Source organism: Triturus cristatus, chromosome 11 (assembly GCF_964204655.1).
Source record: "Triturus cristatus chromosome 11, aTriCri1.1, whole genome shotgun sequence".
In the NCBI taxonomy this organism is placed as follows: domain Eukaryota; kingdom Metazoa; phylum Chordata; class Amphibia; order Caudata; family Salamandridae; genus Triturus; species Triturus cristatus.
The window spans coordinates 411,833,799-412,047,771 of record NC_140594.1 but is presented as its reverse complement, the minus strand read 5'-3'; the positions used below and the strand labels follow the sequence as shown (position 1 = coordinate 412,047,771).

The 213,973-nt window shown below is 45.3% G+C and overlaps 1 protein-coding gene across 1 annotated transcript; it reads right to left on the bottom strand.

Annotated features, from left to right (window-relative positions):
* Positions 1-51,555: 51,555 nt before the first annotated feature.
* DDX56 (DEAD-box helicase 56) lies at positions 51,556-178,848 on the bottom strand. The gene is made up of 14 exons (XM_085636089.1): positions 178,584-178,848; positions 167,465-167,626; positions 141,590-141,744; positions 128,629-128,799; positions 121,050-121,140; positions 120,289-120,530; positions 107,438-107,581; positions 106,981-107,094; positions 106,181-106,275; positions 81,005-81,081; positions 78,450-78,539; positions 56,641-56,746; positions 55,015-55,112; positions 51,556-52,664 (listed from the first exon to the last, which is right to left on the bottom strand). Exons 1-14 carry the CDS (start codon positions 178,641-178,643, stop codon positions 52,581-52,583), a joined length of 1,689 nt encoding a protein of 562 aa, XP_085492215.1. The 5' UTR covers positions 178,644-178,848; the 3' UTR covers positions 51,556-52,580.
* Positions 178,849-213,973: the final 35,125 nt, after the last annotated feature.

Below are 213,973 nucleotides of genomic sequence, written 5' to 3'. Positions count from 1 at the left end.
GTTTTCCTTTTCATTCACGAGTGTATTTTGACAATGATGCATGTCGGCTTTCGGTGACCTGACTCCTCGCAAAAACAACATTTGCACCCAGGTACTCTTGCTGCATGTCCGTGTACGCTTGCATAACGCTGTAACCTGAAACACACATGGCTTCCCCGCAGGGGGATGGGTGCCGTGCGTGCTCTTTGCATTTTTTAGTTTCCTGTTTCAGGGTGGAAGCCTTGCCACTGTTACCATGCTTGACACCCCCATCTCAAATTGGCTTCGATCTAATTGCTGTCGGATCTGATTGCTATCCCGGCTCATTATTTATTTTCTTTTGAACCTTCCTAGTCGTTAAATTGCTCTTTACGACCTCATAAAGGTCTTTTGCAGATGGATAGAAGGTGTAAAACGTCCCCAGTTGATCCAGCAAAAAGAAAATATGTGTTAAATTTTGAGGTTACTGTGTGGCTCTGTGTGTGTGTGGGGGTGGCTCTGTGTGGGGGTGGCTCTGTGTGTGTGGGGGTGGCTCTGTGTGTGGGGGGTGGCTATTTGTGTGTATGTGTGGGTGGCTCTGTGTGTGGGGGAGGGTCTGTGTGTGTGTGGGTGGCTCTGTGTGTGGCTCTGTGTGTGTGGGTGGCTTTTTTTGTAGGTGGCTCTATGCGTGGTGGGTCTGTCTGTGTGTGGGTAACTCTGTGTGTGTGTGTAGGTGGCTCTGTGGTTGGCTCTATTTGTGTGTGGGTTGCTCTATGTGAGTGGCTCTGTGTGGGTGGCTCTGGGTGTGTGGCTCTGTGTGTGGGTGCAAATGCAATAGGTCTTGCATTTGAGAGGGATTAAGCTATTAACATTGTAAATAACAATGCCGTTTCTTAAAATGTTTTAACAACAAAAACAAACAAAAAGAATGTCATGAGCAATGCCAATAGCTCTAACTTTTACAATGCCGAGACCATTGCATTGTAAATGCTTGTTCCTCCTTGGGGGTGGTCTTTGTATTGGTCTATGTTTTTGCTACAGTTAGTTCTGGCATCTTTCCTGCTGTCGTAGAATCTACATAATTTCTACAGTCGATAGGTTTCTGGTTTAGTTGCCAGTGGCAGCTCCTCCACTAAGACGGAGGAGCCTCGCACCACTGCTTTTTTGCAATGACACAAAGGGAAAATAAAATGCTAATAACTTGCGTTATTATCATTTTATTATTTTCTCCTACTTCTACCTGCTTTGCGCTGGGAGTGGGACAGGAGGAGTGGTAGCACCCGCCTAAAGTGCGCAGTGACTGCTTGGCCGGCTCTATCGGGCCACCCAGAACAGTCTGGCGCACTTTGCCTGCTCTCCATGAAGGCTGAATCGCAGCCTACGTGGAGAACAAGCGAAGGCCTCCAGTCAGCGTCTGAGCGCCGAAACACGGCGTTGAGACCAATCGCAACGCAGCATTGTGATTGGCTGACTGGTAGCCTAGGTGGGCTTGCAGTAAGGCCAAGCGAGGGAGGACTACGGAGGCGAAGAAACAACGAGAAAGTATGTTTTGTATTTCATTCCCGCATCCTCCCCCCTCCTTTCAGCCCCCCTACCTCCGCATCCTCCCACCTCTGACCCCCGCACCCCTACCTCCGATCAGTGCCGGCAGCCGCTTTTAGTTGCCATTGTGAATGTGGTGATGCTTGAACTTTGAATGTGATCATCTTAAGTCTTTCAGATTGGTTGACTGGAATTTAGCAGGCAGCAAGGGTAAGATTGAACTTCTATACTGAGGTTGCTTCCGGACGTTGCATGCATACTTGGTTGTCCTCTCCTTGGCCTTTAGTTATGCCAAGGTTTGAATCCCAGTTGTGGCAATCGAGGACAGCAGTCGCTCTAAAGTCTTCCTTGCCCCACGACATTTTGTGGCACAAGGAGGAACAGGTCATCTAGCAGCTGACCTGGTGTTCTGTTTGAAATTGCAAACAGGGCAGTGATGCTGCTGATAAGTGTCCAGAGCCTATTTGATCCTCAAAAAAGGAGGGTGGAGGAAGGAAGTTGTGGTGTTGGTTTCACAATTGCAAATTGAATACCAGGGCAGCAAACACGTGTCTCGTTCCTCCTTCGCCCACATTTTTTTGAAATGACACAGTCATGTGACAGCCACCATTATCCTGTTTGCTGTTACAAATAGGGCACTGTGATAGCCGGGGGAACCCTTTTTAGGTTGAAGCCTGCCAGACAGTACAGCAATCTGGTTTGCTAAAGCAGTCTTGTGGACATTCAGAAATGGGACCTAGAAATGCAATCCGACTGTTGCTTATTATTGGCTTTGTGGTTTGTAACTCACATTTTCTAGCTTTCTTTATTTGCTTTAGGCAGTCAAGCTTGAGTTCATCCCTCCCGTTGCCCAAACCTGGTTTACATATTATTATTATTACGGAGTTTTATTATAGCGCAAACTTGACCCAGTATCGGGTATCAGAGAGCTTTACATAGCACCAGTTGCGTTACATGAGGACACATTCCATATTTGTTAGGCAGGGGGAGATTAAGTGATTTGCCCAGAATCACAGGATGTTCAGAGTCATTGCCGAGACTCGAACCTGGTTCCCCAGATTTGAGGTCGACTGCCCTAGCCGTTAGGCCAACTCCTCTCCTAACTCGCTTTCTGTAAACAGGCCTTTAAATCCTGTACTCATCTTGTCACATTTGCTTTGTAGTTAAAGACAGATCAAATGTCAAGCTCTCTTCCAAGGGAGCTTGTTACTTTTCTTTCTCGGACTTCAAAGTGAGAGAATTTATGTGACAAACCTGCTGACTATCCATGTAAGACGAGATGGTGTAGAAGGTTGTTTTTTTCCCAGCACACAAAAGAAAAAATCAACTGTGCTGATGTTTCAGAATATATCAGAATTGGTACAAATGAAGCATTTTTTTGTAATTCTGAAGTATGGTGAAAACAAATATTTCAATATGATCAATACACTAAGAGATGACATTTGCCCACATTATTAACCATATTTCGGTGCAAGTGTAATGGTCATTTCAATTGAAACTATGTTGTCTGGTATGGCAGTGCATTACCACACCATGCATACTCCACATTATACCACTCCACTCCATGCCATGCCATGCCATGCCACTCCATTCTACGCCACCCCACTCCAATCTACACCACTCACTCCACGACATAACACGCCATACCTCTCCCCACCACTTACCCCACTTCAATGTACCACAATCTACCCCAACCCAATACAATCAATGCCAATCTACCACACTCATCTACCCCAATTTACCACACTCCAATCTATCCCGCTCAAACAATCTACCCCACCTCAATTTACCCTACTCCACCACAGCCTACCACACTTCAATCTATCCCACTCTGACTCAATCTACCCCACTCCCCCCGAGTCCGCTCCACTATGATCCAGTTTACCCCACTCCACTACGATCCAATCTACCCCACTCCACTACGATCCAATCTACCACACTTCAGTCTACTACACTCTACTCAATAAAACCAACTCCACCCCCAATCTATTGGACTCCACTCAAATCTACCCTAATCCAGTCCACTCCGCTCAAATCTACCCCACTGCATTCCAATCTGCCCCATTCCACTCCAATGGACCCGACTCCAATTTATCCCACTCCACTGCAATCAATTCATCTCATCACTCTCTCTCCAATCTACCACAGTCCGCTAAAATCTACTCCACTCTACTCCAATCTAGCCCACTCCAGCCCAATCTAACCCACTCCACCCCAATATACCCCTATCTACTCCACTCCAATCTACTCTACCCCAATCCACCCCACCCCACTGCAGTCTACCCTACCCCAATTCAACCCACTCCATTCCAATCTACCTTACTCCAATTCACCCAATCTATCCCACTCCACTCTACCCCACTCTAATCTACCCACTCCAATCCATCCAGTCTACCCCACTCCACTCTACCCCAATCTGCCGTACTCATTCCACTCTTCCCATCTACCCCACCTCACTCCAGTCTACCATATTCCACCCAAATCTACCCCACTCCAGTCCAATCTACCCCACTCCAGTCCAATCTAACCCACCCCAGTCCAATCTACCCCACTCCAGTCCAATCTACCCCACTGCAGTACAATCTAACCCACCCCAGTCCAATCTACCTTACTCCACTCCAAACTACCCTACTCCAATCTGCCCCATCCAATCCACCCCACTCAACTCCAATCTACCTTACTTCACTCCAATCTATCCTACCATAATCCACCCACTCAACCATAATCTACCCCACTCCAATCTACCCCACTCTTACCTACCCCACTACAATTTACCCCACTCTAATCTACCCCAATCTACTTCAATCTACCCCATTCAAACCACCCCACTCCAATCTACCACACTAATCTACCCAACTCCCCCATTCCAATCTACCCCAATCTATTTTAATCTACCCCACTCCAAGTCATTTACCATACTTCAATCTACCCACTCCAATCTACTCTACTCCACTCCAATCTACCCCAATATATTTCACTCCACTCTACCCCAATCTACCTTGCCCACTCCAATCTACCCCCTCCACTCTAATCTACCCCCACACCAATCTGCGCCACACCAATCTACCCCTCGCCGCACCAATCTACTCCTCTCTACCTCACTCTACCTCAATTCAATCTACCCTACTCCTATCTACCATGCTAATCTACCCAACTCCCCCACTCCAATCTACCCCATATTTTAATCTACCCCACTCCAAGTCATTTACCATACTTCAATCTACCCACTCCAATCTACTCTACTCCACTCCAATCTACCCCAATATATTTCACTCCACTCTACCCCAATCTACCTTGCCCACTCCAATCTACCCCCTCCACTCTAATCTACCCCCACACCAATCTGCGCCACACCAATCTACCCCTCGCCGCACCAATCTACTCCTCTCTACCTCACTCTACCTCAATTCAATCTACCCTACTCCTATCTACCATGCTAATCTACCCAACTCCCCCACTCCAATCTATCACACTAATCTACACAACTCCCCCAGTCCAATCTATCCTACTCCTGTCTACCCCACTCCAGTCTACTCAAGCTACTACAATCTAGCCCACTACAACACAACCCACTCTACTCCAACCTACCTCACTTCAAGCCAATCTACCATACCATAATCCACCAAATCTACCCCACTCAATCCTAATCTACAAGACTCCAATCTACCCCACTCCACTCTTCCCAGTCTACCCCACTCCACTCTACCCCAATCTACTTTACCCAACCCAATCTACCCAACTCCTCCACTCTAATCTACCCCCTCCACCCTACAGCAATCTACCTCACTCCAGTCTACCCCACTCCACAAATTTTGAACAATGCTGAACAGCAGCTACATTGGTGTACATATTGGCTAAAACACATTGCCAACTTCAACAGCTTCCACATAGTTGAGACCTATTGGCTTTGCCAATTCTTATTACATTTTTATTTAATCGACAAATTTCCTTAGCCCGCCCTTGGGAGAGGAGAGCCACCAAATACACCCCTCCCCTCTTGGAGCAAACTCATGCACATCAGTGGCAATAACATTCCATGCCCTTGAACAAGGCCAGGAGGTGCACCTAACACCGGAACAGCTGTTCGCTTCCTAAGTGAACAGGCAAGGTGTGGGAATATTTAACACTCCCTGGTCATTAGACCAGGCTGGTGAAGGTCAAGAAATAAACCCCACCCTCCCCCACCTTCTTCAAACAGAGCAGCAGGACAGCTTCCTGGAACTTCTTCACAGGTCAACGAAACATCGGTTATCTGTCCCAGGGATCCTGGGTTTAACCATCAGTTTGCACTTGAGTAAGGCAGGGGTCAAACATTCCATAACCAGCCTTGCATAAGGCGGAGTGGGTGGATGCATAAATAACCCTCCCATGCCCTTCCAGCAAGGCTAGGGAGATGAAGAAGAAAAATGCAAGCCGCTTGCTGTTGGGCAAGGTGGTTGGCATTAAGTGAAAACCTGGTGGGACCGACCATTCCTCCCAGGACAATTGGCAAATCGAGCAAGTGTTAGCCTGGGATGTTGAAACCCCCCTGAGCCTAGGGAACCTAGAGGGGCCAGGGCAGGGAGGATTGTAGGTGTCAAAGCCTTTAATGTGTCACAACCTCTCCACTGTCTGCCAAATAAGTTGGGCAGGGATCTGTATAAGTGAACCATGCCCAAGGACTGCTCACTTCGGCATCCATCATTGGCTTTTCCCCACGAGTATTTGTACTGCAAACATACATAAATGTGAGCTGAGGGTTTGTGATGTCAATTGCTTATGCTTCGTGGAGGTTTCCTTTGTTCATGATGGATTTGAGTTCGCACAGATTTCACCGAGCATACAGCACTGGCGCATGTGTAATGGATATTCACATTTTTAGGTCGAGCCTGGGCAGCACATGCGCTGCTGCGAGGCATGGGGTACTCAGGTATGGACTTGAAGCTCCGCCCACTCTAAGCCCATCTTTCCAATTGGCTCCTGTTGCTGTAGTTTCTAAATGGTTGCTTCTGATTTGTTAACAGGCTTGTTAGTCCCTCCTTAGTAACGCCTTGTCTGCATTTGTAACCGCCCATCAGGACTGGACCTTTTACTGTGACCTTCACTGGTTAGCTTACATTAGCTCTTCTGAGAACTCTTTGTTCACTTTATCTAAAGAGCATTGGTGGGACTCCAGTAATGTAATGGCGTCCGCTTTAAAAAAACAAAAAATTATTTGCAGCGCACCCACTCTTATATTTTAATGAGGAATGGCGGCCGCTTCATATTTACAAAATCCGCTGCTCACCGAACTTGCAGATTTTCATCAACATTATTTGTGTTTTTTTGGCAGTGCGGTCCGCTTTTACTATAGCACCCGCACTTAAGTTCGTTCTTTCTTTTATTTGCCAGCACGGCTCGATAAACTCAGTTTGGCATTCCGTAAGACCCGCCCCACTCCAGCAAAAGGCACGATTCGCCAAACTCTAGATTTTCTAGAACTTGGCGAGCCACACCTTTCTTTTCTTCGGCCCTGCTCCAAAAAATGTTCATTCACGTCGCAACATCCCAATTAGCTCCGGAGCTCAGTGCAGCCTGTTGTCCGTGTTTCCTTTGCTCCCGCCCACCTCTTGTTGTCTATGTTGACCGGCTCCCTCCTCCTCCCCCTTTTCTGGGTCTGTGATGATTTTTTTTTGTTGTTTACTAAATGTTACTTTTTTGCGGTAAGGCAGTATGTGATCGGGCGTCCACTTAGAACGATCGGCTTGTTTTTCAAAGCATCCATGCCGGGTTTCACTTTAATGTTGGACACACCCTTTCTTTAGATCCGCCTTGTCTAAAAAAAGAGGCACGGGCTTCATGAATGTGAAAGCGCTGCATGGGCACTAGTAATTTGCAATACAAAAGGTCTCACATTTGCGGAAGTTTAAACTATTACATTCCCAATACCTCAAACTCTCATAAATGCCAGACCTATTGCATTGCAAAGGCTTGTTGCTTATCGCTCCCTGGACAAAAATTCATTACACCAGAGAAGGCACCGAATGATGGAAAGGCGGTCTTGACAATTTTTTTTTTTTTTAAAGGAGTGGTTTTACGTCGAACTTCTCTTATTTCATTAGACTAGAAGAAGAATTTCAGAAAACAAAATGCTGGATTTTCCAAAAGCTCTGGGAATGGCAATCAAGGAGAGAGATTTCCTAGCAAAGAAGCATAAAATAGAAAAGAAATTAAAGCTAACTTAGTGGCATATCAGTAAATATAATAAGGAAGAAAAGAAAACCACTTTACTAGGTCTCAATCGAAAAGCCTACACACATTTTATTACCTTACAGTGGGCTTGAAGACCGCCCATTGCTTACCACTGGTTGGGTTAGTTATCACTCATTTGCTAGCTTTTCTTTTGTCAGTGCATGACGACTTCCTTTCCTCTTCATCCGTTTGACCCTCAACAGGAGCATGGCCCAAGTACTTGTGTCCTTCCATTGCATGTCTAGTGAGAGTTACTTTTTTAGGTCAAGCCTGGGCAGCGCATGTGCTGTTCTGCGAGGCATGCTGTATTTAGACATGGACTTGAAACTCTGCCCACTCTCCACCCATATTTTTTCATTGGCTTGTGTCATTGTCCTTAGTAAATGCTGGCTTTTGATTCGTTAATAGGCTTGAGAGTCCCTCCTTGGCATCGCCTTGTCTTCATTTGTAACCTCCCATGAGGACACCCCGTTACATGTGTTGTTGCTTGGTAGGCTTTAATTACAGCCTCCGAACACTATTTTGTTAAATGCTTTTCATCTTTTGCAGGCAGGACACTCTTCCTGGAACTAGGGCTTTATTTTTATTTTTTTTCATAGCACGGCACGCCACCATGGCGGACGTGCCTTTTAGTTTATTTGCAGCGCTAATCGCGGTTGCATGTTTTTGGTTTTCTTCTTTTAACTTTAGGTTGTGAAAGCACCCCATGCTGCGCTTTCATGTTGTAGGCGGCCGCACCCCTTTCTTTAGACGAGCTACACCTAAGGAAAGGGGGCCCAGCCGCCATTAAAGTGAAAGCACTGCATGGGGTGCTTTTGCAAACAGCCGTTTGCAATGCAATAGGTCTCGCATTTGAGAGTTTTGGAAATGCGAGACCTATTGCATTGCAAATGCTTGTTTATTTTTGATGAACCAATCTCTGTGAGTGCATGTTTATGACAAGTCTACTTCATATGCACCCAAGTCCGTGTTGCTTTCAATCGTATGCTTTGTTCCCCACAAGCAATCATGGTCCCCGCGCTCACACATGCTTCTGCCTTTCCATGGCATGCCACACCCACCCTCAAGTTTCATATTATTGCTTTCCTCTTGTCCCACTCCATATTGCTGCTTTCACCCACCCACCTGTCTTTCTTCGTGTTATTGTTTGCACCCACCCACATCCTATCCTGCTCCATATTGTTGTTCAAGTCCTGTTCTGTGCTGTTGCTTGCCCCAACAGCCTCCCATCCCACCTCATGTTGATGCTTGCCCCGCGTTCCCTCCCACCGCACTCTGTTTTGTTTCTAGTCCTACCAATTTTCCGGTCCCATTCTGTAATTTCACTGTAAATACAAATGACAGTGCAATTATATTTCATGCAAAATGATCAATTTTTCTAAATCATGATGCTATCATTTCCACCCCCCCCCCCTCCCCCCCCACGACTTGGAGACATCATTTTAACTCAAACTGCTTGAGAAGGGAGATTTATTTACAACTCCGCCTCATCAGTGAACTCGCTGTTAACATAGAAACAAAAATCAACTGCCACCCACCTAATACAAAAACTTCCAAATCCTAGACATATCCAAGAAGGGTTGCTTATATGACAGTTCAAACAGAACCCACAACAATGGCCTTTAAAATAAACATCCACACAAAATGAAACAAGCATTTGCAATGCAATAGGTCTCGCATTCACGCGAGTTTGAGTTTTTGGCATTGTAATTGACAATTACTTTTATTTATGTTTTGGTTTTTAAAACATAAATAAAAGGCCTTGTCATTTACAATGCCAATAGCTCTAAATCTCGCAATTGCGAGACCTATTGCATTGCAAATGCGTGTTACAAAATGTGGCGTTTACTGCACACATTTTAAATATTCTGCCTCCACCAAATGACGCTGCAGGACGCCCGGGATATAATGTATGCTGTCTGCAGAGACAAAGACATGTGGTTTGTGTGATATGCAACCCAACCCAAGCCTAGCTGAATACAGTGTGGTTTATCAGAGCCATATATTTTAGCGTGCGCGGTTCTGCTGCAGTCCGTAACTTGAAGCGGAGGGATGTGCCACTCAAAAATGAACGCAGATGGAAACAAACGTATACACTGCCGAAGAGCGACACAGACAAAATCGCAAACACTCTGGTACTGTGTAAAGCTGAAACCAAAGGCATGCGCCTCGCCACAAAGAGAATGCCCATATGCCGTTCACGGCAAAACTACAAAGAATGCAGAACCCCAGGCTCGACAAGCGGCTCACATCTCCTCGCCTATGCAAAAAAAAAAAAAAATTGCAAATAAAAACCACAGAAAGAAGAGCAAGTTGGGCGCGAAGAGACTTACTCAAGTTCGGCAGAAAGGATCTGCGATAAGTTTGATGATGTCTCAAAATTAAAAGACTGCATGTCATGGCTCAATACGTGTTTTTGTTTTTTAAAATCTTAATTTATACTTGTTTTCCATCCAATATAAATATGCCAAAGCTGGTTTAAGATAGTGAGTCGATATCATAGGCTTCAATTTAAGAAACAAATATTTTATTAAAGTGATGACACCCTACTATACATAGATACTAGTAGCCACTGGGGAATACAAGTCCCTGCAGTTGTTTAACAAAGGGGGATTTCTTTTTCAGCGGCTGTGTTGTGAAAAGCTAAATGCAGTCTCTCAAATTGAAGGTATCCAATGGCTGGAGCTGGACGACCCAATATCTTGTACTGTGTGGAGGGAGCATCATTATTTGTTGGGAAAAGCAAAGTCCAGCAAGACAGCTAAAGCTATCTTTAGGCCATATATAAAAAAGCAATCATAAGAGTGAACAGTTATTTTCTCTTTTAGCCTGCAATTGTACTTTCGTTGATGACATTTCTAGAAAAAAAACACTCACTTCATTGCACAGTGTGTTTTGCCATTCTATGAGAAACAAAATACAGTTTTTGCTTTTTTCTCAGACAGCCATCAAATAAGAAATATTCTGTGTTTTTAAAAGAGCAACAATTTGGTCCCAGGGTGACAGGTGTGGTAAGATGAAGGCAAACTCTTTAAGCTTTCTCTGAGTTTTAAGTAGATTTTGTATTTCACAACTAACTCAAGCCACATCTAGGAGTGTTTTTGGGCTAAAAGATGCTGATGGATTTACCCCCTTATCCCTAACAGAAGACATCCTGGTGAGTCTAAAACCCGGACCAGCTTGTCTGTAAGCAGATATTGCTTCTAGGTGAAATAGTCCAACCATATGTCCTCATTTTCCAAAGTAGTTTTTTATTGTAGCGTATCACTCTTGCTTTATCTTTCTAAAACGGGAGAGGAGTTGGCCTAACGGCTAGGGCGGTCGACCTTGAATCGGGGAACCGAGTTCGAGTCTCGGCAATGACGCTGAACATCCTGTGATTTTGGGAAAATCACTTAATCTCTCTGTGCCTAACAAAGATGAATGTGTCCTCATGTAACGCAACTGGTGCTATGTAAAGCGCTCTGATACCAGATACCGGGTCAAGTTCGCGCTATATAAAAGTACTAAAAAGTTATCTTTTCAAGAGTTTGCAAGATGTTGTGCTGTTGGGTTTACATCTATGCCAACGTTGTTTTGCAGAGTTAAACATTGTTCGTTACTAAGTTATATGTTGTCTTTGGGGCTAAATATGAAAGTGATATTGAGTGGCGAAGAGGCTTGCAGGGCCTTGCTGATGCTCCGATACTTTCTGATATCGAAAATATCCTGGTGAGGATGCAACATGCAACAAGGCGCTATCTATCTCGAAGGCAACCTGGAATCTGTATTTTAGTCGCTTGTTCTCTTCCCTGGAAAGGCTGGCTCCCCTTTGACCCTGGTGACCTATCGCGTCCTTAGTGTCTGTAGGGGCTTATCTGATCCCCTACCCCCTTGTACAGATGGAGGGAGGGGAGCCGGTAGAGCAGGGGGTGCAGGGAAAGCGGAAACACACAATGGAGAAGAGGGGGCTAAATAAGACGGAGAGAGAGACAGCACAAAGAAGAAAGAACAATATACACAGAAGAAGAAATATGTGCAGACAGACAGCTGGGGAGGAAATGGAAAGAATGAGTAAAAGAAAAAAAAGTAGAATTAATAGACAGTGGTTGGGAGAAACAGAGAGATGGAGACAGAAAGATTGAGAGAGAAAGAAATGGAGGGAAATATGAAAAAAAAGCTGCGAGAGATAGAGAGGCCAGAGAACGAGGCAGGGAAGAGCGAATGGTACAAACAAACAGAAAGTGGAACGAGAGGAAGAAGAGGGCAATGCATGTAATGGAATACGTGGCAGGAGGGAGAGAATGGGAGAGGATGTGGTCCGTCGGCTGCGCTGCCGCCTCCTGAATGTGTAATGTAAATACGGTGCTATGTAAAGCGCTCCAATACCTTCGGGTCGAGTTGGCGCTATATAAATATGCAACAAAAAAAACAAGACAAGCCTGGCGGAGCGTGGCTTGCGTGCTTGGCGGGGGCGGGGGAGCGCATTCCTGGCGGGGGAGCGGACCCTTTGAAGTTAGATTGCCAAACAGATTGCATGGCGGCACGATGACGTGATTGTGATTGTGCGCGTGCTCGCCATGCAATCCACTTTTGGGAGCCCTTTTGGGAGCCCCTTACTAGAGTCTCGCTGAGCGATCGCTTACGCGACAGCCAGCGAGACCTAAAAAGTTAAAAAACAAAACACAAAAATCAAATACAAAATCACACATATGAAAGGTGAGGCCTCTTTGCTTTGCAAATGCTTGTTTTTAACACAGCATGATAGTCTACTGTCCTAAATTAGAAACCTTGAGTGTGATCCACAGTGGTGCAAACCTCCAATCATACAGAAAAAACACAAGCATTGAGGATGCTTTAGAGCAGTTCACTACATGTCAGAGTATAGCCTGCCTTTCGCACTGGGGGTGTGCAAGAATTTGTAGGAAATGTGTGCAATATTACGTTAAATGTGGTTTGCGGTACCTCAAGTGAATTTTTTATGGAATACAATACAAACTAGTCTCCCACAACCAAAATTTACACAAAATCAAAGAGAACCAAATTTCAGGACATTTTGCAAATTATGCCACCGTACTTAAAAATGTGTCCATGTCTCATTCACACTAAGAACGAAAGATCACTTTGCAGACCATTTTGTATTTCATTAGTTCCAATTTCATTACTTTGTGGCAACAGCATGGCATGATAGTCACTGCCGAAAAACGAAAAGGCCTCCCAAGCTTGGTAAAGCATATGCTGCAGTAAAGAAATTTCCTAGCTGAAGACTGCCTTTGTCATTGTTGAAGGTATCCAGCTTCTCTAGAAGAGACAATCCCCTTTTCATTCATGCCTAAAAGGTCCCCACTGTATTGTAGTTCCTATTTCCCTTATAGGCTCTGCGCGTTGGAATAATATACACTATAGTTTTTGCATAGGACTAAGGTCAGTATGCTCCCATCGAGTACATTAAAATGAATTACTTTGTGTGCCAGCTAACTCAGAGGTAAGTAGAAACTTCTCGAATGAACAAGAAGGGATTCGTTTCTGACAACCGCATAAACATGACAACTTTGTTTCCCTTAGAATCGGAACGCATCTCAGAATTGTGGAAACAATAGATAACCGTTTCACTCAGTCAATCGTGCATGCTTAGTTTCTCCAGAGTTACACAGAAATAGATAGACGGGCGTTTCAATAAAAGGGTTTATTGAACAGTCTTGTTTCTCGTGTAAGAGATATGAGCTGTTACGATCATTAGACAGAAAGCAATATATAATACACCCTGCATAAGCAGTAAGAAGAAATAATACTGCAATAGCACTTGCTTTTAGCTAGGACATATATTCATATTTACATACATAAATAACACAGGCTAAAAAGTGAATACTCGTGTACCTAACCTAAGTGTAGTGCGAGGTAAGAAGTAGGTGCTGTTTTCTATAGTATGGTATATATTTAGTATGCCAAGCGTCCCTCTAGGTTCTAGTCGGCTCCATACCTTTAGAATGAGCGAGGTGGAAATCTCTATCCGGGTTACAAACTCTAACACCCGCGAAGGGAGTCAGAACACTGGAAGCTGGATTCTCCGCGAGCAGGGATGACAGCGTCTGGTCAGTGCGTCAGGCCGGGATATGGTCTCTTCCGAACTTGCCGTGGCGAACCATGCAGTCAAGTCGTGCTGAGTCGTGCTGTGGTTTGTCAGGGTAAGGGAAGGCATATTTATACCTGGAAGGGGCTTAGGAATGCTAGCATTGACGTAAAGTCGGGCAGAGGAAGATTTCATGGATGAACCCCTAAGGAATATTAGTTCATGCATAATAGATGAGTTCTTGGAGAAATCAAAAATCCTAGCTAGGGAAAGTCCCGTTCGGCTTAAGGGTCTGGTTGCTAAGAACTCGTTGTGACGTGGGATGGACGGATGTAGGTGACCATGCCTCTATTGGGTTAGCATGGCTAATGCCTAAATAAGGGCTGGGATTCTATGCCTAAATAAGGGCAAAGCGAGTTGTGCCTATATAAGGACATGATTCAGGGAAACCTATATACGGGTATCTAAATCGAAACAACACCCACTCCAATGACTACTGATCGATATTACTAAATGCTAAACATGCTAAACGCATAAAATTGAGTATCACATGTTCACTAAAAACATTTGTAAAAGCAAACTAAAAAGTCTTTGTTAAAAGTTCTCTACACATGAAATGCAGGTGCTGTACGTATCAGAGCAATGTTGCATTCTATGCATATATCTACAGTGAATGCCAAAAGAATGAAACTAAATATATACACATATGTAATGAAATGGCCCATTTGTACAGAAAGGAAAAAGGTTCGGAGCCAATTCATATCATGATTACATAAATGTGAGAAAAAGGCGACAATGTGTCCCTAGAAAGTCCGTTCTCTATGAATAGTTCTACTGTAAGCAGAGCTGTAAGCCATTAAAAAAAGTCAATATGCAAAAAAATGCCATCTTAGGAAAATTCCAAATTTAGTCTTTATGGTTTGAAAAAATGAAGGCCAAATTCATAGATTATATGGTACACTGTGAGCCAAATCAAAAGTTATTTGAAGATGCTGGGGAAAACATGAAATCCTCTAATCCTGTAGACAAAAAGTCATCTATTGTTGTCGGTGATAGGTCGATTACCACGTTTAGAAGACTAACTGCACATAGATGTGATGCATCGGCAGTAGCAGTGATCGTTGATACCTGTGTGCCTGTTGATCCATCTCGTACCTCAGCAGTAGCATGTTGCGTCTGTGAGATCTCAACGAATGCTGTCGTCAGGATTGGTAGCCTCTGGGGACAACACAGAGCATGAGCAGTTATCGGGTCCAGCAGAGTATCGATATCCGTTGGCATGACTGATGGGAGTGTTAAACAGATGTCTAGTACGCATTCTTCACCGCAAAGCAGGCAGCGAAGAACAGGTAAGATGCAATCTTGCCAGATTGGTCTGAACGACAGAAACCATGTGGTATTTAGTTCTCGTAGACGAGGTAAACCCAATAGTTGCACTAAGCGTTCATGACACTTCCTTTCCAGGAGAGCAAGCTCCAAGGTGCCGGGAGTGACGCTGGTGGATTGGATTGCCATAGCGCAGCAGTAGGAATAAAAATAGGATTCCTGTGACGATTGCTGGAATTAGCAGCAGACCACCAAACACCGAGTGCATGAAGTTTAGAATGATTCCGAGGACTGCTTGAAAAGGTGTTAACAGTCCCGAACATACGGTCTTAAATACATGCACAATACCGCTCGTATCAGACATGTTTAAGATACGTCCCAACATTTCTGTGAAATGTGTAGGGCAATTTGTCCTTAACAGAGCCTGTATCTCAGCCGAAGTCCTTGCGACTTGTAGATCATAGGTTTCTTTGGCCGAGGTCAAAGGCATGGTTTGTTGTAAAAGAATGGTTTTTATTCTGCTTAAAGTATCAATTCATATAGAAGAGATGTTCAGTGAAGGCCATAAAGGCGACTCCCTGACTGTGTCTATTTGGGGGAACAAGACTTGCATACAGCAAGTGACCCTGGAAGTAACCGTTACTAGATATGGGATACCTGGCAACATGCCACAACAACTCTGATCATTCAACATCAGGTAACTCTCATTTGAAAGTTGTCCAAACGTTGGATTAATCACAGTGGCTGGTGAACCTTGCAGGTGGCAGGATAAATTTGCAGTGTAACCGCTACAAGCCCCGTGTAAACTAATATCCCGATATATGAGTGAACCGCTCAGTGCATTTTCACAGTGTGTACCGCTAATAAAGACTTCAAGCCCCCCACTCCAACATCTGTGTGTGTAAGGTAAATCCCAGGATGTCCTGATGTATTCTTTACCCAACCTTTCATATTTGCCTACTGGCATGTGTTTAAGGCAATACTGAATATGGAAAGTTGTAACAGGCAGAGTTATTTTGCCATGTATGATCCATTCAGTAGCTGGTTTTTCTGCTACCGTAAATGGCAATTTTTCCAGTCTTTCAATGCTCAGCACTGTATACTTCGCTCCCCTTTGTGCAAGTTAGATCTGTTTTTCCGTGAGATTGTAATCAGAAAACAGAGAAGACGTGTTGATGAAACGCCAAAGCACATAGCCTGCATGCAGGTTTTGTAGCGTCCAGCCTGACAGAATAGAAAGTAATTAAGACTGGCCTTGACGCAGTAGGACCAAATCTTGTTCCACAATGTCTATAGCAGAGGATACAATGTTGCCCAATGAATATATCCTGGATGACAGAGCCGTTAACCCATTGTCAACCACAGCGAGAGATTTCTCTAAATTAATACGATCAATTTCTCGTATTCTTTCTGCGGCATCTGCTTGTGTCACCTTCCATATTTCATTATGAGCAGCATAGATGCCGGCATATATGAAACGTTTTTAACGTGGTTTTCTTGGACCTAGCAAGAATTCCCTAAGGTTTGCGTCTTCTTTAAGTAAAGAAAAGTGTTGTTTTACATCCTCTAGTGTAGATATCTATAGCCAATCAAGGCATAGTTTTCCTATACTATGTTGTTACTACCCCTGGATGCTGTCTTTGAATATAGCATGGGTCTGGCCTATTGATCGTTAGACCTTGTGTCTTGTTCAGGAATCTTTCTTGACAGATGTTTGGGTCTGTGGGCCAGAGCAACCATTTTTTCCATTCGGATTCTGATCTGTTGTTTTGTAAAATAGTGTGCACGTCGACCACCCCCTGTGTAGTGCTATTACTTGCAGGTGTAGGTATGGACGATGTGTTCATGTCTTTGATCTGGGCTAACCCAAGACAAGACGTCTGTTGGACAGTGTCATTCAAAAACATTATCGGCTGTGGGATGATGCAGGCTCTAAACAAAGCTTCTATCCCCTGCACTTGCCAATCTTTTGTACCCCAGACAGATTTTGTGTCAATTGTGTCCTTCCAAAAGTCGAAACCCTGTCTAGACAGTTGGGCATTAAAGGCTGCAGAATAAATCTGATTTGTATTCGTTAACATATTTTTCGTTCCTGTTTAGTATACATTCTTAAAAGTAAAACGTTTCTGGCTTGGATATATTGTACCCTGAAAAATATGGAAACTTCATTGCAAATGTTTTTGAACTACCCTTCGGTGGAGTAGGACAATGTTCCCATTAATTATACATAAATACATTTCTAGGTGTTGCAGATTTATGCAAGAAATTATGACCATAGTGGTTGTAACAAAAAAGCTGTTCATAGTCTGTTGAACCCCCTAAGTATTCATGGTTAGAGAATGCAGCAGATCTTTCTAGATCAGACATGTTATTAACTGTCTCAAAGTCCCAATCATCAGAATAGGTACTAGAGGTAATAAAGTCACTTAATGAAATTTTAAATAAGTGTGGAATCTTCAAAAGTTCCAACGGACCGAATATATCGTAATCCGTTTAGTCCCAAACTATACCATCTTGTATAGGAACGGCTGTGATGTTCACTGCTGAAAAGTCTCTTGCTTCACGATGGGATGATTTGTGTGGTTTCAAAAGTAAGTTCACATTTTTACTTCCTGTGTCCAAATGAATATATCTTCCATCTATCAACATGCTCAGAGTTATTACTAAAGCTAGCCAAACCAGAAAGAAAAATATTCCAGAAATAATCCATAGTTCAATCCATGGTGAAACCAGATAAGTATTTTTCATGTGTTGGAAAAGTTATTGTGCTCGTTCCTTGAAAGTTCTTTTGGCTGGCGTTGTTTCAGGCTTGCTGGGATCCTCAGAATATGTATCAAAGTTTATGAAATAGCCAGAAGCAGTTCTGTCAATGGTTGAAATTGCATCAGGATTCGTTGAAATCGCTGGAACCAGTGGATCACTTGCTACGTTGGTGTAGACCATTGTATCAGGACGAACTGTTATTTGGGTTTCAAGAGGAATGAGTTCCATAGCATTGTTGCTTAGTCCTTCATTTCTTACTGTTGGATTCTCAATGGTGATGAGTTTTTCAGTTTGAACCTCTTGGATAGTAGCTAGAAGAGTGCGCCTGCTACTTGGTCGGAGTCCACATGGCCTACTGTTTAGTATCGGCCACATAGTGTGGTTTGATGAGGTCGATGGACACAAATCTTTTCTCCTTTTTACCAGCAAGGGGAGGCAGAAGTACTGTTCTTGATCCGTGGATTGCTAGGACAGGTACCGGTTGTCTGTAAGGCCCAAATTCCTTCTTGTCCTCGATCTTTTCTCTGACTAGATCCCCAAGCTTAGGGATCCAGACAGGCCTTGCTGGGATGGCTGGATTATCCCCAGTGGTGGTTGGCTTCAGGAAAACGTTGCTTTGTTTCGATCTTAGTTCACTTAAGTCCTGTAAAACAGCCAAACGATCTTTGATATCAAATGGTTTATGTTCCACCACTGTGTCTTTACATTCGAGATCAGGAACCCACATTCTTGTCCCAAATAGGACCTCATATGGAGTGACCCCCCTAGAGAACTTCTTGGCAAATTGTTTAATGAGCGTTGGACCCCATAAAGATGTTTGACCCACCCATCACCCGAACCTAATACCCTAGCTGTTATAGACCGCTTTATGTCCCGGTTTTTCCTTTTCACAACCGAATTTCCCTCAGGATGGAATGTAGAGGAGTACCGCAATGCAACGCCCAAACTGGCCATGGCTTCTTTCTAAGCCCGAGAGCTAAACGCAGGGCCCTGGTCAGAATGTAGTGTGCCTATTGCGTATGTGCCGATAAAGACTCGCAAATCTTTTATAACAGTTCAAGCGTCAGCCGAGCGCTGAGGCCACATCAATAGGAACCTTGACTTAGTGTTTGTGGGATTGCATTAATCCAAGAGGACGCCCGCATGTAGATAGTCTAATGCTGTCTAACAATGGTGTCTGTACTGGGACGGCTACTTCGTAGTCTGGTGACGTTCTGCCTTGCGATCTCTATTGCAGTCTATGCAGTTATTGATGAAGATGTGAATAAGTGTGTTCATTCTAGGCCACCAGTACATCTCTTTCAATGTTAAAATTGTTTTAGAGATCCCCTGATGCGACAGACCCTCTCCCAGATGTGCTTCATAAATCAAAGCTGCTCTACGTTCTATGTTTGGAATTACCCTATCCCCCACTCCAGGGATTCGAGCAAATGGAACGTTGTTCGCATCAATTATATACGAGTATTCGAGTGGAAACTTTTTAGGTAATGCTGCACCACTGCCTTTGCTTGAAGCATTGACAGCCAACAATATCTCACTGTCTATTCTTATTTTTGAACGAGTGATCGCAGCTATGGAAGCAGTTTGCACAGCCCCCTTCGCGATTTCGGCAGCCAATGAATTCCCTGCAACATGAACGCCATCATGTTGATGACTCAGCGTGTGTATCACGTGAGTGTTTTGTAGTCCGTTTCGCAACTGAACTACTTTTTCCCAAAGCGTTTTATGCCTGATTGTGCCACCTTTGACATCTTTGAAACCATTTTGAAGCCAATTCTGTAAATATTAATTGTATGATTGAACACAGTAAAAAGATTTGCACACTAAAAGTGTGGGGAATTTGCAATCCGTATTTTCAAGTGCTAATTTGAATGCTTGTAGTTCAGCTCACTGAGCTGTACAATCTCCTAGAGATTGTGTTTTAGTGAACACCGGTCGGAATTTACCATTGCGCATACGACCTTTAACGATCGCGCAGGCTGCACTGTAAGCTTGCTTACTTTCCGTAGCGGGTTGTATTATTATAAATTATGAATTCATACTGGTCAAGAGGGAGAATCTCAATAGGCAGAGGACATTTGTGTTTGCATTGCAGGAATGCTTGTGTTTTTAAATAAGGATCAAAAACATATTCAACATCTGTTGCAGCAAGAGAATTAACCCATTGTATCCATCTTGGATATAAAGCTTTTGCATTCGGAATGCTTGCTTTTGTTACCACCTCTAAGGCTGGTACTGGAGTCACGACAATAATGCCTTTCCCCTGAGTTAGAGTTCTTTCTTTTGCTACAGCGGTTTGAACTGCTGTCAGAATTTTTTCTGTCGAAGTGAATCGCATTTCCGCTTGTGTATACAAATGTGATTTGTATGCAATTGGTACCTTTTCACCTTCATTAAAAGTTAAGTAGGTGAATCCGCATTGACCCGAAATTATTTGGATTACTAAATTGCGTGTATTTACGTGTGTTTGTAAGTGATTTGTTGCTAACAAGTCAGCTTGTAGTGAACGCAGGATTTCTGTGTGTTCCTGTGTCCAATCTTTGATTTTGAAATCAGGTTTGATTAGTTCGTAGAGAGGTTTACCCATTCTGCGTAATTTAGAATGTAAGTTCTTCCAAAATTCAGGGAACCTAGAATCGACTAAGTTTTTCAGCGTTTTTGGAAATTGGAGCAGCGCACACTTTTCTAAAAAGTTCGCTGTCAGGCTTTTGCCTTCACTTGAAAGTTCATATCTTAGGAAAAGGACATTGAGATGGGCAATTCTAGATTTTTTAAAGTTGAATTTATAGCCCTCAGAGGCGAAGTCCAGTATAATGGTGTTCACCCTGTTCAAGTGCCTATCCAGGTCATCGTCTGTCAGATAGATATCTACATATGACAATGCCTCGTCATCATAAATTTGTAGTAACTCTGTTACTCTTGCTGAGAATAACCCTGGGCTGTTCTTGAACCCCTGTGGGAGTCGACAGAAGAGACGCTGAGTCCCCATTATTGAGAAAGCTGTCAAGTACCTACTTTCAGGTGCTGTTTTGACAAAAGAAACCATTTGAAATATCCAATGTCGTTTTATATTTTTTACGCACAATGTTATTCATTAATGCTGTGCTGTGTGCATTTTGCAAACAAGTGTTCAGGTGTCTGTAATCCAAAACTCGACGATATGTGTTGTCAGGTTTGGAAACAGGAAACAAAGGATTGTTCATTGATGAGGTGCATGTTTCAATCACCCCTTGGTATTCAAGTTGATCTAAGATCTCCCTGACCTATTTTTTAGCTTCTTGGTCAATTGGGTACTGCCTTTGCGCAGTAGGTTGACATTTTAATTGGATTTTATGGTGAGGTGAGTCCTCATCCCATCCTACATGATTTTTGTATAATGCAGGGGCCTGGGCTACTGCCCATTTCCTGGCATAAGTATATTTTAAATATATAGGAATTTGGTTGGAGAAGGCTGGTATAATGATGTCTTCGCCATGCGGGCACTGACTGACAAATTCCGGTGGCCATTCTTTTTCTGCTAGAAGTATATCATAACCCCTTGAAAGCTTTTCCCAAAAGAGTGCTTTTACTTTTATTGGTATGTCTCCCTCCATCCAGAGTGTTATTTCATATAACTTTTGTGGAGAACTAACCCTGGTGCCTACAGTTTCAACTGTTATGTATTCATTCAAGTCCACTGTCTCCAGAAGTTCCTTCAGGTTCTGACGAGCTATTGTTACTTCTGCTGCACTGTCCAGCATTGTCTGAGCCCATTCTCCGTTCTTGAGTTGTGTCCTCAGGATTTTCAGCATGTCTGATCTTCAGACCTGCTACCTTTTTCTTAGTGAATTGAGGTTTTGGTTTGTTTTTCTGAACGTGCTGATTTTTTTTTTTTTAAGTTTTATATAGCGCTGGCTAGACCCGGAGGTATCAGAGCGCTTTACATGAGAATCCGCGAGTTACATAGTTACATCAATTAAATCAAAGAATCATGGAGGGAGAAGGAGGGGAAGGGAGGGAAGGAAGCACAATGGGAAAACGAGGAAAACAATGTCAGATGACCGGCTGGGTAGGTGACGGCCGAGGGGGTGAAACTAAGGCCAGACTCCTCTATAGTTGCATATGACAGCTCCACCGGGCATCAGCCAAGGTTGCTCGTGCACAGAGGTATCAGGGCGCTTTACTTGGGGATCAGCGATGGTCTCCGAACTTCACGCGTTCTTCTTTGTGATCTGACCGTCCTCTTCTTTCAGATGTCTGTGAAGATGTCTGAAAGGTACGAGAGGAACGTGTAACGTGTTACATCAAATTCTCTTAATTTCTGGCGGATATCCAATTATGCTGCCTCCCCTTTTATATTAGATAATATTATTGTTGAGACCTGATCGAAGTTTTTCAGTAGTTTCATACCGAAGTTCTGAGCAGGCTCTGTCCCGTATTCATTTTGAATTTGTTTCAGGACATCAGGTATTGCCGCAATAGACAGAACACCATGTGTTGTAGTATAGATGGCAGCAAAGACTGGGCCCCAAGTGGTGCAGTCTTCCAGATGTGGTGTGATCCCCATTGGTAAACAGATTGTTAGGATTCTGTGTTTCTCATAAGGGCTAGTATTAGGAAATACTGCTTAGATTTGAGTAATTTTTTGAGCTATCCAGAATGGAATTTGTTCACGTTTTATGGGCATTTTACCCATGACTGCGTGTAAAGTCTGTGGAGTAATTTTTAGTGTATTCCCCTGATGAGGGGTCTGATTTGGAATGGTTATTGGTGGTTGGACTGTTAAAGTCCGCAACACATATTGTACTAACTGTCTGTACATTTTTATTAACTTTTAGTTGAGTGAGTAATTAATCGGCTGACATTGTTTCAATGTCAGGATGAGGTGTGTAGCCAGCTAAAATCGGCCATGTTGCTCCTGGTCTACCTTGTGGACCGAGCCTGGTAATGTGATTGTAATGTTTTAGAGCACCTTTAAACCAGAGCTGATGCTCCTGGTATGTGAATGGAATTTCAATAGCCTCAAAGGGAATATATTCCTCAGGTTGTCACCTTCTTTGAAGAAGTGAAACATTTTTGTTACTGGATTTGATTCTGGTAATGTAATCCATGAATAGAATAACTGTCTGAAAAGATTCATGTGCCTCTATCACAAAAAGTTTTACAGTGACGGCTCTCCATAAATTTGGATGGATGTTTATGACACCCTCATCGGTTTCATTTAAACCAGTATAATTAAAGGCTGCTACGAATTGGTCAGCCGCAGCCTCTGTATTATCCCCGTTCTGGGACATTTTTTTTTTTTTAAATGCATAACAAGTTTCAAGGAAACAAAAAATAAAGGTGCACAATATTTTGGAACACTGTATCCTTCAACGTTGAATAAACCAAACAGCTAATACATAGGATTCTCGTCCTACTCAGCTATGGCGGATATTATCCCTACCCACTCCAGACGTCTTATGAAGTATTATGAGTAGGGATCTCTGAGAAAAGCACGACTGAGTTACTTCAGTATCTAGCATTAAATTAGTGCCTTACCAAACGTTGGGCGCCATGTAGTGTAGTTCCTATTTCCCTTATAGGCTCTGCGCATTGGAATAATATACACTATAGTTTTTGCATAGGACTAAGGTCAGTATGCTCCTATCGAGTACATTAAACTTAATTACTTTGTGTGCCAGCTAACTCAGAGGGCACTGGAAACTTCTCAAATGAACAAGAAGGGATTAGTTTCTGACTACCACATAAACATGACAACTTTGTTTCCCTTAGAATCGGAACGAGTCTCAGAATCGTGGAAACAATAGATAACAGTTTTACTCAGTCAATCATGCATGCTTAGATTCTCCAGAGTTACACAAATAGACAGACGGGCATTTCAATAAAAGGGTTTATTGAACAGTCTTGTTTCTCATGTAAAAGATATGAGCTGTTACGATCATTAGACAGAAAGCAATATATAATACGCATAGCGTAAGCAGTAAGAAGAAATAATACTGCAATAGCATTGTCTTTTAGCTATGGCATATATACATACATAAATATTGAATACATCCAAACACTTTCTTCCAAATATTTAGAGTAACGGAAGAGTGGAACCAGCCTTGAAATGGGGTGCACTCAATGAAACACAAACCACTAAGGACTTGAAGTCACAATCACTAATATTTTCTTACAACATCCTTTTATTAATACGTTACAAAACACAAATTACATTGAACTTAATAGAGCTCATGATAGTTTATCTATAATACTAAACCAACATGTTTTGTGATATACTTGCTTCCTCAAGATTACAGTGAAAAACAGGTCTTAAATGAATCCGACTGTATTGCGAATAGGGATTATAACCGAAACATCAGAGAACTCGAAATAAGAATCTTAAAGTAATATCACAGGCTCTTAACAACTTTTTAGACTAGGAGTTTTAGTGATTTAGACAACATTAAGGAACCTATTATGTTCCACATAATTTGAGTTTTCAATTGTATTCATAAAAAATATGTTTTTTTTTGTTTGTTTTTTTGAGTTTTATATAGCGCGAACTAATCCAGAAGATAACGGGTATCAGAGCGCTTTACATGAGCACCAGTTTCGTTACACAAGGACACATTCATTTTTGTTAGGCACGGGAAGATTAACGATTTGCCCAGAATCACAGGATGTTGAGCGTCGTTGCTAAGACTCGAACCCTGTTCCCCAGCTTCGAGGACGACCGCTCTAGCCGTAAGGCTACATCCTCTCCCCAAATAAAAGGAGTATGTTACTTACCTTGTACGCACCTGCTTAGAGCATGTAGTGCTGTAGATTCACCATGCTCCAAGTACTCCTGCCATCTAGTGTTGGGTTCGGATGTTTGCAAGCTACTTTTCTTCGAAGAAAGGAATTCTATTAGAAATTCATTGAGAATATGGGAGATAAAACTGAATATGGAATGGAAATACCACCTTCGGAAGGGATTTAGGATTGGTTCTAAAGACAACTCTATCCTTGTTAACCTAAGAGAAAGACTTCGAGAGTGAGAGCTTGTAAATACACTAACACGTCATAAGGATGTGATAGCGACAAGGAACGCCACCCATCAATGTAACACAAGAGCTTTTTATGATAACATAGTACCTCAACTCGTGGACTTTTGAAAGGTCTCTAGGCAAATGCTAGGGTACATGTACTGTACCAACTGCTTGATTGGGATGCAACCAAGAACATCTTTCTTACCTACATCAAACATCCTTAACTTTGGAGCTTTACTCAGATTTTACTTAAATATGCTGAATTTCTGGTCACCTTCCTTGCTACAATCGTGCTTAACCACCTTTTGGGTGGTTTTTCTACTGCTAACAGTTTTAGCTCCCATATTTTTGAAGAACTTCGAATAGGTCTATATGACTTTAAAGGACACTACTTGATTTATATCTTCGGACATGTCCTGCCCAAATTATCCATTATCAAACTTTAAATTGGCCTTGTGCCATTTCTGATAATCCCATGACCAAGATAATTTGGTTTCACTTTAAACTTGTCCGTATCCAATCTACAAGTTAAGAGTTTCCATTGAAATCTCAAGCACTGCGGTTAACCTATCATTTTCCACAGCTCCATTCCCTCCAATAAGACCGGGGGTATTTGGTCTTTTATTTAATTCGAACAAAATACAATATAAACTACCCTGTGAAATAAGGATGAGAGTGACACCTGGTGAAAGGTCAATCTACAAAATAACATGTGGAGGTTTAGAAGCTATCAAGTCTTTGGATTCAGAATACAGCCCAGTCTGGCTACACTGAACAAAGAACTTAAGTGGTAAAAGAATCTGCGTTTGCCCATTTTACCAACATTAGGCCTGGTGTCCGCCTCTTTTCAGTTACACATCAAATCTTAACCTATTTATGCTCAACCTTACCTTCTCAAAAGCTTTTCTCATAACAGAAGGACTAAGCCACTCACTTGCCTCTACTTCTTCTTTGACCCCTTCATTTGCACTTGGGATCAGACTTCATGTTTTGTGACTGGAGTAAAAGCTCCCCTCTAACAGATTTCTTAAGCAAATCCAATGAAGCGCCCTAATCCCCACCAAGCAACGTGAATTAATCCTTCTCCTAACCTTCTCTGAAACCACAATATTGGTATACTGTTTGAATTCAACTGGATACCGTGTTTTTTTATGGGCTGATCCAGTCAACTCCTCTTATTGGTAATATACACTTTACCAATATTCTCTCCTTATTTAACTCTATTTCAGTCTCTATAAACCCACATACATCATTGGAAGACTCCTTTATCCTCCAGTCAAAATTGTTGCTTTCCTCAATACCATATTTACTCTGCTCCGTAAACCTTATCCAAACATAGCTAGAGGTAAATATATCCTTTTGTCTACATTTGTGTGTGGCACAGCGATTGATTGTAGATTAAGTAGGAATACTTTCTTCCACCTAGACTAATTTATTGAGGAATCAAAATTAATTTGGTCCTTTTACGCTTTGCATTTTCCACAATGCAACTCATCCTTCTCCAAGAATGTAGGAGCAAGCAGCAGGTGACACGTGCAAAACAGTCACCACAAAACGAGACAAAAAAAAACACGGAAAGCTCTTCACAAAGAACAGTAAAAAAAAGGTGCCAGATGGTCATCCAACAATACGTCCTAAGAATCAGATGGATACACAGAAAATGGTAAACATCAGTGCCTGTCTGTAGGGATATTTGATAATCTACCCTCGAACAACAGAGTTTAGGAGAAAACTATGTGAATGTTCTAAACTGTTCCAATTGCCCGCCCACTGGTTATAAAAAAATGTATAGCCAGTGCCACAGGAATTCTGCAGCAAGGGAGGGCCAAATCATGAGGCAGTGTTGACTAAATTATGCAGCAAGAAAAGGCAAATTAAGCAGCATATTTTCTGATATGATTAGTTCATTATTTTGTCATTTTTGGGTCTCGCCTGAGCTAGCGCGCATGCGCTGCTTTGCGAGGCATTTAGTAAAGGCTTTTAAACTCCAAACACATATTCGTGCATGTGCTTTTTTTTTTCACTTGCTATTGGGCTTTGCATTCGTCTTTCTAAGAAAGACAGCACGCAATTGGCCCAAGGCGGGTGCATGTCCTGCCTTCTGTGTTCTGTGGCCTAGGGTGCTCGGGAGCGAGCATGAGCGCCTTCTGTTTCCAATTATCGCGTTCGCGTTAATTGGAAACAGATGTATGGCGCTCGTGTTTTTTAGGTCGACAACTGCCCCTGATGTAGCCGTAGCTCTGCCACCCAATTATGCCATAGTTATCAAAGACAGGGATGGTAAAAATAGGTGGAGGGATCGCTATAATTTACAAAAGCACATATAGTTGTAAATTTGAAGGTTTGCTTATTACTGGCTGCGAATCTGCAGTATTTAAATTGACCTTAACTCCTCATTTCCCTTTTTCGGGGATACTGGTCTAGTGCCCCCCTGGGCCATCTGGCCCATGGGCCACAACTTTCCCGGATCTAGTTACACCCTTCCTTCTTAGCTCTGCTAATTTTTCTATTTTGGGGATCTTATCCTCCATTTGGAGGATCCTGCATGTACTACTAGTAATACCTTTATTTCTGATTTGGCAGCAATAAATATTCTGCTCTGTAATTCAGGCCCCACTCACAAAGCTGGTCATCTACTAGACCCCATTTTTTCTAATTCATCCAACATAGATTGCTCCACAGCTACTCCACTGTTTTGGTCTGACCACTTTTTGGTTGGTTTCAGGCTAGTGATTCCAGAGAATTTGCACGTGGCGATTCATGGTACTCAAAAGCTAATTAGGAACTGGAGAAAGTTGGATATCGATATCTTTAACAAACTTCTATCCACCAATGTCCCTACCTTTAAAAACATGTTTACTTCTGACTTAGTGGTTTTTCAAAATTGGATCCAGAAAGCCACGGACATCTGCCTGCCTCCCTCCATTAAGAAGGTGAACAATCACCACCCCCCCCCGCCCCCTGGTTCTCCGATAGGCTGAAAATTGAGAAAACTAAATGTAAAAATATGGAAAGACGCTGGAGGAGGGTCTATGCGCCTGGTGCCAAACTTGCCTATTTCCGTGCTAAAAGAGAATATCATTCTCTTTGTAGGACAGCCCGTGCAGACTAGGTCTCCTCAACTATAACTGATGCACAGAATTGTTCTAAAACATTATTTAACCCCTTGAGTGCCCATGACGAGATGGTCTCGTCATGGGCCGCGGTTGCGCTGTGCCCATGACGAGACTATCTCGTCATGAACCCCGCCCGCTAATTCAACGCCCGGCACAGGGCGGGGAAAGGGCGGGGCACACAAGGGGTTAAGATGGTTAAAAAATTATCAGGCTCAGCAACCCAGCCCATTCCCCCCAGTCTGAATGAAGTGCAATGCGAGGACCTTGCTCAATATTTTACTAACAAAGTGGAAGCAATATATTCCACTCTGGACGGTAATAAGCCCACAAATTCCGCTCCACCACAATCTACTCAATTTTTCATTTTTCATAAAGCTTTATTCGGTACATATCAAGAATGACCATAAAAGCACAAAATAACATGCATACATAAGCAAGCAAAAATGCAGGGATAATTAATTCAGTTGACACACAAGATTTTAAAACATCATACTTTTCCTAACATGAATTGATTAGTATAAAAAGGTAGCAGTAAAAAAGCAAACATCCGGATTATGCATATTAAAAAGCAATTTTCATAGCATCGTTAACAGTACGGACTCCATATTTTACAAGGATCGGTTTTAAATAAACAATGTGGAAATTCCTATAAAAGTTATATAGCAAAAGAAAGTGCAAATTGCATTGTTTAGATTGACCATCACAGGGACAAGGGCCAACCGGGTGTTTTTTAGGAGACGGGAAGGCCACCAAATGATGTACTAGCCCGAGCCTCAACCTAGTAAGGACAAATCTATGGGAGGGTCTGGTCACCTGACTTGAATATGATTGAAATCCCTCGTTACCCACACATTTATTATAAAACATGCAGGTGGACAGTAAACCATTGCCACTCACCCGCCTCTCTGCCTTGTAGTTCATGAATATGCTCTTCATCTCATGTTTTGACATTGCTACGGCAGCATATGGGTCAGCCAAAATATTTATATCAAAGACTTGCTGGAAACTGTGTATTATGTATTTTAACCAAGGGATCTTGGAATGGTTATCCAGAGAGAGACAGTCATTAATTACAGATCTATTCAGGGCTGTCTCCTCCTTTTGCCAGATCGAGCGCCATAACATTAACGGTCTCAAAGATATCAAGTCTGACAGATAATTGATCCCTAATTCTCTGTGGGTTAAATCATTTGAGGCAGAATTTGGTAAACACAAAAGTTTTTTGAGAAAATATTTTCCTCAATTTGCAGGCAACCATTAGAACAGTGTCCCCAGACCCCAGCCCCATATAAGGCAATTGATACACATCGTGATTGATAAATCTGCAACATATCCCTGATGCGTCTGTCGCCTATCTTAGCCGCAAATCTAAAAACCCCATGGGCACTTTTGGCCATTTTGGCCCGCACATTGGTAATTTCATGTGCCCAGGTTCGATCTCTGGCATAGGTGATTCCCAGGTAACAAAATTTGTCAACTTGAAGCACTCTGTCCATCAATGAAAAAGGAGTGGGATCTCCTGCGGCCAACCCCACAGATCATAGTATAAGTTTTAGTTTTGTTTATAAGCAGTTTCCTATCCCTGATAAAAATGGAGAACCTGTCAATCAAACGTTGGAGGCCGATGGGGGTCCTAGACAGTAACACGGCATCGTCCGCATATAACAATACCGGCACGTCAAGGCCATTAACCTGTGGAGCATCGGCACGGATTGTTTTTAAAACTGTATCTACCTCATTAATAAAAAAGTGTAAAAAGCAAGGGTGCAAGGACACAACCTTGTCTTATACCACTCCTAAACTTAAATTTAGGAGTGCATTCCCCAGTTACGCCATAACGGACACTAGTTTGAAGGTTATCATACAACCGGGCTAGAAAGAAAATAATACCTTCCGGGGCCCCAAGTTCAAGCAGCTTCGCCCAAAGAATGGAGTGATCCACTAAGTCGAAAGCACCACTTAGATCTACAAAGCAGAGGTAGAGAGAACCCTGTTTAGCCTGGGTATACTTCCCAATAAGCAAATCTAAGTTTAAACACTGATCTAGTGTTCCTCGCCCTTACCTAAAGCCATACTGGGTGCTGGCCATGATACCTTTGTCCTCTGCCCATTCTTCCAGCCTTACCAGCAGTATCCTGCTCATAATTTCGACAGAGGAATCCAATAAGGAAATAGAGCGGTAATTTTTAGCATCCCCCCTATCCCCCTTCTTATAGATCGGGATTATAATGGATTCCCCCCAGGTCGATGGAACTCCGTTGCTCACGGCAGCATTAAATACAATAGTTAACACGGGGCTCCACTGCATCGGGACAGTTTTATACACATCAATGGGAACCCCATCCGGCCCCTGGGCAGTCCCCCCTTTGCTAGCACTAATGCCTTGTTCGACCTCGGCAATAGTGAAATCCAGAGGGACTATAGGCCAGGAACTATCATTAACACAGTGGGGGTTGTCAGACTTAAATATAGTGGAAAAGTGAGCTACCCATGCCTCACTGGTAACATTAGATGTAAGTTCAGGGGCCATATCGTCTTTAAGAAAAGGGGAATTAACTGTTGCCCAAAATAACGCACAGTTAGAAGTTTCCGCAGCCTCTGTCAGCGTTTCCCAGGCCTCTTGTTGTAACTCTACCTTCCTATGCTTAAGGGCTACTTTATAATCAGATCTCATTTGGATTACCGCTTTCTTATCTCTCGGCCTAGCTCCTAAGGCCTGCTTTAGTTCGATAAGCATTACAGTACAGGTGTGATCAAACCACCCCTTATTATGAACAGTTTTCCCCGAGCCAATTTTAGTAAACATAGTGTCAATAACTTTGTTAATAAACATAAAATTCCTTAAGATGCATACTGGGTCATAATCGGTATTTAAGATGGCATTCATTTTCCCAATGCACCCTTTAACATTAAATTTTAGAACCGCCTCAGGTTTTTCTCCTTTCCATCTTAATCTCATACCGTTGGGTCTGTGGGGTTCGATGTTCATCACAGTACGCGAAAAGGGAGAAGGCCTGCCTTCCCAGATAGTAATTTCTAGAATAATACAGTTATGGTCACTCAACAGGGTTTCTTCGATCTTTGGGACCTTACATAGCGGTGTGATATTAGATGATACACATACATGATCAATCACCGTATTTGCATGCCGACCCGTATATGTGGGAATAGTATCACCAAGTTCGTTCTTGGCATAGGCCAAAAGTTCTAAATCATGATCCGCCATTATTTTATTTAGTGTCTCGCCATATGAATTATGAGGGAAGTGCAAGTCATCTTCCTCTAGATTGCTTTTAACCCCACATACCCCTAGGCTGGACATTGAACAAGTAGGAATGTTAAAATCACCCACCCAAATAAAATAAAAAATAACATTTTCCCCTGCAATCAATTCACCTACAGCGGCCTCTAAATCCTTCACAACTTGGTGCCGCGTATTATCAAAAACATTATTATAATAATTAATTAGAAGAACATTGCGGGCTTGTTTCTCATACAACCATAAAATCTGTGAGTGGGCCCCAACCTTCAGGTACCTCCTCACAATAATGGGGAGATTAACAGATACCAATGTCAAAAGGCCTCCCTTTGCTCTACCAGAGACCGAACCCTGTGCTGGTAGATTATAGGAGACGTGACCATCATAGCTAACCAAATCCTGACACCAAGTTTCCTGGAAACAAACGATGTCATGGGAATTAATAAAATCTGACCATCCCAGTGTGTCCCCTTTTGAGGCTAATCTAGGAATGTTCCAGCTAACAATAGAACAATGGGAGAGATATTTCCCTTCATTCTGCGGGATGACGATCTGATCCGGACCGGGGGATCCGGACCGGGGACTCCGGACCAATCACCCCCCTCCCTTTGCATATTAATGAAGCCAACCCTTTCCTGGGTATCATTGCTAGATTCAACCACATACATAGCCCCCGTCTCCCCTGTGTTACCCCTCTCCATTTCGGCACTTCTGGGGGAAACCACCTCAGCCATAACAGTATGATCCTGATTAAGTCAATCATTTACATCTAAGGTGCTCAGAGATTGATATCTATTCAATACAGGCACCTCAAACATTTTGGGTATATCAGGGGGTGGGCATGAGTCTCTATTGGGTCCAACATTAGTTTGGTACATTAAGTGGCTATAAAAATAACCAAGGGGGCGTAATGTGACTCCCAGTTCATTGTATGGTAATGATGTTGCTCTAATCAGGGACGTTGTGGCAAAGTGGGGATTTTAAAAATTTATAATAACAGTCTCCCTTGGTATTTTTAGTCGACTTTCCAATCCAGTTGACCCTTCTCGTGGTTAGAATCTGGTCGGATAAAGCCACCGGGAACCCACATTGATGGTTAAGCCACAAGAGAGTTTTGTTTTTAAGAGATTCATGGGTCTCCAGCTGATTTGGGGACAGATTTTCATTCAGTGATGGAACATTAGTTAAGGCGGCCACATATGGAGCACAATCAGGGGGTTAATTTATAGTCTTACTACGCTTGGTATTATAGGTTGTTTTTCCCCCCCTAGATTCTGGGACGGTCTTACTCTTTTCAATACTAGGGATTTGTCTATTCAACTCTTCTGTAGATGCATGAGCCCTCCCATTACTATTTAGAACTTCGGGATTAGCCATTTCCCCGGTGGCCATACTAGCCCGACAGTTCTCCAGGGTTTTCACTTGGGTTTTTAATAATTCGTTTTGAAGAGCAATCTCGCCCCCAATCCTCTTGACCTCACTAGTTAGGTTATCCAGTCTATCAGATAGGGGTTTAATAGATCCTTCAATTTTGGCAACAAAGGCGTTCATAAGTCGCTCAACCTGTGTATCGCTTAGTACCACTGTGTTAGTATTACCCAAATGGTCATCTACAGTAGATGCATTCCCAGCTAGCTTTTTTACACCCTTGCCCAAATTAATTGGACCTCGCTTAGTTTGAGCTTTTCTACATCCCCTTCTGGTTCTTGGGGCAGGTGATCCATGTATAAATGAATTAGGGGTAGCAACGGATAAAGTAGGTATCTCAACTAAGCTAACTTGTGATGTAGGTTCTGTGCTAATATTCTCCCTACTTTTTTCAGGTGAAACCAGCGAGGCTAGAGGTGATACTATTGAGCTACCTAAATAGAGCAAGAGTCGCCGCTCTGCTCTAACTATTTGTTCGTTGATAACACTCACAGCTCTCACAAGATAGTTATCAAGGGTAGAGCTGGCATGCTCGACTGGGGTTTTACATCCCTTACGCCGCGGCATTGTACAATTAGAGAATAAAACCTTTTAAAAGAAAAGCCTATGAAATGAACCATATACACAATACTGTTGTTATTAAATAAAATAAGGATGGGTGCTGCACGAAGACCCTTAACCGGTCCAGTCCAAACGAGTAGAGTTCAAGTAGTCCTTACCCGCCAGGTGGTCTTAAAGTTCCTTCTTTTGCAACAAGGGCTAGATCTTGGTAAGAAGGTGGAGTAAATATAAACCAAGAGCTCTGGCCCGGCCCAGCCCAGCCTCTACAGTCTCGGACGGGGCCCACCCCCTGGCCCGGGCTTTGCCCGGCACCCACTCGCGCGTGTCCCGCGCCGCTGGGGAAGCCGGGCAAAGATATACTAAGAAGATGAGGGGCTAACAGTCCTCGGGTGTTGCCGGCGCTGTGGCGAGCGCTGGGTTTGCTGGGACTCGTAGTCTGACTCCCTCACAGCAGGCAGGTGAGAGCGGGGCAGGCTGGTGTTCGCCTTCTCCCTCCTTCCGGCCCCCGGCAGGTATACAGCAAAGTTCCCCACACAGAAGACAGCAAAATGCCCCAACAGAACACAGCAGCAGTGACAGACCACGGTAAAACTCCTCAGCGAAGCGGCACCACCATCTACTCATTCCCAGCTAGCCCCTTTGATAGATTGCAGAGATATTCGCACTACAGACTCCACCAATAAGCTGGAATATTGGTCACCACTAGACGTTACTACCCTTAAACAGCATCTAGGTAGTATTAAATCTTCCTATCACAGTACTGCAGCAGCTTGAACTGCCAGCACTTACAACTATTGTGGAACTTTTAAATGCCTCCTTAAAGGAGACTATTGTTCCCTCGGAATGGAAGCATGCAATGGTCATTCCTTTGCTAAAAAAAGGCCAACTCTGACCCTACGCTGTCTTCGAACTACCGGCCAATCTCCTTACTTCCAGTATTTTCTAAGATTTTGGAGAAGCATATTAATGGGCAATTGTCCCATTTCATCGAAACTCACAAGTTTCTTCATCGATCGCAATCTGGTTTCAGAACCAGCTATTCCACTGAAACTACTCTCCTTGGTGTCACAGAAATGCTACGCCAGCGCCTGGAGGCCGGCGACACAGTAGCTCTTGTTTTACTTGATCTAAGCGCGGCCTTTGACGCGGTGTCTTATGCCGTGTTGCTAAAGGCCTTACAATCTTTGGGGGTCATTGATCCTGCACTTAGCTGGCTAACTTCCTTCCTCACCGGACACACATTCCAGGTCTTTTCTTCTGCAGCCAACTCAAAGATCCACTCCTCTCTTTATGGAGTTCCCCAGGGGTCTATCCTTAGTCCCCTGTTTAACATCTATGTTAGACCCCTGGCAGCGATCATTGAGGAGGCTGGGTTGTCGTTATTTTCATACGCCGATGACACCCAGATTATTTTTTCTCTTTCTGCTGGGAAGGAGTCAGAGCAATCTGCTCTTCAGTCTGGGCTGAGCAAAATTGCATCCTGGATGCAAGCAAATTTTCTTTAGCTCAATGGTGAATAAACAGAGGTCCCGATTTTGGGGAAAGACAAAGATCTCTCAACATTGGCCTAGAGAAATGGATGCGCTGCCGCAGCCTTCCCACCATGTCCGCAACCTTGGCTTCATCATTGACTTACTATCTATGCGTCAACAAGCCATGAAGGTGGCCACAACCTATTTCACCATTTTGAAATGGCTGAAGAAAATTGTTTGGATGCTACCTAGCCCTACCCAGAGAACCGTAGTCCAGGATCTTGTTACTTCTAGACTGGACTACGGTAACATTCTCTACCTAGGAGCCAATAAAGACGTGACACGCAAGCTACAGCAGGTGCAGAACTCCGCTGCCAAATTACTCTGTCGGGTTCCCAGAGGAGCCTCCATTTCGGGCTCCCTGAGAGACCTTCATTGGCTCAGGGTTAAGAACCGGATCGAGTTTAAAGCTCTGAGCTACATGGTCAGAATTAAGCTTGGCACGGCTCCCCCGTATTTGCAAAACTTAGCTCACCCCCATCTGCCTTTACGCACTCTTCGGTCTATTACTCAGGCGAAATTCCAGGTGTGTAGGATTAGATTATCCCGTATGGGCGGCCGCTCCTTTACCCACTTGGGCCAGTCTTGTGGAATGCTCTTCCATGGTCTCTTCGCATCGGAACCAATTACACACTCTTCCGTAAGTCACTTAAAACCTGGCTTTTCAATCAGTAAGTCGTGCCTCTTTTTCTTTTGCTCCTGTTCTGGCGGGCGCTGGGAAAGTGGGTCGAGTGCCTGCTGCAAACTTCCTGCGTGAGACGTAGGGAAGCAGGCCATAATCCGCCTTTTATCCTCGGTACATCAATAAATCGCGTACCAATATCTTGAGTTCCAACTTCTAAACCAGACAATGTAGCTTTTAGTGTCGCTGTCCACGTGGCCACTTACCGTTAACGGGGGCGGAGTAAATCCACATAGGCGTTAGCACGAGGCGTGCCCTATGATCGTCCCTTCGCCCATACAGGGAAACATAATGCGCGTGAGAACGGGAGTAGAGTTAGCAAAATAAGTCTATCTATTTTAAGTGTCCAGTACAAACATTTAAAATTTGATAAGTACTTTTGGAAATGTGACTGAGTCTTAAGTACAAATAGGTCAACAAATAATTGTACTTTCACATGTTCAAATCTGACAAACTTCACTGTTTCACTGTTGCCTCTGCAAAAAACGTTTGTTGTGGCCCCACTCGCTCACACCAGCATTAATGGCTTTCAGGGGTGTGTTATGCATTTAATCCTGGTTCATCTTTTTCTGGTCTCCCATTCCATTTTGGACCTTCTAAGCGTCTATTTCACAGTTGATTAGTTACATCACAATCTGAGGTATCAATAGCCCAGATTACTGCGCCCCGGTTCATTATGGTCGTCGTAGTTATTTAGACGGTGCTACATTTCCACGCGGTATGCCTCTGTAAATATTGAGAAATATTTTAATCACTGTGCAGCCCATAAGAGGCGTGTAGCAACACCTGTCTAAAAGTATTTCCGTAAAAACGTGACATTAAATGACAAGCAGTGCCTGTCGCCTGGAGTCTAATTTGCTAAAGGTAACCTTTGGAGATGACTTTGTCAATACATTTCTCTTCTTCGATGCATCCAACCAGTAGTTTAGCAACCGTGCCATGGGCCCCGGTGCAGGCAAGGAAATGCCCCTTTGACTCCCATTGGCAGCAATGTACAGCAGTTATCAAGGTTCTAGGGGCCCCGGTGCCACTGCACGCGCTGCACCTCTGAGTCCATCTACAGCCTGCACTACTTACAGCGGTTCATGGAACTGGTTAACAGTGCTGCACGGCTCGGCTGGGTCTTGAGTCCATAAATGTCCATAGACTCGATAATTCTCGCTCCAGTGCATACTCAACTCATGGGTTCACACTCTGCGACTCTGGGCAATAGCTTGCTTAATCTCCACATGGGCCCCTCGCGGCGGGATGCCTGGCTTTCACCTTGCGGATGCCCTGCCGGGTTATCTCACAGGGGAATACCAGGACGGGTTCCCTAAGCAAGCGCTTAGAGACCGCTTGGTGATTTGCGCTATATAAATTCCTGCACATTTACATTTACATGCGGATAGTACAGTTCTCTGTGTATTAGACACACTCCAGGATAAGAGAACAGCCTGCGGACATACCCAGCTCTGAATAAAAGATGCAACGAGTTCCACAAAGCGTCAGGGAAACGGACCCAGTCTCATTTCCACACGCTCTGACACGGCTCTCTTCCTACAGTCTCCGTCACTTGTAGCTCCACTCCTTCCGCTCCGATACACTAGTCTCTCTAGGTCCCCACTTCATCTCTCTCTCTTCCCTCACCTCACCTCACTTTCTCTACTGCCCTTTCCACCTCAATCTCCCTCACACACACTTCTAGTCTTTTCCCTTCTCATTCGTTCTCTTTCCCCGTCACCCTTTCTCTCCTCTCACTTTCCCTGCCTCTGCTTCTCTCACACTATCTAGGACGTATCTGACATAGCCCTCTCTCTGCTTGCCTCTGGGTCTCCCGTTCTCCCATAACGTTCTGTCTCAATGTGTTCCGACAAATCTTGTACTCCTTTCTCAATATTCTACTTCTCAATATCTTCTCGGAGTCAATAACCCCTCTTAATATCCACTCTCGCAACGTGAACGCCGGTCTGTTTTTCCTAATTGCTGTCTCCCCTCTCTAGTTCTCCCCAGCGCCTCCTCTGAATATCTTTCTCGGCGCCCTAAGCCGGGTCGCACTCTGCTGCCCATTTTTAGGTCTCGGCTAGCGAAGGCTGCGCTTGCGCAGTCTCGCTCGCGAGAGATAATGACTTCGCCCCTGTTCTCCATTGGCTGGCCTCTTGAATGCTGGCCAGCCATTGGAGAAGAGGTCCGTCACTCCGAACAGGCCCCGTCCTTTTCGGATTCGGGGGCGTGTTTTTTCAACTTTTCTCATTATCTCCTCCAGCCAATGGCAAGAGGAGAGAAAAGCAAAACACGCCCCCGAATCCGGAAACGCCGCTGCGTTTCTCCGAGGCATTTCTGCTTCGCCTCGGAGAAAGGTGGTGGTGTCTTCCGGTGCCCTCGGCTTGTTCCTCTTTACTTGTTGTGGAAAGCAGGAGCTCTCCACGAGCCAGTCAAGGTAGTTTATTCGAAACTGGATGGAAATTGAAGCTGAACAGACAAAACGGAAGTTTTAATCATCGTTGGTAAATCCGATCTTTGGCGGGACACATACCGGCCAGCAGAAGTTGATTCCTTACCCATGCAGTCTTTCATGGTAAAAAGCCTTGTAGAAAAAAATCGATAATGCTCTCTCTATCGCGAATCAGATTTCCTCTGTAGTATCCCAGTGTGTTTTTTCACCTTAAAGTCTTGAGGAAACTGCTGCCTTTCCAGCCTAAGGATGGGAAAAAAGCTGCTGTCATGGCGATCACGGGCTATGGATCGGATTATGCAAATTCGCTTTCCCTCGGCCTGCTATCCACACTCTTAAACTTCAGTGGTTTCAAAATGCGATAAACAAAAACGCCAAATAAAAAAAGGAGTAAATGATAAATGAACTCTAAATTGATATACTTCATCTTTAAATATATAAAACGTAAAAAATATTTATTGAAATTTTCGAAATGTCCACATATGCGTTGGAATCTCGCATATCCATCAATCCATGTTTCATTGACGCGTACAAAATGCAAGTACATTTCATTTACGGCACCAGCAATGTTAAACCGTCCTGTGATAATGAAAGGTGCTGAATGGAACTAAGCGCAGCCGGCGGTGACGGCTTCCTGTTGACAGATGTAAAAAAGAGGGCTCGAGACGGGGTTAATCAGGTGCCTATTGGCGCTCCGTGTGATTTACTGTAATGCTGCAGCAGCGGGGCGCGTGCAGAGGCGGGGCTGAATCTGACGCCGGCACGGTGACCTACTTTTCGAATGGGGACATGTTTCCCGGAAAGCAGTGGTGGTGCGGCAGACGCTGCAAGTGTAGGACAAGGGCTGTCATTTACTTTACTTTACTTTGCAATGCTACCTGCCCGTGCCCGGCCTTCCGATCCGAACCCAACTATGCAGTGTTTCAAGGTGGTGGGTAACAGATTGTGAACGGCAACATGCGCTGTTCCATTGAGAGCGAGGATGCTTTGTGCTGTTCGATTTGCAAAATCTTCATTGGAAAAAATTATGTTTTGGAAAGTGATGCAGCCATTTCGCAAACCTGCATTCTGTGGGGTCTCAGAGGTTGTGTATGTGGTGTGGCACTACTATTGTCTCCCTCATTGCATTTGCACCCACACACAGAGCCACCCACACACACACACACACACACACTGATTAAGCTATTGACATTGTAAATAACAATGCCGTTTCTTTCCATGTTTTAAAAACAAACAAAAATAATGTCATGAGCAATGCCAATAGCTCTAACTTTTCCAATGCCGAGACCGTTGCATTGTAAATGCTTGTTAGAACTTGCTGCCCAGCACATTTTGCTGATGTTCTTCTAAGGCTTTCTAAAACAAGCATTGGCATAGCCAATAGGTCTCGCCTTTGGGACACTATAAGTATTTAGTTCTGCAGCAGGTCCCAAAGGCGAGACCTATTGGCAATGCTTGTTTCACTTATTAACACAGTCTGGGCAAAGGTTGTACCTCATTACGATCAGTTTATTACCCAAACATAGCAATAAGCAACACAAAGGTGGCCAGTCAACCTTTGCAAAGCATCTTCTACTGCTCGGCAACACGGGTCACTGTGTTTTTATTAACTTTTATACGATTTGAGCTAGAAAATAGTTTTTTGTTAAAATGTGCAGATTATGCAGCAGATGATGGATTATCTGGCAAATGAGGCACATCCTGATCTACACGTAAACCGCTGCAGCCACATAATTCCAATAGTTCTCATCACTATATATAGATATAACTGCCTCATTGGGTCAGCCTAATGGTTCTAGATTATTGATGCCATATGCAAACTCCTTCATTCTCACAACAGTGTTACAGGCTGGCTGGCACTCAACTAGCTGTTCCCAGAGATACATACCATGAGCTGTACACCGCAGATTTGATGACAAAATGTAGGCATTTGCAAAGTAACATTGCCAATTGTCACAGTAGCACATACCGGCCTAAAGACTACACTACAACCCCAAATGCTAAAGCAAACATTGTTGGTCTACTTGCACGTGTACACACGGTACAGCTGAAGCGGTAGGTAACAAGTGCAAAAAGAACAATTGATAGTATGCAGAACAATGTCATACGTTCACCCCAGTACAAAGATCTGGGCCTAAATTCATTGTTTTTGTGCTCCCCTTGCCATTTCAGTTTGAACCCAGCCATTTGCAAATCAGTCTTGACCCTGCTCCCTATGGCAACAGTCCAGGTTTCAGGGTTTCACCCCTCCTCAGCCAGGCTAGCTTGAACCATTATGTAACAAGGGCACATAACATTGCAGAGAAGTAACATGGGGCTCCCCTGAGTACTGTAGGCAGCCACCCACCACCAGAAATGTGTCTGGACTGGGTAGAGAGCCCCTGCTCTATGGGACCAGAAACAATGCACATCCTGGGCAGATGTGTCACAGCTCCTCTGAGGAAGCTTCAAAGGCCTGCTGCTTTTGTAATGTGACCCCCCAGCCAGGAGATGGCAGCCCCTGGGTTACATACCTGGTTTGCACCCCCACTTTGGGTGGGAAAACAGGCAGGAAAACTCAGGAGAACAAGAGTTGTGCCCACCTCTGCCAACACCACACTTAAGGTGGGGGAGGCGGGGGTGAAGCACATCTTTCAGTCCCCACCATCTTGGGGAGTAGCAGGTAGGGCCAATGGGCACCTTACCTGAGGTGTAATCACCCAAGGTAAGGTGCTCATTGGCCCTACCAGCTACTCCCCTAAAAGGTCCTAAAACTACTATTTAGGTAGCTCTCCCAGACCTAGAAACTAGATCTGCAACGACCTAATAAGCAAGAAGACATCCCTACAGAGAGGACGGCTCCCTTGGCCCCAGCCCTACCAGCCTGTCGCCAGCTTATGCGAACCTGCAACTTTCTTGCAGCCAAAAACCTCTGAAAAACCTGGGCAGGCTGCTGCCTTCATAAAAGACTTCAATCTCCAATGGACAGCAGACCTGTCCAGAAGAAACAGACTCCAAGGGCCCCGGATCAAGGTGTAACTGCGATCCCTGCCCACTCTGCACCAGACGCCCACGGCCAGTCTCGTAGTGGCTCACCAGTGCAGCGCAGTCTCCCCAGCGATCCGGACCTCGTGTCCGGCATTGGCTGACCTCTCCTGATCTCCAAGGCGGCACCGGAGGTGTGAATCCAGAGGCTCCCGCCGAACGCCTCCGGTAAGAAGATCCTTTCGTTGAAAGCACCCCTGCACCCAGAGCCCCTTGGCCTTGGTGAGTTCAACAGATGGTGCCCCTACATCTCTACTTACCTCTGCTGTCATCGGTCTCCCTCCTGCAACCTCTGGTGCCACGCCTGCAGCCGGTTTGCCAAAAGAAGAATCCCCATTCTAAAAGCACTGGGTGCCTGATGTTGAAATTGCACCCTACACCCGGCCGCCCCTGTGCCGCTGGTGGTGTATGTTTGGTGCTGCTTTGTGGCCCCTCCCTGTTGTAAATTGAAACGACGATGTGATTAAGCATTTACTAAAGACATTAATTCCCCTTTTATAGATCGTGTTTTCTCTGTTATGTTGGCCGAAGCTTGGACTCCATTTTGTATTGTCATGCTTCCACGTGTTCCCCACGAGAAGAGTCCAACCTCTGTGTTAGTTGCTCTTGTAATCTGCCTAGTAACAGTCTATAAATAGCTCCTTTGTCCATTTGGCACATGCCCAGACTTGACCACATCTGTTATCAGTCAGCCTTGCTTGACCATGTTTTCGCGGGCTCAAGGAGTGTGTTAGCTCCGCCCACATATTAATTCAGTATCGAAAATGACCATAAATGGTAATGTTCGTCGTCTTCATGTTGTATCCACCCACTTATGAGCCCCTCTACTGTGTATAAAAGGGGACCATGTGCGTAAGTTCTTTGTGCTACTCTATGCAATACTGAAGAGTGTTGTGTGGATTGTAGGACCACCCTTAAGGGTTAATAAATGCTGTCTTTGTACTTTGCAGTTTCCGTGCCAACTTCCTTGTAGATTCCATTACAGGAGAGCGAACCCTTGTGTCCTGCGGGCCTAGCTGGGGCCTGTATTCGTCAATTGGCGCCCGTCACGTGGGGCTCATCGGCGACTCGGATGCTCGAAGGACTGGTCGCGACGAAGGTGAGGAATTTGGCCGGGGACATGATCACTGCCAGCGGCGTCTTAGCCCTGGCATCCCGAGGGTTTTCTTCCTTCCCTTCCGAGCTGACCGTCTGGGTGGCGCCGGTCCTCGACTGAGACCTCTTCTGTCGGTCTGGCCGTGAAAGCCGTTTGGGCGATTGTGGAGCTTGGCAGTTGGAATCTGGACTCTTGATTGGTAAGAACTGGTGTACGGTACTTGCTCCGAGTTTTTGAAGCCTGATCTGGCTATTTGAGTTTGATGTGGGATGACTAGTCATATTTTGTATTTGTCTTTGTGAATATATGCGTTGCAACACATATAGGCAGGCAATGTGGAGAGATTTCTCCGGAGCTGTGTAACTTTGAACGGCGCAACGATTAAGTGCCATTTTTCTATAATATTGCATATTTTGCATTATTTCTGAGCATGCCTGCTTTCAGCGCACTCCGTAAGTGGTGTTGCTGTTTTGGGAACCGGTTGAACCTCGAGGAATCTGCTCCAGCTCCCCCAGAGGGGACTCCTAATAGGGATATGTATGTGAAGCATGGTCTTTCTTCCATAATGTACAGCACAGTATGGAGGAAATATACAAAAAAAGATCCTGAGTTGCGATGGCCTTTGTATGGATCGTTTGATGTACGTAAGATTGAGTATGTGGAACAGTGTATGTGTAAGCGGCGTGCTCGTCAGGATATGTTTGAGTGTGTGCGGTTGTGGGTGAAGGAGGTGCGTGAGCGAGAGAAGCGCGAGAAAGCGCTGTTTGATAAGGAACAACGGAAGAATGATCATGTGCGAGCACAGGAAGCGAAGCGTCGGGAGGACAGAGAGCAGACGGACAGGCAAGAGAAGGAGCGTAGGCTACAAGTTTCGGGTCAATACGCTGTTCGGCAGCCACTTTATCCTGTCCTTAATAATCTTGATGATGATTTTTATTTACTAGATCGTTCTCCGCCCCCTTATGTCGGCGCATCTGCTCCAAGGCCGCAAGATTCTGTCCCGGGTCCGGGTAAGGTAGATACGCGGTCCATGTTATCAGCCGAACAAATGGCTGAGCTTCGGCAACTTTCCTTCCGTGCACTTAAAGGCAAGATATCCATAGAGGAATTATTCCATACTTGGGGGCCGTGGCAGGAGAGAGATAAATTGTATTTTCTGGGTCATTTCGCGGAGGAAGTGATTGATGCTTTCCGGAAACGTTCTGGTGTTTTTGAGCCCGACGAAGTGTCATCGGATGCTAAAGCATTGCGTAATGGTGTTTTTTCTTTTTCTAAGGCTCCAGATACGGCTCGGCGGCTGTTCGCCTTGCGGGACGAGGTGCTGGTCTTTAAGGAGAAAGCGCGCCAGCGAGCAGGGGAGGAGAAGCAGTCGGATTCGTGCACAACAGAGGGCCACTCATCCACCTCCCAGTCAGATAAGGATGACATAGTGCATGTTAAACCAATGCGAGAGGCGGCGCCTTTGTATGTTCCTCCTAAAGGAGCGGGGACTAGCTCGGACATTACCTCCGCCGATGCTAAGGGATATTTTGTGTATAATTGGGTTTACACTCCATGGCATAGGGCTGATGTTATGGCATTGAAGAATGCGCTGCCCGACCCCCGTAAGAATCCAGCGGCCTTCTATGAAGAAGTTGAGGGGGCCTTGAATTCTTGCGTTATGACTTTAGCAGATATAGATTTGTTCTTTGGGCTTATTCTACCACCAGACATGTGGCGATCTGTGCGAAAGGTAGATGATGTTGCCACTTTTAAGGCTCGATGGTCTGAACTGGAGGATGAGGATAGGGAGAGGAAGCCTGCGCAGAAACCGCCCCAGAATATTTTAGATCTCCCTGCTGCTATTGTGGCTAAGCTGAAGACAATTATCCCCCCTAAAAAGATTGACTGGAATATGTTAGCTGCATGTAAACAGAAAGTTGACGAGTCAGTTGCGGACTTCTTTACACGCTTTGAGGAGACGTTTCATGATTTTAGTGGACAGTTGCTTACTGACGATACGGGACGCCACCTTTTTGCGGATAAATATGTGGCTAATCTGCTGCCGGCAGTTGCGGCCCGTCTAAAAGCGAGTGAAAGTTCTTGGTCCTCCGCTACACCGACGGCCCTCCTGACTATCGCCCAGTATTATGAGCGTCAGGAGCAAGAAGCAAAGGGCCAGGAGGAAAAGAAATCGAAAGATTTGAAAACAAAGGTGATGTTGGCGCAAGTCTATGGCCCGCCTCGGCGGGGTAGTAATAGAGGTAGGGGAGGATCTTATGGTCCTCCCTCGGGCCGATCTGATTTGAATAGGAACCAATGTGCGTATTGTAAGCAATCGGGTCATTGGGCTAGGGACTGCCCGGTGTTGCATGCATCGCGTCAGGGGCATACCCATGGTGGGCCGCGAGGTAGAGGGGGTTTCTCGAACTTTCGAGGGAACTCTAATGAACAGGCTCGTTTTGACTCTGCTGGGCAGCACCGAGATAGATCGAATGTTTTCGATCGCCAGCATCAGTATCAAGCGTCAGGGATTGACCGGTCGGGGTACCATGACTCTCAGCATGCATAGGAATGCGTTGGATGGGGGTTAGAATCAGTTGAGGTGCCGGTCGATCAGAAGGGCCCTTATGTATCAGCTGAGGTTTTGGGCTCTACTGATCAGTTCCTAGTGGATACAGGAGCGACACGTAGTGCGCTATCTAAGCAATTGGTTCCGGGGGCTCCCCCATCCGGCTTAATGGTCACATCGGTAGGGTTTGACGGTACACTCTCCCGAAGCCCTCTTTCACAGCCCCTCATGTTTAAGGTTGATTCTTTTTCTGCACCCTGTCCGTTTCTGCTTGCCCCGTACACACCAGACAATATTATGGGTCTTGATATGTTAAAGCATTTTAGGGCGACTATCCGCTGCTCCCCTGCTGGTGTGCGGGTAATATTGAATGACAATTACCCCCGGTCTGAACGGATGTGTGCGATGTCAGAAGATGCGCTGTTATCTACCCTCCCTCGTGCTTTGTGGGCAACTTCGGATACTGATGTAGGACAAATGGTGATTCCACCGGTCCACATTAGCGTCCAGGAGGGGGCGGTGCTACCACGCCTCCCACAGTACCGTATTTCCCAGGAGGGTGAGGAGGCTCTCATACAGATAGTGCAGGATTTGATAACGGTTGGGGTAGTCGAGGAAGTCCCCTACAACATTTGTAACAGTCCGATTCTTCCCATATTGAAAAAGGATACGGATGCCAGAGTTTATCGGTTTATAATTGATTTGAGAGAAGTGAACAAGATCGTGATACCCCAATACCCAGTGGTTTCCGATATCACGACGTTGCTTACCTTGGTCCCGCCTACGGCGACCATGTTCTCAGTGATTGATTTGAAGAATGCCTTCTTTTCCATTCCCATTCACCCTGATAGCCGCTATCTTTTTGGGTTTACATTGAATAATAGATCTTATCGTTTCTGTAGGATTCCCCAGGGCTATACAGAAAGCCCTAGCATTTACAGTCAGGCTTTGAAACGACAATTGGATTCCTTTGTTCTGCTCGAGGGGGTCGCCCTCATTCAATATGTTGATGACATCTTGCTGGCGGCTGACACCCTGGAGTTGTGTGAAAAAAGTACGTTATCCTTACTTTCCTTTTTAGCGTCCCACAATCATAAGGTATCTAGGAAGAAATTGCAATTCTGTAGGCCAAAGGTGACTTATTTGGGTCACCTTTTGTCTAAGGAGGGAAGTGCACTCACACCGGATCGTATCCAAGTAATTTTGGATACACCGAGACCGTCCACACAGAAGGATGTGCGTGCATTTTTGGGCCTTGTTTCTTTTTGTAGGCAGTGGATATTGGGGTTTTCACACATAGCTAAGCCATTGTTAGCCCTCTTGACAAAGGACACGCCTATCCCAATCCCTTGGTCAGATGAGTGTGATACTGCCTTTCAGCAACTACGACAGGCCCTTTGTTCAGCACCAGTGTTAGGGACTCCGGATTATGCAAAACCCTTTTCGTTGTATGTGCATGAGAAAGATGGATGTGCATTGTCAGTTTTAGTGCAGATGCACGGCGATAAGCAGCGCCCATGTGCATATTTTTCGGCTGTACTTGATCCTGTCGCCCGAGCATTACCAGGGTGTTTTCGCTCGGTTGCGGCGACAGCTGTGTCAATACGCCAAAGCGAGGGAATTGTGTTATCTCATAAGCTGTTGGTATTAGTCCCCCATGCTGTCGATGCCCTGCTCAATCAAACGAAGACGCAGCATTTGACCAGCGCCCGTTTAATGGGATATGAGTTGACGCTTTTGGCTCCTCATATTACGTTGAAAAGGTGCGTAACGTTAAACCCGGCAACATTGTTGCCATACCCCGAAACCCAGCCTGAGGCGCGGAAAGCGCATGATTGTATTCTCGTGACTGAGGAACAAACAAAGGGTCGTATTGATCTCCAGGATACGCCCTTTCCAGATGTAGATGGAGAACTGTGGGTGGATGGATCCTGTCTGAAGCTACCAGATGGTACGACTTCAGCAGCATATGCAATTACCACATTACAAACGATAGTGGAGACAGCACGAATACCACAGAAATCAGCTCAAGCAGCGGAACTGATAGCATTAACACGAGCATGTGAGCTCAGTACAGGACTATGTGTGAATGTTTATACAGATAGCCGCTATGCCTTCGGAGTAGCGCATGACTTCGGCCTACTCTGGAAGGAAAGAGGGTTCTTAACGTCACATGGAGTTCAGATAATGCATGGAGAGTTAGTTCACAATCTTTTAACTGCACTGACATACCCGAAGAAAATTGCCATCGTTAAGTGTAGCGCCCATAGGAAAGTGGTTGATAAAGTTGAAGAAGGGAATGCGTTAGCGGATCGAGTAGCACGGGAGACTGCGATGCAGCCCGGTACTACTGCCATGTATGTAGTGAAGTCACAGGTGGAGAGATGGCATGATGCAAAGGAGGAAGTGCGAGAAATGCAAAGGACCGCTTCTGACAAAGAGCGGGAACAATGGGCTAGCGAGGGAGAACTGGATGACGAGGGTTGCTGGAGAAATAAACAGATGGATAGATGGAAATTACCCACGGCCTTTGTACAACCTATGGTTCAGATGGCACATGGGCTAGCACATGTTGGAGCTTCCGCAGTTGTGAAATTGCTTACCCAAGTCTGGGAGCATCCAGAGATTGCTAGCACAGCGAAGAGGGTGGTGCAGACCTGTATGATCTGCCTGAGGTACAACCCAGGAAAGGGTACTCGAACTCCAGCAGGAGGATTTGTGACACCCACTGCACCCTTTGAGGTTCTGCAGATGGATTACATCCAGCTTGAGCGCTGTAACAATTTGAAGTATGTTCTAGTAGTGGTCTGCGCTTTCAGCAAATGGGTTGAAGCGTACCCTACGAAAGACAATACTGCGATGACTACTGCGAAGCTGCTGTTGAAAGAGTTCTTCCCTCGATATGGCGTCTGTAGACTTCTGTGGAGTGATAATGGCCCTCACTTTGTAGCGGATGTTATAAAGTATGTCTTGAAGGGCCTAGGCATCACTCAGAAGTTCCACGCCGTGTTTCACCCTCAGTCTGCAGGCCTAGTTGAGAAGTATAATGGTACACTGAAGCTTAAGATCGCCAAAATTCAAGCTTCGACGTCTTTGACTTGGCCAGACGCTCTGCCACTGGCGTTATTGTCAATTAGATCAGTACCGCACTCTCGAACTGGCCTTACACCATATGAGGTTGTTTTCGGACGCCCAATGAATATTTGGGGTCCGCCAAAACCTAAGGCTGTGTATGATGTACCTTGTGTGATGATGAGTGATTATCTGGCACAGTTAACGGATAACTTGGTTTCTATTCATCAACAGGTCCGGGAGGCGCTCCCTGATCGGTCTACCGGCGAAGGACATGGTCTCCGGCCTGGTGACCATGTCATGGTGAAAGTCTTCGACAGAACGAACAGCTTGGAGCCGAGATGGGTGGGCCCTGAGCAGGTCCTCCTCGCAACGAGGACGGCTGTGCGAGTCTCCAACAGAAAGAATTGGATCCACTCTCTGCACTGTAGGAAGGTGCCGCCCGGATTGGTGGAACCTGCCGTGTTGACCGATCAACGAGAAATCTTGGCTGCAGAGACAGGCCGTGCTGCGGAGCCAAACGCCACTGAGGAGCTCTTTCCGGACCACACGACTCCTGGAGGAAGGCGATATCATCTTCGACCAAGGAAGTGAGTTTTCCAGTACCGGGACATACTGTCAGAACGGCCCTTGGGTTAGTGAAACGGAGAGCCGATGAGGCAAGGGGGGGGGGATCAGCCCTGCATTAGTGTAGCGACACCCGTCTTGGCCCGCTGGTGAAGAAATCAACCGCTGCCCAAGGGGAAGAGTTCTGACAGACTTTTAGTTTCAGGAAGTAATTGGGTTTTATTTTTGCTTTGATATGGAGAAAAAGAAAATCCTTTGTGCATTAGGGTTCATGTTGACAGTAGCGATTGTTGGGATAACCACATGGTTCATGGAGGATGTAACTCCCGCTCGGAAGATTCTTGTGTTGACAACTCCGGTGCCTGAGGAGCACTATTTTTATACATTACCGTATCAAGAGTTGAAGCATCGACAATCTTACTTGAATAACACTTTCATCCAGATGCTGCATCATACCCACGTTGCTACGAATGCTACGAACTGTTGGATATGTGGGATGATGCCAGCTCATCAGAAGAAAGGAGGAACGCCATTTATACCACTTCCTTTCTCTCATAATGGCTCTTGTAGAGCATGGTATACTTTGCTTTTTGCCACTCGGAAACCGACAGTGGGACGATTGCTCTTCAGACTCAATAAAGAATGTCATCAAGACAAAAATGGGTATCCACAAGCGAATGGGACAATTTGGGAGTGGGAAGAGTACCGACCAGACAATGAATCTATTCCCTACATCTTCACGAACACAAGAGACACTGCAGGAAAGGACAAATTTGTGATTCAAGTAGCACAAGCTCAGGCGGACCTGTGTGTCCAGAGTGTGGGTTTCATTCCTGTTGGTGTTAGTGATTGCATTACTGTTCTGAATATTGATGGGTTGAACAATAGTACCTTCTTAGCCTCCCATAATACGTACTTTGTGTGTGGAAATAAAGGTTATTACCGTCTGCCGGCTGGGTGGTCTGGGGTATGTTATATATCATTTCTATTACCTCCTGTATTCCTAGCACCCGCATCTTATCATAAGGATCTGAAATTATTGAATAATGTGACTGTAAATAGGTATAAACGTACTTTATCAATTGACGATGTAGACCAGACTGACACCAGTCTACAGCAGTATATTGATTTTAACTTAGGACTGTTTTTCTTTGTTGGAGCTGCCCTGAACAGTAGGAAGATCCGAAGATTAACAAGAGTGGTAGAAGCTGTGACAAATCAGACTGCTGCTGCTCTTGGGAATCTCACGGAGGAATTGCAAATTACTAGAATTGTTGCATTACAGAATCGTATGGTATTAGACGTTATGCTAGCTGACAGAGGAGGAGCATGTAAAATCATTGGAAGTAGCTGCTGTGTGTTTATCCCTGATCATACGCCATCAGTTTATAATGCCATCAATAAACTGCATAAAATTGCAGCTGAGATCCATACAGAAAACGGCACTTGGTCCTTTTCTGGATGGTTTTGGGCGTTAATTACCGCCTGGGGATGGAAGGTTCTAACTGGTCTCTGCATTATTGTAGCGGTTCTGTTTTCGTGCTGTATCTGCGTTCAATGTGGTCCCTTGCTCTGCTCATTATGTGTATCATTCTGTATCCCTGATAAGAAAACTATTGCCGATGTTGCTCACCAAAAACGTTTAGCTAAGGAAGTTGAAGAAATGATGACAATTGACATACATGAGGATTATCCTAACAAACCGGATGTCTTCAGTAAATGCTGAAAGGGTCGTCTGTTGTAAATTGAAACGACGATGTGATTAAGCATTTACTAAAGACATTAATTCCCCTTTTATAGATCGTGTTTTCTCTGTTATGTTGGCCGAAGCTTGGACTCCATTTTGTATTGTCATGCTTCCACGTGTTCCCCACGAGAAGAGTCCAACCTCTGTGTTAGTTGCTCTTGTAATCTGCCTAGTAACAGTCTATAAATAGCTCCTTTGTCCATTTGGCACATGCCCAGACTTGACCACATCTGTTATCAGTCAGCCTTGCTTGACCATGTTTTCGCGGGCTCAAGGAGTGTGTTAGCTCCGCCCACATATTGATTCAGTATCGAAAATGACCATAAATGGTAATGTTCTTCGTCTTCATGTTGTATCCACCCACTTATGAGCCCCTCTACTGTGTATAAAAGGGGACCATGTACGCAAGTTCTTTGTGCTACTCTATGCAATACTGAAGAGTGTTGTGTGGATTGTAGGACCACCCTTAAGGGTTAATAAATGCTGTCTTTGTACTTTGCAGTTTCCGTGCCAACTTCCTTGTAGATTCCATTACAGGAGAGCGAACCCTTGTGTCCTGCGGGCCTAGCTGGGGCCTGTATTCGTCATCCCCTGTGCTTAACCTAACCCCCAAAGCTTAGCCCCTGCAACCAATCTACTTACCTGTAAGCAGTGTGGCTCTAGGAACTCCCAGTCTCGACTGAAAAGCATTGGGTGAACTCCGAATTTGACCTCTGCACCCGGCCGTCCTGGTGCCACTGGTGGTGCAGTTTTGGTACTCACCGGACCCTTGCCCCTTGCTGACTTTTGGTCCTGAAGACTGGAATTGTAAGTACTTACCTGTTTAACAAAGATATTGTTTTCCCCATAGGATAACATTGAACTGTGATTCAAAGTTTCGGAGTGTTGATTTTTCTAAGTGAAAAGTATTGCTATATAAAAACGTACTTACTTTATTGCAAAGATCTTGGACTTAAAATAAAATACTAAATATATTTTTCCAAAATTGGTCTGGATCTTCTTGAATCGTGTTTCCATTAATGGATCACTGTTGTGCAATAAATGTCTTACACTCCTCTGTGTTAGAGCACTTTGGGTTTTATACGGAGCCCTGTACACTTTTGGGGAACCCCTGGACTCTGTGCACGGTGTAACCACCTAGTGGCAATACCATATACAGAGCCAGCTTCCTACACCTACACAGGCCCCAATACAAAAGTTCTCAATTCAACCTCCTCGCAAACATATTCAAGGTACTACACAACTCAGGCCCACCTACCTTAACAGTCATCTCCTTCCACCAACCAACACACACCTCCGCAGGGCTCCTACTCGCACACATTACATGCATATACAGAACCAGATCAGGACGACGGGCGTACGCTTACGTCGCACCTAAAGCGTGGAACGACCTCCTGCTCCACATCAGTCTCCTCTCTTCTTGAATTCCTTAAGAAGCTGAAGACCTGCCTTTTCAATTAACCAACCTACCATAGTCAGGGTTTGGGGCACACACCGGCTCAACGCCAGGATACCCTCGCTGGTGATAGCGTGCTTAACAAATACACACAACAGCGGGAGCCAGAAACAAAAGGTTAAGGGCACTCGCTAGTAAGTCCTTCTCATCCTGGTTATGTGCAAAAATGGTAAAGGAGAGATGCAGGTACATCAAGCAAGTTTATTAATCAGTACAGCAAGAACTAACTCAAGCCCAGCTCCTTAAGCAATCACTCAAACTGTCGGTCATTGTATAACCTACACTTCGTTAAACTGGAATAACAGACTCTTCTGAGGCACGCTTCATGAAATACCACATGTCCCTTTTAAAAAGAAAAACCTGTCCAGTAATGCAATAATTTAGCTAATCACTCTAAACAATCTATCACACGGAATAAAACTCTCACCCTACCCCAATACTGGACCGATCTGCTTTCATTTTTAAGTTCTCTCGTCGCTGCTCTATTTCTAATTGTTTTTTAAGCCATCTGGTTAGCAATGGGTGCAATTCAAATTAAGTAATTAAAACTATTCAAAAATCTTTTCTGGTCCAGTTAAATTGCTTATTGCAGTTTCTAATTTATAAATGTCTTCAGGATATAAGCAACGTGATGCTGTTTTTCTGGTAGAGAGCTTGATCTTTGAAATATGTGATTCCAGGATCTCGCGGATGTACAGTCAAAGTCTGTGTTTGTGAATATTAATTCGGATCCCAAGACAGAAGTGAAAACACACACACACAAACACTCTGCAATTGAAAAAAGCTGCAACATGTATTCAAGGATATATTTGGGTATACGTTTATGATTGAAGAGCAGAGTAGCAACTTGTAATTCACGCGAGTGACCAAATGAAACAACTTTACATAGCCAGGTAGGAAGTATTAAAAAAGCACATGAAAAATAATGTTATTATTCATATTTCCCTGGGAAGGCACCAATGAGACAATCTCAATGTGAGACAGTGTGCAAGTCTGAAGAGATCTCGTGCATGGTGTTTCTTCACAAGCTTGTCCTGCAACTGAGTCCTGAGTGTTCTCAAGCTCTGAGTCCAGGGAGGCACTCCCACAAATAGCCCAGACAGGCTGCTGTAGGGGCATTATCGCAGAAAAGGATATTCTGCAGGTTTCCGAGATCTTGTCCATCAGTGTACAAAATGTTTGGCTGCTGGTGTATCCACCCCCACCCAATCTTCAGGACTGCTCTGCTCGCTTTGGTTTCTGCTGGCCTCTTTTTATGTACTTGAAGCTGCGTAGGGGGTTCTGCTTTGTATAGGGCTGAAAAGAGAAATAACATACAAATATTAATGCAGGTTTTATGGTCGCCCGCCACGCCCATCTGCAGAACTCAATCAGTTCCAAGCCTCAGCTAAAAAGGAATGTTTCCTGGGCCCCCTCCACTATGGAGGGCCATCGGATTTTATTATAATTATACCCAAATACAAGGCAGCTACATTCATAAGTAAGAAGGCCACATGTTTGCAAATTTGTATTGAAATTCTTTTTTTTTTTAATCACTTCCCTATAAAAGAACTTCTGTACAGCAGCGATTAAGAGATTCTTTTCCAACACTTTAGAGACTCCAAACGTCCACAGGCAGTGCCTGCGGCACCACCGCAGGCAAAAGGAACAAAATAAAGGATTGTAAACAAATACCCCTTTTCTGCTCAAAATACAACCGTGCTCCAGACCAACAGAAACAAGCGGCTATACGGGATTCTAGCTAAAGCCATTCCAAGAAATCTGTTTTCAATGTGGATGGTGCCTTGTGGATTCACTCTCCCAGCTTGGCACCCGCAACGAAAGGCAACTATGTGGGATGTGAATTTAAATCTAAATACATACCGACGCATGTACGTGTTGGCCCCAGTCCACCTATCCCAATACCCCAGATGCTTGTGTCCTAGCTACCCAGAAGCATGCTCGTTTTGAAATTAATAATTTCTACCCATTTGCAATAGGTCTGCAAAATCCAGCGAAGAACAATAAATGCTGGGTTGCATTTTCAGTACAGATGTATCTGGGTGAGGTGGGTTGTGTTTCCAGTGGGTCACCCACAAAAACACATCACTTTTTTCTGCACTTATGTTTAGATATTGTAGAATCATTTTTATGAGAAAGCAATCATAAGGCACCAGGTTATGCGATGTTGTTGATCACCATTTAAAAGCTGAGCATGACAACCTACCACTGAGCCAGTATCCCTTTTTCAACCCTACTGCAAGGGGCTTCCTACAACACCCTGGGACAAAACCTTGATGTTGGAGCCTGGATCTTTTGAGGAGAGTGTGGGAGCAGGAAGTGTTCGAGCAGTTTGGGATTCCTCGCTGAGATCTTTGACGGGAATAGGACACGTTACAACGTGTACGGATACCATGCGTGTCATTGCAATGCGCGTAGTCATTCACCACGACCTACCATTACAACGCATACTTTTAACATGAATATGCCTTTACCACACACGCCATTACAACGCAAAGGCATGCGTGGTAAAGGTATACTCTTGGTAAAAGTGTCTAAGGTAAGTTACACTACCCTGCCTTACCCTAAACCCAAATTTAGTAGCCCTGCACAACCCCCTCCCGAACCCCAATCCTTTCCCTACCATAAACCCTAAATCACTACCCCTGCATGACCCCCCCCAACCCTTTCCTTACCCTAAAACACCACCCCTGCACGACCCTACCCCAACCCCCAGTACTCTCCCTACCCTAAAACACTACCCTTCACGATCCTCCTCCGACCTCCAGTCCTCCCCTTACACTAAAGCACTACCCTGCATAACCCCAACCCTACCCTAAACCCTACAAAATTACCCCTGCACAACCCTACCCTGCCTCACTGTCCTCTCCTTACACTAAAAAACTACCCTGCACGACCCCCCTGACCCCTAAAACACTACCCCATGCACGACCTCCCCGACCCCCACTGATCTCCCTACCCCAAAACACTACCCTGCACGACCTTCCCCCGACCCCCTGTCCTCTCCCTACCCTAACACACTACCCTGCACGACCCCTCCGATACCCTAAAACAGTACCCTGCACGACACACACCCCCTACCCCCTGAACCCCTTTTACCCTAAAAAAGTAACCCCCTCCCCAGGTCCAATCCCCCTTACCTCTCTCTCCTCGTGGTTCCCTCTGGTCATCTGAGGGGAAGAGCCCGTTTCCTCACAACGAGGTGGATCGCCTAGATTTGTCTTTTTTACAAGGCATGTGCTTTTACCACACATACCTTTACAACGAAATTCGTTGTAAAGGCATGGGTGGTAAAAGCACATACGTTGTAAAAACATGTGTAGTATTGACTACGCGTTGGTACAACGCATGCGTGGTAACACTTGCGTTGTAATGGTATGCAGAGAGAATCACTTCAGGACTCATTTCATTGTTGGGAGGAACACGAAACAAGAATTTCTTACAAGGTCTCTTCTATGAGCGAAGCAGGGGTTTGGGTTCCAGGGTCCAATGAAGTACTTGTTACCTTTTTGGCATGACAAACAATTAACCCCACCTAGATATCACAAGAGTTACCCTTAAGAAACAAGAGCAGCTGCTGCTATGGATGGCTCGGGCAGTGGAATGGCGGCAGATCTTTCCCAGTCGCACCAAACCAGAGACCCACCTTGAAGTTCTTCTTGAAGTCACTTTTGGTGGCCCCTTGCTTCCTCCGCCTTTTCTTCTGGATCATTGGACAGGCAATGCCACGCAGCGTTGGTGGAACTAGCAGAACAATGAGAAAACAGTTAACAGAATTCATCTTCACACCGACTACCAGAAGCAAAGTGTTTTGGCTCTTTGTGTGCCGTTTGACAGGTCTCCTACCATTTCCTGGTAGTGGGACTGGAGACCATTCAGCAGTGGTAATCTGGGCGAGTGCCTTTGGATATTAGCGCTTGTTCTTACAAACGTCCCTCTTATCACATCGGCTGTGAACCCACGTTAACTAGGTTAGGGGACCATGCTATTAGTCATTAGCCGAACGAAAGAAGGATGTTTGTAAGTGAAAGAGAGCGAAAAAAGACAGTGCAAGTCAGGACCAAGGTATTTTTATTTGTAATCAAGCTGTGCTCCATTTTAAACCTGCTGTACTGAACTCGAACTTGAGGTACAGACAGAGTTTATTCCAAGCTTGAAACAGTTTTTCCTCAAAATACAACTCGGCCAAATGGAGCTTGGTCAATGGATGAAGTTTCCTGGGTGCAATATTTAGAGAATCCTTATGAAGACTTCCTTGGGCCTGCTTCAATGACCCTCCACCCCCTCACCCCTTCCCAACACAAGAGTAAGCTTCTGGAAAGCCAGAATTCATCAATATATGATTTTTATAACTACTGTATTGTAGGAAATAATACACATAGCTATAAGCACCACAGAAGAGTGCAGTGCTGGTGTCCATAAGGAATTGAAAGAAAATATCCTTAATTCTAGCAAGGTACATCTTAAGGACTTTTGGTGTATTAGCAATGTAAAAAATCAGACATAAAATTGTTTTTGTGATTAAGGTTAAAATTAGTAAGAAAGGCTAGTACTAGTGGTGGTGGTAAAAGCAGTAGTCTGCCACCACAGCTAATTGATCAGTAATAACCTTAAGGATGCTCCAGCATGAACACTAAAGAGACACAAAAGCCAGATGAGATCTTCAGTGCATCAACTTTCAGAATTCCAAGTTTCCACAACTGCAATCCTAGGTGCATAAGTGAATTGGCTACACCTGCTGCGCTTTAAAAATTATTGGTTTCAACTGACAGCTTAACCTCATATGTGGTGGTAGTCTGTGCCTTTATGTATCCTAATTCAGTTGTACAAATGTGTCCGAGAACTTGCGTCTATGACCCTAGTAAAGGAAGGATCCAACTTCCCTGATCAGGTCTTTATTTACAGACAACCGTATTGCAATTATAAAAGAAAATATAACTATGGAGAGTGGTGACAGCACACAGTACTCAAGTTGCCCGACAGATGACATACTGCTGCAGGCATTACATTCACAGTTCCCGTTGCTTGTATCCCGAACTACTTTACTTAATGTTACTAAACTGCAATCCCTTCTACGGAATACTGACCGTTAAGGGGGTGGGGGCAAGGAGAAGGGGGTGGGTGCAAGGAGGGGGGTGGGCAACGACACAATATGGTACAGAACCTACAGATGAAACAGTGTACTCTACACAATAATTAGGGAATCAGAATAAAGAAAGCCAAAAACATTTTGTATAGTTTGCCCGAATGGGACATGACCTAAAATACATACTTAAATAATCTGGGACGTTCTTCAGATGAGGTTTCACGAGAGCAGGATGGAGCGGTTGGTCGTGACGCAGCAGCTGAAAATCTCGAGGGTTATCTTCAAAGTAAGTCTACAAACAGGAAAAAGGGAAGAATAGCGAGATAAAATAAGAACCACAAACTGAATGCAACCATGGCATATCCTGATAATCAAAGGCCTCTTTTAGAAGTAACCTTATACTTTCGGGAGTGTCTCGGGTGCTTCAAAAGGAACTTTATTGCTAACTAGGCTCGAAAATATGCCCAACCCCCACCAGAAAGACTCCAAATAGCACATTCAGATGAATGGTGACAAACGTAGTTGCTGATGCGCAAGTGGAAAATACTGCAGAAGTGTGTTCTTTAAATCTGGCTTTCTTGTCCAGACTAAAACCTCAATTCAAAATTCAGACAGCAAGATAGAAACAAGAAAGTAATACTGGCAAGTTAGGTGTTTTGAGCAGTGCCAGGTGGTGTTGGAGGGAGAGGTTAATAGGAGAAGATGCAGAGGTGTTATAGGAGAATTTGAGCCCACCAGTCACGCTTCCCATTGCCAGACACCAAAATTGTTTTTTTTTAGTTTAATTTTTTTAATTAATCGATACTGTAGGAATCACCATCTTTTGTTTGGTGTACCCGCAGATCTTTGCCTGGATGTTTCAACGCAATAGAACTAAGGCACTTTACCACTGGCTGACAGGGGTAAGGTGCATAGTGCTCCCCGTTTAACAACACTCAATTTGGTATTCACCTGATTGGCATATTTAAATTACCTATACGTTCAAAGTTTATGATACAATATGTACACAGGGCCTGGAAATTAACTTCAACTAGTGGACTACAGCCCCTCATTTGGGTACACTATATAGAAAGCCAGCTTCCTATAGTACTGCTTTGTGCAGTGGAAAAAATAAAAGTTACTTTCCTGTAACTACAGTTCTCCAGCATTCGTAAGTCATAATTTCATATGCTTGAATCATCATTTCATGTTGCTAGGCTGGGAATCCAAAGTATTACAACATAACAAAAAAAAGAGTGTTAATGTGCCATGAAAAGACACTTTTGATCCTATCAATGAGTGTCTGACGTGGTAAAGAAAGAATTTGCCTTGACTCATGGGGACCAGAAACAACTCACAGCAAAGTACATCTGAAACCAAGCCAAACATTTTACCGATTTTTCTTCCAGTAAATCAGTATGGAGAAAAATTGAGCAGAGCCCTGCTCAAGCATTCCACCACACTGTGAACATCTTAACTATGGTAACCTCAAGGGCGAGCGGAAGACTCAAAACAAGCACCACACCGCCAGTTGTTTGGGCAATTTCAAATATGCTACTAAACAAATATTTGCCTATTAGCACATTAATATAGTTAACTGCTGTTAAATTAATGGAATTCCTAGCCTGACAGTGGAAGAGTGGTCAAGCATGTAAAACTAAGATCCAGTGCTGAAAATGACAGATGAATTTCCACTCTGCATAATGCAACTGTTCCCATTCGGCTAACCTTCCTATAAATATGGGCTTTCATAGGCTGGGGTATGGTGGTGGCTGGTAACTCCTGTATCCCAGAATTCATGCCCTCATGCAATCTTGCACCATAAGCCATCTGATGCATTAAGCAATTTATGTTTAATCCACCTTTGTGAAAAGACCCTTACTAGAAGTACCCATTTTGACCTCAAAAGCTTGCTAGACCCTCTAACATCGTACAGTTCACGGTTACATTGACAAACGTATTAGTATGGGACCAGGCATCCATTCACTATAGCTTAACCAGCTTTCCTTCCCTCTTCAAGCCTTTATCTGGCAACCCAGAATTTTTTGCCGGAATGGACAGACACATTCTGACACTGATGTGAAGCAGGATGCATCAAGATCAGCAACCGCTTTGACAACCGACATACTCTGTTGAGGCACTGGGGCACACCTAATGGCATCAAGGAAGCAGCCACCTGGTAGCTGACCCAGTTTGAGATGCTACTCCCAAATGATTCACATCTGGTCTCCAAGATATGTAAACCTAGACAGAAAAGGCCTCATCAGAACAAATGAGAGTGTGAACTGGGCTCACATACACGGACAAACAGTGGGAAACTAGAACATAAAACACTTTCTGGGGAAGCATGCACTCAGGAACAGAAAATTGTAAACAAAATATTGCTCAGGTCCAACAAATGCTGGAGGGGAATAAATCTCATGTGGCCTTGTTTATAATATACTCATTGGCAGGAGGAAGTTATGAGATGTACAAGCCCATTCTTAAAGCTACTGAACCAAAAAAACCTCCAGACATATTAGATGCCAGAAGTGAAGTGGTGACATATAACACATAGTACTTCAATAGTCAATATTCTTGTGCTATGCGCTAAACAGACAACCTGGCCAGATTCGATACAGCCATTATTAGACACAAACAGGTTTGTGTTGAGTATGGAGAAGATAACTTATCCATGAGAGGGGCAGAAATGTCCTTTGCTTTTGCATTGTGCTCACTGCTGCACAGATTTCAGGGAACTCACCTGCGCATGCAACCTTAAGTCAATGCAAAAAACTTAAGACGATCCAACTATGAAGAAACTGAAAAGAATATCTTAGAGACCCAGCAAAGTCAACAAAACTGGAAGAGCCAAGCAAACAGTCCCTTTATGCCTTTAAAAAAAAAAAAAAAAAAAAAACCAAGAAAATATTATTAAAACCTAAATTGGACTGTGAATTTGTATATTTGGAGTGTTTATTTAGCGTATTTTAGTGGCATGTTAAAAACCCAAAACACATACAATGGATTGGCTTGAGTTACAGGGCTGATCTTAAAGGCTTTTTCCAGGGACCTTTAACCTGGTGTCAGTTTTAAGAATGTGCTATTCTAGAGCTCATCTAGAGGGAGCATGATCACAAATTTAGTTAAAAAATGAAAACAAAGTATTCACTTCCTTTTAACATGGCTGAAGATTGACTGACTGTCTTTTAGCTGCTTATGAAATTTATACTTTACTAATGATTGGAACTGTAACATCTTGTTAACTAGAATGCAAAGTTTTGGACATCGACCACATGCATGGTGTGATTAACTCAAGAAGATGGTGATGTGTGCTACACACTTCAGATGGCAGATTTGGTTTCTTTGGGCCTTGTGAAGTAACTGAGATACTGAATGTTACTTCTTCACAAGTGAGGTGGTAAACTATCATACAACTGTAGAAAGGTTTCTAGCTGCAAAAATGTTCTTACAGTTAACAAAATGTGTCCTTTTGCACAGTAAATCTGTTCTAGATTCACACGCTGTGCATCAACTGCAGAGCAGTATCAATCTATAATGATTAGTTGGGAGTGTGAGTTCTAGCAAAATGATTATTGAAACTAGACTACCTCAGTGTAGCTTATTTTCCTGCATGAATATTAGCACTTCTGTTTAGTTTAGTGAATGGAAGACTATGCTGTTTGTTGAGGGAGGATCACGAAGCACAGGTGACCAGCCACATGCTTGCTCGAGGCGAACTATCAACTCTTGTCAGGATAGACAGAGGACGAGTTCCTTCAAAAGCAAGAAGGACCACAACCTCAAGGACATGCTGACCCGCTTAGCCAACAACCAGCCTAAGGAAGGCCCCCCTCTCACAGCAAAGCCAGGGTCCAGATGCTGACAAAGAGGTTGGGGGCTCCAACAACCAGTTCCTCGATCCTTTGTGGAATTACTTTTTGCCATGCTACGATTCGACCTGCAGATGGTGAAAATAGGACTTGATGCAAGAATTGAGGGATGCAAGGCAGGACCTAAACACCGTAGGTGAGAGAGTGGTTGCACTGGATGAATCAAAAACAGCTAGAGGAGATGTAGCAGAAACTCTTCTTTTTTTTTTTGTCCTCATTTCGCCATATAGTGTCTGCAAAACAAGCAAGAAGCCATCCTTCCAACCTGGGCACCCCAGACTTCTGCGACTGCATTGGCTTTAGGCCTAACCAGGCCAGCTTCTTCGTGCGAAGCTTGGTGTAATCATAGGACTGAGGGGCATTGAACCAGTCTCATTTCTGTACCCCATGATAAGAGCTGTGACCAGATGTTAAAAATTATTATCGCTCAAGTGTCCCTGGTCCAGACGGGCCATACCAAGTGAAGCACTCAGCCAGTTCTCATACAGTGGGGGCCGTGAGTCTTTCCACAATTTACAAATCTCCCTCCGGGCAATGAGAATCAAATACAATAACAAGCCTTTTTGAATAGCCAGCAGCGAGTGCAGAAACTCTTCAACAGGAGATAGTGTATCTTCGCAAGCAAGCTAGCTCTCCTGTCATGCTGAGTACCTAGAGAATCGTTCCCGAAGAGACATTTGATTAGAATCAGGGGGGTGCCAATAGGCATGGAGGGGTTGGACATTGAGGGATTCACAAGCCCTATTTCAGCAGATTCTGGGGACAGAGGAGCCTCCAAACATTCAGATTGACAGGGTCCACAGGGTGGTCAGCCCAAGTGGCAACAACTCAAGACCCCAAGAAATTTTGGCCTGTTTACACAACTTCAATATAAAAGAGCAGGTTCTCAGGTGGGCTCAAGACTTTAGCCCCATAACATTTCGAGGTCACAAGCTAGCGCTGTGTCAAGACCGCTCTCTAATAACAGCCGAGAAGCGGAAAGGACTCAAACCAGTCACCAACTAACTCAGACAAAGATACTACCTAAAGCTAGGGCCACCCATTTCATTTAATAGTCAAGTGGCAGTGGACATTTCAGCAGGTTTGTTTAACTGCGGAGGCAGAGTGAGTAATAGGACTCACATTAGAGGAAATGCAGGCTGCACCACAGTGTACGAAATAACTTTCTTCACTATGTCAACACACATGGCAGAGGGTCTCCGGTTCCACGGACAAAATACAACCCGATCCAGACACAGTGGTAGAAGAAAGACGGGCGGTGCCGGTCTGGCTGTCGGAAGAAACTACATACACAAAGAGTGCCAGGTAACCACCAGAAGAATGTCTGTTATCGTTATTCAGGAATGCCCTACAGGAATATTAAAAGATTTTGAAAAAAATCACCTCACCCACGATGTTTCCTGGCACGCTTCATAATGTCCAAAGAAACTAGCCACAAAGAAATGTGACAGCTGATGCCATGAGGGTGGCAGGATATGAGAAACCCATATCCGCTGCAGCCCTAGAGAAGCTCAGTAGGATAGAAGATAGTCAAGGCTATTGCAAGATTGAAGGCTCTCAAATGCTCAGCTCTGTTTGGCTACACGCCATACTTCTACAAAACATTCTGCCAGGTATTGACTCGATACGGACCAAACTCTACAACACTTTCGCAGACACCAGCACACAGACACCATCCATGTTGCAGACATCTATAGCAGTCATACCTAAATCTGGGAAAAGCAAACAGTGCAGCTCATATAGACCAACTTCCTCGATTAACACTGATGCTAAATTCCTCAGGAGTATCTTGGTAGCTAGATTGCATCCCTACATGTCTTATTTGATCTACCCAGAACCCACAGTCTTTATCAACAAATGGAAAAGAGCAGACAAGTCTAAACGTATGCTCCATATTATTGATAAAATACAGAGATCCCAGAAAGAAACCCAGCAACTGACAGTCGATGCTGAGAAAGCATTCAACATGGTGCACTGGCCTTACTGGACTCAGACCCGGCACACACTGGGATAGGTGGACGATTTATCAGTTGGATACTGTGCAAGTGTAGCTCTCCCAGGGTGGCAATGAGGGTAAACGTAGTCTCCCCAAGTCCTTTCTCATCCAGCGAGGAACCCATCAGTGGCGTCAATTATCTCCCCCTCTTTTCCCTCTTTACATGGAGCCGCTGGCAAAATACGTTGGAGACAACCTGCATATCACGGGGTGGGATTTGGCGTAGATACTCATGTGATCAGTCTTTATGCAGACGATGTACTGCTAGCCCTGTGTCCTTCAAAGCAGTCTGGTGGCGCTGGCAAGCGCCCCCAGCCCAATAAACTAAGTCCTATTGTTCTACCTTCCCCTGCTCGAGCTCAGCTCAGCAGCAGCAGGAGGCCAGAATTGTGTCTGGGGTCAGCAGCAGCACAAGCCTGCTGGTAGAACCTAGAAGGCTGTTACCGGGAGCACTGGGGGCTTCCCGGAAGAGCCCCCTGGTGCATGGAATCATACCTCCAACACAGATAACTGTGTTGGGGTAGGATTCCAACATGTTTGATACCAAACATGCCCACACACATAAGCAACTGATAAATCAAGGGTTCTACAAAGAAAAACAGAGTTTCCTATTGTGTAAGGACGCCTTATCGTGAACTGCTTCATCATCGGCGCCTATCCAAAGACAAACCTTTGGGTATACCTTTGAGGTATTTTTAAAGCTTCACTATTCTGGATCTCTGCTTATCCAGTTTTGTTTTATCTAAGAACTCCCATTCCACCTATGGTTGAGTCCGCCCAGGTACTACCATCTTACCAGAGTGTGGATAGGCGCCGATGATGAAGCATGTCACGATAAGTGAGTGAGGTGTCTACTCCAATATCTTTGGATATTCCAAACATTTAGGACAGAGCAGAGGCAATATCTAACATCCTGACACAATAGGAAACTATGTTTTCCTTGGTAGAACCCTTGATTTATCAGTTGCGTATGTGTGTGAGTATTGACAGCAGGAGAGTGCAACTCATCTGACCTTCTTTCGATCTCCGTAGTGATAATGACATGATACCAAACGTGCCCAGGTTCGGCACAGACCCTATATAGTTAGCCATCGCATAACGACGCATGGTCACTATAGGTTTCAAAATGGCTGACTGCACTTACAAAGCCTGGAGAATCAACTCCGGGGTTTGTAGGGGTGCCCTGCTCATGCAGGGCACCCTCACACTTATAACCTAGAACGCTGCCTTCAGGATTGTAAGGCCTATCTTATGAGTGACATAGGTTTTAAGTGCAGTGACCTCATATATAAGAAAATGTATATCTGTCGTAAGTGGTGCTAGCACCAACTTACACAGGCTGCCAAGGTAGGCCTGTAGTCACAGTTTGAGTGGTCCCTCATGGGTAGCACAATACATGCTGCAGCCCATGATGTGCTTATGCCCTTGGTACCTTAGTACTATCAACTAGGGAATTAGAAGGGTAAACCAGTAGCCAAATTGTGTTCTTTGGATACAGTAAAGTAAGGCCCGTTTAACATCTAGCGTGTGTAGAGCCCTTTCTGCAACAGTTTGAGGTTGCGAGAAAAATACCGGTAATTCTACCGATTGTTTTAGATGAAAAGGGGAAATGACTTTAGGTAGGAATTTTGGGTTGGTACGGAGAACAACCTTGTTCTGGTGCATTTGGAGAAAAGGTTCTTGTATGGTAAGTGCTTGTATCTCACGGACCCTTCTAAGGGAAGTGATGGCTACAAGAAAAGCTGTTTTCCATGTGAGAAATTGCAGTTCGCATTTATGCAAAGGTTCGAAGGGCGGTCCCATTAGCCTTGCGAGAACTACATTTACGTTCCACACAGGTGAGGTGGGTACTCTGGGGGGAATTATTCATTTGAGGCCTTCCATGAAGGCTTTAATGGCAGGCACTCTGAAAAGTGATAGGTGCTGTCTGTTTTGTTGGTAAGCGGCAATTGCTGCGAGGTGTAGCAGAATGGATGTATATGCTAGGTTACACCTTTGTAGATGGAGTAAGTAGCATATGATGTGTTGTACAGATGCGTCTAGAGGATTTATGGTGTTATGGCAATAAACAGCAAATCTTTTCCACTTGGCAGCGTAGCAGGCTCTAGTGGTAGGGCGTCTAGCTTCTCTGATGACGTTCATACAGTCAGGGGGAAGGTTAAGGTATCCAAATTCTAGGATCTCAGGAGCCAGATCGCAAGGTTGAGCTGAGCTGGGTCCGGGTGTCTGATCTCTCCATGGTTCTGGGTTAGGAGGCATGGCGAGAGGTGTAGCTTTTGGTGTGGTACTACCGAGTGTTCCAGCAGTGTGGTGTACCACGGCTGTCTGGCCCATGTTGGAGCTACTAGGATCAGTGTGAGGGAGTGCTGTTGTAGCTTTCGCACCACTAATGGAATTAGTGGGAGAGGTGGAAAGGCGTACGCAAATATGCCTGACTAGTTCATCCATATCGCATTGCCTTCGGACAATGGGTGTGGGTATCTGGTGGCGAAGCTTGGGCATTTTTTGTTTTTGTGGGTGGCGAAGAGGTCTATGTGCGGATGCCCCCAAATCTGAAAGAACGGGTGAAGAACCTGTGGGTGAAGTTCCCACTCGTGGATCTGCTGCGTCTGTCTGCTGAGCAGATCTGCCATGGTGTTTTGGACTCCTGGTACATGCTGGGCCAGGAGAAAGATTTTGTGTGGAATTGCCCATCTCCATATGCTCTGTGCTAGTTGAGAGAGCTGTGGAGAGTGTGTGCCGCCTTGTTTTTGAATGTAGTACATGGCCGTCATGTTGTCTGTGCGAATGAGGACTGCCTTGCCTTAAATCTGTATTTGAAAGTATTTTAGGGCTAGAAATATTGCCAGTAACTCCAGATGGTTGATATGGAGTGAATTTTTTTCCTGCGGCGTCCATGTGCCCTGCACTGTGAGATGTAATAGATGAGCTCCCCAGCCGGAGAGCGATGCGTTTGTTAGTATTATTTGTGGAACCGGGTCCAGGAACGGTCGACCTCTGGAAAGATTTGTGGTGTTCCACCACTGCAGAGAGCGATGGGTGCGACCGTCTACCAACACCAGATCTGTCAGTTGCCCCTGGGCCTGGTTCCATTGGCACGCTAAGCACTCTTGGAGTGGACGCATCTGGAGTCTTGCGTGAGGCACTATGAAAATGCAAGAGGCCATCATCCCTATCAGTTGCATAAACACTCTTGCTGGAAGGGAGTGTTGAGGTATGAATCTTTGACGCAAAGCCTGAATGCTTGCAATCCTGGCCGGATTGGGGTAGGCTATGGCTTTTGAGGTGTCTATGGTGACACCGAGGTATTGCTTTATGTGGGATGGTGTTAGCTGAGACTTTTGGTGGTTCACCGTGAAGCCTAGCTGGGGAAGTAGTTGGATTGTAGTGGCGGTGTGGTGTACACATTGGTTGTAGGACGTGGCTTTTATCAGCCAGTCGTCCAAATATGGGAAGACGTGAATGTGCTGTCTTCTGGGGTGTGCCGCGACTACCGCTAGGCACTTGGTGAATACCCTTGGTGCTGTTGTGACCCCGAATGGGAGCACCTTGAACTGGTAGTGTTGCCCGTCCACTACAAATCTGAGGTACTTTCTGTGAGCATGGTGTACCGGAATGTGAAATTATGCGTCTTTCAAGTCCAGTGTGGTGAGGAAGTCGTTCTGGGAGAGGAGCGGAAGTACCTGCTGAAGTGTTACCATGTGAAAATGGTCTGAGTGTATGTATGTGTTTAGGGGCCGGAGATCTAGAATAGGTCGTAGAGTCTCGTCCCTTTTTGGTATTAGAAAATATAGGGAGTAGACCCTTAAATTTTGCTGATTGACGGGAACTTGTTCTATTGCCTGTTTTTGTAGGAGGGAGATTACCTCCTGTTTTAATAATGTGGAATGTTCTTGTGACATTGGGCGTTGCCTGGGTGGAATGTTTGGGGGGGTAGATGTCAATTCTAGGCAGTACCCTGAGCGAATAATTTGGGTCACCCATTTGTCTGAGGTGATGGTCTCCCAGACCTGAAGGAAATTTTGTAGTCTGTCCCCGACCGGAGTGGGATGGTCCGGAGGGCGGCGGGGGGGGGGGGGGGGGGGGGGGGGGGGTCATTGGGTAGGCGGTGTGGCAGAGCGGGCGGTATTTGTTTTGCCTCTGCCTTTATTGTTATTGCCCCTATAGCCGCCTCTTTGATAACCCCTTGTGAAGGTGGACTGAGCAAGGGGATTTGTAGGAAGTGGACGCGCTATCTGAGGAGTAGCCTCTAGCCGTACCCCGAAAGGAAGAGCGGCGAAAGGAGCGCCTAGGAGGGTGTGACTGCAGGGCTCCCATAGATTTTGCCATATCCGTGTCCTTCGACGAATAGGTGTTCTTGGTTAAAGGGATGATTTAGGATGGAGGCCTGTACCTCAGGTTTGAAACCTGATTCTCTCAGCCAAGCATGGCGACGGAGGAGGACGCTAGTGTTAATGGCCCTGGAGGCTGTGTCTGCTGCATCTATGGCACAGCGTATGGAGGCGTTATAGTCTTACCCTCTTGAATTAATTTATTGGCCCTATTTTTGTATCTTTCTGGGAGGTGGTGCATTATAGTTTCTAATTCATCATAATGCGCCCTATCGTATCTGGCCAATAGCGCTTGAGTGTTGGCGATACGCCACATATTGGCTGCCTGTGAAGCAGTGCGCTTTCCCGACGCGTCTAGTAGCTTTGACTCCTGGTCAGGTGGTGGTGCTTCGCCTGACGCCTGGGAGTTTGACCTCTTCCGTGCAGTGGAAACCACTAGGGAATCTAGTGGCGTTGGCCCTTTGATATAGGCAGGATCTGTGGGGGCAGCTTTGTACTTTTTTTCTATGCGTGGGTTAATGACCCTAGCCCTGACTGGGTCCTTAAAAACCTCGGCACATGTTTTATCACCCCCTTGAGCATAGGTAGTATGGAGGTAGACCTATGTGCGGTATCAAAGGTGTCGAGGAGGAAATCCTCCTCCACTGGGTCAGTGTGTAGCTCTACCCCGTGATAATGTGCCGCCCTCTGAAGTAGGTGGTGGAAACCTAATGAGTCTTCCGGTGGAGATGGCCTGGAAGGGTATAGGTCATCTTGTGGGACGTCTGGAATATCTGGATTATTGTAGTTGTCCCTTGGGTCTGGGGATCCTGTAGGGGTGGGGTCTTGGAGCACATCCCCCTGGATCGTATTATGGGTCCCCCTGATCATCATCATCATCATCATCATCTGGGGACGGGGTCGGAGAGCGATGAGGTGGGGGTGGAGAAGGTGGAGGGGGCGGAGGTGGAGAGGGTGGAGGAGGTGGGGAAGGCATTCTGAAAGGGGAGGTAGCAGAGTCCTTCCTCTTTGGAGGTGGAGGCGGAGCCGGTTTGTCCAAATGTCTCTTTTTGGAAGAGAGTGCCAAATGTCCAGTTTTTGGATCCTTGGTAAGAGTCTTTTGCAAAGGATCCGGTGTAAACAGTTCCTGTGACAATGTTTGTTCCGTTGGCGCCAAAGGTTTCGGGGCAGATGACTTTTTAGGCTTGTCCGTGCCGTGCTTAGCACTGGGCTTGGGAACCTCCGTTTTCTTGGTGGGCGCCAAGGTGGGCTTCGGCTTGGAAGTGTCGGTGCCGAGGGCCTTATGGGGTTTGGTCGGTACCGAAGATGGCGTCGGCACGGAAAGGCTGGGTTTCGACACCGAGGGCCTCGGTGCGGAGCTCGGTGTCTAGGTAGAGGCCGGTTTCTTTTTCGGTGCCGAAGTGTGTTTCTCGGCACCGCTGGAGGGCTGGCTCGAGCCTGAGCCGCCTTCTTGAAAGGAGTTCTTTCCATCAGCCGGGACCAGAGATTGGGTAGGCCCGAAGGCCGCCGTCGAGGACTGGAATCGAAGATGTGTCGAAGAGAAGGTGATTGAGGAGATCTGGATCTGAACAATACCGCGATAAGCGAGGATTCCGCTACGATCGTCGAACTGGAAATGTTCGGAACCGGAGCACGAAGTATTACATCCGAGCCCGATGGCGGAAAAAAACAATCTGAGGATGGAGCCGAAGCCCATGCGCAATACGATCCAAGGGAGGAGTCACCGACCTCGTGACTTCCAAAGACTTTCCAAGAGGAAAAACAAACTGCAAACATCCGGGCCCAACACCAGATGGCGATCTATGCAAAAGCGTGTAATCTGCAGCTCATATGCCTCGAACAACATTTTTAGTCAACTATCCAGCCTCTTTGATTCCCTGTCTGGGGGTGCGTAAGGGAAGGCGCTCCGAGATGTAGAGGCTTGAACCACCAAGCTCTCGGAGGTAGAGTGGTTGGTGAGGAAAATCGCCCGCTGCAGGGTGATAGCAGCGGGTGATTGTCCTATTCACAGGAGCCTCTTTGAAAGGCTTGGACCAGGTTCCCAGCAGGACATCAGTCAAGGCCTTATTGAAAGGCAGGAGGGGTTCCAAGGAGGAGATACCTGGATGCAGGACCTCTGTCAAGATGTTAGTCTTAACTGAACCACAAGGGAGCTAAAGCTCCAAGACCTCAGCTGCCCTGAGCACCACCATAGCATATGAAGCTCCCTCCTTCATGGCCACGGTAGGGGTAGAAAGCAAACCAGAATCAGGAAAGGTGTCCAGACCACTGGCCTCACCCAATTCCTCGTACCAGTCCATTTCGTGCCATGGCTGGCCTTGTAAAGGGTCCAGTGACCCCTCCCAATGTTCCGCCATTCCTATCCCTTCAGAGTAAGGCTGAGGAACCAACCTAGGACCAAAAGGTTCTCTCGGTGCCTGAATTGGCGTCGATGGGCGCCGATCTAGCCCCGGGTGGTCGGGGATGAGAATGGGGCTGGAGCCACCGGTGGGTGCCATCAAGAGTCTCAGCGTGGGGCCCGGCGCCAGGGAAGGTCTCAGTGTCACTACCGGCATCGGTTCTGATCCATGTGTGTGTGTGTGTTGGTGGGTGTGGGAGTGGGGGGAGACAGGGAAGGGGTGTCATCGTCCAGGTCAAGATCCAGTCCAAAACGTGGGAAATTCAAAAGTAAGGAATCTGCAGCTAGATTTCTCAATCAGAAAGGGTTATCCACTAGGAACAGAGTTAAATCAACTAAAGTACTGGGACAGCTAAGTACCCAACTGGTTCCTATTATTTTTAATGAGACTAATGGAAACAGTTGGCCATGTTCCAATATGGAATTTCAATGGTGGACTTTTCTTTTAATGGCTGTATTGCAGGATAACTGACTGCTGCCAAGATTTTCGAGTGACAAGGTCATCAATTGCAATCAGTGGGGACACCAGAACCCCAGTGGGAACTGGTCTGTTTAAGATCGGGCTTGACTGCAGGACCAGATTGAATATGCTACTTACCAGTATGCATCTGTTCTTGGCATGTAGGGCTGCTGAAATTCATATCTGTGCATAGATCGCCGCCTAGTGTTGGGTCCGGATGATTGCACATTGTTGTCCTGGAAGAGTCTTCGAAGTATCCTGAGATGGGTGACTCCTCCCCTGGACTACAGTGCGCATGGGCATCCTCTCCATCCTCAGATTGTTTTTCGCCATTGTGGCAGTGATGGAGTAGATATAGAAAGTGATGACCATGCTATACAGTAATTCTGAGTGCTGCAGCCGCTACAGGCGCCGGGGAGGAGGGTGGGCGATATGAATGTCAGCAGCCCTACATGCCAAGAACAGATGCATACTGGTAAGTAGCATATTCAGTTTGAGACAATGTGGGCTGCTGAATTCATATCTGTGCATAGAATACACAGCAGTACCTCCTATTAGCGGCGGCTACCCGTGCCAGCTGCAGCAGTCTGAAAAAGAGTTTTGAGAACAGCCTGTCCTACAGCTGCCTGCTGTTTTGAGTGTACATCTACACAGTAGTGTTTTGTAAATGTATGTATAGTGGACCATGTGGCTGCTCTACATATTTCTTGTAAAGGAATGTTTCCCAGGAAAGCCATGGAGGCCCCTAACTTCCGTGTTGAGTGGGCTCGTGGTGGAATCGTTAATGTGCGTTTAGCTTTTTGATAGCAAATTTGGATACATTTAACGATCCATCTGGCTATACCTGCTTTGGAAATGGCGTTGCCTTTGTGTTGTGGAGAAAAGGCAACAAAGAGTTGTTTAGTCTTCCTAAAGTTTTTAGTTCTGTCAATATAGTACATGAGGGCCCTCTTTACATCTAGTGTGTGGAGCATCCTCTCAGCGACATTTTGTGGGTTTTGAAAGAAAACAGGCAGTTCGATGGTTTGGTTCATGTGGAACTGCGATATTACTTTAGGCATGAATTTGGGGTTGGTACGCAGTACGACCCGGTTTGCGTGAACTTGTATAAATGGCTCTTGAATGGTTAGTGCCTGGAGTTCACCAACTCTTCTTAAGGAAGTGATGGCAACCAGGAAAGCTACTTTCCAGGTAAGGAATTGAATCTCACAAGAATGGAGAGGTTCAAAGGGTGGACCCATTAGTCTGGTGAGGACCAAGTTGAGGTTCCACACCGGGGCTGGGGGGTGCCTTGGGGGAATCACCTGTTTAAGTCCTTCCAAGAAGGCTTTGATGGCAGGCACTCTGAATAAAGAGAGGTGCTGCCTGTTTTGGAGATAGGCTGCTATTGCGGTTAAATGGATACGTATTGAGGTGTATGCTAGATTGCATCGGTATAGGTGTAATAGATAGCAGATTATGTTCTGAATAGATGCGTCTAGCGGGTTAATGTGATTGTTGGTGCAATAAACGACAAACCTCTTCCATTTGGCTGCATAGCAAGCTCTGGTAGTGGGTCTCCTAGCTTCCTTAATGATTTCCATACAGTCAGGTGGCAGGTTTAGGTAGCCAAACTCTAGGACTTCAGGAGCCAGATTGCCAGGTTCAGCTGTTGCGGATCTGGGTGTTGAATTTCTCCATGGTTCTGCGTCAAAAGCGCGGGTTTGATCCGCAGTCTTTGATGCGGCACCACGGAAAGTTCCAGAAAGGTGGTGTACCATGGCTGGCGTGCCCATGTTGGAGCAACCAGGATGAGTGTCAGTGAGTGCTGTTGCAGTTTGCGTGCCACCAGCGGTATCAACGGCGCTGGGGGAAAAGCGTACGCAAATCTGCCGGACCAGTTCATCCATATCGCATTGCCTTGTGACTGTGGATGTGGGAACCTGGCGGCAAAGCTTTGGCATTTTGCGTTTTCCCTTGTGGCGAATAGGTCTATCTCTGGATGACCCCACTGCTGGAAGTACGGTTGGAGTACTGATGGGTGTAACTCCCACTTGTGCATCTGGTGGCTGTGTCTGCTGAGCAGATCCGCCATCTGGTTGTCCTTGCCGGGGAGGTGTTCCGCCATAAGGAATATGTTCCTCTGAATGGCCCACTTCCACATGCTCTGAGCCAGATGAGACAACTGTGGAGAGTGTGTTCCTCCCTGCTTCTGTATGTAGTACATGGCAGTCATGTTGTCCGTCCGGATCAACACGACCTTGTTGCACAGGTGTACTTTGAATGCTTTCATTGCCAGGAAGATTGCCATCAGTTCCAGAAGGTTGATGTGCATCTTCTTCTGTTGTGTAGTCCATAGTCCCTGCACTGTGTAATTGAGTACATGAGCTCCCCATCCCTGGAGAGACGCGTCCGCTGTCAGTATTATGTGTGGGACAGGCTCTTGGAACGGTCGGCCCTTGCAAAGGTTTTGTGGATTCCACCAATGCAGAGAGTTGTATGCCCGACCGCTCACCAACACTAGGTCTTTCAACTGTCCTTGAGCCTGATTCCACGGACGTGCTAGGCACTCCTGAAGCGGGCGCATATGTAGTCTTGCGTGTGGGACTATGAAGATGCAGGAGGCCATCATGCCTATCAACTGCATGAACACTCGCGCCGAAAGGGAGTGTTGAGGTTTGAATTTTGAGATCAGCAGTTGCATGCTGTTGATTCTCACTAAAGTTGACTGAGCTGTGGCAGCCAGAGTGTTGATTGTCGCGCCTAAGTACTGTTGTACGTGCGCAGGTTGTAGACTTGATTTTGGGTAATTTAGTGAGAATCCCAAATCGTGAAGAAGGTGAATGGTGTGGGACATGTGGGTGGCACATTGTTGTGCGGATTTGGCCTGAACTAGCCAGTCGTCCAAATAAGGGAAGACGTGAATATTTTGTCTTCGCAGATGCGCAGCCACTGTCGCCAGGCACTTGGTAAAGACCCTGGGCGCTGTTGTTACTCCGAAGGGGAGAACTTTGAACTGATAGTGATTCCCCTGAATGGTGAATCTGAGGTATTTCCTGTGTGAAGGGTGTATTGGTATGTGGAAGTATGCATCCTTTAGGTCTAGTGTAGCTAGGAAATCCCCCTGAGTGAGTAGTGGGAGAACCTGTTGGAGGGTGAGCATATGGAAATGCTCCGACAGTATATATAGGTTTAGGGGTCGCAGGTCTAGGATAGGTCGGAGCGAGCCGTCCTTTTTTGGGATCAAGAAGTACAGAGAGTACACTCCTGTGCCCTGCTGGGCGGTGGGCACTACTTCTATGGCCCCTTTTGCGAGCATAGCAAGCACCTCTTGCTGGAGTAAATGTAAGTGCTCGGCTGACATAGGGCGGTGCTTCGGTGGTATATTGGGTGGAGTGGAAGTTAGTTCCAGACAGTACCCATGTTGAATGATGTCCCTGACCCACCTGTACGTGGTGATGTTCTTCCATGCGGGCAGGAACAGCTGGAGTCGTCTCCCGACAGGTGTTAAGTGGTCGGGGGGTAGGGAGAGGGCGTCACTGTTTGTTTTTTGGGGAGGACCTGGTGTTGCCATATCCACGTCCCCTGCCCTTGGCGCTGGATCCACGATATCCACCCCTGTTGTTTTTGTCGTAGGTGGTTTGTGTGCCACCTTTGGCATACTGTTGTTGTGACCCCTGGCCTCTTGATGTTCCCCTATTTCCAGTGCGACGAAAGAAACCACTATGAAATTGTTGGGTTTGTAGCGCCCCCATAGATTTGGCAGTATCTGTGTCTTTTTTTGTTTTCTCTAGGGTAGTGTCAACGTCTGGGCCAAATAAAAATTCCGTGTTAACCGGTAAGTTGAGGATATTGTTTTGGATCTCGGGTTTGAAGCCCGAGATGCGTAACCAGGCATGGCGTCGCAGCATGACACTAGTGTTTATTGCCCTGGCCGCTGTGTCAGCTGCGTCTAGGGCGCATTTTATGGACGCGTTAGTGAGGAGTTGTCCTTCTCTAATGAGGAGCTCCGCTGACTCTTTATACTCCTCTGGTAGGTGTTGGAGCAGTGACTCTAGCGTGTCATAATGTGCCCTGTCATAACGTGCCAGGAGTGCTTGTGTGTTGGCAATGCGCAGGATATTGGCTGCTTGCGCTGCCACACGTTTGCCAGATGTTTCAAGGACCTTTGACTCTTTGTCTGGGGGATGTGCATCACCAGTTGTCTGTGAGTGGGCTCTTTTGCGAGCGTTGGCAACCACCATAGAGTCTAATGGCAACTGACCCCTAATGTATTTAGGGTCACCAGGTGCAGGCTTATATTTCTTTTCAATCCTGGGGTTTAAGACTCGGGCTCTTGTGGTGTCTTTGAAAATGTCTTTGGCAGGCTTCAGAACCCCTTTAAGCATGGGCAGAGTCTTGACAGTTCTTTCCGAAGATGCGAAAGTGTCAAGCAGGAAGTCCTCCTCAATGGCGTCAGAGTGCAGTTCCACCCCATGATGAGCAGCAGCCCGTTCGATAAGGGCATTAAATGCGGCCGTGTCCTCTGTAGGAGAAGTTTTAATATTGTAGAGTTGCGCGTCCTGAGCATGTGGCGTGACACTTGGGTCTGTGGGGTCATCCCATGCCTGATCAGGATCCTGTGTTTCATCGGGATCTGCGTCCCCGGGGTAGATGGTATCGTCCCCACCATATTCCTGCATTGGGTCCGATTCAGAAGGGGTAGGAGAAAAGGACTGCAGATCTAAGTGGAGGGGATGGAGGTGCTCTTGTAGCACTGGTTCCTGCTCCGCCGGTAGCTTGCGTTTAAGAGGAATTTTGTATGGCACCTCTTCCCTGACTGGAGTGATCTTGCACTTGTGGAGCATGAGCCTGCCAGTGTCGGCGTCGATAAACTGTGGCCCTGAAGGGTCGTGTTCTGGTAGGCCAGAGGTGGTGGACTGTGTGTGGAGGACACGTGTCCGAATTTGAAAGAGTTTCGGTGCCGATGTCGGTGGCAGCTCAAAGGTAATGTTGGTGGGCTCCGAGTGCACTGTACCGTGGGAGGTAGTGTGGGGACCTGAGGTAGAGTGGAGGGCTACCTGGTCCCGGATACGTTGGAGAGATGCAGAGACCTGTTGCACCGCAAACTGAGATGGTGGTTTGGTGGGCATCTTGGTAGTAGGTGTGGAGGCCGACCCCGACTTTTTTGTCGGAAGGGGGTCACTGGCTTGAAGGGATGCATCGATAGTCGACGTAGTCGAGGACTTCTTCGGCATCGGTGCTTTAGGCGTCGACGTAGCCGAGGCGGCCATTTTGACTGCGGAGGCGACGGGCTTCGGTGTCGGCGCCGAAGGTGTCGGTGCTTTGTGGTGCACGGGGGCGCGCTTCTTCAGTGCGTCGACCGCGTCTGCTGCGGTGAGCTCGGCGCCGAAGTCTTTTTGTACGCGGTCGGAGCCGACGACTTTCTTCGGCGTCGGCGCCGAGGCAGTGGACTGTTTCGACGCCTTTGATCCGACCAACACCAGTTTCGCTTTCGATTTGGAAGGGACTGGAGCGATGGATGTTTTAGGGTTTAACAACCCGGTCGTCTTGGGTAATATTGGCTCTTGCATAGTGTTCAGTGCCGGGCCGGAAGGCGGGGCCGAGAAACCATGGATTAGGTCTTGGGTAAGGCCCTAAGGCGATCCCTCGACCGGAGCCTGACGACTAATTTCGGCCTCCGTTTCGACGGATTGGCCTAACTCCTCGGGAGAGCTGTCTTCTTCAGCCCCATAGGCTTCGTCGATGTCCCCTACCTCGTCGACTGCTTCTTCACGTCGAAAGAGCTCTTAGTCATCGTCGTCCGATTGGGAACCATGCTCTGAAGCGGGGCTAGATAGTATTTCTTCCACGCTCTCGGCGTCCTCGTCCTCGGTGCTGAATATGTTGGTGGGTGCGGGCGCTGCCTGCTGCGCCTCGAGCCTCGCTGCCCGTCGGTTCCGTAGAGTTTTCTTGGATCGGAACCGCGCGCAGGCCATGCATTTTGATTCGTCGTGATCCGGCGAGAGACATTTATTACAGACCGGGTGGACATCGATGTGAGGGTACTTGGCGTGGCACAACGGACACCTCTTGAACGGAGTTCTCGATTCCATCGTCGATGGAGCGTCGAAGTTTGGACCAATTCGATTCGAAATTTTGAAAAGGGTGTGGAGCACTAGAACTAGTAGTCGACACCGAACGGTAACTGTACCGACGAAAACTATAGGCCTTTTGGCCTCAAACTAAGTATTCCGAAGTTGAGCTAAGATAGTTGCATCCGAACCCAATGGCGGAAAAAAACAATCTGAGGATGGAGAGGAGGCCCATGCGCACTGTGGTCCAGGGGAGGAGTCACCCATCTCAGGATACTTCGAAGACTCTTCCAGGACAACAATGTGCAATCATCCGGACCCAACACTAGGCGGCGATCTATGCACAGATATGAATTCAGCAGCCAACATGCCTCGAACACATGGGTCTACAATCAACAAACCACTTCCAGCCAGCTCTATGCCGTGGGCCATGTTACTCCACTCCTTCGAACAGGAAACATCGTCAGGGTCCCAGGCTACCCGTTCTCCAGCGGGCTGATTCTTAAAGGGGCTAGGTGCTCGAAAGTTCACAGCGGACAGCCACGCCCCCTCCCCCCAGCCCCCCCCCCCCCCCACCTCCAGGTGCCTAACTAGACACCATGCCAGGCTGCCACACACAGGCGCCCACCACCAAATGGAGCAACGTACGACACAGTGTATCTCGGTTCAATTTCCCACGTTCGTTCCAGTTTCTGTCATTTCTGGCACATAACCCCTATCACAGAGATAAACACGAGAGTGCACATCACAGCATAACACACAGGTCACTTTACAGGAACGCGGACACTGCCTCTCCATTAGTTCCACAGTAACACCACTAAATTGAGACTACGAGGGAGAACTTATGACACAATGTTATCCAACCTCATGTAAGGAAGTAAATGAATGTGATGCATCTTCTTGTATTACTATCACGGATATAGATGTGATGTATTTAATCAAAGAAATGCCAATAAAAATGATAGTTTAAAAAAAAAAAAAATCACTTCCAGCCAGAACAACTGGACCCCACTTCAGTGTGTGAAGACCAACTCCTGCGTGGTCCTTTTAAATCTAAGGATTTGGGAGGGGCATTGACTGCATCACTGAAGGAGGGAAAATTACGGAACCAACCACTAGATGGCAGAATATTGCACAGCATGTGAATCCAGGAAGATTCACGCTGCAAAATGCAAGTTTACCCTCACGCTGATGACAGGCAAAGATTCAGCTTCACAATCCCAGTGACGTTCTTTTCTCTGGTCTTGAATCTCCTGGCCTGCAGGGCCAGTACTAGGGGAGAATGTGAATCGGGCAACGTTTCCACTCTTGGTTCATTAGTTTTCTTATTGTACTTGTGCACAGGCCTGCTCAGTGTTCACAGATCGACTAAGAACAAACACAGAATTGGCCAAGGAGCCCAATATTAATAACCCGCTAGTGGCAAAGGAGGGAAGCTGGGGTAAACCAGAGGGTTTGCAACATTTAAAAGGTTAACGCCATCCTCCAATCCAGGCATGTTACACTATGTCAGACCACTTCAGACTGAGCCTAGGTGAGATGTGTAGTGGGCTCAAACTAAGCCCTAAATCGGTTTCCACTGTCAAGAGAGATGGACACAACAAGGACGGGAAAGTTTTATTTAAGGTACAGGAACCACTCTAGAAAAGGGAAATGGGTTGACTACCATTTAAGAATCCACTGGGTACAGACATTTTGGGAGATGGCCAGGAAAGATGTGCAGGCTGATATGCCCATGGAGAGAACACTTACACACAAGAAACCATAATATTGTCCAATTCTCATCCAGTGTCCAAATGGAAAAGAAAAGAGTAAGGGACAATTCAACACTTTTCTTGCACAATTCTTTTGTGTTTTAAAACAAGTGATTTGAGTTCTATCTGGTGTCAGCATGCAGCACCAGAATTTCACATCATGAAGTACAAGGAATAGGCACTGGGCAAGCTAAGTTAAGTAGATGCAGTCAAGAACACTAATACGAACACTACAATTTTGTATTCAGGTCAGAGAAACTCTCAAAATGGATAAAATGAGTGCCATTAAACTGGTTGATAGTAGCACCCATTATGACATTGCAAACCTATAATTGCATTCACTATATAAGAGATAATATTTTCATGTACCATATGTAAACCCCTTCAGAGTACATCATTCAGTTTTGGTTCTGACAAGGAACAGGTATGATTTTCTTTCACCACATTTTGCACTTCATATCCTTGTATTGTGATCTTGCAAAATAAAAGAATATGGCTCGTTTTTCAATTGTTACAACAAATAGCTAGCAAAATGCACTGTGGAATTACTCTTATCCCATTTCTGAATATTATGCTTTAAAAAATATGGAATTTAATAAGGTAAATTACAATCCAGTGGTATCTACTAACAAATACAGGAAGAGGTTACTGAACTAGGTATGAAGTTGAATTACTTTTGGTTTTCACTTCTGTGAAGACAATGCAAATATCCATTTGATGGATGATTTTACTGCAGCTACACTTTAGTACTCATGATGAGATGAGGTATGTGAAACAAGGTTTGAGAATGATTTACGTACAAATCAACTGGTGGAATGTGGGCATTAGTGAACTGTTAAAAGTAATCACGTGAAGTGATCCAATATTTCTTTTTGTAAACCTGGCACTATTCTTGAGAAAAACGTTAATAGACCTTGAAAATAATGGTAAGTCTCAAACAGAAACCAAGAATAATGGTGAAATGCACTGAGGAAGAAACATAGGCTATTTCCTTATCTTAAGTGCCCATAATGCAAATTTGAAAAATATTTATTTTATCAGATGAAGAAATGTGTGCGACAGTCATTTAACTTTATGACTGTACTTTAACCTGTTATCGCAGCGGACAGTCTGCCCAGATGGATTTACCCCATTCGCAGATTTAATTCGTACCTTGAGCTTCTCGGAATTCAGTAGCTCTTCCTTGATCTCCTTCAGGCGGGCTTCCTTTATGGCTTGCTTCGTGACAGAGCGCATTGCATCCTGGATGGAAGAATAACAGCTAAGAATTAAAATACAGGTGAGCCAAGGACACTGAACAGAGGAAGGATAGCTGTGCGCGACAGAGGAGTAAGGGGAGTGGGATCACACAGAAAGGTGAGGGTACTGTAAATATGAGAAGCAATAGGGATTAATGAAACTGATCACAGAGCAAAAGGGGAAAATATGTAAATATGACTGCCAAAGAAACTATGCATTATGATTACACAGGGAGGACAGCAGACATTTATTAGGTCTCCGCCTGGCAAAAGCAGCGCATGTTCTACTCTGCCATGCAGAGGCTTCTTGGAATCAATACGGATTCCGAAGCCATGTCCCATCTCCGCCTTCAGCTTTGATTCGTGCGCGCCGTTTGGCGTCACAAATTATGCCAAAGGCAGTGCAATGATTGCACCCAAGGCATGTCAATCCCTCATTGTTGCCACCCTGTCTCCTTTTAGCCACGCCCACCGGGATTGGATCTCTTACCGGCAGCGTGACACAGTAGGCTCATTATTAGCTTTCTCCATTTTATTTTTTATTTTTTTTTTTAAACAATTGCGTGTGCCACCACCGGTCCTTCATGGGAGAAGCACAAAGTGAAACTCACGTTGAACACATGACGTTGTACTGCACGGACTGTAGCAACGCTACGCTACCCCTCAATCCCTGTATGTTTATGTGCATCTTCTTTTTCTGATCGATTTCATCACTGGCTTCGCTAGCGCCACGTCTTTAGTAACACTAAAGGCTCCTCGAGGGGACTTCTTTTTTAGGTCTCGCCAATTTGTAGCACTGATTTAAAGCCATTTATGGATCACACGCAGTCAATCACAGCGTCTGTGACGGACTCAAGGATTTATCTTCGTGTCACCAGTAGAAGTGATCAATGCTTCATCGCTGGCAGGTCACCTAAGAGGAAAGGACGCTGATGAGCTAAAATTGAATTGTGCTAAAACTATGCTGCTAATTCCTGCTTCTCGCCCCCGGATTCCACTCTCGGATCTCATCCCAGATCCTTTCACTCCCCCCGCCCCCGGCTTTTCGGCACATGAATTACGACAGAAGCGAGGGCTTTGGTCTCAAGGAAACAAAGCCATACTCAGCTCCAGTCACCTCCCACATGCACTTATTCAAGGTGTCACATCTAACCTGCGCTGTCATTTGGGTAGCTGAAATTACCAAAATATTAAAAACTGCACAAGTGCCTATCATATTATCAAAGAAGTTATTTCATATACCATCCTTAAACTGTTATTCATGTACTTTGAATCACAAATTTAACTCTTCGAGCTCAGAGGCACTAATGTTATGGTCTGTGAAAGGATGAAAGGATGCGCCCTCTTCAGGTTACATATATACTTGACGACTTGTGCATTAACTCGCAGAGTTCTCAGTATTTCACAGATTCGCCACAGAGAGCATGAATGTGGAGCCTGTAGGGAAACATGGTGGATTATCAGCCAAATGAGTGGTCCTCGAGGATCGGCCCTCCTACATCTCACACTTGCAATGTCTACTTGCCTGAGTCCATTTCCATTTAACAACTTTATTTAGGCATTTGTGCCATACAAGTTTACACATCAGTGACAAAGCAGCAAGGATAAAAAAAGATAAATAAATAAAACATATGCTGTAGTTAAAGTGCATCGGATTGTCACAGTCACAGTTATTTGGATTTATCAGTGCACGACAATAAGAACAAATCTAAAACAAGCATTAAAAATGCAATAGGTCTCGCCTTTCATTAAGTTAAAGCAATTTGCTATGCTATACAATACCATTAGCAAAGCAAATGGCTTTAACTTAATCAAAGGCGAGACCTATTGCATTTTCAATGCTTGTTTATACTGGTTTTGCTGCTAAAAAAACCTCATACAAATGTTGTACAGTTGTCACAGCAAACAGGCAAAGCTTTGGAAAACAACAAGATGGGAGGAGTGAGATATAAAATAAAGAATGAATACTGATTCTTGCAGTCGATTTGCAGTCAATCTTGGGACGAAGTGGTGGTGATGAAGGTGTTCATGAGACGTCCAAGACAGCTTATTGATCCTCTTTTTAGGTGTCTCTTCATTGCAGTAGATTTAGATCAAGGGATCTACTTTTACTTTTGGTACTCTAACTCAACAAAGATACACCAGAGTGGCTCGGAGCACTGAGAGGGTGTCAGTTTTATAATCAGAGACAGTGAGTTCAGCTGTGGAGGGAATGATCTGCGCAATGCAACGTGGGGTGCATTAGACATTTAGAAAGGAGCCTGTGGTACCCCATGTTCTAGCTAGTCTGATGTACAATGCTCACTAGAAGCCTAGTAGAGAAGAGGAGCTTCTGGCATCTTGTGGTTGCTGCTAATAACATATTCACCATACAGAAGCAGGCAATTGCTTCCTTGGCACCATTTTTGAGTTTCTGGTTCAGTCTGAACAGTTTGTTTTTCAGCAAAAATGTATTCTGGCAACACTTACCCTGCAGCGGTAACGAAAGCCCTCAATCTCTTCCATCCGAAATTTGTAGGGTCTAAGGATGGACGTCTCTGTACTTTCTGGAATGGAAGGGATGCAAATGAGACTACGTTCAAAAATGCTTATATCACTTAAATAACAGCAATTTCTAGAAATGAAATGGTCTTTGGGAAGATAGGATACTTTGCCACAGCTGCTGCATCTCTAAATATAGATACAGGTATTATGGAGTCAATCACACTAGACAGAACCACCTCAGATGTTCAAAGATAGTTGACCAGTGGGAAAACGTTTTGCTCTTTTTTTTCTATCCGGTCCCCCCCCCACCCCCCCCCCCACACACACACACGACTACCATCACCATATTCCCTCCTCCACTGTCCAAGTTCTACAGCTGTTCACTTTGCTGCATACCTCCCACAAACGTGTGTGTCTGATCTACCGTCCAAAGTGCCAAGTGTTTGCCCAGATATTGGGCCCATGCTCACTGCACCACTGAACCCAAGCAATAGCAGACAGACGAGCCCCAATCGGGGAGAAAACAGTCTTGGTTTGGTCAGGTAATGGTTTATGGGAGGACTTTGCCTGGCAGTTCACATTTTTCTTTTTGATTTGATTGTAACAGCACACTGTGATGTCATTCTAGAAATAGACTAGAATCAAACAGACAGGCATTTATTTAGCTGAAACCAGACAAACAACTGAACTATCAATTCACAGCCAAATATCAAACTGCTACATCAGGAGCCTAGCACTAAGGAACTGTGGACAATCAAGCACTCACACGAGTCTCCAGTGGTCAAAGATCAACTGTGGTGCTGGAGACAAAACATTCCCTCACTGGTGTGGTTTGTGCATCCAGTGGTTTAAGAACAGACATCTACTCCATGAGAGAGAACCTTTTAGCCTCAACTGAGGGTACAGAAGACTGCCTGGGCTTCCCTCTTGAATGGTTCTACTTTGACTAATATGAGAGCCTGGAGAAAGAAGTACTGGCGGAAGTATTGCTAAGTGAGGGAGACGTGGACTCAAACGACTAGGAAGCTATGGCTAACTAAAAAGTCTGCATACAGGCAGGGAAGGTCAGGGTGGAACACTGATTTCTGGCCAGCACCCTGCCATCCTTGTATTGTTGTAATACCTTATGCATCAAGAGACTCAAGAGGTTCTGTACATCCAATTTCATGGGCCTAAAGTTTGAAGACTTCAAATATGCTTCCAGTCTCATGGAAGTACAGGTCTATGCAGGTAGCTGTGTCAATGAGAAGAAGCTACAATCCAAGACCGATCACTCAGTACATTGAGACCAACACTGGTGAAAGGCCACTTGTTTCCTTTTGTACCACTTCATATGTTTAAAAATGTATGCCTTTGGACATTCAAGGTTGGCAAATGCATGACAATGTTTCCGCATGTGTAGGATTCAAGAAGGAACTTGTTCCCTTACAAATGAGCTAATGTGAAAGAGGTTGGTTTCTGAATTGCTGAAATTCCAACATGGAAGCATCAGAGTGCTAAATTAGTGTTATTTTAATTATATTTTCTTTATACCACCAAAAGGTAAAATGCAGGCATTAAAGCAGAAAATTCATGATTACAATAATTTGCAGGTTTCACATTTAAGGGCCGAGAGACAGAAAGAAAATCAGGATGCGGCTATTATTTATTTTTTTCATACTTCTTAAAACACCACATAGCTAAATAAACCTACGCATAACAGTGTCTGTTGGAATGGAAAGGGTCCCCTGCATGGGTCTTGGCAGTGTGCACCCATGTATCGGCTACTGCTTAGAGAGGTTCGGTGAGGTTTTTTCCTTTTAGGCCTCGCCTGAGCCAGCTCATGCGCTGCACTGGCGAGACTTTTAGTAAGTGCGCTTTTGAAAAATCTGCCATGGCCTAGAGCTTGCGGTTACGCGCGCGATCAGGCACCATCTGGCTATCCTCAGGCGCCATCTGGCTTTCCACCCTTACACTCGCAGCGGCTTTCATCGCTCGCGATTACTTTCACTTTCGCGGCTGAGTCACTTTCACGGCTGCGAGGCCAATGCTTGTTCAAAGATGCATTGCAGTGCACTGAACCTTGGGGAACAGGCGCGCAGGGCGGCAGATACCTGCTATGGCATCCTTAAAATGATTAGAAAGATTCTACCCCTCCTGCCCTTTAGCGCTAGGAAACTGCTGGTACAAGCTTTGATCCTCTTGTGGCTTGATTACGCCAATGCCATCTATCTAGGCGCCCCCGGCTCAACTATCAAAAAAGTTCAAACAGTCCAAAATTGCGCTGCACGACTACTGATGCAGGCCCATAATCGTGAATTCGCTAAGCCTCACATCACCTTTTTGCATTGGTTGCCAGTGGCCGAGAGAATCTAATTTAAGGCATTGTGTATTGCCCACAAGTCTCTTTCAGATAGCGCTCCACCGATTCTCCGTGCCAACATGCCCCGGTATCTTCCAAAAAGATAATTGCACTCTGAGAAGAAACATCTCGCAATTATTCCCAGAGTTAACCGGGTGCGGAGTGGTGGACGGTGTTTTTCCGCCATTGCGGCGAAATGTTGGAATCAACTACCAGATCCTATTCGTCTCGAACCCAACCACATTCTGTTCCGCAAACAACTGAAGACCCTGCTGTTCCCTTGAATCTGCTGGCATGTCTCGAGTTAGGCTCTGTCTCTAGCGCTGGGAGTCCTTTGGAAGCCATGCGCTTTACAAGTGTATATTCATTCATTCAGTGTGACCCTCATCCAGGCCTCGAAAAGAGCGTGCTAGAGGCTGTCAGAGGAAACATGATGTCATCCCCTTGAAGGACGCAGTAAATTATGGCACGCCTAATGACCACCACACTTAACATAACCATCTCACTTGAAAGAGCAGCCAGTATGTTTGTGTACATCAGCACACAGTAGTGTAACCGCACTCCCGGCTTCTGTGCCGGCAGCATTTATCATCCTAATTTCTCCTTAGCACCTCAAACCGTTTCTGCAGTTGTGACACACACCATGCTTCTGCAGGACGGCAGCAGCCCCGGTGATTAATGTGCCCTTTGCCCCCCTAACCGCCATCCAGAGATCAAGAATTCGAGAAACAGTCCCAGCCAATTAGCGGGCTGTTAACCGCAGTCAGGCCATCGTTTTCCCCCTTCAGTGTGACGCACCCTCCGGACGGTGCAAACTATGTGCACAGTGTCTGCAGCATTCACGCTAATGATGGCGCCCTGTTCATCGTCAAGATAAGAGCATACTTGTCGGTCTCCTTCGTTCCTGGTTTACATTGCATAATGCAATAATCATATTCACACAGGAGTATATATAATGCGGTCCATTAATAACTGGCTTAAGAGCCAGCAATGGGCTGTTTCAGATTTATGCAAAAAAGATAAGCCCCTTAATGCATGTCCTGGTTTCTCTTTTCGTCTCACATTCTCCCGTTTTTACTCTCACATACCCCTTTCCCCATCAACAGTTCCTTCTTTCTCTTTCTTCTCCCTCTTCTTTCTCCTGTTCCCTTCTTCCCTTTCCCGTTTTTTCTTCCCTCCGCTTCTAACCTCAACAGTCCATTCCTTGCTCCTCCGTCTCCTTGTTCCCTGTCATGTTCCCTCCTTCAACACCTGCTGCCTCTCGGTGCTTTGAAGTGTCATTTTGTCGGTATAAGCTCCATTCCTCCCATGAGGGAGAGGATGTGGCGTAACGGCCAGAGCTGCCAACTTTTTAGTTGGAGAAGCAGGTTCGAGTCTCGGCACCTGCTCAACATACTGTGATTCTGGGCAAATCACTTCATGTCCCCGCGCCTACCAACAATGAATATGCCCTTGTGTAATATAATTGGTGCTAATGTAAAGCGCTTCAATGAATGAATGAATGAATGAATGATGTTCTTATATAGCGCATGGCTACCCGGGGGCATCCCAGCGCTGCGGAGTGCAAGTCAAGTTAGGGTCGAGTTCTAAAACTACAGAAAACAAGCACTGGCATAGCCAATAGGTCTCGCCTTTTGGACCTTATAAGTGTTTAGCCATACAACAGTTAATGTTGTTGCACCAAGGATATTGTGCTGCATAACTAAATACTTATAAGGTCCCAAAGGCGAGACCTATTGGCTGTGCCAATACTTGTTTGTCTCTGAAGGCACGACAATCAAGTGCGTGTGCTGATGCCTTCCTGTGACAAGGAGGAAGCCTCTGAAGCTGCCCTCTGCAGTCTGGAGCGGCACACCTTGTGGTTCCACATTTAAAGAGTAGGAGTTCTCTCAGCCCACCACGCTATACAGGACTAACAGTGGAGGCAGCAACAAATTATAAAGTCAGGACATGCCTTTTCATCTGTTGCCTGCCAGGGAGTATTACTTAATGACCTATCCAGTGTTTTAAATTAGTTTCTCAGTACCCTGAATTAGGTCATTTTTCTCTATTCATGCGACATGTGAATTGTGCATGTGTGTAGTTTATACATGGGCAGTAAAATGTACGTGGAGCTAGTGTGCTGCATGTGATTGTGACAGAATAGATATCCTTTTTAATATTCAGCACTGGAGAGGTGCATAAGATGAAACTTGAGGGGCGCCTCAGAGCAATGTGATTACAGGGTTTCTCCAAAGCATTCTTAAGTTCATTTGCATTAAACCAGACTCTTGGGTGTGGAGGACAGGAGATAAAGGGTCCCTATAGTCATGTATGGAAAATACTTGCCCCCTTTCTCCTGCATTCTTCACCAGAATTGCTGCCCACAACATGTTAATAGGTGGCTAAATGGGGAAAACCCTCAGACTTTTGTGCCTTTGTTGTGGGACTCCACCGCCTCCCTTCTGCGAACACAGAGAAACAAGTAGCTTGATTAGACCAGTCTGGGAGGCAAACACATAGGTCAGGCATTGCCTGAAACCAATTCAAATGTTGTGTTTGTGGAATACGTAAACTCTATTTGCAAGCTTGGTATAGGTATGGGGCAGAAACTACCAGCTAGTATGCAAAGATTTCTCCACAGACGTGTCAGACAGGAGTTGAGCCAAGAACCTTTTTTGTGTTCTAGGGCTGGGGTCGCAGATTGCTTATTCCTGTTTGCCAGGTTGATGAAGAAGAACCTGAAAGTTCTACCACCTGCCAAAAGAAGAGCCATCTTGAGGCAATGAGGTTACTGACTGCGGAGGACGGGTGCTGGAACTACCCCTACACAGAGAAGAGACAGTCTAGAAAAGGAGGACTATGAGGAGCGGAGGCAAAAAGAACTGAAATCAGTTTGCTACAGTCAAAGGAAGGATTTGCACCACTAGGGTCTGTGGCAAGCCCTTGCACCACTGGTGCCTATGTGGCATTCACAGAAACAAGAACGAAGGGGATGCACTATTGAAAACTGCAATCAAATCCTAAGGTTTTTTCTCAAGAAGGACATACTGCCCGATGGCCTGGCACTTAGAAAATCACAACACGGCCAGTCTCAAAAAGCGATCAAAAGGTGCAGAAGTAAATCACTATTGCTCTCCACACTGGCTTTAGCTTTCATCTAGATCACTATACTGCAACAAGGGTGAGCACTTTACTTTCAGTGGGGATTCATCTGAAAGTGAAGAAATCACAACCTTCACTTCCCATCCATGCCTGCTACCAGTCTTTCTACATTCAGCGACTGCACACTGAAAGCAGTGACAGCATCAGCTTGGCCAGGGCAGAGTCGGTGTGATCCTGCTCAGTGAACCATGCAGCAGACAGCACACCACCTGGAGCATTCCTGGCCCCAGCCAGGCACCAGCAGGCTCAGCCTGAAAAGACTAAAGAGACACAAGACAATGTACAGTGCAAAGACATGACACTGCAGAGGGGACTACTTAATGTATTACACGCCACTCAAAAGCAACCTTATGGGAAAGGTAGACACAAAACTAGAATAGAACCCACCACTCCTTCCGCCAATTCAAGGTCAACATGTTTGCATCTGTACTGCATATATTGATACCCATCCTATGTGAACAGTCGCAATAAGATATCGACTGCCCCCAGTTGCTGTAAGCAGTAATCTTATAAATGGTACACCACATTTATGCCTATGGATTTTTATGTACAGCATTGCATTGTGTGTTGAGACTAAAGTACTTTTTCTTCTAAAGTAAAAGCAATCAGTAAATTACAGTCCATCTGTTACTGAGAGATGTTACAGTGAGTTTCAAGTCTCTATCCCAAATCACCAACCAGAGTAAGCCTTGAACTGCTTAACTTCACTACCCCATGCGTCAAATACTAAGGGGATGTGCCTGCTGCTCAGTTTTGGTCTCACTATTAAGGTAGAGACAAGGGGACGCCAGTGGTAAAAAAAAAAACCTCTGTTGTTACAATCAGTGCCCGGTTACCCCTTTCTGGGCCCATTGGATTCCTGAAAGTTCTTTGATATTTTCTATTTAATCTTTTTTTCATAATATGTATTTTCATCCAACCAGGTCTCAATTCTTAATGCTGCAGTTCTTGAAGACGCTAACTGAAAGCAAAAGGTGTAGAATACCAAAACGCGCAAGATGCTCATCATACAAGCATCACGGCCAATACCTTGTGAGCATCAATTTCAGAGAACAGCTGTAAGATTAGAATTATTTAAAACATCAGACTTGCATCATGTAGAGATTTAGTAGGAGCAGATATGTCGCCCCACAAAAGGAAAAAAGGGAAACAAATAAAAAGAAGCACTCCTTTAAACAGTTTTCTAGGCACATCTAGACTGTGAGAGCTAAATGACCAGGCTAAAACGAAGTGAAATGGATACCATTTACTAGGTACTTACAGGGAGTGCTAAAGGTATTGCCAATTGGGGAACCACTTGTACAGTTTTGGGAAAGTGATCTGGCACTGGGTACTTGGTTAGCAGGAACCCAGTGTTCGTCCAGTCAAAATCATATCAAATACTGGGTAAAAAGTGGGGTTGGCCATGTCAAAAACGGAAACGCGTAATGACCAGTGCCCGGTACAGATACTGAAGATGGCATCCCTGTAAATATAAACCATGTAGTAATTGAACTACACAGCACAGGGGCATATCTGCTAATGCAGATATGCCCTCATGTAGAATAATGCGCCCTCCCTTAGGACTACAAGGCCAGCTGTAGGTGTGACTTACATATATTACATGTAGAGATTTTGGCATGGCACACAGTGAATGGCAGGCTGCATGCAATTTGTATGGGGGCCCCTTAGTATGGCATAATACATGCTGCAGCACTAAGGGATCCCCTTTGGTACCCATGCCCTAGGTACCATGGGTAACACTTACCAGGGACTTGCAGGGGTGCCAAAGTATGTGCCAATTTACCTTGTTTTAGTGAAAGAGCACTGGCACTGGGGCCTGGTTAGCAGGTACCCAGTGCACATAAGTTGAAAAACATTAGTACCAGTGGCAAAATGTATGGGAGACCATGACAACAGGGGGCACTTTCCTACACCATGTACCAGTTACCCTCATCATAGAGTGGTGCAAACTCATCCCAATCACACCCACTGTCTTCAGAGAGTCGGAGTCCAAATCAAAACATTAATGCAGTGTCTGTGCGCAACACATATTGTGTCAGCATCAGAGGGACTAAGTATCGTCTGCGACACATCAGATTCTGGGCATGGTCTCAGTGGAGACTAATTCAGCACAGAGTGAGACACCACAACAGATTACGACTCCGCCTCCACCCTTACTTTCATGGGGAAGGGGGCACATTTCAGCACCAGAACCCGAAGTCAGTATTATCGCCAGTACAAATTCCAAAGCAGATTCAAAAGACAGATGGTGCAAAGGATAGGTGCCATGGCCGTAACCCAAATGGAGGCCCCTGCAGATCCTTGGGGCCCCAAAGGTGCACCAAAGAAGTTGGAAGCATGCCGTAGATGTGCAGCATGGCTTCTCTACAGGTTTCGATTGCCGACAGATTCAGAAACTCGGAATACATCAGGACTAGGGTTGAAATCGAATCCTCTTCTGAATCGGAGCAAAACCTGGAGACCCAGTGATGCCGTGACAACCGTGGCAGGAAGGGCCAGAGTACCGCTTTGACTTCTTGCATTTCTTCTTGGATTTACCCAAAGACATTGATTGGGAAGAACACCTGCCGCAGTAACTGCTTCGGGAGAGGTTCAGCACTCCTGACTTCGATCCGGAGCATAACCTCCATGGAGTCTTGAGGTGTTTTGTGACAAAGCTTCGGTTCACATTATCGGATGGCTTTCGGGTTCTTTGGAGCACAGTCATCACAGACCTTGGAGTTGTATGCAAACCAGAACATCAGAGGTGCACCTCGTGAGGATCCGTCACAGGCATCAGCTTGCCACAGTCCCTACAAGTTTTAAACCATGTTGTCTTAGGGGGGTGATATGTTCCCATGCACGCTAGAAAATGTTAAAGAAGAAATTATCTTCAAGGAGAAAAGAGGAGCAGAGCAGACAGGCAGCTAGAGAGGAAGCGGTATCATCTACAATGCAGACTGGCTCTCGGCCTATAGCACATAAACGCAATGGAACCTCCCACCCTAGAGTTGATGGCCCTAAAGCTTGTTTAGCCCATCGGAGGGCAAGCCCACCAAGATTAACTGATTTTTGGGTGGAGCAATAATTACAGTTGTAGATCTTCTCCTGCCTGATTCAGTCTAGTGGAAAAAGGAATTAGCTATGGATGCTAAAAAACAGTCAGCTCAGTAGGTGGACATCACAGTCTGGGGGCCCCCTTTACCTACTGTTCCAAACACTGGCAAACATGGGAAATAGAGCAAATTGAGTTAACCCATGCAATAGAATGCCTCCTAAAAAGGGTTGCAAAAGGGCTGCATTCCATACCTCCACACCAAATATCAGTCATCAGGCCACGACTTGAGAGAAGAGTGGCCCTCAGAGGTCACTGACAAACCACATGACCATTAAGAATGTAGACCTACAAAGCTCCCTCTAACCCCTCAGGCAAGATCTTAAAGAGGACCTTACAAAGAGATTGACAGAAGCATTCAGAACCGGAAGAGAACCCTGCTTACCAAAATTAACGACCTCTGTGCCAGTGCAGGCGCAGAGGGGTATAGGATGGCCCAGGATACTGAAAGTGGAAAGTTAAACAGCGGTTATTAAAGAATTCAAATTCAAATCAAAGCAAAAAAAAAAAAAAGATATGGTTGAAGAGCTTCTCTGCCTGGTTTTCTATAAGTGGAGGAGCAAGAAAACAGATCAAGAAGGTAAAATAATTGTGTAAAGGGCCAGGAAGCGTGAATAAAGGGCATCAACGTTCTGACTTTTATTAAATTCTTATTCTTCACAATCCTGGAAGAGATACACTTAGACAAAGAACACAAAGTAGACCCAAAGAAAATACAAAGCATGTGACCTGGAATAATTTAGGCAAAATATTACAGAGAAGAAAAAAAAAAAAAAAAAAAAGGAGGTGCTTGAGAAAACAGACACCCAAGGACACCTCAGTACGATTTCCCAAGATCTATCACGAGCAACCTTGCAACAATGTGCAACATTTAGGCATATCACTGAGAAGCTAAAGAACAAGAAAGTCTGTAACAGATGGTCGCAGGACTTAAAAATTGTTTTCAACTAAGCTGAATCCACACAATCAGCTGATAAACAGACGCAGAGCAGCTATTTAAATATGGATTTAACATTCAACAAAAGAGCTAAGAAGACTCTAGGACTTAAGCACCCTGAAACGTCCAACAGGATGTAGGCACACATGGTTGAGACAGAGACCGAGAGAAGGTAGAAACATCATAGGAGCCATGGAGAATTGTTGAGAAGAGAACAGGCACAACTTGAGCACTGTCACTGAGTGAATATACACCATGTATTGATGCGGACACGAACCATCAGACAATAGAGTGAATGTTCAGCCCTGTGCAAAAATGCACTCAGTACTACACATTGCAACAATCATCAAGTCAGTGTCTCTGGGTAATGTAGATTGCAGGCAATGCGCTCAACCTCCTCACTCTGTCCTCTGGTTCTGGGTTCTTCTCTTTCTATAGGGGCACTTCACGAGTTGTTGGACTGCTATTATACCAATCTAACGCATCCACTACAATGGATTCATAACGCATTTGCCAATACAACAAGGTAAGTTACAATGCATTTCATTAAAAATGCATATATAATAAGTCTTTGAAGTATCTGGGGACGGGTGGTGGATAGGGGTTGGATTTTTAGTGCCCAGTAAAGCGTAGCGTTAAAGGGTAGTAAGGGTTTTTTAGGGTTCAGGAAAAGGTAGCATTAAGCAAATAACACTCAACTCCATAGACCTGTTGTTATGCCATTGCCCACTAGCTGCAACTCCGATCACCACTTCATCTGCCGGCCTCCTGGGACTTCATTGATGAATTCTCAGATCTCCACGCCATCTCGTCTATCCAGGATGCCCACACCACCCTCTAAGGTCACCTCAACCACCCAGGAAACAGCTCAAAAACAGACACAAACAAATAAAAAAAAACACAGATGACACCATCGCCACCTTCAAAGTGGTGTAGCATGTCACAACCAACACACTCTAAAGGTGACATGCTCAACCTTTTTGTTTTTTTTGTTTTATAAAGCACAAACTCGACCCAAAGGTATCAGAGCACTTTACATGAGCACCAGTTGCATTACAGATGAACACTTTTATTTTGTTAGACACATGGAGATTTTTTGATTTGCCCAGAATCACAGAATGTTGAGCGTCCCTGCCTAGACTCTAACCCGGTTCCCCAGCTTCGCGGTCGAATGCTCTAGCCGTTAGGCCACATCCTCCCCCTTTTGTTCCCAACATCACCAAGAAACCAATATAAATCACCAATACCCCTAAACTGAATGTACCACTTCGCCATTCTTAGCTCCCTAACAAAAACAGAGGTCAATCCAAAAGAGAAGACCAAATCGTCAGATCCTTCAAAGACTTCTCCATAGACAACCTAATGCTTGAACTCCTCTCGCACCTTATCATATTCATGTCCAAAGGCAACACCCTTCTGAACAACTTTAACACATTTTTGGTAAAACAAAGTGATCATTCACACCCCCAAATAAAACATGCACATGCAAGCCAAAGGCACCAGCATCCTGGAACGCTACACACAGGCAGCTTATCACATCAGCTAAAATAAAGCACTAGGCCAACATCAATAATGAAGCCACCAACAGAAGCAGAATATTTTAAGACAATCATGCACTGTATCAACCCAATGCCAGTCCCACCTATTCCTGGTAATGGTCATCCTTCAAAGCCCTGTCTCTCCCAGATCTTGCCAAAATACTCAACTCTCCCAAAGCCACTTCTTCTGAAGAGGAGGTCTCACCCTGGTTCTTCAAATCCCTGTCTGGGGATGCTCTCTCACCCCTTATCTCCACTGTCAATGCTTCCCCCACTCAAGGAATATTCTCTTAACAGGTCAACTCCACCTACTCCTTGGTTGGCCCTGCAAACTTCACTAATTACCTGCATCACTCACCAACCATTCATTGGCAAGATCATTGAAAATGCTCCCTTTGTTCAACTACAAAAACATATTAAAGCTATTACTGCTAACCATCTCCTACAGGACTACAATCCTGGCTTTAGATCATGCTGCAATATGGAGACTGCTACCTTACAAGTCCTGGATAGTGTCCTCATGATCATAGATGAATGAGACTCCTCTATTCAGATATTGCTGACCATCCCGCTCTCCTCCGCACCCTGGAGTCTCAAATGGGATTCACCTGCAATATCCTTCACTGGTTCTCCTCTCACCTGTGCAACCGAGCCAATTCACGGAGTCCACCAGTGCTCATCTCACAGATAATAGCATCAAGCTTCATCAATATGCAGATTATATACACCTCTACCTAAAAAGCAACTTTATGTTTGAGAGGGTGTCAGTTGAATGCGTTGGCTGAGCAACAAAGATGCTTCTCCTGGTGGGGCCTTCCTGCTTCCTTACTACTATCTTCTACCTGTAACCTGAGACACCTAACTTGAGAATAAACCTTATCCTGTTTTATATATACTACCGTCAACTGTGCATCTTTATTTACCACACCAAATTACTTGGATTCACCATGGAAACCAATTTCAACCTCAAGGAACACATTACCAAAAAATAAGACTGCCTAGTACGAGCTCTCTTCTAAAGAAAAGGAAACAGTTTCTTACAAAAAGGAAGTTTAGAACTGCTATTCAAGCACTGTTACTCTTGCATCAAAATGGTAGTAATGCTCTACTTTGTGGCCACCCAGACTGCACCCTTGGGGGCATCCAACATGTAAAAGCAAGTCTCATCCAGGGCCTGAAGAAATATGATATCATCTCCCCCTGTTTAACTTGTAGACAAGCTCACCATCTCTGATGGATCTTAACACACTCCAGCAGCCAGGACACAATCTGACTACAGACTAACATGTGTAAAAAAGGAAATAACGCAGCAGTGCTTTTCCAGCTATGGCAACCATAAATGAGAAAAAAACCCTCACACCAACGGGACAGGGTTGTATGAACCAAAAATCTAAAGATTCCCTTAGGTACAGTTGAAAACCTCAAGCAAACGTTCCACTCATAAGCCATACACTTACATGCATACAGTTGAACACCACAACAAATTAGACTTTTAATCTTCTTATACTAATATAAAATCCCATATACACATATAATAACCACATGTACAAATATGGGACCAAGGAAGATATTTTCAGACAACAGAAATAGTCTTTCTAAAAATAAAACTCTACTTTCTTGTCACTAGGTGTCCATGAAATTAAATCGGACATGTACAGACCATCAGACCACTGTAGATCGGACCTCCGATTTCCATCAACATGTTCTGGTAGAAATAAATTCTAAAAGCTACCTTCTTTAGGACTACTTCTATGGAATTTTAGAAACAATTTAGCAATAGTATTTATTTTGAGTTATTGGCATGTCGTATTATTGTCTATGTAACATACTGTTAGTTGTTTAAATCTTGTGTCATGATGTATTCTAATGTGGTATATTACGTTTTTATAGATAACATAGGATATTGTATTGTGGAGGAAATATACATATAATAAGCCCTGAAGAAGATTTACCACTACAACGCAAACAGCAACCTCACATTGCAGGAAATCCCCTCTTTTGGTATGATCACCCCACCCTCAAGTTTTGGGTTGATGCAGTTGGTGTTTTGATACTGTAGAGCACTGGGCGTTGCTGTCCAGGCCACACTGCATGTGTTTCAACCCCTCAACATTGTGTACAATTCGCTAATATCCGACTGGCTTGTTTAACTTAAACATAAGTCCCAGGTATATGGTATCAGAGGTATCCAGGGCTAGCAATTTGAAGGTAACTAGTAGGCTGCAGCAATAAACTGTGCCACCAAAGTGACAAAGGTGAAAATGTGACTCTAGTCCTGCCACTGCAGGCTCACCAGTCAGCTCCCAAAAACTGCAACTTAACAATAAACCCTTTTTGCCATGAAAAATCCTTCCTTTTTAATATTAATAAGCCACCTCTAGTGAAGGCCCTGGTAGTCTACCAGGCAGAGTGCTTAATTTAAAAAAGAAGGGCATGTTTTTGTGTTTAATATCTCCCAACAGCAAAAACAAAAAAAAATGCGGTTTTCGCTGTAGTAAAGTCAGTGGCCCAATTGGTCAACATGTAGTTACACTAGCCACCGTGCTTCCATTTGAAAACACCAAAGATATTACTCTAAAGTACAAAATTAATTGCTTCATTAATCCAGACTCATTGCTGAGATCACATTTAAGGTAACTTTTAATGGAAAGGTGATTTCGGAAAGTCACCACTTGGTTTCCCAAGCCTCAGGTAGCCTTTCCTGTCTATCGGGAGAAGATGTCGCCCGAGACAGCATGCTGCCCCCCGTGCTTGGAAGTTCCCAGGAACAGGGAACAGAGAAATTGCCGAAGGGAGGTATGACTGCTGGGCGGTGACCACAGATGGCCTAACATCAAAGAGGTTATCGCCTCAGTGAAGCAAATGGTGATCACACTGCCCATTCCTTTGTGTAGGTAGACTACCGGCATCTCCTCCAGAGAGCAAAAGACCCATGCAGGACTGGTTTTCCAGAAGGAGTGGCTCATTATGTTGAGTATGCCACAAGGGTGTGCCCAGGGCTCCTTGCAGTGGAAAAAGGCAAGTGCTATACTGGATTTGGGTAGAGAGGGGTATTCTGAGATTGTTCGTCCAAACCCCCCCAGGAGTGTATTAAAGTGGGAATGGTTGCCATGCGAGACCTCATGGGAACTATTGCCCCATTGGCTAGTGAGTCCTCCCCAAACCAGAAGAAGGCATAAAAGGGGCATCAGATCATTTCTGGACTAAAAAGAAGACAGAAGGTCTGCCCTGTTGCTCCTTGGACCCAGATAAGAGAGCCAAACCTCCTACAAACCTACAGCAGACGGTGCAAACTCGTTGCAAAGGGCTCTACTTCTGCCAGGATAGGCAAAGTGCTTCCAAGGGCTAGTTGGCTAGCTTCCTCTTAAGCAGTAGGACTAGAAAAGCTTAGGAACCCTGCACTCGGAGAACCCAGCAATGCCTGCTCACCACTGGACGCCGAAGTGCTTGTTGGGCGACTGAGTCTTGACCTTTCCATGGTGTCCCAAGTCCATCAGACTCATAGCTGAGGTCGAAGAGGACTCGGGTCCCCCACAGAAAAGGATTTACTTACCTGCAAAGAACTGCTGAGACTGCTGTAAGAAAGATCAGCGGACCAGTTGCGACCCACTGGTGCAGTGTGGGAGCTAGAGTCCTCAGGCCAGAGAAGGCCCCCGATTATTGCGGATACCAGGGTAACCCTAGGAGCACTCACTGCATCTCTTCAGCATCTTCAGCATCAGGACCACTTCTTGGTTTGTCCGCAGTAAAGGTGAAAAGTGCACCAAGGACTTCAAGACTGATGGACTTGAAAGGTAACGGTCTCCCTGAACAGAAGGTGTCCCTGGACTGGCCCCCAACCCATTATGGCCCATCAGAGTGAAGGAAGTAGCCACAATAGCGAGCTGGCTAAGGACTACTGAACTTCTTATGATTTATTGCCATTTCCCGACCAACCCATTGTGACCCATCAGGGTGAAGGAAGTAGTCACACTAGCAAGTTGGCTAGGAACTGCTGAACTTCTTAGATTTATTGCTTTTTCCCCCCCAAGAGTAAAACGACAGCGATTTACTTATCTTTAAAAATACACATCTCCAGTTTTCCGCAATAGGTTTTTGTAGTTTTGGTGTCTATTGTAAGATAAAAATACACTTTTTATAAATTGGTGTCAGATTTTTATTGTGTTGTGTTTCTCACTTAAAAACTGTTTTGATACTTCTAAATGCTTTAGACTTGTTCCTCGGATTAAGCCTAACTTTTCGGTGCCGCAGCTACCCAGCTAAGAGTTTTATTAAAAGAACCTAACTAGGCCTGATAAATATTGTGGTATTATTACATGATGAGGTCTCACCACATATTAATCCACTTTCCGAAACACATTACAACACATTGTATCCCATATAAAAACACATATACACACCTGTGTATGTTTGATCAAATGTGCAGGGCAGCACATTAGGCAGAAATGTACACTAGTGGGCAAGTGGTTCTTTACTCTACTGATCAAGATAAAATGTTATGGTCGCATTAATGATAGTTAAAGCACAAGTTACTTACCTTCGGTAACGATATATCTGTAAGAAACATTAGTAGTGATAGATTTGTGTCAGCAGTACCACTGTGCGTTGGTAGGCGTCGTCGTGTGGCTCCGTGTGCGTCATCGGCACCGGGATGACGTCGCTGGAGCTACTTACACGACTTTCAGCGCCAGGAACGCAGAGCCATGCAAGAAACTGACCACTGGTGCCATGAAACTAGGGCCCTGAAAGGGATGACCTTAACCCTAGAAATCAGTTCGCAGAACGGGGAGGATGGGTGGGGCGGTAAGGAATGTATCACTACTAAGGTTTTACAGATATATCGTTACCGAAGGTAAGTAACTTGTGCATCTGAAAGAAACACGTAGTGATAGATTCCTTACCTTAGGATAAATACCCCAGCAATAACAACCCCGGTGGTGGGTCTGCGAACCAAGATCACACCAGAAAGTCCATGAGAACAGAACGGCCAAAGAAGCGGTCTCTCTGGACTTGGCTGTCCAGGCAGTAGTACTTGGTAAACGTGTGCAGCGAGGCCCACGTAGCTGCCTGACAGATGTCATGCAAGGGAACTCCCCGTCCCAAAGCAGTGGGGGCTGCCGTCGCCCTGATAGCATGGGCGCGCACACCAGAGGCACAGCCCCACCGAGAGATGGTCCGCTTGTGCACGGCCCGACCCTTCTTTGCGCCCACGTAGCCAACAGAGAGCTGGTCATCCACCCAGAACGGTTGTGTGCGGTTTATGTAGAATCAGAGCGCACATTTTGGGTCCAGACGGTGGAGCCTCTCTTTCTCTTTCGAGGGAAGCGGAGGCGGAAAGAAGGTGGGCAAAGTGATGGTCTGTCCGATGTGAAAGGCAGCGACAACCTTCGACAGAAAAGATGGACGAGTCCTCAGAACCACTTTGTCCGGATGGACAGAGAGAAAAGGAGGTTTAGAAGAATGAGCCTGGAGCTCACTCATTCTTCTGGCAGAGGTGCTGGCCACAAGGAAAGCGGTCTTTAAAGTGAGAAGACGAAGAGGACAGTTGTGAAGTGGCTCAAAGGGAGCACACATCATATGTCAGAACCAGGTTCAAGTCCCACAGAGGAATTATGAAAGGAACAGCAGGGAAAAGATAAATAATGCCTTTTAAGAATCTATTTACAATAGGGGACTTGAAAAGGGAAGGCTGATCTGGAAGCCGTAAAAAGGCTGAAATAGCCGAGAGATAGCCCTTGATAAGTGCCGAGAGCAGAGACCTGCTGGGCCAAAGAAAGAAGGAATAGAAGGATCTCTGAAAGAGGGGCAGAAAGGGTATCCACAGCCTTTACTGTGCCCCATGCCACAAACTTATTCCACCTATAGGTGTATACAGTCTTAGTGAGGGACGCCTGGCTGGCAAGATTACATGACAAACTTCGGGACATCCCCCGAGAAGCCAGTTCTCAGCCAGGAGTGGCGCCTAAGCGCCACCGTCGTGGAAATCGCCCTGCCCAGCGAGTCGGTGGTGTCAAGCCCACAACGGATGGTGAACTTAGCTGTGTCTCTCCCAGCAGCAATAGCTTGGCCCAGTACTGTCTGGGCCTCCTCCGGACAGCTAGGCAGCACCTGCGCAACCACGTCCCACACAGAGTGGGATTAACAGCCCAAGAGGCATGCGGTGTTCACCGACCGCAGCCCTAAGCTGGCAGATGAAAACAGCTTCTTGCCAAGCTGCTCCAGCTTCTTGGATTCCCTATCCGGAGGTGAGGAAGGGAACGCTCTCTGGGACGCAGAGGCTTGGACAACTAAGCTCTCAGGAGTGGGATGTTGGGAGAGGAAGGTGGGGGGGGGGGCGGGGGGTCGCCCGGAGCCGGGCGATGTCGTCCGGCCACGTTCCTGTCTAAAGGAGCCCCTGTGTTGGGCCGGGACCAGGTGCCCAAAAGAACGTCAGACAGTGCTTCATTAAAGGGCAGCAAGGGCTCCGAACTGGCCGCCGCCGGCTGGAGCACTTCTGTCAGGAGGTTAGTCCTGACAGCCACTGTAGTGAGTTCGAGGTGGAGGGCCTTGGCGCTCTACGCAACACCACTGCGTAACTGGCTCCCTCCTCTGTGGCCACGGTAGGAGGAGACAGCATGCTAAGGTCAGGTGAGGTGTCATGACCACTGGCATCCCCCAAATCCTCTGCCCAGTCCGGGTCATAAGTACAGTCTTGTGCGAGAGGGTCCTCAGACCCCTTCCAGTCCTCGCCTTCCTGCGAAGTCTGTGGAACAGCCTGAAAATATGGAGGACGGACATAGGGAAAAAATGGCCCCATCGGCGCCGAGCGGCGCTGATCCGGCACCGTGTCAGATTCAGGGCTGAAACTGGGGACGACGTCGTCCCGAGGAGCGGGCAACGTCGGAGGTGGTGCCGGTGGGGTCGACGTCGGTGGAGGTTTTATAAGGTCAACAGGCGTCGACCGCGGTCCGATCCTGGATCCCAGGGGGTCCTGCGGCGTCGGAGCCACCGGTGACGCCGGAGCTGCCGGCGATGGAAGGACAGGACCCCAGGACGGGTAGGCACACCGGCGAGGCCAGACGGCCCAAAGAGTAGGCCATGGCAGCAAGAAACTCATGCACCTGGGCAGACGTTGCAGACGGACCCGGGAAGGGCGGGTAGACCGGCGGCGACGTCGCAGGCTCTGCCGAAGCCGCAGGGGTGGCACTACCCGCACCCTCAGCCACGTCGCGCGAGGGGAAGTCGAGGAGCGACAACGCTTCTTCGACTTCTTTTTGGAATGCTTCGACTTACCTGACCCCGAGTGCGAAGACTTAGATCCAAAAGAATGATGGTGACTGCTTCGCGACCGGTTCCTCGACCTCCCACGGGACCGGGACCTTGAGCGGCGCGTAGCCGACTGCGGGATTTCCAGCAACTTTCGGGACCGCTCCCGCAAAGCCTTCGGCACCATGGCCACGGCAGTCGGGGCACGACTTGGAGTCGTGGTCGCGCCCCAGGCAGTAGAGACACATGCGGTGTGGCTCCGTCACCGACATCATGCGGTGACAGTCCCCACAGTTCTTAAACCCGGGCATCCCTACGACGCCAGGAGACGGTCGACTAGAGAAAAACAAAAGAGACAAAAGGCCTAAAAAAACTCAGTCAAAAATTACTGGGGGTACTAGCTCTGCCCGGATCTGCGCTTACTGCCGCGGAAAAAGAAAGAACTGACGTCAGCACGCGTGGGCGCGTCTAAGTAGCTCCAGCGACGTCATCCCGGCGCCAACGGCACACGCACAGCTGCACGACGACGCCGACCGACGCGCAGGGGTACTGCTGACGAAAACTTTCGGGTTCCAGTCTGACGCCTGAGGGTAATTCTAAGGTAAGGAATCTATCACTACGTGCTTCTTTCAGATACATGGTGTAGTGCCAACAAATCTATGTAGAAAATCCAAAAGACCTCTCCGTTGTAAACAAGGGCAAGCTTGGTGTGCCCTTGCAGATCACAAGAAATATACATGTGTATATAGGTGTGTATAATGTGTGATTGTTGTTTTTATGCATTCTCCCAGTGGAACAACTTTGTGAGCCCCAATCCTTAGAATTTCAGAATCAAGAACAGGAATTAAAAGAGGGTGGAAAAAGTATAGAGATTTACTCCACTCTCACCAAAATGCAGAAACTAACTAACATTAGCGACAGCTATGAGCTATTCACATGAATAAGGCAGACATCTCTCTACTACATTTCTAAAAACATTCTTAAGTAGCAGAGAATTAGGGAGGCACCCATCTAGCGAAACAACTCGGAGGGAGGAAAAAAGGAGAAGGAACTGTAGGAAGCTGGTTTTCTGTTGCAGTAACCCCCTCACCTACCCCCCCCCACACACACACACTTGTTGCAAGATTTCTGATGCACTTTGACTTGATGAGCCCTGGGTCCCTGCATATAAGGTTCACAGGGCCTGTGTTCTTTCCCAAAACTGTACCTTTGTACCGCCAATTGGTACCTATCTGGCCACATGCAAGTCTCTTGTTAAAAGTACCATGGGTTCCAAGTGCACTGTGACCAGGGAAGGCCTCTAAGGGCTGCAGCACATATTGTGCCACCCTTAGAGGTCCTGTACCTTAACTCACACACACTGCCATTGTAGGCTGCGTGTTTTGCTGCAGAACAAAGTGAAGAGTCGATGTCGGAAACCCACTGCCTATGGTATAGGTAAGACACCCCTCAAGCTGGGTGCACTATACCACTGGTGAGGGTACAGTTGCATGAGCACTGTACCCCTACAGTGTCTAAGTCCATTCTTAGACTTTGTAAGTGCAGTAAAGCCATAAAAGAGTATATGGTCTGGGAGTTTGTCTTTACAAACTCCACAGCATCATAAGGCTTTACTGAATTCTGGGAAGTTTGGTATCAAACTTCTCAGCATAATAAACCCACACTGATGCCAGTGTGGGATTTATTATACCATGCACTCAGAGGGCATCTTAGAGATGCCCCCTGAAAAACGACCAGCCTCTGGTAGGTTTCCAGACTGGTAAACACAAGCCTGCCACCACAAGACAGGTTTCTGGAATCCTGGGGTGGGAGCCTTCGCTCCCTGAGCCCAGAAACAAAGCCTTTCCTGGGTGGAGGTGTTCACACCTCCTCCAGGTCAGGGAGAGCCATCTGTGGCAGCGGAGCTTCAAAGCCTTACTGCCAATGTGACATGACCCCCAACCTCTCCTGCTATCAGGAGCCGGCCCTTTTCCCGTCTCCCCACCTTTTCGGCAGGAAAAATTATAACAGCTCAGAAGGTGTGGGAGAAGAGGTGAAGCCCACTCTTCAGTGCCCGCCATACAATCAGGGTTAGGGATTGCGCTCACTCCTCCACGTAGGGTGAGCACCCCAAGGGTGTAGTCACCCTAAGGTCAGTAGCCCATTGGCTACGGACCTCGAGACTCTGAAAAAAAAGCCCCCTACATACAGTATTTAGGGGCAGCCCTGAACTAAGAAGACAGATTAATGCAACCTACGAAGAAGAACGAAAGAAGACACCCAGCAGGAGACTGCAGAGAAGAACTGACTTGGCCCCAGCCCTACCGGCCCGTCTGCAGTTTCCAGAGATTCTGCGCCAAAAGTCACCTTGTCCTGCAGCCAGCTACCTCCTGGACCCCTGGGAGGACTGACTACCTTCAACAAAGACACCTGGAACCACCACTGCACCCGGTGATTACGGCCCGAATCCGGGTGGCCCACCGGTCCCAGTGAGGTCCCCCAGCTTTCCAGAGTCCGAGTCCACCGTGGGTTGACCCCTTCAGGACTCCCCGACGTCGCCTGCAGCCTCTGCATGGAGACCCCCCCACCCCTCAACCGTGAGTTGCCCAGTAAGATGAAATCAGACATCAAAAGACACCCCTGCATCCGGCCGCCCTGGAGAAGATAACCCAGGTAACGGCCCAAAACGTATTGAGGAGACATCAAAATTACCTATCACAAAACAACCTGGTTTTGCAAGGGGGGGGGGGGGGAGGGGGGAGGGTTACACGGGTTTTTGGCCGCACCCACACATTTCTGAAAACCAGACACCCGCGGGAGTCCAGCGAGGTATGGCTTGTGTGGACCCTCCCCAAATGTTTTCATACCCAGAATCCCCTGCGAACCTCAAATTTAGCTGGAAAAAAAAATTAAAATTCTCAAATTTCTATGTGGGAAATTTCTGGAATCTGCATGGATCCACAAATTTCCTACCACCCAGCATTCCCCCAGGTCTCCCAATAAAAATGGTACCTCACTCGCGTTACAAGAACAGGCAAGGGCCCAAAACGTATTGAGGTGACATCAGAATTCCCTACGTTTTGTGCCCTTTACCTGTCTGGGCAGCCCCCACAACTTTGGTTGGGGGGGATGGGGGGCCCATTCTGGGCAGCCCCCACCCCTAGGTATAAAAAAACAAAAAAGGCCCTGGTGCCCAGTGGGCTATTGCCCCCATCTGCCTCCGGGGGGGCAGAAAGTCTTTTGCATTTTTGTGCTGGTAGGGTGGGGGGGGGGCATTGAGATGCTCATTCTGGGCAGCCCCCACCCCTGGCCATAAAAAAAATAATCCCTGGCGTCTAGGGTGCTTTCGATTGCTCTCCAGGGGTGGGCAGAAAGACTGTCTCTGGTAAAAATCTACGGGGGGAGCAAAGGCCCTTACCCAAGGGGCCGCTCCCCCCTCCCTGGTGCTAGTGGGTGGATCCCTACTTGGGGATCGCCCTCCTGGGGTGATCCCCAAGCAGGGATCCACTAGGGAAGGGTCTCATTGGAAAGGGGAGATTCTCCCCTTTCCAACGATACCTCTCGCATGTGTTTCGGTGCTCGCAGGCTGACATAGCCCCACAATCACCGAAACTGTGAAACAAACAAAAATTCAGTTTTGTTTTCATTGTAATGAGGACAGTGCGCCATGCGCACGATCGTCATAGTAATGAAAACCCCTAACATGCGTCTGGAGGTTGGGGAAGCTCTTTCCCACATTCCAAGGCAAAAAAAATAAAAAAGGGAAATCCCTCTGCTGTCTGCAGCAGAGGGATTTTCCTTGCCTGTACTCATGACGGAATGATTTCGTCATGAGCACAAGAGAACTGATGCTCATGACGGAACCATTCAGTCATGAGCATCTAAAGGGTTAGAGTGTGTGACATCATTTTCGGATTGAGTGCGTACAACAAATGCTTAATACTACCCTCTGATAAAGCCTTACTGCTCGCCCACACTACCACAAATAGGGAGTAAGGTATTATCTACTTTAGCCTCTGCGTACCTTTGGGGTTCCACTGGACGCTGTGCACACTATACCTTACTTTGGTATAGTATATACGGAGTCAGCTTCCTCCAGGAACATGTTGCAGAAATTAAGTTCTCTAGGGAAGCACTACCAAAAGACAAAATGGGAGTGTTCAGGGAATTTAATAAATGCTGTACTTCAGAGAATTGCAAATTTGCTACATCAATAAAATCACATTGCCATCACGATCTGAAGAATGTAAAGAGATTCTCGAAGCACCAGTAACCAGATACGAAGAACGATAAAATCCTTAAAAAAAGATAAAGCTCTAGGACCACAAGCACTTGCAAATAATATCTATAAAGCCTATGAGGTCTTGCTAGCACCCTAGCTTGAAGGGTTCAAATTACATGAAGGGTCACCGCCTCTACAGGAAAAATCATCATAACAATCATACCAAACACGGCATGGCAGAGAGCATCCGCTTTGCTACCCTTATAGACCTACTGCCCTCCTCAATACGGTCACTAAGGTATATTCCAAAAGTTTAGTCACTAGACTAAACAAGCTCCTACCTAGCATAACAATGCAACCCAATCCAGCTTCATCGCATCTAGACAAACCCACGATAACATTAAGCGCACAGGTTGAAAAGGCACAAAGTAAACATTTCTGCAATACTAGGCTCTCTAAATGCCCAGATAGCTTTTGAAAGGGTGGACTGTGTCTTTCTGACATAGGTCAGGAGAAAGATCGGCTTGGGGTCACCTTATATATTCATGGTTATGGCTCTACATGGCCAACCTACTGCTAGAATATCTTTAAACAGGTTTCTGACTAAATGTTTCCTGCTGGAAAAATGTACCCGGCCAAGCTGTCCATTTTCTGCCATGTTTTTGCTCGCAACATGGAGTCAACAGCCAAACATACAACGCTTGGAAAGAATTAGAGGAACACCATTCAGAACAGAATATACATTACTCTCTAGGCAGCTGATGCACAGTTAACGTTGTGGGACCCTGAATTATCTATGAATCGAAAACAACAATTACTTAGGTACAAGAAAATAGCTGGGTACAAAACCAACATAGATGAATCAGATATGCTCAGCCTTACACTCTCACTTCAAATAAATACATTTCCCTTTGAGTGGGCACCAAAACATTAAATATTAAGATTAGTACAGAAACACACCAGTGTTACTGTCAGGCATGATGGAGGTCAGATGGTCTCAGACAGCTTTTTGCCAGGGTATTACAAATTGAAATGCTTTGTTCAATGCAAACTAGAATTCTGCGTTAAAGAGCTAGAAAGACTCCACTATGCCCTGCTTCTTATATTCAAGCATGAGAAATCAGGCCATAAAACATACAAAACTCCTCAGAGAAAACAAATGTGAAATAGATAGGAGCAAAGAGGTAAAAACATTTGTATAGACGTGAAAAACAGAGAGACACATTACAAATGTGTTTATAGCTAGCACTACACCCCAGTAAAAGAATTATTGAATGTTCTCTAGGGTATCTAACGTCTTAAGAGTGGTTGTGGAATAGTTGGGGACACTGCATGTATGGTGGAGATTCCGTAATCTCTTTTCTTTCTGGACGGAGGTTGATAAAACTTTTAGGGAGGCAATAGGCTTTCCCTTGCCCTTTGAGCCGAGAGTACACGTGCCAGGTTTGAGGCCAGATAAGTATGTACGCATTTCAAAGACAGAAGGAAACATTGTTTTTACAAAATTTGAGAGACAGAAAAGCTTGAACTCACATTTCAGTGGAAGAAACCAGAACCTCCCTCAACATCTCAATGGTTTCACAGACTGATCAATGCTGTTCATGGAGAAACGCATCAGTGATCTAGAGGAGGCCACATCTCCTTTTTGAGGGACAGTAGAAAAAACTGTTTAAACATTTCGCCATGGGGATTTACTGCACTTAAGCTACCATTGCGTTGGAAAGCGCTGTGCAATTCCTCAAAAAAAGATGAGATGTTAGAGCACTCTGAAGGAGTGTTGCTGAGGTATATGGGAACAATGTGTTTTGTAGCTCTGATGATGCAGGCAACTGTGGTGGGAGGGGTTTGGGGAGGGAGGGGAAATGAGAATCAGTCATGGCAACTGCAGCAGTTATTGGCTGACAAATTTAGCAAATACAGCTCTTCATTGAGATGGACAAAAAAATTAAAATAAACAGGCTTGGTTTTAGGGAAAAAGTCGGCACTATGCACAGTCAATTAGTGTCTTCAGATGGAAGTACAGGACCAGACATCTGGAAGCTAGCTGGATTTTTGTAGGGGTGGGTTCAGAGCGCAGCTGAAACAGCAAATGAGGTGAGAACACACTATACTTACCTTCTGTGCTAGGAAAGGTATGCTACAAGTATAATGAAGTCAGGACACAGGAGAATATATTCAATAGCTCTAATAATCTGTAGCAGATTTAAAAAAATGAAAGGTGGGGGCTGTACTTTCAGACTATTTCCCCAACTATTGCTGCAGGGTTTGCCACAAGAAACCAATGCAGTGTTGGAAGATCTGGGAAAAACATGGCAGGGTACAGGTAGATACCGTTGAGGGATTTCAGACACCACCCAGCGGTGGTTCTAGACAACAACTAGCAGGAGAGATCCAGCAGTCACCCCTTGTGAAGGTTGCAGAGACAGTTGATAATCATCATGAAGAAATCAAACATGAACTGTACCTAGTAGAGGAGATGATCTCCAGCAAGATATGGTACCTCATGTGAGATCAAGATTTTCAGAAACCTTCAATATATACGGGCATTCTATGTAATTTGGGGGCAGGTGTCTTTGTTTTACTCCAACCTAAAACTGTCAAAGTACTGTGGTTACTAAGGTCATACACATTTCAAGTTAGTCATAACCAGTAAATCACCTCCCATGAGCGCATCCTCTATATCAGCCAACTTGGGGAGCTCCTCGTGGTTCACAAGCGTCAAAGCGGTGCCAGGGTTATTAGCACGAGCAGTCCTGGAGCAGGAAGAAATAAACAAACATCTGTCAGTGAGCCCCACAAAGATTACAGCAGCCTTTGAATATGCTGAAAACAGATCCACGGACAGCCAATCACACTGCCTTCATTGCACTAAAAATTTGCTCCTACTGTATTAACAGAATATCTGGAGCTACCACCTGTATCAAGAGCACAATAAGTGCTGACACCACTGACCAGTTACAGGAGAAGCTTTCCCGACAGCACGGAGAGCACAACCGGGGCTGCCCCCAGTGCACCAAAGGCATGTCACAAGCTGGCCCCAGTGTACTGATGGCACATGAAGAGGTTCCTCACTGCAGGGAGAAGACTGAAGCTGCCTCAACTGCACTGCCAAAGGCAATGTGGTGCCTTCTTATAGGACCTTACCTCAGTGCTATTAAACAGGAAATTACTTTTGCTAAGGACTGTTGGCTTCACTCCTGCCCTGCTAGGTCAGCCAAAAAACACTATTTCCATTCCAGTGTTCACCTACAAACCACCTATTCCCTCCAGTTCATTGGTCTGTCATCAGCCTCCTCTCTCCACCCAATAAAGGCCAGCCACTGACAACTATTCCTTATATATCCAGAGGTCTGCCAGAGAAAGCTTTGCTTTTCCACCTGCAGTGTTATGCCAATCACAAACAATATCTCACAGCCAGCATTCCTTCACAGATTAGCCACACTCACTGCTCAACTAACCTGCCAGCGCGGTGAATATAGGACTCTACAGACTGAGGGAAATCAAAGTTGATCACTGTAGAAACATTCTGGAAATCAATACCTCGCGACACCCCATATTCCTGGTCTCGACCTCTGAAAAAAATAAAGAGAAAGTGAGCGAAGACTTGAGATAAATAAACTAGCAATCATCAGAAGGTAGCAGGTTTTTGGGCCACTGAGTAAGAAGTGGACTCCAGTAGGCTAAGTGGGAGAAATCTGCTTCAAAGTTATCAACCCAATAAAAGTATTCAGCTGCAGACTAAGTTAAGTGTAATAAGATGATCTGAAAGTGCTTATCTTATCTCAATATATTCTTAAAAGAGCATGGAGTGGGCTCATGAAGACAGATCGTTTCAAAATATGTATTGGCAGAGCTGGATTCGAAGAGTGAAGGCACAAAGCACAAAAATAGAGAGCCACATGTAAGCTTACATACCCATCTCCTTTCCCGGGTTTCTTCTTTTTACTCTTCTTTCCATCCTCCTGCTTGGTCTGCCCTGCAGGCTCAGCCAGGGCGTGCTCATCCGTTGCAATGATATAGTCGTACACACCCTGGTTAAATTGGCTAATAATGTGACACCTGGAAGAACAAGGTTATGAATGAGCAGAAACAATATCCACAGTATGCAAGATAGTTCACCACTGATGGATAATACAGCGGAGGATAATAATCCTATTATTAGGGTATTTGAGAAAATTCATTTTGCAAATACTCGCCGGCTGTGTTTATAGAATATCTGCTATAAACAGTTTATAATTATTTTCAGATGTGCAACAATGCCAGAAACTAATCAATGTCAAAATGCACATCAACATATCATTAAAAAATCCATTCTTCAAATTAAGAAAACGTATGCAAAGTATATTTAACAGAATCAATAACATTTCCCTATATTATCCCATTAGAAATTACCCCACAGATGACTGATATTCAGCTTTTAGTGTCTAGTCAGAGTTTCATTTCAATGCAAATAGGCATAAATAGCATTTAATGCATATATGTGTATGTTCTCACACATCCATTTACAAAAAGAACAAACCTCTCTAAATGATTCTCGAATTAAAATGATGCTACTGCAAAAGGATCTGTTAACCTTACTTGATTAATCACACTTGTGCAACTCTTTATATTAAAGAGGAACTGCATGCGCTAATGTTACCCCCTACTACAATTCGAAAAATTCTAATTTCGGAATTGTGTAGTAAAACAGACCAAAGACAAAATGGACCATCTCTTCAATGAATAGGGATCCCAGGTACGGGTTTACCATAGTGAGTAAGTGCAACTAGAAAATAATCCGCTGATCCTAGGTGTAGGAAAGTGGATTATTATATGGTGTGGTTGTGAGACCTTACCATGTAATAATGTCACAATCTCTATCAGGTCCAGTTAGGTTTCTTAAACAAATCCTTTAGTTCAGTCCTGGGTAGGTGTGACACAGAGTAGTAAGGCCTAGTCCAAGGAACAAGTGCAAAGCTTTTTGGAAGTTTTTGAGTAAGAAACACAACCCAATACAAATCAACACCAATTTATAAAAATAGAGTGCATCATTTTTTCTTAATATATGTACCAAAATACAAAAATCTATCCAGAGGTACCGGAGATACGATTTTTTTTATATGGTATGTAAATTCTTTTAAGTTTCAATACATCTTTGTAATCGGTGTTACGATTCCTGAGCCAACAGGCTAGTACGAATACCAATCTTCTCTGGGACTGGCAAGCTACAACAGTCCGGAAGTCAGTCACAAGGACCACTTAGGTCAGGACAGACAGTTACCTGTCGGGTCTAGCTATCACAGAGCCCTAATAGATTTCACCAAAATCGCAGTTGCAGCCAAGGAGTCATCCATTTGCTGGAGATACAGGATGCTGAGAAGATGCCAAGAATGCAGAAGATGCTGGCACTGTGGAAGAGATGTGGGGGTGTTCCATGGGCCCACAAAGTTTAGGGGGCTGTTTCCTGCCTCTGGACTAGATATCGCACAATCTCCACTCCAGTGAAAGTCCAGTTCCCACTGGTGGACTGGTCTTCGGTTACAGCAGTCTTCAGGGGTTGTCCATAGGTTAATTGTCTCTTTCTTGCAGGACGACCAGGGTCTACTTTGACGACGGCCACAGGCCCCACCGACTCTGGGACCTCTTGAGCTGGTCAGGACTGTCTCCCAGTAGTTACTTTGGTGCCGAGCGGCAGGCAGGCAATCCTGGGCAGCTGGGCTGTCACCAGTGCAGGATTCCTTCAGCATTTGTGGCCTTGTATTTGAAACAGGGAGTCAGCCAACTGGGCCTTAGTCACTCCTTCTGTTCTGGCACATATAGGTAACATTTCCACAACGGAGCACTGTGGGCTCAGTCCTCTCTCTGCATGGTCCTCGGGTTCAGCAGGTGCAGTCCAGTCTTTGGTGCAGCCTTCCTTTCCTGGGTTCAGGGAGAAGCAAGGCAGTCCTTCAGTGTTCTTTCCAGTCTAGTACTGATCTAGTAGTGATCGGACTACTGTGCTTCCGGGGTGCCACTTTTATGCCATCTTCTTGTTTGAGGGAGGGGGAGAACTCGCTTCCAAAGGGGTAGAGTTCCCATAAGCCTACCCATCCCACTTTATGACACTTCCTTAGGGTCGGACCCTCAAACAATCCCAAGATATCCAGCTCTACCCTAAACAAAGATGTCACAAACCTTCATCACCAGTGGGGCGCCATGGGCAAACCCCTGGGGTGTACCCAGCATATGAGCCACTCCTCCTGGAAAATCAGCTCTGCAACAGGTTTTCCCTCTCTGGAAGAGATGCAAGCCTGTCTGCCTACATGAAGCAGAGGGCAGGCGAAGGTGTGATTGCCATTTGTTTCACTGAGACTGTAGCTTCTTTGAAGCTGGGCCATTTGTGCCCACCGCCTAGTAGTCATTCTCCTGGAGTAGGTCACACTGCCTCCCTTCACCCTTCAGCAATTCTCTCTGGTCCCTGTTCCTGTGTGGCGGCGTTGCATGTTGGCTCGAGTGACAACTGCTGCAGACAAACAAGAAAGGCTGCCAAAGGTTTGGGCAAAGTGTTGAATTTTTTAAGTCACCTTCCTACAACAAGTTACCTTGAATCCGATCTCAGCAATGAGTCGGGTTTAATGTAACGATTGATTTGATACCTTGGAGTTATATCTATGGGGGGTCCCAAATGCAAGTTAGCACATAGCGCAGTGGCTAGCGAAACTCCATGTTAGCCAAAGGGATCACCGGCCTTGCTACAGTGAAAATGGCAATACCCTGCTTTTATTCTCTGGGATGTTGAATACAAAAGAAACATGCTCTTCTTTTTAATATTAAGCACCCTGCCTGGTGGGTTACCCAGACCTTCCTCTAGAGATGGCTTAATAATATTAAAAAGGAAGATATTGACCTGCAAAATTTCTTATTTTGCTATGTCAAGTAGTAAGGTTTAAAGCCGCCTGACTAGGCGGCAATAGCAGGCCTAGAGTCACGTGTTCACCTTGTCACTATAGTGGTGGAACAATTAAGTGTTGCAGTCAAGTAGTGACATCTAACTTACTAGCACTGGATACCTCTTGTACCATATACTAAGGACTTGTATGCAAGTTAAATAAGCCAACTGGGTATTAGCCAATTGTACACATACTCTGGGGGTTTCAGCATATGCACTGGGGCCTGGACAGCAGGGCCCAGTGCACTACAGAGACGAGAAATCAGCAGCAGAAGTCCAAAAATTTGGTTGGGTGATCATACAAAAAGGGATTCTTTCCTATACTAGGAATCGAGATGGTCTATAAAAATTGTTTCTTCACAATATAAAAAAAAAAATAGCCAATTTGTACAGTGCTTTAAGGGCCAAATACTGATCTATGTTTAAATCTGCTACTAGTAATTTCTATGATGCCTTTCTGGTCCCAGGCACATGGTCTCTTTAAAGAAATCGAAATAAGACTCATGGGTGAATGTAAAAGACACAACAAAATGAAACCAGCATTTGCAATGCAATAGGTCCGACAGTTTAAGCTATTGGCATTGTAAATGACATTGCCTTTTACTTATGTGTTTTGAAAACCTGCAAGTGGTGCGTAAACTCGCACTTTGTACTTATAGTGGTTGCTTACGAGAAGCAAGGCTGGCTGTGCCTCTTTTACTGCCAGCCTTGCTTGTCGTAAGCAAGGACTACAAGTACAAAGTGCGTGTTTACGCACCGCTTACAGATTTTCAAAACACAAATAAAAGGCATTGTCATTTACAATGCCAACAGCTCAGACTCCCGCAAATGAGACCTATTGCATTGCAAATGCTTGTTTATGTGTGGATTGTGTTGTGCCTTGCTTTCACGGCGTTCTCTCGGTCTCTGCACCGCTATGATGTTGCATAGAATATTATGTCATTTCACTTGGATTGTTTGCCTGACAGTTACACCTCTTGAGACCAAAGGCTAAGGAGTGGAGTCCTATGCGTCTGGTGGGGTATGCTGTACATATATGCATTTAACCTGCAACTGATCACGATGTTTCTTAAACTTACCCTGTTCGGTGAATAAAGCAGCAACATATTTGTACTTTGGAGTCCACATTAGTTACTGGGTTCGTGGGATCTCAAACACTGGCGATGAGATAAATAAATTGATGCATGTGAAAGACGTTAAAAGATGAGTAAGGATTTGGATGCTCTACCAGTGTCCTCGTCATCAGGAGCCCCGTGGTAAAGCAGCACATTGAGAAAGTCCTAGAAGAATAATTGGAAGCTGCACAGAGGGAATGTGCCGGGAAACAATTCTGGAGAAAAGTTGAGGACATGAACAACAAGCATTAGCAATGCAATAGGTCTCGCACTTTAGACACTGACATATTGGTATTGTAAATGACAATGCCTTTTATTATTGCAGGTTTCTTAAAACACATAAAAGGCATTGTCATTTACAATGCCCATAGCTCAAAATCTTGCAATTGCAAGACCTATTGCATTGCAAATGCTTGTTTTATTCCAGCATTGACTGACTGTCAGGAACACGTCCTGACATTTTGTTTGTTCTTTACGTCTGCGGATTGAAACATAGCACTTAAATCTACTTACAAATCATTTTTTTCATGAGGTGGTCGAGGATTTAGGTTTGACAAGTTCACTTTTTTTTTTATTGTCGGTCTGGTTTAAAACTTCAAAGCATTTTAAAGAGCTGGTCCTTTTACCAGTGACTGACAGATGCGCCTGTGCTGGTGGGTGTAGGGCAGGAAGGGGGGTGGAAGATAAATGGAAGGGCCTGGCGGTGTCAGAAGAGAGAGGAGGGCTGCAGCTTACTATGGGAGGGGGGGGGGGGGGTTCACCCAAAGCAACTCTTTATTAAACAAAATGCCCTCCCCCTCGTTATCTCGGCCCTTTCTGCCATATCCTCTCATTTGACTTCTAGCCTCCATCTTTGGTGCGATCCCGAGGCAACCCCTCCCTCCCTTTAATCCCCATCTTCCCAGGCAAGGCCACATATAGCTTGCAGGTCCAGGGGATGTGGGAACCCGCAACAATTACAACGTGCTCATCCGTCATGGGGCACACAGCTCCGCGCCCTTGCTTCTGCTCGTTCCCTTTCCAGAGCAAGATGGCAAAGTCCTAGCCTCTCTGTCATGCCACTGCCTTAGCTAGACACCAGGTCACGCTCAAGAGGGACGTGTGGCCAGTGACCAGCCCCAATTTCACCCCCTCCTCTGCGCTGTCTTTGTGACCCAGGCACAGCTGCCCCAGCTCTGTGTTTTCAGAACAGCTAGCTCCCATCCCCTGGCCCCACGCTAGGAAGAGCACAACAGACCTGGCCAGCTGCAAGCCACCACCCCAGTGCAGTGGCCTGTTGGCTATGGTTCAGACTTGCGCTGAAAGGGGATACCTGGCGTATGTACAATGGATAATTGAGGTCTCCTTGAAAATGAAAATAAGAGTTCCCCCTAGACTTTATTGTCGGACAACAAACATGCGAATATCACGTTCAATACAAACACAACATATTCCAAAACCGTGTAGGTGAATATGTACCAAAGTGAAAATTGAAAACAAATAATCATTCAACTTAAAATATATATTTGCATTATATTTTTGTTATAGTTAAATACAGCAGTTAAGACATTTGCATGTTGCATAGTTAGAAATTCATGAAAACTTAACCGAATCAGAAGGTAATACTAGGTGCAGTCAAAAATACTTCCAGCTACATCATCTTGATGATATAAACAAGAATTTTACGGTTGTACAGTATGAATCTGGAAAAAAAAAATATTCCGAAAAATGTCAGGCATCTATTATGCCGAAAAACCTAACTTTTTTTTTTTTCGTGGCACTCTGTATCCTTTGTGAGAAAGTGCCATCTTTTTGCATGGTATTCCCTCACTTTTTGCTGATATGCTGATGTACTTTGACTGAGTGTGCCCTGGGCTCCTACCAATCAGGTACCCAGGGCCTATGTTCCTTCCCTAAAACTGCATGACTGCCTAAACCCAATTGGCATCTCTGGCCACAGGTCAGCCCCTGGTAAATTGTACCATAGGTACCCAGGGCACTGTGACCAGAGAAGGCCCCTAAGGGCTGCAGCACTTATTGTGCCACACTTCGAGGCCCTGTACCCTGACACACACACACTGCCTTTGCAGGCAGAGTGTCTTGGTGAAGAACAAAACAGTCGACAGGGCACACAGCCCACAACACACACTGCCCTGGCATACCTCAGCCACCCCTGTAGCTGGGTGCCCTATGCCAGAGGTGTGGGTACAGGTGCATGAGCCCTGTGCCCCTACAGTACCCAGGTCCATTCCTGGGCACTGTAAATGCAGTGCTGCCATTAAGAGTATATGGTGCTGGGAGGTAGTCAACACGAACTCCACAGTTCCATGATGGCAACACTGAAGACTGAGAAGTTTGGTATCAAACTTCTCAACACATTAAACCCACACTGATGCCAGTGCTGGATTTAATGTACAATGCACGAAAGAGGGCAACTTAGAGTTGCCCCCTGAAACCTAACCTACAATCCACGTCTTGTCTGAGGGGCTGCCTAGGCTGCCACACAGCAGACATGTTGTTGGACCCCTGGGTAGAGAGCCATCCTCTCTCCTGGGCCTGCAACAATGCACGTCCTGGGCAAGGTGCTAGGTCTCCTCCCCAAGGATGGGCAGGGGAAGCTTCAAAGGCTTGCCCCTGGCAGCAACTGGCCCCCACCGGTTTTGACCCCCACTCCGGCGGGAAGACTGGCGGGAAACCCCAAGGGAGGAAAGGGGGTGTGCCAGCCTCTGCCAACACCACCCCTCAGGTGGGGGAGGCGAGGTGAAGCACATCCCCGGGCTCTCGCCATCTTGAAGATGGGGACCCCTGCCCAATCAGGATTAGGCTACTACCCCCTCCCACAGGAGAGTGGCAGGATAGGGGGTGTACCCACCCCAGGGAAGGGACCCATTGGTCCCTGCCCTTTACCTACCTGTAACGCCCCTAAATTTAGTATTTAGGGGCACCCTGAACCTTCCTTCCTCAGATCCAGATTCCGAAACAAGCAAGAAGATCAAGAAACAAGACCTGCCGTGCAGCTGCTAACAAGAGGAAGACACCAACTGATTTGGCCCCAGCCCTACCAGCCTGTTGACCCTCGAACATGCTCCTGCTAAACCCCGACGTCTCCAGTAGTCAGCAACCCCAAAAACCCCGGAGGACCTGACTGCCTTGTGACTAACTGGGACTCCCACGAGCAGTGGTACTGCTCAAAGCAAGTAACAAGCCCCTGGCATCAGCCAGGAACCGCGACTCCTGCACACTATGCAGCCACCAAGCCTGGCCTGTGCCGGAGTGAACAAAGACCACGAGGACATCCCCCCCCAGTGACTGTGACCCCGAATCCAGCACCCAAGGACCCACCTCGACGCTCCTGACGACGCCTGCAGCCTCAGAACCAGGGACCCCTCCAACCGCGACTAGCAGAGGGTATGATTTCCCGGCGCCAAAAGGCACCCCTGCACCCGGCGCTCTGCGGCCCCCTGTGCCCAACTCTTGGGTGCCTACCTATCCTCCAACTTACCTCTCAAAGTGGTGGTTGCACCTGAAGAATCTTCGTCCCCGAGCTTGCAGCCTTTGTTCGTCACTGAGCTTCTCCATTGAAATCCATTGAGCGCCCGACGGCTCAAAAGCACCCTGCAACCAGCCGCCCGAGTGCCCCTGGCAGTGCAACCTCTACTCTAATCTACTTCACCACTTGGCCTGAGTAAGTGACCAGGAGCCCAGCTCCCACAGCCGCGTGGCCTGCTAGCCAGCAGCCACCAACCGAAGGGCCCCCTGCCTCCCATAGGATAACATTGGGCATAACTCTCTCTGCACCCGGCTGCCCCTGTGCCGCTGAGGGTGTAACAACTGTACCTACCTGACCCTGGGAGACCCCTGAGTCTATGCCCAGAACCCTAACTCTGCCAGTCGAGTACTTACCCAAAAGCCGATAACCCAATTTTCTTCCATAGGGTAACATTGACTAGTTTCACTTGGAAATTCTTTTAAGTGTGGAGTTTTGCAACTTTAAAATATTCATCTAAAATTAGCCGAATAACGTAAACGAATTTACTCACCTGCTATCAGGAGAGATCCCAGTGCTGGATCTTGGTGCCCAGCACTGACCCTGCAAAGTAATTACAACCGTACTAACTTGATTTTCCTCCATAGGATAACATTGCCTGGTTTTTGCCAGAAATTCTTGTCGATTTTGCAAACTTACAAATATTCGTTAAAAATCGCCTGTATAACAAAAACGCATTCTTTCAACTGTTTACAGGAGATGCACTAGTGCTGGATCCAGGATCCAACACTGAGTAAGAAAAAGTAACGATAACCCTACTTACCTGCTATGTGAATTTCCTCCCATAGGATAACATCAGTGATTCTAATTGAAAAAGTTTCCAAGTGTCAACTTTTAAAATACAATAATATTCCTTAAAAATCACAACTGTAACCAAAACCTTTTTACTCAACTGTTTACAGGAGATGTCCCGGAACTGAATCTAAGAAAAATAATCCAAAAAGTAATCAATTGCATTTAACTAGAAATTCCCATTGAGCTCAATGTATAATTGTGTTAGAAAGGGTGTTGGCTATTGCAACAACTGTATCTATTGCATTCAAAAGTCAATTGCCTATTGAAAGTATTTATCCAAAGCATCTCATTCTGAGAAAGTATATTTTGATACCTATTGTTGGTTCTAAAATAAAACAACTATATATTTTGATACAAAACCATTGGCCTAGAGTTAAGTTCCTGAGTGTGTGGAACCATTTGCTGACTGAGTGTGTACAACAAATGCTTTACACTGTCCTCCGATACTGCCTTACTGCTCGACCAAGCTACCACTTTAGAGAGTAAGGTTATATCTAACTTTAGCCTCTGCCAAACCCTTGGGGACTGTGGACTCTGTACACCCTGTACCTATTTGGGAACAGTATATACAGAGCCACTTTCTTACATCCTTGTCTTGTACATCCTTACTTTTCTGTCAGTAACAGGAGGTATCATTATCTAACATAATGGTAGTCATTGTCACTTCTAAAATTGTGAAAAAAACAGGCAAGTTGGAGTGGGTGGGATTTGAAGCAATGGCTTGTGTATAACACAACATAAATCACTACAGGCACATTGACCCACTGAGCCATGTAAACAGCATGCTTATAATTAACACTGCCTTTGTTTTGGACATACGTAACTTTACGTTTCTGTACACGTTTACAAAATGTAATTGTAAGTGGGAGATGTAAACGGCAATAAAGATAATGCGCCTGTTTGCTTCTCCTTTGAGAACTGATCTCTGAAAGAATGCCTCCTCCTAAATAGGAAACCACGGTGCGCCAGAAACGCCCCTTTAGTGTGGGGAAGCACAGCCCCCGAGGCAGCTGCTGCTGCTACCACCGCTGTTCTGGTAAATACGTGTGCCTGGGAAGCGGTTTGCAAACACTGGAAAAGGAAGAACCCACAGAGTCGACAGATCAAACTCCCCGGACTTGTCTGACAGAAGTCGAGAGGTCACTGGAAGCGGACGAGGGCTGCACAGCAGATTGGAAGCTCGCAATACCTCCTCCAACATCATTGAGAAAAAGAGGCAGATGGCAGGTGTCAGCCATGACAAAGGGCGATCTGTGCAGTGGGGTCTGTCCCCTCTGTTCTCTCACAGGCTACTTCATTAAAGCCTCGACTTCAGAAAGACTGCCTTGTAGCCTTTAGCCAGCAGGGCCCAGCCCCCACCCCCTCTTTCCCTCCCCACTACCCACAAGAGTTAGAAGGAGATATACAAGCGCTCGCCATAGCGGAAAGACAGCCGCCCTAGGCACAGACTAACTCGTAAACATACATGCCCCCATGAGATAAGAAATTGCTTCACGACAGCCGTGAAGCTAACGACCCAGTTCGGATGGGCCGTCCAAAAGGGAGACAGGGCGGTAAGTAAGAAGCATCCTTTTCAATGGAAAGCCAGCGTTTAGCATAAACGCTGACGCGACCCAATGAAAAGGATGGGCGGGGCTTCAAGTCCCCTTCTGAAATCACCTCATCACAATAGCCCTCACAGAGCGAGCAACGCATGCGCGCTGCAACGGTAGGCGAGACCTAAAAAGGTACCGTGAGAAAATCTCTGTGTGGAATACTTGTGAAACTGTTGATTTATTGAAACTTCCTACTTTCTGCCCAAGGTAACTCAGGGCATCAGCTAAGGCAGTAAGGATGCTGCTGTGATATTTCTAAAGATGATAGTTGTACCGGAAGAGGTTTCATCAGACATGCCTTTCAACACAATATTGAAGCCTTTGGATTTTAAAGTGCCGCATTGGGAAGGCTGGGAATTGGTTATCCGTACTTTTTTTTTTTTTAAAGAAGACTCTAGTATTCTTTTAAGAAATTAAAGAGCTATTGTATTTGGAGGTATTGGACATAACAGCGCGTTTGCAAAAACAGTTTGATCCTTGCACATCATGTTGGATTATCGTTATATGCTGTGGGCCACCACAAAACTGGGGTATATTTGGTAAACAAAATTCACAGCGAGGTCTCAAGTGTGTGTCTGGGAGACCTTTGGCCATCGCTGCCTGGAGGGGCTCCTGGGGGCCTCTCTGATCTGATGGCACATGGTAAAGCCACCAGAAGGGGCCCTGTTGGGAGATCTACGCTTCTGCCTTCCTTTCAGTTAGACCTGTGGCGTTTCTTTTCCAGCTGTCCCCACACCCCAGCGCAGGAAGCGCTCTTTGAGATTACAAACTCTCGTGCACTGGTGTTTCACGGGCGTGCAAGCACCGTTTGACCTCTGGACGATTAAGGTCCATTGCTCACCCTTTCATCAGAAGCTGTAGTGGACCCGGGCCCACAGCTCCTCTTGTGACACTGGCGGGGCTGGGAGCATGCAAGGCGAAGGAGTCTGTTATGCAACACACAACCGCCAAAGAGTGGGTGAGAGCAGACCCAGCAGGAACGCCCAGCAGCAGCGCCCAGCAGGAGCGCCCAGCAGGAGCGCCCAGCAAAACATTGAGGGAACGATTGCCTACCGGCAGATGGCATTGGTACTTCCTGATGCACCATGTCCTTTCCTATGTCCTTTCTGCACCATGGCACCCAAACCGCCGAGTCTGGTGGCTCGGTGGACTAATGCGTCCACTGTAGGGGCCTGCGTTTGACCTCATGGTCACAGGATCAAATCCCTGTGGTCCAGCTCAGCCTTCTGAGGTCGATCAAATGAACACCATTGAGTTCAGTACCAATAAACGTCTGTTATTCAGGCCAAGATACCCTTCTGGGTGAACGTGCCCTTTCAATATAAACGTTGTGTAAAAGTACCCCTAACTTGTACATGGTTTATAAAGGAGCGAATGCACCGAGCGCATTTTCGTTCCAGCCTACTTCTTTTTAAAAAAACGTCATAAATGACGATCTGTCGCTAAGACTACCCAAATCTCCAACACAGACAAGCTTGGTGTCAGCGACAACTATTGGCCTGCAAAAGTGCCAAAAAAGAGCGGACCATGTGATGACGTTATGCCTTGGCCATCGCCTGTAAAAAGGGCCTAAATGTTCCCCCTCTGACATAACGACACGGATGGTGCCTCACCCGATTCACATGGAAAGGGTGGGGGGAGGAAAACAGAGTTTGTGCTCTGGGGAGGGCTCAACGGGAATCAGGAGGCTAGAAGCAATATTTCAGGACAGCCGCCAACTTTATAGCTTCCAGGTGGGCTCCTGTGGGGGCAGCCACTTGTGGGCGCGCAGCAAATACAAAAAGCAGCCGAAGCAGCCGCCATTGTCCCCACTATTAACAAAATAATACTCACCGACTTATAACGCAGACTGTGCAACTAGACAAGTAAAAGGTCCAGTCGTTATGGGAGGTAACAAATGCAGACAAGGCGGTACCAAGGAGGGACAAACAAGCCTCATAAGGAATTGGAAGCCAGCGTTTACAAAGGACAATGACACAAGCCAATCAAAAATACGGGTGGGGATTCACGTCCATATTCCAATACTGCATGCCTGGCAGCAGCCCATGCGCTGCCCAGGCTCGACCTAAAAATGTAGCACTTAAATACAATAGATGCTTAGAGTTCAAACAATCTCAGCATCCAGGATTTAATTATTCAGGAATAACTGATCCACAATACAGGGCCTGCTCCGATTCCAGGGACATTGTGCTAAAAAACGCACCCTCAAGGTAGCTGTGCCCTAAAGTACATGAAAATGTTGCCACTGTCAAAAGGCTTTTGTCTCAAGCAGGTATTATTGCATGTATACCATTTTTTTTAAACAACATTTACATGTTAGAGGTCATTCCTGTAAAATGGTCATCTGCCAGAATGTCCTCCTTATGAGAAGGACTTCCAGTAGAGGGAAATTCTAACAAAAAGTCTTCCATCGCAAGAGCATTCTTTTGAGAACCACTGTTCACTTAAAGTACATTCTCGTATGAGTGTCTTTCACTAGTTAAATGTACATGAAAAAAAATATATATCTTCCCTTACATAGAATTTCTGCACCATCTCCTTCTACGTTTTGAGAGACCTACTACCATAATAAAATTTTTACAATAATTTCTTCCAGTATGAAGACATTACAAAGGCATTTTTAGAAGTTAGCTTTCCACATTATAATGACATTCTCAGTAGAATGTTTGTAGAAGTTGCTCTTGCTGTAAGGATAAACAAACAAGTAACATTTCTAGCAAACAGAGCCTTCGATTGTTAACATCAGCAAGCACTGCTAGAACATCTTTAAAGTAGAAGCCAACTGCTATATCTGCATTATGGAGGTGCTGTCCGCACAGGAGACTCACCGAGACTGCACAGGCAGTTCAGAATTGAGCACACATGCCGGTATACTAAACTGCTCGAGGAAGAGCTTCAGGCGATAACAGCGGTCAATGGCATTGACGAAGATGATGGTTTTCCCTCTCACCAGCGACAGCTTAAGCAGAGTGTACAGAAGCAGGAACTTGTCTTCCTCCTCACACTGAATCTGGTATTGCGTGAGCTGCTTACTGTCTGGTAGCTGGGACTCCTGCAACTTCAATGTCACCTAAAGTTGAAGGAGAGTAAACATGAGGGCACTAATGGAGTAATGTGACAGAATTAAGGGAGGTGCAATTTGCTGGTCGGAATTATGCATTTCCATCTATTATAATGTGCCTACCAAGTGAGAAGGAGCTCCCAAATGGTACCAGAATAGTCAGAAGGAGGCATACCTTTCCAGAACTGTGCTCCATGAAATGTTTAAAAAAATGCAATCAAACAACAATATTTATGAAACAAACAGTAGCGCTTCAAAAATAATTTCTCATGCTTCAAACCCCTATAATAACCAAATAAAAATGCTCAATTGGCTAATATGGCTTCTGTAGAGATCTATGTGCAATCTGAAAAGCACTGGTTCAAGATGTTTAGGCTCTACAAAATCTGCACTAGAGAGCTTGGCATAGGTAACACCAAATCTTAACATAGCTACAACAAAGCTTTTGGACACAATATACAGGTACAACCACATAGTCCAACAAAGACAGTTATGGGCCTGTACAGGTATGCACAGGGATTCCCTCACCGGATTGTGCAGCACAAGCTCCTTCAGTGCTTGAACATCCTCGTTAAAGGTGGCCGACATGAGGAAAGCCTGGTAGATCTTCGGGAATTGACTGAAAAACAAGAAAGGGTTATATTCTACTTCAAATAAAGGAGCAAAAGGCTAGCTTGCCCAACATATTCCCTGCCTTCCGAATATATTTTCTGCTTATTGGCCTGGTTCTCAGAATGCAGTCACATAGAGTAGTAGAATCCAGCAGACCAGGAATGGGTGAACTGGATTGGCTAATGGGGACAAACCAGAAGACTTGAATGTTTGAGCCTTTGGAGGATGAGATATAAGAGAGAGGGAGACTGGGTAAACTTAGGGTCTGTAGGAAACTGGTTCTTTAAATGATATAGCAAAATGAGATATATTGTGCAAAGAGGCCTGGGGTTCCCTTACAAGTGGACAGGGGCATGCAATAGCAATCCAAAGGTGCTCTGCTAGGGGGCAGTGTGGTTGAGCAGCCTTAGGCTTATCTTGGAGGAGTGCAAGCCATTAAAAATACACACACTGGTCAATAAATGAGACACGACTCAATAAGGAAATTCACACAAATTTATAAAAACAACATGTATCTCTATATATGTTTAGGCATCAGAAGCAATTCGTTCAGGTAAGTACGTTTTTAAAATATTTTTCCCCCCAGACACTTGGTGCAATTTTTAGAAGTAGCAGTGTTATCCTATGGGAGGAAACGTCGATGCGGCATTGAGGTACAGAACAGCAACTAAGGGGACCAATCTCTATGAGTTAAGGTGAGTGGTGGGCACTGTCCAAGGCAGTACCAGCAGAACACCACCAGCAGCACCAAGCAGCTGGGTGCAGGGGTGCAAAACACGGTTGTTTACCCAATGTTACCCTACAGGGATCAGTCTTCGCGTAAAGAGGCTGCAGGCTTGGATTGAGAGGCCAGTCTAGCTGACCCAAATGGGGAGGTTCAGGCCTCACGATGCTCGGGATGTAGGGACACCTTTGGTCCTCTTCTCCACAGCCCAGGGGCGATTGTTGCAGAGGTGCCTTTAGACGTTGGGTTTTCCTTACTGTGAGCAGTCGCAGTAGAGTGGAACTGCGTGCAGAGGCTGCAGGCGACGCCAGAGTTCACTGGGGGAGAAACCACAGTGGACTCGAACTCTGGGGGGCTGGGGGACCACAATGACACAGTTGACCCACTTCAACTCTGGCTTGGAGCGACAGGTGCAGTGGTGTCTTCAGGCATCTAGTTTCTGCAGTCACAAAGTCCTCACAGGAGTCTTTGGATGCCTGCAGGTTGCAGGAAAGCAGATCTGCTACTTCTCGGGAGGTCTTGGTTCCTGGAAGGTCTCCCGGGGTTTGGGGACTCAGCAGCTGCAGGACTACTTGTCTTTTGGTGCAATTGTCAGAGTCAACAGGCAGGCCGGCAGGGTTGGCGCCATGTCAGTTGCTGAGTCTTCAGTTCTCGCAGGATGCGACTCTTCATGTGCTTCTTCATCTTTCAGGTCGGCAGGATCTGATTTCTTGGTGCGAGGGACTCCCCTAAACTCTCAATTTAAGGGTGGTAGGGGAGTGTAGTGAGGTAGCCCTCCACCCCCTTGGGAGTCACTACGCCCCCTATACGACCACTTCCTGTGGGAAGTGAGCTTAAGCCTGTCCCAGAGTTCCTAAGGTTGCCAACACAGATGGCAACATCTGAAAAGTTGTACCCACATCAGGTTAGGCCGCCTTAGGGGTAGTACTCTTCTGGGGGTGGGCACGCCTACCTGACTAGCTAATTTCATGCCTGTCCAGGTGCCAAAGGGTTGTGGACATGGGAGCGGAGGGTGGGTGGGGGAAGGGCGGGCGGCCTCTTCTCTTATGAGGGAAGCCAGATGCGCATTATACCCTCTTCCCGTGCAGGCTTTGTTTCGGACCTCCTGAGAGCAAAGGCCCTAACCCTGGAATGTCAGAAATCTGTCTCGGGTGGCAGGTTGGCAGAGACCACTCAGTCAACACACCAGAGGCTGGTAGGTTTTCAGGGGGCAGCTCTAAGGTGCCCTCTGTATGCATGCATTCACACATCCACCACTGGAATCATGGTGGGTTTGTGAATAGGAGAGGTCTGATACCAAACATCCCTATTTTCAGTGAAGCCATCATGTAGCTGGGGTACTCGTTTTCACCAGTGTCCAGCAAATGTTCTAAAATGGCTTCCCAGTTCAGGTGCACAGGCAGTAATAGAACTGACCAGCACAGGGGCATATCTGCTCATGCAGATATGGCCTCACATGTAATATTAAGCACCCAGCCTTAGGACTGCAAGGCCTGCTGTAGAGGTGGCTTACAAATACTACATCCAGTGTTAAGGGGCATGGCACACAGGGATGTGTGACATATTGTTTTTTCCCTTTTGTCTGCACTTAAACACGCAGCCTGCGATGGCAGACCTGCATGAGTTTGATGAGGGATCCCTTAGGGTGGCAGAATTCGTGCTGCAGCATCAGGGGTACCATTTTACTAGGGTCTTATAGAGGGTGCTAAAAGTATTGCCAATTGGGGGAACAACTGTACAGTTTTGGAAAGAGATCTGGCACTGGGACCTGGTTAGCAGGAACACAGTGCACTTCCAGTCAAAAATCACAGAACGTAACAGTCAAGAAGGGGTACTTTCCTACAGGGTCACTGTTGCACTATTTACCATTTTGTGAGGGTGGAAACAGAAATTAAATTCTTGGTGGGTATTGTAACATTCAAGGTCTCTTGCTTCGAATAGCCAGCCAGGATGTTTTTTTCTCAAATGCTACAACTGGACATCAGAGCATCCTAAGCCGACAACCATTATCAAAAAGGATAAAATTACATATCTATGAGGACACCAAGAATAACCAACACCAATGGAAGCAGGCCACTGTTAAAAGCCATCATACTTTGCACCAACCCTACAATAGACTTGGCAATGCAATACTCCACTGACAAGTGCAACACCACTAGATTTTTCAATAAGGATAAAATCAGAAGGCACACCGATAACGAACAAAATTACAATACACCCATTTTACAATACACCGAAAGGAATACACTTCGTCCTTCTCCCCTTCTTGGAAGTACTACCTCAACAGGGAAGTAATCTCTGATGAAGCATGCAAGTCATTACGGACTACAGCCAAGGACTCCCTAATTTAAGGAAACTTCAAAACACTCATTTTTACAAGGCCAAAAGACATCACCACAACCATCGGATCACCCACTTTTTATTTATTTGAAATATTGCTATGAATCTAGTTTCTTTCCAGCTGCACAATCAAATAAAAAAAAGGGACATTCTATTATCAGTAAGAATTCTGATAAGAGTGCACTGAAGAAACAAAGCACAGAAAAAAGCAACCCTTGCAGCCTCTTATTAAATCGGTTATCATTCTACAGTTGATCATCAAGGCTTACTGAAAACCCCTCTATGGCAAACACCATCCTGGAAGGGAATGTACCTTAAGCTTCAATTTTGCTGCCTCTACAATGAACTGCTTGACAAACTCCTAACATATGCGAACATCAAGACGCACATGTATGCTGACAACATACAGATTTATTTGAAGGTCTAAACGACTACGGATTGCCTTAAAGACATACTTCACCCCATGTAATCTTCGATGTGAAAGTTTACTTGAAGCTGAACCTCCCCGAACATGGATTTCACCCTCATCGCCAAAAGCAAACTGCTCTTAACTATGATGTCTGACAGACTCAAAACCCAACTCACAAACAGAATCACATCACTCTATTTCTATATCAACAACAATTTCAGTTTCAATATACACACAGATACGAAGATTTAACACATGCATCCGCTTTCATGTCTTGTCAGAAAGAAGGATTTATCTTCCGGACACAGACACTCAAAACTCGTTTAAGCTTTGGTTCTCACCAACCTGGACAGCAGTATAGCCCTGCTCACTGATAATTGAGACACACATCTAGCACCAAATAAGAGAATCCTGCACACTGCTTCCTGACTCAAATGACTTAGGAAGTACCACCAGATCACTTGCAAGGTTTTCAGTGGCCCCCTCTTCCCACTCACATGACCAACCAAAAGAAAAAAAAATCTGACATTCTGAGGATGTACAGGACATGACAAAACTCACCTGTTTACATTACTCAACTTCAGAAACTGACTTCAAAGGCCATTGGACTTTCAATCACTTGAAGTGTAGGTTTTTTTAAGCACCACAAAAATGTCAAGTTACCATACATTAATGCCTTAACAATCTAGAAAGCCTAATATTGAGTTTCAGAACTGAGTGCTTGTAGTGCTAGAGGCACTCTTATGGTCTGACACCATGTGATGACTTTTGACTACCATTATTTTAACTGACTTTAGTGTGTTATATAAGCCTAGCCTGAATGTACGAAGGTCCTGTATATGCCTTGCTTTTCTTACAAGTTTCTTTCTTGTAATCTTGCTGTCTTTCAGTGGGAGCTGTCACGGAGTAGGACAGCCTTGCCAAGAACAGAACGTGTGGGATGTGCATTTGAAAGCGTGAGAGGTGTAGAATGTACTCTTTGGTTCCGAAGTGCAGTGTTGTGGGCATTGATGCACACATGTGCTCGGTGTTGTACATTGAGAGATGAAGTATGTGATGCTATAGGACATTAAGAGATGGAGTATGTGAAACTATAAGCAGTTGTGGACAATTGTGCATTGTGCTGTACATTGATGAGAATTATGAAGTCCTTCCTATTGTCTTTGACATGACCTCATGTCATCCTTTTTCCTGACTTTGCCTTGCTTCAGCTTTTCTGCGTGCACAGCAGCGCTTGCAAGTTGTTTGGGTTATTCACGTTCAAGGTCTTCTTGTTTTTGTGAGAGATTGTTTATGTACCCGGAAAGCTTTGTGAGCTTCGTCAAGATAAAGGCTGGAACATGCAAGATTTGGAGAAGGGGATGTGAGAAGTCCTTCCTGCCATGAGAATGCTTGCTTTGGAACCTGGCCAGTTCTGGTAAGATTCCTCTGGCCCGGGGGAAGGTCTCTTCCAAACCTTCTAGTGTGTTTTGGGATCAGAAAGCTGAGGGTTCTTGACTCCGAAACCGGGAGTTTGGAATCAGAGTGGGGACGGACGCCTCTACCTCGGAGCGTGGACCCTAGTTGCTGAGGCTCTCAATCACGGCTGTTTAACTTCCCCAGTCAGGAGTGGGCTGAGATGCAGTGTTTGCACCAGGTGAAGTATTGAGTTTTGGTTATTGCCATTATGATGTTTGGCCAGTGGCTTTGATCATTTGAAACACACAAGATGATGGATGGAATGTTGCACATGGGCAAAACATTCACCCCCAGTCACATATCTGGGTTTAATCCATCGTTATTTTGCTCACCACGCCACCCCAGTTCAGACATGGCCATATGCAAATCAGTCTTGACCCTGTGCCTCATGGGAACAGTCCAGTCCGAACTGCCAAGCCATGTCTTCCCTGGACCGGAATCAAGCATCCTAGGACTGGTTTCGGGGTTTCACCCCTCTTCAGCCAGGATAGCTTGACTCCAGTGGCGTAGTGAGCACGGGACCCACGTCTGGGCATACTCTTCCCACATAGGAAACTATGGATTTAACCCAGATTCTTTGACTGGGGGAGAATGTTTGCATTGTAAGCATTTCGTCAATCATTTGTTTGCTGTAACACTTTTTGCCCTAAGTGGAATGGGTATGCCCAGACGTGGGTCCCTTGCTCACTGCGCCACTGGATTCAAGCTAGCCTGGCTGAAGAAGGATGACATACCCTGAAACCGGTCCCAGGATGCTTGTTTCCGGTCCAGGGAGGACCTGGCCTGGCAGTTCGGTCTGGACTGTTCCCATGGGGCGCAGGGTCAAGACTGATTTGCATATGGCTGGGTCCAAACTGGGGTGGCGTAGTGGGCAAAAGAACAATGGATTTAACCCAGATCCTTTGACTGGGGGAGAATGTTTGCATTGTCAGCATTCCGTCCATCATTTGTTTGCTGTAATACTTTGATCATTTGAGGCGTTTTCTTTGTGATGTGCGAGTGAGTCAAGGTGCACCTCCAAAGTACTCATTTGATGTATATATAGCTTTCTGATCTCTTGCAGGACGTCCAGTATATTTGCTTGAGTCTTATCTCATATTATTTACTGCTTGTTTATTAATCAGTATTATTTATGCATTTAGATTATTGCTTGCATATAAAAATATAGATCTCTTTGTGTATTTGAATCTTGTGCATTTGGCATCTGGGAAAACTTTTCTGCTAGGGAGCATTGTGTAAAATAAAACCCAAGCCTTATTCTAAAAGAGAGAGAGTCCTTGCATTTTGTAAAATAAAACCCTTTTCTAAAGGTGCTGTGTTTATGTCTCTTGCTTCGCCGTTTGGGCTACCATGTGGAAGATCCTGTATTATCTGATAGGCGCAAGCAAGACAGTGCTCTAGTCATGTTTTAAGATACTGAAGGAAGCAAAACATGGGAAAAAGTTGATTTTATGGCCAGAAACTAAAACCCTTGAATGGTGAAGGAATAGCACACGGGAATCAGCATCTACTTGAGGTTAATTCTTCTATGGAAGCCCAGATCCCACAGATGGACTGACTTGCATGGAAATTGAAAGATTTTGCTACAGTCTAGTAGAGCTAAACACTGTTAAACGAAGCTGGTCATGCAGTGGTTTCAAGAAAGAACATTTTTAAAACTTAAATAATCAAAGACAAATTCTGTGATGTAGCTTCAGAAGTGAAAAATAAAGAAGAAGGTAAAGAGTAGGAAAGAACTAGTTGGAACCTTTGCAACAACTATATCAAATTAAAATATAAACAAACATTGGTATTGGTCTGGCTTTAAATAATTGTTGTATAGTTATGTGAAGCATTACTAGACAAATAGAATGGGAATTATATGTATGTGTTGCGAAGCAAAGAACTGTAGAATAATATTAGTGTAGGTTAAAAGGTCAGGTGATAATTGCGCTGTCAAACCAGACCTAAACATCCATGTAGATTAATCACTGCCAGCCTCCCATCTGTGCTGCAGTCAGAGAAAAACATCATAAATTATCTAGTTAGCTAAGGCACTTTAATAGCATTACAAGGACATGTCTGTGCTCCTGAAAGTTCAAACTCAGACAGATGGATAAATTAACAAAATGATCACAACTGTGTGGAAGGAGACTACTTTTTTTGTAGGAGCACGCCATTTCTGCACAATCAAAACATTTAATCCTGCCTCCCAACATGTGGGTGGAGCCAAAGCCCCACTTTAGTGATGCTCACATCATTGTCTGGCTACCGCTGCTTTATCAAACCAGACCTTAAAAACCTACATTCTAACATTATGTTTCATCATATAACTGACTTAAGTCTATAATAAATAACATACTCCATACTAAAGAGGGGTACATTAAATAACTTTATCAATATTAAGGAATGCGCATGCTGTCCAGAGGGCCCCCGTGGAAGTAGAAACACTCAAAAGGGGCAAGAAACATACTCTCTCAATGCCTGTGGACCTATCCAGCACAAATTCAGGAACAAGCAAACAATTGTTACAGAGCAGTCAGTTCATCCTTGCCATTTGCCCACCCCCAACACAATCACCTTACCACAACAGGCTTTTCAGATCCTCTTCGAACCCAAAGGAGAATAATAAATCTGCCTCGTCGATCACCAGGATCTCCAGTGACTCCTTCAAACACAGGTTTTGGTGCTTCAGGTGAGACAGGATACGGGACGGAGTGCCCACTACTATGTCTGGTTTCTCCATTAGAACAGGCCTGTAAAAGACACAAAAATCTCAGCTCACATTAGGAGTCCCAAAAAGGAAAAGAGAAACTGAAGCACTGTAGTATGAATGGTGAACAAGGGATAAACTGTTTCAAGATTACTAGGGCTTCATATTGAGATCCCATCACAGTCTTAGAGGAGGTACTTCAGAGTCAGCAAAACTGCTAAGCAAGTATACAACACAAGACATGTGCACAGATTTCCTTTAATGGACGGAGTGAAGAGAGGGAGTCATATCTCAGACGAGGCTGAAATATGATGGACGCTCTTCTTCAGATTACCAGACCTGGCTTGTCTGGTAATCTGGATTTCTAAGAAATCATTCTGTGTCCGAAAACGGAACAACAAGCATGGCTTCGGCACACTGCAACATTAAAAGTTGCTGTTCACCTCAAGATTAGCTTCAGAATAGGAAAAAAATGGTTTGAACACATTGCAAAGACCAACAGAAACGGCAATAGGAAATGTTTGCAAGCACTTGGATGTCTTACCAACTTCATGGTCCATCCGTACATCTGAGTTTACAGCTGGATCTGGGATTTGGTGTTTCATGTCTAAGAATCCTGCAAAAGTGACACACTGAAAGCCTCAAATGTGTGCCTCAGAGTAATTCTCCACATTCGCCATTATGACGGTACATTAGTCTCAGATGCAGTGAACATTGCACAGGTCTTTGTTAACTATTACGCAGCCCTTTACCAGACCTTGCCTCCTCCTATAGCGGAGCAGTCCTCCCCCATATCAAAGAACCTCATCATCTATTTGTTGGTCTCATCCCAAAGAGATGATCTATGTGCCCCCATATCCCTGGAAGAAATTCAAGTTGCAATTGCCTCTATGAACACTGGCCGCACCCCTGCCCAAAAGGGTTTCCTGTAGAGTTATGCAAGACCTACTCTCTCTGTTAGCCCCTCAACTACTGTCATAAATAGTGTGAGGGGAAAGAGATCCTCATCCCTTACTCATCATCTAATAAGCATGAAGCTTTCAAGTAATGGTTCTTGCCCAGAGACAGGGGGAGATACCCCTTTCCCCCTAAAATGAAACTGGTTTTGAAAAGGTGTGTCCGGGCTAGAGTTTTAGTTTCAGTTTTTGGGAATAAATTCCAATTGCGACATGCAGATCCGGGTGAGATAAGTATTTTTTATTCTTTTTTGGGTAGCTGCAAGAAAAAGGATGGCACAGCCAACACGTGTTTCGCCCCCTAATCGGCCATCAGGCCTGGGGCTTCCTCAGGGCTGTATACAGACAATGTTAACCCAAGGTAGAAAAAGTACATGGTGTCATAAGGCATGTGTATAATATATACATATATAGTGAGGGTGAATTTTGGGAAGAGTAGTAAAGTTATAGTGACACGTAGCATTGAACGGCAATTAGTAAGTGAGGGAACAGAGAAAAATAGTAAATTGAGGAAGGGGTCAAAGTAAGCGTGCGGCAGGTATGGAAGGTAGAAAGAATCAAGATGTGATGTCATTGAGGGACACAGAGAAATAGATAATAATATGGTACAGAGTGTTTTGTCGAGTTGGAGGGAGAGAATAAGTAATTGTGATAAAATAGTAAGAGTTTAGAGTACAAAGGTCAATATAATTAGTGGCGAGTATTAGCACAAGTTTCAAATGAAAGTACATATTACAGTCATAAACATTGCCCGGTATGAATATAAGCCGGTGAGAACAAAAAATGAGTTGCATTAAGAAAAATAACCGTTCATATATATAAAGAATACAAGGGGAATTGCGGATCGTATAGTAGTATGATATGCAATTAGAATTTGGCATTTATAAGTATTTGCATGACATTGTGAGATTAAATTAGAGGTAGGTTACATGATTTTGTTATTTACATTTTTAGAGACAGTAATGCATAACCCAAGGAAAATAATGTTTGGGCGTATAGTGTTATCGACGATTAGAATGAATTTATAGTTACAGTTTCCATTAATGAGGAGGCCGCATCCGGGTACCGGGTCAAGCGCGAGGAAGAGGGAGGAAGAGTTCGCATTAGTCTAGGAACGATGTGGGATTCTTTTGCCAGGGTGACTGCGTGAATTCATATATTTATAAAGTGCTGGTGCTTTCTAGGTCACATCGTATATTAATTGTTAATTCTTAATATCGGAGTTGTGTCAAGGCATATGACTAGTATATACCAGGCTTGTCTGGTAATCTGGATTTCTAAGAAATCATTCTGTGTCCGAAAACGGAACAACAAGCATGGCTTCGGCACACTGCAACATTAAAAGTTGCTGTTCACCTCAAGATTAGCTTCAGAATAGGAAAAAAATGGTTTGAACACATTGCAAAGACCAACAGAAACGGCAATAGGAAATGTTTGCAAGCACTTGGATGTCTTACCAACTTCATGGTCCATCCGTACATCTGAGTTTACAGCTGGATCTGGGATTTGGTGTTTCATGTCTAAGAATCCTGCAAAAGTGACACACTGAAAGCCTCAAATGTGTGCCTCAGAGTAATTCTCCACATTCGCCATTATGACGGTACATTAGTCTCAGATGCAGTGAACATTGCACAGGTCTTTGTTAACTATTACGCAGCCCTTTACCAGACCTTGCCTCCTCCTATAGCGGAGCAGTCCTCCCCCATATCAAAGAACCTCATCATCTATTTGTTGGTCTCATCCCAAAGAGATGATCTATGTGCCCCCATATCCCTGGAAGAAATTCAAGTTGCAATTGCCTCTATGAACACTGGCCGCACCCCTGCCCAAAAGGGTTTCCTGTAGAGTTATGCAAGACCTACTCTCTCTGTTAGCCCCTCAACTACTGTCATAAATAGAATGGTATTGTCAATGGGTAAGATACTCTTTGATAGGAGAAAAGCCGACATTGGAGTGATCCCCAAACCTGGGAGAGCTCCAGTGGACAGTCCCTCCCACCACCTAATATCCCTAATAAATACAGAAATAAAAATTCTGACCAAGATCTTAACTACACAGCTGACCAAAGTAATTCAGTTGTTGGTTCACACAGATCAGAATGGCTTAATCTCCAGCATGGAACCAGGCACAGCATCCACAGTCGGCAGGTAATTTTGGTTCAAAGAAGAAACTGCCTTGGTATTAATGGACTTTGAGAAGGCCTTTAATTCCATCCTGTGAGAAAGTGCCATCTTTCTTGTATGGTATGCCCCCACTTTTTGCTGAATTGCTGAATGTACTTTGACTGAATGTGCCCTAAAACCCAAATTGTCAAACCCTGGCCACATGTCAGCCCCTGGTAAGGTACCCAGGGACTTGTGACCAGGTAAGGCCTCTAAGGACTGCAGCACTTATTTTGCCACAGAGGCCATGCACCCTAACACAAACACACTGCCCTTGCAGGCTGAGTGTCTGGGTACAAAACAAAACCAAGAGTCGACATGGCCCACATCCCTGTGTGCCATGCCCACAACCTACACTGCCCTGACATACATCAGCCACCCCTCTAGCTGGGTGCCCTATGCCAGTGGTGTGGGCACAGGAGCATGAGCCCTGTGCCCCTACAGTACCCAGGTCCATTCCTGGGCGCTGTAAGTGCAGTGCTGCCATTTAAGAGTATATGGTGCTGAGAGCTCGTCAAACTCAAACTCCACAGCACCATATAGCAACACTGAAGACTGAGAAGTTTGGTATCAAACTTCTCAGCACATTATACTCGCACGGATGCCAGTGTGGAATTTAATGTACAAAGCTCTACCGAGGGCATCTTAGAGATGCCCCCTGAAACCTAACCTACAATCCACGTCTAAACTGAGAGGCTGCCTAGGCTGCCACACAGCAGACATGTTGCTTGACCCCTGGGTGGAGAGCCCCCGCTCTCCTGGGCTTGCAACAATGCACATCCTAGGCGAGGTGCTAGGTCTCCTCCCCCAGGATGAGCAAGGGGAAGCTTCAAAGGCATGCCGCCTTTGTGACCTTCTCCAGGCCACTTGCTGTACCCAGCAACTGGCCCCCACCGGTTCTGACCCCCCCACTCTGGCAGGAAGACTGGCCGGAAACCCCAAGTAAGGACAGGGGATGTGCCAGCCTCTGCCAACCCCACCCCTCAGGTGGGGGAGGCGAGTTGAAGCACATCTCCGGGTTCTCGCCATCTTGAAGATGGGAAGCCCTGTCCAATCAGGACTAGGCTACTTCCCCCCTCCCACAGGAGAGTGGCAGAGAGGGGTGTACCCACCCCAGGGCAGGGACCCATTGGTCCATGCCCTTTACCTACCTGTAACGCCCCTAAATTTAGTATTCAGGGGCACCCTGAACCTTCCTTCCGCAGATTCCGAAAAGCAAAGAAGAACAAGAAGAAAGGAGACCTGCCGTGCAGCTGCTAAGAAGAGGAAGACACCAGCTGCTAAGAAGAGGAAGACACTAACTGCTTTGGCCCCAGCCCTACCAGCCTGTTGACCCTCGAACCGGCTCCTGCTAAATCCCGGCACCTCCTTTGGCCAGCAACCTCACAAACACCGGAGGACCTGGCTACCTTGTGACTCTGAGCATCTGGGACTCCATGAGCAGTGGCTCTGCTCAAAGCAAGCTTCTAACCCCTGGCATCAGCCCGGAACCGCAAACCCTGCACCCGCCAAGCCGGGCCTGTGCCGGAGTGAACAAAGACCCCGAGGACGTCCCCCCGGCGACTGTGACCCCGAATCCGGCACCCAACTTGACGCTGCGGACGCCTGCAGCCTCAGAACCAGGTACCCCCCCCCCCCCCAACCGCGATCAACAGAGGGTAAGATTTCCTGACATCAAAAGGCACCCCTGCACCCAGTGCCCTGCGGCCCCCTGTGCCCGACTCCTGGGTACCTACCTATCCTCCAACTACCCAACTTACCTCTCGAATTGGTGGTGGCACCCGAAGAATCTTCGTCCCCGAGCTTGCAGCCTCCGTTCGTCCTTGAGCTTTCCCATTGAAATCCATTGAGCGCCCGAAGGCTCAAAAGCACCCTGCACCCAGCCGCCCGAGTGGCCCTGGCAGTGCAACTTCAACTCCTACCTACTTCCCCATTTGCCTTGAGCAAGTGACCAGGAGCACAGCTCCGACAGCTGCGTGGCCTGCTAGTCAGCAGCCACCAACCAAGGCCCCCCTGCCTCCCATAGGATAACATTGGGCCTAACTCACTTTGCACCCGGCCGCCCCAGTGCCGCTGAGGGTGTAACAACTGTACCAACCTGACCCTGGGAGACCCCCGAGTCTGTGCCCAGAACCTTAACCTTGCCAGTCGAGTACTTACGCAAAAGCCGATAACTCACTTTTCTTCCATAGGGTAATATTGACTGGTTTCTTCTGAAATTTCTTCTGTGTGGAGTTTCTAAAACTTAAAATAGTCACCTAAAATCAACAGAGTAACGAAAACGGAAATACTCACCTGCTATTAGGAGAAATCCCAGTGCTGGATCTTGGTGCCCAGCACTGACCCTGAAAAGTACTCACAACCGTACTTACCACTAACCCAATTTTCTTCCATAAGAAATCATTGACTGTTTTTCTGTGAAATTTCTTGTGTCGATTCTTGCAAACTACAAATATTCTTTAAAAATCGTACCAACTGTAAAAAGGTAATTACTTACCTGTTTTAGATAGAGGTCCCAGTACTGAGCCTAGGAGCCCAGCCCTGGATTACAAGAGTAACGAGAACATACTTTACCCGTAACTTGAATTTTCTTCCATAGAGAACCATTGACCTGTACAACTTAAATGCAGTTTCTCAGCTGCTTACAGGTGATACCCTAGTGCTGGATCCAGGATCCAACACTGACCTAGAAAAAGTACCCATAACCCCACTTACCTGCTAAGAGTATTTCCTTCAATAGGATAACATTGGTAATTTGATCAGAAAAAGTTTCTAAGTGTCAACTTTTAAAATAGCAAAATAATGCTTAAAAATCACAACAGTAACTTAACCGAATTTACTCACTTGTTTCCCAGAACTGAATCTAGGATCCAGTCCTGGAGTTAGAAAAGTAATCCTGAAAGTAATTAATTGCATATAACTGAACTCTAGGCCAATGGTTTATATAAAAAATATATGGTTGTTTTATTTTAGAACCAACAATAGGTATCAAAATAAACTTTCTCAGAATGAGATGCTTTAGTTAAATACTTTTGCAATATGCAATTGACTTTTCTAGGTAACAGTTACAGGTTGTTGCAATAGGCAACACAATTTCAAACACAATAATACATTAAGCTCAATGGGAACTTGAAGTTCTTGCGTGTGTGAGACCATTTGCTGACTGAGTGTGTACAACAAATGCTTTACACTGTACTCTGATGCTGCCGTACTGCTCGACCAAGCTACCACTTTAGAGAGCAAGGTTATATCTAACTTTAGCCTCTGCCAAACCTCTGGGGACTGTGGACTCTGTACACACTGTACCTATCTGGGAACAGTATATACAGAGCCACTTTCTCACACATCAACATTATGTTTAAAATTCTACGTAAAGCAAACTTCCGGCCCCACTTCCTGAAACTAGATTATATACTGTATCATGAATCATGGGCATGGGTTACAGTTAATGGGGTGATGTAGGCCCTTTCCCGATTGGGAAGGCACCAGACAGGGAGGCTCGTTCTATCCCCTTCTTTTGCGGCAGTTGTGGAACCATTGGCAGAGTGTCACTCTACGCTGTTCAAAATGGTGGTGCTACCACATTTTCTATATGTACTCCAAATCCATCTGTATATAATAATCATATCCCTATACTCTGACATCAATACAATGTTAATTAAGTTTCTTTGGGCAGGGTGCTCAACCTCAGGTCTCTATAACCAAAAGCATCCAGGCTGAATATGATGGAGGCCTGGGCATTGCAGACATCTGTTTATACAATTGGGCCTCTCAACTTGTGGTGATAAACGACTGGATCTTTGGAGACCAAGATGATCCGGATACAGACTAGATGAGATTATTTGCACTCATCAGACCTTGAAGCAATGTTGTATGGGTTTTCTGTATTTTAATGTATTCTGGAGCCCACTAGAGTCCTGCTGGTCTGTTGGCACAGGGTACACAAGCAGGCATTTGGTGTATCCATGTTGCGTTTTGGGCGGTTTCTTGTCATGGGCACCAGGTTTACCCACACAAGTGAGGTACCATTTTTAGGTCTCGCCTGGCGTAAGACTGCGCAGACATGCGCAGTCTCGCTGGCGAGATTTAATGATTTAGAGATTTCATTAGTGGGCTTTACGCCCCGCCCCTCTTTTCCATTGGCTGGCGTAACCGTTTATGCTAAACGGTGGCCAGCCACTGGAAAAGAGCGTCTAGTGACGTACACTTTTCTCTTTTAGAGCCGTCCCAGTTGGACTGGCTCGGTTCCTTTACGTTTGTGGTAAAAGCTTTTATCTTATCTTTATGGGGCCATGTGTTTCAAACATATGGCCCCATAAAGACAAGAAAAGCTACATAGGAAGCCTCAGATCGACATGCTTGCTTTGAAGCATGTGCAGCTGGCTGGGGCTCTTTTAAAAGAGCATAGGCTTTCTTTCACCAAACCCATAGCTCCCGCCCTTAAAATATACAACTCCAAAGTTGCTAGTGCAATTTTATATGCCGCTGAATTGTGGGGCCATGAGGACATTAACCCCCTGGTTATTGCTCAAAATAAATTCATGAGGGCATTAACTGGTCTGCTGCAATCCATTGGTGCCCTTATTTTTGGACCTGCGATGTTTCTGCATCGAGGATCTGGCTCAATTCAGGCCTATAGCCCTGTGGAGAAGGCTTTGGGCTACCCCCGAGCTCTCTTTGTATGCCAAAGCCCTTTCGGACTTTAGGGGGGTAGGGTGTTTAAGTAAGATCAAGTGGCTTCAGTATATTAAAAAAAAAACTGCTAGAAATGGGAATGAGTACATTGTGGGATAACCCAGAAAAGCTTTCGTTGCCGACAAAAAAAAAAACCAAAAAAAAACAGAGCTTAAAGCAGGTTACAAGACGAAGCGCTTTTCTTCCATCACAAGGCCAACTTTAACCATGGATTTTCATTCGATTAAACATGAGCTCGGTTTTGAACCATATTGGGATTTTATTCTAAAACCAATGGACAGGAAGCTCTACCACCAGTTTAGGGTAGGTTCCCTTCCGACTAGAGCTTTCTCAAGCAGATGGTCCAAGCCAACGACAGAATTGTGCCCGATGTGTTATAGCACAGTCTGAATCAATCGCCCATATCCTATTTGTTTGCCCGGCCTATAGGCTACCAAGGTTGAAATGGCTTAAACCCATCTGTAACACCCTTGGCACGAGAGCTGCTAAAGAGGCCCTGAGAATACCACACACATGCACTCAGGAATCCATCGTTATTGCCATGGCAAAATTCCTGAGTTGGGCATGGGCGATACGGGCCAAAAAATTAAGGGCCTACTGTTCTGACCTGTCCTAACCTGTTTTGCCCTAATTTTGTGGGATGCGAGGCAGTTTTGAACTTGCTACCCTGTTGAGTCTTGAGGTAGGGCTATTGATCTTATGAATGACCGGGGTAGCCTTTTATCTTTCAAGACTGCTATATCTGCCTGGTTTTACCACTTTCTTTTTTCTAACCAACCAAAGCTATGCGGACATATTCTAAATCCCATTCTCATAATGAATTGTTCTTTACCAGAGTTTGTTGATCTGTTGGATTATTATCTTATTTTAAACCTCTTACTGCGATTGTTTAACAATAATGCTATTTCTGTCTTGACAACCATTTTTTTTTATTTTTTTTTAAACTGTGTTTATTATTTTCACATTCAAGGCACATATCTTTCTGACATATCGATACAAATACATATAAACCATTTCGTGACAGTAATGCAAATGATAACACTTGGTTTTGTAAAGTCCTACATCCGGCCTTTGGCTTACACCTGTCCCCACACTACAGCTCCAGCTCTTATCCACTTTCATCATCTAAGTCCTCTTCCGCTTCGGGGGGTTCACAAATGTTTCCACTATATTTATTCCATGCCCCCCATATCGTGGGACTCAACCATTTTTTAACTAAGTATTTTTAACTTGCTTAATTCTAATGTCTTATGGTTTTATAATCGAAATAAAGACTTAATGAACTGAACTGAACTGACAAGAAAAGCTTTTGTAAAAAGTGAAAGTGGACTGGGGAGCAGTGGGGGCTCTGCAGGCGCCTGTGCGGGAGGGAGAGCGGGTCATCGGAGGGACAGATCACTTGTATAGAGGCGGGTGCTGAACGCGGAGCATCGGTTTTGCAGAAAATTATTTCCTAAACGTTCCCATTTGCCTACTTTGCTGTAAGAAAAACGCTATTTGCTGTTCTGCCAAGGTCACCGATCACCTGACCAAACCCATTAACAGCTGGAAAGCACACACTGCTGGCTGCTGCCAGCTTGTATGTGTTGACTCTCCCTCCACAAGGGAAGGAAGCGCGGCGACCGGGATGGACTGCCCAGCTCTCCGGCGGCGTCCACGTCCTGCAGGTAAGAGAGCGGGGCTCGTGCATGGGGGCCGCCGTTTTCACACTGACACCGTTTTTCCGGGGTTTTTTGTAACGAGGTGTTAATCCCAAATGCTGCAATGCAGAAGAAAACGACACACCGGGTGCAGAACTGTGTTGTGCTGGAGTTAATGAGGTTTTTCAGAAGTGCAGTCACCCAGCGACAAATCGCGTTTTACTGCACTTGCAAGCCACTGATATCTAGAACTATATTTAAAAGATGATTTATGAGCGCAAAATTCAAAATATTGTGGAATCCCTGGGGGTGTGATTAGCTTAGGACGTTTCGAGTTGTTACCTATCATTTTCGTGGGAGCTTTTTCTGGGAACGTCATAAACCGTATGCATTGATAATTTGCGACCGCGGTGTAGAAGATGGGGGTTTTATTGGGGTGACAAGCTTTAAATGGCACAGAAGGTAAAAAACTGAGACAATTTATGTGCAACACGCTTCCTGAACGCTGCAAAATCTTCTGTTTGTGCTGCCGTTATGGGGATTTCAGCTTTTTTTCAGACGTCTACTGCTCACATTTGGGGTACGATGTGTCTGTATTCAGTATGAGAGAGATGGCTAGTGTGTGTGTACGCCGGGGGTTTAAGGGGGGTGGGGATGAATGGGGGCTGCCTCGGATTAAACATGGAGGGAGCAGAGCGCTTTTCCACGTAGACAAATTAATGGATAGACGGCGAGTTCAAAGGCTTGAGCCAGAGTTAATTTAGAAGGGACGGGAGTCTGTCCAGGGGAAGGAGCCCTGTCAATCCGTGGGAAACCCCTGTGCGGAGGGGGCGTGGGGTTGCTTGGTGGGGAGGAGGGGAGTCTGATTCTGTCACCCGAACACTTATCAGATTGTAATTTATAGAAGCGTGCACTTTTTAATTAAATCAAACAGGAAAGGGACAACGCGTTAACACTATTCAATTTGATAGACTTCTCACCACTCCGGTTTCTTAAAGGGTGACGCTGTTCTGACGGACACGCATGTGCACGACACGTATACCCCCAACTAAGCATGGCTTACTCTGTTAAAATATCTCGAAAAGCGGGCCATAAATACAATTGCATATGAAACAGAAGCCTTCCCTGATACTGGAGAGAAACAACAAAATTCACACATAAAATACAAAGGGGTGGGGGTTGAGAGAGCGGGAGAGAAGAGAGAGAGAGAGCGAACGAGAGACATGGTAGAGATCAAAACCAGGGAAGAGAGAGAGTCCATGCAGAGAGACAGTATATAAGAGAGCGAGGGAGGGAGGGAGGGAGAGACTGAGAAAGAGAGGGCACGAAGGTAGTGGAAAGAAAAGAGGGAACATTAGAAAGACAAGCATTGAAAATGCAATAGGCCTCGCCTTTTATTAAGTTAAAGCCATTTGCTTTGCTATATAATACCATTAGCAAAGCAAATGGCTTTAACTTAATAAAAGGCAAGGCCTATTGCATTTTCAATGCTCGTTATTGGGAGACTTGGGGGGAATGCAGGGTGGAAGGAAGTTTGTTGCTCCCCGCAGGTTCCAGAACTTATCACAGAAATGTGAGGAACATTTTTATTTTTGGATACATTTGCAAGGGATTCTGGGTATAAAAAAAACTGGTGACAGCCACCTTGGATTCCCCCAGGCATCTAGTTTTTAAAAATGTGCAAGGTTTCCTAGGTGCCGGCTGAGCTAGGGCCCAAAATCCACAACCCTCCACATTGTGAAAAGCGTCAGTTTTCAGTCGAAAAATGGGATGCATCAATGTTGCGTTTTGGGGTGTTTTCTATCGAGAGCACTACGCCTACCCACACAAGTGAAGTACCAATTGTATTGCCAACATGTGGGAGCGTAGAACAGTGGAACATTTGTTATTACCGATTGGATTTTGCAGCATTTGTGATTTCCAAATGTAAGTCAGCGTGTAAGAAAGAAGACATTTTGAAAAATACCCACTAAAACTAGTACGGGTACCAACAAATTCAAAGATGAACAAATAACCACTACTTCTTTACTACACATCTTGTGCCCATTTCAGATATACATAGGTCTCCTTGATACCGGTTTTCCACTCTACATATTTCACCATATGAAGTGGTCTACTATACTCATTACGCAATAAAAAACCATTGTATGGTTTTGGAGAGCCTAAAAACCCTATACATCCCGCAACCAGAAGCGTCCATCAGAAAGGTATATTGCTTTTGTAAGTCAGCAATCGTGAAAAAAAGTTACAGATGAAAAAGTTGTCACAAATCGCAGTTTTTTCTTATTCATTTTCAATAGGTCTTTATTTCATCAGTTTCTTTGGGAAAACCTTGAGGGTTCTACTCATATGAACCCTTGCTGAATTCGGAATTTTGTCTACTTTTCAGTATAGCTTCTCTGGATCACTCATGGGTTTCACAGTGGTTTCCCCCACAAAGTGGAAGTAAGTCAAGAGCACAAAAATATAGGAAAAAAGGGCTACTTCTTTGAAAAATGTCAAAAGTGTGGAAAAAATAAATAAACAGGTTTTTTCCATTCAGCTCTGCATGTTCCCAAAAGCTTTGAAGATGGTGACTTTAGCACAGCAAACCATTCGTTGATGCCACTTTTAGTAAGAAAAAAAAACCACACTTATGTGGAGCACTTTTTACCTATTTTTGCCCCCAAAATTCAAATATTAGCTATATGTTGCCTATTTTCTCTGTACCCTACAGGGGAATCTATAATCCCTGGGTACCTTTAGAATCCCAGGATGTTGGAAAAAAGGACTATTTTGGATTGGATACCTTAGGATTAAAACAAACTATGAAGATCTAAGTGTAAACTTCCCCAATTAGCCATAAAAGGGCTCAGCACTTTTTGAGGGGGAGGGGGGTTCCCAGCAGCACATAACCTTTTCAGCCATTGGAAACAACAATAAAGGAGTTGATGAGTGGAAGACAGTTGACAAAGCCTGTCCTCTTGGTAAGAGGCTTCTACTCTGGAGAGGTTCAGCATTGGCAGCTGATAGGGGTCACTCTAAGGTGTGCAAGGATCACAACAGGTTGGTTTTTAGTCCTTTCATGAATCTCAGGACGCATTCTACAAGTCTTAGAGGTGGAGGAGAGAGGTTCATTTTAGACGGTGGTAATGGTTTCAGTCCTTTCATGAATATCTCGGAGGATTCTTCAAATCTTAGAGGTGGGGGGGAGAGAATACATTCCAGACGATGGTGATGGTAACTTAAGAGTGGCTAGATAAGAAGCAAAACTAAATGTTTTTAGGTGGTTGAATGTTAAGAAAACTCAAAGAAGGCTATCTTAGACAACAATCATATAGGATTAATATGCCAAAAATTCCCCACAGCTCAACACAGGAGTGCATGCTGCAGAAACCTACCTCTGTGCAGAAAGGTCAACCTGACCCGACACATCAGCCACCCGCACGTCCCGGGCACAGTATTGAGTCAGCTGACGAATCATCTGCTGAACCTGCTGACCCAGCTCCTTCGTAGGGACCAGGATGAGAACCCGAACTGTCTGTTGTGTGACCACCTAGGCAGAGCAGGGAGAAGTGGGATTAACATAAAACAAGAAAGGGAACAAAGAATAGGAGTTATAGAAAAAAAGTAAAAGGTAGCATGTAAATGGCAGGAGGGGGAAGAAAACACTTCCCAGGCACTATTTTCCCTCTTTTAATGAAAGTTATTTCTATCATGGTACTGAAGACAAGTCAGGACCATCCACTCAATCATATTGTCAGACTTTCTGGAGGATATAACACTATGACCCTGGTCCAGGATATCATATGGCATACTCCACAGCTCCTTCTATTTCCGGTTATTCTCCCTTCACAGCACCGGGAGCAGAGTGACACACAGGCCAAGACGTGCGCTAATCATTCACCTGCAAGTATAACACATTAGTCACACGTTTCCCATCTTTATCACATAAGCTGGTCTACCACAGTCATATACTCAGCAAAAGAAGTGCTAGCCACAAGACAGACCAAATACCCCTGACCGAAGCAGGTGTTTGGATCGGAGTACCCCAGTGAAATACTGCAATCTTCAAATCCACCGACTTTTTCCCCAAGAAATTCAGATGAACAAATGCTTAAGAGTGATACAAGTCAAAAAGGTAAAAGCACCAAAACCGCCTCTGTAAAGCTATAAGATTAACAGAAACTCATTGGAGGGTATGCCTTGGTTAACAAAAATTGTCTACATTTAGAACAAAAATACAAGATTACCAGATTTTAGAGTAACTCAACATTAATGCTAAATTTAAATAAATACCAACTTAGTATCTTGATTTAACTGGACTCAACTTCTAGAGAGTTAGCCTTTTGCCAGGGACCATACTGCCCTGGCTTTCGGTCTCCAGGAGGAGACTGGGCCCAGTGATTGCAGCACTTTAAACGCACCTTCTACACCAGCTGCACAGGATTCGCCCGACCAGAGCCACGACTGGACCAAGAGCGGGCCCGCCTGAGCCCAGAGGATGATGGGCTAGGCTGGCTCCCCCTCTTAGCCTGTGATTCTTAAGTCTCTGTGTCTCAGTCTTCACTGTTAACATTGGGCCTTTGTTATGGAATAGGCCCTGCAAACCCGGTGGTGCATTAATAAACTTTCTTACTAATGAAATGGGTTTGATGGAGAAGGAAATCTCAAACGCCGAAGAAAGACTGAGTGCAGTACAACAGTCTGTTAGGGATATAATCCCCACCAAAAAAAACACACACACTGTATCTATCGCTGTAGACAATGTGATTGTTACTAGCACAAATACGAATCCATGTGGTGCCTTGGAACCTGTAATTATTACCAATGAATCACTTTATGCCTTTGGAAATCACCCATCACCTAAGAAAACAAAACAAAAAGGAGTGCTATGTAGTCTAGCTTGGGTAATGTCTGGCGGAGGAAAGGTGGTAACCCAATTGCAGTACGACTGCTCGGGGACTAGTAAAAGCAATCCCCAGTGCTCTCTAGGTGTACCTAACTCTACTCCCTAGAGGGTATGGTGAAAAGAGAATGCGAGTCGTCATCTTCCAGAGTGAAGGAGGTGGAATCAATTACTTTCGGATGATGAAGGAGCAGATAAATGATTTTAAAGCAGCGAGGATGAGCTCCTCCTTTGATGTCAAAGTTCGGCAGACTAAGAAAACACTCTTGGGCGTAATATGAGGAGACTTAGGATAAAGCTACTGCTGGACTGCAGCGGCTAATTAACACTTGTGGTTTTTATGGCAGACATAGATTTGAGGCCAAACTTGGGCGAAATTAATTATGAAGTGTGGTAGATATACCCCGCCACTTTAAAGTGGGGAAGCACCAATTGTCTAAAAGTACCACTTTCTCATATTTGGGGGTACTGTTCGACCTCCTAGGGTCTTGTAAACAATTTACAATGGCGAGGAAACTCAAATATACACGTTCTCTGGTGGCCTTATTTAATTTCGCAGCAGAAGTCACTGAAAGCGATGGGCACCATTTATAAGGCTAAGTGTAATTCAAGAGCAATGTACAGGGCAGAAGTTTGGGGGTACGTGTAAGAAACGGGCTTCATTTATACTACACCAAAATGAGGTATAGTGTGTATAGAGTCCAGGTGTCCCCAGAGGTAGGCAGAGGTTGAAGTTAGATAGAACCTTACTCTCTAATAATGGTAGCTTGGTCGAGCAGTAAGGCAGTATCATAGGACAGTGTTAAGCATTTGATGTACCCACTCAGTCAGCAAATGAATTCACACACTCAAGAACTGAACTCTAGGCCAATTGCTGTGGTATAAAAATATACTGTTTATTTTTAGAACCAAGCAGGCCTGGTACAGGTAAGCATTAAATACTTTTCAGTAATAAGTTACTGGATATAGGAAAGTTTGAAAATGCAATAGAACTTGTACTTTGTTTGATTTACAGGGCAGCACTCGTATGCAACACTTAGCAAATACAGTACATTGGAATGAATAGGCTTTTTCAGTAAATTGCAGGCAAGTTACTTTTTACGTTACTTTTCTAACTCAGTGCAGGATACCTAGATTTAGCACTGGGACATTTCCTAGAAACAGGTAAGTAATTACATTTTGGTTATTCGCATGATTTTTAAAGAATATTTTCAGATTTCAGAAAGAGGGGTGTCTTTTCACGAAGCAGTTTCACAGCCTACCTGCTCCCTGTGCCACGTTACTTTTACCTGCATCAGAGGACGACCACACTAGTGCAATTCGGTGTTTCCCTGCCGCTGCCGCACCTACCATCTACACGGCCGCTGTGTGCAGGGAAACTACAGTTCCCAGCAACCCTTGCGGGACGAACCCGCCCACGTCATCGGAAGCGCGCTTGAAGGCGCATAAATCTAACGGGAGCCCCGGCAGAGCGGGGGTGTCTTTTCACGAAGCAGTTTCACAGCCTACCTGCTCCCTGTGCCACGTTACTTTTACCTGCATCAGAGGACGACCACACTAGTGCAATTCAGTGTTTCCCTGCCGCTGCCGCACCTACCATCTACACGGCCGCTGTGTGCAGGGAAACTACAGTTCCCAGCAACCCTTGCGGGACGAACCCGCCGACGTCATCGGAAGCGCGCTTGAAGGCGCATAAATCCAACGGGAGCCCCGGCAGAGCGGGGGTGTCTTTTCACGAAGCAGTTTCACAGCTTACCTGCTCCCTGTGCCACGTTACTTTTACCTGCATCAGAGGACGACCACACTAGTGCAATTCGGTGTTTCCCTGCCGCTGCCGCACCTACCATCTACACGGCCGCTGTGTGCAGGGAAACTACAGTTCCCAGCAACCCTTGCGGGACGAACCCGCCCACGTCATCGGAAGCGCGCTTGAAGGCGCATAAATCTTCGCGCATAAATCTTCGCGGGATCGCGCGCGGGTCGGCGCCGGGCTAAGCCCGGGCAAAGGGCGGGCCGTCCGAGGACGGGACGGACCTTTTCTCCCCTGAAAGTGACTGAGTGAGTGTTTTACTGATCTCTGGCTCGTTGGGCTCCATTGCTAATTGAACTACTTATAGCTGATATCAAGCCGCTGTGAACTATTAGTATACTTGTCATAGCTGTGTGGTAAAATGCCAAAATCGAAAAAGTCAGCAAGTGTGAACATTATGGACAATTATATGGTGCAGATTGTTAGTAAAATTAATAACGACAGGAGGGCTTCACTGGGGTTAAACTGCTCTCAAAATTCTCCTCAAAATTCTCCTTTGCCAGCACCCTTGTCTGATTCGCTGTTGGCTTCTCCTTCATTGGTTAATACTAGCACCCCAATTGAAACTGATGTTTTAGTGAGTGATATTCTTGAATCAAGTGTCCATCCAACAGTTACCTCACAACCTATTCTTGATGTAGATTTGCACATGGACACCGAATTAGTTGATTCCGATTCTTCCATCCCTCCTCCTAGAACCAGGCAAGTTAGAGCCTGTAGGAAAACTCAGGCTAGAAGTAATGGTTCCCGCCCAGGGAAAAAAAAGGCAACCTCTGCACCTAAAATCGCGAGAAAAGCTGAGGCACCAGAGTTTCAAATTGCTAAATATTCTGAGAAAGAATTGTCCAAGAAAATAGCAAATATGATTGATACTAAAATTGAGAGTGTTATTACTCCTCTGGTAGCCAGAATTGATAAATTAATGACAGAGGTAGCCAGATTAAGTTCCTTACTAAATAGACCCGTAGAAGAAGTGCCTAGAGTTGAGCCTTCGGCATTAAGCCGCCGTACCCTGACAGCACTACCTGATAGAGGGGAGGGAAGGGTTACACAAAAAGAGATAGTGAATCCTCCACTTTTGCAATCTACAACTGACGAGAATTCCCAGAAGGCATTTAAACCAGGCCCTCCTATTGACCGACTTGCTCAACGCCCAGCGAATGATCAGTTCCAATGTATTGTTGAGGCCCTTCCTACCACATTGGTTCTTGTCAATGTACCTATTTTACCACCTGACAAAATAGAAACTACATCTTCTCTTATTAGTAAATCTCTACACTGGTTGATAAAAAATATGAGGATGTCTCCTTGGGGAGCGAGACAACTAGCTGGCGAAATTATCATGGCAAGAAGGGTCTCATGGTTAGGCCATGATCCTAAAAAGTATGCTGGGGATTGTGTGGTTATCAACTTTTCTAACCCAGCTGTCCTCCCTAATGTCCTGTATAATATATTTCCCCCACAACAGAGACATGGCACTATCATTCCCTTAACACTTAAATTTTTCTATTGTAAAAAGAAATGGGAGGTAAATCAAGCGACAGTGAGGAAAGGGCGGACCCCATTGCCTAGTATAGGGGGTGGGAGTGACCTCACTAGGATGTGGAACATCAACATAGAAAATAGATTTGGGGTTCTGTCAGATCTGAACGACTGTGATTGACTTGATGGGAATGTTAGATTTGAGGATATTGTATCAACTTTGCACGATACTTTATCTATCCCTATAGTGTCAGCCAGTTGTAAAGACTGTATTGAAATAAGCAACCCCAGTTGTACCCAGCCCATTGTAAAGGAACTTTATAGATCAACATTACCCATCCATCTAGGATCCGGAGATATTGTACTCCAGGCACCAATAAATGAATCATTAGGCATCCCAAGCAGTAGTGTTGATTATGTGAATAGGATTGGAGGTGAGACTCAAAGCTCACCAACGTTAAATGAGTTTACTAGTCCTTTTAAACCCGCGTCACATCTGTCCGTCTTATCCTGGAATCTTGCAGGAATTGGCAATAAAATGCACTGTCCTGAGTGGCACATCTTTGTCGACCAGTTCGACATAATCTTATTCCAAGAGTCATGGTCAACGGACCCGGTTTATCGTTTGGGTTTCCTTAACTTCTATGTACCTGCTACTAAAAAAACTAAAGGTCGTCCCTCAGGAGGCTTGATAATTTGGATCCGCCAATCCCTACGCTGTAAGATCGACCAACATAGTCTTCAATCTAGCGACATCCTGTCATTAAATATCACCTGGCCTAATGACCAGGGAGTGGTTATAACAAATATCTATGCTAGAGGGACGGTTGGAGGCACCTCATCTGATGTGATATCCGCCTTAGACCATCACCTTTCTGTATTACCATCGGAGAAGCCTATTGTAGTGGGTGGAGACTTTAACACGACGTTCGAGCCTCTTGGCTCGGAGGATCAGTTTCTAGCAGAAGAAGAGGATAGTAGGTGGGGGGTTCCCCAGCTGGATCTACCCCCGGTTAAGAGGTGGACTGCCGCGGCCATCCAACTCAAAGCACTCTGTTTAGAGAGAGGGCTCAGAGCTGCTAATGGACGTACTCGGTCAGATCGCCAGGGCGCAAATACGTTTGACAATGGCAGATCCACTAGTCGTATTGATTATTTTCTAGTGGATATAAGGATTTGGGCAAGATTGAACGATATGACCATAATCGCACGAGAAGATAGTGATCATAACGCCCTGTGCTTGGAACTACAAACCTCCAATGAGCCCATAGAACCTGAAATCAATGGTGGGAAAATCAGCCTGGATGTTGTCGCATCAAACAACATGAGGCATGTTAAATGGGGTAGATTCATAGAGAAGCCTGAGGAACTAGAAGATCTTAAAAAAGTGGTAACTGATGAAGTGGCTAAATTGAATACACAAACGACTGGCAATAAAAAATTTTCATCAATGGATGAGGTCCATACCACTTTTTTTTCTAAATCTCCAAAAATTCTTTAAAAAACCACTAGTGGGTGAGAAATCTAATAAGGGCAAACAACTTATGGCGGATGGTTCAACAAATCCTGTAGAACAGCTCGCCAGAGTTTAAGTTTGGCCCTTAGATCGAAAAATATGGAAAATGTGAGATCTGCTAGAAAGCTATATAAACACACACAGCTAGTGGCAAAGAAGGAATGGGATGAGGATCACTGGCAGGATTTGAAAACTGCTTGTTTGTCCAAGGATCAAAAGAAGTTTTGGGCGATAGTGAAGTGGGATAGAGGCGGGGTTGCACCATCTCCCCAAAATAAATGTGGCAATAAACCAATAGGTTGATTTTTTCAAACCACAATATGCTTCAGTCTCGCGAGAAGGTGAGCACCCACCCCCTCCGGCTATTTATTTTCATACGCAGGTGTTCACGATCAAAGATGTAAATCTAGCCTTAGACTGTATAACCAGGGGCCGCGCCCCCGGGATGGACGGGATACCTGCGGATGTATTTTTAACTGATAGATCATCCTGGTGTCAGTACTTTCAATACCTAGCAAATTCTATAGCTATGGGGGCGCCCGTACCCCCCTCATGGAAAGGGGCTGAAATAATCCCAGTTTTCAAAAAAGGGGACAAATCGTTACCCAGTAACTATAGACCTATCAGTCTCATTGATTCTGCTCAGAAACTGATAGGTCGATTAGTACAAAATAAACTACATACCTGGATTGAAGAAAACAACATTTTGTCCCCATTCCAGGCTGGGTTTAGACCATGTACTAGCTCGGTTGACCAGGTATTTTACTTTCTAGCACTCTATTGGAGGAATGTAAAGCTAACCAATGGGACCCTTTATGCGGTTTTTATAGACTTAAAATCCGCATTTGATCTAGTGCCTCGCACCAAACTATGGAGGGTTCTCGACGAAGCAGGGATAGCACCGGAACTGCTAACATTACTCGTCCGCTTGCACGAGAACAACTATGCACGAATTAGGTGGGGAACGCAGGGGGAGGTTACTGACACATTCCCTGTAGAGCGTGGTGTTCGGCAGGGATGTGTCTTGGCACCCACGTTGTTCTCCCTGTTTATCAATGGCATTGTAGAATATCTGAGCCGTTCCCCCACAGACGCTCCTGTATTGGCTGGGTCTCGCGTGCCTGTTCTCATGTTCGCGGACGACACACTGATAGTCTCACGGACACCTAGCGGCCTGCAGAAGGCGCTAAATGCATTCGGTGACTTTTGTCGAGAACGTGGTCTTGAAATAAACACCTCCAAAACAAAGTTTATGTGCTTAAACAAGCGACACAATTTTAGAGGTGTTATTAAATTCAACGGCACCCCGCTGGAACAAGTAGAGGCATTTACATATCAAGGGATATCCCTCCAGAACAATATGAAATGGACAAACCATATTGATATGGCTGCCCTAAAATTTCACCAGTTGGCGGGAGCAATTGTTTCGAAATATAAACTATCCTTGACTAAACCCATCACTCCAGCCTTAGAGATTTACAATATGAAGGCTATTAGTGCTGTACTATATGGATCGGAATTATGGGGCTTTGGCAACCTGAAACAACTAAGATTAGCTGAAAATAAGTTCTTACGTTGCTTAACGGGAGTTCCCCGAAGTACCCCAATGATTCCACTAGCATATGATCTTGGTAGGAAAAGAGTTGAGGATTTGGCACGATTGCGCCCACTCCTTTATTGGCGACGCATCATGGTCACACCGGAACTTGCGCACTATGCTACTGCCCTAAAAGACATTATTAGGGCTGACCATTTTCACTCTATAGCATGGCTTAAAGAAATCAGAGACTTGTTAATAAAACTAGACCTGGGGCATCTATGGAATGATCCAAATGGGTTAAAATTTCCTCCAAAGCCTGTACTCAAAAAAATGTACTGGGACATGACTTTAACATCTGCTTTTAACACTGGCCAGAATTCCAATCTAACAGGACGATACCTCGACATTAAATGTATTCCATCTTGTGAGGCATTTTGGGATTACATAGAGAAGCCATCTGATAGAAAACTGTATTTGCAGTTTAGAATTGGGTCTCTCCCTGTCAAAGCATTCACCCAAAATTGGTTATCTAATCATGATAATAGTTGTCCTCACTGTCGAGATTTTATTGAAGATGCTGGCCATCTATTGTTTGTCTGTCCATTGTATGTTATTCCACGTCGAAGGTGGATAAAACTAGTATGTTTAAATTTGGGAATACGTAGATACAAGGATGCCCTAAGGATACTCGAATCTGATTGCACCCCATGCTTGGTTATTGCTGTAGCAAAATTCTTGGGGTGGGCCTGGGTAATACGTTTGCGTACCCTAAAAATGCTAGAAGCTGGATAATGAGTATCTGACACTAAGGTCATTATTCTACTTTTATTATAAAGGTTTGTTTTTTAAATTGATGGTATTAATTCATCGGAACTATTCGCCAGCATCATGGTTTAATGTAATTTTAAAAACTGTACATTGTTTTTAAAAATAGTATTTATATTTATTGTTAGGATGTAAACATGCTTTTATGACATGCTGTCGAATAAAGCTTTGAAATTTGAAATTTTGATTTCAAAACTCCACACTTACAAACTTTTTGGAGCAGGACATTGAAATGAATGGGCTTCGACAGAAAATTACAGGTAAGTTACTTTTTACGTTACTTTTATAATTCAGTGCAGGATACCTAGATTCAGCACTGGGACATTTCCTGCAAACAGGTGAGTAAACACATTTTGGTTATTTGTGCGATTTTTAAAGAATATTTTTAGGTTTCATAACTCCACAGGAAAACAGGTTAACGGTTCACAGGTAAGTAATCGACTGTGGGAGTTAAGGTTTTGGGGTTAGACTCCGGGGTCTCCCAGGGTCAGTGATGCACTGTTGTTGCACCCTCAGCTGCACTAGGGCGGCCGGGTGCAGAGTGTTTAGGCCCAATGTTATCCAATGGGGGACAGGGGTGCCTCCGGTTGGTGGTTGCTGACAAGTAGGCCACTGGGTTGTGAGAGCAAAGCTCCTAGGATTAAGCGCAGGGCAAGTTGGGGACCAAAGTAGCACCAAAAGGTGCACCCTCAGCGGCACTAGGGCAGCCGGGTGCAGGGGCTGTTTTGAGGTCGGATGCCCTGTTTTCAATGGAGAACCTCCGGGACAAAGAAACACTGCAGGCTTGGGGAGGAGAATCTTCTGGGTGAGACCACCACTTCGAGGGGTAAGTTGGGATGTCGTGGTTAGGCACCGTTGATTTGGGCACACAAGGCCATGGGGCGTCGGGTACAGGGGTGCCTTGTGACGTCAGATTTTCTTACCCGCTTTGGTCGCGGTAGGGGGGTCCTCTGGATTGAGGCTGCAGGCGTCATCTGGAGGCTTGAGGCAGGTCAGGGGTCGCCAGATCTCGGGTCAGGATCACCAGGGGGACCTCCTCGTGGTGTTTTTCCACTCCAGCTTGGGCCGGGTTTGGCGGGTGCAGAGTGGGCTGGATTCGCGGTCTCTGGCTGGCACCAGAAACTGCAGTTTAAACACGTCCGGTGTTCGCTGGAAAAACAGTCTGGGAAGTGAAGGCAGGCAGGTCCTCCGGGGTTTGAGAGGTTGCTGGCTGCTGGACACGCCGGGATTTCGCTGGAGCAGGTTCGAGGGGAGACAGGCCTTTAGGAATGGGGCCAAGTCAGTGGGCGTCGTCCTTTTGTTAGCTCTGCACAGCTCTTCATCCTTTTCTTATTGTAGGTAGGCTGGATCTGGGGAAGGAAGGTTCAGTGGCCCCCCTAAATACTAAATTTAGGGGCGTTACAGGTAGGTAAAGGGCAGGGACCAATGGGTCCCTTCCCTGGGGAGGGTACCCCCCTATTCTGCCATTCTCCAGTGGGAGGGGGGCAGGAGCCTGTCTCTGGTTGGCTGAGTCCCCCCATCCTCAAGATGGCGGGGACTCGAGGTTGTGCTTCACCTCGCCTCCCTGACCTAAGGGGTGGGGTTGGCAGATGTGGGCACACCTCTTTTCCTCACTTGTTTTTCCCGCCGGCTCTCCCGCCCAAAGTGGGGGGGTAGAACCAGTGGGGACCAGTTTCTGAAAGCAGCAAATGGTCTGGAGAGGCTCACAAAGGTGGCATGCCTTTGAAGCTTCTCCTTCGTGAACCCTGACCATCCTGGGGGAGGAGGCTTGGCACCTCATCCCAGGATGTGCATTGTTTCAGGGCCCCCCAACCCCCCCCCCCCCCCCCGAGAGCAGCAAGCTCTCGACCCAGGGGTCTAGAGACATGTCTGGTGGTGGCAGCCTAAGCAGCCACTCAGTCAGGTCACTAGGAGTTGGTCTAGTTTCAGGAAGCATCTCTAAGATGCCCCCTGTTGTGCATTTTACATTAAATCCCACACTGACATCAGTGTAGGTTTAATGTGCTGAGAAGTTTGATACCAAACTTCCCAGTCTTCAGTGTAGCCATTATGGTGCTGCGGAGTCCGTAATGACAAACTCCCAGCACCATATACTCTTAATGGCAGCACTGCACTTACAGTGCGCAGGAATGGATTTGGGCACTGTAGGGGGTACAGGGCTCATGCACCTGTACCCTCACCACTGGCATAGGGCACCCAGCTAGAGGGATGACTGATGTATGCCAGGGCAATGGTTTGTGGGGTTGGCACACAGGGATGTGTGCCATGTCGACTCTTCACATTGTTCTGCACCAAGACACGCAGCCTGCAAAGGCAGTGTGTGAGTGTCAGGGTGGCACAATAAGTGCTGCAGCCCTTAGAGGCCTTCTCTGGTCACAGTGCCCTGGGTACCTGTGGTATCATTTACCAGGGGCTGACCTGTGGCCAGAGATGCCGATTGGGTTTAGGCTTCACTGCAGTTTTAGGGAAGGAACATAGGCCCTGGGTACCTAATCAGCAAGAGCCCAGGGCACACTCAGTCAAAGAACATCAGCAATTCAGCAAAAAGTGGGAACATACTATGCAAGAAAGAGGGCACTTTCTCACAGTACGCTAATCTAGGGGACTTACAACCTGGCAAAAATGGCTGCTTCTGGAGGTTACATGCAAGACTTAAGAGCTCTGCTGCATTTCTTGGTCATCAACAGTTAGGTGTGTCCTTTATAGAGGATCATATTAGGATTCAACCTGTATTACTGGAGCATAATATTTGGACTCGAGAGGAAGCCCTTCTAAACAGACTGGTTGTTTTAGATTGTATATTGCTGAAACGAACCGTGGATGTTCCATGGCTACAGTATTTTAAGACATTATCCGAAAAGATTGGTAAGCCAGAATTGTTTTAGAACTCCAGAATACTGAACTAGCATCAGCAAGGCTGAGATCAAAGAAAAGCTCTTATACATCATATCCAAACTGATACAGCCCAAGCACAGGGTGGCAACAGCAGATATAAAAACAAAGCCTAGCCATTGTCGGATCATTCAGGTGCCTTAACTGCTGGAAAAGGGTATTCTTCTATGGCCTCATCATGGGTTTCCCAAAAATTCTAATTTAGCCACAAAACGAAGTTTCCAGCTCAATTCATATTAAGAGTTGGGGAGGGAAGCCCTCTGCCCCAAAAAAGTAGGTTGCAAAAAGAACAGTTGATAAACAGAATGCTGAACAATGTCAAGCATTCACCCGGTACAGAGATCTGGGCCTAAATCCATCGGTTTTTTTTGCTCCCCATGCCATTGCAGTTTAAACCTAGCCATATCCAAATCAGTCTTGAACCTGTTCTCCATGGGAACAGTCCAGCCCGAACTGCCAGGCCAGGCTCTAACTGGACTCAAAACAAGTTTCCTGGGACTGGTTTGGGGGTTTCACCTCATCAGCCAGGCTAGCTTGACTCCAGTGGCATGGAAACGGTCCCAGGATGCTTGTTTCCGGTCCAGGGAGGACCTGGTCTGGCAGTTCGGGCTGGACTGTTCCCATGAGGAAAAGGGTCAGGACTGATTTGCATATGGCCGGTTCCAAACTGGGGTGGCATAGTGATAAAAAAAGGACGATGGATTAAACTCAGATCTGTGACGGGGGTGAGTGGTTGAAAAGTTTCAGCACTTCGTCCATCGTCTTGTTGAATTTGCAAATAAAAAGTAGGTGGCATTTGTCATGGGGAATGTGCTCAAAATTAGGAAGGGCCTGCACAATTAAGTGCTAACCCAAATTTCCAAGGTTATACCTTATTCGAACGGTCAAAATTTGTAAAGGCGCGGCATTTAATCTCCCCATGCCTAACAAAAATGAACGTCTCCTCATGTAACACAAGTGGTCCTATATAAAGCACTCTGATACCAGATACCAGTTCAAGTTCGGGCTATATAAAACTGGGGGTGAATGTTTTGATTTGTTCTACATTCTGTACATCATGTGTGTGTCTTGTACCCAAGGGATGAGCATGCTGCTGCGGAAGCCTTCCTAAGATCAATGTAAGCCAGTTCTAGTAGATGTGGAAAGTCTTTGGTCTGGTAGGTCATATCAGAGGAGGGTGTTGGTCAACTATAGGTGAAAGGGGAGGAGAGGCTAATTTCCAATAGATGCCTGCGGGCGCCTGTTTTTATCCAACTTTGAGCTCTCTTTTTGAGCTACTCATACACCAAACTCTATTTAGTCTATTTATATAGTAGTGAGAGTACTGAAAGACAACGTATGAAAAAGAAAAAAAAGGTTTTGGAGCCTACATATGTGAAATTCTGGCTCCTGTCTACACAAGTAGTACTCTGGTCTTACAGTCTCAGTAGTTTTTTGTACATCACAGTTTTTTTGCATTTCTGCACCATGTTTTTAGGTCTCGCCTGACCCAGCGCATGCGCTGGTCTGGCAAGACTTATTGAGAGGGCTCCAAAAAGTGCTACCAGGCCTGCCTAGAGCCACAGTACATGTGCGCGGGCGAGCACGCCGCGCTTTACCGCCATTACTTTCGGCCGCTTTGATGTTTGATCGTGATCGCGATCACTTTCATAGCCAATAGGTCTCACTTTTGGGACCTTATAAGTATTTAGTTATGCAACTGTTGCATGGCTAAACACTTATAAGGTCCCAAAGGCGAGACCTATTGGCTATGCCAATGCTTGTTTTCTTTGACCTTGTTTTTGCAGGAATTATCATCCTACCTATTGTGCATCCCACACTTAGTTTAATCCAGACTATGACATTTTTATACAAGGTTAAATCACCTTTAATACCACAACAAACAGGTTCCCTCGCACTATATGTAAGTGATGCTATGGAAACAAACTGAATAGGATAACCAACTCGTAAATATTGTGTGTTTTTTGTTAGTTTGTTTCGATGTATAGGCATATTATTAGTGTTATCTGTTTTGTGTGAGCAAGGGGGCCACAGAACACCTTTCTACCATGACTGAAGTGTATTAAAAAAAACTTTCTGCTAATTGAGAGGCCGGTGCCTTATTTATGATAGACTGGAACTGCCTTGTGCAATGTACTATAAATAACAATGTCTTTCATTGAATATCTAGTGAACCACCTTCTTAAATAACCATACACCCAGCCTCCTGTTGGGCATATTGGGTAGCTCTTGTATTTTTTATATTTTAGAATCAAGGGAGTAGGCAGTTAAGATTGACCTGCGAGTGACAGACATGCTCAGAGCCAAGTTCTGATCAGGGGAGGTTACCATAAAATCACAAGGATTCTAAGTGGCATGGCAGCAGCGCACACCAAGTGTGCTACATGTGTTACCATTGCGCTGTCTGACCAGAACGCAGACCACTATGCTGGGTTAATCTCAGAGGTTGCCATCATCTAGCTACTTTAATAACTGTATGTCCGACTTTTCAGGAGATCATGGCACACCCAGCCACTGAACTTTTTATAACTTAATTTACAAGGTAAATATGTGCTTGAGCAAATGCAGTGAAGCTTTAAACCCAGGCAATCTCTTACCCAAGACATCCCTTCAGGTTAGGGCTGTTAAATTGTCACTGCTTAATGCCAATTTAAAAACAAATATTTGCACCCTGAATGAAGTAGGGGAAAGGGCAAAAGTTAACTGGCGCATTCAGAACAGAAAAAGTTTTTCTCTTAGCGAAGCATCCTGCCAACAGCAACCGTGTTAACTATTCTAATGTCCTGCTTGCTCTGATAAACATGTTTATAATATTTTTACTCACCATCTTTGCCAAAACAATCATTTAACCCCATCCATCAAGACAGAAATTAATGTCAAAGTCACCCCATCCCAGAAGATTAAAAAAAAATGTTTAATAAAGAGTATTCTGAATGCTACTGCCCTCGCTCTTTTGCATCGTCTGACAGAGCGGACTCTAACCACACACATAGCTGCCTTAGATTAAAAAAACTTGTCAGATCAAGTAGTAATGTAAGCTAAGGAAGGGTCCACCCATCTCATTGCGAGTGTTCTCTTGTACTAAGCTAGCTTACTTCTCTTTCCTAAAATCCATACATTGAAGACAGGCTATGCTGTGACACCTACTGGCTCCATCCTCCCCTGCCCTGTAACAACACTACTTCTTCCAAATCTAGGAGAATATGGTTGCAGCAGTTGGAGAGGAGAAAAGATCTAGCAATCAATATCACTTTGAATTTGGCCATAACTTCTAGGATGGACAATTCAATGACTGGTCTTGATGACTCCTTCAATCACCTGATGATCCGACAACAGTTGTTTCAGGCTTTAAACCAGTTCTCACACAATGTAAAGGCAAAACATTGAATGTATTGTAGACAACATTGGCAGTTTTATTCTTCAAGATGAAGCTCAACTCTTCTGTAACCTAAAATAAATTCCTGCCCATTTTTCAAATCTTTTATGATAAGAACTCTGCACTATCTGCTAAAACATTCAATGTCAATGTTGGTTCTGTAGACAATGAGCTCTTTCGCTCACTACCCACTACTGGCCCAGCAGTAGTGACATCTAAAGAGAGCTAAGAAGCAGTACCTGCCCACCCGCACAAATCTTCCTCTTGCACATCCACATTGACTGCATGCCGAAATGAAGTAAATAATTCCTCAGCGCTTTGACCAATTTGTCTTGGACTTCCAAAGCTCCCATTAAAACAAACGCCACAGATACTTAGCTCTTTTAGCCTCCCTTCAGTGAGCATGAAGAGGCAGAGCAACATAACACAGCTCCTTTGGTTAAACAAAGTAATTTTCATAACATTTACTCACCCACATCCTTTGATCATTACTTTGTGTCAACACAAAGATTTAAAACTGAAAAACACATAATGTTGGCTGCATTAATCCTTTCAACAGCTCTTGTTGGTTTCAACAGCCAATAAACAGTTATCCAATACCCAGGTGTCTAACGCTGCCTGTAAATATTCCCTCCAGCTCGCCCCTTGGCTTCTGGTTTAAGCAACTCTTTGAAAGCACAGGCAAAGCTAGAGGAACACTACACAACGTTTCAGCTCAAAATAAGCTTCCTGAGGCTCTTAAGAGGTTTTAAATACAGGCAGTAGATAGGCTTACTTCACTCAATTCCATCATTATCCCATTTTTGAAAACCTAGGGCATTATTAGTAGAGTTTGGTTCGGTGTCCTGGGATAAAAAGCATGAATTCACTATTGTTACGTGGGCAAGTGCAGAGGTGAGGGACTCTGTTCTAACAGATACAAAACTAATGGAAGATTGGGCTGATAAACTGCAATCCCCATAAGATCACTATCCTACAGTTCTTCAAATGCAGAGGGCATCTATCAATTCACTACCCTGGAAACTGTTGGCCTACTAAAACTACTCCACATTAACAATTACGCTTAACACGGGTAAAAACAGATTTTGTACCGTTCATGAACCAGTGCATACCAATGAACAGGATAACTGGGGAGGCTTGCACCAGCATTATGAGTGAAATCAGAATTGCAAATCAGTTCAACATCATTCCACTCAGACCTAATCCCCTCACTTCAAAATTATTTCAAACCCCTCAATACCGATGACACGAGCTTTCTTTTTGCTCCTGGAAAATGAGCAGTTTAGGCTGAATTCTTGACGATCCAGAAGTGCTTGAATTTTTAACCATGCAGGATGTGCTCTGCTTTCAAGAGATCAGAGGCCAAAAAATATTTACATCCCACGTTTAGCAAATAAACTTAGCAACGGGAGAACATCAGGCAATGTTTTTCTCTAACACTTGACTTTTTAGAGTTAAAGAGCTCGATATCAACCTTTTCATTGTAGCAGTGCTTTTAATAACAGTGATGGATGAGCAAACTCCTTTAACTTTTTACCAAACAATATATTTAATAATCTGGAGTCCGGCATCCAAAGGCAAATATTAAAGATCTAAAAGCCCTGGTTATTTATCTCAAAGCTACTAAAGGTCAACATTACAATTATTTTAACAGATGATTTGAACTATGTCTTGACTTTTTCCAATATAACAGATTCCTGGAATCATGTCCAAAATGAATTTTGGAACATTCTTAGGTGCTAGGTATCACACTCATGCAATGACATTAAGGTCACAGAGTTGAGGAATATCTTAAACAGCCCAAGTCTTGCAGCATTAAAAGGGAGGTTTGCCGGTGATATCCTCATTAGTCCAATTCATGATCCCAATTCAAGAAAGGCAGCTTTGAACTATTCTTGTGTCCATAGATTTCTTTCTGTAACTGAGAATTTTGTAACACTCCGTGGACCCAAGAGCAACAGTTTTCTGCAGATTTTCTCCTTAAATAGTCTCAGGAGGCAATGGCCTCCTGCTTTGCATTGATGGATACCAACTGATATACAGCTGCAGAAACACATAAGGGGGTTATTACATTTGAGTCCAAGATATAGGGAATGGAAATGTAACTTTGCAACTAAATACAATTTTACCAACCTCTCCCAGACTAATAATTATTACCTGGGAAGCCCTTCTTGAATCACTTGAGAAACATTTGCTATCAAAGGATTTAGCTAAGAGTACCAAGTCAATACCTTATTATAACTTTAAAGGAAAAAGGTTCTTTAAAACCCTTATGTCAAAGAAGAGAACCTTCAGAGCATTAAGATCCCTTAGCCGTTGCAAAGGTACTCATCTTGGCATAATAAATCAAAGGGCTCTAGAAGACATAACATTTTAATCTGGCCGGCAAAACAAATCCATAATGATTCCTTATGGGTAAAAATGTATATTTATTCAACCAGAAGACTCAAAGAAATTGTGGGAATTCATCAATACCATAGAATCCCCCAAGAGTCCTAGCCTAGAGTGTACATCTAGACTAATAGACCAGGACCTCCATATTCAATTTCAGTTCCTGGATGGTGCAGTGGGTCAATACACTCACGGAACCTCTTCTGGCTGTTTATTAGCCAATGACTGTAGAGTATAACAACATGGTAATTAAGATATCCAGAACAAATGGTGTTCCATCCCCAAATTGTCTCTCCATTGCAATATGTGAATGGGGTGGAAGAGTCACTGTAAATTTCTGCTTTTTAACTTTTTTCATTTTAAGTGACTTCATCCCTGACTCAGAGTGGTTCAGTTCGGCAACCCTCATATAAGAACGTTTCCCTTAAAAGGCCAAGCAGCTACACATGGATTGTTCGTCTAGATGTCCACTCTGAAAGCTGCATCCTTAACATTCGCTCTCTGGTAATTGCTAAAAGCATTACAAGGGAAATCTCTTGCTCTACTACGTAATATAGTTAAAGTTAAATTTATTGCATCTTTGACATATGGCTGTGAGTGAGACTTTACTTGGGAAATTTGCAAGTTTAGAAAGGTTACAATGCGCCTGTGTAATTTAGGCATGATAGTGGCCAAAAGGGATAGAGCCAAGAAATGGGGAGCACCAGAGATTCCGACCCTCAAAGAATGGAAAACTGGGATGGACATGTATATGGGTCTCGAGCAGGTGACTTACAGAATGAGAGGTTGTCCGCGGAAATTCTTTAAGATTGGCGCCCCTGGCTCAAGTACTACGGGCTTGAGCTTCAAGACACACCAGAGGGGGCAAATAACGTAGCAACGCCCTGGGAGGAGAGAGGCCCCACCGAGCAGTCACCCCGGGACGGGAGGGGAGCACATCCTAGTTGTAGTCCAATACCGTGTCCATAAGTAGTAATACGTTGTGCCGTCAAGAAAGGTGTATTTACTGTATCTGCATGATTTAAAGTGTATTGCCTGTTGACCAGATTAATACCAAATATGAACTTAATGTGTCTTGCTAATCATAAAAAAAAGTTTCAATAAAAAGTTATAAAAATAAATAAATAAAAAAAAAATAAAGGTTACAATGCAATCTCTTTACACTGTTGTTCCATCTACTAAATTCTTCACCTCAGACTCCAATCAGGTTGGAGTTCTGTCTCATTAGACTCATCAGATGCTGATTATCTCTGCACGGGACACTGTATCGGACATGCAGATAAAAGCGGTTTAAAATGGCTGCTTAGGAGGGAACTGCAATCTTCTGAAGTTTCATCATTATCTTTATTCGGATATGCATTATCCATAAAAGTACAAACATTACTCATAATCACATACATAGTCCATCATCATTGAAATAAAAAATTAAAAAATCATTAAAACTAATCAGTTGAGGGAGGAGCCTAGCGCGCAACCAAGATGGCCGCGTAGGCTTACGGCTCTCGAGGGCCTCCGCAACCTCCCACGTCTATCCTGACTAAATCCTGGTAAACTTGATGGGCTTTTGCTGATGCATCCGCGCTGAGGTGCCACCCGTTTTCCAAATTCAGATCGGACGCCGGGAGCCCGAATGGTCGCCCTCCGAAGATTGCGGCCTGCTGTTGCCTAGGTCCCGATCTCGAGTTGGTGGGGTGCCCGGGTACGAAGTGAACAACAGCGGCATGCTGAGCCGGACTTGCCGCGTACCCCGCACTTTCACTTTCGTTTTCGAGTCTGTCCTTTTGAGATCGGCTGAGAGACCTCGGTGTTTCAGAGGAGAGCGGACGGCGGAGTGTCTGGCCTGACTTTCGGGCTACACATGGACTTCCTGCCCGCGACTGCAGTGTTCGACTGACTTGGGCCAACTGGTTCCTGTCCCCGGCTTCGACGAGTGCCAACTTTGGTGGCCTCCGGACGATGGCGACTAGACCAGACGGTGACAAGTCGAAACCCAAGTCAACCCGGAGGGGATCCTATGCACAGGCCAACAATATGGATCGGTATGCGCAGCTGAAGGGGTCCCCCAGTGGCTTGCATAAATCGCCTGAGAGGGCTAAAGAGGTTTCGGGCCCATCGTCAGAATTGACCCTGCAAGACGTTATGGGCGCCATTGAGGCGATGAAGGCTGCGGTGGGTCAGCGGTTTGATACCCTGGCGCATAAATTGGACGCGGTCCTTATTGATGTGAATTTGGTCAGGGCAGACCTGTCCAAAACCAACGATCGGGTCGACTTTTTGTCTCAAGCGGCGTCGAGCCTAACTGTGGATGTGGCAGCCCTGCAGACGGAGGTCCGCCGGCTGCGGCTGGCCAGTGACCAGACGGATCGTCGACTTGAGGACTCTGAAAGCAGGGCTAGACGGAATAACGTTCGTATCATCGGAGTGCCGGAAAGATCGGAGGAATCTGCCGCGGATCTATTTGTGGAGGATCTGGTGATCAATCATCTCGCGCCCAAGGGATTGAGCAAGTTCTTTGCGGTGGAGCGGGCCCATAGGATTCCGGGTGGTGCGCCCAAAGTGGGTGCTCCCCCGAGGCCTATAATTGCCCGACTTTTCAACTTTCGAGATAGAGATGCTATCCTTCAGGCGTCGAGGGTGGCAGGGCCGCTGAGGTTTGAGAACTCCAATGTCAGCTTCTATCCGGACTTCACGCAAGCGGTCCAGAAACAGCGGCTGGGATTTTTGGGTGTGAAACGGCGCTTGAGAGACATGGAGTTGAAATACGCAATGTTGTTCCCGGCGAGGTTGCGGGTTGAGTTCCAGGGTCGTTCCCACTTTTTTTGACCGGCCGGAGGCAGTTAGAGACTGGTTGGATGCTCTGCCGCGGGGACAGGCCCGAGACAGTCGGACGGCGGAAAACGAACGGGATGTGGTGGAGCGGGACTAGAACTTGGTTCCTGGCGATTGACTAGACTGGCGAGGTTTTGTACCTTGGCTCAATTGTACTTTAATCTGGTACATCATGCCCTTCAAGTGCCTGGGGGTTGTGGGGAGCTTATTGGGGTCCTTTCCTCCTTCTGGGGTTCTTTTTGTGGTATAGGTTAGGGCGACAGGCACACTGCAAGTTGGGGGGGCTGTCTGGGCTCAAGCAGGGGTGCAGGGAGGGGGGAGTTGTTGTTCGGGGATTGTGGGGGAGGGGGGTTGTTTTCTTGTTTTGTAAGGCAATGTGAAGTTTTCTGCTGAACTCTCTGGGTTGTGCTCTCCGGGATGTGGGTATCATGTGCGGGAGTGGGATGGGGGGTAGGGGATTGAGAATCCTTTCGTGGAATGTGAACGGTCTGGGGGACAGGATCAAGCGCGGGGTGGTGTTGCAGTTTTTGAAACGAGCCTCGCCCGACTTTGTTTTCCTGCAGGAGACACATTTGATTGGGAACTCCTTCCAGGCCCTAAATAGGAGGGGCTATCGCCTTGCCGCTCACTCTGGTTTTACTTCTGGCTCTAGGGGAGTGGGCATTCTGGTTAGGGCCTCTCTCCCATTGGAAGTGGACGAGGTGCTTTATGATGATAGGGGGCGATATGTGGCGCTGGTGGGGAGATGGGAGGGCAGGACTGTGTCGCTCGTGGCTGTACATGTACCTCCGGGGTTACAAACGGCTACGTTTGCTGATTTGGGGCGTTTGGTCCTGGGACTCCCTGGGGGGGGTTTTGGTGTTGGGTGGTGATTTTAATGCCGTTGTCTCCAGATTGGAGGACCGCCACCCTCCCAGGGATCTCCCTAGGGCTCAGGCCTGGTTGGGTGGTTTTTTGGACACTTTGGGACTTGTAGATTGCTGGAGATTGATGCATCCGGGACAGGCGCAATACACCTTTCACTCGGGGGCCCATGGGAGTCTCTCGAGACTTGACTATATGCTTATGCCGGCGACCCAAGCTGGAATGATTGGGGAGGTGCGTCATTTAGCCCGAGGTATCTCTGACCATTCCCCTCTATGGTTGCAGCTGAGGGTAGTCTCTGGGGCAGAGGGGAGAGTGGCACCCATTAACACCGGGTATCTTCGTAACCCTAAGATCCGCGCGCAGTTGATCAAGTCCACTGATCACTACTTTACGGATAACGTGGGGTCGGTGTCGTCGGCCGTCTCCCTATGGGAGGCTTATAAGGTGGTGGTCAGGGGGCAGGCCTTGTCCCTTATCTCCCATACTAAGAAGTGCGAGAGAGCGGAGGTGGTCCGCCTGGAAGCGGAAATAGCTGTAATGGAGGAGGACTTGGAGAGTGGGGTTACTGAGGAGAAATTGCATGTTCTCAGCCTCAAACAGTCAGATTACAAAGCGTTAGTCACGGAAGCGGCTAAAGAGATGAGTAGAGAGCAGCAAGGGCGGTTGTATGATGTGGGGGATAAGGCCGGAAAACTGATCGCTTGGTTGGATAGGAGGGAGAGAGCTAGCAGGGTGGTGCCCGTTGTGGAGAGGAGTGATGGAGTGCGTGTGACTGACCCGGTTGAGATCGTTGACTGCTTCGCAGCTCATTTCCGCGGAGTATACTCTCCGGTCTCGTCGCGATCGGAGGAGGATTCCCATAGCCTACTTAGAGACATCACATTGCCAACCCTATCGGAGGCAGACGCGGTGTTGATGGAGGCGACGTTGTCGTCAGATGAGATCGCTTTGGCCACTCGTTCGATTGCTTCGGGTAAAGCGGTGGGTCCCAATGGTCTTCCCATCGAACTCTACAAGTTGCGTCCCGATAAGATAGCACCATATCTTCGAGACGTGTTTTTGGCGGCCCGTGCGGCGGGCTTCCTCCCCCCTGACCAACGCCTCGCCAGCATAGTTGTGATCCACAAAGAGGGGAAGCCGCGAGATCGCTGTGCCTCCTATAGGCCCATTTCTCTGTTGAACGCAGAACCCAAAATTCTGGCTAAAGTGTTGGCTAACCGACTGGTTCGGGTCGTGGGCGACTTTATTCATCAGGATCAGTCTGGTTTTATACCCCATCGGAATACCGCTCTAAATCTGAGGCGGTTACACGGCGTGCTTGCTAGAGCGGAATTCATACGTGAGCCGGCCATCTTGGCATCTTTGGATGCTACTATGGCATTCGACACTTTGGAGTGGTCATATATTTGGGCCGTGTTGGCGAAATTTGGGTTCGGCCCGGAGTTTATTGGTTGGGTAAAATTACTATACGCTGACCCACTGGCTCAGGTGGTAGTGAATGGTAGGGTGTCGGCTCCCTTCGCACTGGGGAGAGGTACGCGGCAGGGGTGTCCGCTATCACCCCTTCTCTTTGCACTTTCTTTGGAGCCTCTCGCCGCCTGGTTGTGTTGGGAGCCGTCGTTGCGAGGCATTAGATGGACGCCGGAATTCGAAGACCGTGTCTCCCTTTACGCGGATGATATCCTTCTGTATCTCACGTCTCCCCGGCAGTCGCTCATTGTATTGGTGGACGTGCTGAATTCTTTTGGCCGCAACTCTGGCCTGGTCATCAACTGGGCCAAGTCGTGCGTCTACGTCCTCTCGGGGGATGCCCCCCTGCTGCCGCGGGGTTGCCCAGCTCAGATTGTTACCCTGGGGTTCAAGTATTTGGGAATCTTTATCTCACTGGAGCCCGCGGTTCGCTATGAGCGAAACCTTCTACCTCCCCTCCAGCGATTGAAGGCCGACGTAGCGAGATGGCGACGACTTCCGCTCTCGCCGCTCGGACGGGCGGCATTGTTTAAAATGATGTCGCTGCCTCGTTTCTTGTATGCCTTGCAAAATACTCTTGATGTCGTGCCGGCCCGTTATTTCCGGGAGGTGGAGGGTCTTCAGCGCCAACTGTTTTGGGACGGGCGGCCGCGGATTGCTCTCGCCAAGTTGACGCTCCCTTGGTATGATGGGGGGGGGTCGCCCTCCCAGATATTAAACGATACTATTGGGCGTCTCAGTTGGCGGCGGTGAACCACGGGATATATGGTCCTGCCTTAAACCCGGCCTTTGAGATGGATAAACTCCTGCTTCCGGGTGGAGACTATAATAGGGCGCTGTACTCGGTGACCCAGGACATGCGGTTGACGGGACCCACGCGGGTGGCGGTGCACGTGTGGCACGCGGCGAATGCTGCGATGGGGTGGAGGGATCGCTTGACTCGGGCGACGCCGTTGTATGCTTCTGGGCGGTTGGGCTGTTTGTGGAGATCGAAAGGCTTTGAGAAGTGGGATATGATTGGTATATGTAAGGTGGGTGATCTGTGGGCGAAGGGAGCTTTCAAAACGTTCGAAATGCTTAAAATTGAATATAAATTAAACGATAGAGAGTACTTCCGGTATGCTCAAGTCTACCATGCACTTTGTTCGGTCTTTCCGGATGCTACTGCTATCCCCGAGTATTCCCCACTGGAGGATAGAGTGTTGGATGGCTATGTGCCCGACAGCACTATTTTCCTGATTTATAAGAAACTCATTAATGATCGTGCGGACTCGCTGCTCCGTTTGAGGGAGGCGTGGACGGGCGATGGCTTGGAATTGGATGATGAGGACTGGGTATCGGCGGTGGCCTCCCCGAAAGAGGTGGCGATCCCAGCCCGCCTACGGTTTGTACAGCTGAAGATCCTCCATAGAGTGTATGTCACAGGGCCCGGTTTGCTGCGTATGGGTTATTCGATGGATGGATTGTGTAAGCGTGGATGTGGCCTGCCGGGCACGTTTCTTCATATTTTGTGGGAATGTTCGGAGGTTGTGCGATTCTGGAACGGTATCCACACCGTAATGGAGGGGGTCACGCATGTGGCCCTGTTGCCAGAGGCTAGGAGGTGTTTGTTGAATGTCTGGGAACCGAATGATTGTAATGCGGCACAGACGCAGTAGGTGACCTTGGGGTACATGGTGGCTAAGCGTAACATTGCACAGCTATGGGGCTCCCCGAGGCCGCCCACGATTGACGTATGGAAGGAGAATATGGACTGGTGTATGTTTAGGGAAAAGACGGCGTATGTGGAGAGAGGCAAGCCAGGGAAATGGACTAGGGTATGGGGTCCGTGGAATCTATATCGGGGACGTATCTGCACCCCGCCTCTGCCATTAGAGGTAGATATTGCTCTGACCCCCTAGCCGCGCGTTCCGCGAGAGGGCTTGAGGTGTGCTCCATGCTTTGTTTTCCCATTGCCCCCCTCTACAGCTTCCGGACAGGAACTGCTTTGGACACTATATGTTATTCCCCGTCCCGGGAAGAGCACGCTGCTACTTCGGACTCTCATTGCCTTGAGTGTGTTTTATATTTAATACAAAATGAAACTGTTGTTTTCAATTGCTCCTGGCCTACGGCCACGGCCTGTTATATGTGCTTACGAACTGCCGGGCGCCTTGCCTATGGTTCGACGGATTGTGTGGCGTTACATTGCGGGCCCCCGGGCTCTATAGCGGCCGGCCCTGGTGGTTGTAGGCCCTTGTTTGTATTTTATTGTGTGCTAACGGTTTCGAATAAAAATTTTTAAAAAAACAAAAAACTAATCAGTTAAAATATTACTAAATTATCCATAACTTGATATCATCAACGATGGTAAAGTGACAGTGTACAAAGTGCAAATATTTCAAGAAAGAGCAGCTAAAGACAGGCAAATCCTTAAATCTCAGAAAGGTTACAGTTAGCAGCATTAAATGAAAGTGCAGGTGTGCATAGTACAATATGTAAATACAAGCAGTATAAAGTCCAAAAATACATATTGTACAGCCTAATCCAGCAAGCATCAATTCATAGAAAAACGTGAGCGGAGGGCCATTTTCAGGAAGGTGCACCTGGCAGTTTCATCTGGCAGTCCCATTAGGAGCAAACTATCTAAAAGACTTCATTCACTAAAATCTAGGGTCAGACACTCCCACATTTTACATTCAAACGAGAACTATTCAACTTTCTCTCAAGCAAAGTCAACCTGTCTGGGTTTTTATCCTGCACATATTCAAAACTGTTAAACAGCTCCTACTTTGAAAAAAAAGCTCTCAAAATTTCTTTTAGACTTAAAATATTTTGCCCCATCTGCCCTATGGAAGAGTCAGCTACAGTTTTATGCTACCCAAAAGAACACATTTCTGACAGCAAGTGCAATCCATTTTCAAAGACCAGCTGACAGCAAGTACCAAAACATAAATAGAAAGCTCCCATTATGAAAATGAACAATATATGATAATGAAATATCAAAGTGATTGCTTTTCAATATGTAGTTCAAGGTTGTTTTGTTCTGCTACCTGAAGTGGTTTAGGCAATGCTATACTCGGACCTGCCACGGAGTTTCACTGCTGTATTGGAGCGGGTCAGCGCTCTCCAATACATCAGCTAATGTTGAACTCACTTAATAATTCTGATATAACACAGTCTTGCTTGTTACCCCTGTACTAACATCAATACAAGTTCTAAAATCGTCTACTATAAAAGACAAGTGACCCAAAGCACTATACTAAGACTACACATGCACACCATTTAAGAAAGTGTCCTAGTGAAAATATTCTCATGGGAAAAGATAGTATAATAGGTGTATGTTCAAGGAAATTAAAAGGTATCCCCCGACTGCATAGTGGAACTTACAGTTTTAACATGCAGAAGGTGCTGAATGATGGGCACAGAGTAAGCTGCAGTTTTCCCGGAGCCGGTCCTGGCACGAGCAAGCAAGTCCTTTCCTTCCAGGGCCAGAGGGATGGCTTTCTCCTGGATGAGCGTTGGTTTGGCCCAGCCGAGGTCAGCGATGGCCTTAAGAAGTAAGATGCAATTCATAGTTAGCAGGACTGGCATCCTATTCTTCTACAGAGCTTTAGATAACATTTGAAAAGCAATACAGCCCTTGAAGGACCACTCCCTTTCCATCTAGCGGCAACAGGTGCAAGAATATGGTTCATTAGGTAAAGATACATCCATCTCTGTTCTCAAGATCAACCTATACAATGACCCTGTTGGCATGTGGCAAAATAAAATACAAGCATTGGCAAAGCCAATAGGTCTCACCTATGCAAGAGCTAGTTGCTTTGCCAATGTGTTTTAGCCATGTTGTACACCAGTGTGGCTGCTGTTGAGCATGGCTAAAAGTTAGTGACAGAGAACAGTGTCGTAGAGTGGAGTAGCGAAGAGTGGAGTAGAGTGTTGTGGAGTGGCAAAGAGTGCAGAGTCAACTCACACAGAGTAGACCAGCATAGATAAGTGCAGAGGAGATTGGGGTGTCAGAATGGGGTGGCAGAGAATGCGGTGGCAGAGAGTAGAGTGGCGAAGAGGGCAGTGGCGTTAAGAGGTACAGGCGAGAGTAGAGAGGCGAAGAGTGGAGTTGCAGAGTGCAGTTGCGTGGAGTGGTGTAAAGTACAGTGGAGGGCGTATTCATGGTGTGGAAGCACACTGCCATAACAGACAACATTTATAATTGAAATGACCATTACATTTGCACAGAAATAATTTTAATAATAAAACTATACAGTGCACAGACAAAAATGTGTGGAAATTTCATCACTTAGTGCAATGATGTGTTTTAGGTTCAAATCGGTTTATTGTTTTTAAAAGGGCACAATACAACAACAGCCCACCTACATCCACAGGCCAGTGGGTAAATTAAAGAAAAGACTAAAACAGACAGCTTGAAGAGGGCAAAGAGGGTGGGGGTGGAACGACCAGAGAGAAGACATGTATTCGACAGGGCCTAACAAATACCCAATAAAACACTTCCTTATACGTGAATGAGGTCATAAGACGAAGAGGTGGATATGCCAATCGTCAGTGTGGGTCGGTTGTGTGAGGTGGAGATAGACAGGGCAAGTCAGCTCCCTAAATTACCCAGCTAAAAATCCACTACTAAATACCCATGTCTTATCAAACCATGGAGGTGTATGGGTTACAGTAGCTGTCAGTTTTTCCATTCCCAGGAGTTCCCATAGTTTGGACAGCATCTGTGCCCCCACGGGACAACAGCACCTGCCTGGCGGCACCCAGCTTTCATGTGATGGCTCGCCCACATCGCGATTTCAGGGGATAAGTCAACACATTTGGGAGGCCCAGTAATATATAACTAGGGAACCGAGGAAATTCTGTGTCATGGATTTCATCAGTATCAACTCAGACATCTGTCCAGAAGTGTTGTATTTTAGGACAATGCCAAAGTAAATGTGTGAGGGTGCCCCCTTGGCCACATTGTCTCCAGCAATGGGAATTCCAGGTTTCCACTGAGCTGTTCCAGCCAGTGTATAGTACCAATAATGGGCTATTTTAAGGAGCTTTTCTTTGCCCGCCGTGCTACACGCTGACGCTCTGGTCCTATGTACTATTTCATGCCATTCCTTAGGTGTGAAATTACGCTTTAACTACTTCCCTTCTATGCTGTGTTGATGATTTGGTGTGCGTTGTGGGGTTGAACAGGAAGGCATACATATCAGAACTAATGAGTTTGTCTGGCTGTTGTGCAATAAGCCATTTCTCAAATGGTGTAAGTGGGCAATCAGCATAGGGACGATTGTGAGGTTGTAGGATCCAGAGACAGAGAGCAAGATAGTGCCAATAGGGGTTGAAAGGAAGGTTACACTTAGAGCAGAGTTGGCGGAAGTCCATCATTCAGTCAGCATCAAAAAAATCCTCTACCCTCTTACTGTTCACTTCCTGCCATTTGAGATAAATAGCGCCCTGTGGTGCCGTGGGGAAATCTGGATTACTTCTGAATGGGGTTAGAGGTGATATATGCGAAGAAAGACATTGCATTTCTTGAACCCTGTCTAACACTCCCATTGTGGCACAGGTGAGAGAGAAACCCTGTGCGGACGATGAATCTAGGGGAGCCAGGGCACCTTCCAAATATGTACTACTGCAACCACTTGGTCGATGAAGCACCAGTGCTTCTTAGAGCTTACCCTGTTCTACTCCACCATGTAACGAAGCGGGCAGCCTGGTAGTACTGCTCCAGGTGTGGAATGCCCAGTCCCCCATCAGCTTAGCTCAGTTATGCTTATTTTCATGCCATTAGTGCCTTCTTCCTTGCCCAAATAAAATCATTTATGAGGTGTTGCAATTTATCAAAGACATGTGCAGGAGGCTGCAGGGCCAGCGTTTGCATGACAGGGAGTAAAGTCATATTGATTGCTGCCAGCCTCCCCAGCCACGATGGCATATATTTCTTCCATGAGGATAGTTCCACTCTGGCATTGGAGAGGATGGTGGAGTAATTCTCCAAGGAGGTGTGCTGTGTCGTGGGGTGTATCTGGAGCCCCAGTTAGGTACAATGCGACCTAAAAATGAGCTATTGATGTTCCCACCCTAACACGATTTCACACATCGCATGATGTCACCAGAGCTTTACATTCCTCAAATTCCTGTTTGTTGAATCAGGGATTCTGCTGAAAGCATAAAAGGTGATGGGCAATAAATTCACAGGTCTTGACAAGAAAGGAAGTTAACATGGTAATCTCTAATATTAGGATATAATGGGACTTTCCTGCAAGTAGCAATATCTTATTGTCTGACAGGCACACAGCTGGATCACACAAACGTTTCCTTTCTAAACCCTTGAAATAAGATATGGGCTGTGGATCCTAGATGACAGAAATTAAGAGTATAATAACTTCAGAACATTGTGTAACAGATACAGGGAAACTTTTGCAAACAACTCTTTGCTATTCCCAGAGGCAAACTTGTTAGGTCTGGGCTTCAATAGCACAGCTGTCAGACTGTCCTATTGCTAACAGTAGGCTTTGGGTCAGCCCGATTCAAAACTATCATCTTTCTTTGACCAGCCTCTTTCAAACATTGCTTTGAGACTTTGACAATCTCATCTTCTCTCAGTCCAATAGCACTCATCTTCCACTTAATGCTATTGGTTGTTTAGGTCTATCCATCTGCCTCCAGTCAAGGGAATTAATCAAGATTGGTTGCTTGGTACATAACAAAAGTGTGGCAAACATTCGAATTAACAAGCATACAAGAATCTGCATGCTTTTCATTTCTTCCTAGTACCCGTTGAACACAAGAGGTACTTACCTTCTGATTCACATTCATTGCAGATCCCTGGTTGCCTTCACTCAGAGAGGGACGCCCAAGGGAGTCTACTCCCATTTTTGGGTGAGTAATTTGTGTACCCACACCATTTTCGTTAGTTGGAACACCTTAATTATTCCCCTCTCAAATCCAGGCTGTCACCTCCCCTTGTCCTGAAGAAGACCCATTATGAAATTATAACTAAGCGTTGTCAGGGTCGAAAAGTCGACGGCTATTGTCGGTTCAGCCTCTACAAGTCTCCTGGTGTAAATCACTAAGCAATCACGCTAGCGACCAGAGTTATTGTGTTTGCGCTGACCAGCTTGTATATACTGTTTTCACTTTGTATATATTCACTACACCACCATCACTGAGCACCTGATGTCACTATACACCTTGTCACTGCAATTTCTTTCTTTTGGCTTTGATAGCCCTGTAAAATGTTTGTAAATACCCATGGGAGCATCAATTCTTTTGAATACAATACTATTATTTACATCTACAAATGAGTGCTGCGTATTATTATTATTATTATCGTGGTGTTCCTACATTCTGGTATGCTTAAGTTAATTGGAATGATTACCAAACTTTTGTTATGTACCAAGCAACCAATCTTGATTAACTCTGCTTTGCAAAATATATCTTTCTTTTCCCCCGACTGAACCATTCTACCATTAAGGCAGCCTAATCCAAAGAGGAGCTTGTAAAATAAAAATAAAAATAAAAATCTTTGCAAAAAAAAAAAAAAAGTGAGGAAGGAAGGAAAAGAAAGAAATAATTCCTGGTCTCAGGAAAAAATATATATTTGTATCAAAATAACAATACATCAGGAAAAGAATTCCTTATTTACTTAAAAAGAAATTGGTTTTATCTCCAACTGACAAATGTAGGGATTAGCAAAAACCAAAGGAAATGATGGACGGAGTGTTGAACATTGCAAGCACTCACCCCCAGTCAACTGATCTGGGTTTAATCCATCACCGTTCTTTAGCCCACTCTGCCACCCTAGTTCAGACATGGCCATATGCAAATCAGTCTGACCCTGTGCCTCATGGGAACAGTCCAGCCCGAACTGCCAAGCCATGTCTTCCCTGGACCGGAAACAAGCTTCCTAGGACCGGTTTCTGGCATTTCAGCCGTCTTCAGCCAGGTTTGCTTGAATCCAGTGGCAAAGTGAGCAAGGGACTCACGTCTGAGCATACCCTGCCAACTTATGGCGAACAAAGCAAAAACCAAAGGAAATGATGGACGGAGTGTTGAACATTGCAAGCACTCACCCCCAGTCAACTGATCTGGGTTTAATCCATCACCGTTCTTTAGCCCACTCTGCCACCCTAGTTCAGACATGGCCATATGCAAATCAGTCTGACCCTGTGCCTCATGGGAACAGTCCAGCCCGAACTGCCAAGCCATGTCTTCCCTGGACCGGAAACAAGCTTCCTAGGACCGGTTTCTGGCATTTCCTTTGGTTTTTGCTTTGTTCGCCCTAAGTTGGCAGGGTATGCTCAGACGTGAGTCCCTTGCTCACTTTGCCACTGGATTCAAGCAAGCCTGGCTGAAGACGGCTGAAATGCCAGAAACCGGTCCTAGGAAGCTTGTTTCCGGTCCAGGGAAGACATGGGTTGGCAGTTCGGGCTGGACTGTTCCCATGAGGCACAGGGTCAGACTGATTTGCATATGGCCATGTCTGAACTGGGGTGGCAGAGTGGGCTAAAGAACGGTGATGGATTAAACACAGATCAGTTGACTGGGGGTGAGTGCTTGCAATGTTCAACACTCCGTCCATCATTTCCTTTGGTTTTTGCTTTGTTCGCCCTAAGTTGGCAGGGTATGCTCAGACGTGAGTCCCTTGCTCACTTTGCCACTGGATTCAAGCAAGCCTGGCTGAAGACGGCTGAAATGCCAGAAACCGGTCCTAGGAAGCTTGTTTCCGGTCCAGGGAAGACATGGGTTGGCAGTTCGGGCTGGACTGTTCCCATGAGGCACAGGGTCAGACTGATTTGCATATGGCCATGTCTGAACTGGGGTGGCAGAGTGGGCTAAAGAACGGTGATGGATTAAACCCAGATCAGTTGACTGGGGGTGAGTGCTTGCAATGTTCAACACTCCGTCCATCATTTCCTTTGGTTTTTGCAAATGTAGGGATTAAGCAGGTCTTGCTTTCCAATTTTATCTGAAGATTTGATAAGGACAAGGGAAGCCACCTATGAAGGTGCAAGGCTGAGGTCTGTAAGACTCTCTAGATCATAAGCTGAGCAAGTTCAGTCACCACATAGCTTTCAAGAAAAAGATAATTAAAACAGTGTTTGAGGGAGACTGGCGCTTTGAACCCCCAACTTAGCAGTTACAGCGGGGTGAAGCTCTTAATGGCCTATTCTGTCGGCAACTGGACACACACAACATCATAACTGAGTCAGTAGAAAGAGGGGTGGATAAAAAAGGGAAGAAGGCCGGAAGGATGGGTGAAAGGAAACATGGGTGGGTGTAAAGGTGTATGTGAAAAAGGATACATGAATGAGTGAAAGGTCTTGATGGGCGAAAGGAGACATTGGCGAAAGGCTGGATGGATAAAATAGTGAAAGACAATGATTGGTGAAAAATAAAAAATAAATGGGTGACCAAAGGTAAAATGGTGGGTATCAGCCGGTGGATAGACTGATGAAAGGATGAATATCAAGATGCTTCAATGGAAGAAACAAGGGATCTCTTCTGAAGAGAGTCTAGTTCAGCCACTTCGCTTGCACGGTGCCATGAGCCATTTGGTTCAAAGTGGGGGGAATTTAAATTTTGTTGCTACTCCCTAGGAGACAGTCACCTTTTGTGAAGACTAGCCAGGCACAAGCACAGCCCAACATGCGGAACTGGGTGCTACCTACATTTTCCATCTGGAGTACCTCTGTTTAAGTCAAAGGAAATCTGAGCCTACACCTCTGAGAAACACTCTGGCCCCTACTAGTCAATCAAAGATCATCCCAGAAATATCCACTTAGATGGGATAATTCTAATATATTGAATGCTAAAGTATAACGTTTAGATGTGGGAGGCGATAGGAACATTCTGACATGGTGTGTAGTTAAAAAGGGGGTTTATCAGGCATTAAGTAAAATTATAGGAATAGCCAATGGATAGCAAGGCGTTAAGTTATCATTAGCCCAGTCATGGGTCATATAAACTAGATTATCTAGGCATTCACAACTTCACAGAAATGCCTGATCACCACGTCCATTCATTTCATTTAACATCCTAGGGCAGGTCTAATGCCAAAAAGCAAAATGCATATGCACAACCCAAGCCACACCTGAGGTTGCAACCCACCATTAAGAGTAAACACACAATTCAAGCATTGGCAAATCCAACAGGTTTGGGGCCATCTGCCAGCCTTTTGGCAATCATTCCTTTGTTTTGTCATGGCTATTGCATAACCTTGTTTAATAATCTACTAGGCGTTTGTCAATCTAAAACAAATTGATTAAAGGAAAAAAAAGAATCAGTCTCAAAAAAGCAAACATTACCATAGTACTTCCTGGCACTGAAGGGAACTACTTTGTATGTGGATGTGTTCCTTGTAAAAGTGAAGTAGGCCATGACTCACAATGAAGTCAGCCAATGGTTGAAGTGGGGTGACATGTTGCCCCTTGATGCATGCTCGAGTGTGTTGAAGAAAATGGTTAATAACATAACCACAGACAAATAGATGAAGTGTGGCTGTAAACCCCTTTAACTAAGTCATACACATACTTTTAGTAAAAATCAAAAGGTCTTGGCTAAAACAGACTAAAGAAAACCTAATCGATGTGCCACTGGCCGTCATCCTCTTGCCTTTGAGAAAGAAAGAATGGGAAAAAGAAAAAAGTTAAAGAATGAAAGCAGAAAAAAAAGTAAGGCACAAAGGAAAGGCGAGAAGGAAAGGAAAGTAAGGCACAAAGGAAAGGAAAAAAGAAGTAAGATTCGAAAGAAAGAAAGGGATCAAAGCAAAAAGAATGAAAGCAGGAAAGGAAAGGAGGAAGAAATCGAGAAGGAAGGCATGAAAAAAGGAAAGTGGAAAAGAAATAAGGCAAGAGAGAAGGAAAGAATGTAAAAAAAAAAAGAAAGAAGGAATGGATGAAAGAAGAAAGGAAAGCATGGAAGGAGAAAAAGGAATATAAGAAAAAAGAAAAGAAAAGAAGAGGAATGAAAGAAAAGGACAGAAGTAATGAAAAAGAAAGGAATGAAAGAAAGAAGAATTAATTAAGGAAAGAAAAACAAGCTTTAAATAAAAGGTCAATCTCTTTTAATTGGATATCTTGGAAAAGGTAATGCATAGAATTCGAGTTAGGGGAGGGGCCTCAAAACTCCAAGTCCAGTTTCACTGCTTGGAATCCTGGATTTTTCTCTGGTCCTCCAGCAATTTCCCCGTGAAATCGGTATCCTGCGCTTAAGAGGCCTAATCCAAATAAGCTTCTTTTCAGCAACTCGCCAACACACTTATTGGCCACACACTCGAGGGATCTCCCTCCCCTCATTCCTTCTGAAGTGGAATCATAACATGCTCTCCATTTGGCAATCCCTCCTTTGGCAATCAAAAATCTCAATCTCTTCCCCCGCAGTTGCAGTTATTTATCCCTCACTCTCGTGCAAGATGCAGCCTTTTTTTACCCTCCTTTGCCCCCATACCTCTCACGATACCAAAATAACCCATGGAGCTCTATCTTCACTCTACAGCTTATCCAACTCCACAAAACACTAAATACCTCCGGAAAAACTGCTGCTGCTCCCATCTTCCAATGTCCATCTCTCTCTCTCAATTAGCAATGTCTCACTCCCTCCTCTCGGATACATCCCAATGCTTTATCCACTCGTTATAATCAACAGTGATAGCTCTGATCAAGTCTGTCCGCTCAACGGTGGCAATATCTGCATAGCCTTTCATTGTGGGTTATCCATCTCTGATGAACCTCTATTCAACAACAGCCATGACTCACTAATAAACACATACAATGGGCATCAAGTAGGCTCCGTCCCACTGTTCTGAACCTCCTCCAGCATAACATGGATCTCCTCAAGTCAAAGAGCGCTCATCTGGATCATTCAATGTCTAATTTCACCTCTTTGTTAAGAGCTTTTTAGAAATTTCTATTCCAATACATATGGAAGGAATATACCTGGTGCACAATACTGAAGAGTTACCATGAGCCACATCCAAGGCACTACCCCTATTTCTCAAACTAGGACATTTGTGGCCTGCTCTGCTGGACGTCCATGTCACACACTCCTCCAACTCGACCACCATGGATAATATTTCCTTAAGCATAATACCAATTATTTTGACCAATACAGCTAAATGTCACACTTACTCGACAAAAGCAGTGGTAGACAGGAACATTATTCCCATCTCAATGGAATCTCTGGAGTCCGAGCACCAAAACTATACGTTCAGCTCTGCGCTAATTGAAATAACTGTAAAGCAGCGGTGAAACACAAGTTGGATATTGCTGGCACTATTACCAATCACAATATTGATTTACTAGCTTTAGGAGGCCTGATTCAGCAACTCGTCACAATGTTGGGAACTTTCCATTTCCTTGCAATTACCCCATGATAAATTGAGACTGCGAAGTGAGGATTGGAGGAGGAGGAGAAGTAATTTACAGGAAAGATTTTCAAAGTAAACAGATACCCAATAACTAGTTTCCTCACTCCAGAGCTCTACTAAGAGCAAATTACCTTATTATAGACTAAAAGTTATGTCACCCTTCTGTTGACAATACAACATTTATTGAGAAATGCCTGAAGCTCGTGACTAACCAAGCAATTTGTTGTGATGATATCTTTCTTGGCCATTTCGATCTTTACTGGTGCAACTCAGGTGATACAGCAGTCTTTTTTCATTTCAATAGAATTTTATTAAGTTTTGTCATATACGAAAACCATACAAAACAAATACAACTAAACATAAAACATGCACTTTGTATCGCATAACGTTACAGGGCAGCTCATGTTGGATGTACTATTGAGATACATTTTTTTTTTGTTACATTTTTAGGCTGCCACCCACCCTCTGTTCTCGTAAGCGGTCACATGATGCACAGATAGGGACAGGGAAGAAAGGGCCACAGCAGCAGTCTATCTCCTTTCCTCTGTGCTCTCTGAAAAGGATTTAGACCAACAGAGCCTTAGACCTCCCGAAACCAAAGTCTACACTCTGAATCTAATTATATCTAAGAAAAGGCTGCCCACCGGAGAAGACCACATAACTGTGAACTGGTCAGATCATCATCTAAGCTCTTTCTTACTGCTCCTCTCACACTCTGTAACTGGGACCAACTCACAAAGGAATAAACTTGGTTTTGAGACACCATAAGTCGTGACCTCAACACTTTGGCCTCAAGAGTACAGAATCCACTCCCTCTTATCAGTCCTAATGCCGACATCAACAACCTGCTCTCTTACTAATTTGGCTGTCTCTCAGAACTGTTTGAAGATTTAACACAATCCAAGAGCAAAAAAGACACACCAAACCTTTGGCTCCCCGGTTCAGTAAGAATTTTTTGAGAAAAAGAAATACCTGAAATTGTTGGCTTAGAGACAGTCACCTTCCACCATGAACATCATTGCCCTCAGGGTAGTAAGATCACTTTACAAATAATATGTCAACAATGCAAAGGTGATCCATTTCAGACTGCTTATCAATAAAGCCAGAAAACACCCCAAAAAAACTATCCTAAAAAAATCAAAACTGCTAACAACCCCCATCCATTTGATGTGGTAACTCCACTGCTAAATCGGAAGAACCTGCTAAATTCTTAGACAATAAAGTGAAATATATTGATTAGTCATTGCAAGATCTATTTTTCCCCAATTCAACCTGACCTCCAGTTGCAAAGAAGAGAAGTACATAGCAACATGTTGACTAATCAAATTGTATACCCACATCTCACCTGGACATCTAACACTGAGGGCTTAAAACTGAAGCTAGGGCTATATAAAGAATGGCCTACTTCGCACAAAATGCTCACACACGTCGCCTTCACGATACCCAACAGCCAAGCTACAGAAATCTGGCAGGAGCATATTGTCACGTAGTGCTGAAACCCTACTTCTAGAGCCCCTTAAATTTAAGAAGAAACGCACTGTTGTTCAGTCATTTTTGGGGAGAGCTACTGGAGTCTGAAACTCTTTACTTCCAGGCTTACATACCACTACCTCATTGCCTATCTTTAAAACTAAACTGAAAAGTTATTCGCTTTGAAAGATATTTGAAGGAATTGCTCCTAACGCTAGTGGAATATCGTATTCTTATAAAATGCGCTACTTTTTTGTAAGGCACGCTAAATACCCTAGAGTCCGGATTATACAAAACCACGACTGAATGAACAAATACATAATGTGACAGTATGAGAGGATGCTGTAAGGGAAAACTAGGAGGGGGGGGGAAGTGGCAGGGTCTGGGAAGTAGGAAGCGTCATGATAAAAGCCAGATCTGATGAGGGGGCTCGCTGGAATTTTAAAAGGGGCAATAAGTGACAGTCTAGTGTCGATCGTGAACCAAGGGGGCACAGTCGTGGCAAGTCACTAGCACGCACCGCAGGGACAACAAGAGGGGGAGAACTCCCATGGCAAGATCAGAAGGGGCGGCCCAGGGACAACTTCCATTCGGGTGCCCCACACGCACGCGATTGGAGTGGAGCGACGACATTGCAATTTCTCTCTACTTCCTTTCCGCCCGCACCTTAAGCAGTCGATCCTCCAGTCCCATCTCGTGGAACCTCAGTCCTGTAGGAGCCGCCATCCTGAAGCACGAACCACTGTATACCGCACACGCTGTCTTCAAGCACAGAAAGGGTCAGAGATCAGACAGTTCTGTTGTCAACAGAGAAAAGGGACTAAAGTATTGGCTAGGAGAAGCCATCTTGGACGAGGATGAAACCTGAATTATTTCGCTTTAGTCTGACAAATGCAATCACAGATTCCACCCCCACACAGCTCTGAACTTCAGTGATATTTGCAGTCTAATGGACCTCAAGTGTCTGGAAAGCAGAGCATTGTTGTGAGACTTCTCTCCGGTACGTAAATACGCTGCTTAACATTTGCAGAGACGGATTCGCTAGAAGACAACGTACGTGTAAAACTACTAGCGCTCTAGATTTAGATGTCAAAGAAGAAACAGAGGAAGTCACGGACTTCATGTTGCTTGAGTATAGGGTAAAGGAAACTACAACATATTTAAAGCAAATAAACAGCCAATAGTAAATTAACAATATATCTTGCATTACTGCATATTTGAAATAATAGACCAAAGTTCCCCAAAAATATTCAACACTTTCTTTCTAAGCGTGTTTTGCATGCTGCTTCCAAACTCCTAGTTTAAAACAAGCATTGGCATAGCCAATAGGTCTCGCCTTTGGGACTCTATAAGTGTTTAGCCAGAGATATTTGGAACGAAAGAAAGAAAGAGGGAGAAGGAGAGGGGGAGAAGGGGAGTGGGAGAGGGAGAGGGAGAGACAGATACTGCGCGTTACAAAAAGAGGGACCACCGGAGGGATGAAAAGAAATAGCGGATGAGTGCCTGGGTGATGGCTAGACAGAGAAAGAGAGACGGCAGAAGACTAAATACAGAGAAAAAGAAAAGAGCAGCAAAGAGACAAGGGGGAATGGTGAGAGGAAGAGTGGAAAGAGATAAACAGAGGAGCAGAGAAATAACGTACCCCCCCCCGGTCCCACTGGACCCGTCAGCTGAACCAGTCTGCGCTGTGTGAATGGAAATGGAACGAAAAGATGGAAAGGAAGCATGAAATAAATGAAAACATAGAAGAAAGAAAACAAGTTAAGTACGAGGAAGAATTAATTTAGAGGAAGAAGAAAAGAAAATGTCTCAGGATCGCGCTATTAATGTGTTTTAAACATTATGCAAAAATAACAACAGTGTGACGTGAAATGGAGTAGAAAGCCTAGAGAGGCATGAGAGCATTTCAGGGGGCTTGCATTTTGTCTGCTGCGCGCGCTTTAATAACGCTCTCAAGGAATTTTGTATTAATTGATAAGCTGGCATCAATCAACCCCCTTAAAAGAATGCACGGAAGATTAACCACCGCCCAAGTGTGCACATATAACCCTCGTTTATTAATGTAGAGCTGCACAACGTGTTAAATAATTGAGTATCCAGCGCTACACAAAACCTTAACTCACCCAGAATGATGCACTGGGCGTGGTCGTGTGATGTGCTGCGGCATTTTGGTGATTATTCAGGGTGACTTAAGGGTTTTGTACAGCACTATGAGGGAATGGTTTTTTATACATACATAAAAGTACATTCTATAAAGTCTTGAAGATACGTGTCTCCTCTTACTAACGTTGCTGGTAATGCTCTAGAGAGGTTAAGATTACCAAACCGGGTATTTCTTCTTCTCCGAAACATTACAAACAGCGCCTGTAAGGTCACTTCCTGATGCGGTAATACCATGAAGAGTAACGGTAATACCTCGCACCTTCTAGAAACGGTAGGGAGTGTGTATGGATTTTTTCCTGTTGGAGAAGTCTTGAAGAAATCACTAGTGGGAGCAGTGTCATTCAGCAAACCCCGAGACCAATGCCAAAATATTGCGGAAATTCCTGTTGCTATCCTGCCAATACAACGTTGTAAAATGGAGGCCATGGACCTACATGTAAAATATTTTAGTAATGCTCTGGTAATTTCTGGCAGCGGAAGCTGCGACACTAGGGGTGAACCGACATCCTTGCGGTAACACCGCGCACTAATTTTCTGAAGTGTCTGGCAAGTTTTTAGGTCTCGGCTCGAAGGCTGCGCTTGCGCAGTCTCGATCCGAGATTTAATGACTTGGAGAAGAGGGGCTTGAACCCGCCCCTCTTCTCCCCTGTTCTCCATTGGCTGGCCTCTTGAATGCTGGCCAGCCATTGGAGAAGTGGTCCCGTCACTCCGATCAGGCCCCGTCCTTTTCGGATCGGGGGCGTGTTTTTTGCAGAAAGTCTAATTATCTCCTCCAGCCAATGGCAAGAGGAGATAACAGCAAAACACGCCCCCGAATCCGAAAACGACACTGCGTTTCTCCAAGGCATTTCTGCTCTGCCTCGGAGAAAAGAATCAATCAAGAATTGACCACATAAATTGTGAAGTACAGATGACGCACACAACGTAAGAGTACAAATCACGGTAAAGCCAACGTGATTTGTACTCTTACGTTGTGTGCGTCATCTGTACTTCACAATTTATGTGGTCAATTCTTGATTGATTCTTCAATTGTCCTTGATCCATTTGTATAACAAAGTAATTGTTTTGCTCATACCCGACAGAACCATTGTTTTCTTATAATAATCATACCCAGGTTCTGAGGGACACAGGGTCACCCCATTGTTTAGACATTACTGCCTCGGAGAAAGGCGGTGGTGTGCTTGACTTTTGCAAGTACCAGTACCGACTGGTCGAGTAAGTCAGAGCCCTTCTCTCTCTACCTCCAAGAAAGGTCTTTTTCTCTCTTCCTTCCTTGCGGTGCTAGGAAGCTCGGGGGCGCTCGTCACTTTTCCTCTCCTAGGGTCAGCGCGATATTTCCCACCAAGGCGCGGCTTTCCTCAGTCGCCAGCAGCGTGTCGGGTCGTCTTCGCCTCCAGTCCGTAGCGTACTTCCAGCGGGTAGAGGCAGACCAGTGGGAATCGGCGCGCTTTCACGTCAGGCAAGCACTTGGAGGGCAGGCTCGGGTAGGGGGTCCAGTAACGGGGGACCCAGCCCCCTGCCTCGGGTAGGACTGGAGACGCGCGACACGGGGCTCCCCACCACCCTCGCGCTGCAGGCCGGTCGCACGGGCTCCTCTCCGCCTCTGTCTCTTCCCTGCAGATAAGAGACAGACTCAGAAAGGCCAGTGTTCAAGAAAATACTACCTAGAGCCCTTGGAGACTGCCCCGTGCCCTGTCCTTAATTATACTCTGCGTGCCCTGCCCCGGGAGAGCTTGTTCCTGTTCCTCCTGGTCCCCGAAGAGACCACCCAGTTCTAAAAACTAGAAGTCCCCCGGAAATTAACAGCGTCTTCGGTCAAAATGCACATTCGGAAGGTGAGTGGGCGCCGAACACCGAGGTGGCCGCGTGAGGCTGTGAGTGAGGGCAGAGGTGCGAGGCTGAGAGTTCGTGAGAATGACAGGGCCTAGAAGGAGAGCCTAGAAGGAGAGCCGGAGGCTGTGGCATAGTGAAGTGAATGCGGGAGAGGGCTGCGAAGGACGCCAGATAAGGATGCTATTGGTGAGACATAGAATGTAGTGGTAATCAAACAGCAAGTGATACAGGGAACATGGGTCGGAAGTAGGGGGGGGGGGGTGTGGATGGCCACGGGCAGAGATACCTGGGGGAGAGCGGCCCTGAGCACAGAGTACTGTCAAGAGAGAGCTGTGGGGGCAAAGAGTGCTGTGGGAGCGGAGCAGTCATCTAATGGTCAGAGTGCCTTGGGTACAGGGAACATGGCTGCGCGTGGAGTGAACAGAGGCATGGAGGCCAGGGCATCTCGAGGGAGAGGTTCTGTGTGTTGAAGGTGAGTGAGAGTGACGTGGGTACAGGGAACTGATCAGACAGGTCCTGGGTTAGGGCCGTTGGGGTGAGAAGGTTGTTTATACTCGCTCCGTCAGTACCTCGACCAGGGTCACACTCGGCCTTCTTGCAGAAAACTCACCCGAGGAAGGGGGCGGGCACCCTCCTTCAAGCCTTGGAGAGGGGAATGCTTTTGCAGGGCCTATGGGAGCATTGCTATGGATCCACCGTGGGGCAGAGGCGTTTTAAGGCATGGGCAAAGTGGGCTCGGGCCCATGCCCCAGCCTTTCAGGCCCCTCTGATAAACCCAGCTCTGTTCTGCAGAGGCTTGTCCTGATGACCCTGAATAATTCTTCAACAGATTGTTTGAATTTCAATTTCTCTTTCATTTATTTTTTAAGTGAGTGGTGTGTGAAAGTCTATTACAAACATTCTGCAGAGAAATGTGTTAATGCAACATCCAAAAATAAAGTTTCTATTCAAATCAAAATAAAACCGCATATATGAGAAACGGGAGGGGGGTCACAGAGATTATTTGCAGTGATACTAGTGAGCTGCTGCGTTACACAATTGAAAACACGCATCACTATCCATGAACGTTAGATGTAACAACTTTAGAATTTGGACGAGTGTGCCTCCCTCGTGCAAATTCGTGCACCAATTATTTGTATTTCTTGGTTGGGTTCTTCCCTTTTCCGAATACCCTCCTGCTAACACTGGTGTCAGCGCTCGCTGTGTTTTGTTGTGAACTTTTGAACAAGAAGTCCATGTATTTTTATCTTTAAGTAAAGCCACCTATGCGGTCTTTTCATTTGTGTAACTCATTCTGCTGCGCACAACTGGCCCATCTTTAATCTCTGCCACGTGAGACTCCTGTTTTAGAGGGCTAGACTTCAATATTTTGCCTTTAAATTAGGTTTTTTTTCTTCACTCCCACTTAAAACGTCCTTAACGCCAATGGGAAAAAATGCGGAAGTTAATTTCTCTAGTTGTTGCCTAAATCTCGTTCTTGGTTCCCAAATCCTGCTCGCCTCTTTTCCAGTCTAGGTTAGCCCCGTATCGTTTTCCGGGCCCTGTGGGGTCTATTCGCCTAAGTCGCTTATTAGGAGCCCCTCGAATCCTCTGGCTCTGCCACTGCCATGCCTTTTCTTTGTCCTCCCCTTCGTGATGTTGTTCGCCGACCTCTCGGTGCTCGCACACCTCCACTGCTTGCTGAGGGCTCGTGCCCCACCTCTCTCCAGCGGCCTACAGGGTGGTGGCGACCCCTGCTGGGAGGAGCTGGTACTTCCTCTCAGGACACAGCGCTGCCACGGGCCTCTTTTCTCTTCAGAGCAGCGGGAGTGCTTATTTCAACAAGCGCTTTCTCTTGAGTAGCCCAAGAAACTCTAAAGCTTCAATATTGATTAGGAGATGCACATTCATCTTTAATTGGTAATTACATTGTACCTCTGCTTGTTTTTAATGATTCAATTTTAAAGGTTACAATGAGTTTATGTTTTGTATCTACAGGTGCATGCCGGGTGATCATATAGAGACAAGTACTGATGATAAAAGTGTAAATAACAATGCCGTTTCTTTAAATGTTTTAAAAACAAAAACATAAACGAAAATAATATCATGAGCAATGCCAATAGCTCTAACTTTAACAATGCCGAGACCGTTGCATTGTAAATGCTTGTTTCATCTGGAGGGGATTTGTAGAAATGTTCCACAGAGGCAGTGTTTCAAGTCGGCAGTCCTAAAACATGCACGCATAATTTAGACTACTGCAGAAATGCCTGCATGTGGCATTGAACCCAGAAAAGAGAGTGTTCGGAACAAGCGGGGTGCCCCGGAGTGAGTGTAGCGCTGGTGCCGCGATTATAGCAAAAGTAAAGAAATAGATGTTTGTTTCTATTTCTTTACTTTTGCTATAATCGCGGCACCGGCGCTTTACTTTTAATGTTAAAAGTAAAGCACCGGTGCCGCGATTAGCAGGCTAACAAGCATTTACAATGCAATAGGTCTCGCATTTACGCGAGTTTGAGCTATTCACATTGCAAATAACAATGCCTTTTATTTGTGTTTTCGTTTTTCAAACATAAATAAAAGGCATCGTCATTTACAATGCCAATAGCTTAAACTCGCGTAAATGCGAGACCTATTGCATTGCAAATGCTTGTTAATTAAAGTGTGGTGTGTGTGGTGTGCAGGCGCGCAACACCCATTGGGCTCACCGAGTCCGAGGCAAGTCTCCTCTCCTAAGGATGCCTCATTCTGCTTGGCAGCAGTTTCAAACGCTTGTTAAAACGTATGCCCAATGTACCACGCATGTCTGGTGCGATAGTGAGTCTCTGGTAAACTAGGCGATAATTTGCTTCAATAGTAACTGCTGGGATATTATCTGATTGGCTGAGAGATTTCCTTCACGTTACAAAAAGCACTATCAAATTCGAAGTGATTTATAATGGTGACCTTCCCACTGTTACCTGTGTGGTAATTTAAACAACGTATTTTATTTATTTAGCTGCCGCGTTTTTAAGAACGAAAACACGAAATACCAGTTAATTGTAAGTGGGAGTTGTAGTCTTGTTCCCTGCAAGTGGACGCCACTAACGCCCTGGACAGCAATTTGTTTCAAAAAGAGAGTGCATGCACAGAATTACCCGATTTTAAAACTTTCTGCCCGCCTCTGTGCGCTTCCCATCACGTCCTGAACTCTTGTAAAAAAAATGTTTGCTGTGTGCAGTTTTATATAGCACAAACTCAACCCGAAGGAACCGGAGCGTGTTCCATAAGCACCGGTTGCATTACAAACGAACGCGTTTTTTTTAAGGCACAAGTGATTTGCCCAGAATCAAAGAATGCTTGAGCTGGTTCTCTAGCTTCAAGGCCAGCAGCTCTAGCCGTTAGGCCACACCAAACCCCTTTGAGTTTTTTCTAGCTATGATTTTTGCCTTCGCTCTATTACGAGCACGCTGCTCTCTACAGCGCTCCGGCGCTTATGCTGGGCGGGGTCTGTGCAGTGGGTAGACCCCAACAAACAAACGTTCAATAACAAAAGCCATTTGCCTTTCGAAATGTCACCTCAGACAGGATTCAAACGACAGCGAGACGTCTGTAGGAGGGTTGGGGGCCGTGGGGCTCGCACCACCATAAATGTGAGGGTTAGGTGAGTGAAAGGGGGGCTGCGAGATGCAGTAAACACCCAAAATGTGCAGTTTTCGTATCACACACGTTTTGAAGCTAGGTTGCAACCCCGCAATCAACCCCGCAAGCACACATACAAGGAAAGAGCGAAAGGAGCTGTAAGGGGGGATGGACGGGACAGAGACAGATCCCCCTCCCCCGGAATTCCCTGGAGTGTAAGAGAATTTTCTCAACCGGATAAATATTTTCCCGGGGAAGAAACACAAAGTTACGTGGGCAAATGCACATTATGCAAAATGACAGAGTGGCACTGTAAGTTACTTTTTTTTTAGAGCAAAATGCATTCTTGCTCATTTTGGCCGCAGGAGAGCGCTTCGAAAACAAAAATAGCACACTGTCGCATGCGATGCGAACAGCACCTTGTATCATTTACATGATGTGGAGTAAGTACGAGCCTCCGGGTCGGTTTAGCAGCCGGTGATTATCGGTAAATCACTTCATCTCCTGGTGCCTACCAAAACAAGTGACGAAAAGGGAGGAGGGAGAAGCAGAGCATATGGTGAGCACTTTGGCCGCTTTGATGTCCTCAGTGGCCGCGCAGCTCACTGAGGACATCAAAGCAGCCGCGAAAGTGATCAGGCAGTGCTTTTCAGGCTGCCAAATGGTGCGCGCGCCTGGCGCACATGCACTGTATTTGGAGGCCTGAAAAGCACTGTTTGCACTTCCAGATCCCCCTTTTACAAAAGCTCTCGTGAGAGCAGCATTAAAGCGCAGTCTCAGGCGAGACCTAAAAATGCTACTGCCGGCCACAGCTTGCAGTGCATGTGCGCGAGTGGTGCGCGCGCAGCAGTAATCACGCCATATGGCGCCTCTGCTGGAGCGCGCGCCCGCGCACATGCACTGCAAGTTGTAGCCCATGGTAGCCTTTTTTAAAGTCCTTACTAAAGTCTCTCCGAGCAGCGCATGCGCACTGACTCTGCGAGACCTACAAAAATCATTAAGAACATTTAGAAAGATAAAGGCCGATATTTAAAGAGTCAGTGAATGCAAGATGAATTTGCTAGGAAAGTAATGTTACCACAGTAAGGCTGAGCATAATTACTCCTTAACTTGGGTTTTTCATTGGATGACTACAACTCATATATTGGAATATCCATCAGACACGATTTTGACCAGGTCAACCATGCTTGTCACTACTGGTGAGTGTGAGAAGGGCTAGAATTAGACTCCAAATTTTTTTTTTTTTTTTGAAAAACCTTTATTGACATGTCAATCAAGAACAAGTATGGGCCTACAACCCCCCGGGGCCGGCCGCTAAGCAATCAGAGCAACAAAGATCAAATGTAAACACAGGCAGCACATCGGGGAGCAGAATCTTCATACTAATACTGTGAACAGCGCAGGTAGGACACCAGGAGAAAAAAGGGTTTTCATTTTACAATGGAACAAGACAGAAGGATCAGGTGCCGAACAATTTCCCAACAGCGATAAAAGGTATGCAGAGTAATAGACGTAAGCAATAAACAGCAATCTATTGGATCAATGGCGCAGACACAGGAAATTCAGGATGGGGAAGAATATCATAAACAGTTGCGCCTGCAGTCCCCCGCCCGAACTCCCAGAGAACACCCCGGAAATTGTGGCACACATGAAACGGCAACGAGTCATAACAAAGGAGGTGTATCACGCTGATCCCAGAAAAAGAAAAACAAGAGGAATCAGAGAGGAAAAAGGAGGCCATGGAAAAAGAGGTGAAAGACTAAAGAATCCCCTCCCCCAACCCCCCACCCTGCAGATGAGTACGGCCCCCCCCCCAGCAGTGTGCCTGTCGCCCTAGAACCAGACCCGAAATATAGAAGAATAGGGAAAAAGAAGTAGGAAAAGAACCCCACCAGACGGGGGGGTATAGAAAGTGTTAATAAACTGGAGGAGGGCCTTCAAAACATACCCCCGGCTTCTCCCTCCCGCACGGTAAGTTTTCCCCAAAGTAAACAATAAACAGCACAAAATCGATCGTATCAAAGAAAGATGGGGAGCATTATGCACCTATTATGCTAATAGCTATGCCATGAGAGCACGCAACCCCTGAGCCCGCCCGTCCACTAGATGACCACCCCTGAAGGATCAGCCTTATCCCTGACCACTCTTTGCAATTCTGCCCATGCCTACCCCTCGACCCAGCGCCATGTCCGATGTTCCAAGGTAAAGGAGTGCCCAAAAACGACCGAGAAGCGACGCACACAGGTGGGGTGGAAGTTTCTGAGCACCAACACAGTCCGCATCATGGAGGGACGGGCTTCCCAGTGCTGCCCCAGGATCTACACTGCACTCGAGGTCCAGGAAGGCAGAAGCAGCCAAAGTAGACAATTGTTGCTGGAATTGTCCCCGGGTCGCCGGAGGCTGTGTACGGGACGAGGCCACCACCTCCCACTCAGGTCCAATACCTCCGGGACAGATCAGACCCTCAGCTCGCCGATCACACGGTAGCATATTGTCCGGAGTGTACAGCTGTGCGCTAATCTCAGGGGTGGCCGCAACAGTGTCCTCCTGTGCGCAGTGTGGGAAGTCCCTGTGTACCTGAGGACAGGCGGGCCGCCACTGTCCCAACGCAGATGCCACACCGTCGAGCTTACTCCCCAAGACCCCGACGCCATGAACCAAGGAGGAATGAAGAGCACCAAGGGCCTCGAGGAGGTCGCCGTACCCCAGCACAGTTCTCTGCGATCGCTCCGCCACACTCCCAAAAGTCACACACTCCCAATACTGCTGCGACCCAGTGGACAGGATGGTAGGCCGCATCGCAACAAGATGGCCGCCGAGTATGCTCGACCCGTATTGGGGCCGGGACCCAGGGACAAGCGCCTCGAGGTCCACGTCGCTGGAGACAGGGTTCCGGGGGCAGGCAAAAAGTTATCCGTTGCGTGGTCACGGGCAACAGTCGTCCCCACCACGGACCAGCTCCCGCGAAAATCCGGGAGCGGCCCGCAAGGATCTGGGCGAGATACGGGCGGCGTCCGGGCAGCTCACCATCAAAGGCAGGGGCAATCACCGGAGGATCTGAGAATTGCACCCCCGGGCATGCACTCGGTCCGCTACGCTTGACAGTAGGAACGACCACGACGAAATGTAGGCCGAGTTTGGCACCGCTCCGGTGGACCGACTCCACCCAGTCACCACAGGCCGCTGTTGTTGAACTGCCATCCGGCCAAGGCGTCCACTCGAGGTCCTGGCTCCAGGGCTGCACGGGCCGCAAAGTTCAAAAGCACATTTCTCCGGCGATACCGCAGCCAGAAACCTCGGAGTCACACGATCGGGTGCCACTCTCCTTCAGAAACACAATCGCATAGCACAGGCTGAGGATCTCGTGCAGGATATCCGTGCGGGATGCGGAGGTTCACGGAGCCGGGAGTCTACGCTGCCGTCCCGGTCGCCATCTTGGCTCCTTTAGACTCCAAAATTGAGTTCTGTTTAGAGCTCTGTTCTATGCAAACCTGCTTTTGGGCACTGTATGGACTAAAGGAAGCCCTTACACCAGAGATGCGGCCATCCAATAGACCTCTGGATTGAAAACAAGCATTGGCATAGCCAATAGGTCTCGCCTTTGGGAGCTAATAATTGTTTAGGCAGAGATAGTGACTTTGTGTTTGTTTTTAAGCTGTGTTGTATAGAAGTTAGCAGTATGCTGAAAAGTTATAATAAAGATGTGTGAGAAGCATTTTTGTTACCTTAGATATGACCAAGAGAGTATTATGTACAACAGAATGACTATATTAAAAAAGTAATAATAATAATTAATTACAAGCTTTTTTTGATGTTTGAATACTGGCAACTTGTATCTGCCTGTCCCAATGGTTGCTTATTATGGTTTTTATTGTTAATGGGGTGGGTATAAATAACATGAGAGTGAAGGTTAGTTAGTTAGTTAGTTAGTGAGAGAGAGTTAGTTAGTGAGAGTGATATAATTAGTTAGTTAATTAGTGAGAGTGTGAGAGTTAGTTAGTGAGAGAGTTAGTGCATGTAATTGTGAGTATGTGAATATGTGCACTGGTGTATACATTTGGCTATGTGTGTCTGTGTGTTAGTAAACTGTCTATCTACATATACTTTACCTGCGTGATATTTTTGTTGTCTGTGTTCTTGCTACAATATTTTTATGCCATGATATTATGGGCTCATTATTCAGGTGGTAAAGCGCAAGCGGTGACGTGAAGGTTAGCACAGGCACTTCGTTCATTACAAACTGCTGCCAGGTTCAGTAGCACCAATTAATGCACAAAGTGCATGCCTATGTGCATTTCAATATAAAATAGACTTGTGTCGCGCAATAACGTACGTAATCTCAAACGCATGTTACTGTCAAAGAAACTGTCCACTCAAAATGTCGCTAGAAAGCAGCCCAGCACGTGCTCCTTTTAGCAGTAGATCTTGTGCAAGAGATTGTGTAAGCATGTGTGTGTGCATGTAATTGTGAGTATGTGAATACTTGCACGGGTGTATACATTTGGCTATATGTGTTTGTGTGTGTGAAAGCACGAACACAAAAGTTAAAGCACAAAAGGAAAAAAAAAACAGATAGCCCCTGAACGCGATGCTGATCGAGTTGCCAAGGGGCATTAGGGAAAAATAAAAAACAGATGGCCCCTGAACGCGCCGCTGATCCAAAAACAACAAAAGTATAAAAGCTCATTAGAAAATAAAACAGATGGCCGTGTAATTGTGAGTATGTGAATACTTGCACTGGTTTATAAATTTGGCTATGTGTGTTTGTGTGTGTGAAAGCACGAACATGAAAGTTAAAGCACATTCCCCCCCCAAAAAAAGAACAGATGGCCCATGAACGCGCCGCTAATAGAGTATTGCCTCATGGACCTGTCGACACCTAGAATGTTGGAGTCTATTGAAAGTTTCCCAGTGGATAAGAGACACAGTTATTTGGGGACTGGTGTGGACTGTGACAAGGCTTCCTCTGGCCCACGAGATCTACATGTGTCGTGAAATTCCTGCTCCATCTGTCAACGAAGGTGGACCCGGCAAGACTGCATCTACCTGACACTTGGAATTTACAGGTTCTTATATCTGGGAATTATTGCGCAATGTGCTACATGACATTTGTGGAAGTCTGGGACCTTTGGCTGACATGAGAGTTTGACACATGGGACTGGCAAAATTCCGACTGCTGACGTTCAGATGTCAGATGATATCTAACCCCTGGGAGATGGACATGTGAGAGCCAGGAGAGGGAGCGGAATCAAACACTTGGGAAAACTTTAGATTCCGGCACTTATTCTTTTACAAATGTAGCACTGGGAGAGACAGAAGTGAGTACTCCCGAGTATGCTATACATAATTATAACACAAAGGAAAATTAACATGAGACATCTGCTGAGCTGAGTAGAAGGACCAGGCCTGAATTCACCCATTCTGAGATTTATCCATGTATTATTCCCAGTGTCAGCTTTCTTGCACCACTCGCCAAAATGCCCTGCTTGGGGCAATCTGATGTTCTGGCGAAGCTTAGGTTTCTCAAAGTTATCGAAACAAGTGGTACCTGCTGAAATAATTCAAAGAAATTAGTAATTGCAGATTACATTATTAGCATGGGTAGTAAGCAACCGACATCCATAACCCACAGAGGAAAATGACAGTTGGTACATGACAGTTGGTACCGGGAGTGCAGGTTAGAATCTTGTCAACATTCTAGGAACATTCTAAGCAGGACGTGGAGGGGTGGGGGAAGATACCAAAATGTAAAGAACAATTGAGGATACAACACATCTCCTTCCCTAGGGAGATAAGGGAAAAGAGAAGGAGACAAGAGGCAGAGAGGGCACGGGTTAATACATAACATAGTCTCCATGCCAACATGGTTTAGGGTGAGCATTTCTCAAAGACTCCCTAGTGTTGGGAGTGACAATATTGTTGTTTACATTGACTCCTTGTTCACAGATGTTATCAGGTACACCTTCACTGTTATCTTTGACAATCCTGTCAATACTCCAAGATTGTCCATCATTAAGAAGTACTAAATTTTTTAACAATTTGCGTACCACCATTCTGTCTGAGAACTTCGAACAACCTGACAATACAGATCTAGGTAGTTTTATTCTTACCACATCTCCTTCTTCCCATATTTTATTAGTTTTTTGTACTTTACAATTGTACCTGTCCACATATTTCTTTTGGTGGGCATGTATCTTTTCCATGATCTTTTCCCTATCAACCTCCTCCATCCTGTTTCCGACAAGCCACATAGGACTTAACTTGGTGCCAGGTTCCCTTCCCTTGAGGGACTTAATTAGAGACACTCCAGTGACAGAATGAGGTGTAACCAGGTAAGACCAGACCATTTCATCAAGTGCTTTTTTCACATTGCTTCCACTGCATACACTAAGCTGAATACAATCCTTAATCATGCGACTGATGCGTTCAACCAAACCGTTGGCCCTTGGACAATACAAGGCAGTTTGTAAATGGTTGACAGAGAATTGATGTAAAAACTCTTTCATTAATGTAGAAGTGAATTGGACACCTTTGTCCGTAAGTAAGGTTTGGGGTACTCCTTCGGTACAAAAAACTTCTTATAGAAATAGAATCACAATGTTGGTGGTGATGTTATCTACAACCTTAGTGATTATCCATTTAGAGTGGTAGTCCACAAGTGTGAGTATGAATCTTCCACCTAGTCCCTTTACATTTAGAGGTCCAATAATGTCCATAGATAATTTGTTCCAATGAATAGATGGAACTTCTACCGCTGATATTTGGCCCTTACTCACATGTTTACTCTTGTCACTCACAGCACATGGCACACACGGTCTTACCTTCTTCTCAATCATAGTGTCCATGGTTGGCCACCAGTAATGTAGTCAAATCTTGCTCTTAGTAGTGCTGCATCCTAAATGGCCTTCATGAGCCAAACATACAATTTTCTCCCTCAATCTCTCTGGAGGTACAAGTTTGCTCCCCCTGTAGAGGTTCTGCTCACAGAAGTACAATTCATTTCTGACTTCCCAAAACGCATCCTCACCGTTCAGATCACTTAGTGGGCCATCCATTCATTATAAGTTGCTTCACTCTAGGAAATAAGGTATCACTACACAAAGCCTCCTTTCATTCCTGTTTGCTTATACCTTCAGTTACATTGGCCACTACTATTTCATCACTAAAATTACTCTCTGGTTCTCTATTTTCCATGAGTAGTCTAGACAAGCAATCAGCTGCTTGATTGAGTTGTCCAGGCATGTATACGATCTTGAAATTATACCCTTCAAGACCTAGAAACCACTTTGATATTCTGGGTGTCATTCTTTCTATGTTCTTTGACGAGAATGCACTTACCAAAGGCTTGTGAACTGTCCTTATAGTGAAAGGTATGCCCCAAACAAACACTCAGAAATGTATCACTGCCCAAGCAAGTGCTTCTCTTTCAACAACTGAATAGCAAGATTCAGCATCTGTCAGAGCTCTAGATGCGAAAGCTACAACTCTCTCTTCCCCTTCTGTCACTTGACTGAGAGTGGCTCCAATACCTTTTTTGCTAGCATCAGTTGTAATTATAGTACGCTTGCTAGTATCAAAACATCCTAAAAATTGTGCATTAGCAATATGGTGCTTCAATTTTCCAAACGCTTCAGAACAATATTCGTCCCACTCACACTTGACTCCTTTCTTTAATAGACTCCTCAAAGGATAAGTAATGTCAGCAATTTTTTTTATACATTTGGAATAGTATTCCGACAATCCAAGGAAAGACTTTACTTCTTCCTTGGTGTTCAGTTTGGGAGCTAATCTAATGGCATCGACCAAATCAACTTTGGGCGTGAATCCTTCTCTTGAAATAACATGCCCTAAGTAAGTAACTGAACGGACTCCTACTTGACATTTTTCTATTCTTAATGTGAGTCCTGCATCTCTTAACCGGGTCAATACCTTACATAAGGTTTCATTGTGTTCATTTTCGTTATTTCCATAGACTAGTAAATCATCTTGGAAGCACAATACGTGTTCCATCCCTTCCAAGATGTTTTGCATAGCCCTCTGAAAAGCCGCCGCAGCAGAGGCTTAACCAAAAGGTATCCGACAGAATATAAAAGCTCTAAATGGTGTGATAAAGGTGGTTAGAGCTTTGCTCGAAGGATGAAGTTTCACCTGATGGTATGCGGAGGATAAACCTATCACAGTGAAAAACTCTGCCTTACAAATTTGGTTCAACATTTCATTTATGTTCGGAAAAGGGTGCCTGTCAATCCATATGTTATTGTTCAACTCTCTCAAGTCAATACATAGCCTGATGTTTTTTGTATTAGCCTTGGAAGTAATAACAATGGGTGCAACCCATTCCGCACATTCCACTGGTTCTATGACTTCCTGAGTTAACAATTTGTCTAATTCCTGTCTCAAAGGCTCTTTCATCATAAGAGGAATGTTCCTACATTTATGTGCCACTGGTTTAGCTCCGTCTTTCAACTTAATTCTGTGCTGGTACTCCCTTAAACAACCAAGTTTATCTGCAAACACTTCAGGGAACTCTTCAAAAAGCTCCATCCCACAGACCGTTCTCTCTACAACCATCACAGGGATTTCTGCTGTTGGGTCAAGTTTCATCCCTAAATCTCTTTGGTGAGCCCATCCTAACAAGTTTGCACCATTCTTTGCTAAATAAACTTTGCCCACTGTACTCCTATCTTTAAATGTGATCTTCATGGTGGCCACACCCTCTAGGGGAATGGGATCTCTGTTATATCCCACAGGGACTACATCTGGTCTTTCAATAGATAACTCCTCCTCCTTGAAGTTCGTATGAAAAGTTTCACTATTAACAAAAGTGAATGGTGAACATGAGTCTACATATACCTCTGGTTTATGCCCATCCAACCCGCTTTCACACTTAGGAAGATCAATTTTATGTACATTACAATTTTCATTAACATCCACTTGTAACACGTATTTGCTTCTGGAGTCATCATTAGTCTCAATAGCATTTACAGTTTTACCAGACATATCCTTGCAAGCGCGTGCAAAATGACCCTTGCGATTACAATTGCGGCACATGGCTGTTCTTGCTAGACAAATTACATTGTTGGCTAAGTGCCCACTACTGCCACATTTGAAGCATCTTAAAGTATTCTCTGTGAACACTTTATCCTTATTAAACTCTTTTGTTGACTTTTTTTTTTAGCACTTGATCCAGCGCAAATCTGGAAATGGGGAATAACATTTACCGATATCCTCCCTGCGTCGCAGATCCGACGTCACACTAGCTCATTCACACACACATTCATTGGTGGGGCCCATAACACCAACACTCATAAGTCTCTCTCACAAGTCTGCACACAGGAGGGATGAGTAATTCAAACGCTGGACATGTGGGGGGAACACCTTATAACCTATAGGGAGAGAAAAAGTTATTTTTACAAAATATACATTGACATCCTTTGCCTATGGATCCCTAATCCCAAACATCAAGGCACTCCACCCACTTGGTCAATGGACCAATTTAGTTGGATTGGTTGATGGTGATTTAGAACCAGCTAAAGCACATTTTAAGACTCGGAATCCTTATTTCCCTTAATGAAACCACAAACTCATATTTCTTGTTAATCAATATTTGTTTATCTAAATTTTCATAATGTTTTCATATTTGTATTTGTCTCGTCAAAGTTTAGAATTTTTAGATCAATTCAAATAAATCGCAGAACATCATATTTACCTAATCTGTCTATTTGAAGTCCTCTAATTCATTGGCTCTGCATAATCAAATTTTGTCGTAAATTATCCGAAAAGCAGGCCAAAGCTCAAAGTCCTCTGCTCACCACAATACAGTCCCCAATTTATCAAAGGACCAGAAATCGTGCAAGCATCTATCATAGCCCGTGGATTTTAGAAAATGTTTGCAGTCATCAAGCGGTCGGGCAGCATCTGGAGCATCAGGAAAGGCGTCACAACGAACGAAGGTGGAAAAATGATGAATAAAATGAAAAATGGATAATGGAAATCCCTCCCTATTCTACTACCCTTTTTTATAATAGAATCTCAAGTCAAAGAAGTGTGGAAATATGGATTTTTCTGATCAGTTATGTCCCCTATCTTGGACCCCAACGGTTCCATGTATGAATCACAAGTACATGTATGCTCCCTCCAGTTCCAGTTATGAAGACGCAAACACATGTGCGTCCACCGCCAACATGTCCTCTGTCAGATCCGCCATGAATAGGCCGGATATTCCATTCTTAAGTATGAAAGGCCACCGGCTTTATATGGTTCACTTATGCCATTTTACAGTCCAGGCAAGTAGGCCCTGATTCTGTCTTCGAACTCTTCTTGCCTTCTGCCTCTGAAAGCTCCAGTCTGAGCCTGCATCTGTGACCATGAACTTTGTCTCATTCTCTGCGCGGCTCACGAAGCCTGACATCAGCCTGCTGCCTGCCAAAAACTGTATTTCACCTTCGAAATTATCTGCTCCGTTCCCTGCCCGATGCATTCCTGTCTAGTAGTTTAAGTAAACATTCTTCCAGCTACCGAGCAAAGGCTCGGCTTCTCTGTCTTTATGCAAGTAATTCATAGCCCTATTGCTATGGAAGATTTCCGCCCTCGCATCTAGTGTAGACACTTAGACGCTTGTACACGCACTAACAGTCAGTATAGTCAGTATAGAATAAGATTCTACTCGAAGAAACCTCTCTCTCGGATAACATAGTTCTTTAAACATAGGATGTTAGATATGATTTGGGATTAGGTTGACTTGACCCTCCAGACTTCTGTCGCCACATGTAGAGCTAAATGTCAAGTCCCCTTCACCCCCTAGTTGCACGTCAATTACACGTCATACTGCTGCGCGCGCATCTCTGCCAAGTATTTCTGCTGACATTGCGAAATTATTTCATAGGTCCACCCCTATGTGACATCATAACCAATGACGTTTTCCTTGTTACACCCAATTACGCCTCCTTCAGCTACGCATGTGAAATGTTATCTTTGCTATCAATTGTTACGCCTCTTGTATTTGCCTCACTGTAATGCCTATTGGTTAAAAGTAATTGATTGTCAATAACGTATGTACTTCACTTCCTGAACCTTCGTGGTGATGGAACTTGGAGCAACCGATTATAATCGACCACTGGAATAAAGCCCATTCCGAACCTCTAATACCACGGATTCTGCCTCTTATTTACTGAGCTATTTTTTATTATGTTTCTGTATCAAATTAAGTCCCGGTAATTAAATTATTTACCACATGAATGGCGCCCGAACAGGGACACTTTCTCATCTCACGCGCCGGCGGTGCATTGCAGGCCCGGTCTCCTGCCACAGCTGGACGGACAATAACGCGTACCAGCAGGATTTCCTGTATCTCCCTCCGGTCAAGCGGGGGCGACTGAGGCTGCGATCAACACCCAGACGAGGCGGTGAGAAGTGCGAAGTATCCCGACCAGAACCTAGCTGAGAGAGCAAGATCCGAGGTATACAGAGGCCCACCAGTTTCCGAAGTCCCAAGTCGAGTCCAGTGTCCGAAGTGTTCGAGTCGAGTCCAGTCCGGTTCAAGTTCAGTTCAGTTTCCGAGGCCTTCCGTTTCCGAGCTACCCGGTGAGTACCATTACTGGGGAGGCATTCCAACGTGCACATAGGTTGTGCCGGTCAAGACGGGTTTGGGTACACAAATCCGGTCTGCACTGTTTCAGCAGTGTATCTGTACTGTTTAGCAGTATATCTAGTATATCAAGTATACAAATTCAGAATAAATCAGTTAAAGTCGAGTATCATGTTTAGTGATTAAGCTTTCCTTAGACCGTCATCATTATTGATTGTTCAGGTAAATGTTAAATGTTTTAAGTACGTTCTGCATATTGTGGTATGAATGACTGTTCATTATTGTGTTTACTGTATTAAGTTTGTTCCAAATCAAGTATCAGATCAGTTTTCAATATGCCGCTCTTTTCGAAATTAAGACAGATCACAACAAGAAAAGGGGTACTCGAAGAAGCCGTTCCTATTCCTCCTAGGGACACTCCAGGGTACTTCATGTATCATAAACATGGCTTAGACGCTATATTATTTCTTGATTTATGGGTAGACTACACCAAGGAATTACCAGAAAGTCAGAGGTGGCCCACAGCGGGAACCTGGGATGCAGAGTGCATCGTGAAAGTAGAGGAAGAATTATGGAAAAAGAAAGCTAGACAATCACAGAAAGACGCCATTGAATTATGGCGTAAAGAATCGTATAGACGTACAGAAAAAGCACGTAGACAGGAAGAGAAGAGTAAAGAGATTTCAAATGAAGTCCGAGAAAATCTATTAATTGAAGAAGGTACACGAGTGAAATCAGAACAAGTAGACAGACAAAGAAATGCCCTTATGAATGGTATGTATCCCCTTCTGGCCGAAGGATTACCTAAGGCTACTCCAGAGATACCAAAAGACTTGCCAACCCCATTATTTCCAATAAAGGTACATCCTAAGGGGCATCCTAGAACCGCAGAAGATGTTTTTCTTTCCTCATATTTAGATGACGCAGCTCCCGAGTATGCTAATCCCGCCCCACATAGGCCGCCTGCCAGGGAGGTTCAACGCCAAGATCCAGTATCCGTATCCCTACAGCAACAAGTTCTGACACAAGTTACGGCAAGCACATCTGTTTCTGCATCCGTTCCTGCAGATACTTCTATAGCTGTGTCCACACCTATAGTTGCTGTATCGCGTTCAACAAATCCTTTCACGCCCGATACCCCAGATGGGGCTACCGGAGGTGCTACCAATATTTTTTCTACGCCACCCAGAATGAATAAACTCACCTTTCAAGAGTCAGCACATTCACGTACCCCCAAACTCATAAATGCCCGTACGCTTAAGGAACTTCTTATAGATTGTAGATATGACCCTGTGCCCGGCAAAGAGGACGAAATGATCATGGCATCATTACGTATCAGACGAGCCGCGGTGTATTTAGGGAAGTTACCAGGAATGACTGCGCATCTAGATAATATATATCATTTTGTTCAAACAGGGCGAGATTCTGAATGTATTAACAGAGCTATGGAATACCAGAAAGTGGAGATACAGGGGGAACTGTTACGTTTCCTCATAAATTGTGTGATCAGAAATCAAGACCGACCGGGGGTAGACCCGGAAGCAATGCAAATTCTTACCAGATGGAGCCAGAATATATCAGAAGGGAGACATGATAAGCAAAATTGTATAATAGCCATGTGCCGAAAGATCCGTAAAGAAATAGAACGCCTACACGAAGAAAGATTAGCGGTAGACCAGTTCGAACAAGGCGAGGAAGAAGGATCAGGACTGTCCATAGGACAGTCAGACACCATAGCCTATGTAGGTAGAGGAAGATCCTGTAATAGTAATAGATGTCTTATTGACCCGATACGTCCGATATGTCCAGATAATAACAGGAATTTCCAAACACCTATAGTTCATATAAGGTCTAACGAGCATTCGTTTCAAGCCGCTGACAAATTACTCCGAGAACGAAGGGGTTATCATTTTCTCGATTCTATGGATGAACAAGAATTAGCCAGGTCAGCTGTCCATTGGATTGACAGTCCCGGAAAGTACAGTGATGATACAGTAGCACGCACATTTTTGAATCTCACCCCAGATGAACAGCGTTTAGCTGGGATTTATATGATTCAACAACTTCTTATACTATATCAGAGCCAGCGTTCGGACCCTGGTCACTTACCTGACATACTGACTGAATTACTCACGAATAGATGGAGAGGTTCAGGTACTAAGTTAATTAAAGAAATACTAGAATCAAGAAAGCAGTACATTCTTTTTGTATGTTCAGAACATGTCTCATTGCCCATTAAGGAAAGAACCACGTATTACATGGACAGACAGAATCCCTTACGAGAAGTACACCCAATAAAAGGCGAGGACAATGAGTTTAAACGTGTATTTGTATATACGCCCATATCAAAAATAGAATTGTTAGAAATGAAGAAAGTGGTACCCAGTCATGACAAAGACCCAGCGGGTTTTCACCGAGAAATTAAAGACATGTTACTCATGGGAGAGTATACCTATCCCGACATTATGACAATATTAAAGGCATTAATGCCTGCTGGCATTTATGAAAAACTCAGGGAAAAAGAGTGGGAGGTAGGCGACCAAAAGATAGAATGGTCAGCATTAGAAGCAGAGGAAAAGGCCCGAACTGCAGGAGCAGGACTTGGGGATAAAACTAAAGCACTACCAGGTTTACTAGTACAGGTACTGCCACGTTTATTAACTACGAAAAAGGAAGATTGGGGTACAATTTCAGCCTGTAAACAAAAGCAAGATGAAGACACTAGTGATTTCTATGCCCGATTTGAAAAATGTTTTGGTATAAATAGTGGCATAAAAGCAAGTAGCGAATCATACCCACATCTGTTTGTGACCAAATTAGTAGAAAATGCCTTGCCTCAAGTGAAGAATAGAGTATTAAAATTCGAGAGTACCTGGCAAGGTAACACTCCATCACAAATGTTACAAATGTTACAATACCATCACAATAGAATTAGAGAGGAACAAGAACATGAACATAGACGCATGAAAGACACGAAAATGAAAATGCTAGTTTCCCAGACAGTTCCAGCTGAAGGACATAAAAAGGGTATGACACATTCCGGTGATTCAACAGGACCTGTAAAAGGGACATGCAATTATTGTAAAAAGCCAGGTCATTACGTACACGATTGTCCAGTTTTGAAACATAATATCGCCATAGGTAATACAAAAGAAAGACCACGGCCACCTAGACAGGATCAGAATGAACAAGGAGCCCCGCAGCATGCGCAGTCCATGCCAGCTCCACCACAGTCTATACAGTTTGTGCCAGCTGCACCAGCGTTGCCTGTTGCTGCCACACAAACCACGACACGACAACTGTACCAGACCGCACAGTACGACTATCCTGATTATCAACGATACGCATGAACCAGCCTAGAGAGGGAAGTTGACTTACCCCTTATCGAGATCCCTGTAGACCAAGAAGGACCTTATGTGCATAGTGAATTATTAGGCCAAGACAGAAAATTTTTACTCGATACAGGGGCAAGTCGAACAACTATAAAACGTAGTGAAGTTCCAGGGGCACCCCTCTCAGGCTCACAGAATATTTCCCTTGGTTTTTCAGGAAAACCTATTGTTAATGAAGTGTCACAGCCTCTTCCACTTACGATAGGACCTTTGACCCGAACTACAGATTTATTGCTTACTAAATCATGTCCAGAAAACTTGTTAGGAATAAAAACACTGAAAGCTCTAGGAGCTATTATATGTTGTTCTCCGGAAGGAGTAAGATTGTTTTTACGTGATTTTAAAGGTCATTATGTGTCTAGAGACATGGATCCCCGATTGCAGACTTTACCCACACATCTATGGGCACAAGGCCCTACTGATGTTGGTTGCATGAACATTACACCATATCGAGTCACACTAAAGGCAGGAGTGGTACTACCACGAATGCGACAATACAAGTTACCACCAGATGCTGTAGTGGCCTTACTGCAAATCATTGACGAGCTTATTGCACAAGGAGTGGTTGTGGAAACAGACTCCAATGTATGTAATTCACCGATAATTCCGATTCTTAAACGAACAGATCCGGAGGCCCCGCCAGTATATCGATTGGTTCTTGATCTGCGCGAATTAAACAAATGCATTGTGCCACAATTCCCTGTGGTTCCAGATATCTCGTCATTACTGACAGCTATTGATTCCGAAGCAACATTCTTTACTGTAATTGATCTCAAAAATGCCTTTTTCAGCGTCCCAATAGATCCGGAAAGCCAATATTTGTTCGGATTTAGTTTAAATGGACGTAGCTTTAAATTCTCACGCGCACCTCAAGGATTTACGGAAAGCCCCAGCATCTATAGCCAAGCACTGAAACGAGAACTCGACAGTATCCACATGCCAGTTAACACTGCTTTGCTTCAATATGTCGATGATCTGCTGATCACCGCGAGAAGCGAACCCGAATGTGAGAAAGCATCACTGACAGTTTTACAATTCCTAGCCGAAAAGGGGCACAAGGTGTCCCCTTCTAAGCTGCAATTCTGTGTCCAGCGAGTTGTTTATCTTGGACACTCGCTGTCCAAGGAGGGAAGGCAGCTTACACCCGACCGCATTCAGTTAATAGCTAACATGCCAATACCCAAGACACAAAAGGAGGTGCGGGCTTTCATAGGCCTCACTTCATATTGTAGGCAGTGGATCCCTCAGTATGCATTTCTAGCAAAACCACTCATTCAGTTGACAACACAGGAGGCAGCCACATCGACTGTTCTCCCCTGGATTCAGGAACATACACAAGCTTTTGAAAGCTTAAAGAAAGCTTTATGTCAAGCACCTGTTTTAGCAACACCATGTTACAGTAAACAGTTTACACTCTTTGTTACAGAACGCGAAGGTACTGCCTTATCAGTACTCACACAGGAACAAGCAGGAGCACACAAACCATGTGCTTATTTTTCTAGTACATTAGATCCCGTAGCTCAGGCTTTGCCTGCGTGTCTGAAATCAGTGGCAGCGACAGCTTTAGCAATCAGACAAAGCGATGCCATAGTGTTAGGACATCCATTGACAGTTCAAGTACCACATGCAGTAGAGGTTCTTGTGAATAGAACGCAAACACAACACTTGACTATAGCACGACTTACAGGGTATGAACTAACATTGTTTCAGCCACATATAGAAATCAGACGTTGTAACACATTGAATCCTGCCACACTTTTACCTGTGATCGGAACAGACCCACTAGCTCATGACTGTATTGAAGTTATTACAATCACAACGAAACCCAGACAAGACTTAACCGATGTCCCATTGTCAGACCCAGACCTGACGTTGTATGTAGATGGTTCATGTATGAGAAAAGGTACAGGAGAACTAGTGGCCGCTTACGCAGTCACAACAGATACTGAAATCATTGAAACAAATTGTATAAATACCTTGTCAGCTCAAGCCGCAGAGCTCATCGCTCTGACACAAGCCTGTATTCAAGCCACAAATAAAAAAGTCAACATATACACTGATTCACGTTATGCATTCGGAGTTGTACATGACTTCGGCGTGCTGTGGCGAGAGAGAGGTTATTTAACTTCCCACGGTGCCCACATTCAGCACGGACCCCTCATTCATGCCTTATTAGATGCGATACATCTACCCACTGCAATATCAATTATGAAATGTAAAGCTCATACGAAAGTTACTGATATCATTTCTCAAGGCAATGATCTAGCTGACAGAACAGCTAAACAGACTGCTCAAACTCAGACATCCGACATGACAAAGACAATAGTCCCGACGCCAACACATTGTATGACGGTTAAAGATCCTACTCTTGACGTAATTGATATACAGACACATGCTACACCAGACGAAATAAAGAAATGGACCGAATTAGGAGGGATCCAAACGGATCAAGGATGGATGATGAAGGAAAAATCTGTGTGGTTCCTTCCTGATTCAATGGTCCAAGTTATAATTAACACTGTACATAGTCCCGCACACCTAGGAGGAAAAGCTATGCTAGATAGTATTCAACACATTTGGTTCAATAAACATTTGCGAGCAGCAGCCAAACAAAAAGTTCGTACCTGTATGATCTGTTGCCAGTTCAACCCAGGAAAAAGCGTTCCCGTAGAACAGGGTGGATTTCATCCTCCTGATCACCCTTTTGAAGTCCTCCAGATGGATTATATTCAGATGGAACGATGTCGAGGATTCAAATATGTTCTCGTAGTTGTTTGTGCTCTTTCCCGTTGGACGGAGGCATACCCGGTTTCAGATTACACTGCCCCGACTACTGCCAAACAGTTGGTTCGAGAATTCTTCCCACGATACGGTTTACCACGTGTTGTTCACTCAGATAACGGCCAGCCGTTCTCATCCGAATTAATGAAACATGTTTCACTCTTGTTAGGCTATCAGTGGAAATTCCACTGTGTCCGACACCCCGAAGCAGCAGGTCTCGTAGAAAGACATAATCAGACTCTGAAAATAAGATTGTCCAAAATATGCAGAGAGAAAGGTGTCGACTGGGTAGTAGCATTACCAGTTGCACTCTTCTACACAAGAATGGTAGCACACTCTCGAACAGGGCTATCCCCGTATGAAGTGATCTTCGGCAGACCACCAAATATGTGGGGGACGCCCATACCACGCAAAATAACTGATATTAACTGTAATATGCTGACAGATTACTTGGCTTCCTTGATGTCTGCACTACAATCTTGTCGTTCACAGGTAGCTGCAGCTTTTCCTGACAACACTGAGGTGAAACCCCATGACGTAGTTCCGGGAGACTTGGTCCTCATGAGGAACTTTGATCGAAAGACTCAGCTGGAACCTAGGTGGAAGTCACCTCAGCTGGTGTTGCTCACCACAAGGACAGCCGTGAAGATCGAGGGCAGAAAAGGTTGGATTCATTCAAGTCATATCAAGAAATTTCATGGACTACAATCAGATGTGAATACTACACCTTGTGTGTCTTCACCCATTGACTCAAAACTTCCTTTTGTTGAACCAAGTAATCACGAACATTATAAACTAAAACTCAGGCCCAATCAGTCGAGCAATTTGATTGTTTAAGTCCTCTCCAAGGTGAAGCGGTTGAATTGCCTCTGACATGTATCCCTTGGACCTGAATAGAGAAAGCACCCGAAAAATGTTGAAACGACAGGCGTACTGTAAATCACTGCGTAGTCATTGCATAGTGACGTTATTAATTTTGTTTTTCTTAAATCTTTTAATAATTACTGCAAGTATATTGTTGCACATATATTATCCTATTTCTAGACATGTTTACAATGTTACTGCTGAACATTCTTTTAGTGAATTACCTCCGCTTGAGTTGTCTTATAGATTTGCGCTGCGCAATAACACGTTTATTAGTATGTTACATCACTCCCATCAGGTTAGCAATGCTACAAATTGTTGGATATGTGGCCGACTCCCTCCCTATCAGAATTATAAAGGAATTCTACCTCTCTTTCCATACCCGTTCACACACAACGGCTCCTGTGGAGCATGGTTTAGTTTAATTAATTCTCTAGATTCAAATTCTGCAGTTTATCAAGATAACTGGGTATGGGGAAATATGAATCTAGTTTTGCTTAAAGTCTGCTATCCTAACAAGGAGGGACTTCCCCAGAGAACAGGAACTGATCTAGAAAATGAAGTGTATGGATTAGGTAATTTTACGCTTAATCTTATGATCCTAAATGTCGAATCCGAAGCTACTCCAATTTTGCCCGCTATGTCAATATTTCCAGTAAAAGGTGAATTATGTGTAAGAAAGAATGGTTCCATAAATATGGGCCATAGTAGATGCACCACTGTAGTAGAATTTAGTGATCAAGGCAAGTCTACATTTAGAGCTTCCCGCCATTCTTATTTCATATGTGGTCAGACGGCATATGTACGTTTGCCTCTAGATTGGGATGGTACCTGCTACATTGGATTTCTTTTGCCACCTGTTTTCCTAGCTCCTCCTGATTATCACAGAAATATTCATTTAGTATATAATAGAGTAAGGAGAGATCTCCCGATAGTCGATTACACTGAAACAGCATGGGAAAAATACACAGATTTCAATAAAGGTCTCTTTCCCTATATAGGTACCGTTACTAATAGTAAGCTGATACGTAGATTAACTAGAACCCTTGAAGCAGTAGTGAACGAAACTATTTCCGCCTTAGGCAATTTAACAGAAGAGCAGTCTGCTATGCGGATTGTTGTGCTTCAAAATCGTCTTGTCCTTGACGTCATCCTGGCCGATAGGGGCGGAGCTTGTAGGGTCATCGGATCAAGCTGTTGCATTTTCATACCAGAAAATTCGCCATCTGTATATAAAGCCATAACTCGCCTTCATAAGATTGTAAGCCAGATACACCAGAATCCAGGCACCTGGACTTGGTCCGGTTGGTTTTGGAGTGTATTATCTACCTTTGGATGGAAGGTCCTATCTTTCCTAGGTATTGGCCTTCTCATACTATTCAGTTGCTGTCTATGTCTACAATGTGGACCAGCGATCTGTGGTCTGTGTGCCACATCGTGTATTCCACCACCAGGATTTCATTCATCACGGAAGAAGAAAGAAGAACAAATGATGCTATATGAACAGATCAATGGATTGATGAAGATTGATATCTCTTAACGGGCAAGTAGGGGACAAGGAGGGAATGTGGAAATATGGATTTTTCTGATCAGTTATGTCCCCTATCTTGGACCCCAACGGTTCCATGTATGAATTACAAGTACATGTATGCTCCCTCCAGTTCCAGTTATGAAGACGCAAACACATGTGCGTCCACCGCCAACATGTCCTCTGTCAGATCCGCCATGAATAGGCCGGATATTCCATTCTTAAGTATGAAAGGCCACCGGCTTTATATGGTTCACTTATGCCATTTTACAGTCCAGGCAAGTAGGCCCTGATTCTGTCTTCGAACTCTTCTTGCCTTCTGCCTCTGAAAGCTCCAGTCTGAGCCTGCATCTGTGACCATGAACTTTGTCTCATTCTCTGCGCGGCTCACGAAGCCTGACATCAGCCTGCTGCCTGCCAAAAACTGTATTTCACCTTCGAAATTATCTGCTCCGTTCCCTGCCCGATGCATTCCTGTCTAGTAGTTTAAGTAAACATTCTTCCAGCTACCGAGCAAAGGCTCGGCTTCTCTGTCTTTATGCAAGTAATTCATAGCCCTATTGCTATGGAAGATTTCCGCCCTCGCATCTAGTGTAGACACTTAGACGCTTGTACACGCACTAACAGTCAGTATAGTCAGTATAGAATAAGATTCTACTCGAAGAAACCTCTCTCTCGGATAACATAGTTCTTTAAACATAGGATGTTAGATATGATTTGGGATTAGGTTGACTTGACCCTCCAGACTTCTGTCGCCACATGTAGAGCTAAATGTCAAGTCCCCTTCACCCCCTAGTTGCACGTCAATTACACGTCATACTGCTGCGCGCGCATCTCTGCCAAGTATTTCTGCTGACATTGCGAAATTATTTCATAGGTCCACCCCTATGTGACATCATAACCAATGACGTTTTCCTTGTTACACCCAATTACGCCTCCTTCAGCTACGCATGTGAAATGTTATCTTTGCTATCAATTGTTACGCCTCTTGTATTTGCCTCACTGTAATGCCTATTGTATAAAAGTAATTGATTGTCAATAACGTATGTACTTCACTTCCTGAACCTTCGTGGTGATGGAACTTGGAGCAACCGATTATAATCGACCACTGGAATAAAGCCCATTCCGAACCTCTAATACCACGGATTCTGCCTCTTATTTACTGAGCTATTTTTTATTATGTTTCTGTATCAAATTAAGTCCCGGTAATTAAATTATTTACCACAGAAGATACATTTTTAAGCTTTAGAACAGTGTACTGCTCGATTTTCCCGGCCTTTTTGTGTTAAAGGGTGACTAGTGTGACTTCAGTCTCTTACCATCCAAGTCTAAGGGTTAGAGTAGTGAATGGAGCCTATTTACTAGGCACTTCGACATGATCCTGTGTTCTTCCCCATAGATCAGGGCTTGCACACATATCCTAGGGGATAGATTCGTTAGTATTAGGGATAACCTGTCCTGTAGTGAGGGTATTTCATGGAGCCGTGCTGAATTCAGGCCTGGTAGGCCTCAAACGGGAGAGACTCCATCTTTCTTTCTGCTCCGGCAGCTTGGGATTCTTCTAGGTCAAGAGTTATGTTTTAGTTATGAGGTGTTATTCGCTTGGAGAGAACCGGCTCAGGCCGGCCCTTATCGAAGGATTGTATTTTTCTTCATGCCGAAGACACTACATCAGGCCGGCCGGCTGGGAACGTGTCCTTGGTACGGGGAGGTACAAGAATTTGGTGGGCGGCAGGTTACGGGCCGGAATTTTCCATGAGGAAATGCACCTCTATATTAGTGAAAGTCTGAGGCAGATACTGGCACTTACTTCAGTCCGTAGGCGGCATCTAGCCGTTAGCAGTAAAGCTACTACTTATTCCAGGGAAGACAGATGACAAACTTGAAGGCGGAGAAAAACCGAGAGACAGATACTCTTCTAGCAGAATAGCCAGAGAGGAGAGAGGAGCCGATGAGGAAGAGGTCCCAGTGACTCGGAGAAGGGAGAAGGGAACAGATCCGTGACTGCGGAGGTGTGACTTCCAGGCGAGCCGAGGCACAGACGAGAAGGGAACCTAGATGACCATTGAGTGCAGGCTACACACGACTAAGGTGATGTCGACCCCTTTCTTATTAGAGTGTACAACCTAATCTTTCACTTTTCTTTGCAGGTTATGTGTTACATAGTAATGTTATGTGATTGCGTATGTAATGAGTAATAAAGTACCCAGTTTGTAGTGAATCAACATGTGCTGCGTGTTCTTGTATAAGAGGGTAGCCTATTCTTCTAGTCAGCTGTGACTTGACATGAACAGATGTTAACCCTGATCAGGTAAGTGGTAACTGAATAAGGGAGAGAGGAGCCCCTCGAACCAGAGAACAGGTTGTGCTCAAACTGGCAGTTCTTGTGTGATCTGATAAATAGTTGTATGTTATGGTAATCATAGGATGAACTTGTGCTGAGGCTGCCGTCTGGGTAGGAAGTCCTGGGTCCGTTTGGGACCGCGAGGCTGAGGCTGCCGTCTGGGTAGGAAGTCCTGGGTCCGTTTGGGACCGCGAGGCTGAGGCTGCCGTCTGGGTAGGAAGTCCTGGGTCCGTTTGGGACCGCGAGGCTGAGGCTGCCGTCTGGGTAGGAAGTCCTGGGTCCGTCTGGGATCGCGAGGCTGAGGCTGAGGCTGCCGTCTGGGTAGGAAGTCCTGGGTCCGTTTGGGACCGCGAGGCTGAGGCTGCCGTCTGGGTAGGAAGTCCTGGGTCCGTTTGGGACCGTGAGGCTGAGGCTGCCGTCTGGGTAGGAAGTCCTGGGTCCGTTTGGGACCGCGAGGCTGAGGCTGCCGTCTGGGTAGGAAGTCCTGGGTCCGTTTGGGACCGCGAGGCTGAGGCTGCCGTCTGGGTAGGAAGTCCTGGGTCCGTCTGGGATCGCGAGGCCGCCACTTGTATTATAAGAGGTCTTGATATATATATATATATATATATATATATATATATAGTAGGAATTTCCTGTCCTTAGGTGGTATATACACGTGGTTACTTGTTGTGAATAGGCCCTAGGGAGGGGCTAACGTTCTGGCTGGGTTAGAGAGGCTCTGCTGAGCGGGTTCTATCTGATCCGAAGACCCAAGCAGAACATTTGGCGTCACGAACCGTTTTCGAAACCTGTGTGCGTCGTGTTGTATCGTATTTGCTTTCGGCGTGTGCGTGGTTTTGTTTGTATATTCTTTGTGGTATACTTGTGTGTCTAGCTTTTCTTCTTCTTTCTTTTCTTTTTCTTTCTTTTCTTCTTTCTTTTTCACGATGTTTTCTAGAAAATCTAAATCTACTTTTAAGTTGCCCGTTGATATTCCCGGATGGGATTCAACGCCTTATGAAGCCTTAGCCCGTGAGTGGGATGATTCTACTGGTTTGAGTGAGAATTGGAATTCTTCTTTGGAGCTGGCGGAGCCGGCTAATGTGATTACTTGTTTACAGAAGGCACCCGTCTCGAAGGGTGAGGAGATTCCCATTTTGGGGCGCAGAGGTTGGATTGTTCTGTCTGCGTACAGGATTCTGCATGAGAGGTTGTTGAAGTTGCAGATATCTCTTAAGGATGTGGAAGCGCACTTTGTTGAGATTCAGAATTCTCATACTTTGTTGCGGTGTCAAAATAAGTTGCTTGCTGACAAACTTGAGACTTACCAAACTATTGCCGAGAGGGCGGCTGTGCGAATTGCTCGTTATAAATACAAGAATCGGCGTGGTCGGGTTTCGACGCGAAAGGTGCGTCTGGTCGTGGCGAAAGCCGGACTAGATTGGAATCCTGATGAATGGGATGGTAATATCTGGAACTCGACTGATTCTTGTTCCTCGGGTGAAGAGTTTGTCAAGCGCGAGTCCTCTCGCTCCCGCCATGATTGTAAGCCTGCTTCTCGCACCTCTGATGGTGCACCCCGTGATTGCGCTCGTTCTTCGAGTGGGGTCGATGCCTCGTACACTGATTGTCCCGTTACGAGTACTGATCAGGCTCCTTGTGATGCTCGTCCCGCGGTCTCAGTGCATCCAGTTTTTCGTCGGAAGTTGCAGCAGTCTCCCGCTGCTCCGCAGGGTGTTTCTTTAGACTCTTTAGAGGACTTTACTCAACAAGAAATTAGTGATATTTTGCAGCGATTTCGGCAGCGAGCTGGTGAGACCTTGCTCACATGGATGGTGCGCCTTTATGAACTGGGCGCTGCTGGCATTATGTTAGATAATGGCGATTGTTTGAAGTTTTGTTCCTTGAGTTCGGATTCTACTGTACAGGATCATTTTCGTAACTATAATGGTGGTGGTCAAATTTCTTTACTTCAATTGGCGACTGAGGGTTGTAATCAAAAGTATCCTACTGAGTCTGATTGGCCTGTGAATGACAAACCGTGGTATACTTTGCGCTACGCTGCACAACGTCTCAAGGAGGAGGTGATGAAAACGGCAATTTTTCTGAGTACTGCTGACAGGTTGCTTGATGGTTTGTTGACATCTTCTGTGCGGAATCGTATCATTCGTTCTTCCCCTGTTGCCTATAAGCAGGTCATGATGACTTTATTGATTAATCAGACTGGTAACGTGTTATCTACGGTACTGGAATCGGTACGCCAACTCGGTGAGTTGGGTGAGTGGTTTAAACCTGAACGTCAGTCCCGGCCTGACACTCGTACTCCTGGTGACAATAAACTTACTAGACGTGATATCTTTTCTGGTCTTCTGGCCGATGGTGTGCGGAGGGAGGACATTGACGGTGAGACTACTGCTCGTTTGTGGGAGTTGTTTCGCAAACGTGGCTTGGATCGGAAGGAGGGTGCCCGACGTGTTCGGACGACTGAGTGTGATCGTGGTGGTTCTGACGGTAGCGGTGATGACGACCGCCGTGGGCGCTCTGTTCGTCGTGATGATCGACGTTATGTACGTGATATGTCCCCCCGTCGTGAGAGAGACGGAGAGAGAGAGGAGGTAAGAGAAAGGGGGAGAAACGATTATGCTTACAGCAGACGTAGAGATGATAGGGATCAATCCCCTGAGTTGAAGAGGAGAGAGGATCGTCATAGTTTGGCCGATCGAAACCCGCAGTACAATGCAGAAGACACGAATCCATTTCGTACTGGGAATGGATATGAACAGGAGGTACCGATACCTAAGAAACGTGAAAGTCTTTATCCTGATTTATCCTGGTACACAGAATGCAGTAAGCATGACTAGGAAATAGGTCAAGCTCCAGTACACAGATGGGCTCACAGAGATAATAGACCCTATGTAGATATTGATATTTATTGGAGACATCGTAATATCCAAAGGGCCCGAGCATTGGTAGATACAGGAGCGGAGGCCACTCTTATTCATGGAAAATCAAAGAAGTTTACAGGTCAGCCTTTTACAATTACTGGATTAGGTGGAAAGGAAACTCCTGCAGTTCAAACTTTACTTGAAATGAGAATAGGTAGAATCCCTAGAAAAGAATACTCTGTACTAGTGGTGCCACTCTTAGAATTCATAATTGGAATTGATATTTTGAAAGGAATGACTTTGCATTTAGATGATGGATGTTACCAATTTGGAACTACGCATTATATATCGTCTAGGCCTATACGGGTTGGTCGTTTAAGAATGCCCCCCATAAAAGTTCCTCAGGCGACAAAAGTGGTTTGTCAGAAGCAGTATCGTATTCCAGGTGGTCATGAGGAGATTAGTACCACTATTCAGGAGTTGGTGGATGCAGGTGTTATAACCCCAGTTACTTCTGCTTGGAATAATCCTGTTTGGCCTGTACGTAAGAGTGATAATTCTTGGCGCATGACTGTTGATTATCGAGAATTGAACAAACACACACCCTCTTTGACTGTTGCAGTACCGGATGTCATTACTTTAATTGAAAGAATCCAAAAACATCCAGGTACATGGTATGCGTCCATTGATATTGCTAATGCTTTCTTTTCGATTCCGATTGCCCCTGAGTGTCAGGAACAGTTCAGTTTTACGTGGAATGGGCGTCAGATGACGTTTAGAAGTCTTCCTCAGGGCTATGTGCATAGTCCTACGATATGTCACCGGCTGGTGGCAGAGCATTTGGCTGAGGTACCGGTTCATCCACAAATTCAGATGTGTCATTATATTGATGATGTTTTGATCCAAGGCGAAACACAAGAGGAAGTTCAGACCCAATTGGACAGAGTCATTGAGTGCCTGCGTGAGAAAGGTTGGGAAATCAACCCGGATAAATTACAAGGCACGTCCCAGGCTGTAAAATTTTTGGGTATTAATTGGCATGAAGGGCACCGTGAAGTGATCCCTCAGGTTAAACAGAAAATTCTTGATTTTGCAGTTCCGAGGAATAGGAAAGAAGCCCAAAGCTTCATTGGTTTGTTTGGTTTTTGGCGTCAGCATATTCCTCATTTGAGTCAAATATTAGCCCCCTTGTACCGTGTCACTCGTAAAAAGAATGCATTTGAATGGGATAAACCACAGCAAGATGCGTTCAACCTAGCAAAAGAGGCAATTCAGCATGCTTTGGATTTATGGCCCGTACGTGATGGTGATGTGGATTTAAATGTGTCTGTACAGGGCCTTTATGCGAATTGGAGTTTGTGGCAGAAGCAAGGCAGGAGTAGAGTACCGTTAGGTTTCTGGACCAAAAAGTTACCTGATGCTGGTGAGCGTTATACACCTTTTGAAAAACAGTTACTTGCATGTTATTGGGCTCTGGTGGATACCGAGCAATTGACTTTGGGACATGATATAGTTTTGCGACCTGAAATTCCTATCATGCAGTGGGTTATGAGTTCGCCGAAAACTCACCGAATTGGACATGCTCAAGAGGCAAGTGTGATTAAATGGAAATGGTATATACAAGACAGGGCGCGTATGGGACAAAAAGGAGTTGCATCTTTACATGAGCAGGTGGCGCGAGCGCCATCGACTGAGACGGAGAGTGAATGTTCCGTACCTTTAGTACAGGAGTCTCCTGTCAAGTGGGGTAGACCTTTTGATGATTTGTCCGCAGAGGACAGAAACCATGTCTGGTTTACGGATGGTTCAGCAAGGTTCATAGGGACGAAACGGCACTGGAAGGCGGTGTCCTATAATCCGATCACACAAAAACTGCTGAGCACAACTGGTGAAGGTAAGAGCAGTCAATTTGCTGAACTTTATGCTGTTTATCAAGTTTTGAAACAAGAGTTACCTGGCACATGTCATATTTTCACCGATTCTTGGTCTACTGCCAATGGACTGGCAGTTTGGTTACCGACTTGGCATTCCCATAATTGGAAACTGCATTCAAAAGAATTGTGGGGAAAAGAATTATGGCAGGAGATTTGGGAGATGCTCCCACAGAGTACTGTTACAATCTTCCATGTGGATGCTCACACCCCGATAGATTCTCTTGACAAATTTTTTCATAACATTGCAGATGAGAAATCTAAAATTGCTGAGGCAGTGGTGGACAGGCAAGATTCTGATATTGCGGGATTGGCGAAATGGGCCCACCAGAAGGCAGGACATTTTGGAGAGAAAGCCACTAGCAGGTGGGCTGCTGATCCGAGGAATTTATATTCCCCTAGATTTAATCAAAAATGTTATTTTACATTGTCCCGTTTGTCAGCATATCAGACAGCGCAAAGTGCCCCAAATTGTTAAAGGTCATTTACATCGCGGGAAACTGCCCGCTCAAATTTGGCAGATTGATTACATCGGTCCACTTCCTATGAGTAGGAATTGTCAATATGTTTGCACTATTGTTGACACGTACAGTGGCCTGTTGGTGGCCCTTCCCTGTAAGCAAGCTACCCAATTGAATACCATTAAAACCTTGGAATTGATTATGATGTATTATGGTGTGCCATTCCAAATTCAATCTGATAATGCATCCCATTTTCGTGGAAGATTGGTACAGGAATTCTGTGTGGAAAACAATATTGAATGGGTGTTCCATATACCGTATTATCCACAGGCCTCGGGTCTTGTGGAGAGGTTGAATGGCTTGCTGAAGGACCAACTGCGCAAATTAACAGATGACAAGTATAAGAATTGGCGAGACTTTTTGCCCCAAGCGCTATTGATTTTGAATAACCGTCCTTTTCTCAATGCTGAATCTCCACTTATGCGTTTGTTTCCTCCGAACGTTAATGCTCAACCTAATGAAATCAGAGAGACTGTGATGTACTGGGAAATTACTCCCGGAGCTTTGGCTCCATGTAGAGCGACCCCAGGGTCGGCAGGTTTAGACTTGCATGCCATGGATGACACCGTTATAAAAAGTAAAGATCGGGTCATCATTGCAACCGGTGTTGGTGTTCATATACCAGCCGGGAATTTCGGATTAATCGCCCCT

Excerpts from the sequence above, each read along its gene's own strand:
- DDX56 (XM_085636089.1), bottom strand. The coding sequence starts at position 178,643 with ATGGCGGCTCCTACAGGACTGAGGTTCCACGAGATGGGACTGGAGGAT. Across the intron at positions 78,540-81,004 it reads GCTTTCGTTACCGCTGCAGG|GATGCAATGCGCTCTGTCAC; the intron begins GTAAGTGTTGCC and ends TCTTCCATCCAG. Across the intron at positions 56,747-78,449 it reads TGAATTCCGAGAAGCTCAAG|ACTTACTTTGAAGATAACCC; the intron begins GTACGAATTAAA and ends TCCTGTTTGTAG.